Genomic DNA, 229,232 nt, shown 5'->3' with positions numbered 1-229,232 from the left:
AATACAATAACCACCAGTTTTTAGGGTAATTTCATGATCATTCTGTACTTTTCATGTTAATCATTTAAGTAACTTTGTGTTTAAATAAATACAAGACTTATTTGAGAAAGCATTTTACAGTAAAGGGAAGCAACTGAAAATAGTTCAATGGATTCACCATTAAGTTGATTAACGTGAGTCTCTAAAATATTCTATTCTTCATCTTTTAAAAATACACTGTTATAAGTACAAAAAGCTATTTTGTCACTATTTATTCATAAAACTAACCTTTAATTTCCTCAATTAAGATGAAATGTTTTCTTTCACCCACAAACATGGAAGATGATTCCAATAGTAAAATAAATATTTTCACCCTCGCCTGTTTGGCTCAGTGGATAGAGCGTTGGCCCTGCGGACTGAAGGGTCCCGGGTTCGATTCCGGTCAAGGGCATGTACCTTGGTTGCAGGCTAGATCCCCAGTGGGGATTGTGCAGGAGGCAGCTGATTGATGTTTCTATGTCATCAATGTTTCTAACTCTCTATCCCTATCCCTTCCTCTCTATAAAAAATCAATAAAATATATTTTAAAAAAAGAAATATTTTCAAAAGTCTGATTTCACTATGCTGAAATTTTTCTATTTCTAGAAAGTATTGTATAATTCAAAGATTAATGTACCTGTAGCATAATATTCTTAGCATATTATTTTGTTAGCAATAGGAAGATGTGCTGACACATTGAGCCAATACGTTTTATCTTGTGAATGCAGTAAATAGACTGATTACTACATTGCTTCTAATATACACCATTAAATCCTAGAAAAATTAAGTAGGAATGTTTGGCAACCATAAGGCATTTATCTACATTCTTTAATTGGGAGAGTTGATGCAACTTTGAAGAAGAGCAACTCATTTTGAAAGGCATTTTTCTTTTTTCTTTTCAGAGTTCAGCACAAATTTCTGCATTAGATATCGGCAAAGATGGGGAAGAAGAAGCAACAGATGAAATCAAATCCGAAGGTAGAGAACTAGCCATTCCCCTACAGCAGCAATTTTCAATTGGTATGCTGTGGCAGGCACCCTGGTGTGCCACAAGAATTTTTAAAACATGCAATTCCTGACGATTTAGTTGGGGCACTGACATCTTTTCCCTTAGATTGTCAAATTTTTAAAATGACAACATGACAATGGCTATCTGGTGTGAATGAATCAAAATTGTACCTATATTTTTTTTTTGTCAAATCAGCAAAAATACTTTTGGTGCACTGCAGAATTTTAGTAATTAGTTAATGTGTTTCATAAGATGACAAAGATTGAAAATTGCTGCTCTGCACAATAGATTTTAAAACTATAACGTAGTTTTTATTAGGATACATTTCTCAAGATTTTGCCCTTTAAAAATATAATCTTAATATTTTAAATGCAGTTTGGAAAATAGTTTAAAATGTATTCCCTTTAACTTCTATTAATACTTTTAAGCAGGGGTCCTCAAACTTTTTAAACAGGGGGCCAGTTCACTGTCCCTCAGACTGTTGGAGGGCCGGACTATAGTTTAAAAAAAACTATGAACAAATTCCTATGCACACTGCACATATCTTATTTTGAAGTAAAAAAACAAAACGGCAAAAACACCCACATGTGGCCTGCGGGTCGTAGTTTGAGGATGCCTGCTTTTAAGGCAATATTATGACTATTCATCTTGTACTAAAAGAGGAAATTAGCTAAGATTGGAGACATACCAGAAAACCCATTAATGCTATATAATAAAAGTGTAATATGCTAACTGTCCGACCATTCGACTGGTCCACCAGTTGCTATAATGTGTACTGACCACCAGGGGGCAGACGATCTGACAGGTAGGTTAGCTTGCTGCTGGGGTCTGGCTGATCAGGACTGGGTGAGATGGGCCGGACACACCCTGGAGCCCTCCCAGAGTCCTTCCTGGGCGATCAACCTCCCACCATTTGTTCCTGGCAAGCTGGCCCCCATTGGCCCCACTTGGGACTGAGTGAGACAATCTGATCTCTGGCCAGGCCGAGGGACCCCACTGGTGCACGAATTTGTGCACTGGGCCTCTAGTACAAACATAAAATGGGGAGCCATGGTGATTAGGCCTGCATATTGTTTTTCTGTTTTTTCTTTTTACCCCTGTACCTGACCACACATTTATTCTGTTTGACTTCTAGTCCCATACTTAACTGAAATCCCACATAATTATGCAGATTGAAAATGTATTATGATTCAGAAGGCAATAAATAAGTGGGCAAGACATTCATTCCTTTCACTAGTTTGTCTTTTTTTAAATATACATTTTTATGTTTAATCATAAGTTTAAAAAAATGAGAAAATACCAAACCTACACATAATGCCAGTAACTTTTAAAATCTTTACACCAAATGCTATTAATAATGTTAGTTCTTCTAATTTCAGATACTTAGTGAAATCCTGTGTGACAGAAATTCTTTACAATATTTTCAATTTAACCATTTCAATTAATTGAAATTCCCTTCAATTCAGTTTACAAGTATTGAGTTTTTAGTATATGATACACTATGCAAGGCTGAATTACAATAATAGTTATTGAAGTGTTTTCCAAACTATAAATTGCTATGTATATGCTAGTTATAACTTTTAGATGCTTACTTTTCTACAAAGTGTTTCTCTGTCTGTTTAACCAATTTAAGCAATGGTTGACTATTTCTTCTTATTAATACACATTTTAATATTTACACATTAAGAACCAAACTTTCCAACATTTGTTCTGTTCTTATTATAAACTTAGTACAATTTTCACAGCATCACTAACTTTTTAAAAAGTTTCTTTGCAAGTCCCTCTCCACCTGTCTTCCCCTCACCCTGATTCCAGTCTCTTGGTTTCACTTCCTTCTCACTCCCATACTCTACCACCACTATTTCATACATATACTTTGCCTTTACCTTAATCACTTGGGCCAGGTTTATAAATGAACTCTTTCCTTTAAACATGCCAAACAAAACTGTGATCTAGGTAACTTGTTGTAAATTTAATTAGGTGTTCACATTAATCAGTTATGGCCAAATTTGCACCTGCAAAACTTCACATATATATTCTTTCATGTAATTTATTGTCTCTCTAGAAAACATATTAATCAATAGGTTTTGGTCTTTCCTGTTCTTATACTTTCAATTTCTGTTATTGCTTTTCCATGTATAGCAGAAGGAAGTGTGTTTTGTTTGTGTAAGCCTATCCCAGAACATGATATATACTGAAAACATTGCAGTTCCTTGTTGCAATATTAAACGCAATGAAATATACTTAATTTATTCAGTGATCAGTCATAATTAAATCTAATATTCTGAATCTCCCTTTGTGAATGTGTGTGTGTGTATGTGTGTGTGTAAGACGTGGGAGGAGGAACTGTTATTGCAATTTCAACATGTCAAAGGAAGTGTTTTTATCCTTATTATATATTTGTCAAAATGATGTCATCTTGCCAGGCAGCTCCCAGAATGTGCTCAAATATATATCTTCACATAGAAAATACTGTGGTTAAATATACCATGTGAATTTCTCACTTCTTTGTCTTAATTGTTTTACTTTTTAGACTATGAGTTTAACTTGCATTTTGAGAAATCTTTTTTTTTTTAAACTATCAATTTGCTCAGCTCTGTTCTCATTACAGAGCCCAAGATTAAACAAAGTTCTGTAGGAAAATGCCTTTTCCTATAGCTATTGAATTTAATTGTAGTAGTATTTAGTAGTGTTTCTTTTCCTCTGCTTTCACAGTAGTCTTTCTACATTATGTAGCAACGTTAAGAAATCCTGATAAGACCAAGCCAGCTGAGTTTCAGACAGGGACTGTGTTTAAAGAGAACATCATACATCTAGTTGAATAGCCCCGCTGAGTCAATTTTCACTAATTTAATCAGGAGCCAGTCCCACTAATGTTACATGCCTTCTTGTGAAGTAAGAGTCTACTAAGGCTTATTATAATGTGGATTATAATTCATTCCTATTTATGTCCTTAAATAGGGTTGTACCGAGGCCATGCTCAGCAGTGGGCTATGCACTAAGTGCAGGAAAATGATAAAAGTCACTTGTAAGGCTGGACCTTTCGCACAATATGAATAAGGAATTCTTTTGTGTCCCTACTTATTTAGTAGAAAGCATTTATACCCATAGTGTGTAAATGAATAGGTCTTTGTATGTTATAAGGTGGATTAATACAAGGGTGAGGGTATGTATGTTGGTGTGTATGAAAGGCTTTTAATTCTATGAAGAGTTTAGGAAGAAAATACTGAAATAGAATTTCAGTCCTTAGCATAGTGCTAGGCACAAAGTGAGACATCAATAAATATTTATTGAATGAATGTATACATGAATAATAACATCTGTAAAAGGTTTAGGAATGTCCAAATACAGACCTGCTTTTTTAAAAAGCACCTGTTTGAAACTATATTCAAATGAATCTCTGAGTTAATTTGTCCTTGGGGCAGTGCTGTATAATTTATGATCCTTGAATTTAGAGGTCACTCAATCAAAAGACAGTTGTATATAGTCTTAATCAGAATCCTGATTTATTGACCCTGCTATTGCTGTACCTCCTTTTCTTTTCTTGGTTTTATGGCCCTACGAGAGAAGTGTTTGACTAGAGTTGTAACCAAACACACATGTATTTCTCTTCTACGTATCACGGGGGGACAATGTAGGATTATTGCTTAGCAACTTACAATATCTAAGAATACTGGAGGAGCACTAATAGGCTATAACTGTGGTCGGAAAACTGCGGCTCGCGAGCCACATGTGGCTCTTTGGCCCCTTGAGTGTGGCTCTTCCACAAAATACCACGGCCTGGACGAATCTATTTTGAAGAAGTGGTGTTAGAAGAAGTTTAAGTTTAGAAAATTTGGCTCTCAAAAGAAATTTCAATCGTTGTACTGTTGATATTTGGCTCTGTTGACTAATGAGTTTGCCAATCACTGGGCTATAATGAAGATAGAGAATTCCCTAGTTCATGTGGGAATTTATAATGGGTTGTGGGCAGTTGGGTAGATATTAATTTGCTATACATCTGTAGCACTATTTTTAAAGCAGGAGAGGGAATATATGTCTTGCATTATGCTGGAAAGGTTAGAAGCAGAGAGAATGCATTAGAACCTGCACACTTTCAAGAACTGCTCTTACACACTTATTTAAAATAAAAATATAAACAATGTATATTAATGAGCAGTGATATAAAACAGAATGAATTTCCCCATCCCCACAAAAAAGTGGTCAATTTGTTTCTAAATCCAACCGAGATGTAAAAGGAGAGCATTATACTATCTTCCACACTTCCCCATATTAAAATAAGAGAATTAGCCAAAAAGGAAATATAAACTTGGGAGGGAGGTTCATAAATACTATCTACTATTGGATATAAGACATTGTTTAGATTAAATATTGGCTTTTCAAGGGTTTCTTTAGAGACTACTTAATTAGACTTTTCTGACAGTGTCTCAGATTTCCTTATTTTTAGTGATTTTGACAGTTGTCAGGTTTGGATCACCATCCATCCCTGGATCTAAATGGGTGAGGTGCCCTAGCTGGTTTGGCTCAGTGGATGGAGCGTCGGCCTGCGGACTGAAGGGTCCAGGTTCAATTCTGGTCAGGGCACATGCCCAGGTTGTGGGCTCAATCCCCAGGAGGAGGCGGGAAGGAGGCAGCCGATTGATAATTCTCTCTCATCATTGATGTTTCTATCTCTCTCTCCCTCTCTCTTCCTCTCTGAAATCAATAAAAATATCCTACCTAATAATAGACAAATATGCAAATTGACCGTACCTTCGCTATGCCCGCGATTGGCCAGGAGGCGCAGGGGGGCGGGACTCGGGGTGGCCGGGGTAGCTGATTGGGCCAGCAGGACGCTGAGCTCGCGTCACCAGCGGCGGCTCGAGCTCAGCGTCTGTGCCATGGCTGTGCTGCGGCACAGAAGGGGCCTCTGGGGCAGCGAGCTCACGTCCCACCACGGACCATCAAAAGTGGGGGAGCTGGGTGCCTGTCCGCTCAGGCACCAGGCCTTTCAGAAGCCTTCGCCGCCGCCGGAGCCTTCTGAAAGGCCTGGTGCACCAGCGGACAGGCACCCAGCTCCCCCGTGATCGAAAGCGAAAGTATGTAGGGGACCCTACACGTGCATGATTCAATCATGCACTGGGCCTCTAGTATTTAAATAAATAAATAAAATAAAAAATAAATGGGTGAGGTCAGTATTATCTAAACCAAATTGATTAAGAAAGAAATTTGGGCAGACAAAAATATCTATCATTAGAGGTCAGCTTGGTTGGAGCATCATCTGGTACATCAAAAGGGTTGTGGGTTCAATTCCAGTCAGGGCATACCTGGGTTGCAGGTTTGATCCCCAGTTGGGATGGGTGTGGGAGGCAGCCAATCAATATTTCTCTCATCTCTCTCTCTCTCTCTCTCTCTCTCTCTCTCTCTCTCTCTCTCTCTTCCTTCTCCCTTCCTCTCTCTCTCTATAAAATCAATAAACATATCCTGGGGTGAGGATTAATATATATATCTCAGTGGAGAAGAAGTGGTCAACCGTGCCACATGCTGCAGAGAAATAGAACATGTGTTAAGGAGTACTATCAAGTATTTTTATAGAATGTCCTAATTGTGATTGGTCTGAAGATTTTTTTTAAAAAAAATCATGATAAGGTTGGGATTATGGGTTTGGGGGAGGAAGACTATAGAGCTAAAATGCTATCCTCATCACATCCTATCAAGTATATCATATATGCTATTAGCATGACTTTGTACTGTTGATGTTAATTTTTCTCATCTGACTGAGATAGCTTTGTAAGGTTTGTCCACTGTAAAGTTACTCATTTCCATACCCTACTTTCGGGAAGAAGTCACTTATGCACAGCCCACACTTAAAGAGAAGAGCATTATACTCTACCTTTTTGAGGGCACAGGGAGGGCATTTGTCTATTTCCCCCACTTACTTATTTATTCAAGTATGGATTTATGAATATTTCTTTTATACTTGGTTATAATCCAATATTACTTCATTTCTTTGTTTAAATTGTTTCATCTTTGGCCATTAGGAGCTCTTTCAGTTGGCTGCTGTGTCCCTTTGACATATCACAATCATTGCAGAGTTGTTTGAACACTTCCTTATTTTCTGGCACTACAAGATGCTCCAGGCTCGTCATACATATATTTCCTGCCCCAGTCCTTAAATTAGCCATTTCTCCAATGAGTCCTGATTTGTAAAAATTTGAGAATGGTATTAGCAACCAAGATCTGAGCACTAGGTACCCAAGTGTTCTTCTTTTATTTCCCATAGCATTTATAACATTTTAAAAAATCCTCACCTGAGGATATATGTTTTTATTGATTTTAGAGAAAGAGGAAGGGAGAGAAAGAGAGAGAGAAAGAAACATCAATGTAAGAGATAAACACTGATTCGTTGCCTCCTGTATGTGCCATGACTGGGTATGTGCTCTGATCAGGAATTGAACCCACATTCTTTATAGTGTATGAAATGACAGTCCAACCATCTGAACCACTTAACCATGGCTATAACATTCTTTTTATTTTCTTTAATTTCTCTGCTGTGAGGACATTGATTATAATTCTTTTAGAGACTCCTTACATTTATTCTATAAATGCTATTTCCTTGGGTATTATTAATTATTGCATTGGTTGAATTTAGTCATGGAGATAGTTTTCTTTAGTCATGATTCTTATGTGCGTGCTTACATTTGCATTTGGGAATCCCTGTTTGCTCTTTTGTGGATGGAGTTTTTGTTTTCTGTAGCCTGCTGCCAGTGATTGTGGCTGAGAGGTAAAATGTGCAGCCAATGAAGTCTGTCAACAATTTATTTTCTCTGTGTGTGGAGGCATTATCCTGCCTCTCTATCCCAAACCACTATGTCCCAATGCAAGGATGAATCCATATCTACATTCTTTAAACGTGGGGGGCCTCAAAGCTGCTCTCAAATTTCACAGTGTATGTTTTTCTCCTTTATATTTTTAGTCCCATATTTTCTTCAATAATTCTGCTCCCACTCACCTTACATTTTTCAGAGACCCTCAAAATTTCTGCCTACTGAAGGACTCCTTCATGATTGCCAGCATTCTTATGTTTATATTAAAACTGGAGGCCCAGTGCGTGAATTCATGCACTGGTGGGGTCCAGCTAGCCCACCCCACCATTGGGGGCAGACCAGCTGGGGCGAGGGGCTGTGGTTGGGGCCACAGGTGGTTTGCCAGCTGGCCCAGCCCCCCGTTAGGGGGGGCTGCTCAGGGGTGGGGCCGGCTGGGGGAAGGGCTGCAGGCATTCTGGTTGTTCTGCTGTTTGGTCAATTTGCATATTAACCTCTTATTATATAGGATACACACACAAAACCTTTTCTGTCATTTCTAGAGATTTTAGTAGGGAGTGAGTAGTAGGTGCTTGTTCTCAGTTCACTATCTTGGTCTAATATCTCCATACTACATTTTAAAAATGAAAACATGAAAGAGGCTGGAAATATGAAAGTGAGAAGAAATATATTTAAATATACATGTGTGGTAGACTCTTTTCACTGTCCACTCAGCAGACATTTCCCTACCTTTTTGCCTGCCAACTAAACCTCAATATTACAGAAGTTGGAAATATCTAATATCAGATAACTTGATGTAAACTCTAACATGAAGGAATAAATTATGATCAGTCAAAACTAGTCATAATAGTTCCTTTTCCCTTTACCAGCTATTGGTCTAGGGGCAGACATGTAACCTGATTAGGGTCAATGAAATGTAAAGGAAAGTGTTGGAGCAGGGATCTGGGATCCTTTAGTCTTGGATAATAAGACAGAATCTCAAGAGGAGAAATCCTCTTTGTTCTCAATCCTTTTCTCCTGTAAAGAAGAGATGTCTGGAGCTGCAATAGCTATTTTATGATCCTGAGGTTATAAGCACAAAAAATGAATAAAGAATAATGAAACAGGCCAGGTACTTAATCAAAAACACTGAGCTGCTGATTGATTTCTGATTAAGTCAACAATAAATGTCCTTATGGTTATAGTCACTGTTGTCTGACTTTCTGTTACTTTCAACTGTGTTTGAATACACCATTTAAAGAGATGTTTTCTCCTAGTAATATTCTAAGCTAGCATATATTAAAATCTACTTCTAATATTCCTTATATTTCATTCCCCCCGCCCCCTCAGAATCAAAACTGGAGGAGAAGCCAAGGATCTCAGCTGGTTCAGTAAAGGAACCTAACATCGAAATCTCAAAGAATGTTGTAATTAGAGAACCTGCAAGTGTGGTTTTCCATTTAGATCCAACTATACTGGATTCAAAGCTAGAGCAACCATGGAAGAAAAATCTCTTTGAAAGAGTGGAGGCAAGAGCTCAAGCAATGCAGCAGAAAATAATAGAGAAGGATAAACTGAAAAAAGAACTAGAAAAAAATGCTGAGAAAAAAATCCCTAAGGATACTTTGGCCAAAGAGTGGTTTAATATTGACAACATGACTCTGAATACTCGTGCATATTTGCTTGACAAACTTCTACCCACCTTAGTTGTTGGAATGGAAAATATGTTAATGCAAGTGGAAAAAAAGAAGCTTTTGTCAGAAGCTGATATTCCAACTAAGTTCGATCCAATTATTTATTTGGGGGAATATTTAATGAGAAATAATCCTCATTATATCAAAGACTCAGGAATGACTGGTTATCAGAGGGAGATGAAAAATGTCACAGAAAATCTGAAGATACATATTACCAACACTATCTGCAACAGGTACAATTTGTTATATTTTCAGTTGATGATATAGCTCCTTACATGGAAAAGTACATAGAACAATAATATACTCATACAAACTTAAAAGGACTTCAAATAAGGCAGTTCTCTCTATGGAGCATGCCCGAGCCTTTCCCACCCCCTTATTTCCCCAGATCTCTCTCTCCTAAATCCCAAAGGCCTTTCTTTTGCTGTAATTTGTTTCTTGAGCCCATTTCTTCTACAGCTCACTTCTATTTTTAAAGGTATTTATTGAGCTACTACTATATGCCTCACTATTTATGAGGCAGTAATGAGGACTTAAGAAGTGTATTTAATCAGTTTCTTGTATTCACAGATTTAGTTATCTCACTAGGATCTCAAATGTCCTATCTGCTGTGGAAAGTAAACCACATGAGTTGAGAGTAGGAACTTTTTCAAATTTTAACTTTTCAGATAAGCAACATGTTCACCTGATTCAATAGCCAAAATATATAGTTATACAATGAAAAGTTTTCCATTCTTATCCTCCATGTACCCAGTATTCTACCTCTGCCTTAAATAACTTCTCTTTTTAGTTTTCAATGGATCCTTCCAAAGTTTCTTTATACATACATAAGCAAATGCAAATGTGATTCTTGATTTTCTTTCTTTTATATGAAAATATGTGAATAAGTTACATTTTCCTCTGTTTTTCACCTGCCATTTATCTTTCATCATGAAGATGAGTTTTTTATTTCTACATGGTTGAATTTACTTACTTTTACTTTATGGCTTCCATATGTTGAGTCATTGTTATATTTCAGATATTAAAATAATAATCCTATCTTTTCTTATGAAATTATATTTTAATTTTAAATATTGACCCATTTGGAACTTATCTTAGGGTAAGATGTAAGATATGGATCCAACTTCATCATTTTCCAAATGGCTATGTAGTGATCCCAATAATAATTGTTGAATAGTCTTTCCTTGTCCCACTGTTTGTAATGAACCTTTACTACTAAATTTTCTATATATTTTGTAGTGTATTTTTGGACTTTTCTGTCCTATTCCATTGGTCTATCTCCCTTTTTATGCACCAGCACTCTGCTTTAGTTATTGAGACTTTTGAGTATATTCTAATTAGTCTGACTGTGTTGGTCCCCATTATTTGTTATTTTTTTCTGATCACTCCTGTCTGTTCTTGTGTGTGTTTACTTTTTAATATGAACTTTAGAATTGATTCGCCTATTTAAAAGGGGGGGTAGGGAGGGAGAACACCAAAAAAAAAAAAACTTCATAGGAATTTTTATTGAAATCTGATTAAATTTATTCATTAACTTGAAAAAAATTGACACCTCTGATAATGAAAGTGTTTCTATTTGAGAACATATCTTTCCATTTGCTCATCATATTTTGTATCCATCAATGTTGTCTTAAATTTTTTTATATAGGTTTGCAATATCTTTCCATTTGCTCATCATATTTTGTATCCATCAGTGTTGTCTTAAATTTTTTTTATATAGGTTTGCATCTTTGGTGAGTTTTAATACTAGTTATTTTATCATTATTTTGTTGCCATTCTGAGACTTTTTCTGTTACACTTCCTATCTAGATATACTTTGAATACACAAAAACTATTAATTTCTGTATATTTTTGTACTTTACTACCTCATTGAGTTCTCTTATTGTTTATAGTAATTTTTAATTTATTCCTTGGATTTTCTAGGAAGGCAACCATACTGTCTGCAAGCAATAGGAGTTTTCTTCTTCCTTTTTAGTTTTTGTATTTCTAGCATTTTTCTCTTGCCTAATTGCATTGGCTATTACCTCCAATATGAGAGTGGTGATATGGGCATACTTGTTTTGCTTATGACTTTAAGTAGAAATGAGTCTTGTTAATTACTGTTTCACCAAAGATATATATATTAGAACATAGCCACGCTTATTCGAAAATTGAGTTGACTACTCAATTCTGCTTTTATTCTACCATAACTTGACTCCATTTGATCTGAAAAAGGTATATTTTGTCACATTAGGAAAAATTCACCTAATTTCTATCTTATAGAGTGATTTTTAAAAATCAAGAATGATTGTTGATTTTGTCAAATGCCTTTTCAACACCTATGTAGATTATTTGATTTTCAGCCTGGATTCATTAATAATGAACTTTATTAGATTTACTAATTTTGAGCTATATTGTAATTCCTAAAACAAATCCTACTTGGTTGCTATATATTTGGTTACATTGAAACATACTTTCTACTGTTAAGTCAGAATAAATGTTTAATTCTTTCCTTTTAATTACAGATTTTCAGAATATAGTTTCTTTCTCTCTCTCTCTCTTCCTTCCTTCCTTCCTTCTTTCTTCCTTTCTTTCTTTCTTTCTTTCTTTCTTTCTTTCTTTCTCTCATCAATAGTCACCTCCAGTGGCAACAAATAAAATATTTTTCTTATGTGGGGGAAGGTTATTTTTAGTATCATTATGAACACATCGATTTTAATATATAGCCCAGGTATTTTAATATATTATAGTCATTTTTTCTTTTTGATGCTCAACTTGACCCAACTTTGGTGCCTGAGTTCTTCTGACATACTTAGTTTTTGAAAGCTTCATGCATTTTTTAAGGATTCTTAGTTCATTTTGGTGAAGATCATTCACTGAAGAGCTAGAAATGCTCATAAGTATTGTATTGTCATTGTTTCTAGGCTTTTTCATGACTAAAATATAATTTTAAAATATTAATAATTTCATGTCAAATATATTTCAGGGTTTTTACCTAATTCCTTGATTTTATATTTGTATCTCTTTTTTTTTCCCCTCACACTGAAAATCTTGATTCCTAACAAGATTGACAGAACTACTTGTTTGCTTTATCTTACAATTTATATAAAACTAGAGGCCCATTGCAGGAAGATTCTGCAAGAATAGGGCTTCCTGTGGCAGTTTCTGCCACCCCGCCTGCTTCCCTCTCTTCTCTGCCGCCCTGCTTGCTTGTTTCCCCGCACCTTCGCTTCCTTCTTCATCGCTTGGCATCCTTCTACGCTGTCTTCAGTCTTCACTCTGCAGCTGGATATGCAAATTAACTGCCATCTTGGTTGGGTTAATTTGCGTACTCACTCCTGATTGGCTGGTGGGCATGGCTTGTGGGCATAGCGGAGGTATGGTCAATTTGCATGTTTCTCTTTTATTAGATAGGATAGATTCAAAATAATAATACCAACAAGCCTACTAATAATAGAACTACTAAATTAGATTTTATATTTATTTTCAGCCTTTTGGACCAGAGAATATATCCTAGTAAGTATGTGTACGTAAAAAATGAAACCATTAAAAAACTAGAAGAAACTAGGGGTTTAATTCCTTTATAACCAGAGAAAAACCTTTAGAATCATGAAAATATTGATAAATTTGATTACATAAAAATTAAAAGCTTTTTGCTGGAAAATTGAGTCGACTACTCAATTCTGCTTTTATTCTACAAAAATAGCCATACAATATGTAAATGAATAAGCATGGCTATCCTACCTAATAAAAGAGTAATATGCAAATTGACCCTAACTCCACCACGCCCACAAGCCACACCCACCAGCCAATCAGGAGCAGATATGCAAATAAACCTAACCAAGATGGCTACAGCCACAGAGAGCAAGGTTTCCCAGGCAACGGAGGAAGCCAAGCTTTCCTCCTGCCCTTGCAGGCCTAAGCCTCCACTCAAGCTACAAAGTTTCAATTATAGAAGGTAAACAAATCCAAACAGAAATGGTGGCAGCCACGGAGCTGGAGAGAGCAAGCCAGGGTTGCCCCCGGCAACGGAGTAAGCAAAGCTTTCCACACACCCTGGCCGGCCCAGGCCTCTGCTTAAGGCTACAAAGTTTCAATTATAGAAGGTGAATTAACCCCACAGAAATGGCTGCCAGCCACGGAGCGAGCAGGAGGGCTGGCTCTGTTCCAGGCTACAAAGTTTCAATTGTAGAAGGTAAATAAATTCCAGATACCAGGGCCTCCGCTTGGGTCGCCGGGGGGGTGGCTGGCCTGCAAACCACCACAGACCCCTTGCTCAGGCTGCCCCATGCCCCAAGGAACCCCCATCCTGATCCGGGACACCCTTTAGGGCAAACCAGCTGGTCCCCACCCCTGCACCAGGCCTCTATACTATCTAATAAAAGAGTAATATGCAGATTGACCATCACTCCAACACACAATATGTCTGCCCCCATGTGATCAAAGATCCTGCCCCCATGTGAACACAAGATGGCCACCACAAGATGGCCAGCAGGGGAGGGCAGTTGGGAGGCACCCGGCCTGCAAAGGAGGCAGTTGAGAGGGACCAGGCCTGCAAGGGAGGGCAGTTGGAGGCAATCAACCCTGCAGGGGAGGGCAGTTAGGGGTGACCAGGCCAGCAGAGGAGGGAAGTTGGGGGCAAACAGGCTGGCAGGGGAGCAGTTGGACATCAATCAGGCTGGCATGGGAGTCGTTAGGGGGTGATCAGGCTGGCAGGCAGAAGCGGTTAGGGGCAATCAGGAAGGCAGGCAGTCGAGCAGTTGGGAGCCAACAGTCCTGGATTGTGAGAGGGATCCCAGATTGGAGAGGGTACAGGCTGGGCTGAGGGACACCACCCCTCCATGCACGAATTTTGTGCACCGAGCCTCTAGTGTTGTAATAAAACTTTATTTATGGCCCAGGCTGTTGTGGCTCAGTGGCAGAGCATCAGCTGCCCGATTCAGGTTGTAGGTTTGATTCCTAATCAAGGACATGTGCCTGGGGTGCAGGTCTCACCTCTCTCTCTCTCTGTCTGTCTGTCTCTCTCTCTATCTATCTCCCTTTCACTCTCTCAAAAAAATCAATGGAAAAAATATCCTTGGGTGAGGATTAACAAAAAAAATAGTCTATTTATGGGTACTAAAATTTTAATGTCTTGAATTTCTATATGCCACAATATATTATTTTTGTTATTTTAAAAAATACTTTAAAATATAACAATCTTGGCTTTTGAATTGTACAAAACAAGACAGCAGGCCAGATTTGGCCCCCAAGTTGTAGTTTGCTGACCCTTGGTCTAGTTAATATCTTTTAAGTTTCTTCCAAATCTAAAAAAAAACAATTAAGATACTTGTAATCTCTTCCTGAATCTCCCCATTTTCCTTTGAATGTATTCTGGCATGGATACTTATACTTAAATTTATAAAGGAACCTAAAATTCTTTGTGACTTGTTTTTGTGTCCTTCCTGTGGTAAGCAACAAATTAGAAACTTTAAAGTGATAATTTTTTTGGAGTTAGGTACATCTGTTCCTCTGGAATAAAGTAAGAGATATTTACAGAACTCTTGTTTTACTTTATGTATAGAATGAAATTTTTATTTTCAGTTGAAACAGTCTTTCTGAGAGCATGGTTGCCTATCAGAGACATCAGAATTATCTGGGTGCTTGGTTAAAAATAAAGATTTCTATCTTCTTCCTTAAATCTTCTGAATCAGAAACCCTAGGAATGCATTTAAAACAAGTTCTACTGGAGATTATATGAACACTAAATTTTTAAGATCAATTATTTAGCAAAACCAAATTAAGGAAGTTTTAGTACTAGTGAAAAGTTCCAACAACAGCAGGGAGCAGTATCATTAAATTTAATAAACAGCTTAAAGAACATTTGTGTTCACCATCTGTTCTTGCAGAACAATAGATTTGATTTGTATTTAGCTCTGTTTCCATTTTTTAAAAAAACTTTAAATTTAGGAATTGGTGTCAAGGCTGTAAATCAATATATTAACAAATCCTTTGTCCTGTTAGAGCTGTGTAAATCTCAGTCAGTACATAAAACTAGGCATTTTTCAACATTTATAGTAAGGGTAGTAATAGGCAGAATAGGACTTTGGTCTAGGCTTGATTGCCAATCAATAGCACGACACAAGAAGTTTAGTTCATTTCATTGATGTTTCTTGAACGAGGAGTTTGATATTTAGGGTCATTTGAGGTTTGATAAGAGCCCTAGTTTCTATTAGAGCACTATGCTGTAGGAATTTCATGAAAGAGTTAAAATAATCAGAGGTCCTCTTTTTTTTTTTTTTTTGCCTGGATTGTCAGGATCAGGGCTTCATCTCTCTCTGGTAAAAATCCAAGATCTATAGGTCAAAATATGACAGTGTCAGGCATTTGTAGATTATTCAGAAATCCTAGGGATGCCTTACAACAGCACAATGTCTACTGACTTGAAGCTTGCAAAACAGTCCTGCTTTTAAATTCTCTGAACTATATCACTGTTTGTGTTGTTCTCAACCCATTAGAGAGCTTTGGAGAAGTCCATTTTGGAAATGAGAGTTTTCCTTATTTATTTTCAAGAACAAAGACAAAATTTTTACTAGGTTTTTCAAGACTATCTTCTGGTGATTATGTTAAAATGTTCATTTGCCTCAGCCTGAGCTGAAGTTTTCATCTGCCTGTTTCCCAGAACAAAAAGGGATTCATCTCTGTTTGGTGTCGAAGGACAATAGATAGAAAAGACACTCCTTACTGATTTGGAACCATTTTTATAGTGGCAGCCACTTTCTTAGAAATAAAATATTATTGCTGTTTGTAAGTTTTACATACAATACTTTTATTGCTTTTCATCAGGCTTCCTGGAAGAGAGGTATAGAATTAAAGTGGACTTTAAACCTTACATGTAATTTTGTAAAACCAATAAGGAGGTTAGATTTGTCTCATTTTGCTTTTCTTCTTCTTCTTCTTGTTTTTCATCTTTCCCCTCTGATTGTTGGTTCTTCCAGTGCTTGAGAATACATATTCTGAAAGTTACTGCTGCCTTGTGAATTGATAATGAAAAAAAAATTTGCTCTTAAAATGGGATTACAAAAGTTCAATAGCCTGACTATGGTGATGATTAGATATATTTACAGGTGTTGAAATTTGTACAACTATGCACCAAAAAGGTCAATTTTACTGTATGATATATTTAAAAGCAAAAAAATTTAAACAGTAAAAGTAAGAATTATAGAGAACAATTATTGTTAGAATGTCACACTGCTCCAGAGAAGTGGGACCTATTATACTATCAATGTTCTCTCTTTCCTCCACCAAACCTTGATACACAGTCCTGATCCTAGAATGAGAATTGAAATGAGCCAGGAAGTAGATCTAAAGGATCGAGGGCAAAAACTTGGATCTTTTTGTGTGGTAGTTAATAGCGATGTATATCCAGTTCTGGCTTGGTAATGACCTCTGGTCCCTATATCCGTTGTTTATTTCATAATCACTATGTATCTATGATAAACCTTCAGATGCCTTTTGGACATTTTCCCTGTGAGTCCTCTTTATAAGCCTTTTAACTAGTAATGGAACACTTAATCCAGGAAGAGAAAGAATCACAAAGAAACATTCCATATAAATTACTTTCTCTCCCACAGCTACCTAAAGGAGATAAATAAGCCAGAATAAGTGCTCAAGCATTAAGGAAACACAAACCAAGTGAAAACTAAAAGGGAAAGAGACACATGCCTTTATTTTGCTTATAATAACTCCCTCATATGCAGTGTTCAAGGAGCTTATGCAGATTATGTGACAAATATGTTGTATATGTTTCTGTTAGAATGTGGTGTCTGCAAAGGGTTTGAAGGTTTACTTCAAAGGACTTACTTTTTGTGTTTAAAAACACACATACAGACACCAAAATGTCTAACTCATCCTTACAAGATGCCAGCACTAGGACTTGGCAAGACTGAGGGAATGTTTCATTCTGGATATGGGGCTTCCTTAGTTGCCAGGAGACAGTGACTTCCTAGGCAGATGTCTGTCTGCTCATACACCACACCAGCTGCCACCTCTTTACTGAGCCAAACCCTTGTGCTTACATTATGCTAGGAAATCCCATAGATGCTTCTCCTGAAGTGATATTATTAATATTAATCATCTTGTCAATCTGTTTTGAATATCATATTTTATTAATCCTGTAAAATAGATTATGCCAAAAGTGAGTGGATAGATAAGGAAATGCTTTTTTAAAATATAGTATTTGAATAACTATTATACCCAAATGTATGTGATAGGACTTTTTCCAAACAGGTTCTACTTTTATTCAACCTTAAGCATAATAATAATGTATATAGATTGAGTAGTTCATATTAATTTAGAAACTACACTCTGTTGTATATGTATATATCCAATATTAAGTACCTAGAAATTCAAGTAATTATAACTAAGAAATCCTTGTCTACCTGGATGTTATCACAATACCACACACACACACACACACACACACACACACACACACCTGCAACTTGATGTTGTATGAATCTATAGTTCTTCTTCAGTGACATAAAACATTACTAACGTTAAAAAGACTAAGGTAGAGTTTACTGCAAACCTTACATGCAACTGATGGTTTTTAATGGCTGAAGATCTTAGGTGCAACTGCCTTGGGTCATATATCCTCTGCCTTGCTCAGTCCTATACCATCAAAACAGATGCTTCCCAGTCCTCCAGAGGGGAATATTCTTACTCCTTCCAATAATGAATTGAAACTCAACCACCTCATTAGGAAATAGGAAATCATCACCATCAAGGCTAGCTTCAAAATTTGGAGGCACTAGATCAAAGGTACCTAGAATACTATGCTTCTTTCCACCTCAGGGTCTTAACATATGTCATTTCCTCTGCCTGTTATCATTCTTCTTCCTCCTTAGCTGTCTTACCAATCCTTTAGAGTTCAGCTTAGTTCAAATACTATGTCATTTTAAATTAATTTACCTATCCTAATCTTGCTTTCATTATGTAAGTTTTGTGTGTTATTTTTCTTGTGCTTGTTTTGTTTTTTTACATACATAAGATTATTATGAGACATGTCTTAATTTTGGGTAATTGACAGAAACCCAATTTTGTTAATCCCTTTTTGTGTTGCAGTGATCAATACACATACGGATCTGGAGACACCCAGTACTTATTACATAATATGTTTACTTAACTGTTCTGCATTGGACTCTAAGGTTTATAATAGCAAAATCATAGTAGGAGCTCAATAAATGTTTGTGTATTGAGTGAATAAATGACTGACTTAGTGAGTGAATGAGAAAAGGCTAGAAGAAAGACACAAAATAGAGAGCCATGCAGGAAAGAAGACAGACATTTAGGAGAATCCTTTATAGAGAGAGGAAAGAGAGAGAAGCAGAGAAGGAGATAAAGTAGCAGAGGGAGAAAGGGAAGCGGAAGAGCAGGAGAGCCAGCAGAGGAAGGGACTGGGGGCTCATAGGTAAGTGGTAGAGGTTTGAAACTACACTCTGTTGTATATGTATGTATACAACAGCTTAGCAGTTGTATCACAGGAACTTAGCACTTCCTTTGAAATATTAATGAATCTTCCAGCACTTTAAAATCACTACAGAATCTTCTACACAATTAAACCACATTGAAATTTTGGGTTTCAAACTTCAAAGTTTATTTTTGAAGGTTTATTTTCCTAGAGAATTTTGAAGATCTTATCTGGACACAAAGTAATTACTTAGATTTTAGGGTTGTTTTTTGTTTTTGTTTTTTAGTATTAGGGGTTTCCAAACGATCAGTTCTCTCTGAAAAGCCTTTTGCCTTTTAAAGTCCGTCAGATGACCTTAGTCTTTCTTAAAAGATGAAGACCTGCCTCAAACATTATTGCAAAATTGTATTTGAAACCAGTACCTTTTTTTTATTATTTTGAACTATTTTGGTATTTCAATCAAAACCAGTTTGGGGGTTTTGAAGTCCTAGTCAGGATGATGAACCTAGAAACAATTAAAATCACAATTCTTCCCCCATTTTCTACCTGGGTAATACAGCTCTGTCTGAATACAAGGATAACTATTGTGCTCAGGGGCTGTCAAAGTATTTAACTCTGGCCAGATAAAGGAATCTGGCAACATATATTCCTAGACAGAAATAAAAAATTTGGTCCATGGCAGCAGAATTACTTGAGATGCTTGTTACAAATGCATCTTTCAGGCTCCCATCCTAGACCTTGAATCAGAGTCATTCCACATGATTTCTGCATCAGGGAAAAGAGACACCCCACCACCTTAAGGCCTTAGTACATTCAATCTTTTTTTAGTGTGTATGTGGCAGCTTCTAGGGCTATTCTTAGTACTTTTTAAGTATAGTATTTAGTTGGGTAAAATAAGGCCTACCTCCATAAAAAGTCAAATAATAGTAGAAGACAGCCTATGATTAATGTGCTGCAGGCTTGAGTCAAGGATCATTTCATGAAGAAAAAACAGGTTCAATGTTGCTATGAGGCTCTGAACTCTTGTGTTCTGCCGTTTAAACAATCTGAATCAAATTCAATGGTCTTAACTCAACATGTCTTCTATTTCTACATCATTCAGAGTATCCAGGATGAAGGAAAAGATTAAAGAGAAACAAGAACAAAGAGAATCCATAAACCAAGTCAAAGTCCAGGTGGCCAACCTACGTCAACATGCTCTGCAGGAGCAGTTCAATGAATGGATTCTAGACCCTAAGGGAACGATTCCTATGAAAGTGGTAAGAAAGGGAGTGTCTATGAAGGGTAGGTGGGTTGTAAAATAAGAAGGTGATTGCTAGAATAATGAGTGGAGTACTAAAATCCTCCTTCTAAATTTTCAGTCCTGCTGACGTAAGTCAATTCTTGACACTAGTCCATGAGAATATATTTCTTTAATTTTCTCCTGAGTGTTTTTAAAAATTTTAGCTAGAGTTCTAAAAATACATTGACTCTGGCCAAGGTCAACACTCAATCACTGAACCACACCGGCTTGGCTGGCTGAGCAAGTTTTTAAAAAAATTATTATTAATCCCTTCACCTTTTTCATCCAGCCCCTCTACCACTACCCCCCAAAGTGAATTATTAAAAATAGACAAAGGAAGATAAGCCCCAGACTGGGAGAAAATATTTGCAAAAGGTATATCTGATAAAAGACTATTATCTAAAATATACAAAGAACTCTTAAAACTCAACAATAAGAAAACAAACCATCTATTAAAAAATGGGTAAAGACCTAAACTGACAATTCCCCAGAGATATCCAGATGGCAGATAAGCATATTAAAAAATGCTCCACAGCTCTAGCCGGGTTGGCTCAGTGAATAGAGCGTTAGCCCATGGACTGAAAGGCCCCGAGATCAATTCTGGTCAAGGACACTTACCACTGGGGATTGAGCCTGATCCCGGTCCCTGGACAGAGCTAGTGTGGGAGGCAACCAATTGATGTGTCTCACTCATTATCTCCCACCCTCCCTTCTACTCAATGGAAAAATATCCTCGGGTGAGGATTAACAACAACAAAAAAAGATGCTCCACATATGTTTTCAGGGAAATGCAAATTAAAACAACAATAAGGCCCAGCTGGCATGGCTCAGTGGTTGAGTGTTGACCTATGAGCCAGGAGGTCACAGTTCGATTCCCAGTCAGGCCATATGCCCAGGTTGCAGGCTCTATCCCCAATGGAAGGCATTCAGGAGACAGCCAATCAATGATTCTTTCTCATCATTGATGTTTCTATCTCTCCCTTTCACTTCCTCTCTGAAGTCAATAAAAATATATTTAAAACAAACAAACAAACAACTAATGAGATACCACTACTCACCTATCAGAATGCCCAAATTCAAGAACACTGAGAACACTAAATGCTGACAAAGATGTGCAGCTATAGGAACTTTCATTCATTGTTGTGGAAATGCAAAATGCTATAGCCACTTTGGAAGACAGTTTGGCAGTTTCTGAGAAAACTGAACATAATCTTACCATATGATCCAGCCATCATATTCCTTGGTATATACCCAGAGGAGTTAAAAACTTATGTCCATGCAAAAATATGCACATAGATGATTACAGCACTTTATTTATAACTAGAGGCCCCGTGCATGAATGCATCGGTGAGGTTCCTCGGACTGACCTGTGGGGATCTGGCCAAAACTGGCTCTCCGACATCCCCCAAGGGGTCCTGGATTGCGAGAGGGCACAGGCCAGGCTGAGGGACTCCACTGGTGCACAATCGGGGCTGGGAAGCAACTGTGGGAGGGCTCCACTCCAGGGCATGTCCAGTCCATCTCGCCCATTCCCGATCAGTTGGACCCCAGCAGCAAGCTAACCTACCGGTTGGAGCATCTGCCCCCTGGTGGTCAGTGCGCATCATAGTGACTGGTCGAATGGTCGAACAGACAGATGGACACTTAGCATATTAGGCTTTTATTATATAGGATTGCCAAAATTTGGGAGCAACCAAGATGTCCTTTAGTAGGTGAGTGGACAAATAAAACTTGGTATATCCACAAAATGGAATGTTATTCAGTGCTAGAAAGAAATGAGCTATTATACCATGACAAGACATGGAGTAACTTTAAATGCATATTACTAGCTGAAAGGAGCCAATCTGAAAAGGCTACAATACTGTATGATTCTAACTATATGACAGTCTGGAAAAGTTAAAACTGTGGGGGCAGTAAAAATATCAGTGGTTCCAGGAGTGAGAGGGGAAGGCAGGATAAATAGGCAAAGCACAGAGGGTTTTCAGTAAAACAATTCTGTATGATGCCATAATGATGGATACATGTCATTATACATTGTCAAGACCCATAGAATGTATAACACCAAGAATGACCCCAAATGTAAACTAAGAACTTAGGGTTATGATGTTTCAATGAAGGCTTATTGATTGTAACAAATGGACCACTGTGGTGGGGATGGTGAACGGGGGAAGCTGTATACTATGTGGTAGTAGGCAGAGAGTATATGGTAATTGAGAAGTAATATATGATCTTTTTTATTTATAGATTCAGAATGTTCTTCATGATTTTTTTCAAAATCCAAATTTCAAGCTTGGTAAGCATGCCTATTATGATAGTATTTATGGGTTTTTTTTCTCTTTTGGGGGGAAGGGAAGGGATGCTGAATTAAGATGAAGAGTCAATATTGAGATGGATATTATTCAAAGCTCTTACAGATGTACTTGAGCTTTTTTGCTCTTTCCATTTTTTTTTAATCCTCACCTGAGGATATTTTTCCATTGATTTTTAGAGAGAGTGGAAGAGAGAGGGAAAGATAGAAATATTGATGTGAGAGAAACACATCGATTGGTTGCCTCCTGCACAAGCCCCAACCAGGGCCCAGGCCACGGAGGAGCCTGCAACCAAGGTACGTGCCTTTGACTGGAATCAAACCTGGGACCCTTCGGTCACAGGCCGGTGCTCTATCCACTGAGCCAAACAGGCTAGGCCTTTTTTGCTCTTTCCAGATGGAGAATGTAGAAAAGCAGAGAAGCAGTCAGTGATTTTCAATCCTTTTAGCACTGGATTTAGCACCATTTTATAACAAATATTCTGTAATACCCTTTATTATCCTGTCAAATTCCTAGAAAACATTACTTAGATACACAGAATTTAAAACGAAAGATACAATGTCATAAATGTGATACAAAGAAAAAATAAAAGATAAAAATTATATGCACTGTATTTCAATACATAAATGCTTGGTTATAACTTAATTATAAGATATAATAGAGTAGTAACATAATTAATATATAATTATAAGATATAATAGAGTAGTAACATAATTAATGTTTAAATATAAGAAAAGTAGCCCGGCCAGCATTGCTCAGTGGTGAGCGTCAACCTATGAACCAGGAAGTCACGGGTCGATTCTCAGATCAGGCACATGCCCGGTTTGGGGGCTCAACTGGGCATGCAGAAGACAGCCAATCCATGATTCTCTCTCATAATTGATGTTTCTATCTCTCTCTCTCCTTTTCCCTTCCTCTCTGAAATAAATAAAAATATATATTAAAAATAAATAAATTTAATAGAAGTAAAAATTATATCCAATCAACCATTTCTTTGTATTTGAAATTTTGAAATAACGGCAAAATGAATGTACTTGTATACATTCCATGGGTAGTAGAATGGGAGAGCTATAAAATGCAGACTGACAGGTGTGTTATATTGGAATTCAGATACATTGTTATATTACCTCCCATTACATAATTTTCTGAATCGTGAATAGTTTTTGGCAAAATTCCAGAATGAAGCAGAGTATAATCCTCTCTCAAATTTTCACAGTAGTTACATTCTTTAAAAATTCAACAGCAAATACACGTTCTGTGTTTATATGTAGGCTTCAAATTATTCTAAGCAGAATTTTCACCTACTTGCATTTTTAGCAGGAGGGAGAGAGTCTTTTCTTTGCAGGAATTGCAGGAGTTCTGCCCCTACTCCTACTCCCCACCATGTATCAACAAAAACTCACCTACACATTTCCTCCATGCTCACTGGCAAGGAGGGAGACAGGACTACACCTACGGATTTTTAAAAAGTATTTTTTATTGATTTCAGAGAGGAAGGGAGAGGGAGAGAGAAACATCAATGATGAGAGAGAATAACAGATTGACTGCCTCCTGCACGCCCCCTACTGGGGTCGAGCCCACAACCCAGACATGTGCCCTTGACCAGAATCGAACCCAGGACCCTTCAGTCTGCAGGCCGACGCTCTATCAACTGAGCCAAACCAGCTAGGGCTACACCTATGGATTTTGATGCTTTTGCTTTCAGAAAGGTATCCTTATATGAATTTAGGTCCTGAGATTTACATAATTTATAGCCAATTGATTGATTTTTGACCACTTTATTACATTGATAACAATAGATTGTCTGACATCTGTTCATATTTTTAAAGACAAAATATGCTTTCCAACCTCCCAATCACTGTTCCCCAAACATGATTTGGACATTGCTGACAGCCTTTTCTCTTTCTACCTTTTCATCCTATCCAAAAACGATAATTATTCAGTCAGCACTACCTCAACTCCCCTTTGAGAAAAATTTTTAAATGACTTGTTTTACTTAGTTTTTGAAAGAGCACAAAAAGGAATGAGTTAAGAGAGCTGTATTTGAGATTGTGATAAAATTAGAGAAATTTTGAACACTCTAGTTGGCATTGATTATTTCTTCTCTCACCTCCTATACTATATAGTATTAATTTTCTGTTCCATTTATTCATTCAATATTTATTGAGCCCTCACTTAGTTTCAGATACTATGATGGGGTAGAGGATACCCAGAGGACTAAGATATGTTCCCAATGCCCTTAAATTGCTCAAAGTCCAGCCAGGGGACTGACACATATACTTAATAACAACTGTTACTAGTAGAAACCTGTCTGGTTTCAAACTAACTGCCACATTCACCATTATTTATCACTGTTATTCAGGGAAATTTTTTTTCTTTGCTTTTGTGATATTATTCTCTCTTGATTTTTACATCTAACTGTGATCACCCTTTAGCATCTTTGTTTCTGGTTCTTCTTTTCTTTGCTTTAAATATTGTTTTCCAGAGTTTCTTTTTTGACTCTATTATCACTTTACACATTATACACACTTTTCTTATTCAAACCCATGACTTCTGTTAATGACTCTCTTCCATGTTCCCATCCCAAAACTTCCCCCTGAGCTCCAGATTCTATCTGAAAAGATTTGCAAGACGAGTGGTTAAGTTAAAAAAGCAAGTTGCAGATCAAAATGATCCTATTTATATATAGAAAAACAAAAGATATGTGCATGTGTAGTCTTTTATACTATCAATGTGCATATTTGTTTCTGCTTTATTTCAACCTGGTCATTAAAAAGGTAGGCACATTCTTTTCAGTTTTGGGGTTGTTTGGTTAAATAAAATAATAATTTTATAGTAATTGGAATATTACCCAACTATATACCTTTTACTTTATTGCAAATATTGATGGACATTAATTAAGAAATACTTTTATGTTTTTACTTTAAAGCACTATAACATGAATAAAAATATGACTGTATTGTAACCACACTAACTAGCAAATAACTTTTATTCCATAATAGAAAAACTTTGTGAAAAGTTGAATATTGCTGACTCAATGGAGCAAAGATTGAACAAAATGGAATTTACAGAAGTAAGAAGTTATATTATTCATTATTTGACTCAAATTATTTTTCCAGTTTTGGTGTATATCACATATACATTAACTTAGAATTAAATTAAATGTAAACATAATAACTTGTTTTATTGATTCTAAGATGCACATTTTAAAATATTTTAATGCCTCTGAAATTATGGTTACATCTTATAATCAAAGGCAGCTTACAATTTCTTTCAATCAGCGGTACTCATGATATGAAAGTGTGAAAAATTCCACTGACACCTTTGGGTAAGATAAAGAAAAGCCATCTTCTTGTATTCAGTGAAATCTGGTTATACAAATAACAATGAGATCTAAAACTTACCTATGGGCCAGGCACTGTCCTAAGCTATCCATACAGAGTGAGCCAAAAGTAGGTTTACAGTTGTTACAGAAGACAGGAAAAGAACCAAGCCACGCTTAGAGAAAGGGAGTTACATTTTATTAAGCGCAGGGCCAGAGAAAAAATGTGCCTTTCAAATTCTGGGCCCCCCCACATGGGGGAAACCTTTTCTATTTATACTTTTCCTAGCTCTTTTGTCTCCCAAATTTGGAATGAGACTTCCGGGCCTTCTGGGAAAGAAGGCCTATGTGCTGGGAAGGGGCCATGAGACCATATCTCAAGGCCTGGCCAGGTGTCAGCACTGACAACTCTGTCTGGGGCATAGTCCACAGCCTCTCTGGAATGGGAGTAGTCTTATTTTCCTTATTATTTAAGCAAGCAAGCGTTTACAGAAGCCAAAATAGCAGGGTTAAAATTTCAAACAGCAGTTTTTATATAAGATGGATGCTTCATTGTGAGTATGCGAAAGACAGAGTTTATTCTTGTATTATTATTTATAAACTAGAGGCCTGGTGCATGAAATTCATGCACTGGAGGGGGGGCGGTCCCTCAGCCCGGCCTGCATCCTCTCGCAGTCTGGGACCCCATGGGGGATGTCCAGCTTCTGGGGAGCGGGCCTAAGCTGGCAGCTGGACGTCCCTCTCACAGTTGGGGACCCTTCACACATTACCGCTCGCCTGCTCACTGCTCCTTACCACTTGGCTTGCTGCTCCTCAGTGCTGCTGCAGAGGCAGGAGAGGCTCCCACCACCACTGCTGCACTCACCAGCCATGAGCCTGGCTTCTGCCTGAGTGTCACTCCTCCTGTGGGAGTGCACTGATCACAAGGAGGCAGCTCTTGCACTGAGTGTCTGCACCCTGGTGGTCAGTGTGCATCACAGAAACCGGTCATTCTGGTCATTCCGCTGTAACGGTCGCTTGGGCTTTTATTATATAGACTAGAGGCTCGATGCACAAAATTCGGGCATGGGGGTGTGTATCCCTCAGCCCAGCCTTCACCCTCTCCAATTTAGGACCCCTAGAGGGATGTCCGACTGCCCGATCCTACCTGGATCTGGCCTAAATGGGCAGTTGGACATCCCTCTCACAGTCCAGTACTGCTGGCTCCCAACTGCTCACCTACCTGCCTTCCTGATTGCCCCTAACTGCTTCTGCCTGCCAGCCTGATCACCCCATAACCACTCCCTGCCAGCCTGATTAATGCCTAACTGCTCCCCTGCCAGCCTGATTGCCCCTAACTGCCCTCCCCTGCAGGCCTGGTCACCCCCCAACTGCCTTCCCCTGCAGGCCTGGTCCCCCTCAACTGCCCTCCCCTACAGGCCTGGTCTTTCCCAACTGCGCTCCCCTGCAGGCCTGGGTCCCACCCAACTGCCCTTCCCTGCAGGCCCAGTCACCCCCAACTTCCCTCCTCTGCTGGCCTGGTCACCCCTAACTGCCCTCCCCTGCAGGCTTGATTGCCCCCAACTGCTCTCCCTTGCAGGCCTAGTCCCTCCCAACTACCCTCCCCTGCTGGCCATCTTGTGGCAGCCATCTTGTGTGTTGGAGTGATGGTCAATTTGCACATTACCGTATTTTCTGGCATATAAGACAACTTTTTAACCCAGGAAAATCTTCTCAAAAGCCGGGGTTTTATACGCTGGAAAATCCGGTACCTGTATCCCCCACAAGCCGCTGTCCCAGTGCTGGAGCTGAGAGTGAGTACTGTATTTTCCGGTGTCGGTCGCAGGGGGGCATGGCCGGCCTGCAAACCACCACAGGCCCCTCGCAGGGGGCGCCAGCCAGAGTGGGTGGAAAGCTTGGTTTCCTCCATCGCCATGGAAACCCAAGCCTCCTGCTTGCTCTGTGGCTGGCCGCCATCTTGGTTGGGTTAATTTGCATACTCGCTGATTGGCTGATGGATGTGGCTTGTGGGTGTAGTAGAGTGATGGTTAATTTGCATGTTTCTCTTTTATTAGTGTAGATTATTGTATTATTTTCCATATATAAAACTATAAACCTACTTTTGCCCCACCTTGTATATTAACTCAGGTAATTCAGCAATCCTTATTCCTAATTTTCTAGATGAACACACCTAGATGAAGTGCAGAAAAATTAAGTAACTTGCACAAAGTCTCACAGTTAGTGGAGCTGGGGAAATTTTCAATCATTCCCAGATAAATTTGAAATTGTGAGAAAAAAATCCTAGTTCCATGTGGTCTCTTGTTACTTTGCCTGCTGTTGACAAAGCCTTTCATGTCTTTTCCTCTATCTTGGGAAAGGCAATTGAATTTGCCAGACTGAAATGAAAAGATTAATCATGGTATGACTTCTTATGCCTGTTCAATTGAAAATAAATGTATTCCAGAGCTCCTATTTTTACCCATAAATGCCAAAATAATATTGAAATAATTTTTTTTTAAATTAAGAGAACTACTTATTATTAGAGCAATGTTGTAAAAATGAACTTCTAGTTTTTCCAATTTGCAGAGAGGGAAGTCTTCTTTAGCAATGTCTGTTAAAATATAACTTCTCTGATTCTTTCATGTGATTGGACACCTCTTCATATTTCATATTTACTTAATTCTAAGATAACTTTTCTTTTTGCACTTCTGAAATAAAAATTCATCTTACAGGTGATGGAAATGTCTATGGCCTTGGTAATGATGATTTTGGTTTATATTTATTTTCCATAAGGGGGAAAACACTTTATATTTTGAGGTATGGTTGACATGTAAAAAGCTATACATATTTACATATACACAGTTGAATTGAATATGTATAGCTTTTTATATGTCAACTATACCTCAATAAAGTTTTTTTAAAAGATGTATCTTTTCAATGTATATATTTAATGAAATAATATTTTCCTCTCTTCTCCAACCTCCCAAATCTGTTCTTAAATCAATAGTCTATTTTAGGATTGGTGATTTTTTTGATAATTGAAAAAAATTCTATTTGTACTTTATAAGTAAAGCACCTAATATGAAATGACAAAAAAGATGGAATACTACACTGCTGTAAAAAAGAACTCTTACCCTTCACAATAGCATGGATGGTCCTGGAGAGCATTATGCTACTAGTAAGTGAAATAAGCCAGTCAGCATATCACATGATTTCACTCATTTGTGGACTATAATGAATATTATAAACTGATGAACAAAAATGGATACAGAGAAAATAGGCTCTACCTGATGGGGGAACCAAGATGGCGGCAAAGTTAAACAACTAAACTGCCGCCTCGCACAACAATTTCAAAAATACAACTAAAAAACAAAACGTCTACCACTCAGAACCATGGGAAAGCTGGCTGAGTGGTAGATTTACAACTAAGAAGAGAAGGGAGCGCAAACGCTGAAGAGCTGAGGTACGGAGGCACGCGCGAAGCGGGCTGGCGGCGGGCGATTGGGCGCGCGGCTTTTCTTCAAACCGAAGGGAGACAAACTCCCGATCACTCTGAACTCGTTTCTGGGGACACGCGGGGGACCCAGATGCCTACAGGGAGAAGCTGAACTCTCGGCCATCAGTCGGAGAGTGAGAGTAACTTTTCTGCAGAGGTGCGCTCAGCAGTCAGGGTTTGCTGTGCTGGAGCACGGGACACAGGAACTTGGAAAAGCGGAAAGGCAGAGACGGCTGAAGGCAGCCATGGCCGTTGGCCATGCCCCAGCCTAGTGACACCCTGAGACCCCGCCCGCACATTCTACAAACCCGCCCAGGCTCCACACAGCGACTTTTATATATAAATGGCCTGTTCTGTGGCAGCTCAACCAAATTAACTGCAGCTCCAGTCAGACTGCTCCAAAACTGCCCAAGCAAAGAGGAGAAAACTGTAGCTCTTGCTGTAGCTCCTGCTGGGAGGCCTCAGACCTGCACCCCACTGGAGATCTAGACACTAGGGTATCTAGTGGTCGGTGTGGACAACACCAGATTTCAATCACTCATAAGGGACACATTCAAGAGGCAGACTCAGTGAGCACCAAAGCCCTACTGTGTCTCCAGCACAGCAATTCTTCCATTAAAAACACAGCAGGTCCTCACAGCCAATTGGCCTGGAGGTCAATTCCTCCCAGCGTACCAACAGCAATCAAGGCTTTTAACTACACCAAGACTTTCCACTCAGCCCACAAAGGGGTGTACCAAGAGCAACCACCTAGAGTGATTGGGGAAGCTGAGCTACCGGCCCCTATAGGTCACTGACCACACAAAGCCACTCCATCAACACAGGGAGGCAGCCAAAATGCGGAGACACCGAAGTATGTCACGAGTAGGAGAGATGGAGGAAAGCAAACTAATGGACGACACAGTGTTCAGAACCATATTTATAAGGTTACTCAAGAATCTTCTAAAAACCGCTGAGAAACTTGAAGAGACCTTCAAGGACCTTAATGAGAATACCAAAAAAATGGAAAAGGACCAGTGAGAAATTATGCATACACTGTCTGAAATAAAGAATATACAGACACTCAACTGTAGACCACCGTACCCGAAGAGTCAAACCAAAGATCTGGAATATGAGGAAGAAAAAAACACCCAACCAGAGAGGCAGAAAGAAAGAAGAATCCAAAAGTGTGAGGATAGTGTAAGGAGCCTCTGGGATGGCTTTAAGCGTACCAATATCCGAATTTTTGTGGTGCCAGAAGAAGAGAGAGAGCAAGATACTGAAAACCTATTTGAAGAAATAATGACAGAAAACTTCCCCCACCTGGTGAAAGAAATAGACTTACAAGTTCAGGAAGCGCACAGAACCTCAAACAAGAGGAATCCAAAGAGGACCACACCAAGACAAATCATAATTAAAATGCCAAGGGCAATGCCGAAACCGGTTTGGCTCAGTGGATAGAGCGTCGGCCTGCGGACTGAAGGGTCCCGGGTTCGATTCCGGTCGGGGTCATGTGCCTTGGTTGCGGGCACATCTCCGGTGGGGGGTGTGCAAGAGGCGGCTGATCGATGTTTCTCTCTCATCGATGTTTCTAACTCTCTATCCCTCTCTCTTCCTCTCTGTAAAAAATCAATAATATATATATATATATATATTAAAAAAATAAATAAATAAATAAATAAATAAATAAATAAATAAAATGCCAAGGGCAAAACACAAAGAGAGAATCTTACAAGCAGCAAGAGAAAAACAGTTAGTTACCTACAAGGGAGCACCCATACGACTGTCAGCTGATTTCTCAACAGAAACTATGCAGGCCAGATGGGAATGGCAAGAAATATTCAAAGTGATGAATAGCAAGAACCTACAACCAAGACTACTCTACCCAGCAAAGTTATCATTCAGAATTGAAGGGCAGATAAAGAACTTCAAAGATAAGAAAAAGCTAAAGGAGTTCATCATCACCAAACCAGTATTATATGAAATGCTGAAAGGTATTCTTTAAAAAGAGGAAAAAGAAGAAAAAAGTAAAGATAAAAATTATGAACAACAAATACATATCTATCAACAAGTGATCCTAAAAATCAAGTGAATTAAAAATCTGAGGAACAAAATAAACTGGTGAACATAATAGAATCAGAGGCATAGAATGGGAGTGAGATTCAGGGGGAAAGGGGTGTCTGTGTGGGGGGTATGGAAAGAGACTGGACAAAAATCATACACCTATGGATAAGGACATTGGCGGGGAGGTAAAGGTAGGGGGGGTGGTAACCGGGTGGTGGGGAGATATGGGGGGGGGGGGAAAGGAGAAACAATTGTAATAATCTGAACAATAAAGATTTATTAATAATAAAAAAATGGATACAGAGACAAAGAAGCATTGAACAGACTGTCAAACTTCAGTGGGAAGGCAGGGCAGGGGGTAGTGGGGAAAAGGGATCTACCAAAGGATTTGTATGCGTGCATATAAACATAACCAATGGACACAGATACTAAGGGGGTGAGGGCATGTGCCGGGAGGGGGGGCAGCCAGGGGGAGGTCCATGAGGGAAAAAGGAGACTTGTATATATATTACTTTAAACAATAAAATAAAACTTAAAAAAAGGTGAAATTAAGAGAATTGTTAAAGGAATATCTGATAATGAAAGTAAGCAATCAAACAAAGAAATCTGAGCAGATTTCAAGATTAAAAATAATCTAATAGAACCAAAACTTTTTTATATTTGTGTTAAAGTTTTATATTTGTACATTGTAAAATTAATAAAGGTGATAGAACACTTTACAGCTTTATGAGTTCATTGAAAACTAGAGGCCCATGCACGAAATTCATGCATGGGGGGGGGGGTCCCCCCTCATCCTGACCTGCAACCTCTCCAGTCTGGGAGCCCTCAGGGGAGCCCTCTCCAATCTGGGAGCACTGACACCTTAGGCCCACTCCCTGTGGTTCTCTGCTCTCTGCAGGGCCTGGCTGCTGCCCAGAGGCTCTCTGTGGCCCAGAGGCTCTCCACGGCCGGGGCAGAATACTTGCCTCATTGCCGCAGCAACAAAGCAAGCATTCTGCCAGGCTGCTCACGCTGCCTGCTCTCAGTAGCCCCCCCCCCCCCCCAGGACTGTGGGACTTTAGCGAGGCTGAGGGGACTGGGTGCCGCCATCTTGTGGCTATGGGTGCCACCATCTTTGTGATGGAATGATGGTTAATTTGCATATTACCCTTTTATTAGATAGGATTGTAATCCTATCTAATAAAAGGGTAATATGCAAATCAACCACATGGGGGAACTACCAGTCGGCAGGGGGCAGGGCCAGCAAGCAGGTGGCACCAGGCCAGCCAAGGTGCATGCCAGTGGACAGAGGGAGGGGACAGCGATGGGGGGGGGGGAGCAGCAATCAGCAGTGGAGGAGGGGCAATGGGAGGGGGCAGGGCCAGCAGCCGTCCCCTGATCAACCTGCAGAAGGAGGCCAGACTGTGGCTTAGGCCCACTCCCTGTGGGGAGTCATCAGTCAGATAGCCCCTGAGGGCTCCCGAACTGCAAGAGGGTGCAGGCTGGGCTGAGGGGACCCCCCCGCCCCCGCCAAGTGCACAATTTCTGTACACTGCGCTTCTAGTAGAATATATAAAAATACATTCAAAATATAAAGTAAATGAACAAAAAATTCACAATAATTGTGGAAATATTAAAACTGTTTTTGATAACAGCTCTATAATAATTAAAGCATAATATGCTAATTAGATCGGACAGCCAATCAACCTTCCAGACGACCATCCAGATGAAGCCGGGCTGCAAGGGCCGAACCCCTTGCACAAATTTCGTACTTTGGGCAAGGGGTTGAGATATAATTCACAAACTGGATTTATTCTCTATGGCTGCTAGAACAAATTACCATGAATTTGGTGCCTTAAAAAATCAGAAATTTATTCTCTCATAGTTCTGGGGATCCAAAAGCCCAAAATCTGATCACTGGGCAGGGCTGTACTCACTCTGGAGGGTATGTTGGAGAATTGCCTCTTCCTGCTTCTAGTGGCTGTTTGTATTCCTTGACTTGTGGCCACATCATTGATCTCTGCTTCTATGGTCACAATGCCTCTTTTGTTTGCAATCCCCCTCTTACAGGGGTACATATAATTGCATTTAGAGCCCAAACAAACACCTGAACTCAGTGATTCTCAACCAGTGTGCCACAGGGCAAGAGGCACACTGGTGTGCCACAAGAATTTTTAAAATATATAGTACCTGACTATTTTGTTAGGGACAAAATGACAATAGTCAAGCCTAAACCAGTTTGACTCAGTGGATAGAGCGTCGGCCTGCAAACTGAAAGGTCCCAGGTTTGATTCCGGTCAAGGGCATGTACCTTGGTTGTGGACACATCCCCAGTGGGGGGTGTGCAAGAGGCAGCTGATCGATGTTTCTCTCTCATCGATGTTTCTAACTCTCTATCCCTCTCTCTTCCTCTCTGTAAAAAATCAATAAAATATATTTTTAAAAATGACAATAGCCAACATAACAATAGCCATTGGTGTAAATGAATAAAAAAATACTTATTTTTTTGTCAGATTAGCAAAAAATGTATTTTTTGGTGTGCCTCAGAATTTTAGTAATTAGTTTATGTGTGAATGGGGTGAAAAAGGTTGAAAATCACTGCCTTAACTTAATCACAGCTACAATGACTCTATTCTCATATATAAGGTTATAGTTACAGGTTCTAGAGATTAAGACCTGATATCTTTGAGGGTCATTATTCAACCTCCTATACATACCTTACATTCACCCATGTAAAGTGTATAACCCAATGGTTTTTAGTATATTTACAGAGTTGTGTAACCATTAAAACAATCAATTTTAGAACATTTTCATCATCCCAAAAAGGAACCCCATACCTACTAGCAGTCATTCCCCATTTCTCTTCTAACCTCCAGACCTAGGCAACCAACTAATCTACTTTCTGTCTTTTATAGCTTTACCTATTCTAGAAATTTCATATAAATGAAATAATATGTAGCCTTTTGTTATTGGTTTCTTTCAACTTAATGTTGTCAAGTTTCATCCATTTCTTAGCATATATCAATATTTAATTTATTTTTATTGCTGAATAATATTCTTGTCTATGGACATATCACATTTTATTTATGCAGTCATCAGTTGATGGATTGTTTTTACTTTTTTGACTATTGTGAATAAAAACATTTATATGTAAGTTTTTTTGTGAATGAGGGTTCCAATTGCTCCACACCCCTGCCAACATTTATTATTCCCTTTTTGGCTTGCTTAAATTATAGCCATTCTTATGGGATAAAGTGGCAGCTCACTTGGTTTTGAAATGCATTTTCCTGATGGCTAACATTATATTGAGCATTTTTACATGTGTTTATTGGCCATTTATATATCTTAGAGAAATGTCTATCTAAATCCTTCGACCATTTTTAAATTGGATTATGTGTTTATTATTGAGTTATAAGAGTTCTTTAAATATTCTATATACAATCCATTGTCAAATATGTAATTTCTTAATGATGTCTTTTAGAGCACAAAAGTTTTAAATTTTGATGAAGTTCTATTTATCTAATTTTTTTTGTTTTCCTGCTTTTGTTTTGGGGTCATATCTAAGAAACCATTGCCTAATTCAAGGTAAAAAAAAATAGACATTTAAGTTTTATAGTTTTAACTGTTACATATATATCTATTTAAGTCTCCGGTCCACTTTGAATTTATTTTCATGTATGTCATGAAGTAATAAAACTTAAAATTATTTGATAAGTCAAAATGATAAAAATAAGAATATATAGAACCTGTATTATCAATAAGACATTATATGTATATATCAAACTTCAAACCCTACAGTAACCCTGTTCTATGTCCCAGTTTTCATGGAATATTTGTAAAAAATTTATTATAAATAGGTCTCCAAGAAAACCATATAAGTTCTAAAAACTAGAAATCTGACATGTTAGATTCTCTTGTTTGTAATGAAACTGGAAATAATAAACAAATTTAAAATTATATAAGCTCAACCATTTGGAAATTTAAAAAATACTCTCTTTTGCCTGGCTGGTGTAGCTCAGTTGGTTGAGTGGCTTCCCATGTGGTTACCCATTCAATTTCTGGTCAGGGCACATACCCAGGTTTCAGGTTCAATCCCCAGTAGGAGACATGCAGGAGGCATGGATGTTTCTCTCTCATCAATCTTTCTCTCTCTCTCTCTCTCTAAAAAAAATCAATAAAAACATATTTTCAAATACTCTCTTTAATAATTATTGGGTTAAAATCTTACAATTTTGTGGAATGCTACGAAATGTTTACTCAAATGAGAAATTATAGTCTTAAAACTTTTAAAAACGGAAGAGTGAGGGATTTTAAAGACTCAGATAAATATTAAAATAGAATAATCACATAATTACATATTCCCATACCCTCAAATTAATTCTTGCTAACACCTTGGCATATTTTCTAAGAAAAAGTTATTTAATTTTGTAAAAATTATCATGACCAAAAAATAAATTTAAACAACATATAAAAATACAAAGATAGAGATTTTTAAACTACCATAAATTTATTACCTAGAAATAACCATTGTCATCCTTAGGTGAACACCATTGTAAACAGCTTCGTATACTTGATCTCAATAGAGAGATGGTTATTTGGTATTGTATATGATAATACATTTTGCTATAAAACTAATTACTTAAAATCTTATTTATTGATTCTAACACAAAAAAAAGAGAAACTGAAGTAAAAACAAGGACATTGTTGAAATTGAACATATCTTTACAAAAGTTATTCTAAAATCATTTTAAGAAAAGACCATATGATGAAAATCAGAAAAAACTACAGTAATTATTTTTTAATCTCATACTTCAATTATAGAAATAAAAGTTGGCACCCTATTATAAAAGAGTAGAGGCCCAGTGCACGAAATTTGTGCATGGGTAGGGTCCCTAGGCCTGGCCAGCAATCAGGGCCAATTGGTGCCTTCCCGCTGCTGGCTGGAACCTACCTTTCCCAGCTACTGCTGGCTGCCGGGCTGGATCTTCCTTCGTTCCGCACCGCGCCCTGGTATTCAGCGCACATCATAGCAAGCAAACTTCCAGTCTCCCGAACTCCTGAAGGGATACTTTACATATTAGCCTTTTATATACAGTACTAGAGGCCTGGTGCACAAATTTTGTGTACTGGGGAGAGGGTGTCCCTCAGCCCAGCCTGCACCGTCTCCAATCTGGGACATCCCTCTCACAATCTGGGGCTGCTGGCTTCCAACCACTTGCCTGCCTGCCAGCCTTATCACCCCCTAACCACTCCCCTGCCAGCCTGATCGACACATAACTGCTCCCCTGCCAGACTGGTTGCCCCCAACTGCCCTTCCCTGCAGGCCTGGTTGCCCCCAACTGCCCTCCCCTGCAGGCCTGGTCCCCCCCCAACTGCCCTCCCCTGCCATCCCAGTCACCCCTAACTGCCCTCCCCTGCAGGCCATCTTGTGGCAGGCATTTTTGATCACATGGGGTGGCCATCTTGTGTGAGGGCGTGAGGGTCAATTTGCATATTACCTCTTTATTATATAGGATATGGTTGAAGGTATTGCCCAGATGGTGTATTTCTTGTATGTAAATAGGTGGTTAAGCATCCACTTATGAACTAAGAGGTCAGGGTTTGATCCCCAGTGGGGAGCATGCAGGAGATAGCCAATCAATGATTCTCTCTCATCATTGATGTTTCTATCTATCTCTCCTTCTCCCTTCCTCTGTGAAATCAATAAAAATATTTTTTTTAAAAGATAAAGGTACTTAATATTTTTTCATGCCTTCCTTTTTTCCTTGTGTTTCTAATTTTAATTATTTATTTTATAATTTTAATATTATCTAGATTTATACCATTCACTTTCTTTTCTGCAATTACAAGTATCATAATTGCTTAATCTTAGTCTAATATTTGATTGGATTTGAGGTTCGCTTTCTGTCCGTTTACAATGGTTTTGCTGTTCCTAAGTTATTTATTTTGATTCATTTCTAAATTGGCTGAATTTATTGTAAAATTACGTAGGTCACACGGATGCTATGTTTTCTGAGTTCTTTTATGTTGAAAATGTCTTCATATTGCCCCTAAAATTATACCTTGGATGAGTATACTATAATTGAGTCACATTTTCTTCTTACCCCAAAACAATATGTAGGAATTGTTTGTTTTCTGATATTGAATGTTGTAAAGTATGGTGTCAGTTTTACTTTTTTCTCCCTTCACTCATTTTAATTCAACAAGTATATACATATCATATATGAATACATATATGTATATTTCCATATATAGTTTGTGTATATATGTATACATGTATGTATATCCATACAATTAAAGGAGAAAATGGGTAAAGGTGATGCATACCTAATAATACTTGATACAAACTTATTAGCATTCTACATAATTCCTTTGTGGATATCTATCTATATAGTTTTGTTTTAATGGGTGGGTTGGGCTATTAGTTTTACTGATATTTCCCAACTTCTCTTCCTGAAATGAAAACAGCACATGTTCAGGTTCTTTCATTATAGAGAAGAGCTGTTACTTCAATTAGAAACCAAGAAAGTATTTCTTGTATATAAATATTTATTGAACATATTTGATTATCTAATCAATAAATTCTGAACCACCTTATATGATATGACATAGAAGTAATATTTGGGACAATTTTTTTAAGGGACAGTTGCTTTTAAAAAGATTTGTTTTAAGGTTATTTTGTCAGAACTCATTCAATGAAACGAAGAAAATGAAATAAATGGCAGGCTTAAAGTCAATATATTGTACACAGGTGCCACCCAGTGGAGAAACTATGCCATGCACTTGCCCGGCTGATAGTTTGCAGTAGTTTCTGATTCAGTAGGTCGGAGTAGGGCCCCCAAATTCACATTTCTAACAAGCTCTCAGAGCTCCTAACAAGCTCTCAGGTGACGTGGTCAAGGGATCCCACTTTAAGAGCCATTGATCTCATTGGATTTTTCCTTCTAAATATGAAAGTTAGCTGAAAAGACTTTTATTCTATAAAGAAAACTTTCTTGGTCGATTTTTTTTTACCTAGCTCAAAAGGAAATAAGAGCAATGGCTATAGAAAACTATTACATGAAATACCTAAGTTATGTAAACACAGCATCCTCTTCATGACCCAGTGAGAGAGCTACTATAATACCTATTTCACAAATGAAGAAACTGGGAAGTTCAGTGACTCACCCAAGGTTACTCAGCCAGTAAATATGGGAACTGAGATTTGAACCCAAACAGGCCCCAAATGTGAGTTCTTAACTATTACACTATTCTACTTCCCAAGGTAGTAGATGACCTTAACTGTGTTCATTGATCCATCAACAATAACAACAATTAGGTGGTTTAGTCAGCTAATTAAACGAAATATTTAGAAAAGCTATTTTGCTCTGCTTTAAATTTTCCTCTTTTGGAAGCCAGTTGAATAATGGTTTATGATTCATTAGCATGGATTCAAGCCTATGTATCTCTTATATAATACATTCTAAATTTTCCTGATGATATTTAATGAGGAAGTAAAATACCAACTATTCCCTTCATTTCAAAAATTGTCAGTGAAATATACCAACATAATGTTTCATTTAAACAAACTGTATTAGTTACTATTCTTTAATTGCATGAAACAGAAACCAACCTGAGCTAATTTAGCTGAAAATGAAATGTGCAGAATCCGAGGGCAAGAATATGATCTGGCTTCAAGAAGAGACTAGAACAGGGACTTGGAAAACTTTTCTCTCTGCTTTTTGATTTATCCATCTCTATGTACAGACTTCCTCAGTATTCTCAGTTCACATGGAGTAATCTGGCCATCCACAAATTCTTAAGCTTAATTTATAGATCCAAGCTCTCTCAGAGACCAACTGGCCATTCCCCACTCCAAATTCCAGAAACTGAATGGCTTTGTTTAGGTTAAGTATCCTTCCCTGGTCCAATCATGTATGGCTAAGGAAGTAGGATTATTTGGTACAAATTTGGCTACCAGTACAAATTTGGTGACTGCTGTGCTTGAGTAAGAGGAGGAAATCATTGACTGTGAATTGGGCTAAACTTTCAAGAGGAGTCCACTCAGAAACTCTTCCAGTGCTTAATCCATTTCTATCACAAGACATTATACTCAGGTGTAGATCAAGAATGTAATGTTCTTGACCCATCAAATTAGCAAAGATCTGGAAGGCAATACACACTAATGGTGAGGCTGAGGAGAAATAGTCACTCATATGTTAGTGGTGGGAGCACAAAAGGGTAGGGTAGGGTAGAGTACAAGCCTGACCAACATGAAAACCTACCAAAAATACAGAAGCATTTACCTTCTAAGTTAGCAATCCCACTTCTAGGAATCTATTCAACAGGCATTAAGAAAAATGACCCAGGTCAGAGGACCTGAACAGACACCTCTCCCAAGAAGACACACAAACAGCCAGAAGATATATAAAAAGACGTTCAACCTCACTAGCAATTAGGGAAATACAAATCAAAACTACAATGAGATACCACCTCATACCTGTTGGAATAGTTATTATCAACAAGACAAGTAATAACAAGTGTTGGAAAGGTTGTAGAGAAAAGGGAACTGCTGGTGGGAATGTAGACTGGTATAGCCACCATGGAAAAGTAGTCTGGCAATTTCTCAAAAATTAAGAATAGAGCTACCATTTGACCCAGCAATCCCTCTCCTGGGTATATACCTGAAAAACTCGAAAGCATGTACTCGAAAAGATATATGCACTCCTATGTTCATTGAAGCATTATTCATTGTGGCAAGACATGGAGACAACCAAGATGTCCTTCAACAGAGGATTAAATAAAGAAGATGTGGTACATATACACAATGGAATACTGCTCAGCCATAAGAAAAGACAAAATAGTGCCATTTGCAACAACATGGATTGACCTTGAGAATATTTTGTTAAGTGAAATAAGTGAGGCAGAAAAAGCTAAGAACCATATGATTTCATTCATATCCTATATAATAAAGAGATAATATTAAAATTGACCATCACTCCAACACACAAGATGGCCGCCCCCATGTGGTCAAAGATGGTCACCCCCATGTAAACACAAGATGGCCACCACAAAATGGTCTGCAGGGGAGGGCAGTTCGGAGGGACCAGGCCTGCAGGGGAGGGCAGTTGGGGGGTACCCAGGACTACAGGGGTGTGCAGTTGGGGGTGACCAGGTCTGCAGAGGAGGATAGTTGGGGGCAACCGGGCCAGCAGGGGAGGGCAGTTGGGAGTGACAAGGCCTGCAGGGGAGGGCAGTGAGTAATGACCAGGCCTGCAGGGGAGGGCAGTTGGGGGCGACCTGGCCTGTAGAGGAGGGCAGTTGGGGGCAACCAGGCCAGCAGAGGAGGGCAATTAGGGGTGACCAGGCTTGCAGGGGAGGACAGTTGGGGGCGATCGGGCCAGCAGGGGAGGGCAGTTGGGAGTGACCAGGCCTGCAAGAGAAGGCAGTTAGGAACGACCGGGCCAGCAGGGGAGGGCAGTTGGGAGTGACCAGGCCTGCAGGGGAGAGCATTTAGGAGGGACAAGGGTTGCAGGGGAGGGCAGTTGGGGGCAACCAGGCCAGCAGCGGAGGGTAGTTAGGGGCAATCAGGCCAGCAGGGGAGCAGTTAGGCATCTATCAGGCTGGCAGGGGAGTGGTTATGGGGTGATCAGGCTGGCAGGCAGGTGAGAGGTTGGGAGCCAGCAGTCCTGGATTGTGTGTAGGATCCCATATTGGAGAGGGTGCAGGCTGGGCTGAGGGACACACACACAATCCGCCCCCCCCCCCCAATGCATGAATTTCGCGCACTGGGCCTCTAGTGTGGAATATAAAAACTGAACCTCGTGGACACAAACAGCAGTGTAGTGGTTGCCAGAGGGAAGAGGATGTTGGTGGGGTGAAGGGGGCCTTATAGATGATGCAAGATGATCTGACTTTAGGTGGTGGGCACACGGTGTAATATACAGATCTTTTAACATAGAAATCCACATCCGAAACCTACAACATCCTATTAACCAATGACAACCCAGAAATTTAATAATAAAATAAATAACTATTATGAACAAAGAAAAATGGCTCAAGATCATAAGAGTTTGGAATAGTGGTGGCAGAAATATGGGTTCCTCAAGATGAAACAATGTGCCTACATTTAAGCTGGGTCTATATAATCTCAAAACAAGTCAACCATGGACTGGTTACCTGAACACCAAATATTGATCCTTCAACTTTTATATCTGCATCATTTTCCATCTTGCTAAGAATTTACAGCATTTAAACTGAACATGATAAAAAAAAAAGGGGGGGGCGGCATTTGTCCCTTGACTGGAAATTTATTTTCTTTTAAATGGCCTAGGATCATAGATGTTTCAGACTCTACACTTTCAAAAGAAACAGAAAATCACAGACAAAGAATACCTTATTGCAATATTTAAAAAAAAACAAAACATAAAACTAACAAACACCCCACCTACAATCCCTATCCCTTACACTCTAATAATTAAATGTAGTCAGTCTTGGAAAATAGACAGTCTTATGTGCCATACATCAAAAGAAAAGCTGCATTCAATTTTTAGAGCTAGTAATTTACAGGCAACATTCTATGACTGCTGCTATTTCAAACAGTAAGGTAAAAATTGTGTCCTGTATAGTGCTGATGTGATCTAAAGGGAAATTGCTTCCAAAATATCTAGTCCCACTGGTATTTGGTGTTGGGGACTGTATTGATCAGCTCCCTCTGCTGCACAGCCTGTAGACTAGCACTAATATAAAATCCTTTATCTAAATGACAAGCAAATGATATGGGGGAAATGGCAGCCATTAATTTCATGCACATCAACTGAATCCTCGGAAAAAAACAAGGAAAGAGCACAGTTTTAAATCAATCACTTTTCCTCTTTCTCTCTGCAGTACATCTCTTCTCACATCGCAGACTTGAAAAGTGAAATCTTTGAAGAACTTCTTAAGCACCTTTGCCACTGTGCAGATGAATTCCGGGAGGTCATAAAAACGGATATGCAGAGGCAGATGTTTGTTGAACTCTTCCTGCATTGTGACTGTGCGAAGGTAGGGTAAGACCCTTAAAGCCGTGTTTCTTAAACTATTTGTTGTAAAGGACCAGTTTTTAGTTTGCTGTTAATGGTAATGTTTTTCATTTCTAATCTGCTGTGGAATGATACTGAGTGAAAATGGATTACTAAGGGGGAAAAGGACATACAAAATGCAACTCATATTTTTATTGTCAGATTCAACTCTGATTTAGCATCTGTTACTTTCTCAAATTTGCTAGATGCTGTTTTCAATTTATGTATCTTTCTCACCACAGACTTGTACCAGCTTATAGAACACACCTTGCATGGCACAGCATTTCACAGCATATAACTTATCTCTAAATCTCTTTCCCATTCTTAAGAATGGGTTGCTTAATATTGTTTTTGCTTATTCACTTTTTCTGGTGGCTTCTTATCAAAAAGAGCTGCTAGGAATATGGATTCTACTACATCTTATTATACTGCTTCTTTGAAAGAAAAGTTTATATCAAAAAGTACTTCTAAGAATGGTACTTTGGAGGATATTGGTGTGCTACGATACCAAATGGATTTTTAAAATAGGTACAAATTTTACTGATATATATTTGTTTATGAACTTTGTTTGTATCCCTCTGTTCCAAAAAAGATTGCAAGAAAGGAACATATATTAAAAGTAGGATGAAAGAAGTGAAAAATAAGAGAGATGCTAGTAACTGAAGCTGGGAATGAAGCCCAAAATGCATATTATAATTGCCTAAATATTTGTTCTAGGTTGCCTACAAGTTTCAATCTAAGCTTCCTAGCAGTGACTGTGAAAAGGGAAACATGAGCAAACATCCTATTGGCATTTATAAGATAAATGCAAACTGATATTAAGAAGAAGTACAGAAAATTGGGGTTCAAACTCAGCAGTTCCTCCCACAAGTACTCACAAAGGGACCCTGTGTGTTGAAGTGCAAGTCCATTATGCCAGACGTATAATAAATGAAACAATGACTTTCTTAGAGAAATTTCTTATAACCATAAATGTAGGTAAATGATACCACACCTGACTGCAATTCAGAAAAAGCAAGTCATGAAGGAGCCAATATATTGCAGTTTAGGTTCTCAGATCACTGCTAATTTGGCTTAGGTCAGGAATATATTTTATAAAATCTGAAATGTCTATGTGTCCTGTTGAATATTGTTTCTTTTAACGAAGCTTATAATAAGTATTGGTGACTTGGAGGTCAAGATTTTACTCTCCAATAAATGCCTGGATACCAAGTATTCATTATTGGCCAATTTAATACCAATTCATGTGCTATAACAAACATAGCAGGGTCATATTTAGAGGAATTAAATTAGATTTGGTTGTGCCTTTTGCATTTCTTCTCAGTATTCAAATAGAAGTTATGTGCTGATCTTGTAGGTAAGACAGATGCAGTTTAGAATAAAGCAGTTTCTGAATATTTTTAACCAATAGCTGAGACAAGAGTTCAAAAGCCTGTACTTTCACTTGAAAATCCTGGGCTCCTGAAAAAAAAAAAAAATAAAGAGTCAGCCCTAACCGATTTGGCTTGGTGGATAGAGCGTCGGCCTTCGGACTGAAGGGTCATCAATCAGGCCATCAAGGGTTTGATTCCCTTGATGGCCTGATTGATGCCTAACTGCTCCCCTGCCAGCCTGATTGATGCCTAACTGCTTCCCTGCCAGCCTGACTGCCCCTAACTGCCCTCCCCTGCAGGCCTGGTCACCCCTAACTGCTCTCCCTGGCAGGCCCGGTTGCCCCCAACTGCCCTCCCTTGCAGGCCTGGTCCCTCCAGGTAGGATCGGCCCTAAAAGGGCATTCGGACATCCCTCTCACAATCTTGGTTGTGGGCATACCCCCAGTAGGGGGTGTGCTGGAGGTAGCTGATCAATGTTTCTCTCTCATTGATGTTTCTAGCTCTCTATCCCTCTCCCTTCCTCTCTGTAAAAAAATCAATAATATAGATATATATATATATTAAAAGAGTTATAGAGTAAGGAAGAATGCAAAATATGACATTAAAAGCACTTTTTCTATCACTGGGAAATTGTGAACAGCTGATGGAAGGAAGAGGTAGAAGAGGGGATGTGATTAGGGGTTAGAGGTTGTCTGGGTCCCTAAGTCAGAGTTAGTATCTGATCCCCCACCCTCGAGCCCCAATCAGGGTTGAAGGTAATATTATAGATACTCTTAGAAATTCTAAATAGGTTGAGGAGAAATTTAAGAACAGCAGGGCTTATGCTTTTTTCCCTGGGTTTACCTCAGAGACTGCAAGCTTCATAGAGAAGTCCTGAATCCAACATGACACTAAAGAGCTAAAGTGCTGCAGAAGGGTCTAGGTAGATGGGCCTGAGGTTAGTCCCACTCCTGTGGCTACAGGAAAGGTGATGAGTATTCCCAAATACCTATGTTAAGGAAAGTGGTTGTGCAGAGAAGATGGCAGTAAAAGTTCTGGGTGTAACTCCAAGAAGACATCCTGGCCGGTTAGAGCATTGTCCTGATATGCCAAGGTTGCAGGTTTGATCCCTGGTCAGGGCACATATAAGAATCAGCAAATGAATGCATAAATAAGTGGAACAACAAATTAATGTTTCTCTCCCCACTTCTACCACTTCCTTTCTCTCTCTAAAATCAATAAATAAAAAGTAAAAAGAAAAGATAATGCACATAGTATATAATTCATTAATTGCCTTTCTATTTATTTACCCTAGGGAAATGTTTATACATGTACACAGGAGATATGTATAAGGACATCCATTGTACACATTATTTTTGGTATCAAAATACTGGAAATAATTTAAATGCCCATCAAAAGAAGGGTTTTTTAAAATTACGATGTTTTTATATTATAGAGCTAGAGGCCCAGTGCACGAAATTTGTGCACGGGAGGGAGGGGTGTCCCTCAGCCCAGCCTGCACCCTCTCCAATCTGGGACCCCTCAAGGGATGTCCGAATGCCCTTTTAGGCCCGATCCAGGTAGGATCGGCCCTAAAAGGGCATTCGGACATCCCTCTCACAATCCAGGACTGCTGGTTCCCAACTGCTTGCCTGCTTGCCATCCTGATTGCCCCTAATTGCTTCTGCCTGCCAGCCTGATCACCCCCGAACCACTCCCCTGCCAGCCTGATTGATGCCTAACTGCTTCCCTGCCAGCCTGATTGCCCCTAACTGCCCTCCCCTGCAGGCCTGGTCACCCCTAACTGCTCTCCCTGGCAGGCCCGGTTGCCCCCAACTGCCCTCCCTTGCAGGCCTGGTCCCTCCCAACTGCCCTCCCCTGCTGGCTTGATCGCCCACAACTGCCCTCCCTTGCAGATCTGGTCCCTCCCAAACTGCCCTCCCCTGCTGGCTTGATTGCCCACAACTGCCCTCCCTTGCAGACCTGGTCCCTCTCAACTGCCCTCCCCTGCTGGCCATCTTGTCGTGGCCATCTTGTGTCCACATGGAAGCAGCCATCTTTGACCACATGAGGGCAGCCATCTTGTGTGTTGGAGTGATGGTCAATTTGCATATTATTCTTTTATTAGATAGGATAGAGGCCTGGTACATGGGTAGGGTCCAGATGGTTTGCTCTGAAGGGTGTCCCAGATCAGGGTGGGGGTTTCCTTGGGGCGTGGGGTGGCCTGGGCGAGGAGCCTGTGGTGGTTTGCAGGCCAGCCACGCCCTCCGGCGACCCAAGCAGAGGCCCTGGTATCTGGGGTTTTTTATCTTCTATAATTGAAACTTTGTAGCCTTGAGCGGAGCCAAGCCTCCTGCTCACTCCTTGGCTGCAGCCATTTTTGTTGGGATTTATTTATCTCCTATAATTGAAACTTTGTATTGGAGGCCAAGGCAGACCAGGGCTGCGGGAGCTTGGCTTCCTCCATTGCTGGGGGCAATTCAAACCTCCTGCTCTCTCCAGCTCCGTGGCTGCCGCCATTTTTGTTGGGATTTACTTATCTTCTATAATTGAAACTTTGTAGCCTTGAGTGTAGGCCTGGGCTGGCCAAGGCGGCAGGGAAGCTTGGCTTCCTCCATTGCCAGAGAAACCCAAGCCTCCTGCTTGCTGCAGCTCCGTGGCTGCAGCCATCTTGGTTGGGTTAATTTGCATACTCACTCCTGATTGGCTGGTGGGCGTGGCTTGTGGTATAGCAGAGATATGGTCAATTTGCATATTACTCTTTTATTAGATAGGATACCATACAGTTAAAAGAAATAAAACAATATTTCTTTATATACATGAATCAGATCTCAATGTTGTGTAAATAAGAGCAGTTTTAAGGATAATTGAAATGCTTATAAAAAGATTTTTTAAGTGGGGGAGCATTTGAGGTCTTGTTTCCTAGCATGTCATCAGTTTGGCTCAAATTAACTCTTTATAAAAAAAATTTTAAAATGTAAAAAAGGATACATATACTATGATATCAGTTATATATATATATATTGTTTATTTGGTTGGTTGGTTTGTTTTGTTTGTTAATCCTCCCCCAAGGACATTTTTTCTATTGGTTTTTAGAGAGAGTAAAAGGCAATGAGGGAGAAAGAGAGAGAGAGAGAGAGAGAGAGAGAGAGAGAAACACTGATGTGAGAGAAACACATCGATTTGTTGCCTCTCGCATATGCCCTGACCGGGGTCAGAGATCAAACCTGCAACCCTTTGGTCTGCAGGCCAATGCTTTAACCACTGAGCAATACCAGCCAAGGCTCAGTTATAGATTTTTAAAGAACAAAGAAAAATGTTAATAATCATCATTTCTGGGTGCTGAGAACACAAAGTGTTAGTTTTATCATTTTCTTATTTTTTCTGTAATTAACTTTTTCCCAAAATAAAAATGCCAAAAAAAAGAACAAGTAGGGAGCAGTTAATTGTCCTAAGTGTCATACTTAGATCAGATTAGATGAGAATTGAACATTGTACGTTAGATTAAACAATTACGTCAGTAACAAATATTTGTTTAGCATCTATTAACTGCAAAGCATTTTGACATGTCACAGAATGGGAAAATAGAGTATAAGCCTAAAGAGGCAAGGTATAGCTTTCCCAACTTTGACTGCAGATTTTATTTATATGACGATGGTGGTGATGGTATTGATGAACATTTCAATAAGCCATATTCTGTCTACATAAAAATCTCAAACCTCTTATAACACCTAATTACCAACTTTCTGCTTAGGTAGGGTTTTTGGATCGGCAGAGGACATTGGCCTTGCTGGAAACATTCTATGACCAAAGTCCAAAAATGCTTAGACGTTTATTCCGAAACCCAAGACAATGTAAGTGCCACTCAGAGGGAGTATGCTCAGACTGAAATTATTAAGTACACTAATATGATAATATAAGGCCATTCTATCCCTGTGGAATTTCTTCGCGTCTCTCTTAGATCATGATAGCTATATCTAGCTGTTCATTCCCCACAAAATTCACTCTTTATTACGACTAGATGTATTTTTCACTACAGTGCAGTACTAAAAGTTGTCAAGCTAGAACTCAATTTTAAATTTATTCAAATGAAGAAATGTTTTAGTAACAATCTGAGTGTTTCAGATCTTTAGTTGGTAATGGTAATTCCAGTTTTAATGTCCAACTTAGAATTCTAAGATTTTGAATAAAAATGTTTCCCTCTCTCAAGCATTTTTACTTGCACAGCTTTATTGTACTTAAACAGTGAAATTTTTATATTACCACCAAAACAAATAGGGCTAGTGGTTTTATTTTTATTTCTTAAAGAGAAAGTCATTGAATGAATGGGTTTTCCAAAGAATGTCAGTGTCTTATTTCTGTGTGATAATTTATTACCTGGATACTTAAAAATCTGTGGATGATGTACACAAAGTATTCCCTAAACCCATGGGAGTCACAATTTTATAACTTAAATACTAAATGTTTTAGAAGGGAGAGGCAATCTTTGGCCTGGTCCCACTTTTTGTAGTCCAGGTAACCAGTGTTGTTTTGGTGGTGGTATTCTTTTTTTAACAGCTGGATTCTGGTGAATGCTATTCAATCCTTCCCTAGAATTCTGAGCCAAATGTCCACATAAGTTGTTGAGGAAAAGAACTGAGGAAAGAAGAAAGAAAGGTAGAGAAGAAGGAAAGGAGAGGAAATGAATATAAGAAAAAATAGCCCACTGAAAAATTGTATGTATAGAGACATACTTTTATTTTGATATTGCAGATATTAAAAAGGTATTTGAGGTGGAAGACTTGTGTCCCCTTCCTCATTCCATGCTAACCTCATTGTGAAGGACTAAAAGTAGAGAATAGGTTGTATTTGTCTTGGCAATGTAAGCAACTCTCCAACTATTAATTTTCAAAACCACAACTTTTAGGAAGGGATACTTTCTAATTTACAGCAGTGAGCATCTTTTATGTTCAATTGGATACCTTTTTGGTTTTTATTGTGTTGCAGGGAAAGGTAACTGGTACTTATTTAAAGTAATAGGCCTATATTATAATCACTGTGCTCAATGCTTTTTTGCATTAATTTACTAGTTCTGATTCTGTAATATAAGAGCAATTGTTTAAGTAAATGCTTTGTTCTTTTGCATTAGGGCCACTCATTGAATTTGAAGAGATAGAGTTGCCTGAGTTCTGGGGAGACATGGATAATCAGAAACACATTTATGAAGACTTTGACAATGTGTTCTTAGAGATGACTACATCACTGTCTGAAAAAAATGCTAGAAAAAAACAAAATATGTTGTTTAAAAAACCAGAAGATCTACATAAACATGATAAACATAGAAAATCACCACCATTACCAAGCCTACCAGCACAGCAGAGAAGAACAATTGCAGGACAAGACCCAAACAAAATTTTAAGTGAAGATCTAAACTCAGACTCAACTGCAGAACAAGAACTGTACAGGGGATCAATAACAGCACAAGGACAGCAAAAAGGGGCAACAATGCGGCCAGGATCACGCAGAGGGTCACGCAGAATGTCAGTAATAGAAGAACCGCAAAAAGGTTCACCTGGAGGATCACGCAGAGGATCACGCAGAATGTCAGTAATAGAAGAACCACAAAAAGGGTCAAAAGAAGAATCAAGCAGAGAGCCAGTAACAGAACAAGGAGTACACAGAGAGTCAATTGCAGAAGAAGAATCACTCAGAGAGTCAGAAATAGAACAAGGAGTACACAGAGGGGCAATTGCAGAAGAAGGAACTCCTAGAGAGTCACGAAGAGGACCACGCAAAGGATCACGCAGAATGTCAGTAATAGAAGAACCAAATACATGGCCCACTGAAAGACAAGAATCACCCAGAGAGTCAGTAGCAGAACCAGGATCACAAAGAGGGTCAATTGAAGAAGACGAATATCTTAAAGAGTCAGTAACACGAAGAGGACCACGCAAAGGATCACGCAGAATGTCAGTAATAGAAGAACCAAATAAATGGCCCGCTGAAAGACAAGAATCACGCAGAGAGTCAATAGCAGAACAAGGATCACAAAGAGGGTCAATTGCAGAAGAAGCATCTTCCAGAGAGGTACTAACACCAAAAGGGTCACGCAGAGGATCACGCAGAATGTCATTACTAGAACCACATAAAGTGTCAACTGAAGAAGAATCACTCAGAGAGACAATTCCAGAAGAACAGGGCATAGCCTCAACTTCACAATCAAGGGAAGGTAATATCTCAAAAGAAAGTAAAAACATCTAGGGAGGTTACTTCCTTTGAGCACACTGAAATCCTTCCACAAGAAGAGAATACTCAGGAGCAAATATATGAAGGGAAACTATGATTTCTGAACTGCAATAGAAAGATTAGTATCAAGTAGAAAAGATAATCAGTTCTGTTTTGTAGTGTGGTTTTTATTTTTTAATATATTTTTATTTATTTCAGAGAGGAAGGGAGAGAGAGAAAAACATCAATGATGAGAGAGAATCATTGACCTGCTGCCTTCTGCATGCCCCACGCTGGGGATCAAGCCCAATGGGGATTGAGCCTGCAACCCAGGTATGTGCCCTGACTGGGATAGAACCATGACCACCTGGTTCATAGGTCAATGTTCAATCACTGAGCCACACTGGGCAGGCTGGTGGGCATCGCAGTATGGTAAATTCACATATTTCTCTTTTATAAGTGTAGATATATTTGTAGAAAAGTTTCAGAAACCCGTATTTAAGATAGAGGGTACCCTGCAGTTCAAATTTTATTCTGCAGAAGATTTTTTCCTCTGAAGTGCCAATTTATGACCTTTTCTTTAAAAAAATTCTAACCTTTTAAAGAGCCAATCTCAATACCACTGAAGATCTCAATTAGGCATATATATATTTTTAATTCTGCTCTTTAATTCTACATCCCAAAGAAAACTTATCAACTAATTTGAAATATTTTTTAGCATTATGTTTATTTCTCCATAAAACAGAGCTACTAATTTCTGGCTCTCCTTACATAGGGATATAGCATTAAAAAAGTAGTGAGGCTACTATTCAACCAGATGTTATGTTAGTGAGGTCTTAACTTTGGCTATGTGTAACAGTGTTCCAAAATGACAGTGTCTGAAAAACAAAACAAATACCAGTGTCTAAATAAGAAAGGGGTGTCTTCTTTTTCTCATATAAAAGTAAAAAGTTCTATGACAGCTCAGTCCCATGAAATCAGCAGTGGCTCAGCTCCTTCTATCTGGTATCTCCTCCAACCACATGGACCAAGATGGTTCACTGCCATGTCTACATTCTGACCAGCAGGTGAGAAGAAAGAAATGGATAAGCATCACATCATTTCCCTGCACATATCATTGGTCAGTATATAGGAATATAGTCAGGGAGGCTAGGAAAGTAGACCTCATTTTGCGTGGCCAAATTGGGGTACAACAAATAGCTTTTGTCAAAGAGCTCCTCTCAACAACTAGAATTATTAAGTTATATCATTGTGGTTGATTATGACACAGCATATATGGGAAAGTACCTGAAAGAAAGTTTTTGGTGGTCTATATGCAAGGCATTTCTCTTATTCATTAACTTAAGAATATGTAATGTCTAACTCATAGGCATTTTCTTTTATACCTTTTAGAAACTGCAAAGAAGAAAGTTAATAAAGATAAAGCCTGTGAACCCAAGTCCCAAAAAATAGAAGGAAAGTCATGGTCAGGTAACTCACTCAATCCTCCTTTCATTTAAACTGTAGAACAAAAACATTGTGACAGTGAAGTTAAATTGCCTGTGTTATGTGGAATGTGTATTTTATAGGTGAAATTTTGACTTGTGACTTGAAGAAGTATGTAAAATGCGAAGATGATGAACAGGCAAAATTAATCTATGATAACTCCAGATTCACAGGTACACATTAACAACAAAATTAGAAAGAATAGATCCCAGTCTGATTGATGAATTTAACTTATTGTGGTACCCCATGATAAAGACTGGACTTAGATAAGACACAACACCAGAGTGAACCTTGTATTATTTTGTCCCTGAGCTGATGGATCTGAACATTTATAAGATGGCCCGGCCGGTGTGGCTCAGTGGTCGAGTGTTGACCTATGAACCAGGAGGTCACAGTTCGTTCCTGATCAGGGCATATGCCTGGGTTACGGGGTTGATCATCAGTGTGGGGCATATAGGATCAATGATTCTCTCTCATCATTGATGGTTCTATCTCTCCTTCTTCCTTCTTTTCTAAAACCAATAAAAATATATTTTTTAAAAATAAAGATTTATAAGATGAATGTTTTAGTGGTAGTATGCATGTGCTATTGATGAATGTTCTTTTGCTTAAAAACATATGCATTATTATACAGTTTTTTAGATAATTAAATGGCCCAACAGCTGCTTTTAAGCTATGATCCAGGTATACAAAAGGAATGATATTAGATATTACTACTCAATAGAAATAATTTCAGCTATTCCTCTCCCTGGTAGTTTCACATCCAAACATGTGAAACAGGTGAGAATATAGATTGTTTTTGAAGACTTATAAAGAAAGATCTACTCAACAGAGAGAACAAAAAGTAGCTTTTATTTAACAGTGAGTGTTCCAACAAGTACTCATATTTTACTACAATGCTATTTTATCATTTTTACCTTTAATTAGATCAGCATTATTTTCTTTCTTTTTTTATCTTTATTGTTGACAGCATTACAGATGTCCCCCTTACTCCCCACCACCCAGTTCCTACCCTACCCTAGACCTTCACCAACCTATTGTCTGTATTCATGAAAACAACAACTATGGGAACTTAAGACAGCCACTAGAAACTGAAAGATTATTTTATTCCTATCTGCAATTTAAAAAATGTTAAGTCTTGGTCAAGTAATAAATTTCTTACCCTCAAAATATTTTGGTGAAAATGTATGGCATCAGTCAAGATGCCATAGAGTCTCAAGATGTCCATGAGAGTATTTCTAAGCCTATAGCCTACCAGTTCAGGAATCAAGAGTATAAAAAGAGGGGTCCTTCCCCCAATTGCTTCCCCAAAAGTTCTGGGTTTAAATTCTCATTGGTTTATAGTGTATTACATTGCTGTTATATATAGATCATTGGCCAGATCTATGCTACATGGCAATCTTTGGGGCATGGATGGGGGAGGTTAAGTACTACTTGACTTACCTAAACAGATAATGGGTAAGGGATGTTTTGTCAAATAAAAAAGAAATGGTGCTGAACTCATGAAGGGGGCATGAATTTCTGACAGGAAAATAGTAGCAAATGTCCATTATAATAAATACTCATGTATTTTTTAATCTTTGAGAAAATTGTCCATTTTACTGTATGTTTCCTGCTTTATAGACCTACATTCAATTATCAGGAATATTCAGTTTTACAAAGAAGTGAAAGGAAGGAGTGCCTTCAATGGAGTTTCTCTTAATCTGCTCCAGTTTGTGCAACTCATGGAGACATTTGTTGGTGAAGATGTCCCTTTGAGTACCAGTGAAACCCTCACCTCCTTTTTCAAGTGGGGCTATGCTGAAACAAAAGAAGAGAAAATAAGTGACTTGGAAGAGGTGAGTAATATTGTTTATCAATGAAACAAGTGAGGTCACTATGATTAAATTTGTCAACCTCAGTAGTTCCTAGTGTGGCTCTTCTTTAAAAATTTACAACTAGCCGAAACCGGTTTGGCTCAGTGGATAGAGTGTCGGCCTGCGGACTGAAGGGTCCCAGGTTTGATTCCGGTCAAGGGCATGTACATTGGTTGCGGGCACATCCCCGGTAGGGGAGTGTGCAGGAGGCAGCTGGTCGATGTTTCTCTCTCATCGATGTTTCTAGCTTTCTATCCCTCTCCCTTCCTCTCTGTAATAAATCAATAAAATATATTTTAAAAAATTTACAACTAAACTTATCACTATTTCAACAAGTATGGCCATTGAATATTTTATTTTATTGTCAAATAAAATGAGTACACACTCCAGAGAACTCATTCCCTAATAATATCATGATTAATGATGGCAGGAGATGGTTTATTGGACAGTTTTGTTTTTCTTTCACTGAAGCTTGAATAGCAGACTCTATGGAGCAAATATGTGTGTGAACAAAGATATCGCATGTGTGTGTATCTGTGTGAGTGCATTTACAAATGCACATACCTATGGTTCATTTACGGCTTGAATATATCATGTGCATTGCATCAGGTAGTATATATTTTGTAAGAAACTACTACTTACTTAGGTGTAGGTAAATGCACACACATTAGCTGATATAAACAATTTATGTGCTCATATATTAAATATGTAAATTAGATTTACCAGGCATATTCAGTAATCTCAGCAGCCTTATGAATCTTCTCAACTTAATTCTAGAGGTGATATCCCTTTTGCCTCCTCAACAGCAGTTCCCCCATTTAACCAAAAGGTATATATTCACTTTGTTTCAGCAATTAAATATATCTAGATATTAATTGCATTACTATTGAATTGATATAATTAACCTAGTAAAAAGTATAAAAGGTAATTAATGCCAAGTTAGGTCAATGTTAAATATTTTTTAAAAAATTTTAACAGTCATTTTGTATTGTTTGAACACTGCCATCCATCCCCCTTCACTACAAAACAAATCCCACCAAGAAGCCAGGCAGAGCACCCCATGTGTTTATCATATTCCTGAACCAGCAGCGAGGGAGTGGAAAGGAATGAATTAAAGATTCTTAAGGAGTGTAGTCTTCTTTCTAAATTAATGTGTTTTAATCCAATGCAGAAACAGAGAAATGGTACTTAGAGGATTGAAATTAAATGATTCACTTTCCTATTAATATCATGCTTAGTCCCAAAGTAAAGCTGTTTTTATAAAAAGTGCTGCACTTTTTGGGGAATAAACATAGGGTGCCAGCTAGTAGAATAAACAGCAAGTCTTCTGTGCTTTGTTAACTTGTTTGTATCCTAGGCTATACAAAACGCTTCCCAAATTCGACGGGGACTTCTCCTAGAAGCCCTCTTTCAGTTGTGGGACAGTGATGGCTCAGGCTTCTTAGATCTGAATGAAGTTGATGAACTCTTGTATACATACAAGGAGGGAATGGAAAAAGAAGCTATGAAGACAGGTAAAAGTATAATAATTTTCTTATTTAAGTAAACAACTTGGCTTCAAGTTTCCTGGTAGTATGATATATATACAGTTAAACACTGGTTGTTCTAAAACCTTAAGATACCACCTTCACACTTGCTAGTATGGCAACAAATTGCTCAGCTTTATTAAGATACTAAGGGCCCGGTGCATGAAATTCGTGCACTGGGGGTCGGGGGTCCCTCAGCCCAACCTGCCCCCTCTCACATACTGGGAGCCCTCAGGGGATGTCCTACTGATGGCTTAGGCCCACGCCCCACAGAGAGTGTACCTAAGCTGCAGTCTGGTCTCCCTTTGTGGGAGGCAACTGGACTGGTCAGGGGAAGGCACCAGCCCCATCACCCCACTGCTGCAGCCACTGTCAGTCACCACAGCCACCAAGGTGTTTTCATCAACACGGACTCCAGTCCCTTCACCAAGAAAAAATGATAACTTTCTTTAGGCATTTTCAAGATGTGTCTTTCATAGGATATGGATTTATTTATTTATTTTTTATCCTCACCTGAGGGTATGTTTCCATTGACTTTTAGAGAATGTGGAAGAGAAAGGGAAAGACAGAGAGAAACACTTTGATTGGTTGCCTCCTGCATGAGCCCTGATCTGGGCCCCGGCCAGGGAGGACCTGCAACCTAGGTACATGCCCTTGATCAGAATCGAACCCAGACCCTGCTGTCGGCAGGCTGAGGCATTATCCACTGAGCCAAACTGGCTAGGGCAGGATATGACATTTCTTAGCCCTCCAGCAGCAGACCTTCGTTTTTTTTCTCCAGAAGTGTGGTGGAAAAACCCTAGATCACCTTTTTGGATTCTTATTACCCAAGCTACTAAGAATATTACCAGTGGCATACAGGAAACTTAGCCAATATGCAGTCAGAAAAGGTGTTTCTTCTATAGTTCACACCAATGGAGGGTTGGGCTCTGCCCAGGCCTAAAGCCTCTGGCCGAAGCTTTAGGCCTGGGCAGGCCTCTCCAGCTCCCTCTGATCACCGGCTCAGCCACTGCCCAGGCCTGCCCAGACTGAAAGCCTTTTGGGCAGGAGCGGACCCCCAGCTCCCCGCTTTCAATGGCAGGGGGTCTGCTCGCCATGCCTACCATCCAATCAGAGCGAGGAGCTGGGTGTCCACCACGCCCACCATCCATGAAAGCAGGGAGCTGCGTGTCCGCTCCAGCTCTAGGCCAAAAGCCTCTGGCGGAGGCTTTCGGTCTGGTGCCAGAGCAGACCCCAGCTCCCTGCAATCCGTTGCAGGGGGTCAGCTCAGGGTGCCTATGTATGCAAATTAACCGCCATCTTGGTCGGGTTTATTTGCATACTCGCTCTGATTGGCTGGTGGGCGTGGCTTGGCTGGTGGGCGTGGCTTTTGGCGTAGCAAAGGTGCGGTCAATTTGCATATTACTGTTTTATTAGGTAGGATAACTGACTTATAACACTGTAAATTTAAGATGTACAACATGTTGATTTGATACACATATATTATGAAATTATTCCCATAGTAGTATTAGTTAATGCCTCCATCACCTCCCATAATTACTATCTATCTTTTTTGTTGTGAGAACATTTAAGATCTTAGCAACTTTCAAGTGTATAATACAGTATTGTTAACTATAGTCACTATGCTGCACATTAGATCCCCAGAATTTATTCATCTTATAATGAAACTAGAGGCCCGGTGCACAGAATTCATGCACGGGTAAGGTCCCTAGGCCTGGCCAGTGATAGGGACTGATGGGGGCCTTCCTTCCCCTGGCTGCCGGCTGCTGGCCAGGGCCTTCCTTTGTTTTGTGCCACCCCCTGGTGATCAGCACACATCATAGCGAGTAGTCAAACTCCCAGTCGGTCAAACTCTCGAGGAGACAATTTGCATATTAGCCTTTTATTATCTAGGATTTTGTACCCGTCGACCAACATCTCTCCATTTTCCCTACCCCCAGCTCCTGGCAACCACCATTATACAGTCTGTTTTTACAAGTTTGCCTTTTTTCAATTCCACATATAAGTATTTGTCTTTCTCTGTCTGACTTATTTCACTTAATGTAATGCCTTCACAATCCATCCATGTTGTTGCAAATAGTAACATGGCTGAATAATATTTCATTGTATATATCATATTTTCTTTATCCATTCATCTGTTGATGGATACTTAGGCTGTTTCCATGTCTTGACTATTATGAATAATTATGTAGTTAACATGGAAGTACAGATATTTCTTTGAGATAGTGATTTTGGATATATACCCGGAAGTGGAATTACTGGATCATATGGTAATTCTATTTTTAGTTTTTTTAGGGACCTCCATCTGTTTTCCATAGTGACTATACCAATTTATATTACCATCAACAGTGCAAAAGGATTCCCTTTCTTCCACAACTTTACCAAAACTTGTCTTTTATATGATGGCTGTTTGAACAGAGATGAGATGATATCTCATTATGGTTTTTATTTGCATTTCCCTAATTATTAGTGATATGGGATATCTTTTTATCACTGTTTGGTCATTTTCATGTCTTTGAAAAAATGTCTATTTTGTTCTTTGGCCCATATTTAATCATATTGGTTTTTTTTGCTATTGAGTTGTATACATTCCTTATATTTTTTGGATATTAACCCCTTATTAGATATACTTGAGGCCCATTGCACGAAGAGATTCGTGCAATAAGGCCTTCCTTCCCTTGGCTTCCAGCACCGGTTTTCCTCCACCACCTGGGACCCAGGCCTTCGCTCTGGCCAGAGTCTACCTTCTTCGTCTTTGCTGTAGACTCGGGCCAGAGTCTGCCATCTTTGTCTTCACTGCAGACTCCGGCTGGTTCGTCTTCGCTGCTTCACTGCAGACTCTAGCTGGAGTTTGCTGTCTTCATCTTTACTGCAGACTCCTGCTGGAGTCTGCCATCTTCACTGCAGACTGCCGTCTTCATCTGTCATCTTCGTCTTCGCTGTAGACTCCGGAGTCTGCAGTCTTGTCTTCGCAGTGGCACTCCGCTTCTGTAGATCCCTTCACCCCCCGCCCTCCCTCTCATAGCAGGCGTCCTGCCCCGCCTGGCCACTCCACACCTGGAGCAGCTGGGCGGCCCCCATCTTTGGCCTTCTAATTTGCATACTCACTCTGATTGGCTGTGGGTATAGCAGAGGTACGGTCAATTTACATGTTTGTCTATTATTAGGTACGATGATTTGAAAGTATTTTTCCTATTATGTAGGTTGTCTTTTCATTTTATTGTTTCTCTTGTTGTACAGAAGCTTTTTAGTTTGATGTTGTCCCATTTATTTATTTTTGCTTTTGTTGCTTGCATAGTATGGCATTCTAAATGGAAATAATTAAATTTTAATGGGAAATAACAATTGTTGGCAAGGATGTGGAGAGATTGGAACCTTTGTGCCTTTTTGGTGAGAATGTAGAAAGTGTCAGAGCAATCAGGAGTGGAATATGTTGTAGAGTGTTTTGCCCAAAATCTTAGCTCTAATGGTTAGATTCCTTCTATGTACCTGAGTATGCTCAGTCTTGGGGTTAAAAGAATCCAAACCATTCCACAGTTCTGCTTATTTTCTCTTCTTGTCTTATCTCTCTGTCTTGACAAGGTCTGATTCACTTCACAAATCTGGCTGACTTGCAAGTTTCTCCTGAATTTACTAACTTAACTTATTCTTCTAAATGACTTTCCTCTTCTATATTATATTTTTCTCTTCTGATCAATTCTTCCCAATCAAAAGCTACTAAAATTCTTATTCTAGTATAATTCCCTCATTTATTTGATTAGATCCTAGTAGAAATGGTTATACTCTTCCCTGGGTTTAAGGGTTTTATCTAGTGACTTTGGCATACCAGATTTCTAACTCTTAAAGTATATAGTGCACAGCAGAAGGAATGATTAGGATTAACATTCTTCAGCCCTAAGTTTATCCATTGTCATGTGTTTTTAATTAACTATGTCTTTTGCAAACTTTACATTACACTACACTACTTTCTTAAACTGCATCCAAAAAGGATTTACTTAATGAAGTTTTGAAAGGTGTAATGAGGTGGTTTTATAATATGGGCAAATTTCATAACACAGAACCATGTTCTACAGAGGAAAGAACATTACACATGGTCAGGAGTGCTAGGTTCCAATACTGGATCTTCCACTAAATGGTCATGTGAGCAAAGGCAAATTATTGAATCTCTGTAGATCCAGGTGTCCTCATTTGTAAAATGAAGGAGTTAGACACTATGAATTCTGGAATTTAAGGAACCTGAGGATAATGTTATAAGGATTTTCTAATATATATGATTGGAGGACAGCAGTAGAGATAGGTACAAAGCATAAAATGAAATGGGTTAAGCCCAGCATACAAAAATGAGGAAAGAAATGAGGAGGCAGAATCTGCTGCCAGAAGAAAATGTCTGCAAGCAGGAAGAACCAATTATTCTCTCCAATGGTAGACACATACAAAATGACTCTCTCTGAACACATCTTGGTAGCCACCAGGCCTATGGAGATATCTGCTGAACTGATGGTCACATGGAAGCTGAAAGGCAGATTTTGTTTCTTAAAAAAGGAAAAAATTTTTAATTCAAACATTAGCTAATAACAGAATGAAAAACCTTTTAGACAGCTCTTTTTTTAATTTGTTTGTTGTTTTTTCTCTGCCCTTCTTATATATTTCTGTGTCCAAGATTAAAAATTGGGGTTTAAATAGGATAATGTCACAGAATTAGAAATTCCTAGAAATGTTTCTGCTGGTATCCTCAAAATGAAAGTTTTCTATATGGAAAGGGCAACTTGAAACTTTTACACTGTCATTTTCCCTTTTTATTCCCATCTAATATAGCCTAATCTTTTGAGCAGAAATATCATATATATAAAAATCTGTAGAACATGTGACCTGTCTACACTGTAGAATTTAAGAGAAAAAATTTATCTTCCTCCATTACTTCCCATGGAATAGCTATTAACATTTGTTGGATATGTCCTTTAGTTTTCTATTAAATGATAAAATTTGCTTTAAATGATAAAATTATACATTGCTATTTAAGTAGGGCATTTAACTCTCTTAAAATTATAACATTTCGGTGAGTCATTCTGTCACCAAATTGTCACATTTATTTAGAAAGTCTCATTGAAATACTCAGTGTTCCTTAAAGAAACTGAAATCTGGACAAGTGGTTAGTGTAAAACTATTGCTGTTTCTTCACCCTGGAACAAGGAATCTTTAAGAAACTCCTCAGTCTTTCCTTGATTTCCATTCCTTGCCATTTATTCAGATTGCAGGCATATTTGTTTGTAATTTTTACTTCTTTTGGGTTTGTCTAGTATTTCCTCATGATTAAATTTAGGTTGTTCATTTTTGGCAGGAATGTCATATAAGTGATGCTGCGTTCTTCTCATTGAATGCTATTAGAAATCTCATGATAAAATTATATCAGTCAGGTTCCTCCATTTTAAAGTTACTCCTCTTTCTCTTTGTAATTAATAATTATTTTTGCAGTTATTTTGAAACCATATAAATATTCCATTTCTTGTCAAACTTTTTGTTTATTCATTCATAACAGTATGTATTCAGTTTTTCCTATTTTATACAGTGGGTTATAATGCAACATTATTGTTATAATGCTCATATATTTTTTTATTTAACCCATGGGAGTCCTTTCAATCTGTCTACTATGTCCTTCTCTCCCCTCCAATATTTTATTATGAAAAATTTAAAACATACAGCAAAGCTGGGAGAATTTTACAGTGAGTATCTATATATCTACTACCTAGATTTCTATCATTAACATTTTACCAAACTTTTTTATTATCTATCTATTCATCTCTCCATCTCTCTGTCCTTCCATCTACTTCTCTTATTTTTGATGCATTACACATAAATTAAAGACATCCATATACTCCTCCCTAAATACTTCAGCATACATATCAATAATTAGAGTTCAATATACGCTAACAGGTTTTTTTCTTAACAAAGTGTTTTAGCAAAAATGGACGTTAGTGGTTCATGTGATGGAAAAGTCCATGGCTAGTTCAGGACACCACCAGATTTGGGAGTTCAAATAATGATTTTAGGACAGGTATCTGCTTCTTTCTCTTTCTCTTTCAGTCTGGTCCTGTTCTCTTCTATGTGTTGACTCCACTTTCACACATTCTTTCCACATGGTGGTCAGGTTCAATCTCACATCCCAACAGGTTTATTCAAGTTCAGTGAGAATAAGAAGGAAAATGTCCTCTTCCTAATAAGTCAAGTAAAGAGTCTGGCATTAGTCTGGACTAACCCAGCTACTCTGGTGAGGGGAATAGGTGTCCTGACTGGCTTAGAGCTGAGATGCATGCTCCACCTCTAGAACCTCTACTAAGTGGAACCTCTCTTAAACATATGACCTGAGGTGGGAGTGGAGTAGTTTCCCCAAGCAAAATCTGGGATACAGTTGCTAGGAGAAAGATGAGTGGATGCTAAAGAGCAAAAATCATATAAGAAGATGACTAAAAGAGGCAATATTTGTTAATTGTCAAATAATTAATATAGAATGAATGTTATTATCTTTCAGGTGGAAGCCTTCTTGAGCTTTAAAGAGGAAAGGTGCATACTCTATGACTTATTAATTTATAATAAATATCAAATAAATTTACACATGTACACCAAGAGACATGTACAAAAATGCTCATAGCACTGTTCATAAGAGCAAAATATTAGAGACAACCTAAATGCCCATTGATAGGAGAATAAATAAATTGATGATGGTATACTTACAAAATGACATACTATATAATGGTGAAATGAATAAGTCATAGCTACAGGAACAACACAGATGTATATGGTAGCATAATGTTGAATTAAAAAGCAAGCCCCAGAAAAGTACATATAGTATGATGTCCTTTTTCTAAAGTATACAAAAAGATAAAATGAAACCACATATTGTTAGAAGCACACACACACAATAACACTATTGGGAAAAGAAAAGGAAGGAAAAGATAAAGCAAAAGCAAAATTTCAGAATACTGGTGCGGGGATGTGGATAGGCAGGGAGTGGAACAATGGCAAGGGCATAAAAGAAGATGTAAGTTATTGGTAATGTTTAGGTTTGGTAGTAGATTGTGATTGTATGCTAAAAAAATAAAAGATAGATGTGGGTGCAGAAGTGTGCAAGGCATAGTCAGGGATCATGAATAGAAAGGGGATACTGAAATAAATAATTCCTATATGGTATTATGGGAAAATATTCTTAGAAAATGGACTGGATCCAAATATACTTTGAACCAAGAAATTGCATAATTCGAGTTGTGTTTTAATTTAATTTTATAAATATGTATTGAGCCTTACCATTGGTAATCCACTTATAAAGTGATTAGTACTGGTTTAGTATTATGGAAGCAGGAATGGTGAGGAAGATACATTGTCAATGACTAACAGGAGAGAGTTAAGTAGTTTATTGGAAATGGATGGTAAAATGTAGGGTAGAATGAAAGTTGACCCTGGAATTTCGCCTGACTAGGTGGTAGAATTAAATAAACAAAACAAAAACAGGAAAGATGACATAGAACTCATCTTGAGTTTATCATAGGAATTCACTGTAACATGTTGCGTTGGGCTTAGATGCCTTTAATATACCTGATTTTCCATTGGGGGACGGGGTGACAGTTGTCAAGAGACTTCAGTTTGCTGTAAGAGGAGAATGAAAATTTCTTCCACAGGTAAATGAGCTTTTGGTTAGTCCTTGGTTTTGTGTTTATATCTTTCAGCTAAATTACACATCCAATTTCCAAAGCCACACCCTGGTCAGGAAGTGAGGTTGTCTTCAAAACAGTTTCAGAAATACATAGAATTGGTTGTATCTGAACTCAGGGGCAATGAAGACCAGGTTCTGGAAAGCCTTGTGGAGTTTCTGATGACCAGCTTAGAAAGAAGCCATTTTGAGGGTTTGAGGAATAGTGCCAGACGGAAGTGGCTGCACCAAATTCAGCATGCTGCAGAAACAAGTGGGGTATCCCTGGAGCCAGTGTACACTGAGACCTTTAAGGCCCTCACACAGGTATGTTTTCTAAAATGATACATAAAAAGAAAAACTTCCTCACAGTAGGTGATATTCAATGTAAAGGAGGAGCACACTAAATTCTCTTAAAATTTGCTGGGTATTGCGATAGATGGTTTTGGTTTTTTTCTCTCTTTTTAATACATTACAATGACCTAAAGCCTAGGGAAGATGCAATTGGAATGACTGCAGGTTGGCAAGGCAGACTCAGAGAGGAAACGTATAAAAGACAGAATTATGTCTTGGGATTTCTAATTTTATTTGTGCTGAGACTCAAATAAACCTAGAACTGAAAATAGACTGATATTTTTAAAAAATACCAATAGGGAGATGTGGAAGGAGATCAAACTATATCTCCTTTGCATGATGTTTTGAGAGGCAGTTCAAAAAAGAGCTATTTAAAACATAAAGTTATTATAAAGTGGAATCCAACACCACACAATCTATACTAATAAAAGCCTAGGTCAGGAGTCCTCAAACTTTTTAAACAGGGGGCCAGTTCACTGTCCCTCAGACCGTTGGAGGGCTGGACTATAGTTTAAAAAAAAACTATGAACAAATTCCTATGCACACTGCACATAACTTATTTTGAAGTAAAAAAACAAAACGGCAAAAACACCCGCATGTGGCCCGCAGGCCATAGTTTGAGGACGCCTGGCCTAGGTGGTCTTTGTGCCCTCACACGACACCCTCACATCATCACAAGATAGCCGCCACAAGATGGCCACCATAAGATAGGGGAGGGCAGTTGGGGGCAAATGGGCTGGCAGGGGAGGGCAGTTGGGGGCTATCAGGCCAGCAGGGGAGCAGTTAGGCATCAATCAGGCCAGCAGGGGAGTGGTTAGTGGGCAATCAGGCTGGCAGGCAGAAGCAGTTAGGGGCAATCAGGCAGATAGGTGAGCAGTTAGGAGCCAGCAGTCCCAGATTGTGAGAGGGATGTCCAACTGCCCATTTAGGCAGTCAGACATCCCCTGAGAGGTCCAAGATTGGAGAGGGTGCAGGCTGGGCTGAGGGACAACATCCCCGTGCACAAATTTTGTGCACCAAGCCTCTAGTTTTTCACAACACTGCCTAGAAACAAGCTGAGATTATTACAGAATCATGTCACTTAAAACACATGACCACCATGGGCCACTGTCCACAGCTTTGCCACCCCCTCAAAAAAAAAAAAAAAAGCTATTACTCCAACTTGCTTCAAAGATCTACAGTATCCCAAGAGAAACCTCACTATATTTTTGTTACTCTATAGACTTTTATGTAGAAAAGGAGAAATAAAGACCGAAAAAAAGGCACAAAAAGCAAACCTAAATATATAGAAAGATGAGAAAAATATCAAGGAAAGTATCTCTCATGTCCCCCAACTTATGGATGTGTTCAGTATATGTATTAACACAAAATATTCTTGGTAACATAATAATATTTTAGGTATAGAGAATTTTCAGTTATTTCAATAGAAATAGTAATTGCATAAAGTCTGCAATCTGAGACCCCCAAAAAATCATTTCCTAAAATGACATAAATCAAATGTCATAGCCAATCTATGTTAAGAATTCCTTCAGAACATTTTTCCACATTCACATAATAGTAGATTAAGGTTAAGAAATATGAGTAAAATGAAGCCATTTTCTTGCCCCATCTCTCTAAAATAAATACTTTTAACTGAAGCCCAAACAATCTAACTATAGTTCAAATGGATATAAGTTTTTTTAAATATGTATATTGGTTTGAGAGAGAGAGAGAGAGAGAAGAAGAAGGGAGAGAGAAAGAAAACATCATTTTTGTTGTTCCACTTATTTATTCACTGGCAGATTCTTGCATGTGCACTGACCAGGGGTTGAACCCACAACCTTGGCATATCAGGACAATACTCTAACCAGACCATGAGTTTGACATGCTTGCCTGAGCTACCTAACCATGGCCAAAGGGATCCAAGTAGAATATAAATATATTATATATATCATTGACTTCAGAGAGAAGGAGGAAGGGAGAGGGAGAAAAGCGATGAGAGAGAGAGAATCATTGATCGGCTGCCCCTGCATACCCCACAGTGAGGATAGAGCCCGCAATCCGGGCATGTGTCCTGGCTCATACGTCAACACTCAACCACTGAGCCATGCCAGCCAGGTAGGATCCAAGTTTTAAACCTCTAAATTTGAGTAGGCTTTGAGATTTATTTATTTATTTTTAGTAAACCAGTCTAATTGACATAAAGTAAATCCATTACACTCACTAAAACTCAGGTTTGGGGGACAGCTATGGAGCCAGTGTACACTTTTCTTCATTGCCCATAAATAGTAATATCTTCATTATTTATTCATGAAAATGAAAATATTGGGGTCAAAGGCACAAACTGGCTAATGGAGGAAGATGTGACTAAGAGAATAGCTATTGGAAAATACATGATCAGCAACATTTTGCCATAGGATGCTCAAGTCCATGGAAATAAGAAGATCAGTGCTCACATTTCCCTCTTAGAAGAAAACCGAGTACTGCCTGATAGAGGGGCTGTCCTATTAAGGAATGTAGCTTGTACTTTAGATGATGCTCCATTTGTACTGAACAAAGTGCTCTACAGGGACATGAAGGGAATCAGGTAAGAATTTCTTGGAAAAGTTGACTTTAACCTCCTTTTAAAAAAATACGTTTTGATTTTTAAAGAGAGGAAGGGAGATGTATATATAGAGAGAAACATCGACAACATCGACGAGAGAGGAACATCATTATCCATCGGCTGCCTCCTGCATGCCCCCTACTAGGGATCAAGCCCACAATTCAGGCATGTGTCCTGACCAGGAATCCAACCAGGGACCTCTTGGTTCCTGGGTTGATGCTCAACTGCTGAGCCACATGAACCAAGTGATTTCACCCTTCTTTAAAAAAATAGTAATTTCCATTCTGAAGTAAGTTAGCATTGAAATCCTAGAGAGAAATGCCTCAGGTCACCAGTGCTTCTAAAGTAGAGATGATTGCTTTCTAATCTCAGGTGATTTCACTTGATCATTTCTAGAGTTTACCTGGGCATTGATTGGCCATGTAGGGATTCTGCTTTACAATATCAGTTCAATTATTTCTGCCTTATCTTTATAGTATGTCTCCTGAGTCCTGGTTATATATGCTTTCTCTGTTATGATCTAAGCTTGTTTTTTAAATCTTTCTTTCAAGTCAGACTCTCCAAACTGGTAATTTTATGAGTTCACTTCTCTGACATGTAATGCCAATGATTATGAATGGAGAGTTGATCTAGTTTCTTACACGGTTTAACCTAAAGCTCCTCCTGTGTCTTTCTCCCATCCTCATATTCCTATTCCTCAGCTTTACAGTAATAGATAAAGGGAAGCCAGTACATGTCCCTCAAGTTCAGCACCATGGGAACATTTTCTTCTGGAACCATTCCCGCAAGGAGAATGATAAAAATGGATCATTCCTGGCTCTGCCTCTTCAGAATGCATATATGAGGATCTTTGGGGTTCTGGCTGTTGACACACTAAGAGATCCCCAGAAAATAAACATCTTCTTGCCTCATGAAATCAAATTCTATCAGGTAAGTCAGAGAAGGATTCTTCCATAGCAATGGTAGGATGGCTTCTCCTTTTATACTTTAAAAAAAAGCAAATCTGAAACTAGATGAGGGTAAAGCTATATATGTAGATAGAGTTGTCATATGGTTCCAGTTCCCTGTGTGTATGTGTCAGTATTTTGAGAGGTTCCGCATTACATATGGAAGAACAGTCAGCTTTACTTGTACAACTATGCCTCAGAATCTCTGGGAAGATTATTAATATGTCCCTTGCATTAATCATAGAGACAGGATTTTATACTGTAGAACCTAAATCCAACTATTAGACCACTAAGATCTACATAATCAGACTGAACTTTTAGAAAGAACATATTTTTTTATTAATAGTGGAACCTAGAAATCCTTTGCTCTTTCCACAAATGGTGCTAAATATCATATATGATCCCATAGCTCTTGATATCAGTGTTATAATGTTTGAGGATAAAGAATGAAGAAAAATGCTTAAGTTTTAGGCACTTTTAAAACTATACAATAACTGGATCATTTCTACAAACATTTACATTTAATTTTATGAATAGAAATTGCAATGGAGGAAGATTGAAAGCCTTTATGGAGGCAATGGACATACTATAAAACCTCTATAGCGGCAATCAGGAACTTGCTCTAGCCTTATCATTTGTTTCCCTGTAAGCCCCTGGCTCTTTATATTTATTTACCATTATTTTAAAATTTCTCTTCTCGCTGGGTAACTGGAAAGTGGTAGAATCTTTTTTCTCTGGACATCTTTTAAATAATAAGGTTCATTCTCCTCTGACATAATGATATGAAGATATTTAGAAGCAAAATGGAGGAGTATGGAGTTATCAGTAGGTGAACTAATACACAGCCTTGTTAGAGAACATGTCAAAATGAATTTTAAATAGATTCTCTAGTCCTTGGAGGTAAAGGCTCCTGTATTATTACCTTAGATGCCTTGGGTCCTAATATAAAGTACATATATACATATTTTAAACCTATTTTTATCGATTTCAGAGAGAAGGAGGTGGGAGATAGAGAAACATCAATGATAAGAGAGAATCATTGATTAGCTGCCTCCTGCATGCCCCACACAAGGGATCGAGCCCACAACCCAGGCATGTGCTCTGACCGGGAATCAAACTGTGACCACCTGGTTCATAGGTCAACCATTGAGCTATGCCAGCCAGGCATATATTTTTTTTAAATATGTTTTTATTTATTTCAGAAAGGGGAAGGGAAAGGGAGAGAGAGAAAGAAACATCCATGATGAGAGAGACTCATCAGTCAGCTGCCTCCTGCACACCTCACAGTGGGGATCCAGCCTGAAACCCAAGCATGTTCCCTGACTGGGAATCATCCATGACCTCCTGGTTCATGGGTTGACGCTCAACCACTGAGCCACACCATCTGGGCTACATATATTTTTTAAGACTTTGTGGATCCTAGAGTTTCTTGACTACAAGGCCACAGATGGGTATTAAGGATTTTCCATTGCTTCTCTATGGAACAGTATTTTGTGCCCATAAGAAGACTGTGCATGTTTTAAGCTTTGGAACCCAGCACATCCTGTTCTGCTGACCTGATAACAGTAGCCATGTAAAGATACAGACATTAATATTGCATCAGATCAGGGCACTCCTACCCATCTGTCTAAAGCTGGCATTCATCTTAGCTTTTAAACATTTTTTCTCATTTCAAATTTTATTTTGTTCTTCTGACACTATTTTCTGATTGCACATATCACAAATTTCACTGGATGATTATCAGGAAACATATAAGTTATGTGGATCTTATGGTAGATTTCTTTTTACACCTCTGATTTCTTGATGATCCTTTTTTTCATAGTAGAAGCTAGAGTACTACCTTTTGAGAAGTAATTTGTAGGAAACAGATTATCATTAGTGAAAAAGATAATCCAATGGATACATTTCTAATTATTTTGCTATTTTTTTTTAAAAAAAGGCTATTAAAATATTCTGTCTCTACAGGGTGTTGCCAATGTCTTTAGCACTGCCTATCACTACGTCCACAGCCGGGAGCACATCCTGCACGTTGTGATCACTGGCATTAGCTGGCTCTACAACATCGTACCAAGCATTAACTCCATCACTACATACTTCATTGAGCCTAGCCCAGAACAGGTAGGCAAGGCTTGGCAGTGTTTGACCTTCCCAGGGTAACAGAGTTTCTAGACGTTATTGTCTTGCTGATATTTTAAAACCATATTTAGTTAGCTATTAGGCTAACTGGGGACATAGTTCCCATGACACAAACTCAAACTGTCCACAGTTGAGTGGCAGGAATTCATCTCATACTGCCTTAGGCAAAAAGGGGAATTGGTTGACTCATATGACCGAAATGAAGAAAGGACAGACATCAAGCTGGCTTCTAGGATGACCAGATCCAGGGATTCAATGCCATCATGACTCTCTCATGTTCTTTCTCTCCCCAGTTCTCATGTTGCTTCCCTCTGCACTTTGACTTTGTACTTCCTAAAGATGGGCTTTTTCCACAAGGCAAAGCCAGCTGCTTAGTAGCTTGAAAATAATCTTTCCTTTCTATTCCAATTTAGAAAACTCAAGAAAGAAAACTCATTTTGACCTATCCTGAAATGTGCCTGGGGTAGGGGACTTTTCTACAGTGCACTTTTCGGAAAAATAATATAAGCACAGCATTTTATCACAATTATTTTAAAAATATGCTTTTGCATTTAAATAAGACTCAAATTTTGACATTTTTCTCTTGTGGAACACCTCATTCCTTAATGGTACTGAGTAAGTAAAATGTCACTGTACTTAAAACTAGAAATCATCTAAACTTTCCTAAATTTTTCCTACTTATCTGTCCCCAAAAGCTTTAATGAAAATATGAAGTCTAATTGTTCTTCTCCATAATGAAATATCTTCCTCTTTTCAAGGGTTCAGACTATGTTTTACGCAACATGATGGTCACAGGGCCCCTAGGTCTAACAGAAATCCACAAAAATCCCCCTACCATCTTCAGGAAGACATGCGTCTTCAGGTATGAGAGGCATCTTCATGTCTGTTTTTGTTTGCTTTGCCAGAGTATGTAGCCGGGTGTGATAGATCTGAAGACACAGCTTTTGCCTCCTATTAGTATACAATGACGCTCATTCTGATTGGATTTTAGAGACAATCTCCTGACTGCATGAGTCATATTAACTCCTTTCCCCCTCAAGTCCTTTTTTAAAACAAATTTCATTGGTGTTTTATATTAAAATTGCATGTTTTAAAGCATGATAGTCTTTTATTTCCTTTGATTTCTTGTAAACAAGGAATTAAAGAAAACCCACCATGATTATGACAAATACATCCACACCACTTATCAAAATTCCTCATCTTAATATTAGCCAACTTGTGAACAAGTATATTTTATTTAAAGAAGACAGGCTGGGCAAAAGAGGACAGTAGTCAAAGAATGTTATTTTCAATAAATACCCAGTTCTAGGTTACTTCAACTGCCTCTCACCTATGGAATACAGGAACACTACTAAACTGTGGACATATGCAAAACATCTTTACTGAGAACACTCCTATTGCCAAAGGGGCTGACTGCTTCTTAGGGAGGGTCAGTGTAGCTGAGTAGCCAATAACCTATCTCAGCCTGAAGGCCAAGTTGATATTTAAGTATCTATTTAATTAAATTTTCGTACCAGAATGTTCATTAAGTTAAAAACTCTTTTCCACATAATTATTCCTTATGGTGTTCAAGAGTTTTATGGGAGTCTTTGTAACACCCAGACTCATTTAATGATGCATCGGTTTAGCATGATGCATCATTACTATGGTTATAAAGTCACACAGTGGTGGGAGTAGCAAAAGAAAGATAGAATCTTACCTGTCAGTATAGGATTGATGATACTATAAACTGTAAATGTGCTTTTTGAGGCAATGCAAAGCACCAACATTTTTAAAAATATCTCAAAAGAATGACATCCCAATATAGATGGGGAAAGAGGAAAAGAGATAAAAAAGAGATGTGTCTATACCTCGCTATGCCACTGCATTTCTGTGAAAACCTCAGGTCTCTCACTGAAGCAGATGCTGTTGATGCCCAGCCCAGATCCCCCAAGTATCTTTTGCCAGCTGCTGCAAGTGCTATTACTAATGACTCACACTCTTAGCTTTCTCTGGAGGAGTGCTCTTGAGAAATTCGAGCTTCTTACTAGGAGGTGCCTACCAGTTATGTAAACACTCTTCCCTACCCACAGAGCAACTTAGAGCCAACCACTGACAAAAGACCTCTTCCTTGCACCCAGGTGGGACAGACTTTGACAGTTTGCCTCCCAGAGCTCCCCCTTGGGATCAGGCTGAGGTTAGACTTTACCTGAAATCACATTCTTATGTAGCTTTTCTCCCTTCCCTCTCCTGCTTTCCTTAGACCCTCACAGGTTTCTCCTGAGAGCATTCCCTTAATAAATCACTTCCCTGTCTCAGGTGCTGCTTCTAGAGAACCTAACACTCATCATTTCTTCAGGCATTCCTCCAATACTTACTGGACAACATGTAAACAAACAAAAAATGAATACCTTTCAGATAAGTATAAGTACAGTAAAGACAATAAAGCAGAATAACATGATGGAGCATGACTCAGTTGCTACTACTTTAGATTACATGGGTAGGGAAGGCTTCTCTAAGAGGAGATGAGTGAATGTGCTGAGGGAGAGCTCTATGAAATCAAGAGATGAAGTGGTCTAGGCATATAAAATAGCAACAAGAGCTGGTGGGTTGAAGAGTAGTAGGCACAAAAGAGAGTGATTCAATATGTTTGGGTGGAATGTTATGAACTTTCCTGATCGCTGATACCCTTATGCTTATTTGGTTTTGATTTCAGGGATTTTCTTTTTAAGTGTACAGACAGTTCAGAAGTTCTTTTGGCCTCTGTCTGTGGAGAAAACCACATCGCAATTCCACTTCGTGAGAGAACAGGAGAGGCTCTGGGGGCTCTCGATTTTAACATTGGCAAGAGGAAGATGTTGTTTTTTCGAGAATATAAAGATCTACAGAAAATGGTGAAGGTGACCCAAGCTGCCTGCTATGAAATACTGGACGAATTATCTGGAGAAAAAGAGAAAAATCGTGTCTTAGGTATTGTCAATGTGGTGACAGTCTAAATTTATGGGTTTAATTAGTTTTGGGTAAGTCACAGGCAATGCAATGAAGGATGTTTTCTAAAATGAGTTGTTGCAATATACAGGTTTTCCTCATGAAAGAAATCCCCTCATGCAGTCTTGGACTGATGAGTATGAGCTATAAATTAGAGTAAAGGGTATGAGATTGCATTTTCTTGGCTAGAATCACATGGTTTTAGAATTAGAAAGCCTCCTAAAGGCAATATAGAACTAGCACTTATTAAATGCCCCATCATGTACCAAGCACTTTAAATATGTTATTTCAATTAGTCCTGACCATAACTCTATGAGGTGAATGGTGATGCCTCATTTTATAGATGAGAAAGGTAAAGTTTAAAGAAACAAAACAACTTGCACCAAATCACATGGTTAGCAAGTGGTGGAGGCTGGATTTATACTCAAGTTCGGGTGCTTTTTCCACTATATTACATTGCATTAAGTCATCAGAACATCTAATTTTACAGATAAAGAAGCTAAAGCCAGCCCTAGCTGGTGTGGCTCGGTGGATGGAGCGTCGGCCTGCAGACTCAAGGGTCCCGGGTTTGATTCCGGTTGGGGGCATGTGCCTTGGTTGCGGGCACGTCCCCAGTGGGAGGTGTGCAGGAGGCAGCTGATCGATGTTTCTCACTCTCATCCCTCTCCCTTCCTCTCTGTAAAAAAATCAATAAAACATGAAGAGGAAAAATGAGGAAGGATGAGAGAGGAGGAGGGAGGAGGAGGGAAGAAGAGGGAGGAAGGAAGAAGGAGGAAAGAGGAAAGAGGCAAGAGGAAGGAGGAAGGAGGACGGAGAAGGAGGAAGGAGGAAGGAGGAGGAGGAGAGGGAGAAGGAGAGGGAGAAGGAGAAGGAGGAGGAGAAGAAAGAAGAAGAAGAAGAAGAAAGAAGAAGGAAGGAGAAGGAGGAGGAAGAGAGGAGGGAGGAGGAGGAGGAGGGGGAGGAGGAGGAGGAGGAGGAGGAGGAGGAGGAGGAGGAGGAGGAGGAGGAGAAGAAGGAGGAGAAGAAGGAGAAGAAGGAGAAGAAGGAGCTAAAGCCCATCAAAGTAAAGGTCCGGTAGCAAGCTAGGGACAGAGCCAAGACCGGAGCTCAATCCTTGTGATTCCACATCCATTAGGCTACTCTTTACACAAAACTAGTTTGGGCAGAAGGGAGGAAGAAGAAAGCATGGAAACCTTTAACTACCTAGAAGAGAGTGAATGGAAAGAGAAGAATAACATGTGTATAATTAAGCTAACAGTTTTCTAGCCATTACATAGGGTGGGGTGGGATATGAAGAAAGAAGAAAGAAGAAAATTCATGTCTTGTGCGTGTTCACTATGTATAAGACCAAGACTAAACACTTTTACATATATCAACTCTTTTTTTTCATGTTTCATTTCTTTAATCATGTGGTAACGAAGATAACAGACTTACAAATATCATTTTAATGTGGACTTTTTTTGTTTAAAGTATTACATGTCTCCTTTTTCCCCCATCAACCCCTCCCCGGCCACTCCTACCCCCAGGACACATTCCCACTGCCCCAGTGTCGGTGTCCATTTGTTATGCTTATACTAGTGTGCATGCATATAAGTCCTTTGGTTGATCTCTCCCCGTTACCCCCACCCTCCCCTACCTTCCCTCTGAGGTTTGATGGTCTGATCAATGTTTCTCTGTCTCTGGAACTGTTTTTGTTCATCAGTTTATGTTGTTCATTATATTTCATAAATAAGTGAGATCATGTGATATTTATCTTTCTCTGACTGGCTTATTTCGCTTAGCGTAATGCTCTCCAGTTCCATCCATGCTGTTGCAAATGGTAGGCATTCCTTCTTTATTAGCGCAGCATAGTATTCCATTGTGTAGATGTACCACAGTTTTTTAATCCACTCATCTGCTGATGGGCATTTAGGCTGTTTCCAAATCTTAGCTATGGTAAACTGTGCTGTTATGAACATAGGGGTGCATATATCCTTTCTGATTGATGTTTCTAGCTTCTTGGGATATATCCCTAGAAATGGTATTACTGGGTCAAATGGGAGTTCCATTTTTAGTTTTTTAAGGAAACTCCATACTGTTCTCCACAATGGCTGCACCAATCTGCATTCCCACCAGCAGTGCACGAGGGTTCCTTTTTCTCCGCATCCTCGACAACATTTGTCGTTATTGATTTGTTGATGATAGCCATTCTGACAGGTATGAGATGGTACCGCATTGTTGTTTTGATTTGCATCTCTTGGATAATCAGTAACTTTGAGCATTTTTTCATATGTCTCTTGGCCTTCCTTCTGTCTTCTTTCGAAAAGTTTCTATTTAAGTCTGTTGCCCATTTCTTGATTGGTTTGTTTATCTTCCTTTTGTTGAATTGTATGAGTTCCCTGTAAATGTTGGAGATTAAACCCTTATCAGTGATAACATTGGCAAATATGTTCTCCCATGTAGTGGTCTTTCTTGATGTTTTGTTGATGGTTTCTTTTGCTGTGCAAAAGCTTTTTATTTTGATGTAGTCCCATTTGTTTATTTTCTCTTTATTTTCCATTGCCCTAGGAGCAGTATCAGTGAAGAAGTTCCTTCGGCTACCTGTGGATTCCTCTAGTATTTTTAAGGTTTCCTGTCTTATGTTTAAGTCCTGTATCCATTTTGAGTTTATTTTTGTGTATGGTGTAAGTTGGTGGTCTAGTTTCATTTTTTTGGGCATGTATCTGTCCAATTTTCCCAACACCATTTATTGAAGAGACTGTCTTGATTCCATTGTATGTTCATGCCTCCTTTGTAGAATATTAATTGAGCATAGTGGTTTGGGTCGATTTTGGGGTTCTCTATTCTATTCCATTGATCTATATGTCTGTTCTTGTGCCAGTACCAGGCTGTTTTGAGAACAGTGGCTTTGTAATACAGCTTGATATCTGGTATTGAGATCCCACCTACTTTGTTCTTCTTTCTCAGGATTGCTGCAGCTATTCAGGGCCTTTTTTTATTCCATATGAATTTTTGGAGAGTTCGTTCTAGGTCTGTGAAATATGCCATTGGTATTTTAATGGGGATTGCATTGAATCTATAGATTGCTTTGGGTAGTATGGACATTTTGATGATGTTGATTTTACCAATCCATGAACAAGATATGTTCTTCCATCTGTTTATATCCTCCTCTATCTCTTTTTTCAGTGTCCTGTAGTTTTTTGCATATAGGTCTTTTACCTCTTTAGTTAAGTTTATTCCTAGGTATCTTAATTTTTTTGGTACGATGGTAAATGGGATTGCTTTTTTAGTCTCTCTTTCTGTAAGTTCACTATTGGTGTATAGAAATGCCATAGATTTCTTGGCATTAATTTTGTATCCTGCTACCTTGCTGAATTCATTTAGTAAGTCTAATAACTTTTTTATGGAGTCTTTAGTGTTTTCTGTGTACAGTATCATGTCGTCTGCGAATAAGGACAGTTTTACTTCTTCTTTTCCAATTTGGATGCCTTTTTTTTCTTCTTCTTGTCTGATAGCAATGGCTAGTACTTCCAGTACTATGTCGAACAGGAGTGGTGAGAGAGGGCATCCCTGTCTTGTTCCTGTTCTTAGGGGAAAATGGTTTTAGTTTTTGTTCATTGAGTGTGATGCTGGCTGTGGGTTTATCATATATGGCTTTTATGATGTTGAGGTATGATCCTTCTATTACCACCTTGCTGAGAGTTTTTATCAAGAAAGGGTGTTGGGTTTTGTCAAATGCTTTTTCTGCATCACTTGATATGACTATGTGATTTGTCTCCCTCAATTTGTTTATGTGATGTATCATGTTTATTGATTTGCCTATGTTGTACCATCCTTGCATCCCTGGTAAAAATCCTGCTTGGTCATGGTGTATGATCTTTCTGATGTAATGCTGGGTCTGATTTGCTAGAATTTTGTTGAGGATTTTGGCATCTATGTTCATGAGGGATACTGGCCTGCAATTCTCTTTCATTGTGTTGTCTTTATCTGGTTTTGGTATTAGGGTGATGTTAGCTTCATAGAATGAGTTTAGAAGTGTTCCTTCCTCTTGAATTTTTTGGAATAGTCTGAGGAGGATAGGTTTTAGTTCTTCCTTGAATGCTTGGTATAACTCTCCTGTGAAGCCGTCTGGGCCTGGGCTTTTGTTTGCTGGAAGCTTTTGGATGACTGCTTCAATTTCTTCCATAGTTATTGGCCTATTGAGATTTTTAGAATCTTCCTGATTGAGTTTTGGAAGGTTGTATTTTTCTAGGAATATGTCCATTTCCTCCAGGTTGTCTAGTTTGTTGGAATAGAGTTGTTCATAATATTTTTTAACAATCCTTTGTATTTCTGTGGGGTCTGTTGTTATTTCGCCTCTTATCATTTCTGATTTTGTTTGAGTCCTCTCTCTTTGCTTCTTGGTGAGCCTGGCTAGAGGTTCATCAATCTTGTTTATCCTTTCAAAGAACCAGCTCTTGGTTTCACTGATCTTTTGTATTGTGTTTTGTGTGTTTTTTTTGTCTCTATGTCATTTATTTCTGCTCTAATCTTTATTATCTCCTTCCTTCTGCTCACTCTGGGCTTTTCTTGTTGCTCTCTTTCTAATTCTTTGAGTTGTAGCATTAGATGATTTACTACCGTTTTTTCTTGTTTTTTGAGGTAGGCCTGTAGAGCTATAAACTTCCCTCTCAGGATTGCTTTCATTGTGTCCCATAGGTTTTGGATTGTTGTGTTTTTATTGTCATTTGTTACCAGGATGCTTTTTAATTTCTTCTTTGATCTCTTTGGTAATGGTAACCCAATCATTGTTTAATAGCATGCTATTTAGCCTCCAAGTGTTTTTTTTTTTTTATTTTTTTGTAGTTGATTTCTAATTTTATGCCATTGTGATCTGAGAAGATGCTTGATATGATTTCTATCTTCTTGAATTTGAAGAGACTTTGCCTGTGTCCCAATATGAGGTTTATCTTTGAAAATGACCCGTGTGCACTTGAGAATAATGTATATTCCATAGCTTTGGAGTACAATGTTCTGAAGATGTCAATTAATTCCATCTAATCTAGTGAGTCATTTAGGATTGCTGTTTCTTTGCTGATTTTTTGTTTAGAGGATTTATCCAGTGGTGTCAATGGGATATTAAAGTCCCCTACTATGATTGTATTGGTGTCAGTCTCTCCCTTGATATCTTCCAGAAGTGTTTTTATGTATTTGGGTACTCCTTTATTGGGTGCATATATGTTTACTAGAGTTATATCCTCTTGTTGAATTGTTGCCTTTAGTATTATGAAGTGGCCCTCCTTATCTCTTATTATGGCCTTCACTTTGAGGTCTATTTTGTCAGATATAAGTATTGTTACCCCAGGTTGTTGTTTTGTTTTGTTTTCATTTCCATTTGACTGAAAAACTTTTTTCCATCCCTTCACTATCCGTCTGTGTGAGTCCTTTATTCTGAGGTGGGTCTCTTGTAGACGGCAAATATATGGGTCATGTTTTCTTATCCATTCAGCTGCCCTATGTCTTTTGATTGGAGCATTTAATTCATTTACATTTAAGGCTATTATTGATAGGTACTTATTTGTCGCCATTTTTATTCTTTATGCCTGTGTTCCTTCTTCCCTTTCTATTTCTTCTTTTTACAGAAGTCCCTTTAGCATTTCTTGCATTGCTGGCTTGGTGGTAATAATCTCCTTAGCCCTTTTTTGTCGTGAAGCTCCTGATTTCACCTTCAATTTTGAATGATAGCCTTGTTGGGTATAGTATTCTTAGATTCGTTCCCTTGCTTTGCATCACTTTGTATTTTTCATTCCATTCCATTCTGGCCTGATTATATCAACTCATTTAATGTCCACAGCTTGCTAGAGAAGTAGGAATCAACCTCATTCTGACAGAAAAGGAAGAGGAGGTTCAGAGAGAACAGAATAAGGGGGAGAGTAGATATTCAAACTAAGATCTAATGTCAAAACATGAGTTTTCTTTCCTCAAAGCCTCTTGCTGTGAGTTTTACCAGGTATAGTTTAATTTCTGCCTTTTGATTTCATGACTAGAAAAAGAAAAACTAAGATTGTTTAAAACCGTAAGATATCTTTTTTCTAAAAAAAAAATTTTTTTTTATATTACGCTGAGAATCCTCTGAAATATATAATGTATGTACTGAACAACCATGTGGGATATCATTCTGTTATTCCAGAGATTGAAAATACGGGAGAAGTTCAGCAGGCAGGAGTTCTCTTCTTCCGAATCATGCTGCAAGAGCTGCAGAAAAGCCTTCAGCAGCTTACCTCCATGGACTTTGTATCACTGTTGCTCTATGATTACCGTACTGCAATAATGTCAAAATCTCTGCCAGCCAGCCAGTTACAGGAGTTGGAAGCCAGTGCAAAACTAATACCTGACATCCTGACAGCAGTTATCTTGTTCATTCATCCAGAGTTGGAATCATCACAGGATTTAGAAACTTGGGATAAATGTAAACTGGTAAGTTCTTTTAAAGTATTATTTTTATTGAAAAATAGCCCACACAAGTTTAGGCATGAAAATCATAATTGCACAAATCATAAGTGTACAAATGCAAGGATTTTTACACAATGAACATTTGTAAACACCTAGATTAAGAAACAGGTCATTAGGGGCATTTCAAAAGCCCTCCTTTGTACTCTTTTTCATGACCCCCTTCCCCCTCCCCACATAGATACAGCTAGGGTGACCAGAAGCCTGACTTCTAATACTATACATTGGTTTTGCCTGTTTTCAAATTTATATAAATGAAATTATACAAAATGGTGAATTGGGTACTCTAGTTCCACTTGCTGGTGATACCATAACTTTTGTTCTTTGTTCACAGTACTTTAACAAACACTTAGTTGAGAGTATTTGTGCCTTTGATCCAACTGCTAAAGACGTGAAACTTAATTTAAAGCTCATTGGTGACTATATCAAAGGTAAATTTCTATTTAATTATGGTCTAAATTATACTAACAAGAATAAAACACAGTTGCAAGAGATATATGAATAAAGCAAGTAGCTCACACATTCAATTTTTAGGAAAAATAGTTCTGAATATAGTCTTCTAAAAGGAGGGACACTGGCTCTAATCTATGCATTCCTCAAAGTGACTGCCTCTGCCACCCACGTGAGAATTCAGAAGCACATCTGTATCCCACTCACTGAGTACGTGTGCATTATTCATTAAAAAACAAAAGTGAATAGGGGCTGCAGTGAGGATAGGCAGCAAATACATTTGGCCAAAAGGCTATTATCTTTAGTTTCAATGAAGAACCAATTAAAATAATAGATCATGAATCTATACACTTGTATTGCAGCCTTTTTGGAGAAGAATCAGCAGGAATCTAGAGCAGTGAGGCTCCCAGGCTGGAGAAGGTAATGAGCTCTTTGGCCACAGAGAATGTGAGAGTAAATACTCAGAGGCAGGCACAAGTAGGTCTACAGTTGTTCATATGGAAAATACAATAATTACAATAACAATACAAGAATAAACTCTGTGCTTCATATACTCACAACTGTAAACCTACTTTTGCCCCATGTTGTACATATGCAAGCACACATTCCTCCATGGGTGCGCATTACCCGAATGGAGACCTCAGGTCATTTATGTGAATGGAAGAGTAAGGAATAAATTTAAGGTTTGTTCCTTTTTGTTATGCACGAAAAACTAACATTAGTTGGGAAAATGACTCTGTAGAAATTGTTCAGTAAACCTGTCCCTCCCCATTCTCTCCCCCTCACCTACTTTCTGTGGAAACTCTAGATCTAGTCAGAAGGGTTTCTGCACTTCTGTGATACCTGTATCAGAACCAGAGAGATTCCTAGGGCGAGAGGAATGAAAGGGCAACTCAGAGGAAGACAACCACAATCCTCAGGGTGTCTGTGGCAGTGGACGCAAATAGCACAAGGGGAGTACATAGCAGTGAGCTGGGGCGCATGTTTGAGAAAGGAGTCTTCTGGCACAGGAAAATGAGATACTCCCAGAAGTTTGGGAGTGCTAGAAAATAAGAGAAAACACAAGATTCAAATAAAAGTTACCATGAATTAGTGGGGACTATGAGTGACGTGAGTAAATATTAGAATTCGTATTAGGAAGGGCCTCATGGGTCTGGGCTGATTCAGGAGAGCCTTTGGATTCACAAGTGATTCAAGGGAAACAATAATGGTAGCGACAATAAAATGAATACTTGTTCACTGTATACGTGTGTAACCTAGGTCTACATTTGTTCACTGTTCACTGGGGACTTGATCCTGAAGAAATGTTTTCTATGTCAGTGCCTCATTGGTTCTCTTCCCTTTGGAGTAGATTCAGTTCCCATTCATGAGCCCCAGGACCCCCTGCCCTCCATGTGTGACCAGTTTGTCAAATTGACTTTCTCCTTGAGCCCTTAACCACTTTGGTCCCCATCCATATTGCCAGACTATTGGCCTAGTTCCAGACCCTGATGCCAGGGTCACTTGTGTCCTCGCAGACTGATGCTCCCCTTCTTGGGTGAGGACTCAGGCTCCCATCACTGTCAAATCCAGTCCCTCTGTGAAATGGGATCTGGAAATGAGGAACAGGCGCCTCCGCTCTCTACCTTGCAGGTGTATTCAGGAATTGGCTCTCAGCCCTTAATAAGCCTATTCCCAGACAAAGGCATCTTCTGTGGAATTGTATAAATGTTTCAAGGGAATCTCTTCAGGCCCACCTCCAATTTGCATATCAGAACTACCTCCTTATCCTATATAACCCCTTTGTTTCAGAAAACATGCTAATTTCTGTTTGCTCTGCTTGCTGCCACTTTGACCTGTGTTAGCTAATTCCGGAGCACCCTTGATCTCCAATGATCCCCACCACTATCTCTTTTCCAACAGTGTCCTCAGGTAGCAGGAATACTAACTGCAGTTAACAATGCTGGATTCAGCCAGAAACCAATATTCCCTAGGCTACCCTACCACCACCACCAAGCCTTCAGCATTATCATAGCCTTTGCAGCAATCAAGACAGTTCATCAGCCACCCAGATACCAACCCTCTCTCCTTCAGATGCAACTGTATTCTAAGCTCCACATTTGGGGAAAGGAAGCAGAACTCTTTGGGGCCCCTTTCTCTTTGTGCCAGAAAGAAAGGAGTCTTCTGGCATTGGATTCTGTTGCTCATTTTATTTGAACCTTCTAGCAGCATTAAGTAAGGCACCTACTTAACAACCCCACCCAGCATGAAATGCTACTAATAATATTTGTAGATCTGCTCAGGATGGGTAGGGACTGTTAGCATAGCTCCTAACCCACCAAGCCTTCCAAACTAATGATTTTACCAAGAAGATAGAATTAGGGCTGATGATGTACCCACACTTTCTTAGGGCTTCTGCTGTCAACTCTTATTTTTATTAAGATAATGACATAACATTCTATTAGTTTAAGGTATACAACCTTAAAGTAATTTGATATATGTATATGTGCATAAACTAGGTCTACATTTGTTCACTGTATCCTATATAATAAAAGAGTAATATGCAAATTGACCCAATGGCTGAAGGACCAGTAGCTATGATGTACACTGATCACCAGAGGGCAGACGCTCAATGCAGGAGCTGCCCCCTGGTGGTCAGTGTGCTCCCACAGGGGGAGCACCGCTCAGCCACAAGCCAGGCTGATGGCTGGCGAGCGCAGTGGCCCGCCTCCATGGGAGCACTAAGGATGTCCGAGGGCTCCCAGACTGCAAAAGGGCACAGGCCATGCTGAGGGAACCTCCCATCCCCCCTGCCCAGTGCACGAATGTCATGCACCGGGCCTCTAGTATGTATATATTGTAAAATGATCACCACAATATGGTTTAGTTAACATCCATCACCATACATAGTTATCATTTTTTCTTATAATGAGAACTTTTCAGATCTACTGTTGTTTTAGCAACTTTCATACACAATGCAGTATTGTTAACTGTAGTCAAAAAGGTTACACATTACACACTCAGAATTTATGTTGTAACTGCAAGTTTGTACCTTTGACCACCTTTTTCTATTTCTCCCACACCCTCAACCCTCACCTCTGCTGACTAACAATATGTTCTGTTTCTATGATTTTAGTTTTTTTTAGATTCCACATATAAGTGAGATTATATAGTATGTCTCTCTCTGACTTATTTTACTTAGCATAATGCCCTCAAGGGCATTTGCCATGTTGTAGCAAATGGCAGGGCTTTCTCTTTTTATAGTTGAATAATATTCCATTACATATGCTGCATTTTCTTTATTCATCTGTTAATGAACACTTAAGATTGTTTATACGTCTTCACTATAGTAATGCTGCAATGAACAAAGGAATGCAGATATCTCAAGATAGTGATTTCATTTCCTTCAATTGTATACCAGAAAGTGGAATTGCTTAACCATATGTGAATTCTACTTCTAATGTTTTGAGGAAACTCCATACTGTCTTCCAAAGTGTCTATATCAATTTACATTCCCACCAATAGTGCACAAGGGCTCTCCTTCACATCCTTGTCAACACTTATTTGTCTTTTTTATCATAATCATTCTAACAGGTATGATGTGATATCTCCTTGTGATTTGGGTTTGCATTGCTAGAAAGGGGTATTTTGTTTTCTGGTGGAATTCCAGGCAGCTGTGTCATCTTTAGATGAGGCAGCCATCTATGAAGGAGCAGCTTTGTTCAGTATGCTTGTCCTCTCAAGTCTGTACCATTGTATGTGAATGTTACTGACATACTTCCCTGTGGGGGACTCAGTGACTCCAGTGGCCACTTCGACAGCTATACATGCAGTAGCATATCAATAGCCTGCTACCCTCTGCCTAAAGTACTCCCCGTAGTTGGCCTCTCCTACCTAAAGACCCATGACCCAACTATCTTCTCAAGAATCTATTCTCCCCACTCCACTTTCAACCTCTGTGGCCAGCCTGGCCTAGTCTTTCTGTAGGGTGTCCCATACCTGCCCATGTTTCCCTCCCAGCGAGTTTGGCCAGATGTTGTCTACCAGTAAATGTTCTCAGACCTAGAGGGAAGAAGAGCTGTCTCCTAGTAAAGCCAGAATCACTCTGCTGTCTAGAACCTGTAATTCTGCCAAGTGGCCACACTTCCTTCCCGCAGCTAAATAAAAAAAAAAATAAAAAATAAAAAAGAAAGAAAAGAAAAAAGAACGAAAGAAAAGAAAACCTGAGGTTCTCTATGTCCACAGACACTGATCTCAGCAGCAGTTTCCTAGGCCCTCTACTTTTTCTGCAAGTTCCAGGGCTCCTCCTCTGCCAAAGAAGCCAGACTCAGTGTGATTATCTATGAAGATGATTATCACCACTTGGACCTAGTATTCTTGGGTGGTAGTCCCTTCCAGGGCTTGCTGGCTCCTACTTGTAGGAAAAGAGCTGCTATCACAGTTAGACCCAGGTTTAATAGGAAGCCTAGAATGTGCCATTTATGAGCTGCTCATGGATTTCAGGCTCTAGAGAAGGAAACATCTGTTCAGTGTTAGAGCAGATTCCCTTTGTCCTGGCAAGAACCTCTTCAGGGCCTTTTTAATTAAGATATTAGACAAGTTTTCACTCACATACTGTTCAGGAGATTATTGGGGGGCCTGGATGCTTGACCCATTTCCCGTGCAAGTAGACCCCTTCCACTGTCAGTCCAAGTCATCTGGGAATAAAAAGAAAGAAAAAAACTGAAATCAGCAATTTTCTTTCTGTTCTTTATCATGCCTTTTGATTTTAAAATTTGAAGTTTTCCAACAGTAGTTACTGAATTAAGAGAAATAACTAAAATTGGTTTTGTCTAAGTAATATCATTGCTGCTTTGATATCTGATAAAGACTGTTAAAAAGCAGTTTAATGAGAACTTTTTCTATTTAAGGCAAGTATATTTTTCAGGTTCCTTTGACACTCTTAATTTTTTATTTTAGTGATATTAAAACAATCTTTTATCCCAAAAGGACTATAAAAATTATATTTTTTATTAAAGTACTTTAAAAGGTCTAAAAGAACTAAAAACCTTCTAACAGAAGGAGTCAGTAGCCCATCTTTCTTCTCCCTTCTCACTCACTCCAGATACCCTCACGAGGGGAATTCTTTTTTGCCCATTTAACTGTTTCTTCTGGCAATAGCACATTTCAATATTTCTAATTTATCCATTTTAAACCTTGTCAATTGGTTTTCTCTTTATAGATGAAAGTTTAGTTGTTACACCACCATTCTCTTACCCTATCCTCCTGATATAGTTATATTACAAATGGGGATTAAGTCAAAATGCAATGTTTACATGATTTTGCCTATGCAGATATTATCCACACCTGAGCACTGTAGCATATTGTGATTGCTCCTTTTTCACCTTTAATTTTTCATGAAGTAAATAATTGCATTTTATTTTTTAAATTGCTTAATTTTCTTTGTACTTCTTGGTAACTCCTACCCCTTCCATTTATCTCTTTATATAATTTCCCAAAAGGTTACTTTTGATTTTATTTTTTTAATATATTTTATTGATTTTTTACAGAGAGGAAAGGAGAGGGATAGAGAGTTAGAAACATCGATGAGAGAAACATTGATCAGCTGCCTCCTGCACACTCCCTACTGGGGATATGCCCACAACCAAGGTACATGCCCTTGACCGGAATTGAACCTGGGACCCTTGAGTCCACAGGCTGACGCTCTATCCACTGAGCCAAACCGGTTACTTTTATCAGGTAATATTCTTAGGGCCCGAAATGTTACTTTTATCAGGTAATATTCTTAGTTCTATTTTTTTTTTGAGTCATTCCTTCTAGAGATTTTAATTTTCTTTCTATCTGGAGTCTTCCTGCAACCCTGATCTGCTACTCAGCTGCCTTCCTGATATTTACTTTTCTGATCCCATAGGAATTTACTTTGCCATTCTATTGGTTCATTCTTTCTTGACCTACTCCTGTGTTTTGAGACAGCATTTTTTCAGTAGTTTTCTGAGTAAGAGCACATGATTGGTAAATTTTTTGAGACCTTTCATGTCTGAAAGTTTGCCATGTAATAATAATTTAGAAGACACTGCCCCATTGTCTTTTTTTTTCTCCAGAAACTGAGATATAATTCAATTACCACAAATTTCACCATTTTAAAGTGTACCATTCAGTGTGTGTGTGTGTGTGTGTGTGTGTGTGTGTGTGTGTGTGTGTGTGTTTTAGTATATCCATCAGGTTGTACAACCATCGCCACTATCTAATTTTAGAACATTTTTATCACTCTAAAAGAAACCCAGTACCCATTAGCAGTCACTCTCCCATGCCCATCCCCATCCCTGGCAACCACCAATCTACTTTCTGTCCAGTTTTGCCTATTCTGGACATTTCATATAAATGTAATCATACAACATGTGGCTTTTTGTATCTGGCTTATTTCACTTAGCATAATGCTTCAAGTTTCATCTATGTTCTAGCATGTATCAGTACTTAATTCCTCTTCTACAGCCAAATAATATTCTATTATATGAATATACCACATTTTATATATCTATTTATCAGTCAATAGACATATGGGTTGCTTCTACCTTTTGGCTATGTACATACTGCTACTGTGAACATCAGTTTACAAGTTTTTGTGTGAGCATATATTTTTAGTTCTTATGGGTATGTAGTGAGGAATGGAATGCTGGGTCAAATGCAAACTCTATGTTCTTAAGAAAATGGCTCCAAGGTCACAAGAAACTTGGAATCTTCCAAGATTGAGAAGTCTGTATCCTTTCTGATTTGATTCTGTGCATGTGACCTTTTTCTGTGCCACCCACCCCTGCCCCCAAAGCTGTAGAATCACTTTTATCTCAAAGACTGTGAAATTTCATAATGATATGCTTTTTTTAAAATATATTTTATTGATTTTTTACAGAGAGGAAAGGAGAGGGACAGAGAGCTAGAAACATCGATGAGAGAGAAACATCGACCAGCTGCCTCCTGCACACCCCCTACTGGGAATGTGCCCGCAACCAATGTACATGCCCTTGACCGGAACTGGACCCGGGACCCTTCAGTCCGCAGACCGACGCTCTATCCACTGAGCCAAACCGGTTTTGGCATAATGATATGCTTTTATATGGGTCAGTTTTCATTCATTGATATGAGCATTCACTGGGCCTTTTCAATTGTGAAACTCAGGTCCTTAAGTCCTTGATAATTTCCTCCATGGCATCAAGGTTGCTACTTATGACTGTGGAATTTGTACACTGCACAAAGGTGTTCTACTGAGGAGATGGGAGAGGGCTGAAATCGAACCAGGAGTCCATTCATTAAACTGTGTGCTTTAGCATAAGGCCACATCTGCTTGTATGAGGGGCATCTCTTTCTTCACACACCTTTTTCTGCTCATCAAGCTATGTGCTCACAGAGTGCATTCATCCATAGTGGGTGTCTTTTTCTCATTTACACAAAGGTGACCTAGAGGTTGGTGGTGGCCCTGCCCTCTTTTCTGTATTCTGTCTTTGGAATTCCTATTGTTTAGACATTGGATCACCTAAATTTAGTCTCCCAAATCCTTGTATTTTTTTCTCCTATTTTGCATCTTTTTGTCTTTTTTTTTTTCCACTTTCTGAGACATTCTCTCAATCTTCTAATCCTATTGAATTTTTGTTTCTGCATACTTTAATGTCTAAAAGCTTTGTTGTTGTTGTTCTTTAAATACTCGCTTTTACAACATCTGTTCTATTTCTTAAATGCAATGTCTTATCTCTCTGAAGGTATTAATGATAATTATTTTTTAAAGTTTTCTTCTCCCTGTGGTTTCTCCTCTTTCCTTCTGTTTCAGTGTTTTGGTATCTGTGTGTCATCTTCTTTACATCTCCTACACACTAGGGGCAACTCCTCACCCGAACCCTAGAAATATTTTCCTCAGAAAAGGTAACATAGAAAGTCTCTGACCTAGGGGACATCAGACACAGTTGAGAAGGGAGAGTACCAGAGTGAAAACAGGGAGAGTATGAGTGTGTCTACTGAATACTGAGACACCTATAGGCTTTCCCCACTAAGCTCCAACAAAAAGGGGCAAACAAAAGGCACAAACAACTGATACCTATACCACTTGAAGTGTAAGAAAATAGTGCAGGACTTTTATTTGTAATAAATTTATCCCATCAATGTCGGATTTCTATTTTTTACTGTTTTAAAATAAATAATTTATACATAAATATACATATATTTGGATCATGTTCAACATTTGTTACTGATAGAGGGATATGATCTAAGAATTATCAAAAGCCACTGTGTTAAAGTATGAATTTTTATAAAGATAAATTGCATTGATTTCAATTTATACATAATTTGGTTTATGGCCACATCATTTAAAAAAGCCAATACAATGTGATATTGTACAGAAGTTGTGCTTACAATAGGAATGAAATTAATGCAAGAACTCAGTGTTCAGCCTGGAATAAACTTACACCCAAACTTTGATAACTCAAGGAAAAAAGTAGAAGACTTAACTTAATCCAGTATTAAAGCAGAGATCCATAAGTGGAAATTTAATTAGAAATACCCCATATTATTCTAATGTTTTAAGCAAAATGCATTTCCTATGTAATTAAAAGTTTGATTAAACTTGAATCTGTTTTGAAATCAATCCTATCTAATAAAAGAGTAATATGCAAATTGACCATCACACCAAGGCACAAGATGGCCACCCCCATGTGGTCAAAGATGGCTGCCCCCATGTGAACACAAGATGGCCACCACAAGATGGCCTGCAGGGGAGGGCAGTTGTAGGAAGTTAGGGGTGACCAGGCCAGCAGAGGAGGGCAGTTGGGGGTGACCAGGCTGGCAGAGAAGTGCAGTTGGGGGAGACCAGGCAAGTTAGTGGGGGACCCAGGCCTGTAGGGGAGGGCAGTCAGGGGGGACCAGGCCTGCAGGGAGGGCAGTTGGGGGGGAACAGGCCTGCAGGGAGGGCAGTTGGGGGGGACCAGGCCTGCAGGGGAAGGCAGTTGGGAGGCAGCAGTTCTGGATTGTGAGAGGGCGGTCGGACATCCCTCAAGGGGTCTCAGATTGGAAAGGGTGCAGGCTGGGCTGAGGGACACCCCCTCCCCCGTGTACGAATTTCGTGCACCAGGCCTCTAGTAGGTTTATAAATAGATTCAAAGTTTGTCTCAGCAATTATTTTAGCTCTGATGTCTTCTATAACCCTTACCAATGCAAAGCAAAAAAAAAAAAAAAAAAAAAAAAAAGCACAATTTCTTATGGTTAGAAAAGGAAAAAAAAAAAAAGTAGTATATCTGCTTGAAAGAATTGTAAATAAAATCTGTGCAAACTACTGCAAAGATCTGGCATCTATCCACCACAAGAGAGCAGCAGTGCTCAACCACTGTTAATGGGAACCCCACAGAGCAGCAATTTTCAACCCGTTTATGTGCTACCACACACTGTTGTGCCACAAGAATTTTTAAAACGTGCAATACCTGACTATTTAGTCAGGAGCACTGACCTCTTTTTCCTTAGATTGTCAAATAAAAGAAAAAATGACAACAGCCAACACAATAGCTTTCAGGTGTGAATAAATCAAAAGAATACTTTTTTGTGTGTCAGATTGGCAAAAAATATATTTTTGTGTGTGCCACAGAATTTTAGTAATTGGTTTATGTGTGCCATGAGGTGAAGAAGGTTGAAAATCACTGCCACAGAGCAATGGGGCTTCATTAGAGGAATAGATTAAAGCCCGTTATTAATACATCCATCTCTCATTGGAAAGGGCAGGGAATAGAAACTATGGCCCAGACAGGTTTGGAGCTTCTGTCCCTGGTAACAAGACAGGAAATAAGCAACAGGGGCTTGTGAAAGGGAGTGACCTCGCTCCCTATTCTCGTGTCCTTGAATCACCATGGAGATGGCTGACGGGCTTAATAATGGTCGCAGATAGGAGTCTATTCATTTGGATGTCAGATAAGAACATTGTGGCAGGCATCAAAGAAACAGAGCTCTTGATGGGATTTAGGAGGGAGGAATAAAAGCTGTGGGGAGCAGGAGAGCTGTTATATGTCAGAAAATCAGGACTGATTTTAGAAGTATTCTGGGATGAACTTTTATTTTATTTAATTAAATTCATAATATTAAGATAATCAGAGTAATCTTTGCAGCCTATAGCATTACTTTGTTTCAGGAACTAATAAATACAAAAAGGGATCAATGATAACAAATGCACTTCAAAATTGTACATTTGTATGTTGATTGGTCTAGTATTACCCATAACATGAGAAGAATCAGGTACATTTCATGTGCTGTCATGACCAGCATTTGTTTTCATTCATAATTGTCACTAATGTTACTGAGTTATAATCTGAAAAGACTTAGTATTTGAAAAACCTAATTTAATTAGTCCATAATTGAATGTTGTTTCAACTCAACATTTATTGAACACTTATAACTGGAAGAAGACAGTGCCTCTGTGTGTGTGTGTGTGTGTGTGTGTGTGTGTTGTGTGTGTTTGTGTGCATGTTAAAAGAGAATTCTAGAACTTAAAACATTGTGTCTGCGTTTTAAAGTCAGTTTAAAAAAATTTTGAGACTTGTGAATGTTTTTCACATTTTATGTGCCTTCATGTTGATAGAAGATAGGGAAGTAAAATATGTTGTGTTTCATTTAATAGATATCCATAAGTACAATTGTCATTGTTAAAGAGCTATGGATAGCCCTGGCCAATATGGCTCGGTTGGTTGAGCATTGTCCCATACACCAAAAGGTCACTAGTTTGATTCCCAGTTAGGGCACATGCTCAGATTGTGGGTTCAATCCCTGGTTGGGAGGCAACCAATCCATGTTTCTCTTTCTCTCTGTCTCTCTGACCCCCTCCCTCCCTCTCTCTCTAAAATCAATTTTTTTTAAAAAAAGAGCTATGGATAGCAGATGATATTTAAAACCCCTTATTCAATTATAAGTATTACTAGAGGCCCGGTACATGAAATTCGTGCACGGGGGAGGGGGTGTGTGTCCCTCAGCCCAGCCTGCACACTCTCCAATCTGGGACCCCTCAAGGGATGTCCGACTGCCCACCGGGATCGGGCCTAAACGGGCAGTCGGACATCCCTCTCAAAATCCAGGACTGCTTGCTCCCAAATGCTCGCCTGCTTGCCTGCCTGATTGCCCCTAACCTCTTCTGCCTGCCAGCCTGATCACCCCCTAACCACTCCCCTGCCAGCCTGGTCGATGCCTAACTGCTCCCCTGCTGGCCCAATTGCCCCTAACTGCCCTCCCCTGCAGGCCTGGTCACCCCTAACTTCCCTCCCTTTCCAGCCTGGTCGCCCCTAACTGCCCTCCCCTGCCAGCACAATTGCCCCTAACTGTCCTCCCCTGCTGGCCCAGTCACCCCTAACTGCTCTCCTCTGCTGGCCTGGTCCCCCCCAACTGCCCTCCCTTTCAGGCCTGGTCCCTCCCAACTGCCCTCCCCTGCTGGCCTGATTGCCCACAACTGCCCTCCCCTGCTGGCCATCTTGTGGCAGCCATCTTGTGTCCACATGGGGGCAGCCATCTTTGACCACATGGGGGCGGCCATCTTGTGTGTTGGAGTGATGGTCAATTTGCTTATTACCTCTTTATTAGATAGGATTTATGGTTTATTCAACTCAAATCAGCAAACATTATTGGGTTAGGCATAGACCTGAGGGTGGGAGGCATCTGAAAGAAGGTAATTAATATATTTTTTAGCAACTATTCTGTGACAGATTTTCACATATCTTTTCTCATTAATTTTCATAACAATCCTGAGGTATTATCCCTGTTTTGTGGAAGAAGAAACAGGCTCAGAACAATCAGGTGACCTGCTCCAGGGCACAAGACTAGTTGGGGTAAAGTCAAGATGAGAAGCCATGCCTGGCTGATGTGGCTCAGTGGTTGAATGTCAACCGATGAACCCAGGGCACATGCCTGGGGCTGTATAGGAGGCAGCCGATCAATGATTCTCTGTCATCATTGATGTTTCTATCCTTTTCTCTCTCTCCATTCCTCTCTCTAAAATCAATGAAAAAATATTTTAAAAATAATTGGAACCCAGATCTGTTCAGCTCTACAGTACATTCTCTTTCCATTAGACCATTCTATCTGACCATTGACTTCTGGGAAAAAGTAACTTTTATAAATGGCAGTTTAATGGTTTGCAATTTAACAAATGAATCTTAATGGTATGTAGTGATTCTATATTTTAAAAATAATTTTAAATTAAATATTTCAAACATAGAAGTTTGAGACTAACACCTGTAGTCATTATGGACCCATATTCTATATCCAACCTTAATGTTATGCGTGTTTGAGTCAGACTTTTTTATTTTTTTCTTTAAATATATTTTATTGATTTTTTACAGAGAGGAAGGGAGAGGGATAGAGAGTTAGAAACATTGATGAGAGAGAAACATTGATCAGCTGCCTCCACACACTCCCTACTGGGTATGTGCCCACAACCAAAGTACATGTCCCCGACTGGAATCGAACCCTTAAGTCCACAGGCTGACGCTCTATCCACTGAGCCAAACCGGTTAGGGCAAGTCAGACTTTTTAAAGAAAGAAAACATTATAGGGCCCTGGCCAGTGTTGCTTCAATGATTAGTGTCAATGAGAGCACAGAAGGGTTGCAGGTTCGATCACAGCCCGGTTGGGGTGGGTATGGGACACAACCAATCAATGTTCTCTCACATTAATGTCTGTCTGTCCATCTGTCTCTCTCTCTTCCTCTCCCTCCCTTCCTCCCACTCTCTAAAAATCAATGGAAAAATATTCTCCAGTGAGGATTAACAACAAAAAACATTAAAGGAACAGTTGAGACTTTCTACCCCTCCCTGATCCTATTTTCTTCCTCCCTAGAGATAATACTATTATGAATATGGTATTTATTATGCATGATTTCTTACTTTTACTACATACTTGTGAATCCATAAACAATATAATATTATTTTACAGGTTTAAAAACTTTAAAAAATTGTATCCAAAGAACATATTATCCTACAACTTACATTTTGTGCTTAATAATGTTTTGAGATTTATCCAAATGATATATACAGCTCTAGTTCTTTAATTGTTGTTAAATGCTGTGTAGTATTTCATTAGATGACTACACCAAAATTTTTAAATCCTTAGATGTTTAAACAAGATTCTGCTATGGTTTTTACTTCAAACATATCTAATGAACTTTCATCATAATATTGGAACTTATATTTTAATTTAAAATGTGCAAAACTATTCACACTAACATTTTTTTCCCCTTGGTGCAGGTCATTCCCGAATGGACGTGTGGAAATCGCGTAGTAATGTCATGGAGTACCTATACCACTGGTCACACATCTGTTTAGCTCTCATAGAACTAAACAAAAAACTAAGTAGTGCTATTATACCCCCATTGCCCTCAAAGACTGACTCCTGTGTGTATGCAAAAATGCCAGGTGCAAGCTTGCTAGGTAAATGCTAATGGAATTGGTGCTGTATTTAGAATATTTTTGTTATGTTCAGTTTTGTTAACTATAAAATATTTTCAATTGGAAGAAAATAGACATATAGACATATTCTGCTCCTAGATACTTGCCTCTGCATTTTTTTTTTAAATATATTTTATTGATTTTTTTACAGAGAGGAAGAGAGAGGGATAGAGAGTTAGAAACATCGATGAGAGAGAAACATCGATCAGCTGCCTCTTGCACATCCCCTACTGGGGATGTGCCCGCAACCAAGGTACATGCCCTTGACCGGAATCGAATCTGGGACCCTTCAGTCCGCAGGCCGACGCTCTATCCACTGAGCCAAACCGGTTTCGGCATGCCTCTGCATTTTTTAAAACCAAAATGCTACCTAAGGAGAAGTTTGATCTAAAAAATATACAGTTAAGGTAGCCATAAACAAATGCATGTTATAGAACATATTCAAAACTTTTCCTTTCAATTTTAGTTTTATATCTGTCATGGGACTATTGTGATTGACTAACAAAATTATTTTCATTCTTTTAAGGTACAAAGTAAAGACCGAAGATTTAGAAAATAAAATGGCAGTTTTTACATCAAAAGAGTACCAAATAATAAAGATTTTAAGAAATGGACTGGGAATTGTTTTTCTAATTTTTCAAAGACTAATATGAGTACTACTACTTACTTCTCCCTCATCACCACACACGCACTTACCTTAGTAACAAGTTATTTCAGTGAATAGAAATTCTTGTGGGAAAATGTTTGTCCATGACTCATGGAAAAAAGAAACACCTTAAAAAAATAATAACATAGGGAGGCTGGGGGAAGGTCAATGGGGGAAAAAAAAGAGATATATGTACTACTATTCGTAATACTTTAAACAATAAAATAAAATTTTAAAAATGCATCACAAAAAAACAAAAAAAAATGACATAAACCTCTCGAGTTCAAGAACTGCAAAAAGAATTTATATTTACTTAAAGATTGTTAGTACAGCAAACTTTACTGCTCTTGTGAGATTTCATCTTTGCAATAAAATATCTGATGACAGTCCATTTTTAATAAAATTTTGGGAAATTAAACTTCATTTTTTTTATTTGGTTGAAAAAATACGTTGTGTTCCAAACATCTTATAATTTGAGGTCCCTTTTTAACCTTTTCTGATAAGATGGCAGTGTTATTACCAGTCCTCATCTCTTGAATGATCGCATGCCCAGTTTTAACCTGTAAGCCTCTTTTATATTAGAAAGAGGGCTTTTAAGGACATTTGCAGCAACATTTCTAAGAACAAGGTTCTTAAAGATATTAAACTGATAGCCCCATATCCTGATGGCTTCAGAACAGCTTATAAAGAGTTCACTGTGAATACAAGGTATTTTAGGCAGCAAGAAGGGCAAATTTTTATCAAATACTACCTTTTTAACCACTATCCTGGAAATAGTTAACTAAAGGGCATTTAGCATAATGATAATAAATATATTAGTATGGTGCTTTACCTTGTTTGAAATATCCTACCTAATAATAGACAAATAGGTAAATTGACCGTACCTTCGCTATGCCCACAGCCAATCAGAGTGAGTGAGTATGCAAATTAACCCACCAAAGATGGCGGTTAATTTGCATATGAAGGCAGGGCGGGCAGCACCATGGCCTGCTTCCGGGGGTACGGGTCAATCGGGGTGGAGGAGGCCCTGCGGGCAGCACCAGACACCGCCCACAAGGTACCAGTCCATCGGCCGGAGAGGCGATGGGGTGGGCAGCGCCAGACAGCACAGGAGGGATCCGGGTTCATTGCAGGCCCCAGGCGGGGAAGTGGCCTGCCTAGCCGCTCCCCGGGGGTCCCTGGGAACATCGCCGCCCTGGGGAGGTGGAGGCAAGGCCTGACCTGCCTAGCCGCTCCCGGGGGTCCCTGGGAACATCGCTGCCCCAGGGAGGCGAGGCAGGACCCACCTAGCTGCTCCCAGGGGTCCCTGGAAACATCGCCACCCCGGGGAGGCAGAGGCAAGGCTGGAGCCGCTCCCAGGGGTCCCTGGGAACATTGCAGGCATGGGGTTGCTGAGACCCAGACCTGGCCTCTGGCCACAGATTCATAGCTTTGCGGAGACCGAGGGCAGGGATCTGCCTCATCTGCAGAGAGACAGAGGTTCTGCAGTGGCCCTAAGACGCGGGTGGGCCCAGCCAGGGATCAAGGGGCATGGAAGGACTCCCAGGCAGAGGGGCAAGGACCCTCACCCCTGAGGCGGGGGTTGAGGGGTGATGCCACCTCAGTGGAGGGGTGCTGCACTGCAGGGTACTGGACTGACTGACGTGATTCAGAGAAGCTCCCAGTGCTAACAGGCCTCGCTCAGGCGGCCTTCACACTTCAGAGGCAGTGACTACTGCTCCTGCCTTGACCCAAAAGCAAGCCCGCGGTGCCCTGCCCCATGGCAGAGCATGCCTAGGCAGTGAGTGTGAAGCCTCCCAGCTGCTCCGGAGAAGCGGGGGCAGTAAAGAATGGGGGGCAGGGGACGGGGCGAGGAAAGAATGTGGAGCATCCACAATGAAGAGGTGCTCGAGAAAGAGGCTTGGAAGCCTGACTGGAAGGTTTGTTCTGTTTGCCGGGCGGCTGCCCCTTAGGAAGCGCAAAGAGCATGGCTCTGAGGGCTTCCTGTGTGCTGAGTCAAGTTCCACAGCCAACTGGAATTGGCCTCAGTTTCCTGGTCTGTAAAATGGATGAAGCGTGTCCCAGTGCCTTCACTGAGCTTTGATGGCCAATTGAGATACTATATAAAGAAAATGAGGGAAGAAGTGAGAAAGAAAAGGAAGGACGAGCAACACAAAAGAAAGGCTGAAAGGAAACTGTAAACCCATTGTCACTTAATAGGGAATATAGTCAATAGTGTTGTAATGATGGTATGATGCCAGGTGGGTACTAGAAATATAGGGGAACACTTTGTAAAGTATATGATTGTCTAACCACTATTCTGTAACTAATATAAAACCTGAAACCAATACAAAATAATATTGAATGTAAAGAAATGAAAATTGGAGTGAATTTTTTATAAATTTCAAAGTTTAAATAAAAGCTGTAAAGGAAGGAAGGGGAGAATAAAAATAGTGTTTTTCATTTTACCACTTCATTAAAAAGACAGTTGTCTTTATATGGTGCTTTTATACTTTTCTAAGTCATTATCTCATTTTAATTTCCGGGCAACTTAAAGACAAGATAAGTATTCCCTCCACTATTCAAAGAAAGGAAATCTTGGTGTCTGGTCCTAATGATTCAATCGTCAAGCCCTTATTGTAAAGCAGGGTTAGTAAAATTTTCTGTGCAGGGTCATATCTATACTAATAAAAGCCTTTGGGGTGATCAGGCCAGCAGGGGAGGGTATTTGGGGGCAATCAGGCCCACAGAGGAGCAGTTAGGTGTCAATCAGGCCAGCAAGGGAGCAGTTAGGGGACAATCAGGCAGGCAGGTGAGTGGTTAGGAGCAGCGGTCCCGGATTGTGAGAGGGATGTCCAACTGCAGGTTTAGGCCCGATTCCACAGGGATCGGGCCTAAACCTGCAGTTGGACATCCCCCGAGGGGTCCCATATTGGAGAGGGTACAGGCTGGGCTGAGGGACACCCTCCCCCAGTGCACGAATTTCGTGCACCGGGCCTCTAGTTTACACATAATAGCTCATTTTATCCTCTCAATAGCCTGTAAGATAGGCAGTCTCGATATTATCTCCATTATATAAATGAGTAAGTCTCTAAGAGTGAGTGAGTTACCTAGGTCACAATAACTAGTAAGAGATAGGGAAGAGTTACTACCCTTGCCAGCACCCCAGACACCTCACTAACACTTTCCACCCTTTCTAGGCTAATAATTGTGCATTCAGTCTTTTGGAAATTACTTTAAAATTAAACAACCAGCAAGGCAGATTGGTTGATAAAAACATCTACGATGAGAGAGAATCATTGACCGCCTCTTGCACACTCCACACTGGGAATCAAGTCCTGAGGATGGAACCTGCAACGCGGTCTTGTACCCTGACCAGGAATCGAATGGAGGCCTCTTGGTCCATAGGTTGACATTCAACCACTGAGCCATGCCAGTCGGGCATGGAACTTACTTTTTAGTGAAGATATTTCTTATACTTAACAAAAGTTTAGATATAGATTTATACTTAAATCTGTTTGACTAAATAAGTGATTTTCAATAAGTGTGCCACAAGAATTTTTAAAACGTGTGTGCTGCAGCACAACAGTTGACTACTTCGTGTCAGATATTGCATGTTTTAAAAATCCACGTGACAGCACTAGCCGGTTTGGCTCAGTGGATAAAGGGTCCCGGATGTGATTCCAGTCAAGGGCACATGCCTGGGGTTGTGGGCTCAATCCCCAGTGGGGGGCATGCAGGAGGCAGCCTATCAATGATTCTCTCTCATTACTCATGTTTCTATCTCTCTTTCCCTCTCCCATCCTCCCTGAAATCAATAAAAATATATTTTAAAAATAATTCTTGCGACAGACCAGTTGAAAATTGCTGGACTAAACAGATTTATTGATTTACTTACATTTACTTCTAATTCAGAAACCTAGACTTAAATAGTTGGATTTTTATTGACTCTCCATAGCTTACAAGTAACAATGACACTGTATGGTGTAGACCAGTGATGGCGAACCTATGACACGCGTGTCAGCACTGACATGCGTAGCCATTTCTGATGACACGTGGCCGCATGCCGAGGATGAAACATTTGCTGCTCCTGAAGATGAAACATTTGCGACTAGAGTCTTGGAGTTAGTTTTTTCCTCAAAGTGACACACTATCCGAGTTATGCTCAGTTTTTTGGCGAAGTTTGACACACCAAGCTCAAAAGGTTGCCCATCACTGGTGTAGACAATCCAAATCAATTGAGCTATCCAGCCAGGGCTATAAAATTTTTTTATACTATACATAAAGTGATATATTTTTACTTGAAGGCAGACTATGATAAGTTAAAGATGTATACTGGCATCTGAACGAATCATTAGTACCATTATTGCCTTTCCTTATTAGTCTTGTTTGAGAGAAGGTCGTTAAGTCAAAGTAATGGCATTGCGGTCCAGTTTTTACTTGAGAATAAACTGATGATAGCAGAGATTCCATTATTATGGAATAAATATGAAGATCTTACAGGGGGAAAAGGGGAGTTATTTTTTAATGGTACAGGGGTCAATGCAAGAGGACATAATAATCCTCAATGTTTCAACATACTTAAAACAAAAACTTATATTAAAAGAAATAGACAAATCTAGATGCAGACTTAAACATCCTTCTGTAGAAATTGAAAGATTTCTTCGGCTGCAATAAGACTAGTTTGGAATGGGCCAAGGGTGAGTGGATGCACAGTTAATATGACTAGAATTTTTTAAAAAGAGTATGGTATATGCTTTTGATTCCTATACCCATTGGTACTTCAGTATTAAGCAATTTGGTTCTATAAGACACTATGAGGACATAGATTTTCACCTTCTGCCAAAGTACCCTGAGCCCCATATACTCATACTGAACAACTCATTTCTGGGCCCCATACCAGAGTTCCTGATACAGTAGCTCTGGGAGAGGCCCCGTTCATTTGTCTTTTTAACAAATTCCCGGATAATGCTAACCTGCAGGTCCCGGGACCACACCTTGGGAACCACTGGCCTAGAATTCTGTCATTCTTTTCTTCCCACTGATTTCGAAGCAGTCAGTCGGTTCCCAAATCAAGAACTAGGTTCCAAAACAGCGTTTGGAACCGACTTAAAGCCTTTCAGCGGCTAAGCGGACTCCTGGCCGCCCAAAGTCGCGCGAGAGTTTACGTGCTACGTCAGCGTCTGCGTCAGCGTCGCGTCGGCGTCAGCCACGTTCAGCGGAGGCCGGAGCAAGATGGCGATCCCGGGCAGGCAGTGAGTGATACGGGAGTTAGGGTTAGGCTGGGGAGTGAGAAACCACGGCGGCTGTGTCTTTGGCCGAGGAGTGAAAGCGCGCTGGAAGTGCAGGGGCTGTCTCGTCAGGGGTAGAGACGGGGAAAAGCGAGGAATCCTGAGGAACATATCCCCCCTCCCCCCCTATATTTTCCAGGATGGAAGCCCGAAGTTTGAGGGAGAAACTTGTGAGGAAATAAAGGAAGTTAGGCTGAGGGGCAGAGAGCGAGACTTTTCTATTTTCCAAAAGCTCGGTCTGAGGCCCCTCAGTCTTGCTTCCTACCCCGCGCTTGAGTTTCTCCCGGTTTGGATGCCTTCAGGGGCAATGAGAAGAGACCATCCCTGGCTTCCTTAGAGGGCCTTGTTCTTGCAGCTCAAGTCCTGATTCCCGCCGTCCCTTCTGGTTTTAGGAATGTGCTGAGAAGCCACAGAAAAGGGTAGGCATATAGGGAATTGGGGTTTGCGGTGCCGTAGGAGACAAATATTGTGTGTTCTTTACAACTTTTACGTGTGATGTATAATCCGTGCTTTTGGTGTGGCTTTCTGCGATCGCTGCATCTCAAAGGCCAAAATGAGAGAAACGAAGTGAGTTGGCTCTGATGGGATGGTCCTCTCAGATGCTCCAGTACAAAGCAAGCGAGCTTAATAAGGTGTAATGAGAATTTATCCTATGACTTCTTGGAAAGTGTGGGTGATATTATCCAATCCATAACTTATTTAAAACGGTGTAACTGCACAGTAGGGCGGCAGGGGGATTTATTTTCTTGACTCTTGTTAAGACTAAAAGATAATTTAGAGCGTTTTTATTTTTAATGGACATGAACTGAGCTTTCCACTAACATGTTCTTTTAAAAACCTTAGTATCATTGTACCATCAAAATCATTTCTGTACTCTTCAGTTACTTCTCTTCTTTGGTTAAAATGGTATTTGAGTTTGGCTTGTGCCTACAAATAATCACTTAGAGTAGTAATTATAAAATCTTAGCACATTAGAACTTGGAGATGTCTGAAGATCGGAAACGTATGTGTTCATAGACATGTTTTGACTTGGTAGCTTCATCTGGAAGAGGTAGTGAATGTATTATGTTTTAACATTTAAATATAATGGTGTAATTTCTATTTCAAAAAAAAATGCAGGTATGGGCTTATTTTGCCAAAGAAAGCACAGAAGTTGCACCCTGTTTTGCAAAAACCATCAGTGTTTGGGAATGATTCTGATGATGATGAGGTAAGGGAGCCTATGTTTTTCTACCAAATTGTTGAAAATATATATATTTTTAAATTGAAGTGTGAATTTGATGTCTTTGCTTGTCTTAGTTATTTGTCAATACAGTGTATCTGGAGTATATTGTAATTTACAGAATTATCAAAAGGAATAAAGAAAGAAGCTCCACTGATGTTATTTATAAGTGATACATGAATAATCTGATTCTACCCCCCCAAAAGCTATGAACTTCACTTATTTTTAAGCAGTTACACAGTCATTTATTGATGTAACAAAATTGTTTCTGTAAACCACCCTGAAAATAAACTGTTGAGAAATCACCAATTTCCTAGAAAGTTTTATTAGTAAAGTAGTTTCTTAGGAGACTACATTTGTGGTTATTCAGTCTCTGCTAAATGTAATTGCTCAGTTACAATTATGGTAGTGTGTAATGTTACCATAGATAGTACTACAGTAAATAAATAAATATATATATATATATATATATACATATATATATATATGTGTGTGTGTGTGTGTGTGTGTGTATATATATAAAAGGCTAATATGCAGATTGTCCCCTCGAGAGTTAGAGTTGGACCGGGAAGCTCAATCGCTCTCTATGACATGCGCTGACCACCAGGGGGCGGCATGGAATGAAGGAAGGCTCCAATTGGCCCTGATAGCTGGCCAGGGTTAGGGACCCTACCCATGCACAAATTTTGTGCACCCGGCCTCTAGTATATATAATATGAACATTTTATATTTTAGCAGCCAAAATAGTATTTTCTTGTGAAATCCACATTTATAGTAGATGCAACCCCAAATGTGTGCTTATGTAATACTTAAGTCATTTTCTATATTTCTAAAAGACCTTTACATCAGCTCTACTGGTACTGGCTTTGTTCTGGCAGGAAAATTGCTTCTCTTTCAGTTTTTACTGATTGTGTAAAAGCATAGGTAGGTAATTTAATATATTTTTTTCTTGTTTTCTATTAAAAAAATTTATTCTAGATGGTTCACCTTTTAAAAAATTGAGATATAATTTACATGTAATAAAATCAGTGGATTTTAATTTGCACTCAGATGTCGAGTGTGACTCAACACGGTTAGCATTAGAATAAAGGAATCGAGAAAAAAGCGAGTGCAAAGGGTTAATTGTATAGGTTGATGGCTTTTAACAAATGTATATACCCCACTGAGGATGTAGAGCATTCTCCTCCCCGCTAAAAGTTCTTTCATGCCCCTTTGCTGTCAGTCTACTTCCCCACATTCTGCCCTGGACAACTATTTCATTGTGGTTTTTTATTTTTTTATTTATTTATTTATTTATTTGTGGTTAATCGTCACCTGAGGATATTTTTCCATTGATTTTTAGAGAGTGTAGAAGTGGGGAGGAGGGGAGGAGGAGGGAGAGAGAGAGAGAGAAACATACATCAATGTGAGAGAGACATATCAACTGGTTGCCTCGCAGCCTTCCAGGGATCAAGCCTACAATCAAAGTACATGCCCTTGATCTGAATGGAACCTGAGACGCTTCGGTCCTTGGGCCAACGCTATATCCACTGAGCCAAACCAGCAAGAGCTGTAGTTTTTAATTTTTGTTAGTGACTTTTTTGTACTAAATCTTAGTTTGTATTTATTGTTGGTTAGATTAGTGGTCAGTTAAGAATTTGACAGAAATTTCCTTAAATATTTGCAACTAATAAATCTCCAGTCTGCCAAGGGGCTCTGCTCATGCCTTCAATATACAGCCAGGTATTTTATAACTTTACCTTAGCCTTCACTTCTTGCTTGCGCAGTCTCAAGTTCAAAGGAGAGTTTAGGACCATCTCAGGTCTTTCCTGATTGTGCATAAAGGTCTTTGTAAGTCTGTTGCATTCATGAGCCCCAGAGCTTTCAAAGCCCTCGGTTTCCTTAAACCAGTAGTTGCCAACCTTTCAGACCTTGCAGACCACCAGTTGGCAACCACTGCATAGAGGCTTCTTCTTCAGCTTTACTTTTAAAGCTTTTTGGTTAGCCTATTTTTTGCCTCAGCGGTTACAACTGTTATCTGCTGCCTCATGCAGCCCTGATGTTCAACAATTGTCTTTGATTGTTTTTGACAGACACCCCCCAGGGCAAAGACTGTTTTACTTGGCAGCTCTGTCAAATAAAGATAGCCTTGTGAGTGGTGTCTTCCAGGGAACCACCATGGAGGTCCAATAATAATTCTCCAGGATAGCTGTTTTGAAGGAACTCTTAACCCTCTCCAGTGGCTGCCAGACTGCTGATTTCTACCATGTTTGTGGGCTGTTGTTTTTAGGTACCATGACTCTCAGGAGGGGATGGTGGAAATAGGGCAAGTTAAAACCACAAAATTCTTACTGAATTAATTGTTATTCTTAATAAGAAAACAATAGGGGATTTTTTATTGGAATTGGAATTTATACATTAGGAGAGAATTTATATTTCAGTCATCTCATTTATATAGGTTCATGTTTATTTGTTCAGGTGTTTTATATATCCTTTAATACAGTTTATAATCCTATATAATAAAAGGCTAATATGCAAATTATCCCTTCGACCTGGAGTTCAATGAGAGTTCCACCGGGGAGGGGGGGCGGGGGCGGGGCTGGCCGGCCAACCGCCCACAGCCCCTCCCCCTGGTTGGCCCAACCCAATTGGGGCAGGCCAGCCGGTCCCCACCTGTGCACAGATTTGTGCACCAGGCCTCTAGTTTCTCCCATAAAATTCACATACATCTTTTGTTACATTTATTTTTAGGTACTTTATAGCCCTTGTTGCTGGTATATGAGGGAATTTTTTTCCAATTATTACTAGTATGAATGCTTCTATTTTTTGTTGTTAATTTAATTCTAATACTTATATAGTTCTAATAGTTTGCCTAGTAATTATTTTGGATTTCCTTTGTAGGCAATCATATTGTCTGCAAATAAGAATAATTTTGTTTCTTTTCGGTTATTTTACCTAGTTTCTTTATCTTTGCATTACTACGTGTCTTATTGCATTGCTTAGAAACTATAATAATAAAAGCATAATATGCTAATTAGACTGGACAGCCAAACGACCTTCTGGACGTCCTTCCGGACGAATCTGCTGCTATGGGGGCCGAGGCAGAGGTGGTTGGGACGGTCAGGCAGGCAGGCGAGTGGTTAGGGGTGATCAGGCAGGCAAGCAGAAGCAGTTAGGGGCAAACATCCATCAGTTGCCTCTGGCATGCCCCAATGGGGGATTGAACCCACAACCCAGGTATGTACCCTGACTGGGAATCGAACTTGCCGCCATTTGATGTACGAGAGGATGCTCCAACCACTGAGGCACACTGGCCAGGGTGACCATAATTATATTTTTGAAATACTTTTTATTTGATTTGTATATAATCTCAATGCACCCAGTTGTTCATCATTTTTAACTGACTATTTCTGATTAGAAGATAGTAAAAGCTTTACCTTAAAATTTGCTGTTTAAAAAATTAGCTTTTGCCCAGCCAGGTTCAGTGGTTGGGCATCAACCTATGAACCTGGAGGTCGCAGTTTGGTTCCCAGTCAAGGCACATGCCTGGGTTGTGGGCTCAATCCCCGGTGGGTGTCGTGTAGGAGGCAGCTGATCAGTGATTCTCTCATCATTGATGTTTCTATCTCCCTCTCCCTCTCTGAATCAATAAAAATACATTTTTTAAAAAATTAGCTTTCTATTTTTCCAAAACAAGATCCATCTTCCTCATATATTGACAGGCTTTGATATTGCCTAATTTAACTTTACCATAAAAAATCATTTTTAAAAAGTTCTTTCTTTATTTTCATGTTTTAGTGTGAGTAGTGAGACAAAAAGCAATAATCCTCCATCTCATTCTTGGATTTATAAAATAGATCAGATCACTCTGAAACAAAATTACTTTATTAGTTTAGTAATAATTTGAGTTTACTTTAAAGATAAGAAGCAGCATTTGGGAGGAGATTCATTTCCTGCCTTTGGGCTTTATCTGCAAGAACTACATCTTCAATGTCAAGAGATTGTATATTTATAACTGAACTCTAATAAAGTCTGTCCTGGGGACTCTGCACACCTGACTTGGTCATTGTGATTATATATTAGGTGCCAAACTGTTGCTTGTCTTTTGAGAAAATACCAAGTGTATTTCATTAAAATTTGACCTCTGTGGGGAAGGATTACAAGACCTTTGACTGTTGATTATAAGTGAACTAGTTATTACCAACATGGTTAATGATGTTTTTTGGAAATAAAGTTTTGGTTTCTAAGTGAAATTAAGTGTATTGTAAGAGGTGTCATTGATTATAGTAAATATGTTTTCACTAAATCTTATAAAATGGTTTTCTCCTATTTTTGACTGATGCAACATAGGAAGGATATTGAAAACCATGTTCAGAGTCTTTTCCCTTTACTCCATATCTTACACTACATGTGACTGTTAAAGAATTGTTTTTGACAGACACCCCCCAGGGCAAAGAATTGTTTTCTTTATGAGTAATCCAAAATTAATCTCCTTTTTATACTCCTTTTATGCTTCCACTTTTTGCTTTGTTTGTTCATCAGAGAAAACTGTCACACAAAAATCAATGTCTTTAATTTCACCCTTGTGTTGTGTGTGTGTGTGTATACTTTTTTTTTAGAGATAGAAACATCAATGATGGGAGAGAATCATTGATCGGCTGTCTCCTGCATGCCCCCTACTGGGTATTGAACCTTCAACCTGAGCATGTGCCCTGTGACCTCCTGGTTCATAGGTTGACGCTCAACCACTGAGCCACATCGGCTGGGCTTTAGTCATCTTTAATAGCCATTGTCACAGTTCCCTCAGTTAGAAAACTGAGAATTAAATGAGCTTCAAAAGGAGATAATCCTCCCTGAATTTTTCAATTTAGGTTCAGAGTGACCTCTTTATCCACTGATGCTACTGAAACTCCAGGGATATCAGTCTCTGAATAGGATATGTAAAGTTACTCTACCCCTCCATTATGAACTTATCCTATAAGAAATAACATCTGATTTTTTTCAAAGGTCAGGCTTATTCCAAACAGCTATAGAAACGGAAGCATAGCCTCTTGAGATGTCTCAAAGTATACTTTATGTTGGAGAGGCCCTTCCCAGTCTGCCTATTCTACACTATATGAAATTAAAAAGTAATAGCCTTGTGCTTTATTTTTTCAAGTTCAGGTTGAAGCAACCAGTTTTAAAGTGTCAGCAGATGAACTATGACAGATCGGAAGAGCAGAGATGGGCCAAATAATAAAACAAGTGAAGAAGTAAAAGTCCAGCATTTGGAGACTTATTCTTCTAGTCAATCCTGAGGATATTACTAACTCAGTGATCAAAAAAAAATATATATAAATATATATATATATGTATATATACACACTTCGTTTACATGAATTGGAAAGACATAAAAATGAGAAGAATTTCATGAAATGTTTATTAGCATACTTAATATTTTAATGTTTGAAATTAACACTCTAGTGAAAAATATGTTATATCACATAATTAAAATTTTTGTTAATTGAATAATACAATAATACACAAGTAATTCACTTAGCGTAGCTCCTGCCTCTGTAAATGTTGGATACTGTTGTTTTTGTTACCAACCTCTCTTCCTCTTGGAGTCAATTTGCTGTCTAAATGTCTTTAGTTCTTTGCTTATACACTTTTTTTAAAATCCAAGGAAGGTAGAGAGAGAAAAACAAACAAACAAACAAACATCGATCAGTTGCCTTCCCTACATGCCCTGACCAGAAATGGAACCGGCAACCTTTCAGTGCACATGATGACACAACCAACTGAGCCATTCGGCCAGGCTCCTTATACACTTCATCTCCATGGTTTTAGGGAACTAGAATTATATTTGTTTATTTTGTTCTCTTTGTTACTATGGAAAACAGGAAGCACCAATTGATATTATACAGTTGAAAACAGTCCTATAGTCCTAGGGCTAAGGCTTATATTTTTAATTAAAAATAAATTTACTAGTATTATTTTTTAAAGATAATTTACACACCACAACATATACCCTGTTAAAGTGTACATTTTAGTGTTGGTTAGTATATTTACAAAGCCTTATACTTCTAAGGAAACATTTTTACTTACGTATGCTAATTACTTTTCTTAGCTCTAAGTCCTTACTTTTGTCCATGTGGTTACTATTTCCTATTATATTCCTCTTGCCTTCTCTTAAATTCTTTTTGACTCAGGTCTAATGTAATATCTCTTTAGGGAAGACTTTCTTGATTTCTCATACATTTTGTTTCCCTTTGCTCCCACAGCCCTTTTTTATCCTTTTATTGTATTGCTTATCAGGTTTATATTATAATGATCTCTTTAGTTATTTGTCTTCCCTTTCAGACCATTTATCTCTCAGGACAAAGACTGTTCTTGTTTTTCTGATATCTTCAGAAGCTAGAACAATACCAGATATGGTAGGCGTTTCAGTACATATTTATTGAATGATTATAATCTCAGATAGTTTTGGCTGCCCATAAGCCTTAAATATATACTAAAAGCTTGATATACTATATTTAATGGTGAATATTAAAATAATGTGCTTTTAATTGCTGGGGATGATACCATTTTAGTGTTGGAAGGGACCAATCCACCCCTACCTAATACGCACACACATACACATTCATATGAACACACAAAGCAAATTGAAATCCAAAGAAGTTGACTGACTTAGTGGTGAAGTTGCAGTTGGGACTAAATCTGTTACCTCATTTGTCCTGTACTATTCTGTTTTGTACCCCATAAAGCCTAATCTGATAAGTTACAATGAAAATTCATTTGTTTCCCAAAGTGTGGGAGAAAGGCCTTGATAATGTCAGTTCATAATATTACCTTTGTGTTTTTAAAGTTAAGTAAGGAACCAGTTGCCAACCAGAATTTTGGAAAAGAAGTATTAAACAATGACAGCATTTTTCTGTGTTCTAGACCTCCGTGAGTGAAAGCCTTCAGAGGGAAGCTGCTAAAAAGCAAGCAATGAAACAGGTAAGGTCAAAGGGTGACTATAATGTAATTGGTGAAGTATTTCAGCTCACATTTTTAAGTATCACTTTTGGTATCTAGGTGCTGAGACAAAACAGAATACGTATGTATAAAGAAATAATTTAGCCCTAGTTGGTTTGGCTCAGTGGATAGAATGTCGGCCTGCGGACTGAAGGGTTCCAGGTTCATTTCCAGTCAAGGGCACATGCCTGGGTTGCGGGCTTGATCCCCAGTGGAGGCATGCAGGAGGCAGTCGATCGATGATTCTCTCCCATCATTGATGTTTCTATCTCCCTCTCCCTTCTCTCTGAAATGAATAAAAAAATTTAACTTGACCCTCATTTTTTTTGTTTTTGTTTTTCATACTTTTTTAATTGATTTCAGAGAGGAAGGGAGAGGGAGAGGGAGAAGGAGATAGAAACATCAGTGATGGGAGAGAATCATCAATTGGCTATTGGCTGCCTCCTGCATGCCCCAGACTGGGGATCAAGCCCGCAACCCAGGCATGTGCCCTGACCAAGAATTGAAATGCGACCTCCTGGTTCATGGGTAAACGTTCAACCACAGAGCTACACCAGCCAGGCTGTTTTTTGAAAATATGTTAGGACTAGAGGCCTGGTGCACAAATTCATGCACAGGTGGTGTCCCTCAGCCTGGCAGGTTGCCCCAGGGGAGTGGGGGGACCGTGGGGTTGGTTGGCTGTGGGAGCACACTGACCACCAGGGGGCAGATCTTGCATTGAGCATCTGCCCCCTGGTGGTCAGTGCACATCATAGCCACCGGTTGACCAGTTAGTTGTTCAGTCACTTAGGCTTTTATATATATAGTTTATATATATAATTAGCTACCTAGTTAATATTTTTGAAACATGTTTAATTTTTTCTTTTAAAGACTAAACTGGAAATCCAGAAGGCTCTTGCAGAAGATTCCACTGTATATGAATATGACAGTATTTATGATGAAATGCAGAAAAAAAAGGAAGAAAATAATCCTAAATTGCTTTTGGGAAAAGACCGAAAGGTTTGTAGCTGAAAATACAAACTTTCTTTGACCTTGACCTGCATTGTATATCTTAATCTTATTTCAGCATGAAGATGATCTGAGAAAAAGCTTTTAGGCATTTGAAGTGTGAAGTGCCCCTACTTCAGATATTATAGATTTGATTTAGAACCCAGAAGCCCTACATTTATTATTCCAACAGGAACAAGTGAAATACCTAACAGTTTTATAAATTTTCATTTTTGTTTTTAAACCTTTGCAAATAATTTTTTGAAATATTTTTCTTAGAAAGTTTTTGTTCTGCCTCTGTTCATGTTTACTTGTATTTTATCATCCTCTCATTTTTCATTGCTTCCTACCTCATAACTGAATCATCTACACGTATCATGATCAGATTTTTATTTTGAAAAAAAAATAATAAAGGTGGGGATTAAAATAAGTTCATATTTTCTTTCATAAGCACAGACTGATTTTTAAGGATCTTTGCATCTTACAGTATCTACAAATAAAGTGGTGGTGTAAAATTATGTGAAAGCTACTATTTTAAATAATTGTATTACAACTAATGTAAAAAGCTAGTAGGAACCTTTCTGGTTCATGTATCTGTTGAAGAAATATTAAAACAATACCAGTAAAAAGGGTGACAGAAACAGTGGTGGGAAAATTATTTATTTTGTTTTAGATTTTTTTAAAAAATGATAAAATAGCACTGTGAATATTTTTTATCTTACATTTATTGAAAAGAATTTTTGTTTCAATCTTGCTAATAAATTTATATTGATTTTTGGAATGGTGATAAGCCTGTTTATTTGAACTATTCATTTTTTTAATGAATTCATGATAAAAAATAGAGTATTGACAATTATTTTTGACTTTTTCCTAAATAATCTTTTTCCCCCCTTAGCCCAAATATATTCACAACTTACTAAAAGCAGTTGAGATCAGAAAAAAGGAACAGGAAAAAAGAATGGAAAAGAAAATACAGAGAGAACGAGAAATGGAAAAGGGAGAATTTGATGATAAAGAGGCATTTGTGACATCTGCTTATAAGAAAAAACTGCAAGAGAGAGCTGAAGAGGAGGAAAGAGAAAAGAGGGCCGCTGCACTCGAAGGTGAAATGGAAGAGGGAGAGGGTAGAAGGAAACAAGCAGCAGAATTCTGCCCTGTGGTTAGCCATTTGTTCTGTCACTGAACTTTTAGATTATAACGTTGTGGTCATAATTTATGTATAGGAATTGAAGGTACAAGTTATGATATGTTGTATTGTCATAAAACGAGATTTTTACTAAAAATATTTGCACTCTTAATAACTAGTACTTATACTAGACTTTTTGTTTAAAACTATGGTCATTACAAGTCATTGCTTTGGAAAATGATTCTAAATGTAAAAACACTGATTACAAGGTATAATACCACGACACATACAGAAGCAGTGTAAACTGAGTTTTAAATCCTAGTTATATTTTCTGGGATGAGAAAACGAGAGTAACATCACCCAAGGAGCATCAGCTGGGCATTTAGAAAAAGAATAACATTAATTCAAGAAAAAACAAAGATGTGCAAAGGCCAAACGAAGTCGTAGTGCTTTACTTCAGTGTTTTCTACTCATGGTCATTTCTCAAGATTTGAGTGAAATATGTACTTATAAGTAGCTTATTTGGCAAGTGCTCATCAACTTTAAGTGGAAGAAAAGTAAATCTCTAAGACTTGGTCTGTGCATATACTATATGTTCATCTAGAACAGTGGTCGGCAAACTCATTAGTCAACAGAGCAAATATCAACAGTACAACGATTGAAATTTCTTTTGAGAGCCAAATTTTAAACTTAAACTTCTTCTAACGCCACTTCTTCAAAATAGACTCGCCTAGGCCTTGGTATTTTGTGGAAGAGCCACACTCAAGGGGCCAAAGAGCCGCATGTGGCTCACGAGCCGCAGTTTGCCGACCACAGATCTAGAGCAACAGTTAGCAATCTTTCCGTAAAGCACCGGATTATGAACATTTTAGGCTTTGTGTACCAACTACTCAATTCTGCCTTTGTAACACAAAAGCAGCCCTAGACAATATATAAACAAATGAGCAGGGCTACATTTCAGTAAAAATGTATTCACAAAGATGGACAGCTTTGGCCTATAGGCTATAGTTTCCCAACTTTTTTTTTTTTTAATATATTTTTATTGGTTTCAGAGAGGAAGGGAGAGGGAAAGAGAGAAACATCGATGATAAAAGAGAATCATTGATCGGCTACGTCCTGCACACCCCTTCCTGGATATCAATCCTGAAACCTGGGCATGTGCCCTGACCAGGAATTGAACCATCACCCCCTGATTATAGGTTAATGCTCAGCCATGGACCCACACTGGCTGGGCTAATTTCCCAACTCTTGATCTAGAGAATAGTTTACACACAGTGTATGTTATGTACTGTATGTCTATAAAACTGAGTTGCATTTTTGCCTTGTTGCCTATATTCTCACTTTTGCTTTCCCTCTCTTAGCACGTTTGGATGTAACCAAGCAGAAAGATCTCAGTGGATTTTATAGGCATCTATTAAATCAAGCAGTTGGTGAAGAAGAAGTCCCTACATGCAGCTTTCGTGAAGCTAGGTGAGACATGGCATACAGAATATTTAAAAGAAAGATACTGTTCATGATCTATGGTTGTGGGTCATTTTAACCCTCTGAAAGATAAGAATTGCAGCATTGCATATTGTTTTGTTGTTCTTTTTTTTAATATATTTTTATTGATTCAGAGAGGGAGAGAGAGATAGAAACATCAGTGATGAGAGAGAATCATTGATTGGCTGCCTCCTGTACATCCCCTACTGGGCATCAAGTCTAAAGCCTGGGCATGTGCCCCAACCAGGAATCAAACCATAGACTCCTGCTTCCAGGGCTCTTCTTAATTTTAATAGAAATAAAAATAAAAATCCAACAAAGAGCCACAACTTAAACTTCATATTATAAAAATACTAAGATCCAGAATATATCTTTCTTTTCCCAATTATTCTTTGTCTATGCTTAGCATAAATGAAGACCTTGTACAGATCCCTGCCTAAAGGCTCTAGTGGTCCAGTACAAAAGGGCTTATTTCTTTTTCACTTCTACCTATATTGAAAATATTTTAATGGTTAAAAAATGCTAATTTGCAGGTATTTACAAGGTAAATAGACATCAGCACCTTTTTACATTTGGATAATCAATATGCATATATAATTATAGTTTTATTGATTTAAATATTGAGAAAAATTATGAACACTTCATTTGCTTACTATAAATGATAATGTGGCATTTAGTGTTATATTACTTTTTTTATAGGTCTGGGATAAAGCAAGAGAAACCAAGGGGTTATTCTGATGAAGTAACTTCAGAGAACAGAATACCACCTGAGAAATGCATTCTCCAAACTATTGTGAAAGTAGAGGAAAACCCAGATGCAGACAGTGACTTTGATGCTAACAACAGCGAAGATGATGAACTAGAAGAAAATAATAAAGTGAACTGCAGAAGGGAAAAGAGCATAGAGACCTCTAAGAATGACTCCAGGCATCACAGGAGTCAAACCCACTCACGGTCATCTAGTGAAGAAAGAGAACATGGTACCAAAAGCCACACAAAAAGTTCCAAGTCAAGAGGACATGAGAAACGGGAAGATCAGCACCAAGAGAGACAATTCAGGAACCAGGAGAACTATTATACTAACCGTGATTACCAAAAAGAAAAGAAAGATTCCCATAGGCATAGAGATTCCCATTGGAAGAGGCATGAACAAGAAGATAAACTGAGGGGAAGAGACCAAAGAGAAAGAAATGACAGAGAATGGAAAAGGGAGAAAGACAGACAGAAATATCCCACAAGAGAACAAGAAAGAGATAGACAACGAAATGATCATGACCGACACAGTGAGAAAGGAGTAGAAAAGGAAGAGAAAAGCAAAGAGAAGGAAGAACATACGAAAGCAAGGAAAGAAAAATATGAAAACAGAGATAGAGAAAAACGAGAAATGACTGTTCAATCTTCAGAAAGAAAGCGAGACAGAAAGGAAAACAGCCCGAATTCTAGGTCAAAGGATATGTTTCTTGACCAGGAGAGATCCAATAAAATGAGAAATGTGGAAAAGGATAAAGAAAGTAACCCAGAGAAACTCTCTAGTTCTGAAACATCACTGGGAACAAAACACAGAACCACAGAGGAATGCCAAGAGATGGGCAAAGAACAAGAGAGACCACACGAGACTGGGAACAAGTTTGCAAAACGGAACAATGAAGAAACTGTAATGTCAGCTAGAGACAGGTACTTAGCCAGGCATATGGCACGGGTTAATGCAAAGACATATATTGAGAAAGAAGATGATTGACTTTGTGGAACATGCTGTGTGAACACATAAAAGAGTGTTAATAATGGTAAAATATTTTCAAAATTCATTATTTGTTTAGGGTTTAGTCAAAAGTCAGTCTTTTTTATCCTAAATGCTTGACTGAATCAATATATAATATTTACATATCAATACCACATTCTTGGTTGTATTCAAGCAGCCTAAAGAGTGTGCTAAGTCCCGTCCTGGTAGATACTTTATGAAGAAAATTGGCTCCACTATAACCATTAAAAGATAATTTAAACAACTCTCCTAATGTTGGTTTTGTTGCAGGAGCTGTTTATTTTATAAATACTGTGTTTCCTATTAAATTAAGTGGATTTGAACATAGAGAATATTGTTATACTTTATGTTTTGAAATTTGTATTAAAGTATAAAATATGGAGTTATATATCTTGTTAGCTCAAGCATATTTGGCTTAAATGAAAATAAAAATGGTGATATGTTTGTACTTTCAATTCATGCTCTAATTTTAAAAGAAATCTCATTTGTACACAATTGCTCCCCCCCATCGTTAAAAATTACTTTAATTGAATACTGTGACCTCACAAGTTAGTAAATTGGTTGTGTATATAAATCAGTTTTAGCTAAGTGTGAGAAGATGGAGACATTTAGTCCAAATGATATTAGCTAAAAATCCAGGTGGTCTATTTATGAATGTGTTGTTTTATATGCTCTAAAGTATATAATACAGCTTATTACAACTTCCATTTATGTATCAAAATAAAACTGAAATCTCTATGCTATCTTTGAAATTTACCATTTAAAATTAAAATATTATAAATAATTTATTCATGGGAAAAGGATGAATGGTATGGAGAAAATAGTTTTCTAACAGTTCTTCCCATTAAGAAAGTGCTATTTGCCATGGCTGGGTGGCTCCCTTGGTTGGAACATCCTCCCATACACCAAAGGGTTGTGGGTTCAATCCCCAGTCAGGGGACTAAGGGAGGCAACTGATCAATGTTTCCCACAGAGATGTTTTTCTCTCTCCCTCTCTCCTTCTCTTCCTCTGCCTTCCAATCTCTAAAAATCAATGGAAAAATATCCTTGGATGAGGATTAACTCAGCATGCACAGAGGGTTATAGTATAATATAACTATTAAAAAGTTTGGGTGAGATCATTGAAGACCATGAGTAATAGGCTAAAAATCTTCAACTTTGAAAGAGAATTTGGTTCCTTTGTTAGGGTTGTTAAAACTAGAGTCATATGTTGGAAAGATTAATTTAAGCATAGTATACAAGGTAAGTCTAGGAGGGAGAGACTGTAGTCAGGGATCTGGTAAGAAGCTGTCGATTTCCCTTTCACAGTAAGTAGTTCCAAGATTCACAAAGTAGCTGGCAAAAGCTATATTAGAGTTGACCCTTGGACAATACAGGTTTGAATTGTGTGAGTCTGATTATATACAGATTTTTTTTTCAATAAATGCTGTAAATGTATTTTCTCCTCTTTATGATTTTCTTTCCCTAGCTTTATTGTAAGAATTCTATCTAATACAGAGGGAATATGCAAATTGACTGTCATGCCATCACAAAAATGGCGGCGCTCCAGCGGAGGCAGGGTTTCCGTAACACAAGATGGTTGCACCCACAGCGGAGGCTGAGTTCCTGTAACGAGCAATCAGCAAGGACCTAAGGCTGCATGGCGCTGGGCCAGGGTACAGGACCTGAGGCTGTGCCCCCCACCCGGCAGGGTTTGACGGGACCTCAAGGTGCGCCCCCCACCTGGTGGGGCTTGATGGGGAACCTCAGGCTGCGACCCCTGCCCAGCAGGGCTTGACAGGGGACCCTAGTCCACACCCCCCGCCCAGTGGGCCTTTCTAGGGGACCTCAAGCCATGCCGCCTGCCCTGCAGCTGGGCCAAGGGACCTCAGGCTGCGCCCCCCACCCAGCGGGGCTTGACAAGGGTGGGGCTGGCTGGGTCTGGGTCTCACCCAATGGGGGTGGGGCCGGCTGGATCTGGGTCTTGCATGATTTTGAGGTGCTGTGGGTGGGTGGGGAGTTGACTGGATCCTGTGGCACACCCCAGACTCTGATAGGAGGAAGATTTTCATATACATTTTACTAATTTTCTTTCATCTCTGACATTTCTATTATAGAGAAAGGGCAAATAGCAATATTAAAATATTCCCTCTAATTAATCCCCTTTTAATGTGCACGAATTTCATGCACCGGGCCGCTAGTACAGTATATAATGCACATAACATACAAAATATGTGAATTGTCCATTTATGTTATTGGTAAGGCTTCTGGTTGGTCAACAGTAGGTTACCAGTAGTTAAATTTTGCGGGAGTCAAAACAGATTTCGACTACAAGAGATTGGTGCCCTTAACCCCCCTCACTGCTGTGTTCGAGGGCCAACTGTTTTACCTTTTTTTTTTTTTTTAACATTGTTACTGATTTCAGAGAGGGAGAAGAAGAGAGAAATAGAAACGTCAATAAGAAATAACCATTGATCAGCCGCCTCCTGCATGCCCCACACGGGATTGAATCCACAACCCAGGTACATGCCCTGACTGGGGGTCAAACCATGACTTCCTGGTCCAGAGGTTGATGTGCAACCATGCTGGCCGGGCCAACAGTATTATTAACTAAGTTTGACATAATTCAGGGAGAAGCAACAAATTAAGGGTTTCTTCTATCTCCTTCCCCAGATACATAGATGTTTTTGCCTTTCACATTCATTCACACCTTTTCTGGGAACAGTGCCTTGATTTTCCCTTGGGAAAGTACCCTTAGTCTAGTGATCACATGGGGCTGAATAGGCTCCAAGTATGTGACTCAAGCTAGGCCAATTCTGAGATTTGTCAGAACTTAAAAAGATGTTTTCCACTAGCACTGCCGATAGTGAAGATGAGGTAAGTCCAGAGTTGCAAAGAATGAGAGTCTGACTGCCTGACAGAATAGAGCCAACCAAAGAAAGCAGAAATAAGAGCAAGATAAAGACCTACTGGTTGCTTTTGAATCTCTGGTTCTAGTGGGGCATATATATTTTTTAGATATTTAAACCAATACTTTTCCTTGGGCCAGTTTGAATGGGATTCCTGCTACTATAGCCAAAAGCTCTATCTCAGACTAAGATTCCACATATGATAAGTCTATGCCAAGTTACAGAAATTCTTAATCTTTTAAAAATTGTAGTATAGCCCTAGTAGGTGTGGTTCAGCAGTTAGAGCATCGGCCGGTGCACCTAGGTTCCTGGCCTCAGTTGGGGCTTGTGCAGGAGGCAATGATGGATGGCTCTTTCTCACATCCATGTTTCTCTCTCCCCCCGCCACACCCCTTCCTCCCTTCTACTCTCTTGAAAGCAATGGGGAAAATATCCTTGGGTGAGGATTAAAAAAAAAAAAATGTAGTATAGCATGCATAACGAAAGTGTATGTATCATGAGTACGTAGTTTAATTGATTTACACAGAAGAAACCTCAAACCCATTCCCAGCCTATGCCTCTGCCCTTGACTTTTAACACCATAGATTTTGTTTTCTAGATAGTATAGTATTTATCCATCTATTGTTGATGGACATGGAGTTTATTTTCTGTTTGGGGTTATTATGAATAATACTTTTAGGAACATTCTTGTACTTGTCTTTTAGTATGTACATATGTATGTTTTGATTGGGTAATACCTAGGAATGGAATTGCTGATCCATAGGATATATATCAGCTTTAATGGATACTGTGAGAAATAGTACCAAAATATACTCAAAATGTGTGAGAGTTGCAGTTGCTCCACATTTTTGCTTATACCTGTTAATTATTAATCTTTTGTCATCTTGTCCTTTAATTTTAGCCCTCTGATGGGTGGTGGGATGCTAGGGTTTTTTCTTGTTTTTAATCCTCACCCAAGGATATGTTTTTCATGGATTCCAGAGAGAACAAACTAGAATGAGCTTTATAGTTTTGTGTTAGAATTGGAGATAATGGTGTGAATTCATTGTTTTCATGATAGAGAAATAATTATAGATGCAAACGTGTGTATATATACACAAACACTTGAGTTCTGTCCAGTGAAGGGACTTGGGATCAGACACCCCAATAGCAATGAGCATAACCTAGCATCTAGATCTTGGTTTCTAAATACATTCTTCATGAAAAGGAATCAGAGCCTCTTGGAGAAGTGACTGTGGCAGAGAAAGTATAAGATGATACTGAAATATCTTACTCCAGAAGGGAAGAAAGTTTTCCAAGAATTAGGGTGACATGTCAAAAGGACACAAGCCAGCTTGAAAGGACTCTCACTGGCTAAATATGGGACAATTTGAGCATTGAAATAAATTATAATAATAGTGGATTATAATCCACTGAATAAGAACCTGTAAAAAAATAAATGTTTTGAAAGTTAGATGAGAAACAGGATATTTGCACAGTCTCAGAGCAATCCCTTCAAAATACATATCTTCTATAATAATAAAAGTGTAATATGCTAATTAGACTGGACAGCTGAATGACCTTCTGGACGTCATTCCAAACGTCCTTCCGGACGAAACCACAGTGGTGGGGGCCAAGACAGAGGCGGTTAGGGGTGATCAGGCAGGCAGGCAGAGGTGGTTAGGGGTGATCAGGCAGGCAGGTGAGTGGTTAGTGGTGATCAGGCAGGCAGGCAGAGGGGTTAGGGGAAATCAGGCAGGCAGGTGAATGGTTAGGAGCCAGCAGTCTCAGATTACAAGAGGGATGTCCGACTGCTGGTTTGGGCCTGATCCCGCAGGTATCCCTAATCATGAGTTATCAATTTTCAAATCAAATTGAGGGCCATTCAACAAAATAACTGGCCTGTAGTTTTCTGAAGTGTCAACTTCGTGAAAGTCAAGGAAAGACTAGGAAACTTCCAGACTAAAAGAAACAAAAGAGACAAACTACATGACAAGTACGATTCTGGAGTGGATCCTTTTGCTAAAAGGACATTGTGGAATGGGATCTGAGATTAGATGGCAGTAATGCATCAAAAAGTTATTTTCCTGATTTTGATGGTTATATTGTGACTAGAGGCCCTGTGTATGACATTTATGCACTCAAGGGGGCAGAGGGTGGGGGGGGGAGACCTTCAGCCCGGGCTGCACCCTTTAGCAGTCCAGGATCCCTCGGGGGATGTCTGACTGACAGCTTAGGCCTGTGGGGAGTGGGCCTAAGTTGCAGTTGGACATCCTTAGCGCTGCCATAGAGGCAGGAGAGGCTCCCGCCACTGCCACTGCGCTCACCAACTGTCAGAGCGGTGCTCCCCCTGTGGGAGCGCACTGACCACCAGGGGGCAACTCCTGCATTGAGAATCTTCCCCCTGGTGGTCAGTGCGCATTATAGCAACCGGTCGTTCCACCATTCAATTGATTTGCATATTATCCTTTTATTATATAGGATTACATAGGAGAATGCATGCCCTTGTCTGCTGAGAACATATTCCTCATGATTTTCTCTTTTGAGTTTTGTATCTGTGTGTTTAGGCTTTTATAGATGATGATTTTAAAGATAGACATGAAATCTTTGGCCAGCAATCAGAAAATCTAGGCATAAGACCTGTTCTAGAGTTTTCCATTCTGTGAATTTCACCAAATCACTCCCTCTCATATATCTTACTTCAGAAGGGAAGGAAGTTAATCCTTTGAGCCTCAGGCTCCTCATCTGCAAAGTCGGAGGAATAACATTTGTCACCCAGAGCTCTGAAAATCAAATGAGATATGTGAAAGCACACTATAAGTTAAAGCTCTGCACAAATTGCAAAGAATTATAATTAGCTTTTACTGAAATTTAATGTCTCTAATTCTAGGTAGTTTTTTCTTTTTTTTTTTTTTATGTTACCAATTTTTAATGGGTTTTTCCTTTACAAATACACCAGAGAATCATGCAATGCTGCCAGCATTTGATGCAATCCTGGGCCACAAATCTGCACACTCCTTTGCAACGGGTCCTGTGATGGCAGAACCTTTCATTTCCCCTTTATTATTTACTATGACCCCCGCATTATCCTCAAAATAAACACGCCATCTTTTCTCCGGTATGACTTCCGTTGTCTAATTACCACCGCTGGATGTACCTTCTTTCTGAGCTCCGGTTTGCCTTTTTTTACTGTGGCCATCACCATGTCACCCACACCGGCGGCAGGAAGCCTGTTCAGTCGTCCCTTGATCCCCTTCACGGAAATAATGTACAGGTTTTTGGCTCCTGTGTTGTCAGCACAGTTGATCACGGCTCCTACCGGAAGACCCAGGGAAATCCGGAATTTCGCCCCGGAGGACCCACCACGTCCTCTCTTCGACATCTTGGACGCCGGAAAGGGCTCTAGGTAGTTTTGATGCTATTTGCAATGGCATGCAGTGATATTTTAGGGGATATGTAAATGTTTTGACAATATACAGTTAAAATTAAGATTTCTATTTTAAACTTAAGAGTTTGGAAGTTTTTTTAAATGAGACTGAACAAATCTATCATGATGTTAATAGTTATTGCAGTAACAGTCCACAACTTAAGGCATTTTTTGATGTATCACAATCTAACTTGGAGCATTAATGACTAAATTGCTGCATAAACGAATATAGGGGCATTCTGTGTATCTTAAAGAGGGGACTCTACTTTCATACAAATAAAACTCATCTTTAATTCTGCTAAAGTTTAAAAATAAAATGTTTCATTTCAAAAATAACATTGGTTATTTTGTGGTAACATATTACCACTATTTTTGTTGTTGTTAATCCTCACCGAGGATATTTTTCCATTGATTTTTAGAGGGAGTGGAAGGGAGGGAGGAGGGAAGAGAGAGAGAAGCATTGATGTGAGAGAGACACATGGATTGGTTGCCTCCCTCATGCACTCTGACCGGCCAGGGATTGAGCCTGCAACCCAGGTACATGCCCCCAACTGGGAAAGGAATGCCATGATCCTTCAGTCCTCAGGCAACACTCTATCCACTGCGCCAACCTGGCTGGAACCATTTTACCACTTTTGACAGAGGTGAAAAGTGAAAGAGATTTACTTACTCTTATTTGTAAGTATTGTGGAAGAAGAAGGTAAAAATGAGGGGAAAGAAATGCCATTTATATAATTCAATTAACCATAATCTAGAATTTGAAGCACCTCATTGGTACACCCAACACAAAGTATCCTGAAAAATTGTTTGTAAATCAAATCATATTAAATGCCATTGGAGAAATAACTGCAAATTCTTTAAAGTCCCTAATTTTATCTTTTAAAGTATACATTTTTCATATATCAAGTTTTCTTAAGGTACACCTTTAATACTAGAATTTGAATAAGAATAACCTTTCAAAATATCCTTTTTCTTTTAAATTAGCAAATGCTCTATGGAAATTTAGGTGTTTTAGCATAAAGATGTGGTACCTCCTCCTCCTCCAATATTTGTTGTTTGGACTGTGTTTAAAAAATTGCGAGAAATAAGCTACTATATTTGGAATCTTCAATTACAGAATTGAAGGATATCTATTCTCCTCCCTAAATGAGAAGGTGGTTCTTCAGCTGACATTAAAACTTTTTTCTGATGAAGTACTCCACCAATACACACTGTTTCCAAATTAGTTGGCCAGTGAAAACCTATTTTGGTAACTTAAGAAACAGACAAAAACTTGCATTTGTGATACAGCAACAGTTTGACATGGGTTTTGTGATGTGTTGATAAGAGGAATACCACCTAAAATTCCAATAGAAATACGTTGTGTAATTTCGCGAAAAAGACTTCTCTCAAAAAGGTTAATTGTTTGAAACACCTAGTGTAGAAACAATGCTGACTATATTGCAACTATATGAAACAAAAGGACAGACATATTTAATATCCATCCTGAAATATTTATCTTGTTTATTGTGGGAAATGCCTACTAAAGCAATTGAGAGGGGTGTTATTTCATTTTAATAGAGGAAATAAAACAAGTTTTCCTTTTTTTTTTAGAAATTTCCAGGTGCTAAGAAGAAGAAAAAATTAGCTTTGTCACCAGGTTTGTTTCTGCCTCTAATGTAGTTATCTGAACTTTCAAGTATTGTTCTCTCATTAAAATTTAGAGACAGTTAAGTAAGGAGAAAAAAGAGCAATACTACAGAAAATAAGAAAACATTTTAGGGCTTTGAAATAGTCCTCCCATGGAACTAAATACAACAGGTTTTAATAAAAAATCAATGACTTAACTCTGATATTGAAGAAAAAATTCAGGCTGTTTCAAGTAGACCAGAAAAGCTTTCTACAGTATAGGGATATTCCTGTATTTTTTTGGTTTTTGTTAAATTTTTTTTAAATTTAATTTATTTTTTCCAGAGAGGAAGGGAGAGGGATAGAGAGTTAGAAACATAAATGGGAGAGAAACATGGATCAGCTGCCTCCTGCACACCCCCCAATGGGGAGGTGCCCGCAACCAAGGTACATGCCCTTGACCGGAATTGAACCCGGGACCTTTCAGTTCACAGGCCGACGCTCTATCCACTGAACCAAACCGGTTAGGGCAGAGATATTCCTGTTTTTAACATTTCCTTTTTCGTATTTGGAGTTATAAATTTCATTCTCTAACATGCTTCTCAAGCAAGTACTATCTAGGCTCACCTTCCTAATTTAGTCTTTTTTTTTTTAACTCTCCCTGCATTTTAAATAATGTATGATTTCCATGATGGCTTTAAAGTATATAATGTCTCACTTAGCATACGGCTGTTTTGCTTTTATTACTTTACTTGTAGGATGGCAGGTTGTAGCATAGTCTTGGCTGACAAAATGTTTAGCAGAGAGAGACAGGATTATGGCAAAGTTCAGCAAAGGTTGACCCATAAAGACAGGTGTATGGGCTCAAGTAGTGTCCCTGGAAAAGGGAGAAGGTGGCAGAACATTCCGTAGTAATTAAATACTTCAAATAATAACATTCATACACATTTGAGTAGGTGGAATTGGTTGATGTAAGAAAAATTAGTGGAAATGCAAATCGTTCGGAATGGGCCGAAAGTATTGGAATAAAGATAAGGATACGCTGAAACAACAGTACACAGAGACACACGTGTTCACATTAGTTTTCAGTTTAGTTTCTTATATTTTCCTCTCCTGACTCCACAGCAGCACATGGGTTACAGGGGGCTAGTAGATCCAGCTATGAAAGTCTATGCTACTCAGAAAATAATGGCTAGCAAGACAGCATCCCCATCTTCCCCTACATGGCTTATGCATCCAAGGACAATGAGGACTTCAGAAGCAAACAGGTGTCAGATACCAAGGATCATAACGAGAAATGATACAGTAGACGTTCACAGACTTGATTCTAAACCTAGTCCTAACTGATTACATGGCGGGTTTCGTCACCTCCATACACACCCTCACGCATCCAAAATCGTCCAGTTCGGCTGCATCCCAGAGTCTAACATGGTAACGTGTCCAGGAGATGTCACAGGAAGAGGTGGCTGGAGGCCGTGAGAGTCTGGGCACCATAGTCTTTGGAGACTGTGTCTCTCTGAAGAAGGCCCTTCCATTGTCAGGCTTAGCTGGAAACTCATTCACTTGGAGGGAGAAGACGGTGCGATTCGACTCGTCAGAGCTGGAGGAAGAGGAGGTGGGAAAGCCACTCACTCTCCTCTCGTTGAAGCGTTTTAAACGACATTCAAGCGGATGTCCCCACAGGGAATTTCTGTTGGTGTTTCTGGAGTGATACTTTTAATAATACGCTGTGGGGAAGAAAAGATCATGTTATAAACATTCTTGTGATTTAACAGTATTGAAAAGATATTACAACAAAGTTTAAATAGCATTTTAATGGCACTTAATATTAAGTTGGAATAGTCTCAAAGGAATTTCTAATTTATTCATTCTCAAGGGTGAATTGAAATGGAATATTCGGGAGCTATAGGCATCTGTAAACTAATTAGGAAAGTCATTATATCCCGAAGGGGAGAAAATGGGCCTTCAGTAGAACCTCTGCTGGCCTGTAACATGCTTTTGAAGACCTAGGAAAACACATCTTTTTCTCTGGAAGGAGGAGGTTTCATGTGGCCACAGGGCTCGGGAAGCACAGTGAGTGCTGGGTCCTGGCGCCCTCCCGCCCTCAGCCCTGCATACACACCACAGGCAGAGCACATAGTGCCGTCAGCCATGTAACAGCCAGGATGTTACTGATTTAATAAGTCCACCTGTAAAGGCATACTGGTCAGTTCATACCAGGGTGCAACTCATCACATAATTGCATTTTGAAAGATGTGACCATTGAAATCGCTCCTAAAGTAATCTCATTCTGACATAGTCCTCACCACGGGGGAAAAGCTGGGAACTTTTACATTAGAAACAGCTGAAGTACACAGAAGCTTCAAGGCAGATCTAAAATATGCTTGGGCTTGTGGATGCAACGGACAGCTCGCCTTGTAAAAGCATCGGGGTGACATGAAGCAGCTTGGGGAGGCGGAGGAGGAAAAACAGCAGCGCTGCAGAGGCTTAGAAAAATCTTTATGAAGTTGCTTCGTAAAATCTTTGATGGCAAAGTCTGACTACGGTAAGCAGGCAAAATTGGATCCGAAAGCCTTTTTTGATTTACTGATTTTAGGAGAAGCTCTACTAGTTGTCCTTCTTATTTTGGATTAAAAAGAACATAGTCCATAGCCCTGGCCTGGTAGCTCAGTTGGTTAGAGAGTCACCCTGATACACCAAGGTTGAGGGTTCGATCCCTGGTCAGGGCACATACAAGAAACAACCAATGAATGCACAAATAAGTGGAACAACAAATCTATGTTCTCGCTCTCTCTCTCAAATCAATAAATACATTAGTCCCCCTCAATCTTTTTTTATTTCCTGGTTCTAGAAGTTCTTCTTTGATGAGCAGGGCCTACGGAATTCAAAAAGTGCCATTCTCATAGTTGATGAAATTCACAAAATTGTACATGTTGTGTTCCTAATGATCTTAATATTCAAATACTGAAATCTCACACAGGAAACCCATTTAAAAAGGAATTCCTGCAGTGTCTACCAGCTGTTTTGAAATGTGGAGTTATAGAAAGCAACATTTCACAAACCATCCTTCCCCGCAGATGTATGACCATGTAACCTGATTAGACAGAAGTATGTAAGCCGATTAAATGGAATATGTAGCCTGATTACACAATTATATCTTGCTAATTGGGAACTGGACACAGATCACTCTCGTCTCAGGTGCTATACAGAAAGAGAAGAAAGCACAGAGGTGTACGGTGAACCACATTGCATCCTGGCCCCCACCGACCTACTCTGTTGCCCCTCTGGCTGCTGACTCCCCCAGTATGCCAGGCCCACCCTTGTTTTCGTATTTTGGCAGCATTTCAGTGGCCAGACTACTAAGACTCTCAAAATGTGCCAGCCCTGCCGAAACCGGTTTGGCTCAGTGGATAGAGCGTCGGCCTGCGGACTGAAAGGTCCCAGGTTCGGTTCCGGTCAAGGGCATGTACCTTGGTTGCGGGCACATCCCCAGTAGGGGGTGTGCAAGAGGCAGCTGATCGATGTTTCTCTCTCATCGATGTTTCTAACTCTCTATCCCTCTCTCTTCCTCTCTGTAAAAAATCAATAAAATATATTTTTTAAAAAAATGTGCCAGCCCTGGCCTTCTGCAAGGCGATCATCTAAGAAATGGATCACTGTTGGATGCTTACTTATCAGGGACCAGGATCTTGTGCAGAGTACCAGGGGCTTCTGTGAATGACCGAATGGAGTTGATGACTCCAACCTTGAGACTTCCAGCTGCAGGTGGGTGTGATATCCTCCAAATTACAGGTGGGTAAGTGGTGGCTCCACAAACTCCTACCTGGTGTATGCCCGGGGCCCACAAGAGTTAAGAAACTTACCTTTCTCTTTGTTTTTTATGTTTTTTACCATATTAACACTTCATAGGAAGCCTCCCTCCCTCACAGACAGAATGTTATAGGCCATCAAGTATGGTATTCACGAATAATTACAGTCCCTTGGTGTTCTTGGCAAAAAAACATGGCATGCTTTATCGCTCTCGGAGACTAAGATGCATGTGGGCATGTTAAAGCTTTGGGGAAGTCCTGCAGTAAATAAACCTATTCAACTTGCCTTGACCCAGCATTCTCCAAAACTTTTTGACTATATAACCTTTTCCCCCAGCAGTAAATGTCTACTGATAAGCCCTGGGACAACTGATCCTTAAAATATATTAACATTTGGGCCTGGCTGGCGTGGCTCAGTGATTGAGCGTCGACCTATGAACCAGGAGGTCACAGTTCGATTCCCAGTCAGGGTACATGCTCAGGTTGTGGGCTCCATCCCCAGTGTGGGATGTATAGGAGATAGTCGATCAATGATTCTCTCTCATCATTGATGTTTCTATCTCTCCCTCTTCCTTCCTCTCTGAAATCAATAAAAATATATTTTTAAAAAAAACATGAACATTTGGGAAATGTTAATCCAGTCCAACGAGCACATTTTAAGGCCACGAGAAGGCGAATAACTTGCCCTACCTGACCAGGTCTTCTCCCTCCTGGTCCTCCTTGACTGGTAACTCACTGTTCCCTCTCTCGTGGCCTCTGGCGAAGACGGCCCTACAACCAGCCTTACCACTATCACTGATGGATCTGAGCTCTGTTAAGTATACACCTTTGGGTGGCATATCCTTGTGGGGAATTTGCAAGAAAGATGACCAAGATTTGAGGTGCAGTCTGTGCCCAAAGAATACTGACATTTATTAAACTGAGTTCCCACCCCTGACCTTGGCCTCTGGGTTTGAGTCAACAGAGCCAGAGGACTCTCACAACTGCCATAAAGGACAACCTGAAGAAACAAATTCAATGATTGGGTCCGAGCATGTGTTTCAAGCAACACCAGAGTTCAAGGCCCTTTGGAGGAATGAGAAGTGACAGGACAGGTTTGGGTGTGGGAAATTAGTAACTCCTTACAGAGTTCTGTTCACCTAGAATTCAGTTTTCCTACTTGGACAAAGAAATGAACTCCGTTCTCAGGAAGAGCTGATGTTTAATTGCCTCATGTTCTCCTGCCTCGTGTTTCTTATAAAGTGTTTTGGGGAGATGAGTGCGTTGGTCTCATGTTTGGGTTTTGCGTCTTAGGGCCCCCAGACCAGCCCATCTCAGTTTTCAGCTCATTATGGAGTACCATCTCTTCTAGCTTTCCCCAAATACCACTCTTCCCCTTTGAGCTTATCCCCTACGAAAGCACCCACCTACAAACTAGGAAGCGACCTGAACTACCAATTCTAGCAACATCGGATAAAACGTGGCAATTTGCCTCTCCCTAACCTCTAGCACCAATTTCTACATCAGCAAACTATGAAAGGACAAACTGAGGACAAAAGAGAAGCTGCAACTAAAGTGAGAGCATGGGACCAAGAACCAGGAGCCTTGGATTCTGAGCCTCCCTGTACTGTGCATCCTTGGACAAGTCACTAAAATAGGGACATTTTGAGCAGCATTATTCCTAGCCTCAGTATCTTTGTCAGCTAATAACACCTGCCAATCCACCTCACAAGGTATTTTTCTTTTAAAAATTTGAAGACTTTGGCATTTTTATTTATTTATTTATTTATTTATTTATTTATTTTTTATTATTATTTTTGCTGTTGTTAATCCTTTCCAGAGGATATTTTTCCATTGATTTTTAGGGACAGTGGAGGAGAGAGGGAAAGACAGAGAGAAACATCGATGTGAGAGAAACACATCGATTGGTTTGCCACCTGCATACGCCCTGACCAGGGCCCAGGTCGGGGAGGAGCCTGCAACCAAGGAATGAACCCTTGACCGGAATTGAACCTGGGACCGTTTGGTCTGCTGGCTGATGCTCTATCCACTGAGCCAAACCGGCTAGGACACCTCACAAGGTATTTTGATGACAAAATGGGATAATCTGCATGAAGATGCTTTGAAAAATATACAAATTCTGTGCAAATTGTAAGTTTCTGTTACTGTTTTTTATACCCATTATTCACTACTGAAATGAGTCTTGCTCTAATGGCAGTTTTCTTTTGTTTACTCCAATGGCTTGAGCCAAAACTATGATATTATGGCAACATCCTTATTTGGTGATGATTTTCAAAATAGCCCTTGTTACATTGCTGTTAGAAAAATGATCAGGGACATTTTCCACCATAATCTCTACTTAAATAAAAATTAGTGTATTGCCCCAGACACCACTGATTTGATGCCCATGGCAAGCAGGAGGCAAAGGAGTTACCTGGTACGTTTAGGACACTGCATACACCCCACGCTGTACACGAAGGTGCTCCCAATGACCAGCTCCTTCCTGCGCTGTTGGTTGAGGGTTACGGGAAATGCCTTCAGAGGACAGTGGCAGCCGTGCGAGGTCTACACGGTGTACGTTATCAATAATAATAAAAGGGTAATATGCTAATTAGACCAGACATCCTTCTGGGCGTCATTCCGGATGAAGCTGAAGCCAGGGCCAGAGGGAAGCCGGTGCCAGCAGCGGGGGGAAGGAAGGCCTACTCTTGCACGAAGTATCGTGCATTGGGCCTCTAGTATAAATATATAAGGTGAATTTTTAAAAAATATATATTTTATTGATTTTTTACAGAGAGGAAGGGAGAAGGTTAGAGAGTTAGAAACACCGATGAGAGAGAAACATCGATCAGCTGCCTCCTGCACGCCTCCTACTGGGGCTGTGCCCGCAACCGAGGTACATGCCCTTGACCGGAATCGAATCTGGGACCTTTCAGTCCGCAGGTCGACGCTCTATCCACTGAGCCAAACCAGTTAGGGCTATAAGGTGAATTTTATGTGGTGGACTTATCGCCTTTGAATAGAACATAACAAGAGAATCCTTTTCTCCCCAATGACCAGTTTGAACACACACACACACACACACACACAGACACTAGTGAGCACACACCTCCTTCAATGTCCCTGGAGTGATGATCAGCCGGTAGGTGATGTATGTGGGGATGCAGATAAAAGACGAGGTTCCTATGCAGTAACCCAGGAAGATACTCCAGTGAGGGTAAGTATACTGGAAAAGTCGCAGCTGTGGCGGGCTCATCAAAAAACTGCAAATGATGAACTAAAACAGAAATTCCAAGAAACATGAAAAATCTTAGCGATATCTGTGTAGACACAGCTCCGATACCGCGAACGCCAAATGTGAAGCTAAGATACTTTCAGGAAGTTCCCCAACTGTGTGCAGTATCTTAGCTTGAACTCTGACACACGAAACGCACCGATTTCTGTGCCTAATTTACTGCAAAATAAAAGAGCCAGGTGCTTATCTTGACTGTCCTCTTGACCCACCACCTCAACCTCTACAGTGTCGATTTGAGGTTTATGGGACGTGAGTGGGGGTGCCAAGACCTCAGACTGTTATTTAAGGGAGTTACAGCACCCCCTTCAGGGCAAAGGGGAAGAGATTGGCAGACACCAGAAGTGGTTTGGGCCCCTCTTATGGGACTGGGGAGGAATAAGCTGTGTGGCCTCCACGGCCCCTCCAGCCCGGCCCCTGCCAGCCTAAGGGCCTCCTGTTGTCCCCGCTGTGCTCCCATGTCCTCCTGCACTGCTCGGCGGCGGTGGTTTGGGTCGGATGGAAGGCGCCTCTGTCCAGGAGAGATAATGAGGTTCCTGGGTCTGTGCGCCTTCTCTCCCTGCCCCAGGGCTCTCTGCTTTCTGCATTCAGCGCCTTAGCTGGGCTCTCTACAAGGCTGGCTGTGCCCCCAGACGTCCCAACAATGAATGACTGCCTGCCACAGGCCCCTGTAATGAAAGGGATAATGGAAGGAAAAAGCAACTTAATATACTTTTTCCTTGAAAACTGAGTGAAAAATTTGACCGAGAAAAATTCCACGGTGTGCTCCCACCACTCCGTTGATGAGTTTTCTTATTTCAGTCTGGTTTCCAGAGAGAGCGTACGTATCGGTTTTTGCCTAGTAACCACTGTGGCCAAATACTTATTGCTCTTGATTTAATTTTATTTTATTTCATAGTCATAAAGAAGACAGTAATGTAAATTATTTGTGTGGTTAAACATCTATTTATATCTCTTTTTTTTCTTTGTCTGCAGGTAATAAAATGGGAAATTGTTAAACACACATCCGTCTTCTGAACAGTGTTATCCTAAGCCCAGGAGGAAGCTTTCAAAACAGGAGCCCGGCCAACCGCAAACCTTTCTCTGGACTTACTCTCCTCGCTCCAGACGTGGCTTCTAAGGGTACTTTTGGAACAGGGAAAGGGGGGTCTGGTTAGGAGCCATCCCTGCTGTGACTCCTCTCATCGTGACGTCATGTGTGAAGTCCAGTGCAGCTCAGGGAGGCCTCGAGCCTTTGTTGTGACCAGGACGCGTTGTTTCAGACACCGCTTCGCACCTCCCAGCCTCACCCCTTCGCACCTCCCAGCCTCACCCCTTTGCACGTCCCAGCCTCACCCCTTCGCACCTCCCAGCCTCACCCCTTCGCACCTCCCAGCCTCACCCCTTTGCACCTCCCAGCTTCACCCCTTCGCACCTCCCAGCCTCACCCCTTCGCACGTCCCAGCCTCACCCCTTCGCACCTCCCAGCCTCACCCCTTTGCACCTCCCAGCCTCACCCCTTCGCACCTCCCAGCCTCACCCCTTCGCACCTCCCAGCCTCACCCCTTCGCACCTCCCAGCCTCACCCCTTTACACGTCCCAGGCTCTCCTTGCTCGTAGACAATATTTTCTTTTTTTGTAACTTGGCTTCAGTGAGAAAGATTATTTTTAGTAAGCTACTCACTGTTTACCTAAAGCAGCCTTCAAAAGCCCAGAGCAGGGGATCTGTTTAAGTAAACCCAGAAGTGGAAGACAGATGTGCCTCCTCTTCATCGTGCCCCGGAGCACTTGCCTCTACAGGACATGAGTAAAGCGGGCATCACAGGAATTATGAGTAATGTGTCTGAACCCAGGTCTGCACGTAGGTTTTGCTGGACACCAAAACACAGTACAGCAGGAGTTCGCCCGGCCCGCCAGACACCCGGCAGTTCACAGAAGTGAAAACAGTAAAAGCCTGGGGCCAGGATCAGGTGGAGATGTGAGGCACTCAACCTCGGGCGCAACACTTAAAGGGGCCAAAATTTCAGGAATCAAGTAATATCTGAGCGCGATATGTTAAAAAAGACAGGATCTGACACGGCCAGATTAGGGTGAGGGGAGTGAGGTAAGTCACCCCAGTGCAGGGTTGGATCCTGTCTCTGTTTTAAATGTTGATATTTTGTTCATCAGGGATTTTTTTTGGCATTGATTTCAGATTTCTAAAAAAATATTGCATTAAAATAGCATTTGCAGCCCTGGCCGGTGCGGCTCAGGGGTTGGAGCATAGGCCCGTGCACCAAAGGGTCTCAGGTTCCGGTCCCCAGTCAAGGGCACGTGCCTGGGTTGCACGTTCAATTCCTGGCCCCAGTCGGAGCGTGAGTGGGAGGCAACCAATTGATGTGTCTCCCTCACATTGAGGTTTCGCTCTCTCTCCCTCCCTCCCTCTCTCCCTTCCACACTCTCTTTAAGAAACCAATGGAGAAAATAACCTCAGGTGAGGATTAACAACAACAACAACAAAAATAGCATTTATCTTGATGGCTGAGATTTTGGGTGCCCCTTAAATTCTATGTCCTTGTTGAGGGCCTCAGTTGCCTCTCCCAAAGTTCAGCCCGGGACATTTCCTGCCGGTGCGGGGACTGCTGAAGGAAACAAACAAACACCGCTTCTTCCCTCAAGAAACTAATCCAGTGTCTCTCCTTCCTTTGAAAAACAAATGAAAGGATTTAAGTAGATTACATAGAAGCACTGGTAATAACGTAAATTAATAACCCATTTACGTCAGGACTTCGACTTCTAGTAATGTCAGGCAGGTGATTCAGACCAACCCTCTCGCTGAAAACAGCTACCGTTTCTGGATTCTAAAATGGATGTGTTTCTAATGTATCTGAAAGCGACAGGGAGCTGATAAGGCAATAAGGAACTGCCGGGCAAGGTCTAGGCCCTAGACTCTAGGCCAGTGATGGCGAACCTATGACACGCGTGTCAGCCCTGACACGCGTAGCCATTTCTGATGACACGCGGCCGCATGCCGAGGATGAAACCTTTGCTGCTCCTGAGGATGAAACATTTGCAAAATAATGTTTTTTCCTCAAAGTGACACACTACCCGAGTTATGCTCAGTGTTTTGGCGAAGTCTGACACACCAAGCTCAGAAGGTTGCCCATCACTGCTCTAGGGGAACCCTGGAGCCCAGGGCCACTGGGCGTTCCTGCTGCTCGGCTGGCTCAGGTTTGGGAACCCCCGAGGAGGAATTCTGGGAGAGGCGCGGGCAGCGTTGAGAAGGCCAGGGGAGCATGCCGTCCATCTCATAGACTCGTGTGCTGTACAAAAAGTACCGACAACTGCCAAGACCGGTTTGGCTCAGTGGATAGAGCATCGGTCTGCGGACTGAAAGGTCCCAGGTTCAATTCCGGTCAAGGGCATGTACATGGGTTGCGGGCACAGCCCCGGTGGGGGGTGTGCAGGAGGCAGCTGGTCAATGTTTCTCTCTCATCGATGTTTCTAACTCTCTATCCCTCTCCCTTCTTCTCTGTAAAAAATCAATAAAATATATTAAAAAAAAAAAAGTACCGACCATAAAGGGCTTCCCTGAGAAAGTCCAAACAGATCGCAAGAAGGGCTGTTTTCAAAGAGGGGGAAGGCAGAGACGTCCTCAGGAAAATGGATGGCCCGGACGCTTCAATAAGCTGAAGCTTATGAGGGAGGAAGTCTAATAACCTTTCTGGCGCTAAAAGATAGAAAAGCTCCCCCTCCCCAAATAAAACTACAGGCACACGAGAGACCGGGACAGCAGTCCCGCCGATGTGCACGGCGTGGCTTTCCCCCAGGCACCTCAGCGCGCACGCGGGGTGCTCGCAGGGTGCTTTCCATCATCGGGCAGACATCCCCTTCAGACGGACACCAGGGAAACGCAGGGCACATGCGGCAAAGATGCTGTGGCCACTGAACACGTCCTGGCAAATGGGCAACCGCTGAACCCAAACTTTCTCATCCAGGTCCTTCGGCCGTAAGTAGATTCTACTTTGGATTCAGGTCATACGTGAGGAGCTGTGTGGGGGGTGGGGGGCGTCTTTAAGAAAATGGACACAAGCCTGGCCGGCGTGGCTCAGTGGCTGAGCACCAACCTATGAACCAGGAGGTCGCTGTTCGATTCCCATCAGGGCACATGCTCAGGTGGCGGGCTCGATCCCCAGTGTGGGGGTGTGTAGGAGGCAGCCAATCAGTGACTCTCTCTCATCACTGAAGTTTCTATCTTCACTCCCTCTCCCTTCCTCTCTGAGATCAATAAAAATATATTTTAAAAAAAGAAAGGAAAATGGACACAAAATCACTAGGACCCTGCCCAGGGCCTCATGAGCAGCCCAGCAAATCCTTCCCCAGCCTTGAACAGTTCTTAATTGTCTGTGACCTCAGACCCTTTACTTAGCGTCTCTAAGCCTCAATTTCCTTAAATGTAAACCGGAGTATTAGAGCTATACTACGTCACAGAATTGTAGTGAGGGTTAAAAGTAATTCCACGTCTGGCCTGGTGCTTACTGTTGAATAACCGTTGTTTATCATGATCCCTGAGCAGGGGAAGGAAGCTATAAGGCAGGGGTCCTCAAACTTTTTAAACAGGGGGCCAGTTCACTGTCCCTCAGACCGTTGGAGGGCCGGACTATAGTTTAAAAAAAAAACTATGAACAAATTCCTATGCACACTGCACATATCTTATTTTGAAGTAAAAAAAAAAAAAACAACGGCAAAAACACCCGCATGTGGTCCACGGGCCGTAGTTTGAGGACGCCTGCTATAAGGCCTCCGAGGCCCGGATGATGCTATGGTGGTGGGAGTCAGAAGAGTGGTTAGCCATGGGGGGCACGGTGACTGGGAGGGGACACAGAGGGGCTTCAGCTCATCGTTTTGCTTCTTGGTATGATTTTGGCTACAAAAGTGGGCTCACTCTATAACATTGCATGGAATGGACCCTTTTTGGTGTATGTTTCACTTGGATAGGATTTATTTCTTGTAAGTGTTTGAGCGTTTGGGTCTTTCTCCAGGGCCGGAAGGAGGAGGGAAATAACAACTCACCAGGAGAAACAGAGGGCTGATGGCCACCCAGCAGATCCTCCAAAACCATCCAGGGCTGAAGCCCAGCATCTCCTTCACGTCGCTGCAGAACTGGGTGATGCCTGCAACCAGCCGGGGAGAGAGAGATGGATCACTGCGAGAAGACGTGGGCTGTCCGGTCCCTCAGAGAGAGGAGCAGCTCTGAAATCGTCTCGTGAGGGGCTCAGGGCACCAATCTGGTCTGAAAGTGGGACAGTGGGACCTGTCCCAGAATTGTATTTCAGAGCAAGCAAGTTCCTTCTGCATAGAGTAGGGTGGGTAGGGGGCCTCTGGGGAGAGACCTAAAGCCCCCTCTTGGTGCCCACACTGCCTTTCTAAGATCTCAGCATACATTTTATTTTATTGCTACTGTGGGAAAGAAAGTTATGATTTAGTTAGGAATGACGAACCCGCTAAACAGGGACTGACTTGGACCTTATGACCATGTACGGGAAACCTCCAAGAGGACATTTTAACCACGGCACGGCCCAGCCACCTGGCAGAGCCCGATCAAGGTTCTTCTGTCAAAGTAGCTGACACGGAAGTGAGAAGTGAGACCCTGGCTGGTGAGAAATTGAGAAGGGGCAGGAAGGTGCCCTGCGCTTGCTTCCCTGAGAGAGCCTGGCAATACCTCGGGCAGGTCTAGAGTGGTGCACACATTTGAACTTTGTCGTGTGAATTGCCGAGGAGGTGGGGAGGACTTCTTTTTAAAAAAGTGGACTCACGTGCAACTCAAAACCTCCCCCCCTCTTTATACCTATATTTATACTAATAAAAGAGTAACATGCTAATTCCCCATACCTTCATGACACCCACCAGCCAATCAGGAGTGAGTATGCAAATTAACCCAACAAATATGGCGGATCAATGTGCATGCGCAGGCGCCATCGGCTGGGGGTGTGGCGGGCCTCTGGGCAGTGTGGGAAGGCAGAAAGGTGGCTCCGGGCTGGAGCAGAAAGGCGATTCTGGGCCAGAGTGAAGGTGGTGCCGGCAGCCAGGGGAAGGAGGGCCCATTCTTGCATGAATCTTCGTGCATCTGGCCTCTAGTATATATATATAAAACCCTAAGTGACCAGTCACTATGATGTGCACTGACCACCAGGGGGCATATGCTCAATGCAGGAGCTGCCCCCTGGTGGTCAGTGTGCTCCGACAGTGGGAGCGCTACTCAGCGAGCTTACCGAGCAGCGGGTGGCAGCAGGTGCAGCAGGCTTGGGCTCCTCCCCGGCTGCCTGCCGCTTCTTGCACTACTACATCCCTCAGGGGATGTCGGATACTGGTTTCGGCCCAATCCCTGCCCAGCCTGTGAGGATCAGGCCGAACCTGGCAGTCCGACATCCCCCAAGGGGTCCCACATTGCGAGAGGGTGCAGGCCAGGCTGAGGGACCCCACCAGTGCACGAATCCGTGCACCAGGCCTCTAGTTATACACAATGACAAACACTCTAAAGCTGTTTTATTATCATAGGAACTAGAAAAATAAATACATTTTCAGAATGAATTCATCTCTTCTGAATTTTAAAGATAAAGAGAGGCATCCCTGAACCTGGTTGTCTTCACTTCGATTGCCTGTGTCCACACCAGCCCCACGCAGGGGCTCCTGGGACTCCTGCCACGGGACCCAGGTGAGCTCACTGTGTGTGCTCCTTCCCAGTGGCAATCCCAGGACCTGAGGCGGTTTTTCCAGGGCAGATCACCCAAACAGGAGCATTCTTGCCTCCTCCCTAGAAGATAAACTCCTAACCTCTGCCTCGGGACTGCGGGGAGCTCCTGCTTGCGAAATGGAAGCTGAGGGCTACTCTATATGACAGTGGGATAGGGTCCCTGCAAATGCCTTCACCGGGCCCTGGGTCTCTGTCTTCCTTCCGCCCAGTTCTCACAGCCAGTCAGGAGGGTAAGCATCCACTGTGGGTGAGCTGCAGGGACCGCTTCAGCCTGTCTCCACCGGGTAAACATTTAAACTCAGAGGGAAGCCCTGGCCGATTTGGCTCAGTGGTTAGAGTGTCGGCCTGCGGACTGAAGGGTCCCGGGTTCACTTTCAGTCAAGGGCACGTACCTTGGTTGCAGGCTCCTCTCCAGCCCTGCTCAAGGCTTATGTAAGAGGCAACCAATCGATGTGTTTCTCTCACAACGATATTTCTCTCTGTCCTTCCCTCCCTCTAAAAATCAATGCAAAAATATCCTCGGGAGCCTAAACGGTTTGGCTCAGTGGATAGAGCGTCGGCCTGCGGACTGAAGGGTCCCAGGTTCGATTCTGGTCAAGGGCATGTACCTTGGTTGCGGGCACATCTCCAGTGTGTGTGTGTGTGGGGGGGGTGGGGAGGGTGGTTGCAGGAGGCAGCTGATTGATGTTTCTCTCTCATCAGTGTTTCTAATGCTCTAATCCTCTCTGTAAAAAAATCAATAAAATATATTTTTAAAAAATCCTCGGGTGAGGAAGTAAGTACATACATACATACATACAATAAACTCAGAGGGAAAAAACATCCTCCGCAGGGTAAAGCGACCTGCTGTGAGGGGGGTGGAGAGGAGGGCCTGTTTCTGAGGAAGGCACTCACCTGAGCTTATCTCACAGACCCGCCAGGAGGTGACATCTCGCACCCACCCTGCCCTTGGGTGCAATCAGCCCTTCTCCGGGCTGTGGCTTCGGGCTGCCAGAGAAAGGGCTGTGGCTGGTGGAAGGAAGCCTCTTACCGTAGAACCAGAACACAGCCATCGCTTCTATCAGGGCCACGGTGAGCACGGCGGGCCCCGTGGCGTACTCCTCCAGCAGCTTCACCACGTAGGCCCCGCCCTGCAAAGGCGATCAGGCCCTGGTCAGGGGTCGCCTGAGGCATTGCCTCCTCTTTACCAGAGGGGCCTCAAGGAAGGATAATTCTGGGCAGTCCCGCCGTGGACCTAATATAAGGGCCTCTTGGACTGGCCTCAGGGTGGACCAGATTCTACCCCTCGAGGCCTCTCCCCACCCAATGGAGTGCCCCCTTCGTGCTTCCTCTCCCACTACGTTTTAAGAGACAAACTCAAATGGGCCTTGATCTATTTTCAACTTTCTTCAACTTACCGAACACCTACTGTGTATACTCTACTTCAGAGAATCCCGGCCCCTAAAGACTGAATCTGGGCTCTGCCGGCGTGGCTCAGTGGTTGAGCATTGACCTATGAACCAGAAGGTCATGGTTCGATTCCTGGTCAGGGCACATGCCCGGGTTGCGGGCTTGATCCCCAGTGAGGGGCGTGCAGGAGGCAGCCCAGCGATGATTCTCTCTCGTCATTGATGCTTCTATCTGTTTCTATTTCTATCGCTGAATCTGGGAGATTCCACAATACCAGACCCACCGAGTCCATGGGTCACACCTTCTGCCCTAACTCATACGTCCCTCGGGCCCTGCTCAGGGTCCCAGCACCCTATCGAAGCTCCACAGACACTGGGTCATGGCTTGAAGATTCATATCTGCAAAATCTGCCTTGAGACAGGACACAAGCTTAGGAAATCTGTGGGTACTTATCTGATGTCCGTTTTACAGTATTTGCTTCAGCTACAAAAAAAAAAAAAAAAAAATCACTGGAGGGGATCTGACGTCTTCACCATTGCAAGTTCTCTGGAGGAGACCAGGTGACATTGCAAACCTGGGACGCCAGCCTCCAGATGTTCTGCACATCCGGACATCCGGGCAATATTGCCACGAAAGCAGCCCAAAGGGCTGGGAATACACTCTGGAAAAGCAAACCTTAGTTTTTCTCCAGATGTGCTGCCAAGCCTGAAATCTAGTTGGATCTACTGCAAAATGCCGAGAGTCTCCGGATTCTACGGACAGATGCCACCAGAAACAACTTTCCTTTTTATCTCTGATGACAAGCTTTGTATAAGCCTCCCTCCCCTTTGGCCCCAAAGCCAGGCAGGCACCTGTGGGATGGAAGGAAAGGAATGGCTTCTTGAAGCTTTCGTTCGCCTGCCCTCGGGGAGGCTGACTCCAAGCCGAGCTGGGATACTCACAAACGTCAGGGTGAACAGGGACCCGAAGAAGCAGGTCACGACCACACCCAGCACCAACAACTCCCGGCGCTTGGACCAGATATGCGGAAACTCATCCAGCACCGCCGTGATCACCCCCTCCAGGCCTGCAAACTGAGAGGGATGCGCACGCACGTGGTCACAGGGGATGCTCACGTGGTCACAGGGGAGGCTTTGGCCCAAAGCGGTTACCTTCTAGGACGGTGAACAGGAGGGTGGGGTTAAGACTGGCGAGCGAGCGACCAGTCAAGCTGCTCAGTGATCAGCAGCCCTCACTGCAAATACCTTTTCCTGTTTACAGTCCTTTAGAGCCCATCCCTAAGGACACAGCACGGGGAGAGGACTTTTTAGGGGAGGTCCCTTGGGGAGCCTGTGATTCCAAGCCCAGACTCAGTCCACGCTAAGAGCAAGGCGCGGAGCTGGATGTGGGCGGCAGGGCACCGAGACGCAGGCGACCTTGCCTGGCCTTTCGCTGCTGCCATCAGGTCACGGGACCGTGCATAGTAATAGCAGCTCAGGTAGGCTGAGCCCCTGGCCTGTGCTTGTGGATATACTCCCAGTCACCCCATCAATGACTCTCTGAGATACTAGAGATACAAGCACAGTCAATGAGGAGCGAATTAGGGGCTGGGGGAGCACCAGGAGTGGGCAGCCAACACCACCTGGGGCGGGGCGGGGGGGGGGAGCAGGATGGGAAGGAACGGGTACAACTTCCTCTTTCCACTCCCCTTCCTCCGCCTCCTCCTTTCCCCCCTCCTCTCCATCCTTCCCTCCCCATCCACTCACCGTGCTATCCAAGCCCAGTGTGATCAACATCAAGAAGAAGATGATGGCAAAGAAGGTGGACGCCGGCATGTTGGCGATGGCTTCTGCGTATGTGATGAAGAGCAGGCTGGGGCCTGAGACAGAGGGGGAGGGGGAGCCCATAGTGTACTCAAGGCCCCGGTACTGGGTGTCCGGGGAGCTGCCCCATCCCCACCCCGGCCTGAACACCTGGAAAGGGCTGAGATCTCCAAGGCATTACATTTCTTTAAGATCTTTGAAAAAATTTTAAAAAACCATTTAGAAATAATTCAAACGTTAGATAGTGAAAAGCTCCAAAGAGCAGCAAAGCCATTCCATGGGAACAACGGACCTGAGCAGAAGGAGGTCCTACCTGCGTCTTTGGCCACCTCGGATACATCTTCCTTCCTCATCTCGGCCATGTAGCCAAGCACCGTGAAAATGACAAATCCCGAAACGAAGCTCGTCATGCAGTTCACCAGGCTGGTCACCAGGGCGTCTCTGGAGCAGAAAACCCAAGGGGGCTGAGACATTTCCAAGTCAGGAGTCTGAGGAGCATCCGTCTCGGGGTGCGGGGTGCGGCAAGGGTGAGCAGGCTGAGCTCACGGGGACGTCAAGCCCATCCTGGTGTCCCTCCCCCGCCCAGCGCCCGGCCTCTCAGACTGTTGGACCAGCCTTGAAGCACAAGCTGCCGTTATCGTCACACATGGCAGGGAGGACAGCTGGTCAGGGTGGTTTTAAAATACCGCCCTGATGTGAACCAGCACAGCACAGACCTCGGTTTCCAACAAGGTTTGCTCTGAAGCAGGGCCTGGGTTAAGTGGGAGCCGGAAGGACACCTTGGCCTCAGATGTAGGCTTTTGCATCATGTGCCCCTGAGGTTACAAGACAGACGCCACAGCGACACCCTGACACTTTTAATAGAAGACCTCATCGCAGGACTTCCGGCTGGTGTCCCAGCGCAAGGCCACATTGCTCATGTGTGTGTGAATTCCTTTTTTTTTTTTTTTAATTAATTCTGTAATTATGAGCAGCATAATTTGATTGCTGCACCTTGCCATCTGCGATAGAACATTAAAACAAAGTCAACTCTAATGATGGTGAGTGATATTTAAATCATAATTGGTGCAATACTTTCTTTTATCAACATTTCTGAAATAAGATTTTACCATAAAAATTATGGTGTTTTGTGTTGGCCAAAATAGTTCAATCAGCCCTGCCTGGTGTGTCTCAGTGATTAGAGCATCGGCCTGCGCGCCAAAGGGTCAAGAGTTCAATTCCCGGTTAGGGGCATGTGTCTGGGTTGCAGGTTTGACCCAGGCCCCTGGTTGGGGCGAGTGTGGGAGGCAACAAATCTCTCTCTCTCTCTCTCTCCCCCCACCCCACTCCCTTCCACTCTAAAAAAAAGGGAAAAAATATTGCTCAATCATTATACTTTTTGTGTCCATATACATAAACAAATGATCACATTATAATTGTGTTGTTAAATACAATAAGTCAAATATAAACATTTAGTGCCTGTTGCGATTTTTGTAAACCTGCTTTAGAATTTCTTAATTGATTTTTTTTAAATATACAGAGACTCGCAAAATGGAAGTGGCCTGGGGCCTCTCTCAGCCCCCGAGTGGCCCGGGCGAGGCTGTGGCTAAGGGTGAGCGGATCAGGGACGACGGTACCCCTGAGGGTCAGAGTGTCAACATGGCCCGAGCCCAGCCAGGTGTGAGGCCATTGGTTTAATCGCCTTCCTCCAGATCGGCTGACTTACACTCACCCCACTTTTAAGCTTTGCCTGGGGGGCCCCCCCGATACTCACTGGTAACAGTTGTTGTTGAATTTGTTGTAGCTAGCAAAAGCCAGTAAGACCCCGAAGCCAGGACCAAGGGAAAAGAAGATCTGAGCGGCAGCATCCAACCACACCTGGAACACAGCAGAGGACGGGTGAGGCCGGGCCCTGGGCCGACGGGGGTGCCTCCACGTGGCTGTGTGCAGACACAAACCAGCAGCTCGCCAGGCTTGTTCCAGGGATGGCTGCCTAGCCAGTGCCAACAGATGTGGTTTCTCTGCTGCCATGTGGGCACAAGCCAAGCCAGTGGCCTCAAGTGGACTTTCCATTGAACGCATCATATTTCTGATTGAACGCATCATTGCAGACCTGCCATTGAACCCCCATGTTTAGTTGCTGCTACTGTCCTATTGGGAGGGTTAGTGGCACTTAGTAAAATGACAGAGCGGTGCACGCCGTTTTCCTCATCGTCTTACCCCCGTCTCCAGGAGTTTCTGCCAGTTGGGCTTCAAGTAGAAGAGAACACCTCTCCAGGCTCCAGGGAGGGTGGCGCCCCTCACCAGCAGGACCAACAGGATGATGTAGGGGAAGGTGGCTGTCACCCACACCACCTGTGAGGAAGGGAAGACTGGTCATCACCACGTGGACGTCGGTGTCTTTTATTCTTGAAAACCTTCAAGAAAGCAGGTCCACCTCTTTTCTTTGCTCTGCGATTGTAGGAGGCAGGGTGCTGCAGCAGACAGGTCACAGCCCTCAGAATCAGACAGGGACCTGATCCACCGCTGGCCGGTGCTACCTACCTCCAAACCCACTCCCCACCTGCAAGTGGGGCGAGAACCTAGCAGGAAACAGTCAAGGAGCCACTGAGCAAGGTCCACCGGGGCTTTTCAACAACTTACTGCCACTATTATTCATCGTGACGCTACCAGTGAGTTAAAGACGTTTTTCTTAAAAAGCATGTCATGGTTCTTGGGATTGGCCCATTTCTAGAACCTTCTAACATTTGGTGGAGAGAGAGACTGAGCATCCTGGGATGTGTCTGGGGTAGAAGGAAACAATGTCCCCCTGTCTGTGGCTGTCTGGCCCACTGAGTTCTGAGTTGGAGACGCCCTGGGGCTCCTTGGCGGCCTGGATCAGCAGAGTCCTCCTTACCTTCCCGGATGTTTTGACGCCTTTCCAGATGCTGAAGTAGATAATAGTGAAGATGAGCATGATGCAGAGGGCAAGCTGCCAGCTGACGCCCCCCAGGTCCTGCAGCCCCTTAGACCGATGGATCTGCAGGACGTGGCGCCTGGAGTGAAAGAGAAAGAAAGGCCTGGGAGATGGTCTGAACAGTGACCTGAGCACAGCGTCCTGATACCCGGAGGAGGTGCCAAGAAGACATGGGCCTGGCCAGGGTGGCTCAGTGGTTGAGCATCGACCATGCACCAAGAGGTTTTGATTCCTGGTTAGGGGCACATCCCCAGCGGAGGGCGTTCAGGAGGCAGCTGATCGATGTTGATATTTCTCTTTCATCAATGTTTCTATCCCTCTCCTTTCCTCTCTCTCTCAAATCTAAAAAATCAATAAAAAAAAATATTTTTTTAAAGTTAAAAGGTCTCACAAAAAGAGAGAGAGAGAGAAGACATGGACACTACACTGCAAGCACCACGTGGTCACTAAGCCTCAGCAAGAGCTGGGATTGGCCCTGGCCAGTGTTCCCAGTGGTTAGAGCACTGGCCCACACACCCAAGGGTTGCGGGTTCAATTCCCAGTCAAGGACACGTACCTGGGTTGCAGGTTTGATTCCCAGATCCAGTTAGGGCGCATGCAGGAGGCAACTGATGTGTCCCTCTGACATCGATACTTCTCTCTCCCCTCGCCCTTCCATTCTCTCTAAAAATCAGTGGGAAAAATATCCTGGGCAAGGATTAACAACAACAACAAAAAAGAGCTGGGATTGGCTCTGCCCAACAGGAAGGAGAGATGAGCACATTCGGCCAACCATCCCTGGGAGACGCGCTCAGCCCAAAGACAGCCTCCAGGGCTGTCCTTTCCGGTCTCAGCTGCCAGCGCCCGGAATCCCAGCATTAAAGAATACTCCCTACTCCAGGCATCTTCTTGCAGAGGGTAGGTCCCCTTACACAGTGAACACATGAAACCAGGAACTATGTGAATGGTTATGGAGCACTCAAGGTAGAGTCCCCCAACTCCAGAGCCGGACTGAGGGAGGCCACCCCTGCCCTGGGCCTCCCTTCACAGAAGCCAGACCCCAGGGCTGTGTGTGGCCTGCCCTCCTCAGACCACGCCCTCACTTGCAGGCACTTACGTGTAAAATTCCTCCGCGGGGGACGTGGAGTGGAGTGTCCAGGTGATGTTGTCCTCGGAGAAGTAGTTGGTGCAGTTGCCGGTGTTCCAGGAGTTCTCGCAGCTGGTCCAGGGCAGCCGGTCGGTGAAGGAGGAGATGAGGTAGTAGAGCGCCCAGGCCATGATGGTGTTGTAGTAGGAGGCGATGTAAAAGGCGATGATGCAGATGGCGTAACCGATCCCTGGCACAGAGGGTGAGGGAGGCCAGTGTAAAAGGCAGCCCCACCGTGAAGGGCTGAAACAGGGCATTGGAGGGCACCGCAGGGGGGGGAGGGTGGCAGGAGGGGGCTGCCACTCATCTCATTCCCCGGAGACTCGGGGAGGCGGTGGGAAAGTGGCACTGTGGTAAAGGATGTATTCGCATTTGCAAGGTCACATGTCTCAGAAAATGTGTGCGTGCTGTTAAAGCTTTAACATGTTTTCTATTTCGTTTGCATTGTCATTTATTCCGTTTCCCTTTAACAATCTCGTACCACCCAAGCTGTCAAAAGCTTAACTACTGTACTCCAGTTAGCTGCCAGGGTTACCGAAGGCCTCACTGGTTCCAGAGGTCCCCCACGGATGGAGAACACCACTTCCTGGGCACCCTCCCCCGCCCTTCCTCCCAGCCTTTCCGTTACCTTTGAAAATCGGGCAGATTTTCCTCCATATGGAAATGCATCCGTTTCGGTGGTACTGGCCCAGCGCGAGCTCCATGTAGAAGAGCGGGATCCCCCCAAAAATGGCCATGATGGTGTAGGGGAGGAGGAATGCTCCTGAGGCAGATGAAAGAGTATTTTACACTCTGCCCAGCTCTGTGCCAGGATGGCCCCACTGATCTGGACGCCAGGGGCCACGCCCAGAACCGCAGAGCCAGCGGGTGCTCCAGCGTCCCGGAGCCACCTTATGCTGAGCAACCTCACACGGCTCACTCTCCGAGTATTTCCTCCCCTAGAAACCCGCAGGGCTGAGGAGAGCCACCCATCAGAATCACTTAAAAACACCCACCCACCCAGACTGCCTGAAGCAGAAGCTGCAGGGATGGGTGTAACAGCAACAACGAAATTGTAAGCTCCACAGGTGAGTCTGACGTAACCAGTACAGGAGGCTGCGCCCGGGACCCTTGGGACAGGTCTCCTGTGACCGCCTGTGGAAGAGCTGAGATGACCACTGAGTCACTGAATTGGTTTCTTTGTTCATCAGTATCACCCCTGACTCTGGACACTCGACTATTGACACTTAGCTATTTTCCATAATTCCGTTGGATTTTGGGCCAGAATGCTCCCTCCTGAGCCGCTTTTGCAGGTGAGCCAGAGAAGGTTAGTTCGTCGTGGGCTGAGAGGGCGGGGCTGCTGCGCTTCTGGCTCCCGTGGCCCAGGCAGAGTGTGGAAATGCCCGGTGAAGGATGGCTCACCTACAGCCCAAGGACGGGTCGGCTTGATTTTCCCAGACAGCTTTCCCGCGCATAAAGTGCTGTGAACCTAGAAACCTGGAGTTTCCACCTAACTTACCATCACTCTGGGGAAATCTGCATTGAAAATAAGAACCACACTGTGTTGTCATGGCAGCATTTGTCCAAAGGGTCTGCTTGTCTGGCTTCACCGTAAGGAATGAGTGTAGGAGAAACTAGTGGCCCAGTCCCTTAAGTCAGTGGTCGGCAAACTCATTAGTCAACAGAGCTAAATATCAACAGTACAACGACTGAAATTTCTTTGGAGAGCCAAATTTTTTAAACTTAAACTTCTTCTAACGCCACTTCTTCAAAATAGACTTGCCCAGGCCGTGGTATTTTGTGGAAGAGCCACACTCAAGGGGCCAAAGAGCCGCATGTGGCTCTCGAGCCGCAGTTTGCCGACCACGGCCTTAAGTAATGCTCGGGCTAAGGGTGAGTCCTCCCAAGCTAGAGGTAAGGGATTCCAACCTCTGCTCTTTCCAGGCAGTGAGTGCTGGCCTCTCCCCGCCCCCCCCCCTCCACGTCCTGTCCCCACCCCACCCCCCTCCAACAGGAATTACCTCTACAGCTGCATGGACCATGGCCCTTAAAGCAGCAAAGTCAGGCAGCTCTGTGTCAGCCATGGACACAAATGCACTACCTCCCAAACCTCATTTTAGCTGCCCTCCCAAATCTGTTGCCAGAGCTCCTGTCAAAATAAACACGGCCTGATATGACTCCCTTCTTTCCTTCTTTTCCTATTCTGAGAGCAAGTCCAGTGTGTCAGCACGGAGGCCCCATACCTACCCACTCCTCTCTCTGGGGATCCCATATCCATGCCCACAGTCAGCTATTATTATTTTTTTCATAATCTATAAGTTAACTGCTCTGAAGGCACTGGGAGTAGGAGGAGGAAAAAGAACTAGTCTCTGGCCTCAAAAATCTAACCCTCTTGTCAGAATACAAGGCACATCCATGCATGGTTGGGGGTTGGCATTAATGTCATGCGTGGCTGGGTGCAGCTCTGGATCATGCCCAGACTGTCACTTAAGACTCTTGACCTGAGCTGACCCCTTTCTCTGATCTCACACAGTCCCAAAGGCCCAGGAGGGTCTGGACCCTGGAGCTACCTCCCAATTTTTCCTTCCACAGATCTCCCCTCTCTGGATTCCTCTGAGGAGTGAAGGGGCTCAGCACAGGGCTGCTGGTCTCCCTCACATCTCGCTGGGTGGAGAGTGGAGCTTGGATACGCAGGGATGAGAAAGGGCTCTTCAACACATGAAGTACTAATAGCCCTGGCTGGCTTGGCTCAGTGGATAGAGTGTTGGCCTGCTGACTGAAGGGTCCTGGGTTCGATCCTGGTCAAGGGCACATGCCCTGGTTGCGGGTTCGATCCCCAGTGGGGGGTGTGCAGGAGGCAGCCGATCAATGATTCTCTCTTATCATTGATGTTTCTCTCTCTTCCTCTCTGAAATCAATAAAAATATATTTTAAAAACACACAAACAGATGGAGCACTCATGATGTTGAAATCTGCTGAGGTCAGGCTAGGGAGATTTCATCCAACTTGATAACCCGAGAGACTCAGACACGCAGAGTTAAAGAGTGCTGGCTTACTGGACATTTATCTTTGAGATAAGCTTCTAAGTCTAAGCAATCAGATCAGTTAAACAGGACAGAAAAGATTGCCCATGGCCCATGATACTGACCCCCTCCATTCTGGTAACATATGTAGGGAAAGCGCCAGACGTTGCCCAGGTCCACGGCGTAGCCAATGACCGACAGGAGGAAATCCATCTTCTTGCCCCAGGTCTCCCGTTCCCCCGAGTGAGCCTCAGCCACTAGGGCGGTGGTGGCAGCCGGGATGGAGTGCTGTGTGTCATCTCCTGCACCGGGGCTCGGAACTGCTGAGTACCCATTGAAGATCTGGCCGGGCTCCACCTTATCCCCAGAGGTGGGAACACCCTTCCGTAGAAGTCCATTTTCCTGACAGTCTTCTCCATCCTTACACACTGACAGCTCCTTCTGGGAATTTAAGGGCGTGGTCTCCATTCTGCTGTCTAGTAGACGATGCTGACGCCCATCCGCGGAGGACTTGAACTGAATTCTTGGTGCACGATCTGTGGGGGTCCTCAGAGCTTTATATCAATGGGATTGAGGGCTCTGTTGGAGAGGCACACAGAGAAAGGAGAAGAGAATTAGGCATTTTTACTTGGCTCTGGTATTGACTCATCATTTTTTGTGTGTGCTTAATTAATCCCTTCACCTTTTTCATCTAGCCCCCAAACCCCTGCCCCTCTCACAATGGTCAGTCTATTCTCTGTATCTATGAGTCTGTTTCTATTTTGTTTGTTAGTTTATTTTGTTCATTAGAGTCCACATATGGTATTTGTCTTTCTCTGACTGGCTTATTTCACTTAGCACAATACTCTCTGGGTCCATTCATGCTATTGCAAAAGGTAAGATTTCCTTATTTTTTTATGGCTGAGTAGTATTCCATTGTGTAAATGTATCACAGCTTTTTTTATCCACTCATCTACTGATGGGCACTTGGGCTGTTTCCAGACCCTGGCTATTGTAAATAATGCTGCAATGAACATAGGGGTGCATATATTCTTTCGAATCCGTGTCTTGGGTTTCTCCTAATATATTCCAGAAGTGAAATAACTGTGCCATAAGGCAGTTCCATTTTTTAATTTTTGAGGTGACTTCATACAGTTTTCCACAGTGGTGGTACCAGTCTGCATTCCCACCAACAGTGCACAAGGGTGTCCTTTTCTCCACATCCTCACCAACACTTGTTATTTGTTGATTTATTGGTGATAGTCATTCTGATAGGTGTGATGTGATGTCATTGTGGTTTGAATTTGCATTTCTCTGATGACTAGTGATGGTAAGCATCTTTTCATATGTCTATTGGCCATCTGTATGTCCTCTTTGGAGTGGTGTCTATTCAGGACCTTTGCCCATTTTTTAATTTGGTTGTTTGGGGTTTTTTGGTGTTGAGTTTTATAAGTTCTTTATAAATTTTGGATACTAACCTCTCTTATCAGATGTATCATTGGTGAATATGTTCTTCCATTCAGTGGGTATCTTTTCATTCTGTTTATGGTGTCTTTTGCTGTGCAAAAGCTTTTCAGTTTGATATACTCCCATTTATTTCTTTTTCCTTTTGTTTCCCTTGCCCAAGGAGATATATCAGAAAAATATTGCTATGAGAAATGTCTGAGATTTTACAGCCTATGTTTTTTCTATGATTTTTATGGTTTCAAGTCTAACATTTAAGTATTTAATCCATTTTAAAATCTATTCTTATATATGGTGTAAGAAGGTGGTCTAGTTTCATTTTTTTTGCATATATCTGTCCAATTTTTCCAACACAATTTATTGAATAGATTATCTTTACCCCATTGTATGTTTTTGCCTCCTTTGTCAAATATTAATTGACCATAAAGGCATGAATTTATTTCTGGGCTTTGTATTCTATTCCATTGATCTCTATATCTATTTTTTATTAATATAGCCCTGTAGTATAGTTTGATATCAAGTAGTATGATACCTCCAACTTTGTTATTCTTTCTCAAGATTGCTGAGGCCATTTGGGGTCTTTTGTGGTTCTATATAAATTTTTGCAATACTTGTTCTACTTCTGTAAGATAGGCCATTGGTATTTGGTTAAGAATTGCATTGAATCTGCATATTGGACATTCTAATGATTTTAATTCTCCCTATCCATGAACACAGTATATGCTTCCACTTATTTGTAGCTTCTTCAATTTCTTTCTTCAGTGTCTTAGAATTTTCTGAGTACAGGTCTTTTGCATCCTTGGTTAAATTTATTCCTAGGTATTTTTTCAATGTAATTATAAATGGGATTGTTTTCTTAAAATTTTCAATGTAATTATAAATGGGATTGTTTTCTTAAAATTTTCAATGTAATTATAAATGGGATTGTTTTCTTAAAATTTTCCTTTCTGATAATTATTGGTGTACAAAAATACAACTGATTTTTAGATATTTATTTTGTATCCTGATACTTTACTGAATTTATTTATCGGCTTGAATAGTTTTTTGTTTTGTTTTATTTTGTTTTTGGGTGGAATCTTTAGGGTTCTCTAAATACAGTATCATGTCATCTGCAAATAATGACAGTTTTACTTCTTCCTTTCCAATTTGGATGCCTTTTAGTTCTTCTTCTTGTCTGATTGCTGTGGCTAGGATTTCCAGTACTATGTTGAAGAAGAGTGGTGAAAGTGGCCATCCCTGTCATGTTCCTAATCTTAAGGGAAATACTTTTAGCTTTTGCCTCCTGAGTATGATATTGGCTGTGGGTTTGTTATACTGTGAAACAAGGCAGGCTGCTGCCAATGCCAGGCCTGGGGCCTCTTACTGAGAGGAATGGGGCATACTGACATCAGCTGCTGCTTGGTTGGGAGATTTTAGGAAAGTCTGAAGCCTGAGCCAAGACAGGCCATTCATATGGAAAGCCACTGCAAATAGCTTCGGTGGGGCTGCAAATTGGATGGGGCAGTGTCTCAGGGAATCACCAGGCAGAGCAAAGAGTGTGAGCCAGGCTGACCGAAACTCAGATATGGCTTCCAGTCAGCTCTGCAATGGAGGAAGTCTCACCATAGGAACAATGACCCCTCTGAGCACCCCTGTCTGGGAAAAAGCCACCCCTGAGTTCTTGCTCTGATGCCAGACAATCCAGCTCCTCCCTGTATGTCCTTGGATCCCCCCCAAGCCACTGCCCCAGTGCTGGAGCTCAGAGGAAGCAGGACCATGTAAGTTCGTGAGCTGGCCCTTTAAGAGAAACTGCCTGGGACTCCAGCAGCCTCCATATCACTCAGCCACAATCCCTGCTGGTTTTTATAGCCCAAAGTCATAGGGGTTCTTTTCCCAGCTCTGGAACCCTGGGCTGGGGGTCTGGTGTGGGGCTGGGACCTCTCACTCCTCATGCGAGGCCTCCGTGGCCTACTCCACTGCCCTCTTGGATCCACTCATCATACATCTTAAACTACACTAGTTAGTGGGATTACAAATGCATCTGTTAAATGTGAGACATCCTATTTTCTAATTTAAAAAATGCTATACGTGGGTGTCGGACCATACATGGGTGTCTACCCCTCCTATCAGTCTCAGTGTGCTTTCTTCTTTACTTCTCTAGCTGTAGGACTTCCATTCAGCCAGATCTCAGGCGGTTCTGAATGATGGTTGTTGTATATTTTAGTTGTAATTTTGATGTGGTTGTGGGAGGCAGAGAGTACTGCATTTACCTACGCTGCCATCTTGGTTCTCTGATCTCCTTAAGCTCATTTTTTTTAAAGAGAGCAATGATATGTCAATATATTTATTTTATTTTTTAAATATATTTAAATATATAGCTAAATTCAATCTGAACTTGGCAGTCCCTGGCTGTGTTGTTTGAAGAAGGCCTCCGCACTCCTCTTTGGCCTATATCAACAACACTCTTTCCACATTAAACACTGAAGATCGACCGGGAAGAACAGATGGCAGAGTTAAAGAGCTTACGAAGTGCCGCCAGATGGCACTCAGTGACAGAGCCTGCCCCCGACTAAGGCCACCCCCTTGCCTGATCTTTCTTTCTCTACCTTCACAATTTTACTCAAAATTTTATTCTTCCTATCTTTAACACCACAGCTTTCCTATAATTTAAATCGAAGCTCAAAGAGCAAAGCATCACCCAACCTTTCTTCGGCATGTCCGCCAGGGTCGATGGAAGGGGAGCATCATCCATCTCTGAGGATACAGTGCAGGGGAGTAGTATAGCCATACTAGTAACTCGTTGCCTTCCTGCCACAGGCATCAAGGGATTTGTTCTAGATTTCATTGACTTTCTCCCTCAGGGCACTCTGCAGGGAAGTTGGAAAATGTGTGTGTTGGTGAACTTTTGGGGGGCAATGTGTGTTCATTAAGGTCCTCAGGGGCTCAGCCCTCAAGGCATCTGATCTTGATTTCTTGGCAACTGTCATGAGCAGCTCCTACAAGAATATACACTATTCTCTATTTTCGTCCTGAGCATTACAACGGTCTTATTTCCTGAAATATCCCCAGCACGTAATAAAAAATTATCAGCAGGCTGAAATGACCCAAGTTGTAAGGAAACCTATTAAGAGCATCCCCCAGCCGACTCATGGCCTCAGCTTATCTCTCCCCAGAGGTTGGCCTCTGTCTACCCCGCTCTGCTTTTTGGGGTTCTCCTCTTGTGCTCCCACCCCTGATCATAGAATCTGTGGTGTAAACACATAAAGTACAGCCACTGGAAGCCACCAAACTGGTTAGAGACACACATCGCTTCTCCAACTCACTCCTAGGCCTCTCCCAATGAGAATAAAACCCCTCCCCATTAATAATCAGGTCGGCCAGGAGTTGATGGACTGGCCTGGGCCCCCTTCTTCTGCAGGATGCTGCATCCCGACTCCTTTCCCACGTTCCTGATTCTGCAGAGCACTGACCACCTTTTTCTACAGCTTTTTCTACGGAGATCAGCAGATAACAATGACTGAGAGCAAGCTGGCTGGCCCAGGAATAGAGAAGTAAGAGTTGTTAAGGTTGGCTTCCAAGAATGCTCTCTTGAAAGCTTTCTTTTTTTAAAAGATATTTTTATCCTGGTGGGTAGAGAGATTGCAAAGGAGGTCACTATTACAGCTGCGACCTCCTCCAGGCAAGCTTCGAGTTTCTCCATGGCCACAAAAAGCCCCAGGAGCCTTCCTTTGCACCTTGAATGTATGCCATTGTCCCTGGCTGAGCAGGAACAGAGCACGGGTGGTGTCCTGTAACTCAGCTTCTTGGTGGGACAACAGCTTGATCTGCAGGAGCTTCGTCCCCACACCCGAGGGGCAGTGCAATGGTGCAACTGAGGTGCTGGCAGTTGACTTCCTGTTCACATTCCTTCCTCTCAGCCCTGGGAGTGGGCTAATTCACCCTACCACTTCCCTAGTAAGAAGGATTGTTTCTATTTAAACTTCTGATCAGATCTCCATTCTTCTTTCCACAAACCCTGTATCCGTAGCCAGGGGAACCAGTATCTGAACAAGCATGTGATTACAGCCATGGTCATTAGTCATGGAACCTCCTGGCTCTTTGGAAATGCCCGTCCCCTGTTCCTACATGTCTGTTGGACGCACATCAGAACATTCTAAGCAGAAACACTATAGAAATGTTGGACTTCGATTTCACGTGTCGGGGTCAAAGTGAGTTCATTGCTCAGGATGCTCAGTTTCCATTTCAAAAACAAAATAAAACCACCATGAATTATGGGTTTACCATGGAGATAGATTAAGTACAGGTCACACAGCCAAGTGGCAATTTGCATTCTCTATTCAGAGGGAGTCTAAAGGTCCCAAGACACCTACCAAGGTTGATAGGAATTACGGAGCTCAGGCACCAATGAGCATGGTAAACACCAAGCCGGGCCTCTGCCACAGATCAACAACCCTAATTCGTCAGTGATGCGCGGTGTGCCTGCTCCGTGCTGGGATCTTGGAGATGAGGCAGGCACAGTCCTGCCTGCATGGTGCTCACGGTAAAGGCCAAAATCTGACTGGTGGGAAAAAGAACAGGATGCTCGAGGAGGGAGAGGCTGGTGCTGCTTTTAGCGCTAATGGACCTCCCGCTGTAGACGTGATGAGGCACGTTCAAATACCTCACATTTCTGGCTTCCAATTGCCCTCAGATTTTACAAGTCTTCCTTTTGTTGCTATTGCACAGCTTCTGTCACAGGGCCCTGAAAAAAATTTTTTAATCCTCATTCAAGGATATGTTTACTGATATTAGAGAAAGAGGAGGGGAGAGAGAGACATCAATCAGTTGCCTCCCGTACGTGCACCGACCAGGGATCGAACCCAAAACCTGGGTATGTGCCCTAACCAGGAACCGAACCCGTGACCCTTTGGTGCACTGGCCAAGGCTCCAACCAACTGAGCAAGCCACCTGGCCAGGGCAGGACCCTGAATTGAAGTTGATTCTGGCTCACAAGCTCCACAGTGTAAGAAGAGGGTTAGTATTTATTGAAGGGATGTTTTTCTTTTTTGATTGACATCTGCTGCTTTATTTAATTTTTCACTGTAAAGACAAGACCAAAATCAAAACCTCTGAACTTAAACTTTTCAACCTGAAAGAATCAACTAATAGCTATAATTCTAAAGTAGCTTCAATAAAGCAAATGCTATTCTTATGAGTACTGATGGATTATGCTGAAACAAGGTAAAATGTGAATATCTGATCCTGATCTGAGTTCTTTGAGGTGTGAGCCACAGGGACTCCTGGCTCGCCTTTCAAACATCAATGAAGAGACTTCTTGATATGAATGGAGAGAGGAGAGAAGAGCTGCTTGTTGTTTGGGCGTAAGGGGTAGAAATGAATTCCACAGTCACAGCCATCTCCTTATCCAAAGAATTCCTTGAGACCGATAGTTTAAATTTTGGGAGAGGAATTAAAATCCCCGGGGCCACCTGGGCCAGTTACCATGAGAAAGGAGAAGGGTCTCAGTCCAGAACTTTCTCTGCCTGGAAGAAGAGAGCATCGAGCTCCTCTCCTCACAGAGTAAAATCTAGAGGATTAGCCGTTGGTGGTGGGGTTGCGACCACTCCAGGGGCCAAAAGGACAATGGATCATTCATTTTGTCTTCAATGAAAAGAAATGGATTGGGCTTAGGTAGGCATGCATGGTCCTCCTCCAGGGAACATGAACAGACTAACCCAACTAACCAGTTCCTGTGTCCACCACCACAGCTCTCCTGTCTCACAAATCGGCACTGGGATCCCAGATCCATCACTCACTGGCTGTGTGACTTTGGCAAGGTCGCTTAACCTCTCTGAGCTTCCACTGACTCAAGTATAAACCAGGCCTCATGTACGGGAACAGATCAGTCGTGGGAATTAAATAAAGGTAAGACAAATACTTAACTCATATGGATGGTCACTATGCCACCACCCATATGAAACACATTCTGCTTTTCTAAAACAGAAAACAGACTCGCCCAGGCCGTGGTATTTTGTGGAAGAGCCACACTCAAGGGGCCAAAGAGCCACAGTTTGCCGACCACGGGGTTAAGCGATTCATAGTCCAGAGCAGCGGTCGCCAACAGGTGGTCCTCGGACCACTGGTGGTCCGTGAGGTCCGAAAGGTTGGGGACTGCTGGTCCAGAGCACGACCAGGGGCAGCTTGAGCTAGAAGCTGGGCTTCCATCCCCTTCCGTGGGCCCTCACTGGTTCCTGCTTGCTTCTCTCAATCACTGGCGGGAGGCACCGGGAAACTCGTAAACAGCAGATTTCTGGGCTGCTCTCCCAGAGATTTTAATTCAAGACATCTGTGTGGGTGCTGAATTTCAACAAGCACTCGGGTTATCAGGGCCAGGTGGGCCCCACGCATGCCCAGGGCATCTCACCCCACACCTTGGCTTCCTCTGATTACCCAGCATCCTCCAAGGCCTGGCTTACGTTCCTATCCACCCCCTCCATGGAGCTTCCTCTCACCACCCCGGCCCAAGATGATCTCTCTCTGCTCCATCACTCAGTGTTGATTATCGTGTCTCATTAGTTTTTTGTTTTGTTTTGTTTAACGTATATTGGCTTTGCACTCCCCTGGAAGCAGGGGCCCAAGGCTTCTATACCTCGGTGCTGGATACTTGCTAAACGCGTGTGTGCCCTGCACAGCTCCGAGTGTCTATTTTGGATGTTCTGGGCACAGGGCCCTGGGAACCACAGCTACCAGGCTGGCAGGTTGGAGCCTCAAGTGAGACTCCTCTTCCTTCCCCAGGGTGCCACTCTCAGGGTCCTGCCCCTCCTGTTCTCACCCATCGGAGGATCTGTGGTGCATCTGGGGGGCAGAGGGAAGACTGTCACCAGAACAAAAAATTTAACCGACTGCTCTGGCCAGTGTTGCTGAATGTTTAGAGTGTCGGCCCAAGCACTAAAGGGTCGTGGGATGGATTCCCAGTCAAGGCACGTACCTGGGTTGTAGGTTCAATCCCCCTGTCCAGACTGGGGTGTGTGCAGCAGGCAACCAATTGATGTGTGTGTGTGTGTGTGTGTGTGTGTGTGTGTGTGTGTCTTCCCTCCCTCCTCCTTCCACTTACTCTAAAAATCTATGAAAAAAATATCCTCGTGCCCAGCCAGTGTGGTGCAGTGGTTGACCTATGAACCAGAAGGTCACAGTTTGATTCCCGGTCAGAGCACATGCCCAGGTTGCGGGCTCGATTCCTAGTGGGGGGGGGCGTGCAGGAGGCAGCCGATCAATGATTCCTTCTCATCATTGATGTTTCTATCTCTCTCCCTCTCTCTTCCTCTCTGAAATCAGTAATATATATGTGTGTGTATGTATATAAATATTTTAATATCTCCTCAGATGAGGATTAACAAAAAAATAAAATAACTCCTAACTGGTTTCATTGTCACCACTATCCCTTCTGTAGTAGGTGACAATGCTGTGTTCTATAGTGTGCATTTTAGATGTTTTCGTATTTTTATGGTTAAACTAGGACTTTGTAAACTAGCTAGGAGGCTAGCCACCATTTACAACATTTATTTCTGTGGGTTAAAAATATATTCCAAGTTCTAAACAAGCAACTCACGAATAAACATTTGGAACACAGACTCTTGATGGGTGTGCCCACGGGTACTTATATCAAAGTCCACAAAGCACAACCTGTGCTCTCTTTTAATCCAGAACATGTCAGACTTTTCCAGTCCATTAAAATTTTGTTTCGTTAATCCTCACCCGAGGATATTTTTTTCCATTGATTTTTAGAGGGTGTGGAAGGGAGGAAAGAAGCGGGGCGGGGGGGGGGGGGGAAGGGGGGGGAGGCGGAGAGAGAAGCATCAATCTGAGAGAGACATACCAATTGGTTGCCTCACGCATGCACCCCGACTGGGGCCGGGGGTGGAACCTGCAACCCAAGTGCGTGCTCTTGACCAGGAACCCTTCAGTGAGGGCCGACGCTCTAACCCCTGAGCATACCGGCCGGGGCAGGAGTTATTTATTTTATTTTTTTCTGGTTCTTTTTTTTTTTTTTAATTGACTGGAATCGAACCCGGGACCCTCCAGTCCGCAGTCCAATGCTCTATCTACTGAGCCAAACCAGCTAGGGCTTTTTCTGGTTCTTGAGGGAAATTTAATCGAAGGACAGAAGGACAAGGAAGTAGAGAAACTCTTGTATGGATCCGTCGACAGGTCTTTTCGGCACCTTTAAAGAGCTGCAGAAGCTGAGGAGGACTGGAATCCCTTATTACCCTTAACCTCACAACTTAACTTTGTACAGAAAACAAAACTGCTTGCACTCCGTCACTGTCATGTGTCTCCGCGTGGACTGGCCAGGAAAGAGACTTGGGAAACTCAAACAGGTGATGTGTTAGATTAAGCAGGATTAGGAGTGTCACTTACACTTTATAAACACGCCTTTATTGCTGTTATAATGCAAGTTAAGCAATAAATAGCAATCGAGATTTAAAAAAAGCGTAGGAGCGTTTTCAAACACAGATTTTCTTGTCCTTAATATAGGTGTATTGCTAAGAGGACTCGTGTGTGTGAAACAAACACGAGGAGCCCCACAGAGGGAGCCAAGACGGGGAGAGGAGGGAGGAGAGAGAAGAAAACCAGCCCCAGGGCCAGTGTGTTGTGAACTGAGGGTGGAGTTACTTGTGGCGGCTGAGCCAGGCGGGAGAGAGAAGGGGAGGAGAAAGGGATTTGAGGTGAAATTAAATCAAATGAGAGTGGGAAGAGCAGAGGGGAGGGGGGACTGGGCCCGTTTCTCCGGGTGGAAGAGCAATGCGGGGGAAGAGATGGGGTCAGGGGGAATGGAGGCCGCGGGCGGACACCGCTTCAGCCACCGGCTGTTTGTGATTTGGGTGCTGTTGCTTGAATGGAAAGTGCCTGTGTTCTTGGGGCAAGAAGTCCTAACGTGTGCTTTACGAGGAGTCACACGCACAGTTTGGAGACATTCGTGAAAAATCAGTTCATGATGACCCAGTCCTGATCTAGTTCTCAGAGGCACTGGGAATAAGGGCGAGAGAGGGTTCCCAATCCCTCGGAGATTCCTTTTTAAATACCCACTTCAAAAAGTCACCCTCGAAGCTACAAAGGACATCATTGAAAGATTGGGGGGGGGGGGCTTGAATATGGGCTGTATATTTGATAGTAATGTTTTGTCAATGTTAAGTTGCCCAAATGTAACCACGGGGCTGGGAGATGATGGAGAATGCCCTTGTTCTTAGGAAGCACGGGCTGAAGTATTTAGCGGCAAATATTTGGATGTCTGCAAATTCTCAAAGGTTCAATGCAAAAATTATCGACACATGTAAGTTGTATAATTATTATATTGCGTCTTATACTATATGCAACGTATCAAAATATCTATACATTACATATGCAAAAGTTAGGTGCACGTGTAAAATTAGAGTACCCACACAAATGTGACAAAATGTGTACAACTTTTCAGTTGCAATTTTTCAAAATTAAAAAATTGGGGGGAGAAAGATAATTCTAGCCCTCAGAGGAGCTGGGAAACCTCCCTGCTGCCCAGGCGCACCCAGAATAGCCTATCTGCTCTCTCCCCGGCCCCTTCCCTCCTCCTCCCTCCCCTCCCGGCTCCTTTCCTCTGGGATCGGGGAAAGAGCCAGCTGACTAGATTAGCATTTAAAAACAACACACCCCAGGGAGAGAAGAGCTCGGAGTGCCGGAGCCTCAGGTTCCAGGCCTGGCGGTGTCTCCTCGGCCGGAGGGGCTTGAGCAGATCCCCTCCCAGGCCCGGCCAGCTCGGCCCCTCCCTAACTCAAGGAAGCCTCTTAGAGCAAAAGATTCCCTCTATTCTATTTTCATTCGGCAGCTCAGGAACAAAGGAAATAGACGGGTCTTTTTTTTCTCGACTACCCAGAAAGGCCACGCGAAAACCCAAGAGGGCAAAGGCCACCGACTTGCTCCCTGCCACCGAGCTCACCCACCAGCCTCCCGCCCTGGATCCTTCCAGAGCACGCAACTGGCTCTCTGGGTTTTGCCACTTGGCCTTGTCCCAACCCCTTTCTCACCTCTTCCCTCCCTATGTCAGTCACATGATGACATGAAGCACTGGGCCTCAGGAGACCTCCCCCAGGCCATCTGCCCCTTGTCAGTGCCTGGGGACCCTGGTCACTGAGCCGGCCCTGGGATAGCACCTCCATGTCTCCAGTGACGGGGTTCATCTCTTGCTCTGCAGTCCAGAGGTTTCTGGGGTTCATGGTGGGGGGTGGGAGATGGGGAGGAGGGGGGCGGGTAACTGTTTGTGGCTTTTTAAAAGCATATGGGTTAAATACCCACTAACAAGTCCTCTTGGTCCAGGGTTGGGGTGGCAGAGAGAGGGCTGTTGCCAGGTTCCAGGGGAGCCAAAGGAAAGAAGAAAATAAGGCAGTCAGACCTTATCTCTACTCATTTGGTCACCCCAACAGACCCAGGGCTGGGAAAACACTTGGTTTAAAAGCATGTTGTCACCCTTCAGTAAAGGAGCATTCACCTTCCCGGTCAGTGGGAGCTGACAAAGGTCAGGCTGGACGGACGCCCCCTTCCCAGGGACGTGACTCAGAGGTCATTTCTGAATGTGGGCTCAAGTCAGAAGGAGGAGCTCTGCCTAGAAATCCGGGGTCTGTGTCCGCCTAGAAGAGCAGCTCACCCCTCCGCCCAGGGAAAACCTTTCATACCAGCTGCCTTTCAGAGGTTAGTCCCATCTGTTTCCACCTAAACAGATGACGATCTGCTTTCCTCAGGGAGCTATTTTGTCCAGTTAAACCCAGAAACTGGCAAGTACCCTTGTCCAGGGTCGGGGTGGCAGCACCTGGACCCACAGGAGCCGAGTCAGTCACATCCGTTGCCCCGGGGATGAAGAAACGGGACATTTTTGATGCCACATCCCAGCCTGTTCTGTGCACAAACCTCAGTGACTGGGAAGATCACTCAGCCCAAATCAGCTTTGCCGGGAGGCTGTTTCTACGACACCACCCCCTGGGCGTCTCGCACAGGGGAGTCAGGAAGTCAGGGAGCTCGGGCCTGTTGGTCGGACTTGTCTGAGGTGCAGAACCTGACCTGTGTGGGTAAGAGTGTGCAAAGCCTCCGTCTTAGAGCGAAAGCCAGGAGGCCCCCAGAGGACCCGGATTGGATGGTGACCTCTAGGTAGAGTCCTGCCCTCGGGCATTTTGCCCCATCATTTCAACTTGTGTCTACTTAAAGCAGAAAGGTCAGGGTCACAGTCACAGAATGAGCGCAGGGGACTTAGACATCACCTTATGCAGGACCCCCCTCCTCCCCTCACTTAGCGCTAAGGCCCGTGAGACCCAGAGGGGCTGATCTCTGGCCCCGGAATAACAACGGTTCTAGGTACTTCCTGAAAGTGACAGAAACGTGACTGCCTTTTCCCTTTGGCCACCCAGGCATCTTGGTTAAAAAAGTCAAGTCATGGCTATATCTTGCTGATTCACGAAGCGTAAACTTAATAAACTGTTGGTTCGTTAAAATGACACTTCTTCAGGCAGCCCTGCCTTTGCTCTCTCAAGTTATGCCATTCAATGGGTATAAAGAAGGAACGGCCACTTCCTGGCTCAATTTCTGGGATTACCCGTGTTTCTCTTTGGAGGGTCATCCACGGTGTTTTGCAAGCCTGTTGTAAGAACCCCCTCCCCCCCCCACCCACCCACAAGCACCCTATTGCACTGTCATCTCGCCCATCGGTGAAACTCTTAGTCATGCCTCTCCAACTTCCATCAAAATGCTCCAGCAGCTCAGAATCCCCCAAAGAGGAATTTCTGAGGTTTTTGTTGATTTCATTAAAACTTCTAAATATTCCACCCCCACTCCCAACCCCACCACTCAACGCTCGTACATGTATTTTTCTTAAGCAAGGAGACCGAGAGAAACGGGTTTGAGTATCTGTGCTGGTATCACATCTCTGAAAGGTCCTCGATGGATCATCAGAGTGTCGAGGGGGCTTTTGATTAATTGTGAAACAGTCTCAATCCGCTCTTATTCAGGTTCAGTAAAAACAACAGAGAAGCCCGTGCCCTAAAAGGCTTGTTTAATCTGCACCAGCCCTCTGAGAGCCTGCCTCTCAGCCATGCTGGAAGCAGCCCCCCTCTCCCCCCCATCTTGAACCTTTGGGCATCAATGGCTACACACAAAAGAAAGTGGTGGGAGAAAGAGTCACAGCTGAGTGTCTCCCTTAACTCCCAGAAACCCAAATACGAACACTGCCCATAGGGACCCTCTGTGACATAAAACTCACATCCCAATGTTGCTTTCTGAGATGTTTTCCTAGGTAACTAAAAACAAAACACATTAAATATTTGATCTCGTCTTACTATGGTGAGAGAGCTAGCAGGCTCATAAATAATCCAATGACCTGGTTCATTTCTTTCTGGGCACAATTGGTCATAAAAACACATACACACAAGCCTTTGTTATGTCTGACTCAGAAATTCTAGCCTTCTCAAATTCTTTAGAACCCCAACTGAAAAAAAAGGAATTCATTAGGCCAAAGACCCCGTGCAAAAGGAAATGTGCTCTTTAGCTCCAAAGAGATTTTTTTTTTCAAAACCAGATTTGAACGTATGTATTTTTTTTTTTTCAAGCTGCTGATGGCCTCGCACTTCCGCGGGGCGAAAGAGCTGGCTGGCGTTAGCTTTCACATAAATTCTGAATGGCCTGTGAGATGTCTGGGCGCGCAGCAGCTCTGCCAGTGAAAACAACCCAAGCGCACGGAGCCTCGTCCCCCTTAAGTGTCATTCAGAGATTTCTCTAGATAGTTAGGCATTTGGATAGTCAACCAGCTCTCTCCCAGCAGAGACGCGCCTGCACGCAGCCCCCTGCACGCGAGGGCAGTGAGTCAAGATCAGACGTAAGCTCTGGGGTGAAACTAAAGCAACTTTTCCCCAAGCGCAGGATGGCACTGCGCTTAAGACCATCTTTAAAGGGTCTCGCTCTGGTGCCTGGGACACCGCAGAGCACGCGGGCGCAAGACAAAGGAGCCCTCCCTCCGGAGGCCTCCCGCCCACGCCACGGTCCCCTCGCCCTGCGGCCGGACTCCGGTCCCGCGCCGCCAGGAGCCCGCCGCTCAGGCGCGCACACGCCCTCGCCAGGTGCCTGGCGCGCCAGAGAGGGATGGAGTTCTGGACAGAAGTGGGGGTTCGAAGCAAGAAGGAAAGCGCACCCACCTGCCGGCAGTCCGCGGGGAGGCTGGTCCCAGGGCTCGCCGACGCGGGGGACCCTCGCGCCCTCGAGGCACCCGGGGCGGCCGCTGCCTGTGCCGGAGCTGCGCCCGAGCGGCCGTATTTGTACTCTCGGCCCCTCACATGGTCTGATCTCTAGATAGCCGCCGCCAAAGAGCTCTTCAAGAATTTTTGCGTCATGTTGAGCCGCACAAACTTCACGTTGCCTCGGCGGCTGCGGCTCGGTGTTCCTCCTGGGGTGGGGGTGGTGGGGGTGGGGGCCCTCCTGGGCGCGCTCACGGGGGAGGGGGATGCAGGGGAGAGGTAAGTGGGAAGGGGAGGCGGGGGGCCACGCGCGCGCGCATCCACACACTCACACTCACACACACACACACACACACACACACACACATACACACACTCACTCCCTGGGAGGGACCGAGCTCTAGGAAGAGAGCGCGCGAGCCTGGAGCGGTAGGACAAGGAGCGCCAAGAATCCCAACTTTCCTGCCCATTACCCTTCGGGGGGAGGGAGGGAGGCTGCTCCGGTACCGACAGGTATCGGTCCTCCCTTACCCACTGACCCCAACATTTTATTTAGGTTTCTGCTCCACGGCCCTTCCTCAGAGCCATCCGTCTGGACCACCGAGCCCTCCCAGGATCCCATCCCGAAACCTGCCCCATGTTTCCTCCGAGGACGCAGCAGCCCCTGGCTGCCCGGCGCGCCTCGGCCCCGCCGCGGGGTGCGAGCTCCGCCGAGAACCGCGTCCCATTCCCCGCCACCCAGTGCCTCCCTCAGGGGTCGGCGGCGCCCAGCCCAGCGGCTCCCGGTCAGTGCTGCAGAATGAAGACCTACAGGAGCCTTCTTCCCCACTTGGTGAACCAGCCCCAGGGCAGAGCAGTCACAGAGCAGAGACACAGGGTGGGGCAGGGTGGGCTATAGTTGTCCGTATGGAGAAGGATACAATAATTAATAAATAATACAAGAATAAAGTCTTTCGTGTGCTTACAACTGCAAACCTACACTTGCCCCAGCCTGTCCATGGGTGATGAGCTGGAAAAGATATGTGACTGCGGTGTAGGGAGGGTGGGTGAGCGCCTACAGTATTTTAAACATCCAAAGAGGTTTACAGGCGCCTATTGCGTTGAACCACGTGAAAAAAAAAAAAAGACTTGGGTAAGTTTTTTAAAAAACTGAAGTTGAAAAGGGAATTGAATGCTATAGTATCTTGACACTAATTTTCTCTTCTTTCTGTCTTTTTTACATTTGAAGAGAACAAGTTGCAGTACTTGCGTTGGGATGTCCCCGAGGAAGCTGAGATGAGCGAGCGAGGGCTGCCCCACCTCCCTGTCCCCAGAGGAGGCGGGGACCCAGCAAAGCAGGAGGCAGACAGGAACCGGCAATGACAGGTTTGCAGCCCCCTGGTTCTTGGAGGGTCAGAACCCGGAGAGCGGAGCTCCCACCCAGCTGGGCCGAGCGGACCAGGCTTTTGGAGGACCCCGGAGGGGCAACTCTCTCCCTGGGTGTGGGCTGTGGGCGGTGCCCCAACCTGGGAGGAATCAGTGTGAGGCTTTGGTGCCACCTAGACCTCAAGGTGGCGATTGCAAGGAGCGTGGGGCGCCGTCACAGAGCCCCCGGGCTGCTCTGGTGAGCTACCTGGCGCTCAGAGTGGAAGCAAAGCCCGGCTGGGGGGTCCCCGGGCCGGCCTGGGGATTTCTTCTGGCTGAATCCTGGGTGGCAGGGCCCACATCGGGAGGCTCCTCCTGTCGGAGGAACAGTCCGCTGCATTCCAGGTTCCACTTGGCCTTCATAAACGCATGTGTGAGTGCTGGCTAAGCAAGGCGCTGCACGGAGTAAGGGTGGTTCCGAGGAGGGATCAGGGCTGACCACAGGGAGAAGGGCACTGGGACGGGGGCCAAAGGCCGCTGGAGGCAATGGTGTGACTTCAGTCCTTGGCTGAGGCTCGTGTCTCCACCCAGTCTGTCCTCCATGCTGGCTCAACGTGGTTTTCTAACACCATTCCACAGTCTCACAAACTGATGACTACACCACCCCCTGACCCCCCATTCCTAGTCTTATTCTTATTTTTTTAAAAATATTTTTAATGATTTCAGAGAGGAAGGGAGAGGGAGAGAGAGACAGAAACATCAATGATGAGAGAATCACTGATCGGCTCCCTCCTGCATGCCCCACACTAGGGATCAAGCCTGCAACCCAGGCATGTGCCCTGACCAGGAATCAAACCGTGACCTCCTGGTTCATACCACTGAGCCACGCTCGCTGGGCCTTGTCTTCTTTTTAGATCCTAATACTTATTCCTGCCCAGCCACCCTGGGCCCCTTTCGGAACTGCTTTCTTTGGTGCCGGTGCCTGGCGGATGGAAGTCCCACGAACCTGGGTTAAATCCAGCTCTGACCCTGTATGTCTGTGTGCGTCCGTTCCCACACTCTGTAAGCTCCTGAATCTCAGCCTATCTGGTCTTTGGGTCCCTTTTCCATAAAATGGGCGTCATAACTAATGGTGGGCACCACCCAGCATGCTGGAGTGAAGGGGCGGCCACGTGCAGTGACATCAGGGGCCTTTTCTCCCAGGGAGACGTCCAACCTTTCTCTCGCCTTGGCCTTGGAGCACCCCAGGCCAGTCCTCTGCCCTCTTGCTCCCTGGCTGAGAGGCACTGTCAGAAAAAGCCACGAGGGCCTGGCTGGTGTGGCTCAGTGGTCATTGAGCGTTGACCTATCCTGTCAGGGCACATGCCCAGGTTGTGGGTTCGATCCCCAGTAGGGGGCGTTCAGGAGGCAGCTGATCCATAATTCTCTCTCATCATTGATGTTTCTGTCTCTCTCTCCCTCTCCCTTCCTCTCTGAAATCAATAAAAAAAAAAATTTTTTTTTTAAGAAAAAGGCACTAGGATTACAGCTGGACCTCCCTCGTTCCTCACTGCCTCCCTTGCGCAGTTCACACAAATTATCCCAGACCGACCATCCTCTCCTGACACATGTGCTCTCTCTTCCTCGCGTCCCTGAGGGTGCCATCTGCAGACACCACTCGGCCTCGGCTGCCCCCACTTCGGCCTCAGCAAATCCAGCCTCTCTCCTTCCGGAAGCTAACCCTTCCTTCCCTGTCTTGCTTCCCATCCTCATTGCCGCAACTGCCCTGTCTTTCCCAGCCCCCTGACTCCCACCCTGGCGAAGATCCGCAGTCCTGGCACCCTATTCTCGCTGCCTGTCCAGCTCCATCTGATGGCCCGTCCTCACCATCCAATCAGGGTGAGCAGACAGATGTCCTCCAGGCCCCCAAAGGGGCAGCCCTTCCCAGCTGTCCACCGCCACCGTAGCTCCTTCGTGACCTGAGCCCCTTCCCCATCCCATGCCAGGCGCCCAGGAGGGCACAGCCTCTGCTCCGAGGAGAGGGCTGTGCTGAACAGGGAAGGCAGTGGGAGCCCCGAGGGGCGGAGGCCTGAGAAAGGACGTGCTTCGGGGAAGGGTCCAGCGGCTTCGCCCACTTGGACTAGGGGTACTGGGGGGGAGGGGGTGTTGGCTGCAGGCAGGAGGTGCCTTAGACGTGAGGAGTTGTGAGGCGGTAGCACCAGTACAGACAGGGAGGAGGTGGAAGTCAGGAGCCAGAAGAGACACCGAAGCTCTCTGACTGGCTGGCGTGGGGGGGGGAGGAGGGGGCGATGGAGCCAGCTGTCCAAGATGCGTGGCCCCAGGCGGCTGGGCCCAGACGCGCGCCAGGAGACCGTGGTTCAGCCGTTATGTCTCTTTGTTCCACTGGCTTTTGCCCGGCAATAGCGGGGTCCCGGCTTGCTATGCGGCCGCAAAGGAAGCAGTCTCTCACTTGGGGAGGTACAGGGCACATTGATGGCTCTAGCCCCTCCCCACGCTCCCCGCTCACCACACACAAGCACCGCCACCAGGAGACCCACTGCCTGGGTGTCTCCAGGCCCCACAACTGTTCCCTGTGGAGCCAGGCCCAGACACACCGGACAAACCGTGCACGTCCCAGCCTCTCTCTCCGGAAGCCTGGGTACCCTCTGTCTGTCCTGCCTCTGCTCTGTCCACACAATAGTAAAGAGGAGGCCCACCCTTCCTGTGTGTGGGCTTTTCCCAGCACGCCCCGTCCTCAGCGTGCCTTCCTGCTCTCGTCCTCCCAGGCACTCCCCGCCGTGTTTTTCCTGGGAGGTGGCGCCGTGTTGGGGACTTCACCCATGTTCATCCATGCGCGGGGTATGGCACCTTCTGGGCAAGGTTTGCTGCCACTGTGGGCCCTGGGCTTGTCCCCGCAGAGGTCTACGTGGGAGCCTCCCTGTGGCGGGCCGTCCCTGATCCAGAAGACACAACGGGAAGGGGATGGGAGGGAAACGCCTTAGGAATGCCAGGAGGGTGAGAGAGAGGAAGGGGAGGTCGGGTCAGGCTCAGCCCTGAGGGACGCAGAAAACATTTGGAAGTAGATGAGTTGTGTCTCTGGCCACCTTTCACTGGCCCCTTCCTCCCCATTCCTGATGATCCTCCTGCTGTTGCTAAATAATTCCCCCCCCCCCAATTTTATAGGTATTTTGAGTACCCCAGGCTCTATCTGTAATATCGTTGAGGCGGGGTGTTTTCTTTTTACTTCCTTCCTACGGGATTCTTCCCCTGACTGTACACACCCTCAGCTAGGGTACGTTCTGGAGGGCAGCTGCTTATACTTTCCACCCTGGCAGGGAAGTGGTGGGCAGGAGAAGCACCGAGTACCAGGAAGGGCCCCCGGTGAGCTCCCTTTGGTGTCCCCTAAATGTCTGCCGCCTCCCCTGGGCTCCGAGTTCCCAAGGGCCAGGCTGTGCCCCTCTCCATGTCTCAACACCTGTCCCCGTGTCCGCACACAGCAGGCCCCATAAACATAGGGGGCAATAAATGACAAAGGAAATGCCTTTCACTCTTAACAGACTCCGTGCCATGAAAACCAGGGCCCTAGGGACTGGTAAGCAGATCATGGCACATCCAACCATGGAGCACCGCTGTGCAAAGTGAAACAGTGAGGCTGATTTGGGGAGGTTCACAAAACTTAATGGTTAATCGAGAAAAAAGAAAAACACAGAACAGGTGTTACGCCAATTTAGAAAGAGAACGAGCACGAGAGAAAGGCTGGTGTGTGCACTGAAGTCTCCCTGAGTGTACACATAAGAAACTGCTAATAGAAGGGCCTTGGAGAGGAAGGACACGAGTGGCGGAAGGGGACCCTGCCTTTTCATGGTATAGCCTTCTCTACGACATGCATATTTGCATGAGTAGGTAATAGTTTTATAAAGCTTTTTCAGAAAAGCAGTATTTTTTAAAGTTATAAAAGCAAAATAAATAAATAAGCAAGGAGACCGGAAGAACACAGGAAGTCATCCTAGGGGCCCCAGGCTTATCACAGAGCAGGGAGGAACCCTCGGGCGCTCCCCGGGGGCAGCCCATGGGCCAAATTACTCAGCGCTATGGTAAAAAAGTCTTACCCTGAAGAAGGAGGCAAATATTTTCTCTCAGTTACTAGGAAGGGTGCTGTGAACCAAGAGGTGAAGTCCAGGGTTCCCTGAGGATCTGATCAAGAGAGACCATTCTTTTTGGAATCAAGCCTTCTGCTTCCAGTCCCTGAAGTCATTCCTCCCTCCTGCAGCCCTACTTCCAGCTCTGCTTTGCCTGCTCACTCACGCTCTCTCTCTCTCTCCTCTTCCCCTCCAGGAACGTTGAGATAACTCCCGCCTCTGCAAATAGGGAGGTTTTCTCTTAGTCTCTCCGTGGTTAGGGTTAGGGTGAGGGTGAGGGTCAGGATCGCCCTCGTCTTGAATGTTTGTGTTCACTGTGGTTAGAAGTTAGTTTAAAACCAGTCAGCACTTCTTGTCCTTCTCCAACTTCAAGCCCTTCCTTACCGTATTGTGGCCCTTACTCAAAGACCTCACTCATACAAAGTCACCTTTTTAAAAAAATTGATTTTAGAGAGAGAGGAAAGTAGAGGGAGAGAGAAACACTGATGAGACAGAACCATCAATTGACTACCTCCTGGGAATCGAGCCCGCAACCCAGGCATGTGCCCTGAACAGGAATCGAACTGGTGACCACTTGGTACATGGGATGACGCTCAACCAACTAAACCACATTGGCCAGGGCAGGTCACCTTCTTTTTCAACCGGCTCGTGTATATACATCTTATTTCCCCAATGAAATGCTAAGTTTCCAGAGAGCAGGGAACTATTTTAACCCTCAGAGGACTTGGCACAACACTGGACATGTTGGAGAAGCTCTGTAAGAACTGGTTATTAATAAAATCTACCATTTAATGAGCATTTTACCAGGCACATTATTGCATTCTCTTTTGTTCTTTTTTCTACCCATATGGGTGACAGGCAATATAAGTCCTTCGGCTCTATTTTGCTGTAAGTGCTTTAAAAATAAATGATAGATTTCCTCCTTTTCAAACTGTGAGTTTTCCTATTTAACTCATTTAAATATAATTTTTCCTTAAGAGTGGCCTGGAGACTGAGCTCAGAGAGGTTCAGTAACCAGTCCCTGTTCACACAGGCTCCCAGCGGCACAGCCAGCCATCTGACCGCGTCCAAAGGCCCTGAGCTTCCCACGGTGCTGGGCGGGTTTGAAACAAGGAGGGTACCTGCAGGGGTAAAAGGGATACGCCTCTGTGGTTTCCCCTCCCTCTTCGACTCCCCCGGTGCCAGTCACCTCCTCGAAATCTAGGCCTTTCTGCTAAGCATTGAAGTGCGATCACGGGGCCTTTGTTCGGGTTCTGCTCATCCCTCTCGAGCAAGTTACGGGGAAGCCGGCTTCGGATCTATGTATAAACTTTTCATTGAGACTAGCTGTCAGAATATAGGGCATTTTCACTCACTCAGCCAACCAAGCTTACCATGGACTTGTGAATAAAGGGGTGAGCAAGACAAAACCCCTGCCAGGGAGTTGCTGACAGGGAGCATCGACTTTGGGGAAAATAGACATAAACATACAAATAAAGAAGATAGTTTCAGCCCGGCCGGCTGGCATAGCTCAGTGGTTGAGCATCAACCTATGAACCAGGAGGTCACGGTTCGATTCCAGGTCAGGGCACATGCCAGGGGTTGCGGGCTTGGTCCCCCGTAGAGGGTGTGTGGGAGGCAGCCAATCAATGATTTTCTCTCATCATTAATGTGTGTGTCTCTCTCTCCCTCTCCCTCTCCCTTCCACTCTGAACTCAATAAAAAAATATATATTTTTAAAAAACAAAAAACTACAGAGGCTATTTGAGGCCTAGGAGAATTTAAAAAAAAAAGGGGGGGGAGGGGAGATAATTTCAGGAAGTGATAACACTGTGAAGAAAATAGACCCCAGGCCCAGTATAAAGAGTGACAGGTGTGGACATGGTAGAGGCAGCGGGAAGGGAACTCTGGGTACTTAGATAAGGTGTCAGGATGGCCTTGACAGTCCAGCCATGACCCATGTCATGAGAAGCCAGCCATGCAAAGACCTGATGGGAGAGCTGTAGGAAGAGGGAACAGCAAGGAGGCGAGAGTGAGCTTGGTGTGTCTGAGGGGCAAAGTCAGCTGACTGGAGCGGAGTGAACAAGAAGGTAAGCGAGGAATTTGAGTGCCAGGGCCACAGGGTGGAGGCTGTGTGTTCCTGTCACTGAACGTGTCCAGGTAGAACTTAAAGGACTTCTTGTCTGTTCTGGAGAAGTATGGGTGAGGGAACCTGTGAGGCCTGCGCCATGTGAGATGTAGGGAGGCTCTGATTGTAAGTCAAGCACACGCTGGGACTTCCACCATAGTCCCACCCTGCCTCTGTACAGCAGCTGATTTTAAAAAAATAAAATAAAAGCAAAGTTATGAAAGAGCCTGAGAGATGATTCCAGAGCCCACTCCATCCACTTCAAGAGGCACTACCGAGCCCTAGCTGATTTGGCTCAGTGGATAGAGCATCGGCCTAAGGACTGAAGGGTCCCAGGTTCGATTCTGGTCAAGGGCATGTACCCTGGTTGCAGACTCAATCCTTGGTCCTGGTCAGGGTGCATGTGGGAGGCAACCAATCAATGTGTCTTTCTCACGTTGATGTTTCTCTTTCTCTGTCTCTCCCCCTCCCTTCCACTCTCTCTAAAAATCAATAGAAAAATATTCTCAGGTGAGGATTAACAACAACAACAACAAAAACAGAACAGAAAAAAAAAGAGGAGCTACCGAACTAGAGTTTTTCTAGAGAAGAGAGAGAGCCATTTGTATCCATCTTCACGCAACCCTGCTCCCAAGGCACAGCACACTCCCTCCCGCCCTTGCTCCCTTTCCCTTTGTGGGAATGTGGGAAGGTCTTGGAGTTTGAAAGGGGAAACAAAACAACTGTGACCAGTTTATTCCTAGTTTCCAATCAATTGTATCATAGACTCCTCGGAGGAACAAGCAGCTTCGTGGTTCTGAACAAGTTGTCCTAAATATGAGAATGCTCATCTGGAGTTACTTAAAAGAAAAAAATCCAACTTAACCAAGACGGACTGTGGCTGTAGTCAGCAACAGCGCACACCCCCACCACACGCCTGGAGGGATGGGCGTTGCCTGCAAGTGCCCAGGGCCTGCCAACAGCAAATTGGAATCCAGCGGTCCTTTAAGGACAAGCCAGAGCAACCACATCCTGAAGGCAAGCTCATTATCTCAATATCGGGGCCTGGCTTCCTGGGGCATGACTCTCCCTGTCTCCAGAGGAGTCCTGGGGCTGACGAGGACTTTCCAGAGGTCAGAGTATCATTCCAAAGAGTTAGAGGAGAAGACATTTAACATCTTCCCATTTCCTTTTCTCGTCAGCAGAGAAGACATACCAACATCCTTTGTTTCTCCCCCACTGGATGCTATTTAAAAAAAACAAAGATATTTTTATTGATTTCAGAGAGGGAGAGGGAGCGAGAGATAGAAACATCAATGATGATAGAGAATCATTGATCGGCTGCCTCTTGCATGCCCCACACTGGGGATCGAGCCCACAACCTGGGCATGTGCCCTGACCGGGAATTGAACCATGAGCTTCTGGTTTATAGGTCAACGCTCAACCACTGAGCCACGCCAGCCAGGCTGGATCCTAATTTCATCTGAGAAATAGCTTTTATAAACTCTCTGGTTATGAAGATTATCTTTATACATAGTGTAGGGTTTGGTTTATCATATTATTCGGTTTAGGACTTTTGCACCTATGTTTAGGGGTGAGATTTGCATACTAGTATTGTTGTTGTTGTTTGCTATTCTTGTCAGGGTTATTTACACCAGCCTCATAAAATAATTCTTGATGCCATAAAATAGTTCTTTATGTATTTCCTCTTGGGCTAATCGGGATTTCCAGAGAAGATTTCCAATCTTCTGGGCATTAGGAATCCAATATGACTGAGAACATTCAGAATGCAATACTCACTTAGTCCCAATAGTCTTTTACCCTCAGCTCTTTCTGATCTCCAGACCATAAGCTTTTTCCCTCTCGATCATAGAGTTGGCTGCTGAGCAGGGGAGGGACAGTTACCTAGCTGCACAAAGTAGGGAGGGGACCTAACAGACTCTCAACCCTTCCTACCCCTCCTTTCACTCCCAATCCCAAGAGGAAGTCCACCTGTGCTCTTGGGGATTATGCAACGTAAATTGGTTTGTCTCCACCACTGGCTCGGGATTCAACTTTTTCAGCTCTGCTACGTCTGCCAACACCTCTAGCTGCTCTCCTGCTCACTGTTTCCTTTCTCCTGTCCTTGCCCAGCTGCGGATTTATCTTCCAAACAAATCCCTTTATTGTCACTTTTGACCAAGTTGAGTATCTCTTATTTTTCAAATATCTGCATCTATAATTGTATCTTTTTAAATTTTTGTGGTTTTTTGGGAAGTTTTGCCAAAGATGTTAATTTGTGTTTGTTTTTTAAAGACCCAACTTGTGGCTTTGTTGATTCTGTTTTAATTTCTGCACATCTTTCTTATTACATATGGAACTGTGACCTCCTAGTTCATAGGTCCATGCTCAATCTCTGAGCTACCGTAGCGGGGCACTGGTTATTAGTTATAGCAGACTTAATCTCATGTATGCCTGTTATCTTTCTTATCCTTTGTTAGATCCTAAATGGTCTCTTGTCAGTTTACTGCAGAATTTCTCTTAAAAATCCAGTTTGACAATTTGTCTTTTTTCTGGAACATATAACCCATATATGTATATTGTACTTATTGATACATTTAAAGTATTTCTACTATTTTGCATTTTTCTTTTCTCTCCCTATCCTGTCTTTTTATGGATTGATTATAGTCTTCCTTGGGAACTACATCCTGTTTATTTTTTAGTAGTTACTCTATAAATTTTTTGCACATATAATGAACATACCAAAGGCTAAAGTTAATATACTTAACTTCTTTTTGAATGACAAGGACTTTATAATGTTTATTCCAATCACTTCCCTCCCTAATTATCTATTTTCACATATTTTCATTTTATCTTATTTTGAACTCTATGGTCACCTATAGTCACTTTGTTTAGATCAAACATGTCAAACTTGCGGCCCGAGGGCCACATGCGGCCTATAATGAATATTTTTGTGGCCTAGACACTATAACTGTGTATAAGAAACGTTTTAATAAAAATTTCATAACTTAATTTTTACAATACCCTGTTACACATAATTATTAATAACAAACTACAGCGTTCGATAATGACTGATTACTATAATCGTGATGCATTCATTTCCCTTATGCGTCTGACGTGCAGGCGCACCATTTCTCTCCACTAATACTGGCAGCAAATGTTTTAGCAGCCGATTGCCATGTCATTAGTCTTGTACTGACTTGTTTGGTGTGTGCAACAGGAAATATTTCGCTTTCTGAGAACAAGAAAAATAGGTTTATTTGTGTTACGTTTATTAATTTGTGCAGTTATTCAGTGTCTGGTAAGTTGATGTTCAAGAAAAAATATTAATTTTTATTAAAATGTTCTATTATTTTGTTAGAGATTACTCATTTATTTCAATCCTTTGTATTCAGCATGTCTCTATCGAAATAAACCTACATTTCTATGAAAATTGAAGATTTTTTTTGCAGCCCACATAAACTTAAATCTTGTTTACTTGGCCCGTGTTAGCCTTTGAGTTTGACATGCTTGGTTTAGATGATACACGTATTTATCATTTTCTTTGATTTACATCTTTTGCTGCATTTCAGACTGTCCATATGGGATCATTTCCATTCTATTTGGGCAACAGTTCTTGAATTAAAATGTTTTTCATTTCACCCTTGTGTTTTTTCTTAATATTTTTATTTCAGAGAGGAAGTGGAGAGACAGAAACATCAATGATGATAGAGAATCATTGATTGGCTGCCTCCTACACACCCCACACTGGGGACTGAGCCCACACCCAGGGCATGTACCCTGACCAGGGAATCGAACTGTGACATTGTGGTTCATGGGTCGATGCTCAACCCCTGAGCCACACCAGCTGGGCTCACTCTTGTTCTTGATGGTTTTGTTAGATACAGAGTTCTAGGTTCACAATTAACTTTTCATAGCATTTGAAGATATATTTCATGTCTTCTGGCTTATATAGTTGGTGAGAAGTCAGCTGTCAATCTAATTGTCTTTTCTTCCTGGATGCTTCCAAGACCTGTTCTAAGGTTTCGCCATGATGTGTCTAGAAATGGACTTATTTATCCTGCTTGGGACAGGATTACTAGACTATTGTAAGCACTCTGATTAAAGCTTGAGCCTTTACCTAATGTTGTCTTGGAAAGTGCTGTGTGAGACACTGTGCCCTACCAGGACTGGGAAGGTTCTTGGATGGCCCGAAAGGTAGGGGTTCGGGCACTGATGGCAATATTGGGTGTTACACTCATTGGCTCTCAGTGAAAGGAAGGCTCAGTCTCAGTAAAATACATCACCTCCAGCACATTCCAAGGTGGAACCAAGCAGATCCTCACGTCCCACCCTTGCAGGACTCTCGATCTGGGTGAGAGAACGGTTACACATGGTGCTGGGAAGCCCTCTGCAGAACCGGCGGGGATCACACAGGCCGGGAAGGACCAGAGACGCCAGACACAAGCTGAAGCAGGAGAGCCCTGACCCATCCTGCCCCTTTTCACTTTGTAGAACATGAGTCACCAGGTTGCTTTCCTCTGGAGCTAAAGAAAGAAACACTTCTGAGATCAAATAAGCCGACTTACTCTGTTTAACAAAGTATTTTATTCAAAAGCTTCTCAGCACCATCTAGTTGTCAGAAAGCATGGGTTTCACCTTCTCCTGCCCACCCAGCTCCCAGTCCCAGAGGCAGAAGTTAAACCGTTTGGCTAGAGCACCTCCTAATCGTTGTAATACAGACCATGATAAGGTTTGGGTGGTTCTCTCACGCAACTTTCTCGAAGCCTCTACTTAACTGTGACTCAAGTCGAGCTGTGCCCCCGCCCCCAGTTCAGAACAATAGGAAGGAGTCATGTTGGACTTGATCAACTTCCCATCGTGGGCTATTAGAGACATAAAATTCCCTTGAGAAAACTGAATTCAGTGACTGCCATCTGGGAGGGACGGTCATACTGTCAGGCAGCATGCAGTTCTGAGAGCTCAAATCATAGGGTAACCCTCCCCCAACTCTAGTCTAGGAACAAGGAGAAATAGGTCCGTTTCTCTCCGTGCTCCTCAATTGCTCATCCTCTCCTGTCTTACTGAAGCAGACACAGAACCAAACCTTTTTGACAGAGTTAAGACACACAATTACATCGGATTAAAATGCGAAGAGATCCTGAGCTGTTGGAGATGAGGAGAACAGATAGTGTGACCCGATCTTTCCCTTTATTTTCTTTAAGAATATTTGTTTCAACACAGAGCACACTTCCCCGAGAGGTTCCTGGAGGAGAGATCCAAGGGTCTGACAGTGTCCCGGGGGAGCACACAGTCACCTGTGTAGCTTTGGCTTCAGTTCCCGGATCTGTCCTTGGCAGCTGCTCCAGGTTCCACGGGAGGAGGAGAGAACTGGAGGCGGCATCACTTGGCCAAAGCCCCCATGGGGTCCCAGGCGGGCAGGATCTCAGGCTCCTGCTCCAGCACAGCTAGCACCTCTTCGGGGACATGCTTCCGGTCCACCACCACTTCGTAGACATATTCGGAGAACCACTCGTCAGTCATGCACAGGTAACCTGGAGGAGAAGCCTCATGAGTCCAGAGGGCAAGGGGCAAGCAGCAGAAACCGTGTGGGCACCATAAAGAAGCTTTTTCACAAACTGGGGTCTGTACCCGTTTTACTTTCCCAGCCATAATCTCACCGAATCGAAGTCTTACTAGCAACTCGGCGAAGCAGACAGGACAGGCATGGCTCTGTTTTTACCAATGAGGAATCCGGGGCTCAGAGCAACTAAGTGAAGTGTCCAGTCACACAGGTGAGGTTCAGAGCTGGGCTGGGCCCTAAGGCTGCTACCAGGTCCTGTGCTGTTGCACCGCCCAGGCTGCCTCACTGGAGGTGAATGGATGCCCCCAGAGGGCACTGGAGATGCTTCTTGTTCATACAGCCACACGGAGGGGCTCATTCTCTAGGGCCAGAAGGACAAGCACACCAGTGCCATTCCTACCCTACCCACCTTCTCAGCATCACTGGCTGTTCTCCTTCCTTCCTCTCTATCCCACCACAACCATGAAGGGGTCATGACATCATTCCCAAGTAGCCACTCATTGGCAGATGATACTCTAGGAATCAATTAGTAACACAGGCCTCACTTTCCTGGAGGAAACCTGTGACAAGGAGCAGGCAGAACTGGAAGACTGAGACAGCTGTGCACCCTCTCGTCCCGTTTATGGATCTCTCTGTGGGCAGGACTCCAGAGACACAGCTGAACTAACATCCGGCTGAGAGCTGGGCTGAGAGAAAGAGGGGTGTCCGTAGGGATCCATCCTGGAGACCTCCTGTTCCTCAGGAAGATGAACCTGTATCTCAGGTTCCACTAGGACAGCACAAATTCCCCTTCAGGAACATACCTCCAACAAAGTTAAACAGGGGAATGCTTCACCCACGCGGTTGGTAATATAAAGAGGAAAATTAGAGCGAAAGACCCAGGGCACTGCATGAGCCTCCACACCCAAGGACTCAGGGACTAGCGGTCACCACCACCATCATCATCATCTGACCCTGGCTGGCCCCTACTCTACTCCAGACACTAGACAATTTTCTCGGAAAGTGTTTGAGCAAATCTAGGTCTGTGCTGTATCAGTTCTCACCACGCAGGACGAAGAGAAAGGGAAACGATGCGGGCTTTTCTCCCGCCGTGTCCTCCAGTGCAGCAGGTCTCAAGGGTCTTGTGCCCAGGACCAAGGCTGCACACTGAGAACCCAAAAAGCTGTGTGCGTGGGTTACAACTACTGATATTCACCATAATAGAAATTAACCAGAAAGCTTAAAATATTAATGCATATGAAAATAAGAATTTAAGAACTATAAATACAAATAATACATTTTTAGGAAAAAATTATTATATTCACCAAAATAAAATAAACTTTAGCTAGAAGAGTGGTGTTGTTTTATAATGTAATGTCTGGCTTCACAGCAGACAGCTGGACTCTTGTATCTATCTGCCTTCTGTTCAGTCTGTCATTCTGGTCGAAGCTGATGGAGAAAATCTGACCTCACACAGAGGAGAGGGAAGACCTTGCAGACCCCCTGAAAGGGTCCGCAGACCGTGCCCTGAGATCGGCTGATCTACAAGCAAGACTGTTTTAAATCATTAAAAGCGACACGATGGTGAGGCTAATTTTGTAAGCTAAATGCTGTGACCGAGGACGTGATTTAATTGAAAACACAGCTGCTCTGTGAGGTCATCTATATCCAGCTCTTTTGACCTCTGACAGACGTCAAGGCCAGCTCATCCTGATGTGGCCCCGCCAGGTAAGGGGACACACCCTGCTCCCTGACACCAGCCTCCCGACCCAGGGCTCCTTCCCTCAGCAGGAGACAGGGAAGGGGGCACGGACAAACACTGGAGCCCGTGCCGCTTCTGGTTTCTGTCTCTGTTGTATTTCCGGAGTCCCTGGCTTTGCTTGTGTCAGTCAGTCAGGACCTGGCCCTTACTTACCATCACCTAAGCTACCGCCACTGAGTTCTAGCAACCAAAGCTAGAGGGGCCAACCTGCACCATTTCTTACTGCATCTCAAGTAACTGCCGAGAAACCCAGTATCTGCCTTCCCAACGAGGAGCTTCCAGTGGGCAGGAGACCAGATTACTAAACACGACACCACTTGGGACATGGGTCGTCCTCCCCTTACCACAATGCAGGCTGAATAAATCCTCAGAGGAGCACTGGGCAGTGAGGCAGGTGAAGGACAGGGGCAGAGCCATGTAATAAAGTTCTGTGTCCTTATGACAATACTATCACCACACCATCAAATGAGTCTCCAGAGAATACACAGAGAAAATGGACAGTAAGTACATCTACACATCTTGTTCCAAAAGCTGATCAGATTAAGTCCTCAAAATTAAAACTCCTATCAATCGCAATCCTCCCTTTCAGTGTCCCTGCCGAGGGGCCCTGCCATGATTAGTCTCTCTCTGCAGGATATGAGTTCTTTGGGGGCCCACAAAAACCTCATAGTCTAGGGGGCTGCCAAGTAATTGCAGTCCGAGCAGATAATGAACGCGTGGCTGCTGTAGCTGTTGATGCTGCGTGTCTTGGGGTTGGACAGAGAAGATTAGGATCAGTGTGTCTGAAAGCCAAGTCAGTGCTGTGTGAGGCAGCAGCCAAGTACCGCTCAGGCAGCTTTTAAGTGGCCATTTTATCCAAGGAAAGTTGCAGCTTCTAACCTGTGAGCCCTCTGGCCATCAGAAAAAGATGTTCCCCGAGGAAAAAGGAAAAGGAAAATCTGCCGCAGGGACCCCAAGGTTACACTGAGGGAAACAAATAGATAAATGGGTAAAGAAAGTCAGCTTTAGGAACTAAGGCGAAATTACATTTTGTTTGAACTTTAATGTCTTGTTTACACACAATGAGAAATCAGATGAATAAACAGTCCCGCAGAGAAAGGCAATGTTTCTGTGTTTGTAAGAGGCCGGGCAGATCTGTCTGTAAGGGCGAAACAGGGTCTGTGAATGAGGCTCTGGGACGGTCAGGCCAAGTGCACGCAGCCACAGACTGTTCCCAATGGGTTAGGTTAAGAGAAAGTTTAACCTGGGGACGCCGGCACCAGATTTCTCTTTTCTTTTCCTTTCTCCTTGGGGAAGGGTGTTTTCTAGTGGCCAGAGAGAGAGGCTGCAACTTTCCTCAAATCCAAGTGGCCACGTTAGCTCAGACAACCGTTTTCTGAAATCCTACCAGAGATCTAAGCCTAGATTAAGGTGACAAATATATTATCACTTTTAAATTAGATATATTTTATATATTTCCTGACTTTGTTCTATGCAGTATTTCACCCCACTGACAAATATTTGTGGGTAATTTTGTTGTTGCTGCTGTTTTTGTCGAAGGGGTGTGATAAGATCGAGGCCTCTGTTCGGCTCTGAGGGATCTGTCTGGCAGCGGGGACTTCAGGAAGCCGGACTCCTGAGGCCTCATTAAGTCACCGCCAGTCTTACACCTGATCGTGATAACTCCAGTCTGAAGAAAGGTTTCCAGACAAGAAAGCAAAATTCTCACTGACACTTATGTCACATTTTAAACTTCCTAAAAAATAGTGAGAAACCACTCGACAGAACATTAGTCATTTAAAAAGACATTGTGGAGACTATGTAGTAACATGGGAAAATGTTTAAAAGTGATAAAAGTAAAGAACATAAAAATAGCTTATCTTCTATTATTACAACTATGTTACAAATTGAGATATGGGGGGGGGCACAAAAAATAAAATTATAATTTTATACAGGAGGGTGGGTGATTTTCCCCCGTCCTAAATATCTGGAATGTTCTATTGCTTCTTTAGCCTTTGAAGAGTACCCAAATAATTCATGCTCATTACAAATAATTTTGGAAAGATGGGAGAAGGAGAAAGAGGAGAAGGAAGAAGAGGAGCAGGAGAAAGAGGTGGAAGAGAAAGAGGAGAAGACAATTGTAAATTTTAAAACTGCCTACAATCCCTCCATCTTGGAATAAGCCCTCTTCCAAGTTTATACAAATCTTGGATAGTTTCTGCATGTAGACTCTATACATTTAATTAAAACGAGATATACGCACTCTTTTATTACAAAGTATCACATGTGCTATTTTCCAATATTGCTCTTTTCATGTGGATAAAAAAAAGCACTAGTATATCTATTTACATCATAATGTCTAGGTGCTGAATTTATATGGGTAATCGGAAATGTACATCAATCCCCCGCTGCTGGAATCTAGATTGCTTTTTCATGCTTAAGAACAACACTGCTATAAACATTTTGTAACTAAATCTTTGTTACAACCTCTATTATAATAATGGTTGCAAACACTTTTCCACTTATGTCATTTGCCTTCTAATTTAGCTTATCCTATCTTCGAATCTACTAAGCCTTTTTATTTTTATGAAGTCAAACTTATCAATCTTTTCCTTTATGGCTTCCAAATTTGGTATTGTATAAACATTTTTCTGCTATGATAATGAAAAAATAAGAGAAAAAAATAGGCTGAGCGGTAAGAAAACATTAGAAACACAGTCTCAATGAAAAACTCATCGTTCATTAAGGCCTCGACACAGTCTAGCCCCTAATTACGAACATACACGATTTTAACAGATAACTAAGTAGTGACAATTTATCAACCACTTCTGTTAGGTACCTGCTGCATAAAGCATGCCCTGATACCTTACATTTATATGGAGCAGCGATTTTCAACTGGTGTGCCACAAGAATTTTTAGAACATGCAATATCTGGCAACTACTAGTCAACCAGTGTGCTGCAGCACACGTATGTTTTAAAAATTCTTGTGGTATACACCAACTGAAAATCACTGACAGAGTAGTATGTTGTAAATGTGTAAAATGACACAATCCCTATGGAATGACATTTTGCAATACCTAGGAAAATTTCAAATGCATTTATTTACCCTTTACATTAAGTAATGCCATTTCTGGGACTTCATCCTACATACACGTAGTACTTGCACGCACACAATATAAAGTATGCATTATGTATTTATTTACCCACAATGACAGTACTTATTTAGCTCTACTATGTGTCAGGCACTAGTCTCAGCATTGTGTGTGTGTGTGTGTGTGTGTGTGTGTATAAATTCACTGCAAGACTGTTTGTATCAGCAAAAGTCTGGAAACACCCAAGTTCTATTAGTGCAGGAACCTGTTAAATAAACTATGGTACATCCAGACAATGGAAGGCGATGAAGCTGCAGTGGGGTGGAAATGTACTGATAAGGAAACTCTAAGACATGCCGTTTAAGTGAAGTGAAAGCAAGATGCAAAGCAGGGTTTAAGGAATGCTACCTTTGGTGCACTAACACGCTGGAGAGATGTAAGAGAAACGAACAGAAACGGTAGCCTGAAAGGAGAGAAGGAAACAAGATTCCTCTTTATATATGTTTTTGTATTTTGATTTTGGAATTTTATTAAATGTAAATATTAATTGTACTATTTATTAAATGTATTTTATTATTTATTAAATGTATTACACTTTAGAAAGCAAAACACACACACACACACACACACACACACACACACACACACACGTCTGTAGGGAGCTGACACTTCACAACACAATTTCATATCCACTGTCCTTGTTTTGATTTTAACCCTCACAACAACATAATAAGGCAGGCAGAGTTGTGTAAAGTCACGCAGCCAGTAAGTAAAGCCCACACTCAAATCCAGGTCTTAACTTCAAATTCAGTCTTTTTCATGGGGCTCGGCTTCCTCCAACAGAACACTCAACAGCAGAGAGGCAGACAGCTATGGCTTTGGCACCAGATAACGGCGTGTAATCCAGCTTAGGCACCTAGCTGTTCGGAACCAGTTTCATCTGCTCACACCCCCCGTATCAATGGCCATGTGCCTAGTTTTATAGGGTCTGTTTAAGAGGTCTTTTGTCTCTTTAAATCAGAGATGCCAAGTGCATGTATTCAGAAGAATGGAGAACAGCATGGGCTGGATGCTAACCCCCGTCCCCCGAAAACCACCCACAACCAGAGGAAGGGAACCAAAATCCGCACTTAGGAGACAGACATTTGGACAGTGATCTGAGAAGGGGGTCCTTTTTCCTCCAGAGTAAACACAAAAGTACGTGGTGAGGACACAACTTTTCCTGATAACATCCTTAGAGCTGGTTATGAACTGTGGCCTCTTTCAGAAATAAGTTAGAGAAGGTACCGTCTCCCTGTAAATCTACTGGGAGAAAGGCAGGGTGGAAAGTGTGGTAGGGAAAGAGAGATGCTTTGGCTTGTGGGCTGTGTTTCTTTAAACCATCAAACCACAACAAAGTTCAGCAGGAGAAGTTGTACTTCCTGAAGAAGTGCCCTCGGCTGCGAGTCCAGAAGCCTGTCCCCCTCGGCTGAGGGGAGGCGACACCCCAGTCTGAATTCCCCTCTCCCTGGGCCAGGGAGCACAATCCGGGCAAGTCTGAGCATAGGATTCTGCCAGGATCTTGCTGCGGGACCGGAGAGGGAAATTCAGGTGTCATCCAAGGTTCTGTTTTCCTGCAGAAATTCAGTGACTTCTCTCTGACCCCAAACGATCCCTCCTCCTATCTGTTTCAGGCAAAGCCTCATTTTGATCATTCCTCAAGAGCTCCACGGATGGCAGGCCGCGTTATTTCTTGGCCTCACGCCTCAGACCTGCCCAAGGAATGCTCCACATGCCAGGAGCTACCCTTCCCGGCTACCGTTTTCCTTCCTTTCCAAAGAAAGCCACAACCCTAACACCTTTCCTAAAACTCCGCTCACCCCTGAAGAATTGCTAAGGAGCCTCACATTTCGAATCACCGTCTCCCATGCAGTCTATCCCCTATATTATTTTATACTTATTCTTGTGTTTATGGTTTACATATTTGTTCTTATAATACATTACTAACACCTTATGTAGCAAGATTTATAGCCACAATTGTCCCAGTTTCAACTTCCCCCGCCCCCCAGCATTTGAAGGGATTAAGGACTGAAGAGGCATCGTAGGACCATTGGGCTTCCACCACTCCTCCAAAAGTTTCCCAAAACTCTTAAAATCCAACCCCAAAGCCTTTTCCTAGACTCATCCTCTGACTGCTCTGCTGTAGTGCTATCGACCACCAAGTTCTCCCTGACGTCTAGTCCCTTGGCTTCTGACTCCTCCCGTTCCAATAACCTCAGCTTTCATGGCTTCCTAGTCTCCCCACCAAGGCAGCCCTCCCTGGTTCTTCCTGCCATCTGCCTTCGTGGAGAAATCATCTCTTCTTTTGCTTTTCTCAGGCGACTTACCCTGTATCTTACAGCCTGAGGAGCACACCATGAACGTCACTGCCACATCCCACCCCCTCACATTCCCTTCCTGCGTCCCAGGTGAGCATCAGTTCCTCTGAGGGCCAGAGACATTCATTTCACCACGGACTGTGCACGGTTCCCTGCATCCCGTCAATAAATGGGAGGTGATGCTATTGCTGATGGTTTTCCCTCAGCACTAAGCGTATTCACCTCCGCTGCTTCTCGCATGAAACTAAGCCCCCGTGACGAGTCACCCATCAGTAAACTGGTGAGGGAGCACAATGGCTGCACAGGCCCTGCATTCTCGGAGAGCTAAAGCTAGAACCAGGGGCAGGCAGGTCAGCCCTCCTCTCGAAGGGAAAGGTTAAGGAGCCTTATGTTCTCGCTCTCCTGCCCTCGTTTGTTACAGACAACACTGACAACAGTAACAATAAGAGGTAATGTTTTGAGCACTTGTAATATGCCTGGCACAGTTCTCACAACAACGGAGGTAGGTACGATTATTATCCCCATTTATAAAATTTTTTATTTTTTGATAATCCTCACCTGAGGATACTTTTCCATTGATTTTTTTAGAGAGTGGAAGGGAGGGGGAGAGACAGAAAGAAAGAAACATCAATGTGAGAGAGACACATTGATTGGTTGCCTCCCGCATACCCCCCGACCAGGGCCAGGGATCAAGCCTGTAACCAAGGTACGTGCCCTTGACCGGAATCGAACCCAGAACCTTCAGTCCGAGGGCTGATGCTCTATTCACTGGGCCAAACTGGCTAGGGCTATTACCTCCTTTTTATAGCCAAGGACACTAAGGCTTAGACAGGTTCAATGCCATGACCAAGGCTATACAGACAAAAGGTAGAATTGTCAGGATGTGTATCAATGTAGTTTGGCTCCAGGTTTTATGCTTTAAAGTCCCTAATCTTCTCAAACCCATGCAAACATAGCTTGGAGACAATGTGGTGAAAAGAATAGATCCTCTCTACAAGAAAAAGCAAGACACGCACACAAATCTGTTAAGTGGGAGGGGATTTCTCCGTGAAACTGACGCCTGGTTTGAGGTCTCTTCCCACAGTTGCCTCCTCTCCTAGTCAGTAGCCCTCGCCTAGTCACGCCGTTAGATAAGAAAGCAGCAGTCAGTCCGACAGCACGTGATTCCTGCTCCACTCACACGCACTATTCTTAGCCCACTCATGCAGGCTCTCGAGTGAATAAAAACGGAGGATGAGCAGTCCCTCTGCAGGAGCTCAGATACCCACGCTGGAAGGCAGCAGCACGTGTCCCAAGCCTGGAGAGGCAGGAAAACCCTGAGGTGACATGACAGATTTGTGTCCTGCCCTTTTCCAGGAAACCAGAAGCCTCTGCTTTTAGCTCATGTAATTTTCTCGTTTCAGCAAATTCAGCTCAATATTGTCTGTAAGTTACTATATTTGTGCTAGGAATCCAAAAACTGAATCTCAAACAGATCTGCAAATAATCAGTTATCATTTATAGGTAATGTACATTTTTAGGGAACCTGCCTGTGTGAAATTAAGAAATCTGAATCCCAAATTCTCTCTCTCTGACACTGTGCAACTGAGTAAGTCAAAACTTCTCTGTAAGATTCCAGATTTTTTCCCACATAAAACACGGGTATAACCACTCTTGTTCATATCCTGAGTTACTCTATGTTGAAGTCATGAGGAAAAATAAATACAAATACTTTAGCAAACTTTGAATTCGTATCAAGCAAGATGCTATGAACTACATGTCCTGAGTACATCTGACAGAAATATGGAATATTCATCAAACTCTTTAGAGTTGTATAACAGTGTACAGTTTGAAAACTGCTTTCACACATCATGTCATTTGATGGATATAGACAAACTGCAGGACCTCAAAAGGAAGCAGTAATTATACATGGTGCTGACAGAGAAGTGTGCAATCATAAGGAGTTAAATTACTGTGGAGTATTTACAATCCAGAAAGTGGTAACTGTCTCCTGGTTCCATAGTGTAATGTTCCTGAAGCCTGTGATGAGTTTTGTACCTAGCTGTGGACATCTCCCCAACATCCCCTGGGTAATCTGGCTGGAGAGGCAATTAAAGGCCATACTACTGGTTTTCAGGAAGCAGTAGAAGTCTACATGTAATCTGAATCACACATCTACACTTCTTTCCAGATTAGTCTCTAATATGCCAAAGTCTCTGCAGCTGAAATCATCACCTTTAGGAGGAAGTCTGGAAATTTTACTAAAATGAAATCAGAAACAGAGAGGCTTATTTATAAGGAAATATGAAGAATGCAGGTTAAAAACAATTTCAGATGTTCATGTAACTGAAAGGCACAAAAACAATTTGAAAAATGAAACATCAGTCTTGGTTCAAAATTAAAACCAGGAGAGACAGAATTTAAAAAAATATAAAGATTTCTTACAGTGACCATTGAAGAAATAGAAAATAACACTCGCCTGACCCTCACTTAAAAATTGTTATTTAGCCCAGCTGGTGTGGCTCAGTAGGTTGAGCATCAACCATGAACCAGGAGATCATGATTCGATTCCCAGTCAGGGCACTCGCCAGGGTTGCAGGCTCGTTCCTCGGTAGGGGTTGTGCAGGAGGCAGCTGATCAATGCTCTCTCTCATCACTGATGTTTCCATCTCTCTCTCCCTCTCTGAAATCAATACAAACATATTTTAAAAAGAAAGTTGTTATTTAGTATATTAAGAAACTAGGCTAAACAAGCATTAAGAATTGTGCTATAATTCCACACTCAGAGCTCTGCTGTTCCAGACTTCAGGGCTGGAACACCATCTCATGAGTACATGAACCAATCATAAAGAAATTTCATATAAGACTGGTTCATTAGGGAGACCATCTAAGAATTTATTAACTACCAAAAACACTGTCATATGCATGATAGAATGTTGATAACTACTGAAGCTGGGTGATGGGCCTGTGGGAGGGGGGAGGTGTTCTTAATACTATTTTGTTTACTTTATATACGCTTGAAATTGCCCATGACAAAAAATTAAGAAAAAAAATTATAAAGCAGAACTTGCAAAATAATTTTGGGGAATTTAGGGGATTACATATAGTTTCTTACTTGCCCAACTGACAATGTGCTAACTTTAGACATAAACCCTCATAGGAAGCCCCAGCCCTCCCTCATATTTCCAGCCAAAATGGTGCTTTCAGAGCCCTTTCTCCTGACATCAGACATTTACACGATGTCTTCAGATCCTTTATACAGTTTTATGTCCCCTCAGTCACTAGTTTGTGATAAAAAAAAAAAAAAGGTCATGAATTTCTCTGTTATTTCCACGAGTGCACTAGATGCTACACTAGAACAGAGAAGCTGAGAGCAAATAGTGGTTAAGAAAATGGGCTCTAGTATCGGAGTAGGGTGACTTTTGCTTAAAGAGTATGAAATTTTACTCTAACAGGCCTATACATTTTTCAAAATGAAAGACAACGTAACAGGTTCCAAGGTCTGTTCCTTGATCCAATTTGAAGTCTGTTTCTGACATAATCTATAAACAAGTTACAAAATGCATAGTCAAGTATTTCAAGAAGCAGGGGAGGGAAGAAAGCCATGTTGGTTGTTCAATATGTTAGATATGCATCCAATTTTCAGTCCTAAGGAATTAGCCTTCACCAACATGAAGTAATCCAAAGGGTCCAGTAAGACAAGAATTAACTTCTCCTTTAATGTCTCTCATGATCAGAATGATTTACTTAGTGGTCTCTGGACAGGAAGGACCATGAACATGACCAATGGGGAAAGACTAAAGCCAAGACGGGGTAGAGGGCAAGACTGCCCCGGTATCTCTCTTCTCTTTACCTCTAGCTTGTATTGTTAACACTGCTTTTTTAGAAACCATCATTCTAGTTTTTTTTAAGTTTTTACTGATTTCAGAGAGGAGGGAGAGGGAGAGGGAGAGGGAGAGAAATATCAATGGTGAGAGAGAATTATGGATTGGCTTTCTCTTGCATGCCCCTTACTGGGGATCGAGCCCGCAACCTGGGTATGTACCCTGACCTGTTCATGGGTGGATGCTCAACCACTGAGCCACATCAGTCATGCAGAAACCATCTATCTTAGCCTGCAGAAATACCAAAGAGAATGGTAACAAACTATTAACAATGTTATCTATAAAAGCAAAATGCCAGCAATGCTGTTTAAGGTGGTCACGTCTCCCCAGAGAACACAAACAGAGGCTCTGCCTCAGGCATGCTTGCCAATACCAACCAGGATGACAGACAGGAAGGCCCTGCTGGGATAAACACACATCACCAGTATAATAACATGCTACACATGCTCCGAAGGTCAGGCCACGTGTGCCAACTAAATTAGATCATGTTTTCTTTCCTTCCTTCCTGTTAAGTCTTCATTACCAAGAAATATATGGGAATAATTTATTTTGGCTTTCAACGAACTATTCCCTACCCCCACTCAGTTCAATTTCTTATCTCTTGGCTCTCTACTGAAATGCTTTGCTCTGTATAATCTCAGGCATTTCGGTTATTCAAAAAACAAAAAAGTTACTTTAATCTTAACTGGATAGCTGCAGATTTCACCAGAAAGGATTACAGGCAGATCATCGGGATCAAGACCTCAGCTCTTTCCGCATACGGCCTTCTGTATCTGCCAGTTCTGCACCCATCAATTCAACCAACAGCAGATCGAAAATATTTTCGGGGAAAAAGTGATGTTGTTGCTGATATAGTTAGGCATACAATGGTTGTGTCTGTATGAAACATAGACTTTCTTTTCTTGTCATTATCCCCTAAAGGTTACAGTATAACAGATATTTACAAAGCATTTACACTATATTATGTACTAGTATATACTATCTAGAGATGATTTAAAGTATACAGGAGGGTGTGTATAGGTTTTATGCAAATACACCACTTTATATAAGGGACTTTAACATCTGCAGATTTTGGTATCTGAGGGGGTCCTGGAACCAATTCCCCGTGGACACAGAGGGATGACGGTAATAACAAAAAGAATTAGTCAGCAAAAACAAAAGTCGCACTGAGTTGGAGTAGAGAAGTACAGTTGAATGGAAAAGAAAATTAGCAAAGTGGCCAGAATCCTCTTTAAGAGTAGGTATTTAGGTTCAAAGTAATAAAAACAATAACTCACACTATCCAAAACATCAAGTATTTGCCTGGCTTTACAAGTGTTTATCCTCTCTTAAATGGACCTCAATGCCATCTACAAACTCAGTGACTATTAAAGATAGAAATATGTCACAGAAGCAAGCCAAATGATCCAGGCTCATCTAAACAAACCATAACTTAAGTCCTTTTCCTAGACACTAACTTCTATAACAAACCCAAGTACAGGGACCAAATTAGACAAAAATGAAACGAGCTATGAGGTTCATCTGAAGCAATATCTTATGTTTTGAAATGTTATAAATAGCAAATACACGCGCACATGCATAATACTCTACAGTAGTCACCACTTTTGGTCTGAAACCCTAAAAATTAAAGCATAAAAGCTCCTTAAAGGGCTTTTATTTATTATGAAAAAGTCTTTAAAAACATGGTCTCAAAAATTTGCAACAAAAAAATACCCTAAACTGTTAATGGTGATCTGTGGGTGGTAATATTAGAGATTTTTATATTTTTCTTTTTATTTATCTATATATTTTTATTTTTCTACAACTCCTATGTTACGTGTGGGTTTTGTTTTGTTGTTTTTTTAAGTCTAATTATTAGCATTTACTTATGACTTCTGCCTGGGTTTTGATTTGTCAGAATAAAATAGTTCTAAACAGTAACCAAAACATTCTTTTCCTCTAGAAAAGACTCCTAGAGTCTCCAATAAATGCCTAAAGTTACTTGACAATCCCGCTCTCCCACTCAGAGGCTGACTTCTGGAGTTAGTGCAGTAGATGAAAATGCACCCAGTGCTATATAGCAAGTGTCCTGGCAAAGGGCACTCAACCTTCTCATTGGCCAAGGTGTTCCGGTACAAAGAGGTCTAGCAGGGTCAGCCGGTTTGGAATGAATGCAAGCACATTCTGGTCTCAGTGTCAACCTGGGGGATTCAGGCATGCTATTTTTGTCAAGAGGATACTGGGGGCAAACTGGATCCTCAGATTTTTCCCTAGAAGAGTCTATCCAATGGGACCCATGACTGAAAAATCCTCCTCATTAGGGCTGCTTTCTACCCATATCTCTTGAGACAAACTGTAGAGCAAACTCCAGGCACCCTGAGTTGGTATTACCAGCTTAAGCTCACCTTTGTGGCCATGGTCTTCACCCCATGAATTCTCCACTCTCCATTTCATGAATACACCATCCTGATTATCCTGCAAAAGAGTGGATAGTTTGAAACCAGATCTCTCCTGCTGACGTGTCATGTTAATTTTAGATTTTCTTCAGCTACTCAGAAGAAACAACCTCCTCTATACAGCCATGATAGACATACATGACAGGGCCATCTCTTTTCTACTATAACTAAAGGGATACTCCGATACAAGTGTTTGAAGCTCGTGGGATAAAAATGCAATGAACCTAACAAAGCAATCATATTATTTTCTCCTTTACAATGTATTCTGTACAGAAACAAGTATATTAAAATGCTAGTTGGCTAAGAAAAATGAAATATTAAATTACTAAAAGCAGTGAACACCATCTGAAGCCAGTACTCTTGCTTTTAATTGATTAGCATTCTTTGCAAAGTCATTCCAATGTATTTATTTTAGAAATTATTCTAAGATCCAGTCAGTTTAAGAAAACAAACACATTCTCATCATACTGCCTAATTTCCTACTTAAGGGAATCAAGTACTGACACTCTCCAAATGTGTGCTTTTACTGATTCAGTTATACTAATATTAAATTTAATACAATAGAGATTGAATGGCTAAGCAAAAGTAGAAAGACTGTTTTCATAAAACAAAACCCAGGCAGTATACTGTTCTCTCTCTTCTGTCTTCATTAATAAAATAAGCTCAATTTTCATCTTCTTAAAGGGACACTGATACACATCATAAAAACCTTCACTTATAGTCTTTACTATCGTGACAGAGAGGGACAAAAGGCTCCATTTGGGAAAAGACTTTTCTTCTTCATGCTCAGCCAGGGCATTCACTTATGTCAAAACAACTTAAATCTTTGTAGCATGAGAAGAGAGTTGGCTCCGTATTATCTCCTAATGATTTCATCTGTCAACTCACACTTGCACATAATTGCATGAGTCTCATCTACATGGGATTTGACTCTATTCTTGGCAGGTTTCTTGGATCTCTGAAATTTTCAGTCTCAGAAATAGCCAACAACCAAACCCACAAGTTCAAACATCCTTATCTGTACTACCCCTTAATTTTAGCCCCAGGTACCTTTAAAACTACATCACTAAACTATACATTCTAAGACTAACCTATTAAATGTCTGTTTTGGTTTTCTGCTCCCCCCATTTTAGTCCATCTTTCCTTTCCTTTTAAGTACCACGGTCAGAATCTATATTACCTAAGGTCACTATTATAATAAATCTGAAAATGCTTCCTCTTCTTTCCTTTGCCAATGAATTCCCACATGACCTAGTTCAAGTTGTTCTCTGTCATCTACCAATATAGAATAATACCTGGACCTTCCTCATAGGGATTCTAAGAAATCAGCAATAAGAAAGAATATTCCAGAATACAGCAACAGCATTTATCTTTGCATTACCATTCAAATGCAGTGCAAACTAGTTTTAGTGGTCAAAAACTCAAACTGGACCCTGGCCAGGTGGCTTGGTTAAAACGCCAAAAGTTTGGAGGTTCGATTACCAGTCAGGGCACATACCTAGGTTATGTGTTGATACCAAGTCAGGACCCACACAGGAGGCAACTGATCGACGTTTCTCTCTCACACTGATGTTTCTCTCTCTCTCTCTCTCTCTCTCTCTTCTCTCTCTCTCTCTCTAAATCAAGAAAAGCATATCCTCATGTGAGAGTTAAAAAAAAAAAAAAAGAAACCTCAAACTGGAGGGAAGAGAACAATCTTATTATAAAATTCCAGATGAGATAATATAAATTCTGCTTTACACTATTAGCATTAGCATGTAAGGTAGCTCCATTTCCCCGAGGAAAAAACAGCAGGTTAATAAACCATGCCAATAAAAGAGTGAAAGTTCCAGAGAAAATGATATGGTATGTATGATTTTTATTTCTAAATAAGTATGTATGATTATTAATTCTGAAAAATATAAATATTCTATAACAGAGATGGAAAATAAAAAGCCAAACCTCTCCTAGAAATGACAAGGTCTTTGATTTTTTTTTAACAGTCTTCTAAATAATTTAAAAGTTTAACCTTAATTGAAGGAACTTTAGTTATAAACACAATTTAGTAGGTCCAAACATATGAACAACTTAGTATCTTAGTAGTATTATATTTACGTTAGCATTTTATTATTTATGGTATTTTATGAAAAGTTCCTTCTGAGATCGTTATTTTGTGACTTTCTTCCCAGGAATCAGACAGGTGGGAAAAAGAATACTTTTGCTTGTGGTAGTAAAGAATTTAAGTAGTTTGAAGTCTTTTCTTCCTTATGATCCCTGAGCACAGGTGTAAAATATCCTTTCTACAGCCTAGAAATGGGGAGGCTTCTTTGTGAAAAATAAAGTCTCAGCTGCTGTTTCCAACAGTGTGTCCGAGAAATAGTGATATTACTATTCAGAGTATTTCATAGGAAATTCAAAATACTTTACATCCAATTTCCTGAAGCTCTGCATAAATCCAGTAACGGATGGGCATGGAGTCCACAAACTACTGTTACTGACATTTTACTGCAGAAGAATCTGAATGACAAATGAAAGGAAGGTAAGTCTGAACACACGTTATCAAGATATGAACACTTTCAGGGCACATTTCAATCCTCATTCAATAGAAGTTATCTTCTCCTAAGTTCCCTTCACACCAAGAACTTCCAAAGTTACAGAAGAGCAGTTACTTCCTTACTCCCTGCTGACCCAAATTCTGCCCCCCACGGAAAGTTCCTATTTTTACTACCTCTGAGTTGCAGCCAAACCTCAAGTGACAGAGGTACAATGTCTTGCTTGGAAGCTAACTTTTCACAAAGAACATCTACACTATAAAGCTCTGATGGATAAACAGTCTGCAGGAGAATGCAGGTCCATCTGTGTAAACACTGTGGTAGGATGCTGAGCGTCATACCTTCTCTGAGACGGCAGTGAAGATCATGGCGTGGGTCATAAGTGACTCACCAAAAGTCAACCTCTCAGCTTTGTTCATGTTCTTCAGGGAGACACCAAACACTAACTCATAGTCATAGCTGGAAAAAAAAACAAAAAACAGTACAGAATAAAGAGAGTACAATCAAGGGGGAAAGATAGCTTCTGGTTGCAGAAGGAACAGAAGGGGCCCAATAGCGCCATGTAAATATGGGCTGTAGCTCTTCAGAGAATTGAATACATGCAGAATTTAGTCTTTCAATGGCGTTCCATTCGCTACTGTAACAAGAGTACTCCAGAAAACACCAACTTCCCATCTCAAAAGTTGACAAGATGAGCTTGGATTGTTATTTTGGCAATAAAACTTAAAAAAAAAAAAAAAGCCTTTAAAGTAATTTCTTTCAAAAATGGTCTCCTTTAAGCTGGTAGAAGCAACCCAGTTTCTTAATCCATTTACACCACTGCTGACTACGAAATTTAAATAAAAAGTCAAAAATACTGGAGAATATTTTCAGTTAAAAAAAAAATCACGAATTCTCTCTTTTAGCAGATTCCTTTTGCTAACTATGAAGTTATTTACTCAACTTCCTATAAGTAACAATTACTTATAATTAACCTTAAAGTGGTATATTTTAATAGCCAAGAAATCTTGAATAGTTTTATTCACAAATGAGCCTTCATTGTCATCAACAACGAGAGGAATGCTTTAAAGTGTGTGAATTAGTCACAATTGTCATAAAGACAAAAATATATAATTCACCCAAGTCATGGAAGTAGTTCAGAAGGATCAAAGAGCAAACCAGAAGTCTGGCAAACCTTTCATTACATTCCCAAATCTGAGCAGATTTACACAGCAATCAATTATTTTTTAAAGTGCCTTTCTCATATAGAATGGCTTTTTAGGAATATCCAACAATTCCAATGCAGACACGAAGTATGATCTTGACTTCCCAGGTGAGAGCATAGAAGTATGTGGAGTTTTGTTAAGAGTCTTCAAGCGTGCCGAAACCGGTTTGGCTCAGTGGATAGAGCGTCGGTCTGCGGACTGGAGGGTCCCAGGTTCGATTCCGGTCGGGGGCATGTACATTGGTTGCGGGCACATCCCCCGGTGGGGGGTGTGCAGGAGGCAACTGGTCGATGTCTCTCTCTCATCGATGTTTCTGGCTCTCTATCCCTCTCCCTTCCTCTCTGTGAAAAATCAATAAAATATTTAAAAAAAAAAAAATAAGAGTCTTCAAGCGCTACAAGATGGCAAGAAAGAGACCCGCCCTCAGGCCAGCCCTCCTCCTTGGGTGAACCTCAGCCGAGTCATTTCGTACCAAGAGTGCACTCCAAAAGCAACAACCCACAAACGGCTTTCTATTTTAAATTCCTGCACTCACACATTCATGTCACTGAGGCCCAGCTTGCCATTGAAGTGTTTTCCAACATCACAGCCAAACCACACAGCCTAGAAATAGAGGAAAGAAGAAGAAAGTCAACATAAATCCGATCTTCCTACTCCACCAAAGATGTGGAAGAAGAGGTTTTAACTCTAAGGCAGAAGACACAGAACAATACCAACCTCTCCATCTTTGATGGAGGCAGCAACCATCTTTTTCAATAAGTCAATGGGCTGGTTGTTATATAGAGTTTTTCTCCCTCCAACCATATTGCTTAAGTAGTCCACCGTGTAAAGTTTGTTGTACTTGTGCTGGGGCCGAGGGTCATTCACTAAACAAATCTAGTGAGATCAAGAACACGTTGATGAGAACCTAAAACCAAGAATGTCAAGCGAGACACAGACCTCTCCTCTAAGTTCATATGTTCACATCAAAGCTCATTACCTCTGCCTACAAGAATAAGCATTACAAATAAATCGCTAAATAACGGGGAAACAAAAGGTGGCACGGCCACTGAAAGAGTTCCTTGCATATTCTAATTAGCCCAAGGGACACATTTGGGAGCTGCATCTTTCCTACTGGCAAGAATTACCCCAAAAGTAATTCTGAAGAATTGCACGCAGTAGGGCAAGATGGAGATCCCATCACTATAAGATCCCTGCTGTCAAGTTACAAGACGGGCTGAACACCTAGCAATACCTCAACTGAGCTGGGATTCCAATAACAAAGCATTTGCTTATAAGAGGGTCAAGATGACAATAAAGGAAGGGGGTCTCTGGTCATCTTGCTAGGCAGTGGAGGAGACCTGAAAGAGGGCAGGAAAAACTAGGGTGGGACACTGCTCCCTTCCATGAGAGTCCCCGGAGTCGGGGTGGGGAGGGTACATTTCAGAGGTACTCTGAAACCAAAGTAAGACACATTTTTATTGTCTCTGCACCTGGGAATGATTCTGGGCCCCAAACCAGGGAAGTATGTGGGAATTGAACTGACTGCTAGCCTACAGTTAGAAAAGTCTCTGAAGAGCGGCAATGGGAATCCTGACATGATCAACTTTAGTAGGTCCATCAAATACCTCAGAGGAAGCAGGGGAAAAAGTGTGTTTAGTTTCTAGTTTGATGATCGTGCATGCTAACCCCGGAATCTTACAACCTTCCTTGTAGTCAACAGGCATTTGAAAGTAAACAGCCAGGGGCTGCCAGTGCCAGGCTCCAACCTTATCTTCCATGTTGAAGAGTGGCTTGACATGTTCCCTGTAAAACTCCAAGGGTGTTATGGGGCCAATCTTCTGATAATTTTTATCTTTGTCTCGATACTCCCAGGTGAATGTCTCTGGTGGATTACCCAAACAGATGCACACCACTCGGAATACCTGGAAGAAAGGAGGGGTACAGGTGAGTGATGGCTAGCGGAAAGTGTTCTTTACCTCTTCATTTTCCTCAGACTTAGGAAATGTAAGAAAGCAGTGGCTAAATTCAAGCCAGAAATTTCACAGGAAATCTAATATTGTTCCAAAAATTGGAAGGCTGATGTCCAGGATTTGATATCAGTCAGCTTCTGAATTCTTAAATAAACACTCTGAACAACACAATTCTGAAATATTAATATTTAGTGCTTAGTATTTGCCCTGCAAATTAAACTTCCTTAGCCAAGAAGCTGCTTACCACTATACATAAGACCTGGGTTGCTGCTCTGCTGATTACATTTCAAGTGACAAATAATGACATATATTTTATAAGTGGATTTCCTTCCCTTCATTCTTCTAGGTTTTGCTTTGATTGTGACAGGGGTCTCCACTCAGAGAAAAGTCATTAACTTTTCAGCTAGATGACAATGTCTGATAAAAGTATTATTAGAAAAAGAATAACTTTTAGTAAGTAGTAGGCTACCACTTTTTGGGTTGTGAGACCATAACATATTTTCTAATGATGACACAACACCTTCAACAAAGCATCAAAACAATCAACCTTTATATTATTTTCATTGGAGCATAGAAAGTACTTCCTCTTCTCTTTAAAAAAATACTTTTACTTATTTCAGAGAGGAATATTTTTACTTATTTCAGAGAGGAAGGTAGAGGGAGAGATAGAAACATCAATGATGAGAGAGAATCGTTGATTGGCTGCCTCCTGCATGCCCCACATTGGGGATTGAGCCCACAAGCTCATATGTGCCCTGACTGGGAATCCAACTGTGACCTCCTGGTTCATAGGTTGACACTCAATCACTGGGCCATGCCAGCCTGGCAGTACTTCCTCTAAAAAACAACAACAACAACACTACCATCTGCCCCTTCCTTCTCCAACCCAGTCACCACTGTGATCCAGTTTCATCACTTATTATCTGCATTATTTGAACCACACATTTGTATACTCCATTACCTTCAAGAGAAAAGAAACTTATATTTAAGTGTGCCTATTTTGTGCTAGATACGAAATATCTGTTAAGTTTACGTAATTTTCGTAACACTCTCTTAAAGTATAATTTTTCCCTCCTTCTATCTTTTTTTCAAAGAGATCAAGGTTCAAATTAAGTAACCTATTTAAGGTCACATAGCCAGTAAATAGCAGAGCCAGGCTATGAACAGAGGTCACACACAGTAAAAAAAAAAAAAAAAAAAAAAGTTTGCTTCTTGAGTACAGGGTTTAAAGGGGAACATTTACTGAACAGCTACTATGCTGTACTACAATCTCTGAATACTACATCTCTTAAAGTGATAGATATTGTTCCTTTTTTTTTTTTTTACAGACAAGGAAACCAAAGTTCAGGGAAATAAATTGCTTGACTGACGTTACAAAGCCAATAAATGGAGAATTAGGGTTTGAATTCCGAATTCACTTTAGTGCTCTTTCTATAACACCACGAATTAAGCATTTAACATTTACTATCATTTTCTAGGTTTCTCCAAAAGATGATAAACTTCTTACAGGTGAGGACCAGGCCGTGGATACTTTGTGTCTCCTACAGCATCTAGCACTATATCTGACCTAGAAATAATAGCTGATCTGAACATTGTTCCGTTCTCCACATCACTACAGGATGAATAATTTTAGAAGCACCACTTTCTTCAAGTCACTTTCTTGTTTAACAGTCAGTAAGGCTTCCTTAGTACCTCCTACAACAAATCTAAACTCCATGACCTGATTTTACTTTTTTACCTTTTCTACAAAGGCATAACTTACAATCAGTAAACAGTGAAGCACACTAACCTTAAGTATACGGATCAATTCAATTTTTTACATAGACAGACACCCACGTAACCACCATGCAGATCAACCTATCGAACAGCTGCAGGCCGCCAGAGGTCCTCTGGCCCCTTTGCCGTCAGTAACCCAAACCTCCCTCAATGTAAGCACCGTCTGACTCATATGCCCATTCATTAGTATTGCCTGTTCTTTAACTGTATGTGAATGGAATCATACAGCACACTCTCTTTCGTATCGGGCCTCCTTTGTTGATGTAATGCTATGAGATTCACTTATGGTGCGGTGAGAATCAGTAATTTGTTCTTTATTGCTGTGTATTATTCCATACTAGTGTAAATACTAGTAATTACAATTTTTCTACTCTCCTAGTGATAGACATGTGAATTGTTTTCAGTTTGGAGTTATGATGAATAATGCTGCTTACAACATTTTTAACTAAATGGCTTTTAAAGGGATTGGAGGAATTTACATGCTCACCAGCAATGTAAGAGAGTTCCAGTTGTTCTGCATTCTTGCCAATACATGGCATTACAATTTTACTTTTTTGGTGGGTGTGTAATGTGGTTTTAATGTGCATTTCCCTGATAAGCATGGTAGGATTTTAAAGGCTCTTATAGCTTCACCCATCCTCATTTCCCATCCTGGACTCTGAACTCCTGCCAGGCATATCTGTGTCTATCTCTACTGCCTGCTCAATGCACTCAGCTCACTGTCACCTTCATAATTTTGTCTCCTGTGTTCCTCAGGCCCCAATCCTAGTCCCATCCTTTACAGCTCAGGCAAGATGCCCCTCCTCCAGAAAGTTCCCACCAGGTATTCCAGCTCACACTAACTGCTCCCTTTTCTAAATACTTCTGGCATAAAAATTTAACATTTGATTCCACAGTGCCATTTACGTTTCTCTAATGTCTCCCTCATTGGCCTTAATCTACTAGCCACAGGATCTGGGTCTTAGAATATCCCATTGAATCCTAGAAGAACCACATTAAAAACACTTTTCTTAAATCAAAAGTTCTTCTCCAGTGACTGGTGTAAAATTTGAATTTAGGAATTCAAACTGAGCTTCTGCTCTCTTTAAAAACACTCTGATGGTGAGGCCTTACTCACATGTAAAGGCAATGTTTCCCTAGATTCCAACATCCAGAACTAGGTGAAGTCAAACATGCCAGCTCCAGCCCGTTTCTGACGGACAGACCATGGATTCACACCTGCCACAAGCTGATTACAGTAGATTATCACCTATCAATTCCATTTATAATTAAGGACACATCCTTCTTTTTCCTCTAGTTAAAGGAAGAACAATGGCTCCCAAAATATTGTTATTTTCTCATTTCATAGTTTAGAATCTTATACATTGGCAAATTCTGTATTGGATGGAGTGATTGCCTAACTAATGTTTCTAAACTTCAGAATGAGGTGTACCAAATACAGGTAAGACTAGGGTAGCCAATCCTACACTTGTAGTCATTCTTGGAGCAGTGGAGCTACTTTATCTTTTAAGTAATGTCCTCCTAAGTCTATGGGCTATTTCTATCCCTATGATCTCAACCAGGGCAAGAGGATCACCTGAGCCAAATCACAAAGGTACTCTAAAAGCAGGCAAAAGGAAGGCTGAGAGAGCAAAACAAAGCTATAGCCTATAAGAAACACACCTCTCCTTTGCCCTCTGCTATGGAGAACTCTCTTCCCTCACTCTACTCTCCTCTCCCTTCAGAGAGGTCCGCTCCCACTTCTGTTCTAGAGAGAATCATCTATGCCTGCCTGCTTTCTTAACCCCCACTCTCACCACACCATTTAAGGAACTTAGTTCTTGGTACTCCTTAGCCATTCTTGATGAGTTGAACAGTCAGGACTTCTCCAGATTGACTTCCAGGGAAATTCATTAGATACCCAGTCCCTACCTGGCTTCCATATCCATTAGGGAATGTACACCCAAGATTCCCCAATTCTTAGTCTGCATCTCTATGTCATCATCAACCACTGAAACTGCAGCGTAGTTATTTCTCTTCATCATCCCCACAGCATTCTAGGCCTCAAAAAACCTTGGAACACATTGGAAACTGATACCACGGTTCAAATTTATTCTCCAAATCAAAGCTAGAAAACAAGGACTAGGACATTAGACCTATAATTAAGGATAAAGAGACTCTTAACCCATGTGTTATTATGGAAGACAGAACCTGCTTCTACTGTCTTTTAACAAAGGCAGGTGAAGCTACAGAAGAAGTTACGCTTGCCTTTCATTTGTTATGCTCTGTTTTCCAAGACAGCGTCTTCCTTTGGTAGGATTTACTGTGTGGTTTATGAGCCTGAACCACCTTAGACTATCTCCCTTTTAATGTTGTATCATTCTCAGGTTGGTTTCCAGCACAAAAAGAAGAAGCAGGGCATCACATTAGCCACTGTAATCGAGCTACCCCTGCCATGGATTAATGAGCCTGGGATTCACATGGACCAGAGTCATTTTGCATTTGCACAAATGGCAACTTTATCATGAGGACATTGCCACTGGTAACTATGGTCAAGACAATGAGATGAGGAAAGTTTTACAGACTTAAATGATATGTATTTTCAACTAGTAATTGTTGTCACATGTGTATGAACATCTGTGGGATTTTGATCAATTCTCAGTCATCCCAGGGTGGTTTTTCCAGGTCACAGCCAGGCCCTGACCAAAAAAGGGGAAGGGAGGCCTAGGCCCAATGAAGATTAAGACAACAAAGTGAGTTTCTGTGTACTCTGAAATACATTCTAAATATAAATATGAATGTTTTACACTATAATTTACATAGTACCTTACTGTGCACTTGATTCCCCATCTACAGTAAAAAGTGTTCAATCATTTCCTCCTTCTCCCCGCAAAATACAAAATTCTATAGTGAATCCTTTTGCAGGATAAATTCTTATACCCTACTGCATATGTTTCATAAATGTGAATTTTTATCAAAGGTACATATAAGGAAGGAATGAGAATAAGGATGGCATCCCTTTCTCTTGGATTTTAGTAAAACTGTGATTTTAGACATGCTGCATTGTTTTATATCTAACGCCATTCAAATTCAAGTCAGTTTGTAACACTCTGGAAGGACTATTTGGCTCCAAGCCAATTAACAAGAGTTAATTAAACAAGCTCTAATTTTAAATAATCTCCAGGGTCCCTGATACTATATTTTCTTGATAAGAGACTCTGCAGTTCTGAAATAACATTCCCTGTCCCCAATGGTACAAAACCGGCAGTGAGCTTTGGATATCCAAGTCTGCTCTCTGGTGGGCAACTCGGGAGTGTCACCTGCTTCTCATAAAGATGCACTTGGCATTCAGGACAAAAAAGATACCGGACACTGAACTCAAGTCATTATATAGAACTGAATACTGGTGAATAACAGAATCAGGATAGGAAACAGGAAAAAGGAAAAGGACACAGAAAGCATGAGACATGACACATAGGGAAAACATATGTGGCTCCCAGTTTAAAGACAAATGATGTGGGACTGAGTTAATTTCCACCCCCATGGTAACTAGCAGACAGACATCGAGTGAGAGGAGGGAGGCAGGATGGAACAGCTGAAAACCAGTCATAAATACTGAGGAGGGCGAGAGTTTAAAGCCAGCGACAGGCAGACACAACACTGACTTTCTGAGAGTGCACAGTAAGGTCTAAAGCACTGGAGAAGTATTAGCTACTTATACTAGAAAAATGGATAGTGACAGTGTCCTTGATAAGTTATTAAGGACTCCAACTTTTTAGTTTTATTGATGGATAAACTAGGCTCAAAGGTAAAATGACCTACTGAGCAGAGTAGAATGGCCGCAAGTACATAAAAGTGGTTACAGAAAAAAGCTGAACTTTGAAGAAAGTTCAGTGCTGCTGGTAAATGTGTTCCAAGAGGGAAGGACTGGGGACCTTGCTGACCACAGAGAAAGGGGAAAAGAGGGAAGAGAGCGCTCTACTGCTTTCTGTGAGGATCTGTTTTTAAAATAAACAAAACCCACAACGGCCTGGCCTGCAAAAGCAGGCAGGGAGATCCTTTCCGGAGGCACTGTATATATTTCCAGGCAGAGAAAACACATAAAAAGGTACATTTAAAAAGTATGTGCCTTTCCTTCTGTGATGTTAACGGAAATGAGCTCATGTGGGGAGCTCCACATAGATTATAATAGTCAAATGATGATCTTGAAACTACTTCTAGAGTGTTTGTTGTTGTTTTTTAGAGTGGTTTTTGAATCAAAGAAATAGAAATTCGATCTTCAGACCTACTGAATCTGCATTTTAACAAGATCTCCAGGGTATTCATACACACATTAAAGTTTGAAAGCTGACTAGTTTAGACCACGTCTATTCTTTCCTTCCTCCAAGGCCTTGCTTCTTCAATGATTAGTTCTCTCATTTACACTGAGTGGCCAGATTTTTATGATCTCTGAACACATAATAATCTGGCCACTCAGTGTATATCCTATATTCTAATCTAATAATAGACAAATATGCAAATTGACCGCACCTTCGCTACACCTAAGCCACGCCCACCAGCCAAGCCATGCCCACCAACCAATCAGGACGAGTATGCAAATTACCCCAACAAAGATGGCGGCTAATTTGCATATCAAGACAGTGTGGAAAGAAGCCAAGAGCTGCAAAGGGGAGTAAAGCTTCGAAGAAGCAAGCAAGCCAGGGGGGTGGGTGGGGGGGAGGAGAAGGGAGAGCGAAGTCAGGGCCGTGGCAAAGGGAAACGAAGGCGGGCTGGAGGAGAAGGCGGGGCCGGCAGCAAGGGCGGAGCGGAGGCGGGGCCGGGGGCAAAGGGAAACGAGGGTGGGCTGGAGGAGAAGGTGGGGTGGGTGACAAGGGCGGGGCGGAGGCGGGGCCGGGGCCGAAGGGAAACTCGGGCGGGCTGGAGGAGAAGGCGAGGCAAGGGAGGAACGGAGGCGGGGTAGAGTGCAGCAGGAAATCCTATTGCAGGATTTTTCCTGCAACGGGAAAGCTAGTATAATAAAAAAGGCTAATATGCAAATTGTCCCCTCGACCAGGAGTTCGACCAGCAGGCAGGCCGGCCAACCGTCCATGTACCCTTCCCCTGGCCAGGCTGGCCAGACCCCACCCATGCACGAATTCATGCACCAGGCCTCTAACACACACTAACACACACACACACACACACACACACACACACACACACACACACAGAGTGGCCAGATTATTATGTGTTCAGAGATCATAATAATCTGGCCACTCAGTGTATAGATCCCTTTTCACACACTGGTTCCCTTACACAGCCCCAACCGCCAAAGGCCTTCTCTCATAGCTGCAAGCCCCCTACTTCGTAAGATACCATGCTATCACCAGTTCTTTCCTTTTCCTTGTCCCTACATCAACCTGGTCCAAACCACTATAATCTCTCATGTACACAACCATAAGAGCCCCCTAACTGGTCGCCCCATTTCCTCTCCTCTTGTTTTACAATCCATTCTCAAAGCACCAAAGGGAATTTTTTTAAAACAATTAAGCCACATCACTCCTCAGTGTGACCCACCCCCAATGGTTACCCCACTTGGAATAAAATACCAACTCCTTATCATGGCCTATAAGCCCGATATCAGCCAGTTCTTACTTCCTCTACAAGATCTACTTCAGCCACTCCCACATTCTTTCCTGGCTCAAGTCAGTGTCTCCTTTCCATTGCTCAAAAATCCCAAACTTTCTCCCAGTATTGGCTTTTGCACTTACTCTCCCCTCTGTCTGGTATGCTGTGTCCGATCTTTGGTAGCTAAATTCTTCTCATTACTTATGTCTCAGCTTAGATTTCTCCTCAGAAAGGCCTTTTAACATCCCTCTTTATTTTCCTAACCTCTTCCCTAAACTTTATTATACTTCTCTATAAATAAGCTTTTTGTTTTGCCCTTTAATTTTTTTATTGTGACTTGGCTGTATCCATTGCTCATTTGTTTTGCTTTATATTCAAATTTATTTAAACTAAAAAAAGAAAACCAACCAAAATAATTCACCCATTTCTCCCACCCACCAAACCCACACCTCTAGCAACCTGTTCTCTGTATCTATGAGCTTGGGTTTTAAAAATATATGGATTCCACATATGAGATCATTTGGTATTTGTTTTCGTCTTATTTCACTTAGCATAATGCCTTCAAGGTGCACCCCATGTTGTCACAAATGGCAAGACTTCTTTCTTTTTTTGTGGCCAAATAATATTCCATTGTGTGTATACATATACACACATATATATAATACACACATCTTTATCCATTCACCCATGGATGGACATGTAGGTTGTTACCATATCTTGGCTATTGTAAATGCATGCTGCAATGAACATGGGAATGTAGCTATCTTTTTTAAGTATATTTATTTTCTTTAGGTAAATACCCAGAAGTGGAACTGCTGGATCATATAGTATTTCTATTTTTAAAATCTGAGGACCCTCCAGTGTTCTCCATAGTGGCTGTATCAATTTACATTCCCACCAACAGTGCATAAGGGCTCCTGTTTCTCCACTTCCTTGTCAATACTTGTTATTTCTAGACTTTCTGGCTATTATAACAGGTATGAGGTGATACCTCATTGTGGTTTTGATTTGTATTTCCCTGATGGTTAATGATACTGAACATCTTTTCGTGTACCTGTTGGCCATATGTATGTCTTCTTTGGAAGAATGTTTATTCAGATCTTCAGCCCATTTTTAAATCAGATTGGTTTTATTTTTGTTTTGCTGTTAAATTGTATGAGTTCTTTACATATTTTAGATATTAGCTCCTTATCGGATATATGATTTGCAAACATTTTCTCCCATTCAGTAAGCTGGCTTTTCAGTCTGTTGATGGTTTCCTTTGCTGTGCAGAGCTTTTTCAGTTGTACATAGTTCCACTTTATTCTGCTTTTGCTGCTTTTGCTTTTGGTGTCAGATTAAAAATTGATCACCAAGACCTATGTTAAGGAGTTTAATGCCTATGTTTTCTTCTAGGAGTTTTATGGTTTCAGGCCTTCCTTTCCATCTTTAATCAATTTTGAGTTAATTTTCGTACAGGGCAGTGGTCGGCAAACTGCGGCTCATGAGCCACATGCGGCTCTTTGGCCCCTTGAGTGTGGCTCTTCCACAAAATATCGGTGCGACTGAAACATATAGTGCAATTGAAACTTCGTGGCCCATGCGCAGAAATCGGTTTTCGGCTCTCAAAAGAAATTTCAATCGTTGTACTGTTGATATTTGGCTCTGTTGATTAATGAGTTTGCTGACCACCCGTATAGGGTATGAAATAGTTTTATTCTTTTGCATGTGGCTGTCCAATGTTGTCAACACTGCTTATTAAAGACTGCCCTTTCCCCATTGTATGTGCTTGGTTCCTCTGTTGTAAATTAACCATACATATATAGATTTATTTCTGAGCTTTCTATTCTATTTTATTGGTCTATGTCTCTGCTGTTATGCCAAACCACCTTATTTTAATTACCACAGTTTTGCAATATAGTTTGAAATCAGGGAGGGTGATGCCTCCAGCTGTCTTCTTTTTCAGGATTGTTTTTGCCTATTCAGGGTCTTTTATGGTTCCATATAAATTTTAGGAGTTTGTTCTATTGCTGTGAAAAATGCAATTGGAATTTTTATAGGAATCTTATTGAATCTGTGTATTACTTTGGACAATATAGACATTTAAACAATATTAATTCTTCCAATCCATGAGCATGAAATTATCTTTCCACTTATTTGTGTCTTCTTCAATTTCTTTCATTAACATCTTCTGGTTTTCAATAAACAGGTCTTTCATTTCCTTGGTTAAATTTATTCCTAGGTATTTTATTCTCTTTGATACAATTATAAATGGTATTGTTTACTTAATTTCTCTTTCTGTTTATTAATAGTGCATAGAAATGCAACAGATTTTTGTACATTGATTTTGTATCCTGCAACTTTACTGAATTCATTTATTAGTTTTCAGTTTCCCAATTGAGTTGTTAGGGCTTTCTATATTATATATAACATGTCATCTGTAAATAATAACATGCTTAACACTTAGTAGATTCTCAATAAACTCTTGTGAAATTAATCAGTATCTTTTCCTTCTCTCCACTGTAAACCTTCTCAAAACTATCTTCCGTTTCTTGACATGACACACTCCTCTCCATCTAGCTCCTACCCTTCTCCATTCCACTGACACTATTCTACAAACAGCCTGTTCAGGAAATCCAGCAGCCCTTTCTGTCTTCTGACCTGTGGACCTGTCTGCAGCACCTGACACTGATGACCAGTACCTACATCAGAACATAGTTCTGGCACTTGCTTTTATAGAAAGAGATGTTTTATGAAAATACATATTTTCCAGAATTCTTTGTTCAGGCTTGTGCTATCCTTCTATTCTCCCTTCTAACCACTCCCAAGGCTTCAGCTATCTGCACTATCATCACTATTATGTTGCTAGATCATTCTTTTTCCTGAGCTCAAGGACTGTCTATTTGCTTGAAACCCCATTCCAACTGGCTTGTGCCTTGGGATCAGGCACTTTAAAGGCAATACTCCTCCTCTTCATGGTAACCTTTGAAAAGACCTTCTCTGGGAGGATAAATAACTGCTAATACAATAACAGACCAAAAGAACTAATTTGGGGTGTGCAGGAACTTGAAGGATGGAGAACAGTGTGGGAAACAGACTTTCCACCATAGGATATTTTCCCATTGATTTTTTTAGAGCGCAAGAGAGAGGGAAAGACAGAGAGAAACATCGATGTGAAAGAAACACATCGATCGGTTGCCTCCTGCACAAGCCCTGACCCCGACCACAGCCCGGGCCAGGGAGGAACATGCAACAGAGGTGCATGCCCTTGACCGGAATCGAACCTGGGACCCTTTGGTCTGCAGGCCAACGCTCTATCCACTGAGCAAACCGGCTATAGCTGTATGCCTTTTTATATTAAAAAAAATTTTTTTTAATCAAAGACGTCTTTAAAGTAAAAAATAAAAATATAGATAACTAGGATTTTCTCAGGGAAATAAATTTTGTAGGTCTAGAGCAAGTCTAGGACTATATAACGTTGTTAAGAGCTGAGAGCCACTGCTATAGAATTTCCTAAGCAAATAATAACGGCTTCTTGTCTCTTTTCATGGCACTGACAGACATTCTTTCTAGTCTTTGTTTTATGTTTTGTTTTGAATAGAGTTTTTGTAGAGAATACATTAATAATCCTAAGGGGAGGCTAAGAAAGAGTAGATGCACTGAGAAAACACGGCCATAGAGGTGACAACACAGATGTTTCCAATACAGATCTGACTTGTCTGTCATCTCACCAAGCAACCTGTACTTGTCGTCCCTCAGAAAGAATGCCTTAAGCATAAACCCTTTTCATTCAAAGCTTTCCGGGCTTCATGACTGTTAATCATCATTTTGACACACCCACAAGGCTAGGCATATCATAGGTACTAATCAGTGGCTTTAAAATCATAGCTACACCCCTCATTACCAAAGAGTCAAGTTCAATAAAGAGGAGTCATTTGAAGATTGTAAAATCTAAAAATCTACCATACAGAATTCTGTAGTCAACAGTTTAGGCAGAATCATTAAGTAAATAATCCTAAAAGCATCTATACTCGGGATTTGGTATGATAAAGTCTTACTATTTTTCCAAGGTAGGAGCAGAGGAAGAAAGATATGTGAAACATATCTGCCCTAATTCTTATCAGCCAATCCCGTGGTCAGGAGTGGACTTAGATATGTCCTTTAAAAGATCGTTAAAGTAAACATCAAAAGGCAACAGGATGCTTATGATCTGCAACAAGTATTGTCTGGGTCCATTTCTATAACTGTTTATAAAAACTTCATCCTTACCAGACCCCACCATCTTACTATAATCATGAAGGAAAGCAAGTTCTGCAGAGATATGGCCTCAACAAGGGAAATCAATCCAAGCAAGAAGGACAGAGAACTAACATTTATTGAACAACTGCTATGTGCCAGGCATTATGCTTGCATCCTTATACATAATTTCTTATTTGATTCCCACAAAAATTCAATGAAGAAAATATTTTAAGTCCCAAACTGAACCTTAGACAGATTAAGATCACAGAACTATTAAGTGATAGAGCTAGAATTGAAACACATGTCCATCTAATTACTTTTTTTCTACTACACCCAGATGCCTCTCTCAAATAAGAACATTTAAGAAATAAAGAAAGAGTTAAGTTTGAGATAATTTAAATGTATTTGGCAAAATGAAATCTCTGCATTCATCATTCATTCAACAAATATGTAAGAAACAGTTAAGGATGGGCTATGCATTTGAATAAACTGAGACTTGGGAGCTGACTCAGGTCACAAGGCTCTTAAGTAATGAGATCAGAACTCAGACAGTCTGACTCCAGACCATGTTTTCAAATACACTATACTTCCTCTCTAAAATTCAAAGGAAAACATCAGTGTTGTCCACTGCAGTAAAAGAAAATTGTTAGTTGAGTGATTCCTAGTAATGGGTTCACTAGATGGAAAAGGGAAATGATGTTTTTCTCAAAGCAATTTCAGAGGTTTATGCATATGCATCTGGATTATGGACGGTATTAAGTAATATTCTCCTTTTTTTTTTTAATCCTCACCAAGGATATGCTTATTGATTTATTAAAGAGAGAAGAAGGGAGGGAGGGAGAGAGAGAGAGGAGAGAGAGAGAGAAACATTGATGTTCATTGATGGTTACCTACCATATGCCCCAGACCAGGAAGCAAACCTGCAACCTTTTGGTATACAGGACATATAATCAACTGAGCTACACTGGCTAAGACTTAAATAATATTCTTAACTGCCTTGATAATCAATATTACCACCGTGTATTTGTTTAATACTTTTTAGGTTTTCCAAATGTTTTCTGATATAATCATCAATATATTATTATACATATATTATTCTCATCTTTATTCTTGTAGAATAAAGCCAAAAGTCTTGGTACTCCTAAGATCCCTCACAGCTCTGCTTTCTAGCTCAATTTGCTACCAATCACACTCACAAAATTTGTTTCAGCTACACTATTCTCTGAGAATTCCACCTTTGTTCATGATATTTCTTTTGTTTAGAATGGTCTCTAGCATAGGAATTATAATTATCCATGTGTTTCTTTTTCTCAAGAGATTGAGCTCCTTGAGAGTAGAGAGATTGTCTTTCTCATCTTTGTATTCCCTATGTCAAACTCAGAGAAGGTATTTAATCTTTATTAAATGAATAAAAGAATGAATTATATAGATTACTAAACTGGTAATTGGAAGATGGAAGTACGTACAAGTCCCATACTAAAATGCAAAGTCTTTACCTCAGTTTTTCCAGCTGTGAAATAAGTAAATTTCAATTCAATTCAACATTTATTGCAATAACTATACTTCCTATTCAGTTTAATAGATGGGAATATTCTGAGTGTTCTTTAGAAGGGTTACAAAAAAATCCAAATAATGGTTATTACCTCCTTCATCATGGCATCCTGTGTGGCTGAGATTTCTTCTTTGGTTGCTCCACTGTGTACGAGGTTCCGTAGTCGTATACAAAATTCTCTCATCTATGACAGAAAGTTACTCAGCACCACATAATATTTACCAAATTCAACTGTAAATGAACCTAACAGACCAATGCTAGCTCTATTTTGAAGAATATCTCAGCCAAGACCCAGGACAAAGTTCATATAAGCAAACATGTTTTTCCCCAACCAGTCTACTTTCCTTAGAAAAAGCAGGAGACTTAATGATTATGCCATTAAATCACACTCACAGATTTTTATTTAGAACTTTACTGGTTGTCTACTTCTCTGCCAAATCATTATGACCATGGCTATGTCAACCCCCACTATAGTTTTGATTTTTTAGAGATGCCAAAGATTAAGGTAAGTCTGAAATCTAACCACGATGCTAAAGAGGATTTTGCCGTTATCTGAAATGGAACCCAAAGCTATACTATTAATGATCTTTTAGCCTGTGGATTAAGAATCCCCAGTGTTTCCTGGGTGGAAAATAATCTACTTCTAATATTGGGGAAACACATCTACAGTTTATTTTAAAATGTAAGCTTTCTCCCAGGGATGACAAATCCAATTTAGTCTCATAGATCAGGACAGCAGATTCTGGCAACTCCCAGTTCTCAAAAAAGATGTCTGACTGGCATCCCTGGAGGATTTATAATCCTCGCTGGAAAATGGGTTATGTGGAGAAGACATAATGATCTATTAAGATAAGTGAAGCAATAAAAAGCAGTTCAGTGACTACATCAAATCTTTAGTGTCTGAATAAACTACGCTGATATGGTTTGGGGGACCCTCTGAACTCAGCATATTCTTTAAGGAAGTCTCACAAACAGTCCTTTTTTGTTTTACTGGTACAAAAAGCTGTCCAGCCCACCTCCCCTGGGGCCAAGAGAGAGGCACAGCACCCAGTGTGCTTCCGGTCCATAGTAACTAAACATAGGACTTCCTTTCCTAAGTACCCAAATGAAAATATTAGGATCAATAGAAATAAAAGTGGAAGAGTTTTTAAAAGAAAAAAACACACACCCTAATCTCAATTATTTTTAAAGTTAATATGTGCCTACATCGCTTTTGAGAGACACTGGTTAGCCAACTTGTGTATCAACTGTACACTGAAATGCCCACAGATCCTCTTGGAAAATCAGTTGGAAGCTTTAAGGTAAGTAAGCCAACCCCACCCTGCTCTATAAGTTGTACCTTGTGGTTCAGAATGTCATTCATCCTTCTGGTTGCCTCTGTTGTATGAGATTCAGGGAAGCACTTCTTAGGAACTACACCATATTTTTCTAAAAGAAAATAAATTTTAGTGTTCAATAAGGTAAAAGTATACTCTAGCATTCCAACATTAGTAAGCCTGGCCAAAAATAGCCATTGCTTTAAAAATCAGGCCATATTATGTTGGTCTAATTCAGAAAACTTAATAATCATATGCTTCATAAAATTAAACAGATTATCTAATCTCCATATTTATCCCCATCTATCTTAGAATTAATTCTATTCTTTTTATCTATCGTACTTTGTAAAGTGCTCAGCATGATGAGGTTTTCTCAAGACAACCCTTTTTAGAATGACATTTTCAAACAGCTGCAGTTTCACTGTGTTTCTTGATTACACCAATGAACAAGAGATGAGCTTTTTCAAAGAAAGTTAGTCCTAGTTAATACAACTTTTTCTTCTCTAGCCCATTCTTCACAGTACCTATCTCCTTACCACTCCTGGCCAGGTGGTTCAGTTGGTTGGAGCATCATCTCATACACCAAAAGGTTGCAGGTTCAATTCCTGGTCAGGGCACATACCCAGGTTTCTGGTTCGATCCCTGGTTGGTTGAGGTGAATATGAGAGGCAACCAATCGATGTTTCTCTCCCTCTCCCTTTCTCTCTAAAAATCAATAAAAACATATCCTCGGGTGAGGATTTAAAAAAAGCTACTGTATAGTAAGCATGTGAGATAAAAAGTTCTTAAGAGCTAACTATACACCCTTCTGGGAAAGCAATTCTATTCTGTACATAAACACCAAAGAAATGCCCTAGGCTTAACTGCAGAACCTTACTTAGTCATGCTGTGTTTCACTTCCATTAGAGAAAGGCTCTTACCAACAATATTGACAAGCATATCCCATTGTCCACCATCATTTGCAGGATTCGAGAGCAAGTACTGCACCAGTCTGCCATCCTCAGGTTCCTCTTTCTGGGCTGTGTCCACAAACGAATTTAAGAAGAAGTAACAGCGTTCAACCTAGAGTAGAGAAGTTAAATAAAATTAAAGGAAAAGATAGCTAATACCTTTATTTGCATAGTCAACAGAATAGTAGGAGTCTTGGAATTACTGTAGACCCAACACAGTAGTTTTTAATTGAGTACAGGGGTTGACAAAAGTAGGTTTACAGTTGTTCATGTGGGAAGACATGCAGGTTATGATTACTACAATAGTACTCACAAGATCAGTACTATAAACCTATTCTTGCCCACTCCTGTATAATTGACATTTGTTTCAGGTGGGGTTTTTGTGTGGTTGTTTTGTTTTTTTTAATTGAAGCATAATTGATATAACATTGTATTAGTTTCAGGTGTACACAGTAGATATTTTAAAACTAAAGTAGGTAACTAAATATCAGTATCTGGGCTCATAAAAATATTTCTTCTTGTATCTGAGTGTACACATTCTAGGCAAAATAAGACATTGCTTTATTTTTAAATAAAATCTGATATTTAGAGCCTTCAATCAATAAACATCTAATGGACACTTACATAATATACATTTTAAAGATTTAAAATATTGAATAAAATTGTTTACTGTTTTCAATCAAGTACCACCCAGAGAAGGAATGCAAAATGTAGCCACCTACCAACCAAAAGCAGTTCTGCCTTTGAAAAAGTCAACTTCTGATACTTTGGAAATCAGAATAAATGGTGTCACATCTATAAATGGAAGTAGGACTACAACTTGAAAAGCAAGAAATGAAGAGATAGTCTCTATTAAGGTTGAGAGTGAAACAAAAAGAATCTTGCAAGATCAGTTCTATACCTTGTCCCAGAAAAAGAGGTAAGATTGACTAAACTCAAATTCTTCAATATTTAATTTTTTCATGAATGGAAGTCGCATAACGTTCAGACAAGAAAAGATCCAGCATCGCCCTGAAACAAGAAAGCAAACCAAGAAATTATGATGAGTGTTCACATAGGTTACATCGTATTTCCCAACAATGAACTCATGACAAGATCTTGAACAATTTAAGACTAAATCAGAAAGAGCAGAAATATTCAAACAAAACAAGAAAAGTAATAATTACTATTTTGCATTATATACATGCAAAGGCATAATAATCTTAACATATAAAAAAATCTCTTTATATATCACATAAAGAATCCATAACAAACCACTTAAGAAAATCACATTAGAAATACTGATTTCTATTGAGAAACATGAGCAGAGATCACAGATAATTTAATGTCCAAAAAGACACAAGGGGTGACAAAAAACAACAACTTTTAAGTTCATTATAAAACACCTATTGAGTGGGGAAACATTATTTTTTAATTTATAATGCCCAATATTGGCAAGGATTTGGGGAAATAGCATTATGATACACTCTGGATAGCAATCTAAACAGATACTAAATATCTGAAGGCAATTTGGCCATACATGGTAAAAGCTTTAAAAGACCTGACACTTTAATCTGGAATATATAGTATACTAGAGGCCCAGTGCATGAAAATTCATGCATTGGATGGGGGGGTCCTTTAGCCCAGCCTGCCCCCTCTCACAGTCTGGGAGCCCTCAGGGGCGGAAGGTGACCCGGGGATCAGGGGAAGTTGACGCCCCCATCCCACCTCTGCTGCTGCTACTGTCGGCAGCACAAGCCTCGGCCGGCCTTGGTTACCTGAGCCTCAGGCAGCCCTGGGCAGTTGGGCAGCCGCCATCCGAGGCTTGCCTGTGCCTTGGGCATTGGCTGGGCAGCCGCCATCTGAGGCTTGCCTGAGCCTCGGGCCGGCCCTGGGTGGCTGGGGGGCTAAGGGGACTGGGGGATTCCGGCGGCAGGCGCCCTGGCGGGGCTGAGGGGACTGGGCACCGCCATCTTGTAGCTGTGGGCGCTGCCATCTTTGAGGGCGTGGAGCCAATTAGCATATTCCCTCCTTATTGGCTGTGGGCGACGCTATCTTTGTGAGATGTGATGGTCAATTAGCATATTCCCTCTTTATTAGATAGGTTAATATCTTTAATACCTTTAATATAAGGTAACTCTAACATAAATCAATTCCCCTTCTCCCATTGAGAATTAAAATATTCTCCACATACATCTTAGCATCAGAGCCTTTGCCATGATTAGGTCCACTCTTTCGATCAGAACACATCATTTTTCTTCCATCCAGTAGGTCTGGATCACAGCAATGCTTTGAATCTATTCATGATGCTGTCCCTGAACACTTTATGCCATGCCTCAACTACACAATCACATTCTTCATTTGCCCTGTAAGTGGATAATCACCAACTCTACAATGTTGCCACTTCCTGTACTGACTTAAGCGATCTTTACTTTAGGAGGTGTACGTACAATATCCAGGAATATAATGTGTTCAAATTTTTCGCCTTTTAAAAATGTGATTCAATCCACTTATCTCTATAAGCATCTAAAACTAGCACATTTCAGAGTAATGTCCTTTCAGTATAATTCTGTTGTGAGATTGTCCTCCTCACTTAGATTCCTTTCACTGTAGCTGTTTTTCTGACCGTAGTGCCAGGCAGTAGATAGGAAAACAAGAAGTCTTGATCAGTAAGACATGAGCACTGGATATTTCTCTGTATTACAAACTGGTCTACTGATCTTATCTGAGCCAACATTTGCTCAAGCTGCGACCACGAAGCATATTTAAAACTAACATGCGATGACATGCTGATGCGACTACATTGTGCCTTTTCCATTGTATACAGGTGTCTATGGCCGTCAAGGCAATTTGGGGGTGTCCCCTAGGCAATGAACATTTTTGCATGGTCTGTTTTGTACCAAGAGCATGTATCTCCAGGACATGGGTAGGCAATCATTTAACTTCGGCACAGAGCATTACGCACTACATTCAAACAGATGACCGTGGACTTACCGTGTTCGTGCTCCAATAAAATACACTAACAAGCCCCAGCGCACCCAAACAAGCCACAAAGTCCTGTACTTGAACCTGCCTTTACCTGTACCTGTTCTCCAAGCATTTTACTACCAGTTCTTTCAACACAAACCTCTGCTTCGCTAAGACTTTTATTCCAATGGGACACTGTCAGGAAGGGAAGTGGGCAAGAAGTTTTCAGAGCCCACCTGAGGCCTTCTGGTTGGTGACGGGCTTGCCCTCCTGGGACACGGCGTGCTGGAACACGTGCTGAGTCCCCTGGACCGTGGCCCTCTTCAGGCAGATGTCCAGCAGGTCGTGGGTGGTCCCCACATTCTGGGCCAGTACGAACTGGGGGTCGGAGTTCAGCTGCTGGATCAGAGCAGCGACCTTCTCGGAATTCAGTCCTGTTGGGAGACCAATGGGATTATAACACCCAACGGGGGCCGACGAGAGCTGACCTGGGACTCCCACGCCCGGGCTCTGTCCGATCGCAGCCCCAGCCCTTCCCGCCGCCCGGCCTCCGGGACCCAGCGGAGCAGCGAGGCAGGACCCCGGCCGGCTCGGCGGGGGAGAGGGCGCCTCACCCGCGCTGCTCATGGCGCCCGCGCTGCCCGGTAGGGAACGGTAGATCTGGGGGTCCTCCGGCGAGCGCCCGGGCTGCACGGCGATCGCTGCCTCGGAGTCCCGACCTGCCCTCGCACCCCGAGCGCCGGAAAGAGGAAATGGGCTCGGCGGCGGCGGCGGCGGCGGAGGGCTGGGGCCCGGGAGAAACGGGGTCCGCAGAGGGACAAACCTCCCTCCCTCGCGTTGCTGAGTCAGCGGGAGGCTGGCGGCTCCGGGGAGGGCTGCGGGGGCGGCTGCTGACGCGCCCGGTGCGGCCGTGGGTCCCCGCCGGCGGTTCCCGGGGCCGGGCCCGCCCCGGCCTCCCTCCGCTGCCCACGGTCCCCGGGCGGCGCCCGCATCCTCGGCCCGCTGCGATCCCGCTTCCCGGCCGCGGGGCGCCCCGTGGGAACAGGCCGTCTCCGAGCGGAGTTCCCTGCTGGCCCGCAGCCCGAGTACTCGCCTCGAGGAAGGGACTCCATGCAGCCTTTGCAGGGCCTGCAGGGGCGGTGGGGCGGCGCTGGGGCCGCACACTCAGCACGGGGCGTAGGACCGGTGGTCTCGCCACACACAATGTACCCAAAGGCTCTTTTGAACAGGGTTGGGTTTTTTTTTTTAATTTATTGATTGATTTTAGAGGGAGAGAAACATCGATTTGTTGTCCCACTGAGTTGTGCGTTCATCGGATGCTTCTTGTACTAGTGTGTGCCCTGACCCCAAATCCAAAGCTAGGGAACCGCAACCTGGGCCTATGGAGGATGCTCCGCAGCCCGGCCAGCGCCGGAAGGCTCTTCCTGTCTAGAGCGCCCTTCGCTGACCCATCACTGCATTTTCAATGGCAACGTGTTGCTTGCGTTCTAGTCAGCAACTACCAGTTCTTTCAACACAAACCTCTGCTTCGCTAAGACTTTTATTCCAATGGGACACTGTCAGGAAGGGAAGTGGGCAAGAAGTTTTCAACTACAGCTCTCTTCGGCCCCCGTTCCTCCTTGTATTGAGGAGAGATTGCTCTTTCCCACCCTCTCAGAAGCTGCTACCACGGTTCTGCAAAGATGCACCTGCTCATTTTAAAAGAACTGTTCGTTCTGGCTTCATGGAGGTGGTGTCTCCTACCGAGACCAGCGTGTACCGACTGTGGGGTCTAACCAAAGGGAATGACAGAGGCCAGTCTTCAGCACCTATGCTGTTTGGCCAGGTGCTCTACAGAACCTGCAAATGAGCCCCCCGCCCAGCCCCCCAGTCCCAAATAACGCAGCTGGTTTCCCAGGCTTTGCCATGGTGAAGTCCTTTGGTATGGTTCTTGTGCTCTGAAATCTCAACCCTTAGCGAGATGATGGGATGGGACCCACAGGTGATAAAACAAATATGTCTTCCTTATCATTGAAAACCCTGTCTCGCTGAAACCGGTTTGGCTCAGTGGATAGAGCGTCAGCCTGTGGACTGAAAGGTCCCAGGTTCGATTCCGGTCAAGGGCATGTATCTTGGTTGTGGGCACATCCCCAGTAGGGGGTGTGCAGGAGGCAGCTGATCGATGATGTTTCTCTCTCATCGATGTTTCTTACTCTCTATCTCTCTCCCTTCCTCTCTGTAAAAAAAAAATCAATAAAATATATTTTTTTAAAAAGAAAAGAAACAAAACCCTGTCTCTTCTCAGAGCAGTGAGAGTCTTCTGTGGAACCTGGAATCTAGATCCTACTTTGAAAATCATCACTGGTCCTAAGAAACTTTAATATACGGAAAAATCCACACTCAGACACCAATCAGTCATTTGAGAAATCACAGTCTCCATGTCCCTAGAGAGACCTAGCTAATGTTTGGGGATGTGTCATAGCAACTATCTCCAGCAGGGCCAATTAGCTGTCTTAGTCTGAGATTCTTCCGATGTCTGAAGAAAAGGAACAGGCTGAAAATTATGCTGAAAGAAATCATCGGTCGTTTCACAAAATGATGTTCAAGCGTTTTGCCCCAATTCAGTTCATAACATTTTATTCAATATCTGCGATATACCAGACACTGGGCAAGCTGCTGATGAAACGGAGACTAACAAAGCTTAAACTTGCCTTTAAGAAACTCGCAATGTAATGAGAAAGATGCAGAATAACTTCAGACAACCAATACTAGCAAACCAGTCGTGCTGTAGATACAGTAAGGAGAGCTGTTAATTAGGATCAGAGGTGCCTTCAAACAAACAAACAAACAAAAGACAAGTAAGCATAATCTTAAGGAATGGATGGGCTATTGAGAGAAAAAAGAGAATTTGTGTACTTATTTTAAAAGTTTGCTTTCTCCCCATGAGGTTTCTTTGTCATCTTTAGAAATGGAACCCTAGATGAAAATTAGCCATTGGGTAAAATGTGAACACCTAACTTTCTGAAGAGCAAATTTATACACCAGCTCATTGGGATATTTTACTAGGCAAACAACAGAAGAAAGGTGTGCAAGGCGCCAGCAAAGGCACAGAGGAATTAAAGCACATGGCGAAGTCACGCTCAAGAAACTGAGTCAGAGTTTGATGTGGTTAAGAGCAAGGAAGGTGTTGAGAGCAGGGGTGAGGTGTAGGACTAGAAAGGTAGGTTTGGGTCGGGATATGAAGGGTTTTATATGCTATGCCTGAGCCCCTGGACTTTAGTCTGTGGTCAATCAGAAGCCAAAGTAAGTTCTTAAACAAAGGAGAATAGGCTTAGTTCTATGAAAGAGACCTAACGGCAGTGGGAGGCTGACTTGGAGGGGAGAGATTCTAGAGGTAGGGCGACTAGGGAGAAGGCTATTCTAGGAGCCCCTTTGGGAGATGGCAAAAGCCTTAAACTGTGGAAAGGGAAGAGGCCCCGATAACCTGGGAGTTTTTGGTGGAATATAAGGATGGATGGTGACATCATCCACCAAGAGAGGGAATACAGAAAAATAGACATGTTAGGGGGTATGTGAATGAGCAGAAATGAATTCAGTTTGGGCCTTAGCAAGCCTGGAGTTCTCACAGGACACCCAGGAAGAGAAGTCCAGAAGGCCGATTTAAAGATGTCTAGAGCCCTGGACAGCGTGCTCAGTGGTTAGAGCATCGGCCCGCAGACCCAGAGAGTTGTGGGTCCTATTCCCAGTCAAGGACACATACCTGGATTGCAGGTTTGATCCCTGGCCCTGGTCGGGGCATGTGGGGGAGGCAACCAATCGATGTGTCTCTCTTACATTGATGTTTCTCTCTCTCTCTCTTGCTCTCTCCTCTCTCTTTCCACATCCCCCTATCCTTTCACTCTCTCTCTGAAAATCAATGGAAAAGATATCCGCAGGTGAGGATTAACAACAAAACAGAAAAAGAAAAAAGATGTCTAGAGATTAAGTAGGACACAAAGGTCTTGGAATAACGAAAGCAACAAATTTGCAGAGGGAAAGAGAGTAGAGCAAAAAAGAGATGAGGACCAAGCATAGCACCTTGGGTGGCGGCATGAGGCTGTATAGGGTGTTCATGGCACCAGGGTGCCAGGCTGAGTGGGGTGAATGGAGCCTGAAGTCCAGTTCAAGCTCTGCCTGCCACGCAATGCCCCCTGGCTCCTGATGTGGTGTGCCTTTTACTACCTCTTACAAACATGCCGTCTGGGAGTAGCATTCATTCTGGAAACAGTAACATTTTTTAAAATGTTTTTATTGATTTCAGGGAGAGGGAGATAGAAACATCAATGAGAAACATCCTCCCGCATGCCCCCTATTGGGTATCGAGACAGCAACCTGACTGGAAATCCAACCGGTGACCTCCTGGTGTATGGAATCATGCTCAACCACGGAGCAACACTGGCCAGGCTGGAAACAGTTGACACTTAAAGACTGGGCCCAGCTGGTGTGGAGAATGATGTCCTGGAATCTCAGGAAGGCAAGGAGAAGATGATGAATGGGACTGAACGCATCAGAAAAGTAAGACTGAGGTTGGCAAACTGGGTGAGCGGTGACTTTAGAGGGGGCAGCTTCAGGGGAAGGCCAGGGAGGGCAGAAGTCACACGACAGTAAGTTGAGAGGGAAGGAATATCAGGAAAACCCTTCTTCTGGGGGAAGAAGAAAACTTGTGTCTACCTAGGCAGTGGTTCTCAACCTTTCTAATGCCGCGACCCTTTAATACAGTTCCTCATGCTGTGGTGACCCCCAACCATAAAATTACTTTCGTTGCTACTTCATAACTGTAATTTTGCTACTGTTGATGAATCGTAATGTAAATATCTGTGTTTTCCGATGGTCTTAGGCTCTACAGCAGCAGTTCTCAACCTGTGGGTCGCGACCTATTCTAGGTCCTAGAGGATGAAAAGCAGAAACCAGGACAGGTGAGAGGGATGGAATCACTGGGGAAGGTGGGGGAGATCAGTTTTACAGCTACTGCTGCCCTTTACCTGACAATGATTCCATTTCCTCACCCCATTACCAGAGATTCCTATCATCATCACCTTGCCAGTTCTCCTGCTCTGCCCTCATGGTGAGGGTGGTACCCTTAGTACCAGCTTCCACCCAGCAACTCACACCCATGCATTCAACCCCAGGTCTGCACAGAGACGAGGTGGAGAAAAAAACACACCAAACTGGTTTCCTAGTAGATCCACCCCAAATGACCCACCCAGGAAGACATTTTTCCAAAAATAGAATTCTTAGGATCTATCCCTCTAGCTCAGCGATTTTCAACCCGTGTGCCACAAGAATTTTAAAACATGCAATACCTGACTACTTAGTCAAGGCCACTGACCTCTTTTTCCTTACATTGTCAAATTAAAAAATGAGAACAGCCAATACAATAGTCATTCGGTGTGAATGAATCAAAATTATATGTATTTTTGGTCAGATAGGCAAAAATATATATATTTTGGTGTGCTGCAGACTTTTAGTAATTAGTCTATGTGTGCATGAGGTGAAAAAGCTTGAAGGAAAGATATTGTTGGGTCCCATGACACCTCATGGAACAAAGCAACCAGAAACAGAATTCTAGTATGAAATCCACAATAATAAAAAAATAAAATCTTGCCCTAACTGGTTTGGCTCAGTGGATAGAGCGTTGGCCTGTGGACTGAAGGGTCCCAGGTTCAATTCCGGTCAAGGGCATGTACCTTGGTTGCGGGCACATCCCCAGTAGGGGGTGTGCAGGAGGCAGCTGATCGAAGTTTCTCTCTCATCCGATGTTTCTAACTCTCTATCCCTCTCCCTTCCTCTCTGTAAAAAATCAATAAAATATATTTAAAAAATATATAAATAAAATCTTGGCCTTGGCCATGTAGCTCAGTTGGTTAGAGCATCATCCTGATATGCCAAGGTTGTGGGTTTGATCCTGGGTCAGGGCACATACAAGAAGCAACCAATGAATGCATAAATAAATGGAACAACAAATCGATGTTTTGTTTTGTTTTCTCTCTCTCTCTCCCTTCCTCTCTTTCTATCTAAAATCAACAAATTAAAAAAATTTAAAGAAAAAAGAAAGAAAAGGAAATATTCATAAATCCTACGCAGTGGCCTCCCCTGCGGTTGCAGATATGCCCTCTGCCTACTGCTTCCACGGGGCTGCCTCCAGTTAAGGCAAACAGGGCTGGTCTCAAGGCAAATTCTTCACCCTGTGACCTCCCGCCTTTGCTCTCCACCAATCTTCGACACGTGTTGGCCAACTGCTTCCACTTTAATGGAAGAGACCAGATTTTTCTGTTGGGTGGAAGTCTGGACTAGACTCTAACACAAATATTCTGTAATTCCATGAAACGTACTCATATTTAAGTGTTGCCCCAATGAACTCTGAGATTTGCTTTGGTCAGAAAGCCTCCTGATATTTCACCAGACCTGATAGTACGTTTCAGGTCATGTGCTGGTGTCCTGCTGAGCCAAATGCAGCACCTAAACGTATTATTGGGCCTGCGAGGTGTTTTAAAATTTTTTTTAGACGATATTTAGAATTAGGAAGTTTTGTATACAAATCCGGGTTGCTGACTTCTCTTGAAAATATTTTTGTTTCTTCATGATAGTCAATTCTCCATCAAAAGTGAAAAACACTAACAACATAAAACAGGTTAGGATCCCCTCAGAATATCAGGTTGGCCTCAGAGTGGCCACTCATTCCTTGGGTGGCCACAACAGGCCCTGGGGTTTTGGAGAAAACAGGTCAACAGGGCCCACATAATTTTCTTTATATCTAGCTTGCTAAACTCTTTGACATTTATTGTCTGTGGTTACTTGACTTTCTCAGAACCCTGATATAGGGAGACTTAGGTGGAATTTGGAAGAACTACTTCTCTTCTTTCACTCTCACTCCTACCCTTTGCCCTGTAATTCCTGTCTCTCTGGAATGAGCAAAGCCAGCAGGGGCTGACTCAGCTAAGGCTTTCAGATACTGAATCCTGGGACTTGCTGAGCCCAAAGAAGCTTATATCCCTTCACTATAATTTTCCTCTAGAATGTAGCATACACCCACCCGAGTACTGGTAACGGGCAGCTTCAGGACTTCTCCTGCCTTCCCTGCCATTCCTACAATCCATGTGGGTTTAACCCAGTCCTTGTCTCCCTCCGCTCATAGAACTTCAGATTTAGATTGTAAGAGTTTCAGCATATTTGACATTCATCGTCAATTATGTCTGGGGTTTAAAAAATATTTACAATGTTCTAGAATGACATTGTTATACCAGCAATTATTATTCCTATCTCTAGCTATGACATGGTTGCCATTCACTATTCTAGGTGCTAGCAATTCACAGAGCATGCCAGACAGAGGAAACAGGATATGCAGTCAAAGAGGCATGAATGGGCTTGAGTATGACTCAGAAACAATGAGAAAGTCTGGTCAAGTTTTGTGAGTATTTGAATTATGCAAATTTGAAATCATTCACGATAAACTATTAGTATCACCTTACCATAGGCATAAAATTGGAAGCAATAAGAATTCAAGCCTTCACAGTGTTTAGCATTTGCAGGAATTGCATACTTTCAAAGCTGCTGGTAGTTCAGTGAATTAGAAACTGTTTATGCTTTTGCCACATGGCGGAGCCATTTTTAGCTGGTAAAATAATATCTTCTATTCAATAAATTTACATTTATCACTAAGTATTCTTCCTAAATACTTTGACTAAATAGTCTTGAATTATGGATGTTTTTAATTTTGTGTGAAGGCTTCAGGAATGTATACCTTGCATAAAATTAAACTGCACTAGAATTTGGTGTGTTGCCCTAGCACCGTGGTCGGCAAACTGCGGCTTGCAAGCCACATGCAGCTCTTTGGCCCCTTGAGTGTGGCTGGGTGAGTCTATTTTGAAGAAGTGGCGTTAGAAGAAGTTTGTTTAAAAAATTTGGCTCTCAAAAGAAAGTTCAATCGTTGTACTGTTTATATTTGGCTCTGTTGACGAATGAGTTTGCCGACCACTGCCCTAGCAGGTTTGGCTCAGTGGCTAGAGCGTTGGCCTGCAGATGAAGGGTCCCAGGTTCGATTCCAGTCAGGGCACATGCCTGGTTTGCAGGCTCAATCCCCAGTACAGGGGCATGCAGGAGGCAGCCAATCAATGATTCTTTCTCATCATTGATGTTTCTATCTCTCTCTCCCTCTCCCTTCCTCTCTGAAATCAATAAAAATATATTTTTTAAAAAGAATTTAGTATGGCAAGAGTGTAGAGTAAATGGTAGGGAGAAGAAGATATATAGGAAGTGAGAAACAAGTTTGAAAAAGTTTATAGACAGATTATGAAGCTCTTCGAAGGGTATGCATTCTTGATTCATGAGGATATTACTATATCCACAAAATCCTACCATAGGCAGTGAGAAGAATGGGAGAGAATCTTCTTCAAGTGATATTGCTCATAAAGGCACTATAGATTGGCACTATATTTTTTCCCCAAATATTTTATTCATCTTTTGCTCTCTCATTCATTTATTCAACTGCTTATTGAACATCTACTATTTGGCAGCAACTGTACTAGGCATTTGAAATAAAAATGAATAACACGTTGGTCCCTGACCTTAAAAAATAAAATTAGCCCGGCCTGCATGGCTCAGTGGTTGAGCGTCAACCTATGAACCAGGAGGTCACTGTTGGATTCCTGGTCCGGGCACATGCCCGGGTTGTGGGCTCGATCCCCAGTGGGGGGCGTGCAGGATGCAGCCGATCAATGCTTCTCTCTCACCATTGATGTTTTTATCTCTCTCTTCCTCTCGGAAGTCAATAAAAATATATTTTAAAAATAAATAAATGAATAAATAAATAAAATTAATTAATCACCATTTTTTGATTAGTGCCAAAAATATTCAGTAAGCACTTATTATGTGTGAGGTACTGTATTAGCTATAGAAATACACGGGAAAGCCAGGCAAGGTTCCTGCCCTCCTGGTGCTTATATGCTAGCGGGGAACCAATCACAAACCAATAGACGCAAACAAATTTAATAGTGGCATAAAGAAAGTAAAACAGCACAATGTATTAGGGACTGGCCAGGGGTGGTGGTGGTATGAAAAGCTCCTCTGAGGAAGTGACCTTTTGGGCTGAGCCTGAACGGTCATAAAGATCAGGCCATGTGAGGATCTGTGGGATAAAGCTGCAAGCGGAGAGAAACGCAAGTACAAGGGCCTCAGGATGGGAACAAGCCAGTGTCCAACGAGGTTGTAAAGAACCCAGCTTCTTCATGGCACTGGGATCCGCCACCCACAATGTCAGCACCGTCCTAGATGGAGGACATTTTCATCCTCACAGTAAGTTCAGTTAGACAGCCCTGCCCTGGAGCAATTTCTGTATACGTGCAGTCGGAGTCATAGTGGAGACTGTTTATTTTAGCATTGTTGGTGATTGCACACAACCTTGAAAAAGATCCAATAGTTCATCAACGAGAATTTGCATGAATTGTGACATATTCATATAATGGAATCGCACGCAGAAGTGGAAATCAACATGGATGAAATTCAGAAACATCATGTTGAGAGCAAAAAGCAAATGGCATGCAATCATTTTTCAAAGTTCAAAAACAAGGAAAATTAAATAATGTATTGGATATATATATGTATGTATATATTTGGTGAAAGAAATTTAAAAAACAAGCATATTAAACATCATATTCAAGATAGTGTTTGTCTTTGGGAAAGAGACACAGTCAGCTGCAAAGATATTGGCAATATTCTATTAAGCAATGATGGGTATATGGGCATTTATTTTATTCGTTATCCCTAATTTACACATTATCTATATTTTTTTATACATGAAATACTTTTTCTTAAATAGATCACTCTGGCTGCAGTGCAAATGATGAACTGAAGAGAGACAGGAATGTAAGCAAGAGACTTGTTAGGAGACTATAATTTATCCAGGCAAAAGGCGAATGTGATCTGGATCGAGAAGGCAGCAGTGGAGTTGAGAAGAAGAGGACGAATATGGCATCTATTTTGGAGATGAGTCACCCTAACCCTAACCACTATGCTCTGGTAGAGGTTTGCACGTGTGTGGTGGAGCATGGAAGAGGAATAGTTACGTCAGAATGGGAGCTTTAGGGGAAGCTTCTTGGAAGAGATGACAGATCATCTGAGTTTGGGACAACTGGGACTTTGGTAGGTGATAGTGACCGAGGAAAGGTATTCTGGTTAGAGGTATTGGCTTATGCAAAGATCCTAAAGCAGCAAGTCTCTGTTTGGGAACTCAAGAGTGCACGTGAGGGCAGGGGCCAAACATGGAAAGGTAGCTGTGCCCACTGAGGGGTTCAGATCTTATTCTGAAACATGCAGGGAAACCGCCTCCAGTTTTCTTTCCTTTTGCCAGGGAGAAAGGAAGGTCCCTGTGAACAACAAAATAAGGACCGGGTAGAATGCTGTGAGAGTCTAGCCACAAGGAGGTCCTGGTTGGACTACTCTGAAATGCTGCTCTTTGCACCTATAATCACCAAAACCTAAATTTTGTAGAATTAGGGAAATATTGAAATAAAGGTAAAAGGAAAAGAAGGCCAAATGGAAGAGAAAATGATAGAGATGAAAAGGAGGAATTTGACCTTTGAGGAAATAATAATTAAATACCACTGGAGACCATAAGCCCTGGTTTCCTTTAGGGATGCTTAGACTGGCTTTGCTTAAAGCTTCAAAGAACAAACCCATAGCTTTTTAAAATTTTTTGTATTTAAAAAATGAACTATGATCTTTAGTATCTGAGGCAAATATTTAAATATAATAATTACTAGAGGCCCGGTGCATGGATTCATGTACCGTCATGCACCAGTGGGGTCCCTCGGCCTGGCCTGTGCCCTCTCGCAAGCCAGGACCCCTTGGAGAATGTTGGAGAGCCAGTTTTGGTCCGATTCCCACAGACCAGGCTGAGGGACCCCACAGGTACAAGAATCCATGCACCAGGTCTCTAGTATGCATATAGGTCTTTGATTAATCTCTTCCCACCCTTCCCCTCCCCCCCATCCCTCTGAGATTCATCAGTCTGTTCCATATTTGAGTGTCTGTCCTCTGGTGGTCAGTGTGCATCATAGCTACCGGTTGGACAGTCAGAGGGTCGGACGGTTGGACGGTCACTTAGGCATATATATATATATATATATACATATATATATATATATATGTATATATATATATATATATATGGCATTCTTGTCGTTTTTTCAGATACTTTTGTTGAGAAGAAGCATAAAAATCTCAGAAATAAAGTTAACATGCAGGAGTTGGTGACTCAAATCCACCTTTTCCAATATATACCCTTTGTTATATTTTCTTATCAGATTTCCAGTTTCGCTTTTCAACTTTTTTCCCATTGTTTTTCTTCCTTGTTCTGAGAAGAATGATTCATCAGATAGATGTAAAACTAAACCCATTTTCCCTGGCCGATGTGGTTCAGTTGGTTGGAGCATTGTCCCTTACACGGAAAGGTCATGGGTTCAATTCCTGGTCAGGTCACATACCTAGGTTGCAGATTCCATCCCTGGTTGGGGCACATATGGGAGAAAGGCTCTCATATTGATGTGGGTTTTCTCTCTCTCTCTTTAAAAAAATCAATAAGCATATCCTTGGGTGAGGATTAAAAAAAAACAACCCACTAAACATATTCACAGAGTAAATGAAAAAAAAAAAGATAGCATGCATCTCACCATGAAAATAGATGAAAACAATGGTCTCTCTTTTGAGGACTTGGGGGGCAGGGGAGGAGAAGGGAGCAGATTTTATTCCTTAAAAGCCTCCAACTAGAAAACCTGATTTTTATATTAAATAAGAAAGACAGCATGCAGTTAAGAAAAGAGGCCAAGGTTTGAAGGCCATTCGACCTGGTTTTAAGTCTAACTGCTATTTATAGGCATAGACAGTCATTTAATCTGAGTCTTAGCTTCTTCTTCTGAAAAGCGGGATTCTAGTTATAACAGCTAAAATTTATTGTGTGTTTACTATGCCACAGGTCTTACAATGTACGAATTTTAGCTCATTTGTTCTCCGCAATAACCCTAAATCAGAAGGTAGATTCTATTACTATCCCCATTTTATAGACGAGGAAATGCAGAAACAGACGTTAGGAAACTTGCACATCATCACACAGCTAGTAAAGTGGTAGAGAGGCTATATGCCCAGGTACCTGATTCCAAAGACTAAGAACCTGAGTTCTCTAAGGCTAAGGATCAAAAGATATAACGTAAGTGAAAGCATTTGGAAACTTAAGTCCTTTAGGCATGCCCGTCTGAAAGGTAAACCTGCAGATTTATAAATTGCTAAGTGTGGTTGTATGTTATTTTTCAACTAACAACAAAGCAAACATTTGTAGATATTCCATTGGCGGATGGTTTAGGCTTACAGGTGCTTTTACTCTAGGCTTTGACAAATGGAACATAATCAGGAAGCTTTTCTTAGGCACATACATACACAGCGGTCAAGTTTTCACAGTGGCCCATTTTAATTGTCTGACAGGTAGAAAATCATGATGACCACACAATGTGACAAGCAGGGGTCACTAATAGAAGTCTTAATTAGATGATGAGTAGCATTTTGGAATCATAAAATGCATTAAGCCAACATTTAGAATGATCAAAAGAGTTTGTATAGAAACCTTTAGCAGAATCTTGTTAATAACACATTAAATATTTTCTTAAAAACAAATCTAATCCACACCTCAAAGCAAAGTCCTTCTGACTGGTCATTTCCAAATGACCCAAGTTTGTTATTAAACGCTTTTATGAGTACTATAACTATAAAATTCAGGAATCCAAGGCTATGATTCTTCTGTGATAATAAAGTTTATATCCTTTTTGGTGGAATGTTTTAAATGATGGCCTTGAGCTGCTTTATAAAACCTACAAATGACAACTGAGGTGAAAACGTGACCTGTTTGGGGCAAGAATCTGTTGCGGAAGGAACATATAGTTTGCAAAATGACAGCCAGGGAGGTAGGAAGGCCTCCTGAGAGTTGTCTCATTATCGTTAAAGTTATTTCAATAGCAATCATATAATATGAGGGCTCACGGGATCTTAGAGATTATCTTCTGGACTAGTGCCTCAGGTTGGAGTCTCTGAAAGATTGTGTGATATCCTTGTGGTGAGCAGCTCGTTAGTGGCCAAGCCAGAATGAGAGGCCCATTTTCAAACCAACTGCTCGTACATCTGGTAGCTTCATGTACACCTGCCTGGTAGCTAACCTCTTTTTCATGAGCAGTGTTGACTATACACAGCAGAGTTGTGTTACAAACTCCAACTCTACCTACTCCCTTCAGCACTGATCATGTTCAATGGTATACGTGGGTTGTGGCTTACTCAAGGATTAGGTTCCAAAGTCAGGCAAAATTTTATACTTTTTAATCCCTTAACCTTTTTCACCCAGCCCACCAATCCCCCTTCCCTCTGACAACTGTCAGTCTGTTCTCTGTTTCTATGAGTCTGTTTCTATTTTGTTTGTTTATTGTGTTCTTTAGATTCCACATATAAATGACATCATATGCAAAAATAATGAAACTAGATCACCTTACACCGTATACAAGAATAAACTCAAAATCGACTAAAGACTTAAATGTAAGACTCGAAACCATAAAAATAAAAATGCTAGAAGAAAACACAGGCAGTAAAATCTCTGACATTTCTCTTAGAAATATTTTTTCTAATGTAACTCCTCAGGTAAGGGAAACAAAAGAAAAATAAACAAACGGGGCTACATCAAACTAAAAAGATTTTGCACAGCAAAGGAAACCATCAACAAAATGAAAAGACAACCTACTGAATTCGAGAAGATATTTGTCAATGATACATCTGATAAGGGGCTAATATCCAAAATTTATAAAGAGCTCAGATAACACCAGAAAAACAACCCAATTAAAAAGTGGGCAGTATATCTAAATAGACACGTCAAAATAAGACAGACAGATGGCCAATTGACGTGTGAAAATTTGCTCAACATCACTAATCCGCAGGCACTTTTAAGTTGTTCTCTCTCCCTCTCTTTCCCGCCCCCCACCATCCCTTTTTAACCCATTCTCCCCTTCCTCCCTATCTTTCTGTATCTACTTTCTATTTGAATTCAAATGTTAAATATATCACTGATTAAGTGAGTCCATATGTTTGTTCCTGTCATATAGGATATATTATATAAGTTAGTTATTAATGTAAGGGGCAATTTGCCTAGAGGTCAAGGACCCAGGAGCTATACTGCCTTGGTCTAAATCCTGGTTCAGCCACTAACACACTGTGGCTCAGGACACATGATTTACATTCTCTGGGCTTCAGTTTTCTTCCCCAGTAAAATGGATATAATAAAAATAGAACTCTTGTTTCGTGATTGTTATGAGGATTGAGTTATAATATATTTCAAGTGTTTAGGACAGTACAATGTGCGTGCTTTTAGGAGCATAACTATTGTTATGTGATGTCGCTATACTTCAGGTATCTCAGAGAACTGCATTTTGACACTAATTCCTAACAGCTGTGTGTGCTTAGTTTAGTTTATCATCTCCGGTCTCCATTCTTTCTGGCATCCAATGATCACCTATAAAGGAAGAGCGCTGAATGACTGTCTTGCACAAAACTGAGAGCAGTTGTAGTACTTACTTAGAGCCAAAAGGCAGGGCGATGAGAGCAGTGACTCATCTTACTAGCTGTGTGATCTTGGACTTTAGTATCTCCAGTTGCAAATCCTAAATGACAGCACTACCTGTCTCACAAAAGTGTCTGTGAAGATCAAACACGATATGTGTAGAATGTTTCCTAAACTATAAGGTAACATCAAAGTGGAAGAGATTGTTGGTAAGCTATAATTTAAATAGAGGCTGACACTATTGTTGCTGTAAGAGCCTTTACAGAAATAAAGACAAATAATTCATGAGTTTCTGCAGCAACACTTCACTGTAGGAATCTATTGGGAGGAATACCAGGTCTCCAATTATTTTCTTAATATATACACACTTCTCTGAAACTCAGGTTTTGGGGAATTCTCAGTAGCATCCTCCAGATTTTCCAGTACTATGTAAATGAAAACTACCCGTGATGTAAGTTGTTTGTTACATAACAACTTTGATATTGCAGAGATAGGCTCCTGAGGAAAGATTAATTGAGTGTTAAGGAATTTGTGATTAATATATGGATTTTGTTTTCTGTAGTCACTGGCATGAGATTAAACGTAATTAAAAATGTTTCTTATTGATTTAAGAGAGGAAGGGAGAGGGAGAGGTAGAAACATCAATGATGAGAGGGAATCATTGATCGGCTGCCTCCTGCGTGCCCCCCACTGGGGATCAAGCCCTCAATCTGAGCATGTGCGCTGACTGGGAATCGAACCGTGACCTCCTGGTTCATAGTTCGATGTTCAACCACTGAGCAACACCAGCCAGGCAAATTAAGTATAATTTTTTAATAAAATGAGACAAATTAACTTTTCTGGCTTGCACTACCATGGCCCTATTTTTAAAAGATATGTTGTCAATAGATATGACTATCTAAAGGGGAAAACATAATTTTATTGCAGGTTATTCAGCATTTTATATGACTCAGGGTCCCTGAGGTTATTATAAACTTGCTCCTGAAATTAAGCATTCTTTCATTAAACTAGATGAAATTTTCTCCTGAATGTTTATTATAATGAAAATACATGCATTAGTCAGGATAGGCTAACTTACATTGCAGTAGCAGGTTAACCCTAAAATCTAGTGGCTTCTACAAGGGTCTATTTCTCACTTTCATGTGAGCAGGTAGCTCTGTTCTGCTCCGGTATCTCTCTATAGTTGCCCTGTCAGGGGAAGAAAACACCGAAAGAACATGCACCCATTTTGCTTCGCTTTGCCCAGAGTGACACCATTCGTTCTGTCCATAGCCCCTTGACCAGAACTAGTCACACGGACTGTACGAGATGGAAATCTGAAGAGCACAAGGATAGTCAGTGAATGATAAACATCTCTGCCACAACCCCCAATCCTCTAAAGCAGGAAAATGTCCTCAGTCACATTCCAGTCCTTTTATCCCCATCCCCTCCCCCCAGGACAGTGCTGTGTAGAGGAAGGAGCATAGACTCTAGGGTAAGGCTGCCCTGGGTTTGAATCCCAGCCGCCCCTCAGAGTAGTTGTGTGAGTGTGAGCAAGTTCTCTTGTTTCTCTACTCCTCAATTTCGTCATCTGTAAAATGGGGTTTCAACACCCGCCTTTTAAAGTTGTTGCAACAATAAGAAACTATCTACGCAATCCCTTTGGTGATTATTATCAGCAGAAGGACAAGAAAATATTTAGGGCAGTAATTCTCAGCTCTAATCCTTCCAACACTTCAGATATTTCAAATTAGCTCAAGGAGTGTTGTAACATTTCAAAACGCTCTTCAACTAGGATTATTTTAAATTCCTCTTTACTTACTAAAAGAAATCTCTGCAGGTCACTAGAAGTAGGGTTAGTGCTGACATCACTCTGGGCAAATTATAAGAGAGGTGAAACCTGTCTTTAATATTCAACTTTTGCCCCTTCTGTGATATCTTCTCACCTACCCCAGCCCCCAGGCTTTGGATTAGCCTGGTATGAATCCCAGTTTAGTCACTATCCATAAATTAGTTAGGCATTCTGAGACCAAGTGTTCTCATCGTCCAAGTTGGGACAGTCAAGACTACCTCGTAGGGTTGTTTACAGGATCAAATTGCAGTTAAAGCCCTCAGCACAGTGTCTGACTGTCTTCTGACTTCGTTCCTTGCGATCATGCCTGAGTCTTGGGGGAGAGGAGACCTACCAGAGCTGTGTCACAAAAATATCCAAGAGACGATAAAAGACCAAATCAACATCGGGTTGTACCTAACAGAGCAGGGGTCCTCAAACTTTTTAAACGGGGGGCCAGTTCACTGTCCCTCAGACCGTTGGATGGCCGGACTATAGTTTAAAAAAAACTATGAACAAATTCCTATGCACACTGCACATATCTTATTTTGAAGTAAAAAAACAAAACGGCAAAAACACCCGCATGTGGCCGCGGGCCGTAGTTTGAGGACGCCTGTAACAGAGAATCGTATATACTTGGGTGAGAGGATTTATCTATTCCTAGATATAGATTTAAAAGTTTTTTAATTAGGAAAATTACACATAAAAATCCAGATTTTTCACTTCTTTAAAGAATCAGATCTGTCCCCTATGATAACTGTTAGCCCTCTTTGACCTAGCTGTGCTCCCTACTTGCCATAGCACTCACTGCTCTCTATGGTCTAAATGTAGCCTGCTTTACACAGGGATCTGCTTGTCCCCGATAAGAATTGGACCCCTGGCCAATAGGTTCTGGAAAGTAATCATGATGATGGTGATGACAAAGGTAAAGTTGGTGAGGAAGAAGTTTGTAAGCTGTTTTCAATGATTCAAAAAGCCTAATGTCAACGATTATATTATGAATTTCTAAAAGCCAGCACAGGTTAACTAAGGAACCAGATTTCTTTGCTTTTAGGTGGATTTACATTAACTGGATAATTGGGATGTCATGAAAGAAATTCAGATAGGCAAGTAGATATCATTGATAAATATTTTACTGGTAAAAATTGGGAAAACAGATCTGGCCAGTTTTTCTCAGTGGTTAGAGCGTCGGGCTGTGGATCAGGGTCTCGGGTTTGATTCCCCAGTCATGGACATGTACGTCGGTTGCAGGTTGGATCCCTGGCCTGATCAGAGCATGTGTAGGAGGCAACCAGTCAATGTTTCTCTCTCTCTCTCTTCTCTCTCTCTCTCTCTCTCTCTCTCTCTCTCTCTCTTTTCCTCCCTCTTTTCCATTCTCTCTCTCTGAAGATCAATGGAAAAAATATCCTGGGGTGAGGATTAAAAAAGAAAGTTGGAAAACAGTACTATTATTTAATAATAAAGTTTGCTTGATAGACCAGTTCTTTCAAAAAATGGGGCCCAGGAGGAGAAAAATAGTATGAAATGTGTTCTTATTGATAGAAAGGTTGGGAAGGGAGCAACTGGCTTTGTCTGTCCCTTCTCCACTGATATTGATAATCCTAAGGGTCAAAACCAGAAGAATGAATGTTAGAATTTCAAATATCTCATGGTAGATAGAGAAGACATTTGGTGACAGATTATGGCAGCTTCTTTTGAATTTCATGTCCAAGTCAGGCTCTATTCTAACTTTTAATTTTAAATAGTAGATATCATTTTTAATACAGGCTTAGTCTTTTCAAAACTGTAAGGCAAAATGAAATGCAATGTCCATTTATGATATTGCTGTGCTCTGTCAAAACTAGTTAATATTCCTTCCTGTGCAAATGTACAAGGTCACTGTATTTTACAAGGGTGAGGAATCTTTTTACTGATGACATGTAATTCTCAAGGATTGTTACATGTCCCAGAACAAAGCTGATTCATAATCTTCTAGGTGGGGCAAAGGTATTATGTCTTCAGCATTTCTTGCCAACTCCTTCCAGCATTTAACTAAACTATGTGGAAATCTTTTGAGAATTTTCAAGATAACATGAAAATCAATCCCAATCCTCCCCCTAATCCAATCTTTTCCTCTTCCAAAGGCCCAAGAAAGGAGAAAGGACGTGCTCCAGGTGACACGGTTAAGACTAGAACTCAGGTCTCCTGATTCCAAGTCCAATTAGATCAGGGGTCTTCAAACTTTTTAAACAGGGGCCCAGTTCACTGTCCCTCAGACCGTTGGAGGGGAGTCGGAGAGTGTGGCGCACATTCCACACATGCGCACTGCGGGCCCGGGACGAGTCGGCTGCTCAGCAGGACAGGCAGCGGCGGCAAAAACACCAGGCGGGCCGGATAAATGTCCTCAGCGGGCCGCATGTGGCCCGTGGGCCATAGTTTGAGGACCCCTGAATTAGATGCATAAGGGTTCTGTCTTCGCTTCCACTTTAAAGGATCCCAACCCACCGTTGCCTGAGATCTGTTTTGTTTTGTTTTTTTTCCTTTAACGTCCCTCGGCTTCTACTTAATTATCTAAACATTCAGATTTTCACAGTCCTCCTACCTTGTCCTTACAGCATTTTAACAGGGCTTTCCAAATTCCAGTTTGAGAAATCCTGAATGAGAGACCAGATCTGAAGGCTCCCCCACTCTCCAGGCCATGCTGAGGTTTCAAAGGGCGCAAAGAGAAGCTTACCAGGAGGATATATGTCTGTTCCTCTTAGAAACAACGCCGTTGAGATTCCATATATTCTGCACATTTCTTCTTTTTGCTTCTATGTCAATAGGGGCTTTTAACATCTGTCAGACAGCAGCTTTTCACCCCCAACCCCTCCTCTCTCTCTGACACGTTTAGCTACCGCAATATTAGACAAAAAAAAAAAAAAGTTTTTTTCTAAGATACGGGGTGGGGGATGAGGAGCAAAGCAAAGATATCCAAGGTGGTTCTGGCCAGGGCTGCCTCTCCCCCTACCCACCCCAGCTGTGTGGCAAAGCGAAGCAGAGACTCTTATGGGGGGGGAAATGAAGACAGGATGGAAGCAGAGAAAGTCAGCGATAAATTATAAAAGAGCTACAATTTAAAACTAAGGTATATGAGAAGAGCACAGGCTGACTCATAAATGATATAGCTAGAACTATGCAGATGATGTTGCAAAAAGAAGCAAAGGATACTTGTAAACAAACACGCTGGCCAGCCCCCGTCCCCTACGGCAGTGGTCGGCAAACTCATTAGCCAACAGAGCCAAATATCAACAGTACAACGATTGACATTTCTTTTGAGAGCCAAGTTTTTTTAACTTAAACTTCTTCTAACGCCACTTCTTGAAAATAGACTCGCCCAGGCTGTGGTATTTTGTGGAAGAGCCACACTCAAGGGGCCAAAGAGCCGCATGTGTCTCGCGAGCCGCAGTTTGCCGACCACTGCCCTACGGCTCTCATCGTTATCACTATATATAGTTCAGAAGGTTTGGGACTGTGTCAATCATGAAGAGGGAGAAAAATGTGCTGCATTTTTCATAATACTAAGTTTCTTCCATTTAAAAGAGTATTTTATATTCTGATATTATATCCTTCCCTTTTTAGTCCCCAAACATTTCGTTTATATAATGACAGTGAAAGTAGATGATAATTGGTATTTTTTACAGGCTTCCTTGGCAACTTAAAACAATGGATCACTCTAAGCTGCCCCACAATTATTTTGGGTGGTGTTGTACTGATTTGTAAAACCCGAACATCTGCTAATCTCTCTAGGAAAATATACTCGAAATGGTAAATAGTTACCTTCCTTTCCGGAACAAATTTCAATTAACACAACCCTTCAAGGAGAAGACTTAACAAAAATCTTACTTTTCCTTCTGAACAGCTTTCTCCATAAAAACGTTCTGCAAGTATATCAAATTAGTCATAACAACTACTGTTAAGTGCTTAATGAGACACGTCTTCATAACCTCTGACAATCTGACAGGAGTGCATTTAATAATAGCAATAAATACAGATGGGGCTACATAAATCAAGGCGATCCAGATGCACAATTCTTGCTGCATGAGATGGCATCTCAGCTTTCTCATCTGAAATGAACCAAGAAATTAATTCTAACGATGACCAAAACAATAAAAAAAAATCAAAATTAAATCCAGACTCTTGGAAAGAATGCCTTAGTTCTCTTTGCCCACCGCCCACTTTACGTATCTGGAACCAGCAGATCAAAGGAAGCTCCAAAGAGAAGGCAGGGTTTAGGATGAGGAATGGGGTTCATGATTTGGTTGTTCAATACTTGGTAGTGGCTTCCCCTAGGGTAGGCCCTCTC

General features: G+C 41.9%; 4 protein-coding genes, 1 non-coding gene and 1 pseudogene across 8 annotated transcripts; 3 read left to right on the top strand and 3 right to left on the bottom strand.

Annotated features, from left to right (window-relative positions):
* Nucleotides 1-321: 321 nt before the first annotated feature.
* Nucleotides 322-92,439, top strand: EFCAB5 (EF-hand calcium binding domain 5). Its single transcript, XM_054709376.1, has 23 exons — nucleotides 322-333; nucleotides 921-996; nucleotides 9,160-9,736; nucleotides 20,036-20,192; nucleotides 22,460-22,508; nucleotides 25,527-25,597; nucleotides 42,210-42,365; nucleotides 47,489-47,588; nucleotides 48,863-49,942; nucleotides 51,331-51,408; nucleotides 51,507-51,596; nucleotides 53,047-53,261; nucleotides 54,637-54,793; nucleotides 62,524-62,813; nucleotides 65,237-65,406; nucleotides 66,126-66,354; nucleotides 68,337-68,489; nucleotides 69,266-69,369; nucleotides 71,203-71,456; nucleotides 77,623-77,909; nucleotides 78,277-78,373; nucleotides 91,625-91,807; nucleotides 92,352-92,439. Exons 1-23 carry the CDS (start codon nucleotides 322-324, stop codon nucleotides 92,360-92,362), a joined length of 4,596 nt encoding a protein of 1,531 aa, XP_054565351.1. The 3' UTR covers nucleotides 92,363-92,439.
* Nucleotides 92,440-97,658: 5,219 nt separating this feature from the next.
* Nucleotides 97,659-111,750, top strand: NSRP1 (nuclear speckle splicing regulatory protein 1). The gene is made up of 7 exons (XM_008147851.3): nucleotides 97,659-97,705; nucleotides 98,861-98,951; nucleotides 105,867-105,923; nucleotides 106,812-106,940; nucleotides 107,824-108,031; nucleotides 109,416-109,524; nucleotides 110,236-111,750. Exons 1-7 carry the CDS (start codon nucleotides 97,686-97,688, stop codon nucleotides 111,272-111,274), a joined length of 1,653 nt encoding a protein of 550 aa, XP_008146073.2. The 5' UTR covers nucleotides 97,659-97,685; the 3' UTR covers nucleotides 111,275-111,750.
* MIR423 (microRNA mir-423) lies at nucleotides 97,926-98,004 on the top strand. The gene has a single exon (NR_129093.2). It is a non-coding gene; the product is annotated as a microRNA mir-423 (primary transcript).
* A 5,326-nt stretch (nucleotides 111,751-117,076) lies between the features above and the next one.
* LOC129147461 (60S ribosomal protein L23-like) lies at nucleotides 117,077-117,580 on the bottom strand (annotated as a pseudogene).
* Nucleotides 117,581-120,790: 3,210 nt separating this feature from the next.
* On the bottom strand, nucleotides 120,791-158,100 carry SLC6A4 (solute carrier family 6 member 4). 3 transcript variants are annotated; one of them, XM_008147853.3, is made up of 14 exons: nucleotides 157,850-158,100; nucleotides 143,369-143,822; nucleotides 140,870-141,004; nucleotides 140,212-140,431; nucleotides 139,056-139,194; nucleotides 138,380-138,514; nucleotides 137,934-138,037; nucleotides 136,494-136,621; nucleotides 136,124-136,236; nucleotides 135,320-135,451; nucleotides 134,020-134,119; nucleotides 131,309-131,409; nucleotides 126,095-126,262; nucleotides 120,791-120,924 (listed from the first exon to the last, which is right to left on the bottom strand). In XM_008147853.3, exons 2-14 carry the CDS (start codon nucleotides 143,709-143,711, stop codon nucleotides 120,850-120,852), a joined length of 1,893 nt encoding a protein of 630 aa, XP_008146075.2. In that variant the 5' UTR covers nucleotides 143,712-143,822; nucleotides 157,850-158,100; the 3' UTR covers nucleotides 120,791-120,849. The 3 variants fall into 3 exon arrangements, with proteins under 3 accessions (XP_008146075.2, XP_054565290.1, XP_054565289.1); XM_054709315.1 differs by lacking the exon at nucleotides 126,095-126,262; XM_054709314.1 differs by lacking the exons at nucleotides 120,791-120,924; nucleotides 126,095-126,262; nucleotides 131,309-131,409 and adding an exon at nucleotides 132,191-132,369.
* Nucleotides 158,101-170,004: 11,904 nt separating this feature from the next.
* BLMH (bleomycin hydrolase) lies at nucleotides 170,005-209,266 on the bottom strand. 2 transcript variants are annotated; one of them, XM_008147854.3, is made up of 12 exons: nucleotides 209,114-209,265; nucleotides 208,736-208,933; nucleotides 206,455-206,564; nucleotides 205,524-205,665; nucleotides 204,627-204,715; nucleotides 203,379-203,471; nucleotides 189,952-190,107; nucleotides 188,921-189,079; nucleotides 188,739-188,806; nucleotides 187,340-187,457; nucleotides 184,417-184,486; nucleotides 170,005-170,970 (listed from the first exon to the last, which is right to left on the bottom strand). In XM_008147854.3, the coding sequence occupies exons 1-12, from the start codon at nucleotides 209,124-209,126 to the stop codon at nucleotides 170,819-170,821; spliced, it is 1,368 nt and encodes a 455-aa protein (XP_008146076.1). In that variant the 5' UTR covers nucleotides 209,127-209,265; the 3' UTR covers nucleotides 170,005-170,818. The 2 variants fall into 2 exon arrangements, 1 of the variants encoding a protein (XP_008146076.1); XR_003620016.2 differs by lacking the exon at nucleotides 170,005-170,970 and adding an exon at nucleotides 186,874-186,963 and having other exon boundaries at nucleotides 184,422-184,486; nucleotides 209,114-209,266.
* Between the last annotated feature and the right edge of the window lie 19,966 nt (nucleotides 209,267-229,232).

Source organism: Eptesicus fuscus, chromosome 20, assembly GCF_027574615.1.
Source record: "Eptesicus fuscus isolate TK198812 chromosome 20, DD_ASM_mEF_20220401, whole genome shotgun sequence".
Classification (NCBI taxonomy): domain Eukaryota; kingdom Metazoa; phylum Chordata; class Mammalia; order Chiroptera; family Vespertilionidae; genus Eptesicus; species Eptesicus fuscus.
Note: the sequence above shows the minus strand (reverse complement) of the source record. Positions and strands in the feature narration are given on the sequence as shown.

Excerpts from the sequence above, each read along its gene's own strand:
- BLMH (XM_008147854.3), bottom strand. Across the intron at positions 205,666-206,454 it reads ACCTCTTTTTCTGGGACAAG|GTTGAACGCTGTTACTTCTT; the intron begins GTATAGAACTGA and ends TCTCTACTCTAG. Across the intron at positions 184,487-187,339 it reads TCACTGCCGTCTCAGAGAAG|GATAATCAGGATGGTGTATT; the intron begins GTATGACGCTCA and ends ACTCTTTTGCAG.
- SLC6A4 (XM_008147853.3), bottom strand. The coding sequence starts at position 143,711 with ATGGAGACCACGCCCTTAAATTCCCAGAAGGAGCTGTCAGTGTGTAAG. Across the intron at positions 140,432-140,869 it reads AATCTGCCCGATTTTCAAAG|GGATCGGTTACGCCATCTGC; the intron begins GTAACGGAAAGG and ends CCTCTGTGCCAG. Across the intron at positions 134,120-135,319 it reads CCCTGTTCACCCTGACGTTT|GGCGGGGCCTACGTGGTGAA; the intron begins GTGAGTATCCCA and ends TCGCCTTTGCAG.
- NSRP1 (XM_008147851.3), top strand. The coding sequence starts at position 97,686 with ATGGCGATCCCGGGCAGGCA. Across the intron at positions 108,032-109,415 it reads GAGGGCCGCTGCACTCGAAG|CACGTTTGGATGTAACCAAG; the intron begins GTGAAATGGAAG and ends TCCCTCTCTTAG. Across the intron at positions 109,525-110,235 it reads TGCAGCTTTCGTGAAGCTAG|GTCTGGGATAAAGCAAGAGA; the intron begins GTGAGACATGGC and ends CTTTTTTTATAG.
- EFCAB5 (XM_054709376.1), top strand. Across the intron at positions 42,366-47,488 it reads TGCATTGTGACTGTGCGAAG|GTAGGGTTTTTGGATCGGCA; the intron begins GTAGGGTAAGAC and ends CTTTCTGCTTAG. Across the intron at positions 51,597-53,046 it reads TGATAACTCCAGATTCACAG|ACCTACATTCAATTATCAGG; the intron begins GTACACATTAAC and ends CCTGCTTTATAG.